General features: G+C 45.3%; 4 protein-coding genes across 19 annotated transcripts; all 4 read right to left on the bottom strand.

The window, feature by feature from the left end:
* Nucleotides 1-376: 376 nt before the first annotated feature.
* Nucleotides 377-18,027, bottom strand: CHAF1B (chromatin assembly factor 1 subunit B). 2 transcript variants are annotated; one of them, XM_082746148.1, is made up of 14 exons: nt 17,432-18,027; nt 16,510-16,703; nt 15,946-16,078; nt 14,327-14,444; nt 13,596-13,699; nt 11,700-11,796; nt 10,311-10,395; nt 8,556-8,649; nt 6,578-6,647; nt 6,389-6,480; nt 4,321-4,486; nt 2,801-3,175; nt 1,899-1,993; nt 377-1,157 (listed from the first exon to the last, which is right to left on the bottom strand). In XM_082746148.1, exons 1-14 carry the CDS (start codon nt 17,547-17,549, stop codon nt 1,066-1,068), a joined length of 1,833 nt encoding a protein of 610 aa, XP_082602274.1. In that variant the 5' UTR covers nt 17,550-18,027; the 3' UTR covers nt 377-1,065. The 2 variants fall into 2 exon arrangements, with proteins under 2 accessions (XP_082602274.1, XP_082602275.1); XM_082746149.1 differs by having other exon boundaries at nt 4,321-4,483; nt 17,432-18,021.
* A 14,486-nt stretch (nt 18,028-32,513) lies between these two features.
* On the bottom strand, nt 32,514-78,586 carry MORC3 (MORC family CW-type zinc finger 3). Of its 2 annotated transcripts, none has more exons than XM_082722746.1 (17): nt 77,226-78,586; nt 66,597-66,669; nt 64,269-64,401; nt 62,471-62,685; nt 61,576-61,723; nt 59,936-60,083; nt 57,099-57,227; nt 56,488-56,607; nt 53,551-53,648; nt 48,354-48,458; nt 46,400-46,522; nt 46,219-46,293; nt 45,164-45,209; nt 43,828-43,994; nt 38,850-39,738; nt 37,358-37,515; nt 32,514-34,092 (listed from the first exon to the last, which is right to left on the bottom strand). In XM_082722746.1, the coding sequence occupies exons 1-17, from the start codon at nt 77,502-77,504 to the stop codon at nt 33,939-33,941; spliced, it is 3,060 nt and encodes a 1,019-aa protein (XP_082578872.1). In that variant the 5' UTR covers nt 77,505-78,586; the 3' UTR covers nt 32,514-33,938. The 2 variants fall into 2 exon arrangements, with proteins under 2 accessions (XP_082578872.1, XP_082578873.1); XM_082722747.1 differs by having other exon boundaries at nt 76,442-77,362.
* An 11,423-nt stretch (nt 78,587-90,009) lies between these two features.
* DOP1B (DOP1 leucine zipper like protein B) lies at nt 90,010-199,440 on the bottom strand. 14 transcript variants are annotated; one of them, XR_014309398.1, is made up of 37 exons: nt 199,220-199,395; nt 192,578-192,742; nt 164,187-164,368; nt 163,641-163,811; nt 158,076-158,265; nt 154,545-154,643; nt 153,871-153,994; nt 152,102-152,211; nt 151,726-151,840; nt 147,833-147,953; nt 145,951-146,070; nt 144,318-144,420; nt 143,031-143,222; nt 140,076-140,760; nt 138,014-138,285; nt 129,054-129,206; nt 128,267-128,367; nt 127,380-127,570; nt 122,972-124,598; nt 122,374-122,485; nt 121,345-121,533; nt 121,083-121,205; nt 118,826-118,960; nt 114,225-114,280; nt 112,727-112,831; nt 112,564-112,630; nt 110,596-110,740; nt 105,274-105,356; nt 104,925-105,034; nt 104,657-104,803; nt 103,671-103,732; nt 103,108-103,236; nt 96,757-96,823; nt 93,878-93,933; nt 93,495-93,656; nt 91,032-91,161; nt 90,010-90,519 (listed from the first exon to the last, which is right to left on the bottom strand). XR_014309398.1 is itself a non-coding variant. In XM_082722651.1 (37 exons), the coding sequence occupies exons 2-37, from the start codon at nt 192,713-192,715 to the stop codon at nt 90,268-90,270; spliced, it is 6,897 nt and encodes a 2,298-aa protein (XP_082578777.1). In that variant the 5' UTR covers nt 192,716-192,742; nt 199,220-199,440; the 3' UTR covers nt 90,010-90,267. The 14 variants fall into 14 exon arrangements, 9 of the variants coding, with proteins under 9 accessions (XP_082578777.1, XP_082578780.1, XP_082578779.1 ...); XR_014309399.1 differs by having other exon boundaries at nt 122,972-124,601; XR_014309400.1 differs by having other exon boundaries at nt 105,274-105,359; nt 122,972-124,601.
* Nucleotides 199,441-205,107: 5,667 nt separating this feature from the next.
* Nucleotides 205,108-215,368, bottom strand: CBR3 (carbonyl reductase 3). Its single transcript, XM_082722783.1, has 3 exons — nt 213,928-215,368; nt 212,427-212,534; nt 205,108-205,591 (listed from the first exon to the last, which is right to left on the bottom strand). Exons 1-3 carry the CDS (start codon nt 214,214-214,216, stop codon nt 205,155-205,157), a joined length of 834 nt encoding a protein of 277 aa, XP_082578909.1. The 5' UTR covers nt 214,217-215,368; the 3' UTR covers nt 205,108-205,154.
* Between the last annotated feature and the right edge of the window lie 37,513 nt (nt 215,369-252,881).

A 252,881-nucleotide genomic window follows, 5' to 3' on the forward strand; every position in this document is an offset into this window, starting at 1 on the left:
TTGATCCTTTTTCCAATTCTTTCCTTTGCTGCTGCTGATCTGAGTTCAAAGGGGCCACATTGATCCGCTCCTCAGCCACTTCCCGTCAGACCTGATGTGGGTGCTCCCTGCAAGCTCTCCCGGACTGGAAAGGAATCTGGGGTCGGGGAGCCCCACCTACACGACTCACGGTGGCCATTCCGCCAAAATGATGGGCGTTTTGGCATGTCTGTCGTTCTGAGATTTTGACCATGAGATACATCGGCAGCGCCTCCTGCACGCCCCCTAGCCCTGCGCCCCCCACCCCCAGCCCACAACCCTGGTTTACTCCCCGCAGAAAGGGAGAACGCACCCACGGCCCCCGGGTGGGGAAAGCAAAGGAGCAAAGGCAGAGGCATAAACTGCTAAGTTCTTTTACTCTGAAAAGTCCATGTGAAAAGTCAATCTATTTGGATACCAAGCTGTAGCTAAAGTGAAATCTCAGTTCTCTCCCTAAGGGAAAAAAAGGCAAGGAAATAAATATGCTTGAACAGCAACCAGGTTCCTTCTGATGGTCACGGAATCCCAGCTCTGACCCAGTTTCCCTACTTGATTCTCACTTCCTAACTTTCCAGAACGAGTCCACCTCGAGAATCAGCAAGCAAACTAGCAAACTCCCTCCGAGAAATCGACTACACAGAAGGTCAGCTCGACGGAATAAACCCTCTCAAACACCTTTCTCTTTCTCATTCCGGCGTCAGGAGGAGTCCGCCCGCGTCCTGTCTCATCTTTCACATATTTTCAAGGGAGGATTCACGGTTTCACGCTAGATAACGTGAACTGTTCCAGCTTCAGAAACTTATCAAAAAGAGGATTTAGTCTATTAAAATGTTCCCAATGCCGAGGTAAAAATGTATCTTGAATACAAGAGCAAACAGTTCTGCAGGAAAACTGGTCTCTGTGTACCTGCTGTTACACGAGTCAGTTCCCGCGTGTCCGTCAGGCTCCGCCTAATGCCGCGGGTGTCCGATGTCTCCAGTCCGGCCACCCGCGCTGTGCACACGGGGCCCCCGGACCTGGCAGGCCTCAAGCACCAGGCAGGTCTCATCAAGGGTCCAGACCCTGGGGACTTCCTTCGCGCTCACCAAGTCGAGGTCGCTTGAGGTCCGGAGGGCTGCCCTGAGGGTCTCCGGGCATCTCTGGAATGTTAACAAACAACAAGTTGACAAGTAAGTGAACGTTTGTTTAAAATGACGAGCTGATGTGGACAGAGCCCCCGGGTGGCGCAGTCGGTCAAGCGTCTGACTCGTGGTTTCAGTTCAGGCTGCGAGCCCAGGGCCCTGAGCTCGAGCCCCGCATTCAGGGCGGGGTCTGCTTTAGGGTCCCTCTCCCTCTGCCCCTCCCCACACACTTGCTCGCGCTCTCTCTCAAATAACTAAATCTTAGGGGGAAAAAAAGTGATGTTTACAAAATAAATTTTGTGCCCGGACAAGAACTGAACTGCCTGGCAAGGGCCTATATGGATATAAGAGAAGGATCCAGTGGTTCTCAGTGGGAGGCAACCTCGCCTCTCAGGGAACAGCGAGCAGTGTCTGGTGACCTTTACGAACGTCCCAAGTTGGTGGGGGTTGGAGGGGGCTGGGTACAGGCATCCAGGGGTGCCGCCTGCCTACAGTCAGAGGACGACCCCACACCAAAGAATTCTCCAGCCCAGCAGGTTAGCGCCCCCCAAACCCTCCATCTACTCATTTCCCGGGAGTGGCTGCGTGGGAAGGGGGGCACCCTGCTGAGTGTGACAAGGTGGCCAGGGCATCTGAACGACGGGTCTGGTAAGAGGCATCTCCGCTTTCTCAGGACTTAAACTACGTGGTTCATTTCCAAGAGAACAAAAGAAGGTATTCGATCTTTAATTATATTAAACCAGTCACAGTAACACTCACCTGACTGAATGTCCTCTGTGGAAGGGCTGGAAATGACACTGGCTGGTGCAGAATGCGGTGGAGTATCTGTCTTTAAGGGTATTAAGTTTATCCTCCTTGATTAAAAACACAGTAAAGGGACACAAGGCTCATTAGTGTCCTAGGAATCATTTGTGACAACAAACCTCAAAACTACCTGAAGGAAACATTTAAAACTTCCAGCTGACCAGATGACACAAGGCACTAAAAGCTGATGTGCCCATGTATTGAGTAACTAAGGACTGTGTTCCGTTCCTAAGTTCAATCATCACATTGACAACAGTCCAACCGTAACTGTCATCTAAAAGTCTCAGAACCTGAGGCGCCTGGGTGGCTCAGTGGGTTAAGCCTCTGCCTTTGGCTCAGGTCAAGGTCTCAGGGTCCTGGGATCAAGCCCCGCATCGGGCTCTCTGCTCACCAGGGAGCCTGCTTCTCCCTCTCTCTGCCTGCCTCTCTGCCTACTTGTGATCTCTGCCTGTCAAATAAATAAATAAATAAATGAAATCTTTTTAAAAAAATAAAATAAAAGTCTCAGAACCTGTGATTTTGTCCCACTCCAGTGGTATGACGAACACCCATGCACACGGCGTATGGAAGGCCAGCGGACATGGTTTCTACTAGGGAAAGTTCCAAAACTGGGCAGTGGGCTGCGGCCAAATCGGCCCGTGTGTCGCGCACCTGGCTCTGGGCAGCCCCTCACAGGTGGGAATGGGGACACGACAGAGGTCTGGAAGCAGGGGGGCGGCACTCAGGTCGGTTCTGAAGTCTCTCTGGCCACATCGGAAGCCCTTACGGGATGTCCCCATTTCGAGGCTGGGGCCTTCTGGTTTCTATTTTGTTTTTCGGCCGCCATGACAAGTTGGTCCCCCGCCAGAAGCTCTTACCGGGGTGTCGTCTTACTCCAGGCCTGCAGCGTGTTCACAGTGACCCTCCGGGACAGGGGCGCTCTCGGGTTTTGAGTGCTGGGCTGCAGGCCCTTCTTCTCCTCCGAAGGCACGGCCGGGGCTGGAGATGGTCTCGCCTGAGGCGGGGGTGTGCCGGGACTGCTGGGGTCTTGGATTCTGCCCGTGGGGGTCCCCTCGGCCAGCCTGGGTCCTGGCGAAGACCCCTGGCTTTTCGATTTCTTTGCTGTGTCGGGAGTTCTCACGCTTAGAACCGGCTTCTCTTTCAAAGGTATTCCCAGTTCATCCTTCTCAAACGTCACGAAGGAGCAGTAGCCATCCGTGGAGGAGATGGCCAGGAAGGCCCCGTCACTGGACCTTGGTTGCCCGAACAGGAGAAAAGGTTAGAAACTGTACCAAAGTCCAGGCGCCCCTCTCAAGGCTCTCTTTCATCACTAGAAAATGCAAGTTCACGGACTCACAGGCTTCGTGTGAAAGGAGAGGGTTTGTGTGCGCCTCACACCCACCCTGCCCTCCTGCCCCGCTCAACGTTCTCAGGCACTGCGACACCTCAGGACTGTCACCAGAATCACCCAAAGGAAGGTGCAGGGAACTTTCTCCACCCCCACCGAAGAAGGAAAAGAAGGAAAAAGGTTATAAAGAGCAAGCAGGCCTGGCGGAGCCGGCATGAGCAGGTGGTGGGGTAAACCAGGGAACCTGGGGGCGCAGACGACCTCAGCGGAAGGCAGAGTGACAGCACGGATAACCACGGTTCTGGGGGACAGGAGCTCGCAGGTGCAGGCTTCCTGCCAGGAGGGCCTGGCAAGTCCCCAACAACCAGGGGCCCCTCGGGGCCTCCCCTCAGTCTGAGAATTAGAGGAACCCCCAACGCATCGGAATGGCTTCATTCAGATGTTACTGTTACACTAGGAAATGATATTATAGCAAAGTAGAAATGGCTTTCCTTTTAATGTTAATTCCTTTTAAAAGGTATTGGTAGGGGCGCCTGTGTGGCTTAGCCAATTAACTAAGTTAACTAACTAAGAGTCAGTTAACTCTTGGTTTCAGCTCAGGGCATGATATCGGGGTCCTGGGATCACGCCCTGTATTGGGCTCTGTGCTCAGCTGGGAACCTGCTGGCGATTCTCTCTCTCTTTCCCGTCTGCTTGTGCATGCACACAATCTCTCCCTCAAATCTTAATTTTAAGTTTTTATTTTTAAAGATGCTATTTGAGAGAGAGACAGAGCAAGCAGGGGGAGCAGCAGAGGGAGAGGGAGAAGCAGACTCCCCACTGAGCCAGGAATGGGGACTCAATCCCAGAACCCCGAGATCATGACCTGAGCCAAAGGCTGATACTTAACTATCTGAGCCACCCCAGGTGCCCTTCAAATAAATAAAATCTTAAAAAGAAGAAATTGGTAAATATGGGCCCAAAAAGCCAGCTCTAGTGCTGAAATGCTCCCGACCCCAGGGTCCACTCCAGGGCACCACACTGCACACCCCCTCCCCGCCGGCCACTCACCAGGACACGTCACTCAGGGTGTGATAATGTATGTTAGACACGTAGCCGAATGGGAAGGGCTGCTGGGTGTCGTACAGGAGCACTGAGTCCTCCGAAGCCACAGCGAACACCAAGCGGTAAGGCAGGCGCACCAGCTCCACGCCCGGCTCCTGCGAGGGTCCGTCTGCTGGGGGTGGGGGGTTGGGGACAAAGGACAGGAAACAAGGAGCAAATGCAAATGCATTCCTCCAAAGCCCTCTCTCCAGGGACATTAACAGCGCCATTTCACTGAAGCCCGGGTCTGAAGAGAACCACACAGGAACCGGCGAGGACACCGTGTCCTGACCCGAGAGTCGGGGGCCCCAAAGGAGGTTCAAAAGGCCAGGACCAGATGTGGGAATGAAACAGGGCAGGCTGAGGGCCCGCTTTTGGAGAAGGAAAAATAAGGGTCACCAAGAAACATTCTGTGAATGGTCCTTCAGTTGGTTACACGCATTCACATCAAGAATTGAAGAGTTAAAAACAGCCGCTTCTGGCCGGGGGGAACAGGGACCTGATTTACCCCCCAACCTGGAGCAACCAACACCAGGCAGATTATACCACATGACCGCCTTCCAGACCTCAACCGCCAGGCACTGAAGGACACTGACCCCTGAGGGACGGGAAGTGAAGAGGAAGGCCTCCATCTGCCTCAGTTTACCACCTGGAGCTGCTGGTCCCAGAAAAGGTAGAGAGAAGCAGCCCACAGCAGCCAGCCTGAGCTGACAGGTGGGAGCTGGGAGCGGGAGACCTGGGCGGCCGGAGCTCGAAGGGGCCTTCTCGGTCTCCAGCCAAGCGCGGATGGGCGTGAGCATCTGAGGAAACCACCCCAGGACCGAGCAAGAACCACAGGAAAGCCATTGCCGGAGCCCCCTCCAGCCAGGGTGGAAAACCTAGCTCATGGGGCTCGGGTGAGCACACGTCAGGCCAGTCGTGGGGCAATTAGCTGTAGACCAAAGGCCACTGGGGTCTGGTCTAACGAAGAGAAGTAACTCAATGTTTCCAAGTAACTTCACCGCATCCCAGAATAAAGCTCAAGAATATTTGTAAAAATACATCCGGCATCCACGAAGGTACAGTTCACGATGTCTGGCGTCTAATAGAGAATTACCAGGCCCGCAAAGAAGAAAATATATGACCCATAACGAAGGGGGAAATCAAGGCCGATCCTCTGTACGCAAAGACACTGAGAGTCACTAGAGTCACTACGGACACCGTATTCTGCGTGTTCGAGAAGCAAGAGGAAAGATGGAGCACGCTAAGTGGAGACGTGGGGTTTGTGACACAGAAAACAGTGACGCCGAGAGGGAGAAAAACAGGCAGCCTGACCCCCAGGCAGTCTGACCTAACACATGTGTAGATGGACCCAGTGGAGAGGACAGGGCAGGACAGAAAAACGTGGTTGAAATTCCTCAAACTTGGTGAAAACTATAAACCCAAAGATCTAAGAGCTCAAGGAACCCCCAGCATGAGAAACCTGCAGATAACCCCACCAAGGCCCATTGTGATCTGACTGGTTAAAGCCACGAACAAGATTTCTATGTGTACATGGAGGGGAAAAAAACTTAAAAAAAAAAAACACAAAAATCCAGTTCAAACATAATTTCACTGCATAGGAAATGGATGAATGACATTCGACTGCTTCAGCAGAAAAATACGAGTACTCTTCTTCCTTTAATGTTTAAGTGAAGAAAGTGTATTTGGGACGATGCAAAAAACAGACACACATTCTGAGAACACTGGGCTTTGCTCCAGTCCTCCCAGTAACCAGACTGAATCAAACCCACGTACGTTTCCCCACAAGATAAAGCCAAATAAATCACAGGGCACCTGCGTGGCTCAGTCGTTAAGCGTCTGCCTTCAGCTCAGGTCATGATCCCAGGGTCCTGGGATCGAGCCCCGCATTGGGCTCCCTGTTCAACGGGAAGCCTGCTTCTCCCTCTCCCACTCCCGCTGCTTGTGTTCCCTCCTCGCTGTCAAATAAATAAATAAAATCTTTAAGAAAAAAAAAATCACGACCCGTAACACTACCGCTGTGCCTCTAGCATACCTTGTTCCGCCACGGGCCTCAGCTCAAAGTAGACGGGACAGCAGCGGACAGCAAGCGTCGCTTTGCCAGGACACGGAAGATGCGCGATAGGCCTGGAAAGTGGGTCATGACCTTTTTAGAAAGGGCACCGTTACTCGCCAAGAGCAAAAAGAAAGGGTCAACAGGTCAACAATATCTTCAACTACATACCTTTTAAGATTTTTCCTGGAGAAAACATAAGTCGTATTTGTTACGTTTTCGCCGGACTCCACACATCCAGCTGGGGAAGCAGGGAGGGAGAAGAGGCGAGGTTTTATAAGACCGAAGCACAGAACTCGGGAGCATCCATCCCTGGCTTGTGAAATATTTGCCCCAGCTAAGCTGTCTGCCCCGGACAATGCTTCTGTGACTGAGGACAAATACGAACAGTCCCAGTCTGGGCTCGGCGCTTACTCCAGGCTCTACCCGCCTGTCCCCTTCCGCGAGCGGCCCACCCAGCCAGGGCGGCTTCAGGCCTGGGCAGGAAGAGCAGAGCAGGGGCCCCTGGCTATGAAGATGTCCGGCAGGGAGACCGGCCACTTCCTCCCGGAGAAGCGCTCTCTCGAGATCCCCCCAGCTCTGTCCCCGGGTTTGAGCCTGGCGGCCTGTGTCTGCTCTGCTCCTTCCCACCTGCCGGGGGGGGCCAGGAGGCAGCGGGGGGACCCAGGCCTCTGCTACAGCCTCGGCCCCTGCAGCAGCTGACCTTGCTCTGGGGACAGCCCACGCCGGAGCTCTTCCACACGCACCCCAGGATGTCCTTAAGACAAGGCCAGCCCCAGGCAGCGAGGACCGCTGACCACAGCTGCCCTTGGACACCTCTTTCTTGATACCCCACACAAGACCTCTCGCCTGCGACCACTCCATCCCCACGGTGCGGGCAGAGGCCCTGCCGGCGCTGGTCCCGCCCTCCCCGCCCAGCCCATCCGAACCAGCCGTGGAGCTTTGCCGCCTTCCCTCCACGCTCGCGCAACCACGACCACCAGTTACGACTCAACTGTCTTTCTCGTCCCCGCTGGGGTTTTCAGCGCAGCTCACAGAATCGGGGTCTTGTCTCCTCCTAACCTGCCGCTGCTCTGCTCCGCCGACCACTCGCCAGCACTAACCCGGGGTCAGGCACCTTTTTACTAGCTGCCCGACATTCACCACCGTAGCTCATTCACCCGTCTCGTTAATCAGGACAGTTGGTCCAGAGATAGAAACAATAGACACGGTCGAAAATAGACTCTGTCCTACTAGGTTTCAGTTCTTACAGACTGAGGCTAAGACGACGGGCAGACGGGCTGACGAGGACACGCATGTGACAGTGACCAGACTGTTTCCTGAAAGGGCTGTGACCATTCACAGTCCCACCAGCCATACCCACGTTCTGCTTGCCCATTAGCAGCAGGTATTTTCACTTTTTTCTAGTGTGAAAATAATAAAGAGATACCTAGCTGTGTGTCACTTTAATTTCTGTTTTTCTGTCACTGAGCGTCTGAACATTATCCCGTGTATGCTGAATGCATAAATCTGCCTTTTTGTAGCTTTCACTCATTTTCTTTCTTTTGGGTTTTTCTTTTTTCTCAATTTGAAAGAGCCACTGTATGTGATGTACATAAGCTCTTTCCTGACTGTAAACAGAATTTTCCAGTTCTGTTATTTGTCGACTGATTTGCTTACAGGGTCTTTGCTGTACAAAGGTTGCCCAGTCCAAGTGCCATCAAAACCGTCCCGATTCCTAGGATGTTCTCCTACATGTTCACCTTTTATTTTATTTCTTTTAAGATTTTATTTAATTGACAGAGAGAGACACAGGGAGAGGGAACACAAGCAGGGGGAGTGGGAGAGGGAGAAGCAGGCTTCCCGCTGAGCAGGGAGCCCGATGCGGGACTTCACTCAGGCAAACACCTGCTCAAGTACTATTATTTTTCATACTTCTAAAACTGTTCTTGGGGCACCTGTGGCTCAGTCGGTTAAGTGTCCGACTCTTGACTTTGGTTCAGGTGATGATCTCAGGATCACGACATTGAGCCTGTGACAGGCTCCATACTCAAGGCAGAGTCTGCTTGGGATTCTCTCTCTCCCTCTGCCCTTTCCCCCACTCATGCTCTCTCTAAATAGCTAAATAAAATCTTTAAAAACAAACCAAAAAAAAGCTTGTGAAACCCACCTGGTGTGAGGAGCAGAGATCCATCAGGAGTAAAACTCAGTCGACGAAAGAATGACTTCATGCTGTCATCATGAAACATCCGGTAACTTCTCGCCTGTGGCACACAAGTTGAAACACTAATCCAAGTCTTACATTCACAAAAAAGGCTTATCAGGTGGTTTTTCTTTTTCTTAATTTTATATAGTATCATTTATTAGTCACATAATAAAGGATGAAATATATTACAAATCAAATAACCACTCAAGACTACAGGAGTAGGGGCCCCTGGGTGGCTCAGTCAGTTAAGTGTCCAACTTTTGATTTTGGCTCAAATCATGATCTCAGGGGTCGGGGATCGAGCCCCATCATCAGGCTCCGCAGTGAGCAGCAAGTCTGTTTGAGATTCTCTCCCTCTGCCCCCACCCCCACTCTCTCTCTCTCTAAAATAAATAAATCTTAAAAAAATAAAAAAACAAACTGCAAGGGTCTCGTGAACACTAACCACGCATTTGCATTAAGGAATGCTGTGTGTGTCGGGGCGCCTGGATGGCTCAGCCGGTTAAGTATCTGCCTTCAGCTCAGGTCACGATCTCAGAGTCCTGGGATCGAATCCTGCGTGGGGCTCTCTGTTCAGCAGGGAGCCTGCTTCCCCCCTCTGTCTGCCCCTACCCCCTCAAATAAATAAAATCTTAAAAAATAAAGGAAATCTGTGTGTGTACATGGGTCTACATGTGTGTATATGAGCGTGCGTGCATGCGCACGCGCATGCGTGCAGCTCTACAGTTGTTGTTTTAAAAGCCTCTCTGAGAACACAGCACACGGTCAGCAGTGGTTTGGAGAATGAGACGGGGGAGGGAGGAATGCAAGACGACAACCAGGGGCCCTCTGTTCTCTGTGTGTGCCCACTCAGAATTTCCAACTTAATGAACACTTCGTATGGAGACAATCGCCAGCCGCTACACTGGTAACCTATCTTTCCGAATGTGTCTCGAACACCTGTGGGTCGGTTTTCGCTCGGACTCACTGACACTTGATAAACACTAAGCGTTTGGGTCTCCAGGACCCAAAGACCCAGCATGTCCCTCCTCACTGTAGGGGAGCTCTGCTGTGTCACCAGTCATGGCCCATCCGGCCTTGGTCGGCCGCCTGAGGACAGGATTCATACCACGTCCCTGTTTTGTTCCAGTGACCAACCTCCTCCCTTTTGCCTGAAGTGCCTGCGTCGGTAGTCTTATTCCTCCAGGACCACTGGCTCACAGGACCACTGTCCCCCAGCAACACTGGACCACTGTCTCCCAGCAACACTCTCTCCATACCGGCCAGGACGGCATATGGCGCCCCCTACCGGACAGACACTTGACACCCCTGCCTTCCTGCTGCATAGTGCATAGTGCAGGGTCCCCCTAGGTCAAGAGTTCTTGACCCTCACTACACCTCAGAGTCCCATAGGGGCCCTGCCAACCTCAAGCCAAGCGAATCACATCTGGGGGAAGGGGACGGGCACCCATTATTTCTTAATGCTTCCAGATGACTCCACACTGAGCCAGGGTTGAACACCTCTGTCGATCATCAGCAGCTCTCCCCCGGCCCCCGGATGTCCCCAGTTCCATGCAGTCCAGCCCAGTGGCCTAACTGTGCCTTGACCAGATCCGAGAAAGTACAAGGCAGTTCAAGCGTCGGGGGCCCGAGACCAGTGGTTTAGCCGTAAAACGCGGAGTTGCTCGGGACCCCCCACCTCAACTGAAGCCCCGCTCAGGTAGGACGAACAGATTGTACCTCGCCTTCCGCCCCTATTCCAGACAGCATTTTTGAGACATTAAAAGCCACACGTTTCTTCTGGGTGCTGTATACCCTCAGGATCCTGAAGAAAGAAGAAGATTCTGACTGATCTCTTCTAGCGAAGGACGTGTTTGGCATAGAAGCGATCCAGTGTCAAAACTGAAGGCCAGTTAAACAACGTCAGTCTGCAAGACCACTTACAGCACCAGTCACACTGTTCCACATTAACTCACTGTGGCGGAAGCGAACCCCCTGAGGCCGGTCATGAATGCAGTAGGAACTAGGTCATAACTTTTTTTATCGAATGTTTCAACGTGGTCAAGTAAGACGTACTTTAGGCCTGGCCCCTTCAGGCTCCGGACACTCGGCCCAGTAGCGATTTGTGGGACTACAGTGACATTTGTTTCAAACGGTCTTGCCCTCAGGGATTTGCACGAGTGAGGGAAACACCAGCATATAAATTTGGTTGTTGCTAATCCATATTATTCCCATAATGAATAAAACACCAAGATCAGAAAATAAATGCGCATACAATATCAAAGTGTTTCCTTTTCCTGGCCTCTCCTAACTCTTCCACATTGCTGGGCCATCTGGAATCAAAGGTGTTATGATTAAAAGTAGTTGGGTACCTGTACCCCTGGGGCTAATAATAGACTATATGTTAATTAAAAAATAGAAAATAAATAAAACAAATAAAAGTAGTTGGATAAAAACTCAAAAGGGCTATCTTGACCAAGGAGTAATATATCCAGCACCTCGGATGTTCTTTGGTCCAAGAACACAACTAAATGCAGGACACCAGTAAACATAGCAACAAAACCTCCTTTCAAAAAAGACAAAATATTCTATGTTTCCATTAATTTAAGTGGAGTCATTAAAATCACTGCAGTAAACTATAATCAGAAAATGAAACAGGGGTGTCTGGCTGGCTCAGTCGGTGGAGCACATGACTTGATCTTGGGGACTGTGAGTTTGAGACCTGTGGTGGGTGTAGAGATTACTTAAAGAGAAAATCTTAAAAAAAGAAAAGAAGAAACGTTGCACCCCATCATTAGGTACCCCTTCTTGCATATCATATTTACATAAAACACTTTTTCTTTAAAAGTTGCCCATGAAATTCATATGTAATTCAAAGCTCTCTATGCATTCATTCACCCATTCGATAAAGAGTTACTAAGCACTATCTATAAGGCACTGACCCTAATTAGTTTCCAATGTCTGGTTATGGTTTAAGAATAACATTAAAACCAAATACTTTATAAGAAATCAAGAACATGGATGGATGAAGCAAACCTTGACTCTGCCTTATTATTGAGTAAGTGGGGATGAAAACACTGCGGAAAATTTAAGTCAACAAAGAAGACAACTTGCCAAACATGAACGTACCTGTCACAGCTCAGGGTAGCAACATACTGACCCAAGGGGTCCCAGGTTACCCCTTGGACGTAACTTTTATGTTCATTAAAGATGGAGATCTTTTGTCCTGCATAAAGGCACACAACAGCATTACGGAAACGTACTCGCGCACAAGCGGAGTCAACTACAGTTTAAGCACAACGCCCTTCATCCCACTCCATCATCCCACGGGTGGTTCCGGACGACCTCCGCCCCCCGCGCTGTGTCGCCTCTGGGGAGACAAAGAGGACCTCACACGGCCCACACTCCCAAGGAGCCCGCAGCGTTGGGGGAGAGACACACCCACTGACGGGCCGCATGGGACACAGAGGGACAGCAGCCGGGGCAGCAGCAAGGGTCAAGAAGGGGACAAGCCAAGTTCAGCTGTCCGGGTCGGGCACGACAAGGGGGCGGCTCCTGAAGGAGCAGCTACTGTGAGCAGATCCACGGCGGGAGGGGAGGGCCGCTTAGGCACATGGAGCTATTAATAAGTAAGGGAGAATGCTACAGGGTCATGTGCCTGGCCAAGATGGCAACACAGGGAGGACAGGAGGTATGTGACTGCAACCCTTGCGGGCAAGGAAAGAAAAGGTTCTGCGAATTCAAGATGCGGCCGAGAGAACGCTCAGCTGGGAAGTAACGTGCACGATAAAGACGAAACCGAGGTTCACAGAGAACACTGGCTGTACCCTGGTTAGGAGGGGACAGCAGGCCGGAGGCGAGGGCCCGAGCAAAAAGCAGGGATGGGAAAGGGACTCTGTGGAAAGATTAAACCAGCAGAGCGCAGGGGCTACCCGGATAAAAGGAGGAGGAAGGCACAAACCCTGGCCATTCAAAGCAAAAACAAAAACATGTCCAAGGTCATTACAAGTGGCTTCAGGGGGTTGCTGGGCGGACTGTCCACACAGAGCTGAAATTATCCTCATCAATGGCCTGGTGAGAAGAGAAGACGACGGGGACACTGGCCATCCATGTGGCCGAGGTCGGGGACTGAGTAGGAACATGACAGAGGTGGGGCAAGACAGAGGGGTCTGTCTGGCAGGCAGGGTCTCCAACAGACAGAGGCCCAGGGGGCGCCTTCTCCAGCCTGACTCCCTCCCAGTGCTCGCGGCTGTGGGAGCACCAGCCGGGAGCACAGTACGAGGCAGCAAGGAAACATCAAGTTTGAGTAACCGTCTGCCGAAGGCAAAAACGGTCATGTGTTAGGCACTAACTGGCTTCTGGCAACTCACTTTTGGCCAATTTTGTAACTTCTCACACGTCTACCACCTCCCCAACTAGAGAACAGGTTCCATAAATGAGCGAGGTGTCCTCGGCCGTCCTCGCTCTCAGACAGACACCTGGTCCTACCCTTCCCAACATGGCGCCTTCAGTGCCCATCGATGGCGACGACGGGCTACACTGCCCAAGACCCTGAGTTCCACGTAGGTGAGCCCTGCCCCCAACATGTCCAAAACCCCACGCGTGTGGGACAGACCTCGCTCTGGCACCACAGCCAGGCCTCCTACACTTGGACAGGGACTCTGAAACTAAGTTGGGTCCATGACACAGGCACCCATCCTGCTGAGCCAGCCACCCATTTTAGTTCACTCAGAAACTCTACTCATGCCTTTAAGATCAAGCAGGTTATGGGCGCCAGGGTGGCTCAGTCGGTTAAGCGTCTGCCTTGGGCTCAGATCTCGATCCTGGCGTCCTGGGATCGAACCCTACACTGGACTCACAGCTCAGCAGGGAGTCTGCTTCTCTGTCTGCCTCTGCCCCCATGCCTTCTCTCTCTCAAATAAAATCTTTTAAAAATAATAATAATAAAAACAGATAAAGCAGATTAGACCTTTTAGCCACTTACAAGATTCCTCCCCCTGACAATAACAGAAACGCATCCGCTACCTTTACCGACGTCCCATATGATGGCCGTGTTATCCACAGAGGCAGAAGCCATCAAATTCCCGTCGGCTGCCCAGCAGATATCGTACACATCTTCTAAGTGGCCCCTGGAGTCCAAAGAGGAAAAGGAAGGGAAAAGGCAAATCTCAATGAGAGAAAGACCATCAAAAACTTACAGGCACACTCACAGACCATGCATTAGGATTTTAGAAATCTCCACTGGAACTAGATCAGCTGCAGCTAGGGTCTGCTATCTTCAGGGGTAGTTACAGCTTTGTAACTGGTTCAGTCTGACTAATGAATATTTTAGAGCAGAAATAAAGCCCATGTGGGGGGGGAGGCTGAGTGACCCAGTCAGTGAAGCGTCCAACTCTTGGTTTGGGCTTAGGTCACGATCTCAGGGTTGTGAGATGGGGCTCCGCGCTGGCTCCACAGCCGTTGTGGAGCCTGCTTGAAATTCGCTCTTCCTCTGCCCTCTCCCTGCCAACCCTCTTGTAAGAAAGAAAGAAAGATCCATTTTAATCATCTTTCTAAGTCAAAATGCTGGGCACCTGACGGCTCAGTCAAGCATGAAACTCTTGATCTCAGAGTTGTGAGTTCAAGCCCCACGATGGGCACAGAGCCCACTTAAGAAAAAAAAAATTTTTAATTAAAAAAAAAAAATGCATGTGAGCTAAATGCATTCGGAGCAGTTGGGTAAACCACTCCGGTGGGCGCCCCCGCACCCCGGTTACCGGAGGGTTTTCACGACAGTCCAGTTCTCCTTATTCAGCTGAGCCTCATCCTCGTCCTGAAAGGCAAGCTGCTCCGGCTCCTTGTTGTCGTTCACCTTCCACAGCAGAATGACAGCATCTGTGCAGCGAGCGATTCACGTAAGACAAGCCACGCTTCAGGCATGCTCCTTCAGTGCGGGGCTTTCAGGACATTAAACCCTATTTATGTTGTTCAATAGCTACTACAGTCACCGCGAGCGCCTTCTAAGACTCTGGATAGGAAAAACAGGTTTGCCTTCTGATCTAAAACTCCAAAAATCAAACTCCTACCAGGTCAGAGCTATCCAACGTCATGTGCAACATAAGGGTCCCCAGGCCAGGAAAACACTGCAAAGCAGCCGACTAGGTTAACAAATCCTAAGGCACTGCCTAGGAATGGCCGAATAAGGAAAAACAAAGAACCACCAAGCGAGGATCGGCAAATTGCTCCCAGCTGCGTAAGCTTCAGCGGACTTAGCATCCTGACTCCTTAGTTCCCTCACCTGCAAAATGGGGTAACAGCATACCTACCTCCTAGGGCTGTCTCGGGGATTAAATGAGTTAATACGCAAATAACACTTAGAACACAATGCCTAGCCCGCGGGGACAAGTGGACACATTAGCTACTCATACAGACACATCAGATACCTCAGCGCGAGGTCATCCATTGTCTGGGTGCTCTGACTCCCTGAGCTCTGCCCCCAACTCACCGCACAAATCTGAGCACCACTCTTTCCCTCTGAGTGCCAGTCACTGAGCCGGCAGTATGGGCACAAGTGAGGAATTCTGGGAGCCGGAGGGCGAGATCGGCCTTGACATTGGCAGGTGGACACTCTCTACTGCCAACAGCAGGCTTCTGGGCCTCCGAGGCGAAAGGACTGGGCAAAACAAGGGCTGCCCTGTGCAACCTCTCAGCAGACAGCCTGCCGGCCTCCCCCGGGGGCGCTCCCTACTTTCCACCTTTCCCTCTGCGCACACACGCCCTGGACATCATGGCACTGAACTTCACCCGATCTCTTTGCTCCTTCGGCAAATAAAACCTACAATGTGTTTTATATTTCCTAGTAACTCCTAGACTCTTCTGGTGTCAAAGCATGGTAAAGAGATTTACTTTTTTTGTAGCAGTTTTACGCTATTTAAGTACAAGCAGAAAATAGGAATCAATCTGCTTTCACCAAGCAAACATCATTTAGAGGGCCATTCAGACACTACTCCCCCAAGTGAATTAATTAATTATAAGCGACGTGGGAGAGAATGTGATCACTTGGATACTAAACCAGCAATCAAACAAGGCCGGGACAGCTGCACTGGAACGCGGTAAAAGGGTAAGCGCCTTCCTACTCGTCTCTACCAATGGAAAAGGGTGAGGGGGTGTCGCTGGGGGGAGGGGTGCATTTACAACCAATTCTTCTCAGGTTAAGCTTGCTATCCCCCATCCCCTCATGCTCCTCAGAAGGTTTTATATAAACTATCTAAATGACAGATTGAGAGGTCAAGTGACCTCTAAAATAGAAAAGCATCCCTAGCTCAGAGCTCACAAACATGATACACAAAGGTTATCTGGTTTCTAAGGAATTTTGAAGGATAATACTCATACTCACCGTCTCCTCCTGATGCTAAAATTTCCCCATTTGGAGAAAACCGCACGACATTGACCGCTTTGGTATGGCGAGTGAGGTTGGACAAAAATTCAACAATGGCCTTTCCATCGGGTCCTTTCGCCACCTTCCAGATCTGACAGTAACCAACACATTTGTTCAGGGAAACATACAAACGAGCACCTACCATACTGTGCTTCCTAAACACAAGACTAGGCTAATTATCAGGAAGAAAATGGTTTTTCTCTTGATACATCCAATGAACTTCTTTCTGAAACCAACTAACAGTCCCATTGCCTAAGGCCCTCCCTCCTACCTCTTTCTAGGGCAAACTGCTCCCCAACAGAAACTGGCTTATTTTAAAATAAGGAGCATGGAGCCGATCAAAGTAGGAAACATTCCCCAGGAGCAAAGCTTTCTTTTACTTTTCTGGTTCAGTCAAGGCCCTGAGAAGCTCTGTCTCGGGGCTAGATGACCCAACAGTCTGAGTGTGCGGACACTGGTCTTCCAGGAAAGACTGGAGAAGGCGGCCCCCGCAGCCCGTCTCTGCGCCCCCGCCCGGTTTACCCTGACCGCGGTGTCCACGCCCGCCGACGCCAGTCTGTGGATCCTGCCCGCCGCGCCGGGCTGGAAGTCCAGGCTGTACACCGGCTCCTTGTTGTGCCAGGCTATTTCGCAAGTAATGACTTTCATCCTCCTGAGTCTTGAAGGAGCAAAACAAATTCCTCCGGCGCCGCTCTTTTCCCAAAGACAGAGGAAAGCTGAAAATCGTTGGTAATGAACTGAGTATCAGAGCAGGCAAGGTGTCCTGAACGCTCATCAGGAGCCAGGAGTCCTGCTCCTGAAAGATGCACGCTGTACCGGGAAAGGATGTCCATGCTGACCTCTCTCGAAACACCCTGCAAGTGCCCCTAAAATGCTTCCCTGAGCCGAGGCCGCTGGGCTTCTTTCACGGCTGTGTCCGGAAAAGCAAAATGGAACACCCGGGCAGAGGAAATCAAGGGGCCGGGCCCCGCTGCGCGACCGCCCCCGCTTAGTGGGGATTGGGGGGCGCTCCCGGAGAGCCGGGGGCCGGGGTAGCTCGGGCGAGCGGCTGTCCCGGGGCCAGGGGCCGCCGGGGGGAGGCCGCCTGGGGGAGGGGACCTATTGGGGAAAGGGGGCCGCGCGGGAGGGGGGATAACCACCTCCCAGAGGCGGGGCCACCAGGAGGACGGGGTCGCCCGAAGGAGTGAACCATGGCCAGGGGGCCAGAGGGGACCCGCCCCCGTTCCCAGGCCGCAAGGGACGGGGCGCTCGGCCGGGAAGCCGAAACCAGGCCCGGCCGGGAGGAGGCCGCACGGGGTCGGCGCGGGGACCGGCCGCCCGAATGCACGCCATTCCGGGGCTATGCCGGGACCCCGCGGCCCGCCCTCAGCGAGATCCTTGCGCCTCCGTCCCGCCCTGCAGGGAGACAGTGGGGACGCGGGAGCCAGCGCCGGGGAAGCAGTACCTGCAGGAACACGGTCAGTCCACCGCTCCGCCGGCTCCCGCCACCGCTTGCGCTTCTTCCCGCGCGCCGCAGGCCCCGCCTCCCGAGGGGCGGGACTGCCCGCGACGCCCCGCCTCATTGCGGGTGGGACTCTGTTCGTCCGCCTTCGTGTGGGCGGGATTTGCGTGGCGCTCCGCCCCTCCTCCGGGCGGAGGGGTCCAGAGGTGCTGAGTCCTCGAAATCCCCGGCTGTTCCCGCCAGTTCACTAATGACGTGCGCGACCCACGCCTCGGTGGAAGAATAGATGAGTTCATCGTCTCATTCAATTCTTTCTTCCCTTCTTAACTCTTGTAGCAAACATTGCTTGAGCATCTCCTAGGTGCTGGACCCTATGCTGGCGCTGGACGAGCAGTGGAGAGAGAAACTCCCACTGACTGGCCCTCAGGGAGCTGACAGTCCAGTAAGAGGAAAAGAGGGGTCTGGTTGACAGGTGGGGAGGCTGTAACTCCGAGGGCCACCCGAAGGCACCCCGTCTGTCACTGGTCTTTTTCACAGCGAGTGTTTGAGAGCTGTAACCTGCATCTGGCCTCCTCTCCGGTCTCTGGAGCTTCAAGCATTAGTGAAACAAAAACTCTTCTCCAACCATTGTAGTCATGTATGCAAATAATTATTTTAAAAAGGACTGTGAAAAAAAAATGTGTAAGGAACAATGTGCTCTTACAGTTCTGAGGCCGTGATTATTTTGGATTTGAAGGCTCAAAGGAAGATTGAAGAGAAGAGGGCATTTAACACGGGCTTCAGATGAAATGAAATCTTGCCATTTGCAACAATGTGGATGGAACTAGAGGGTATTATGCTGAGAGAAGTAAGTCAAGGAAAGACAATTATCGTATGATTTCTCTGATACGAGGAATTTGAGACAGGGTGGGAGGGTTGGGGGTAGAGAAGGATAAAAGGAAACAAGATGGGATCGGGAGGGAGACAAATGATAAGAGACTTAATCTCACAAAACAAACAGGGTTGGGTGTCTCGGGGGTAGGGAGAGGGTGGTTGGGTTATGGACATTGGGGAGGGTGTGTGATATGATGAGTGCTGTGAAGTGTGTAAACCTGACGATTCACAGACCTGTACTCCTGGGGGAAATAATACATTATATGTCAATAAAAATAATTTTAAAAATAAAATAATAAAATGGCCTTCAGGTGATAGAGTTTTGGATGAGTGTCTCTGGGAATTGGGAATTTAAGCCACTCACAGTTTACAACAGGGGCACAAAGAGGCAACAGTGGGACTGGTGATGGGAAAAGCTGGATGGGGCAAAAACCCAGAAGTATTTAGACGTGAATGAGGTCATATGGACATGTGTGTCTCAAAGGCAGTTTTCTCATTCTTTATTAACCGGAATCTTGCATATGTCTGGGAGCTTGGCTGAGATGAGATGACAGATGGACATCTCCTTGTGCTGACTAACAGCAGGTTTTTGGGTCTTCAAGACCAAGGGACTTTGAAAAATGAGTGCTGCCCTGTGCAACCTTGCAGAAGAGAGCCTGCCAGCCCCCTCCAGGTGGCTCTCCCACTCCCCAACTTTCTCCTCTTCTTTCTCCCTCTCCCTCTGCATCCCTCCCAGGATATCATTGCACTTGAACCTAACCAGGTTTCTTCCTTTTGCAAACAAAAATTTAGAATTTGGGGTTTTGTTTTGTTTTTTTACATATATATTGGCTTTTAGAACATTTTGGAGAGTACAAAACTATGGGGTCATTCTATACCTGGATTGCTTACGTTATACATTATACTGCAATAAGCAGATGTGGTCATAAACACTTGTTAAAAACAGACGTAATAAGTCTGTGCCTCAGTTATGGTCTCTAAATAGCATTTCCCCTGAAAAGAACCACAGCTCCGTGGAGGAATGAATGGCTGTTTCCAGGTCTAGACAGGAAATGTATTAGACCAGCCTGAAATACTTTATTATACCAGAAAGCAAGAAAATTATCAAAGACTATGAGGATTATAGAATAAGGACATAGGAACCAATTTGAAGACCTGTAGCCAGTGAGACAATTTAACATTGAAAAATTGCCACAGTGGATTGAAACACATTAGATGTTAAAATTTATTCATACATAATGATATTAACAGCACCAAAAAGCCTCATTGGTTACCTTTGGGAAACAAGGCATGAGCCAAACATTTATCCTGCCGGTTCTATATGAACTATATGCCTTGGGATAACTAAATAGGTTTTCTTTTTAGACGTCCCACAATTCAGAAGGAATGATAAACTATAACTACTACCATTTCATAACTCCTAATAAAATAATAGATTCAGAAGCAATTATTAATGGATGCTAAACTAAAATCGGAACTTCATAAAGGATCATTCAAGATGACAACACCTGAACTGAAATAATTAATCTTACTATAACAAAATGGGGTATCTATCTAAAATGTACCTCTTCGTGTGATGCAACACAAAGAATAGTACCACCTAAGAAGGATTCTCCTGAACAAAGCAAAGTAAAACAAAAGAACTTGAATCTGATTAACCCTGTACATCCACCAGCTTATAGGAATACAAGAAAGATTTTCCTAAAAATTCAATGGTATCAAAAACAGGAAAATTCTCAAAACTGTTCTAATTTCTCCAACAATTAAAAAGTAGTAAAACAGAGGAAGAAGAACCTACAGATTTAAAGAAACCTCAGATTGGTGCCTGGGTGGCTCAGTGGGTTAAGCCTCTGTCTCCAGCTCAGGTCATATCTCAGGGTCCTGGGATCAAGCCCCACATCAGGTTCTCTGCCTACCTCTCTCTCTCCCTCTGCCTACCTCTCTGCCTACTTGTGATCCTCTCTCTGTGTCAAATAAGTAAAATCTTAAAAAATAAAAAATAAAGAAAGAAATCTCAGAGACATACCAACCAAAAGCAACTTGTGGATTGTTTGGATTCCAACTTGAACAAACCACTTGGAAAAATAACTATGAAATGACCAAAGACCTTTGAATGCAGACTAGATTTGATATTAAAGTTACTAAGGGGTGCCTGGGTGGCTCAGTTGGTTTCTGCTCATGATCCCAGAGTCATAGGATCAGGCCCCACATCAGACTCCCTGCCCTCCCCTCCCTCTCCTGAGGCTCCCCCTGCTTGTACTCTCTCACCCTGTCAAATAAATAAAATTTTAAAATATATTAAAATTTAAGGCATAATAATAGTGTTACTTTGTGGTTTAAAATTCTCATATTTAAAATCTAAAATTGAAAATTTTAAATTTCATATTTTAAAAATAATACTGAATTATTTATAGATGATATGTTAAGAATTTGTTTTAAATTTGGGTCAATAAAGAAAAGAGAAACAATAGAGAAAATCAAAATTAAAAGTCAGTCCTTTACAAAGATCAACAAAACTGGGGCACCTGCATGGCTCAGTGGTTTAAACATCCAACTAACTATTGATTTCGGCTCAGGTAATGATCTGAGAGTCATGAGATGGAGCCCCGTGTTGGGCTCCATGCTTGAGTCATGCTGGAGTCTGCTTGAGAATCTCGCTCTCCCTCTGCCCCCTCCCTGCTCACATATGTGCACACGCACCCGCGTTCTCTCACGCTCTCTCTCAAACAAACAAGCCTTAAAACCAAATCAACAAAAGTGACAAACCTTTAGCTAGACTGACAAGAAAATAAAGAATATTCAAATTATTAAAATCAGAAAAGGGACATTATTACTGATGTTATGAAAATAAAAAAGGATTATTTTGTGGAACAAAAACAGAATACTATGAACAACTGTTTTCCAGCAAACTGGCTAACCTATATGAATGGTCAAATTCCTAGAAACACACAGTTTACCAAAACTGAATCATGAAGAAGTAGAAAATCTGAATACTAAAAATTAGTAAGAAAACTGAATCAGAAATCAAAAACCTCCAACAAAGAAAAGCCATGGACAGATGGGTTCACTAGTGGATTCTACCGATTTACAGAAAAATTAACATTAATCCTTCTCAAACTTTCCCAAAAAATTAATGAGAAGGAAACACTTACTAACTCATCCTATAAGGGCATCAATACCCTGATTCCAAAGCCAAACACTACAAGAAAAGAAAAAATAGACCAAGACGAATATTGATGCAAAACAATCTAAACAAAATGCTACGAACAACAAATTCAGCAACATACTGAAAGGATTATACATCATGACCAAATGAGATTCATTCCTGGAATGCTGGAATGGCTCCACATGCAAAAATCAATGTAATCCCCATTAGAGAATGAAAAGGAACAAAACCACATGATCATTTCACTTGCTGCAGAAAATGCATTTGACAAAATTCAAATACTTTCATGATTAAAAATAATAAACAGCAATAAACTGGGGAATAGAAGGAAACTTCCTCAATGTGAGACATGTAATATATGAAAAGTCATAGCTAATGCCAATCTCAGTGGTGATGGAAAGAAAGCTTTCCCTGAGATCAGGAATAAGACAAGAATGTTCAATTTTACCACTTCTAGTTGAGATGGTATTAACACTTTCAGCCAGAGCAACTAAGCAAGAAAAAGAAATAAAAGCTAAGTTGGAAAGGCAGAAGTCGAATTACCTTTGTGCAGATAACATGATCTTATTTATATGTAGAAAATCCTGGAGTATACAACACACACACACACACACACACACACACACACACACACACGTTTGGATTAACAAATAAATTTAGCAAAGTTGTGGGATAAAAAAAAATCACATAAAAATCAGGTGCTTTTCTAAACTGTAACAATGATCATTCAGAAAGAGGAAATTGAGAAAACAATTCCATTTATAAAAGCATCAGAAGGAATAAAATGTTTGGAAATAAACTTAATCAAGGAAATGAGAGACTTGTATAATAAAAACAGCAAAACATTGCTGAAGGGCACCTCGGTGTCTCCTCGGTTAAGCATCTGCCTTTGACTCAGGTCATGATCCTGGGACCAAACCCTGCGTTTGGCTCTCTGCTCAGTGGGGAGCCCTCTTCTCCCTCTCCCTCTGCCTTCTACTCTAACTGCTTATGCTCTGTCAAATAATAAAATCTTTTTAAAAAATTGCTGAAATTGGGGCGCCTGGGTGGCTCAGTGGGTTAAAGCCTCTGCCTTCAGCTCAGGTCGTGATCCCAAGGTCTGGGATCGAGCCCCACATAAGGCTCTCTGCTCCACAGGAAGCCTGCTTCCTCCTCTCTCTCTGCCTACCGATGATCTCTGTCTCTCAAATAAATAAATAAAATCTTTTTTAAAAACTGCTGAAATTAAAGAAGACATAAATAAATGGAAAGACATCCCATGTTCATGGATTGGAAGACTTAATATTGTTAAGATGTCAGTGGTACCCCAAATAATCTATAGATTCAGTATAACCCCTATCAGAATCCCAATGGCATGTTTTGTAGAAATATAAAAACTTGTCCTAAAATTCATATGAAATTTTAAGGGACCCTTAATGTCCAAAACAATCTTCAAGAAGGACAAAGTTGGAGGACTCACACTTCATGACAAAACTTAACCAGAAAGATACCAGTAATCACAATGGTGTGGTACTAGTCTAAGAACATACAGACCAGTGGGATACAGAGCCCAGAAATAAACCCTCACTTATGTGGTCAATTTTTTAGAAGGATGAGATTATTTTTCAATGGGGAAGAGTTTTTTTTTCAAAAGATGTTGCTGGGAAAACTGGATTCCATGTACACAAAAATGAAGTTGAAATCTTACACCATATGCAAAAACTAATTCAAAATGGGTTAGGACCTATATATAAAAGCTAAAACTATGAAATTTTCAGATGAAAACGGAAAAAAATCTTTATGACATTGGATTGATCAAGCATTTCTCTTGGATCTGATGCCAAAAGCACAGGTAACAAAATAATTAAGTTCAAATTCACCAAAATTAAAACTCAAGCATGGAAAGACAAGCCACAGAATGGAAGAAAATATCTGCAAATCATCTATCTCATAAGGGACTAATATCCAGAATATATATTTTTACAAAATCATATCCTGCAAATCAACAGCAAAAAATAAACAAGCAAGCCAAAAACGGGCAAAGAACCTGCAGTCATTTCTACAAACATATACAAATGGCCAGCAGACACACAAAAAGAAGTGTAACATCACTAGCCATTAGAGAAATGCAAATCAAAGCCATAGTGGTAACCCTTCACACTCATTACATGGCTAATGTTAGAAACAAACAGAAAACCCAGAAAAATCAGAGTTGGAGAGGATGTGAAAAAACTGGAACACTTTCTGCATTGCTGGTGGGCATGTAAAATGGTGTATCTTTGTGGAAAATACTGTGGTTATTCTTCAAACACTTACATAAAGAGTTATCACATAATTCAGCGATTCCACTCCTAGGTATGTTACCCAAAGGATTAAAAACAAAGACTCAGATACTTAAGCAACAATGTTCATAGCAGCATTATCCTTAATAGTAAGTAGGTGAAAGCACCCCAAATATTCATGGACAAAAAAATGAGTATCAAAATGTGGTACACACATACAATGAAATATTCAGCCTTAAAAAGGAATGAAATTGATACATGCAAAATGGATGAACCTTAAAAATGTTATGGAAAGTGAAATAAGCTGGACACAAAAAGACAAATATCCTTGATTCCACTGATATGAAGTACCTAGAATAAGCAAATTCATGCACCAAAAAGAGAGGTTACCAGGGGCAGGGAGGAATGGAGAGTTATTGTTTCCTGGGTAGTTTGTTTAGGATGAGAAAGTTCTGGGGGCGCCTGGGTAGCTCAGTGGGTTAAGCCTCTGACTTCGGCTCAGGTCATGATCCCGGGGTCCTGGGATGGAGCCCTGCATCGGGCTCTCTGCTCAGCAGGAAGCCTGCTTCCCTTCCTCTCTCTGCCTGCCTCTCTCTCTGCCTGCCTCTCGGCCTACTTGTGATCTCTGTCAAATAAATAAATAAAATTAAAAAAAAAAGTTCTGGAAATGGATAGTGGCGATGGTGCATAACAATGTGAATGTACTTAATGCAACTCATCCTTAACAGTTAATTAGGAAATTTTTTCTTTTTCTGCAATAAAAAAAATTAATGAGTTAATGTTTATAACACATACGAGAAATATCATGAAAGGGGTTTAAGTAAATGGGAGTATAGGTAATTACAACAAGACTGACCATGTATGGGAGTTCATTAAAATAGTTTCTTTTTCTTTTCTTTTTTCTTCTTTCTTTCTCTCTCTCTCTTTCTTTCTTTCGTTCAAGATTTGAGAGAGAGAGAGAGCATGAGCATGAGCAGGGTGAGCATGACCGGGAGAAGCAGAGTCCCGCTGAGCATGGGGCGGACATGGGGCTTGTTCCCAGGCCGCTGAGATCATGACCTGAGCCAAAGGCAGAGTCTTAACCGACTGAGGCACCCAGGCACCTGAGTTTCTCTATTGCTGTATACATTTGGAAATTCCCATAACAGAGTTTAAAATATGAGACTGAAAAAAATCAATTTAAGAACACAGTAAATTAGTGAGTAGTGAGAAACTACTGGTTAAGAGTGATTATACTGAACAGTATATACTACTAGGATTACATATTTTATATAATTATTTAACTACTATTACTACTACTAAATAATATATAATAAGTTATTGTGCTAGACCCCTGTATTTCCCTACCAGGAAAAGAGATAACAGGTATCTACGTGACTGTGTCACTTCTCTTGCTGTTGGCTGCTCAGTCAGTTCACAGCCCTGGAACTCCGGGTCCTACTGCAAGTCTACGAGCACCTCTCCCTGGGAATGAGCTGCCCTACAGCGAACTGCTTCCGTGAGCTCCACGTTATACACACAAACTGCTTTAAGTCCGCCTTGGTTTAGATCACAGTACTGACTTGTCGCCCTCGGCCCGCAAGGACGACAATGAGCCTGGTATGGTGTTAATGCTTCATTTCCGTTTATTTAATCAACTTCCTTAGCTTATATACAGCAGGGTGACCAATAAGGGGTCAAGCAACGGGGAGAGCCAATGAGAGTCCTGTTACTATGCTGATTAAATTTGATACAGCCAATAACTATGTCCTCCTTTAGGCGGGCTTCACCAGAAAGTTCATTGTATACTTGCAGCATGTTTTGCTAGCAGTGAGCCAAGCGCCTTCTTGTAATGGCGGGGACTTTCCCGGCCGGAGGCAGTCCCCGACATCAACCCCTTTTTTGTTTTATGGCAGAGATCGTGCCTGTCTTAGGTCGTCAGTAGCAGAAAACATCCTTACCCGTCATCAGACACAAGATATCGATGATCTCTGTCCTGTCTTGGGTTGGTATGTTTCTCTACTGATCTTACCCGTCTTTGACTACCGATCTAGCATGCTTAGCCATATCTGGGGAGATGTCCCAGCCTCTATTGACATAGGGGCTTGTGCTATAGCTCGGCTCTGCTCTCGCTGCTGTGTTCTCCACTGGTGAACGTTTCTGAATAGAAGCAGAATGCCAATAAGGAGGAGGACAAGATGACCAATTGTACCAGCCCATTGTTTGGTGAACTGGAACATATTGCTGAATGTTGGAAATAGCTCTGGAAGGGAAGCTGGTTGCACACACGTACTATTTACTCGAGTTATCTCAGCCAGAAGGATTCGTGTGAAATTTTGAATATCGTCAGACCAGGCACCCTGCAAATACTAAGAGAGCTGTTGGGAGGAATTGCTGGCCTTATTAAATTGAGAGAATTTTACAGGGGTAACACAAAGCGCAGAAAAAGGAACAATAGAACGAACACTCAGTATATCAGCTAGTGAAGAATGGGGGGAAGATAAAGGAAGAATTAGTTAAAGGTAAAGGATAGGGCCAAGCCTTCAGAATAGCCCATAATTCACGTGTCGCCATCAGGGGAATTAGGAATATCAGAGTCCCCCACGACAGTAGGAGGATCACGGCTTCCTCGGTCCTCATCCTCGTTCTCAGGGGCCTTCCGGACCAATCTCTCTGGAATCCAAATCGGCACTTCTTTGTCCTGTGGGAAAACACAAACGGAGCCTCTGCTCCAGATTAATACAGGATCCGGGCCTTTCCATTGTCCCGTAAGGATATCCTTCCAAAGAACTAAGGGCTTGGGGGAAGAATCCATACGGGCTGAATGTCTTTCAGCTGCTGCTTGACCATTTTTATCGAGCGTCAAAAATTTTAAAATAAATAGAATTGTATTTAGTTTGTCTTTAGGGGACTGGAACGTGTCCCCTATTCCCCCTTTTTGTGTTAAAAGAGTTTGTTTGTTTGATGGTTAAGTGGGCACGTTCCACGATGGCCTGTCCTTGAGGATTGTAAGGAATACCATGATTTAGGGTAATGTTTAGTTGAGTAAGGAAACTGTGAAATACTTGTGAGGTGTATGCAGGACCATTGTCTGTTTTTATTTGTCGAGGTTTACCCCAAGCGGCGAAGGCTTGAAGGCAGTGGGAAATAACATCTTTGGATTTTTCCCCAGCATGGATAGAGGCGAATATGACACCAGAACATGTGTCCACGGAAACATGCACATATTTTAGTTTACCAAATTCAGGGATGTGAGTAACATCCATTTGCCATATATGGTTGGGTAACAGGCCTCGTGGGTTAACTCCTAAGGAGGGGGGTGGCAAGAGGGTAACACAGTTTTTGCAAGAGACTACAATGTCCCTGGCTTGAGCTTTTGTTATGTTGAATTTAAGTCTGAGAGTAAGAGCATTAACATGAAATAGCTTGTGAAATTGTTTTGCTTGTTGAATATTTTCCATTAAAGTGAAGATAAATTGCTCTTTGGTTAACATATCTGCAGTGCGATTGCCTTCCCTCAAGGGGCCAGGGAGAGCGGTATGTGCCCTGATATGCCCTATGTAAAAGGGTACCTTTCTGTCCCATATAATCCTTCCATGGTAATGTAGCAGCACTACACATAGGACTTTGGGCAATCCCTAGGCCTCTAAGGGTTTGATCAGCCCTTTGTAGGGGCCAATCTTTTGGCCAATCAACTTCATTAATGATACTACGATCAGCCCCGGTATCCAGAAGGCCCATAAATTTTTTATTTCTGATCCACAGAGAATAAAGAGGTCTAGCCTCCATTCCAAGTGTTAGACATGCGAGGGGCAGGCCAGTGGAGCCAAAACCCCTCTGTCCACGGGATTTTTCTGTGTTGGGGAATAGTTTATGACAGCTTGGTAACACTGTAATTTGTGCTATTTTATCACCTGGACTGATAACTGTAATGCCATGAGGGGAAGACACTAATATTTTGACTATTTCTGTATAATCAGCATCAATTACTCCGGGGTGTACTATTAATCCAGCAAGGGCTGTGGAGCTATGCCCTAATAATAGGCCTACAGTGTTCACAGGCAGTGGGCCCTTAAAATCCGATTCCACCACCTGGGTTCCCATCTCGGGGTTTAGTACAAGTCTGGTGGTGGTGCAGATGTCCAATCGGGCGCTTCCTTTTGTAGCCCACCTTGGCTCGTCGGCGGGTAATGCGTGCGGGCTACCTGTTGAAGCACCCCATACATTTGAGGGCCCTGGGGTGATGGGCCCCATTTCCCGTTTTTTGAATTCCTTGGGGGGTAGTGGATTACCTTGAATATCTTTTACTGAGCGACATTCATTCGCCCAGTGTGTACCCTTGCCACACCTAGGACATATGCCAGGTTGCTTTACTGTTGGGGGACCCTTGCTGTCAGGACATTAAAAGTGCCCCTGAGCTCCACATTTGTAGCATTCCCCAGAATTTCCTTTAGCACCCTTACCGTTGGGATAGCTGAATGCCCTGAAGGCCTTGAGTAATGGCTGAAGCAAGTACTTGTCCTTGAATAACACTGTCATTAACATCCCTGCATACCTTAATGTATGTGCTTAAATCTTTAGCCTTCCATGGCCTAAGGGCCTCTTTACACCATTTATTGGCTTGCTCATAGGCCAGTTGTTTAATTAGAGGCACAGCTGTGTCAACATCTCCAAATACTCTCCCAGCTGTTTGCATCAATCTTGCAACAAAATAGCATATGCTTCATTTGGTCCTTTTATCACCTTAGATAGTTGTCCCTGCAAGTCCCCACTGCCCTGGAGGGTTTTCCATGCTCTGGTAGCGGCAGCCGCAATCTGCATGTATACGGCAGGGTTGTATTGCAGTTGGTCGTGTTTACCAGTGTATGGCCCCATGCCCATAAGCGTATCGATTCCATTGTGGATTGCCTGCGGCATTACGCCGTGCAACATCCTGGGAATGCTCTTGCCATGCTGTCTTCCAGACCAAATATTGCCCTCCAGAGAGGGCTGCCCTTGCTAAATTCCCCCAGTCTTCGGGGATTAAATTCATGCCTGCTATGGACTCCACTAGAGAAATAGTAAATGCTGCCTGAGGGCCATACTGCATGACCGCTTCCTTTAATTGTTTAACTAATTTAAATTCCAAGGGCTGGTGATACCGTTGATGATTTTGGTCCTCTAGAACTGGGAAAATGGAGCTGCTATTGGCCCCCCTCCATGCGGTCTTCCAATCCTCATTAGCAGAGGGATGACATTTACATGTTATCTCCCCCGCCAGGGGATTGTAAGGAGGCGGAGCACTATGGGTCACTGCTGAACAGGGAGGGTCTGGTTTTAATTTGAACTTCCACTCTAGCTCCTCCCCCGACATTTCTTCTTCCCCTTCACTAGAACTACTCCTTTCCGAAGCAAGAGATGAGCGTTCTTCTTTCACTTCCTCGAGTGCCTCAGCGCCCTCCTGAATAACTGAATCACATTTCGGCTTATATCCTCCCAGGCACCCTCTGACTAGAGTCCATATAACTAACGTTCCCTGCGGCAATGGTTTATTTTTATCCCTCTTCTTAAAATCCTCACCTAACTGGTCCCATTGGGGGATATTTAGCAAGCCCTCGTCCAAAAACCAAGGCGCCACTGTCTCAACTGTATTCAAGAATGTCCTAGCAGTTTTCGTTTTTAATGGCGTGCCATTGGCCTTTAGAAGGTCCTTTAGGGAACCCTCTAACCTCGACTTTGACAGTCCAGACCCATAATTAGAATCCCAACCTAATGGCTGTTCCGTGTATACTCGCTGCTTAATTCCGGCTCTAAGGCTGCCCTGCTTCTTATCGTGGACTTATTAAATCCCGGCTCTAAGGCCGCCCCGCTTCTTATTGCGGACTTGTACAAGATTCCCACCACTTTGATCGTGGTCCCTTCCCCGCTTACCTGCGGACTTCTCCCTTGCAAGGTTTTTCTATTTTTCTTAATATTTCCCGGGTCTCAGCACCATTTGTTGCCCTCGGCCCACAAGGACGACAATGAGCCTGGTATGGTGTTAATGCTTCATTTCCGTTTATTTAATCAACTTCCTTAGCTTATATACAGCAGGGTGACCAATAAGGGGTCAAGCAATGGGGAGAGCCAATGAGAGTCCTGTTACTATGCTGATTAAATTTGATACAGCCAATAACTATGTCCTCCTTTAGGCGGGCTTCACCAGAAAGTTCATTGTATACTTGCAGCATGTTTTGCTAGCAGTGAGCCAAGCGCCTTCTTGTAATGGCGGGGACTTTCCCGGCCGGAGGCAGTCCCCGACACTGACTTTCAAAACACTGGCCACAACTGTTAACAGCATTTACCAGGAAACCCATGGGAGATTAGGAAGGCTGTTGACTCACAGACTTTATGAATATAAAGCATTTTGTTAGGAGGATTACAGCCAAATTCTGGATAGCTGCGTAGCAAAGATATTCATAACCTAAATATTAGGTTGGGATAAAAGTTATTTTGAGTCAAATTTAAACCTGTTCTATGTATTATTACCAGGATACTGAGTCCTGATCACTTTGCACAAAATTAACAAGGAAGCCTGGGGTTCAACTTGTACATGTGTGAACTAGGAAATTGCATTTACTCACAACTCATTATTAGAATGTGTACAAAACTTACTGGAGTTGCGACTCCTACTTCAGTTTTAGAAGAGCTAATTCATTCTCTGGGACTTCACTCATGTAATAACCACCTGTGTCCCAATGGCTTGATTTACCAAGACTCTCCTCTGGTCTTGACTTCCTCCCTATAGGCCAGACAGAAATTAACTCTGTGATCACAAAACTTAATTCTAAGTATCATATATATAGATATACTAGCATTCCTTTTCTGAAGTGTGGTCAGTGTCCAATCTGAAAGACAAATGTATGGAAAAACATGAACCCAGTGGGTCTCACTCCTCTCCAGTATTTATGAAGACAGTGTACACAGTAAGATTTAACCTATTGTGAATTTTCTGAAAGCTAGTTGTGTGGATGGTGTTTGTAGATATGTTGGCTCAGGCTTTTAGTTCCTTTAAAGCAGTTAAAACAAAGAACCCAATAGAAAAGAACAGACAAACAGTATGATACAGTACACAGAAAAGAGAAATTACAATGGTCAATAAAACATGAAAGCAAGCATGTTCAGCCGAGACAAAGAATGCAGGCTGTCATTTTTTTTGTATGTCAGAGTAGTAAATTTGATGGAGAGATAGAGGAAAAAAACACTCATACGTATTTTATTTTTCATAGGAGTTTAAATTCATTTTTGCATGGTAACATTTATTAGAAGTTACATAGCATACACTCTTTGAACTAGCAATATTCACTGCAAAGAATTTACACTCTGGGTATACTTGTAAAAGTGTGTGTGGTAGGTATTAATTTTCATGGTTGCGTATTCTGCAATGTCAAAAACATGAGAAATCACTGAGTGTTAAGAGTATATGCAGATCATAGAATGTTGCCAAACCTGTTCAAAGAAGTAACATGGAAATGTCAAGATAACCAATTATATGGTGTACCATCTTTGTGAAAACTTGAGAAACAAATATATAATCAAATATAAACATATAAAATTGAATATAAACTGAATGCATATATATGAAGGTGTGTATACGTATGCAGCTAATATTTTCTGGAAGGACATACGAAAAGCAATAGTGGTTAACCTTAAGGAAGCACTGGGTAACTCTTCACTTTATACCATTCTGCCCCATTTACACTTCTAACTTGGACACCAACTATGTTTCCTTTTTCCTCTCCTTGCTCACCTCAGTGAGAAATCGGCTGTGCAAATCCCGAGTTTGTTTTAGGAACCTAGTTCAACAGTTGTAAACACTCATCCCAGGAAGGTAAAGATCAATGGTTCTCAGCTCTGATGGCTCACTGGGAGGCTTTTAAAAAAATACTTAGTATCTAGGCCCAACTCTTAACTTAATTAACTTAATTAGTATAGGATGCATCCTTGCATGGGAAGCCTAAAAACTCCCCCAGGTGATTCTAATAGGCAGCCAGGGGTGAAAACCACCAGATTATCACTTTAATTATCCTTCGATGACAAATAATGAACTAATGGGCTGTTGATCACAAGAATTAAGTGTCTGAGACCATGGACAGAATCCCTAGCAGTACCTGCCCACATTAGGAATTTGAGGCCCCTCCAAAAAGACACAATAATATGTCACACACCACTCCTGCGTTCTGTTTACAGGGATTGTGGATGATGCTGGTTTACTTCCTCATACTGACTTTAAACACCACTGTCCCCCCACTAGTGTTTTACAAATTTAACTTAACAACAAAATATAGATATCGCTACCTAAATATGATATATACACGAAAGCTCATGTTGTTGTTCTGTTAAATTTTGTTAGTTACATTTTCAAAGAATTACATCTTGGCAATATTTTCTTAAAGGGTGAAAAATATGTAAGTACTTTCAAAGAATCAATTTAGCAAGCACACTTACTAATCCTATGACTTTCCCATTAAAAGCAAGGTAATAGCCATATAAAATATAGATTTTTGCAAGAATATAGCTGACCCAAAGAAGGGGAAAATAGCAAATTCCAGAAAGAACTGCTACATAAATATTCACAAACTTAGACATGCTCTACATTGCTGCTATCATTTAAGCAAGGTTTCTTTAGGCTAAACGATTTACAGAAAGAGCCTCTTCTTGAATGTAAAATACATGTACACACGCACGCACTCTCTCAAGAGGAGCTCAGTTTTTAGAGTGTTAATGGAAACACTCTTGGTCTCCTAATAGAACTTGTAATTAATATAGATTTTAAAATGAGCTCAACTTGAGGGTCTTCAAAGGACAGTTTGTTTCCAAAATATAATCTGAATATAGAATTCTTTAAAAGTAGTATCTGAAGAATTAGCCATTATATATATTTTTATTTTATTACAAGATATTTTAAAATTTGAGCAGATACAATCAGGACAGAAAACCAGCTTCATACCAAAAATACACTTTCAATTATTTTATCAAGCAAATAAAAACAACCTTCATTTATTTGCCTTTTCTAGAAGTTAATATACAGTAAAAATTTAATATTGTATATGAAAGACATGTAATTAAGCATACATATAAAAGAAACATGTACTGAATGTTCAGAAACAAAAGTAAAAATAAATAAGCAATGATAAAACTTTGAAAAAAAAATAATGCACATTTCAGTTGTGGAAAATACGATTCTTAGTTATATATACATAGTTATACTTAATAGAAAGCCATCTCTTTAAAATTGCACAAACAAGGGACCAATAAAGCATAATTTTTATGGCATGTAATACTATAATCCTAGGGCAGTTTGCTGCTTACCTCCAGGACATAAAACACTTAGCTCTGTAATATAATGAAAGGTATGCTGTACTGTGTGAGAAAGACTGTCTTCCTCAACTCTCATTAACCTGTAGTAATCCTACAAAAGGCTGTACAGGAAATTTCACAAAAAGAAATATTAAACAATTACTGTGCCCACTCCATGCTGACTAAGCAGCCAAAAATGGGCTTCAAAGTAAATGTGGTGGGACATTTAATATTTTTGATGCTTTTTTATACTAAAGATTGTTTCTTTGTTCTATAAAAACACTGCATTTAACCATGATTGGCAATCTCAGCACAAGGAAAATCCTGACAAAATGGATGGACAGTTTCTGCTTACCTTATTTCCATGAATAAAATATTTCAGGAGATAAGAATTTATAGAAAAGAAACATTAATGTTCAATTCACTTACACCTTATCAGGAGCGTAATTCCATTTTTTAAAAATCCTGTCTAAACTTTTCTGTAGGAAAATCAAAGGTAACATTTCCATTTGTATTATGGCACGGCCCTCACTTCAGAGAAAAATACACTTTGGGAACCAGAAAAAATTGCACAAAGGTTAGAGGCAACCTGAAAAGCTCTCGGTGGAAAACACTTAAGTCCTCTAGGGTAATAAAAAAATATGTGCAGACTTAATTACAAGTATTTACACTTCAAAACAATCATGAGTGAGCTGTTCAGCCGTTCTGTAAGAATGATTCTCAGGCATTTCAAAAGGTGTGGTAAGTGTGCCCACAGTACTTGTGAGCACACCTGAATGCATAGGATACAGTAAAGATCATGGTTCTTCCGTCTGTCACCTGTCGTATCTATAAAACAAAAGTGTTTCCACTCTGAAAGCTATACAACCACAGGATTGAGCAAATATATTTATTGTCTCACATCAAGTAGACTTTAAGTACTACTGATTTCACTCATTTGTTCGACAACTTGTCCTAAAATTTCATCAACCACATCAACGTCATAATTCACTTGCTGAAGATCGAGATCAGGTACAATCATGGCCAACAGCTGTCCTACGTTAACTCGAAGAGATCGAAGTTTGAGGCTGCAAATACAAATATTACGTCTATTAGATGAACATTATAACACAGTTTAACAATTCAGGTGGGGCCTAAATTTTAAGTGAAACATGAATTCACTTACTTTAATAATCCATTAATATCTTGGTAAGTAGATAAAACTAGTGGCTCTGTTTGGTTCTAACTAATACAATTTTAACTTGCTATTAGAGAAACCATGGACTGGTAAAATACATATAATTACAAGGTGTTATTTGTTGTTTTTTGTTTTAATTATTTATTTATCAGAGAGAGAGAGGGGGAGAGAGCGAGCACAGGCAGACAGAATGGCAGGCAGAGGCAGAGGGAGAAGCAGGCTCCCTGCCGAGCAAGGAGCCCGGTGTGGGACTCGATCCCAGGACGCTGGGATCATGACCTGAGCCGAAGGCAGCTGCTTAACCAACTGAGCCACCCAGGCGTCCCACAAGGTGTTATTTGTAATACAAAATATTGTCACCTGGAAAACAGCAGTGATATAGTAGTGAGATCACTGGTCTCAGAACAAGAACGCATCTCCCCATATTTCAGCTTTTTAGGAAAATAAAAACTGAATCGTTCTCTAAAACATGTTCTATGAGATAGCCACCCTTGTGTGAAAGAGAAATGGTTCTGTGATCAACTAAACTTACAAAATTTTGGGCTAAATAACATCAAACAGTTTTTTAAAATCAAGACTTCTCTGATCCTTCTGGGACACCTGGGTTGCCCAGTCAGTTAAGTGAGTGCCTTCAGCTCAGGTCATGATCCCAGGGTCCCGGCATCAGGCCCCATATGGGGCTCCGTGCTCAGCAGAAAGCTTGCTTCTCCCTCTGCCTGTCGCTCTGCCTACTTGTGCTCTTTCGGTCAAATAAATAAAAACCTTTAAAAAAAAAAGTCTTCTCTGAACCTTTCATATGCTAAAATTCACTGATGATCCATTTTACTATGCATTTATAGGGAATGATGCTTTACTGAAAACACTGGGAATCCCTGGATTAGATGTGATCATTATCATTCCTTCCAAATTTATATACATGTACTGAATAGATCAACATCCTAGACTTTATTTATTTATTTATTTTTTAAATGGGCTCCACCCTAAGCCTAGTTGGGACCCAAATTCTCAACCCTGAGATCAAGACCAGAGCTGAGATCAAAAGTTGGATGTTCAACCAACTGAACCACCCAGGCACCCCCAACACCCTAGACTTTTTGAAGGCCTACAATTATTCAGTAGCCTTTGCCTCAAAGATTGAGTGAAACATGGAAACTGCATGTTAGTTGCTCTTATTCTGCCCCTCTCCCAAATATAAGCAGCCCACGTTTAGCTTAGTACTGATTTAAGGCAAAAATGTCTGAAGAAGCAAGATGCTCATCCCTAAGTCGACAATGCACAGTAACGTGATATGTTCCGTGAGCCTGGATGGTTAAGACTGCACTGGCCCCTGGATAAAGTTTTACATCATTCCCACTCCAGCCATTTTTTGTCCAAGCTTCCTCATTCATCTTTGACCAGAGGCCCATGGTTCAAACATTTCTCTGCTTTGCTTTCCAGAAGTTGTTAGCCATCCTATATCCTTACCAAGAACACCCCTTTTGTTGTAACCACAACCTGCTATCTATATTAAAAGTACATAAAAGACTAGTATGACCCAATAATCCTCTTACATATCCTTTCCTTTAAGTCTTTTGATTGTCCCTGGCTAATTTCTCCTATCTACTGAACCTACCACAGATTCTTTTTAATGTACAGAACAGCACTGTCCAAGAGAAATACTGCGAGTGGGTGCCTGGGTGGCTCTGTGGGTTAAAGCCTCTGCCTTCAGCTCAGGTCAGATCTCAGGGTCCTGGGATCAAGCCCTGCATCAGGCTCTCTGCTCAGTGGTGAGCCTGCTTCCCCCTCTCTCTCTGCCTGCCTCTCTGCCTACTTGTGATCTTGCTCTGTGTGTCAAATAAATAAATAAAACCCTTAAAAAAAATACTGGGAGTTCCATAAGCAATTTAAAATGTTCACAGAGCTAGAGTAAAAAGCAAAATACAGCTATAAATTTAATTGCAGTTATATATTTAACCCAATGTAACTAAAATATTTTATCGCAAAATCAAAATACATTATTAATGTGAGGTATTCTATACATTCTTTTTCTTCCTTAGGCTTCAAAATTATTATTTTTTATATTTAAAGCACATCTCAATTCAGACTAGCTAGATTTCAAGGGTCACTAAGCCACATATTCCTGTACTATTTTGGAAAGCACAAGTTTGAAAGATTAGTTAAAGTAAATAAATAAATAAATAAGTAATCATCGGTTACCCAAAGGTCGGTGTGGCAAGAGAATTATCTGAGACTGTTTAAATTTCCGATTTATTAAGCTGCAGTGGAGGCCAAGGATTTGCATTTCTACAAGCACCACAGATGCTTGTGGTTCCCATTTTGAGAAAAACCATTTGGGATTTTCTTCTGACATTTGCCCTCTCGGCTTTTACATACTGATCTACCCCATTTCCATGAAGAAATTTATTGAGATCCTTCAAAAACTTCACTTAAAAAACAAGATAATAATAAAATTGATGTCAAGTGAGGATGGTAGGAGATTATTTCCTCAACAACAGTGCCTTTTAGGTCGGAAGTCATACTGTATGAGCAGGAAGAGTTGTCCAGGTTTGGCCTTTAATGACTGCTTTCTGATGCTAAGTCATCAACACACCACGAGCACCATCATGGCCTCCCAGCTGAACGTCTGCCTCTCTGACACTTCAAACTGAAGCAACACCCCAAGCCCATTTTCTATCTTCCTGAGATAGGGAAATAATTTTCTTACTTTCACAGAAGAACTTCTTCCTAGTAATCACCTGTACAATGGCAATTTCTAGTAATTTTCTGATTACCTAAAAGTTAACATTGGGGATGGCATGTAGTAAAATGAGAACAGAAAACCATGAAGAAATGGCAAGTACACAAGTAAAAGAAATCCAAGAGAAAATGTAAGTTTCATGAAATAGTCCCTTATCTTCTAGTCATGGCCAAATTCAACACCTTCTTTGATATCTAACTCAATTTCCACTTTTCCCAAACAGCATTCCAAACCGCTCTAACTGATCAAATGCTTCATTCTTTCCAAATTCCTACTTCACTTAAGTTGAACCTATGCTGTTCATTCCTTGAAGAGAAGGATCGTGTTCTTTTGATAGAACGGTAACTGTCTGAGGTGCGCTAGTAAGCATCACGCTAACCAGAAGGTAGCCCCAGGGTCGTGCCTCATGTAATATTACCTTTCCCCATCAGTGTAATTTACAGACTCCTCAATGTTACTTGAAGTTGAAACATCTGCTCCTAACTGTTGATTTGTAGATTTTAATTGTTGAATTTCAGTTTTCAGTTCTTCACATTGTGAACGGATTTGTGATTTTTCCATTTCCAATAATTCAACCTGACAAAAAAAAATTCATAACTGTAAAATTAAACTTGAAACTTAAAAATACTAATAAAAGTAAAACTTAAAAATACCAATGCTAAAATTGAACTTAAAAATACTAATGCCGAAGTACAAATTTAAGCTAGGAAATGTAGCTAGATGAAAATCACCATCAAAAAAGGGCAAAAAACCCACCCACAATAGCTTTCTATAAACAAAGCTTCATTTGAGTTTCATCTCCAACTCTTGTCACATTTAGAGAATACAAAATGTTAATTACCACTTGACTGAAAACAAATGGTACCTAAAAACTGGAAAACCAAGATAAAAATGCCTGAATTATGTCAACATCAAAGTGACTTTCATTTCTTGCACTCTCATCAGCTCTAAGTTAGAACCGAAAGCGCCTATCGATTTTTGCTATTTGGTCATCTAACTCTAAGCCAATACACCAAGATGTTTGAATGAGCTTCCAGGAAGAAGGGGCAGTACAGCACCAGCCTATCATTTTCAAATTCTTTAGCAGAAAAACCTTCTTGAACACTACATTAATACGATACATAAAATATATGCTTCTTAAAGGAACTCTCCAAATTTGAATGGAGGGTACATGCAGAGGCTCCTGACATCTACCATTTTTCTCCTCCTTCCTCAGAAGAACCCCTGAATAAAGACCGTACTTCCAAAGCACCTATCAGCCAGGTGACTAAGTTCTGACAGGTAGAATGTCAGCAACTTCTAGGAAACGCACCCCTCCTCTTTCCTGCTGCTCAGAACACAGATGAGGACTGGACCCGGAGGCCACCTCTGATCGTAACGGCATGCTGAGAAGCGAAGCAACAAAGTAGAAGCTTGTTGTCTGAGTTACCTGTGGAACTGCCACAGTCCTATGATGTTTTCGGCCATCTGTCAACAGACCTAATCATAACTGAATCGTAACTGAACTGTAAACTAAACTATAAAATGAGGACATCATCCCCTATCTTGTATGATTATTGCAAGGCCTATTAATAATGGATGCGACATTCCCTCTACTTAGCAACCGACTGGCTCAATGGGAATGAGAATAGTATTTTGAGCAGGACAATCCTTCATTACACAGCAATTTCCAGTACGCTACAGGAAATGACCATACCTGGTCATCACCCAGTAAGTTCTAGCAATGCCTCTCCTCAACACACATTTCCATGGGCCCCCAGGAGGACCACTCCCTAGCCAAGAAGCCACTGGGCAACAGTCAGTACATGGAAATATTAACTAATTTATTCCAATCTAGCAACTGACTATTCTTTGTGGTTTAAAGACTCCCTGGGACTCCCAGGACTCCCATTATGTGGAATGATACACACCTCACTTTTGTACTGGTCCCTCTCCACAGTGCACTTGTCCAGCTGTCTAAACACGTCATCAAGCTGCACAACCATTTCATCCACTTCACTTCTGCTCTCACTACTGGCACACTGACTGCATTCGGCCTTCACGTGTTGCAAAGCACTACACTGTTTTTTCAGCCTTTCTATTTCCTCCAAAGCTTGCCGATACTGAGATACCACATGGTCCGGACTTTCAGATTTGCCATTAATACTTTCAAGCAAAAATACAGCATCGGTTTCGGTAGATTGATGACAAGTTTCCTTCTTCACGTATTTGTCATTCATTTCCAGTATCCTCTGTTGTAACACTTTGATTTGGTCAGTAAACACATTACACTGTTTTTTATAATTTTCTTTTTCTTGGGTAACTAGAAGCAGTTCATTTCTCAGTTCATTTAACTGGCAACTAGCATCACCTGCAGATTTATCAAAGGTTTCCTGGGTTTCTTGTGTCTTCCCTTCAGCCTCCACACAGGCTGGCGGCATAGCCGCGTCATTTCGTGCGTCTATCTCATCTTCGAGTGCTTCTTCCTTTTTAACAACTACACTCGGGGCTTCTGTCTGGGTGGCTGCAGTAGTTCCCTGATCACACCTGGATGATGAGATGCCCGATGAACCAGTCTGGGCACAAGGTTCCTTCTCAGCCACAGGCTCGACCTGATGACCACTTTGCTCGATGTGACCCTGCTCTGATTTCACTTCAATGTCATGATCTACGGCAGGTTTGGGAGTACTGTTCTCTTCTAAAATGATGACGTCTTCATCATCATCATCTTTGTAAGTTGAATTTTCAAATGCTTGATTACTCAGTCTCCGCGTCTTTGCATTCAAAATGGATGAACGAGTAGAAAGTCTCCGTTTCAGGCTGGAAAAAATTTGATATACAAAATATAAGACCATAAAATATAGAAATGAACAAAATAGATGACCCCGAAGTAATCAATCTTGAAATTTTAAGAAATGTCCACACTCATTTTAAAAAATGATTACACAGTACTGCTCAATGATTTAATGAAGTAGAGAGGATTTTCTCCTGTACAGCTGAGGAAACAATTAAACTACTAGCTTGCTGTAAAGCAGCAGCTCTGCATACTGTCGAACTCCCTTTCACTAGATGGCCTCTGGGCACCTCAAGGTACACATGGCCAAATGAGAATGACCCCCCAACCCCAGCCCAGGTCTGCTCCTTGTGTTCCAGCGCCCAGTGAAGGGCTCTGCCATTTCCATTTGCTCATCGTCATTTTTATCAATGCTCAATGATCAGAGTGAGCCACAGACTCAATCAGCATGCCCTATCCTTCCATTCTCCTGGCATTAAAAACCGCCTCATTTTCATCATTGACTGAGTTTTCTGTGAATTTACCACCAATTGGTACTTTCTGCCCCCCGGCAGCGGGTTATCTGTACTGGTTTGTTGTTTGGGCCTAGGTGAGAGCCCTCCCCATTTCTTCCATCAGTTCTTCTGTTTCTTGGCTTTACTCCCTCATTATCAAGGGGGCGCAATCTCCAATAGAATCTTGAGAAACAGTACACAGAATGTAAAAAATGTGCAAGGTTACATGATGAAAGATCTTTATTCACATCTCAGTTTTATTGTTGGCTTGGTTTTTATATAGACTTCAAGGTTGAAAATTACTTTCTCCAAACTTTAAAAGCATCATTCCACTGGTATGTACCATTCGGTGTTCCTGCCATTCTAATTCCTGACCTTTTTGAAGGCTAACTTGTGTTTTCCCTCCCTGAAAAAATTTTCCCTGGTGTACGAAAATTTCGTGTTTCTTAGAATGGATCTTTTCCCACATATTTTTGCTGTGTATTTTAAGTCATACTATTCCCTCCCCTTTGTTTTCTCTGATCTCCCATTCTGAAACTCCCTTCTTCAGATGTCGACCCTCCTGTACCTTGTCTTTTCCTTTTTCTACCCTCTACCTGCTTATCTTTTCTAAGAAATGTGTTTGTTCCACACCTACCCGCCTCCCAGTAAATTCCACAGGGTTTCCTCTACTGCCTTTGTTTCAGTTTGTACACTTAGTGATCTCTGTCTTTACGTTTCAGGGTGAGACCGACTAGAAGCAGTGAGGGCTGGCCATGTGGTGCTCAAACCATCAGCACCACCCAAGGCTTTTCCCCTGGGGGCCCAATGAGGGAAAGTGGAGGGGGGATTCGTCATCATTTAGTACTCACTTTCCCTTACACCTCCTCTTTCAAAACAGTGGCTCACCCACATCTTCAGCATGTGAAATGTGAAACTGCTCCAGAAGGAAAACATCCTACATTCTTGACAGAGGAGAAGCCACGTCACCAGATTTGGCAGGTTATGAAGAGGTCTAGAGAACTACTCTTCCTTAAACTCTCAAACAAGCCTCCTGTTTTCCGCCTTAAGAAGTACCCAATGAGCACCTGGGTGGCTCAGTGGATTAAGCCACTGCCTTCGGCTCAGGTCATGATCTCAGTGTCCTGGGATCGAGCCCTGCATGGGGCTCTCTGCTCAGCGGGGAGCCTGCTTCTCTCTCTCTCTCTCTGCCTGCTTGTGATCTCTCTGTCAAATAGATAAATAAAATCTTCCAAAAAAAAATAAGTACCCAATGATTGTGGGGTGCCTGGGTGGCTCAGTGAGTTAAGCTGCTGCCTTCGGCTCAGGTCATGATCTCCGGGTCCTAGGATCGAGTCCCTTATTGGGCTTTCAGCTCAAGCAGGGAGCCTGCTTCCCTATCTCTCTCTCTCTGGCTGCCTTTCCATCTACTTGTGATTTCTCTCTGTCAAATTAATAAATAAAACCTTTAAAAAAAAAAAAAAAAAAGAAGTACCCAATGATTGTGAGTTTGGTGCATGCAAGGTTTCCATGGAGTTAATCACTTAACTGGGAACCGCCCTGTTATTTTTCTTATGAGGCTAATTCCTATATGTCTTTCTCAAGACTTAGTTTAGGTACTACCTTTCCACAGTGTTCGGTTATTTATTTATTTATTTATCTATTTATTTATAAAACATATATATTATTAAAAAAAAAAAACAACTTGTATTTTTCTCAAATTCAAATTTCAAATTCTTTAGGCTTTAAAAATTAATGAAAAATTTTTCTATTTTCTTATTTCACTTGGATGGAATAAATCACTTTAAAGAATAAATTCCAGGGGCACCTTAGGTGGCTCAGCTGGTTAAATGCAGGACTCTGGATTTCGGATCAGGTCATAATCTCAGGGTTGTGGGGCGCCTGGGTGGCTCAGTGGGTTAAGCCGCTGCCTTCGGCTCAGGTCATGATCTCAGAGTCCTGGGATCGAGTCCCGCATCGGGCTCTCTGCTCGGCAGAGAGCCTGCTTCCCTCTCTCTCTCTCTGGCTGCCTCTCCGTCTACTTGTGATTTCTCTCTGTCAAATTAATAAATAAAATCTTTAAAAAAAAAAAAAAAAAATCTCAGGGTTGTGAGACTGAGACCCGCTGCTGGGCTCATGCTCGGTGTGGAGCCTATTTCACATTTTCTCTCTCCCCCCCTCTCACTCTGTACCCCCCTTTAAAAAAAAAAAGAAGAAATCCCATTATTTTCTATCTGTAAACTTTACAGGTTTTACTTTTTCTTACTTTGTTTGGATCCATCTTTAAGAAGAAATGCCAAGAGAATTAAGGAGACTATTAAAAAAAAAAATTCACAGTTCTTAGTTAAGTAGCAATCCAGCCCCAAAACATGCCCCTAAAATGTAGGCTACAAACAGCAAACTATTTTAGAACATGTCCATATATATATATATATATATATATATATATATATATATGCATAAATGCAGTTATTTCTAATCCTTTTGGAAGTCAAAAATCCCTCTGAGAATTTAATGAAGCCTACAAAACCTCTCAGAAAATCTCATCTTACTATCTCAGCAAACAGTTATTTTTTTTTTTTTTAAAGATTTTATTTATTTATTTGACAGAGAGAGATCACAGCAGGCAGAGAGGCAGGCAGAGAGAGGGGAAGGGAAGGAAGCAGGCCCCTGCTGAGCAGAGAGCCCGATGCGGGACTCGATCCCAGGACCCTGAGATCATGACCTGAGCCGAAGGCAGCGGCTTAACCCACTGAGCCACCCAGGCACCCAGCAAACAGTTTTCAATGTTTGTCTTTCAACAAAAAAGACCAAGTGTAGTCAATCTGATCCCCTAGTTACTGACATCATGCTTTTTTTTTTTTTTGAAGATTTTACTTATTTATTTGTCAGAGAGAAAGAGAGAGGGAGAACACAAGCAGGCAGAGCAGCAGGCAGAGACAGAGAGAGAAGCAGGCTCCCTGCTGAGCAAGGAGCCCGATGTGGGACTCGATCCCAGAACCCTAGGATCACGACCTGAGCTGAAGGCAGCAGCTTAACCAACTGAGCCACCCAGGAGCCCCATCATGCTTTCTTCTTCACCTGTATTCATTCTATTCCCTCTGAATGAGCCACCTGCACAGAGCATTGCTTTCAGAGTTTCAGGAACCAAACCAAGTACTACCTCATCCCAAACCTTCCCTGACCATTCCAGTCAAAAGACCTAACTGTTCAATTACTCATACCTTTCTTGCTCCCTTCCTTCTCCATCCACTCATCCAAACCACAGCCTATAACAAGCTAAGAACTCAAGGGTCACACCTGACATTACAGTGTTGTATTATTAGTTGCTTTATGTTTTTCTTAAGATAGTGGTAATTTTAAAATTATAGAATTTAAATTTAGAATTACAGAATTTTCATACTATACAGAATTTCAAAGAGGTAAAAATTCCACAATGAATACAACTGATATTTTAAAAACTGACTTAAATGGGTGGCATGAGTGGACTGGGTAAGTTTAGATAATAAAAGTAAATTAACTTATCCTTCAGACTTTTTACATGCATATAAACTTAGAAGTATAATACTGCCATAGAAGTGTCAAGTAAAGGCTGAGCTTAATATTCATTCCCCACTGGAAAAACACATTTTAGCCACTGACTTGTTGCTCTCAGGTTCAGACTGGGGTGAACCTCGATGATTATTTATGAGTCTTGTTGCATAAGTATTTGCCACTTCTGAAAGATGTCCTCTTGGAACGCTTTCCTTCACAGGAGAAAAGCTTTGACCTGATCCGGGGGGTGTCCGAAACAAAAGTTCAGCATTAATCTGTTGGAAGAAAAGAAAATCAAGCTTAAAGGACTTTTTTTAATGTGCCATGCCCCAAAACACAAGGTATTATTTTCCCTTTGCCCCATATCCCAGAAAACAATGAGAGCGATTCTAACCATGTAAATTCTTTAGGCTATACCAGAGGAGAGCCACTAACAGGCCAGTAAGCCAACTCCAACCTGCAAGTAAGTGGAAGGATGTTTTTGCATTTTTAAAGATGTCAACAAAACAACAAAACCAAGAATACACAACAGAGACTGCATGTGGCCCACAAAGTCTAAAATACAAACTATCTGGTCTTTTATGGCAAAATTTACTGACCCTATACTGTACAGGACTTACTGAAATACAATTAAAAACTTGTTTTTCTAAAAGAAACAGAAAATAAAGTCAACAATACTGTTTTAGAGTAAGCCCACTTTTCTTTCTCACCCAGTTCTGTTCTCACCTCCAAACCCTCAGTCTTTGCCGTTAAGAAAACATTTCAGTGTTAACTAAAAGCAAACATACACATCTGCAGTGGACCACAACTTCCTTATACAAGAAGTACAACTGTCTACCCAGATACCCAGAAAAAGTGCCTTAACACCATTAAGGACTAAGAAAGTGCTCAACAAAAAGGAAGAAAAACACGGTAGCTTTGGTCCCATGTAACTCCCCATGGCTCTCCTCTGTGAATTTTTCCTTAACTGCCTATGTGACAATAAGATTCATTTTCTTTCTCTCTCTCTCTCTTTTTTTTTTTTTTTTTTTATAAGGGAGGGTGGGGCAGAGGGAGAGAGAGATGGGGAAAGAGAATTCCAAGCAGGCTCCATGCCTAGCAGAGAGCCTGACATGCGGCTCCATCTCAGAACACTGCAATCATCACCTGAGCCAAAATCAAGAGTTAGACGCTTAACTGAATGGGCCACCCAGGTGCCTGGGTGTTAAGATTCTTAATGCCTGCCTTTTCTCAGATGATGCCCGACTAAATAGTAAACTGAACAGTGAGTGAAGTTGCCGGGCTAGGAAGGAAGGCAAGAAGGGGTGTAAGAAAAGGAGTATGTGGACTGAATGAACAAAATCACTCAATTTGTTATGTAACTCCTAAGCTTTAAAGCTATTTGTTAAGCTAGCCACCACCCAATATAATACACAGCTATAAAACGCAAGGTTTCATCAGTTACCCGAGGGATCATTTCCGGTTGTCTGATCCTGAATTTCTCCTTATCTCTAAAAGAAAAAAGAAAAAGAAAAAGATGAAAAGTGAACATACTTAAATTTGATTATTATTTTTCAATGTTTTCCAATGATAAACTTGCCATTTCACTAATATGTACACTGAACTTTGCTTCAATTTCATGATCATTGGTGTTAAGCCCACAGGCAGGGAAATACTTTCTACCTCTTACCTCAGTAATGCCCAACATTTGCCTTAAGCTTTCTACCCTGACCAGCATTATTCTCAGACCTCTGAGCAAGAACATCACACAGGCTTCTAACTGGTCTCTTTACTCACGGTCCTGTTGCTGGATTTATCTTCAAAAACCAGGCACTCTAAATCAAAACCACCCAAAAGTTCCCCATGCACCCGGCTTCTGTGAGCGGACACTAACCTACAGTTCACCAGGGCTGACTATCCTTCATTAGCCAACTTCCCCCTCCCTCCTCTATTCTCCATTATGCCCATTCATGTATTTGCTCTAAAGCAGAACGCATCTGTTTCCTGTACATTTGCATCTAACCCATCCTCCAAAGCCTATTACACAAATATGCCTCATGAGTTTTCCTGATCCAGATTTCTCTTCCCATCCCCAGAGAGAAGTCATCTCTCCTTATGGGCTTCCCAACAGAATGGATCCTGCCTTCGATGGTATCTGTCAACTTAATGCACGTCTTACCTTCCCTGTTAAGACTATAAGCTCGTATGAGGCAGTACTCATTTATGATTCATCTGTGTGTGGCCCAAAAGACAAACTATTCTGTGTGCAAACTATCCTGTGTAGACAGGACAGTGTAAATGGCAGGTGGAAAAAGAGCAGGTATCCACGGTATAAAGTAAAAAAACCAAAAAACAAAAAACTCCCAGTATTATGTATCCACATCAAAATCTTCTTTGGGGTCATAATCTTTTCTGGGTTGTACTAGCTTGATCTTGGAGAAGCATGAACTAACGCTGTACACCCACCAGCATTAACAATACAGGCATTATTTCCCCTCCAAACATTAATACAACACTCACTTCTTTTTGTAGGTTTTTTCGTAAGTTGGATGCACCAAATCCTCATCTTCAGGTTCTTCTGGAACATCACAATTTCTAGTCAGAAAAATCACATGGGAATAACACGTCACCAGCGCCTGTTCATACATCTTGAACAGTACTTTCTGCCTTTCCAAAAAGGGTACTACCAACTATATGGTACCTGAACTGTGGGTCAGGGTTATTGGAGCAATACCATTTTTCTGGAAGTTGATCTATTCCATCTGGTAATTTTCGCCACTTTAGACAGGAATCACATTGAACCCATGTCTGATCAGGACGTTTCCTGGAACAAAATGATGTAATATTAGTATGAAAACATGGATGCAAAGTACACGTCATTAGATCTTCTATATCATTTTTACCGCAAAATACCTTTATTATTTAATTCTGTTCCTGAAATGCCTGCAACATAATTATTGTTGTGCAGCAAGTTAAATTTTTTAAAAACAACAGTTCTGGTTACCTTCAAAAGGTTAAAGCCAACAGGCCAATTTAAACAGAGACTTAAATGTTTTAACAGCATACTATTCAATTTTGTTTTCTGGTAATAAAAAAGCAACTTAAAGAAAAAAATAAATAAATAATAAAATAAAATTAAAAAAAAAAAAAAAAAAAAAAAGCAACTTAAGATTCCAAAAGCTTTGCTTTGAAATTTATATTAAGTTAGCATTTGCAATGTCCAATCTAGTATATTTATTAGCACAATAAAACACTCACACACAGAAAACAGGCAAGCTGTTATTACTATAATTTAAGCATTTTTAATAATTCTATTACATTTTTAGCCTCTACTAGAGGAGAGCCTCTACTCTCTCCCTGAGGAGAGAGCCCGATGCAGGGCTCGATCCCAGGACCCTGAGATCATGACCTGAGCCGAAGGCAGAGGCTTAACCCACTAAGCCACCCAGGTGCCCTTAAAATTATTTATATATTCTTTTAGTGCTTTATAGTTTTATCATTTGAAAATCACAATGATCCTATGAAGAACTTGGGTATTCATTTAACATTTCATTGACTATAAGACTTCATCTTAATGAACAAATATAATCTTTTATTTTAAAGATAAATGTTTTAAATATAAACTTTTAAAAACAAATTTTAAATATAAATTTTAATATAAATTTTTAAAAATGCATTTACATGGTTACATACATTTTAAACAATCCAGAAATTTGTTTATTTATTCATTTTTAGAAAGGGGGTAGGGGCAGAAGGAGAGGAAAAGAAAGAACCCCAAGCAAGGTCCACACCCAGTGCAGAGTACGACACAGGGCTCAATCTCACAACCCTGAGATCATGACCTGGGCCAAAATCAAGCGTCAGATGGTCAGTCCACTGAGCCAGCCATGTGCTCCAGAAAATTATAAAGTAAATACAAATCCTTGTTTTAGGAGCTTACCACTGTTCATGTTTTAAAACCCTGGTAGAATTTCCTATGCTTGCAGAATTAATGCATGTGTATATGGACACTTAAAAAAATAAGAAATTAATACACTGAATTGCATAGGAAATTAATACACTGAATTGCATCTTTTTTGTTCCTAATTATACATCTTGGTCATCTTTCCATCAGTACACAGTTATTATTCATTCATTCACAGAACTGGCACTGTGTGCTATCAAGTTATTGACTGCTCATAAGGCATATTCTTTGTCTTCTAACTCGATGAAGTAAGTGCTCCTAATGTTCCCATTTTACAAGTTAAAAAAAAAAAGGGAAGTTTATAAAAGGCCAAGTAACATGTTCAGTGTCACATCATTATTAAAGCAAAATTAGAATCTAAATTCAGTTCTGGATTTAAAGTCATGACCCTAAGACCAGAGTTTTTCAAACTATGAGATGCAATCCATTAGTGGATCACGAAATCAATTTAATGGGTCAAGACTTGCATTTTTTAAATGAAGTAAGTATCAGCATGCAACGTATGGATAAATACTGCTTCGTGAATCTTTTGTGTGTATTAATGTGTACATTCACTGGCTCATTTCATGGTGTGCTGAGTTATACAATTTAATTCTTATTCTGGCTTAGTTCAAAGTTTGTGTTCCATCACTATACCCTCCAATATCATGTCTTAATATTAGAGTGGGTTGATATTTTTTAATGTACTTACTGAATATCTTCAACTGGCAAATTTAGAGGATATTCTGCATTTTTTTTCACTTTCATTTCATTCCAGTAATCATTCAGCTTTTCTCCTAATGCTGCTATTGTCAGCCTAAAAAGTAAATTAAAATCAATTTAAGAAAAAAAAAAGATAAAAGTTCAAACCTTTGTCAAACACAGAGAAAGCACAAATGACTTATTAAGGATTATGTAGACACTACAGGGTAAAGGAGATTGATGACTCCCAAAGGTATAGTTAGTAAAGAATGCTCTAATGGCAATTTTCTACAAGGACACCTTTAAGTTCTCAGAGCAGAGCCAAGATTGTCTTTGAAGATATAAACAGTAATATTTTGTGTCCTCTGTTGAGAAAGTATGTTGCAGACCAATTAGTGGAAGAACCACAGGCATTCTAAATTCCAACTCCAATTGACAAACCTATAAGCTTCAATTCAAATTAGAAATCAGACTTTTAGTTTATAAAAGAATGCAATCGGGGCGCCTGGGTGGCTCAGTGGGTTAAAGCCTCTGCCTTCCGCTCGGGTCATGATCCCAGGGTCCTGAGATCGAGCCCCGCATCGGGCTCTCTGCTCAGCCGGGAGCCTGCTTCCTCCTCTCTCTCTGCCTGCCTCTCTGCCTCCTTGTGATTTGTCTGTCAAATAAATAAATAAATCCTTAAAAATAAATAAATAAATAAAAGAATGCAATCAACACCAGCAAGTGTATTTTTTTTTTTAAAGATTTTATTTATTTATTTGACAGAGAGAAATCACAAGTAGATGGAGAGGCAGGCAGAGAGAGAGAGAGAGAGAGAGAGAGGGAAGCAGGCCCCCTGCTGAGCAGAGAGCCTGATGCGGGACTCGATCCCAGGACCCTGAGATCATGACCTGAGCCGAAGGCAGCGGCTTAACCCACTGAGCCACCCAGGCGCCCCTTTTTTTTTTTTTTTTTTTTAAAGATTTTATTTATTTATTTGACAGAGAGAAATCACAAGTAGATGGAGAGGCAGGCAGAGAGAGAGAGAGAGAGAGAGAGAGAGAGAGCAAGTGTATTTTAAAATAGCTTCTGTCCCACAATTAAGACTATCACTCCTTCCTCAATAAGATATTAATAAAAAGCTGATCAGTGGGATCTAAGGCCACACTTAAGCAATCATTCAAGTTAAGCACCTACTGTGACAGAACTATGCACATACAAGGTATAGTCAGTGTAACAGTCTCAAATTAAAATAAAGCTTTCAATCATCAAGACTTCAAATCCTACACTGGCAGATTAATCAGACATTTCTATCCCCACCTATTACCTCCAACTAATTTTTTCATCACTATCACATAACATTTAAGTGTCCAAATCAGAACCAATCTTCCCTTCCAAAGGCATCCTCCCTTTTCCAACTTCTCTTCATCGCCTCTCATCACCACTATTCCTCAGTCCAAAAGACTGCACCCATTTATGCTGGGAATATACCGAAGAGTGAAACTGCAGGGTGGGCACGGATATTTGGTTTTACTCAATAAACTAACAGTTGATTTTTATTGATTTTATACCCACCAGCCATGTGCCAGGGCTCCAAATGCTCTATCTTGCCAACATTCTCTTACTCATTTTAAATAATTTTTCATTTTGCCCATTAATGATCAATATTTTTTGCATCTTGTTTTAAGATATGCTTAACTAAGGTTTTGAAAATATTCTTGTTCCCACTTTGTTTTTATCTTACATAGGTCTAAAATCCATCCTGTATCAATTTTTTGCTTCATTTGAAGCAAGAGTCATATTATCTATACAAATGGCCAACTGACCCAACATTTTTGGAAAGATGATCATTTTCCCACTATTCTATGATGTAATCTTTGTCATAAATCAGGTCATCAAATATATAAAGTGGGGGATTATTTCTGGCTTCTCTATTTCACTAGATAGCTTATCCTTTAATACCACACTTAGGGGGGTGCCTGGGTGGCTCAGTGGGTTAAGCCTCTGCCTTCGGCTCAGGTCATGATCCCAGGGGCCTGGGATCGAGTCCCACATGGGGCTCTCTGCTCGGCGGGGAGCCTGCTTCTCCTCATCTCTCTCTCTGTCTGTCTCTCTGCCTATTTGTGATCTCTCTCTGTCAAATAAATAAAATCTTTTAAAAAAAAAAAAAAAACCACACTTAGGGACTGTAGCTTCGTAAGTACTGGTATTAGTAGGTTAAGTTTTCTTGCTTTGTTGTTCTTAATTATCTTAATTACCTTGGGTCTTCTGACTTTCAACATAAAGTTTAGAGTAAGCCTATTAATAGTATCAATACCCACAAAAGCTGGGAGGGATTTTTTTCTTAAATTGGAATTGTATTTAATTATTTTAGAGAAAAACTGACATTTTGTAATATTCAGCCTCCCAATTCTTGAACCTGGTATGCCTACTACTTGGGGCTTAAATTTCACTCCACAATATTTCATAGTTTTTAGTGTACATGCTGCATATTTTATTTACTCCAAAGTACCTGATTTTTTTTGACACTTCATGACTTTTTAAAAATTTCATGTTCTAGTTTCTTGTTGTTGGTAAACAGAAATACTATTGATTTCTGAATACTTCTCATCCAACAATCCTAGAATACATACCACTTAACTTGTTCCTTATTAATTCTAAATTTGCATATTATTTTGGACTTACTCTATACTTAATACTATCTTATACAGAAATGTTTTATTTCTTCCTTTCTAACCCTTATAACTTTTACTTCTTTTTCTTTATTATATGGTTATTTCCTCAGGAACAACGGTGTATAGTGGAAATCCTTATCTCATTTTCATCCGTAAGGAATCCACTTCGTTGTTTTTGTAAATGCTCTGCATTGCTAATATGCCCTTCTATTCATGATTTTGTAAACGTTCCTTTTTTTTTCTTCTAAATTACAAATGGGTGAGGTGCCGAATTTGCTCAGACTTTGGCTAGGGTCACCATCTCAGGGTCCTGGGATCAAGCCTCTCGGAGCCTGCTTAATATTTTCTCCCTGTCCCTCTGACTCAACCTACCTAATCCCACCCCTGCCCACTCACTTGTACATGTGCTTTCTCTCAAATAAAAACAATTACAAGTGGGTGTTGTGATTTATCAAGTGCTTTTTCTGTACCTATGTATGAAAATAACTGTAAGATTTTTCCTTTCTAACATCAATGTGATGAACTACATTGATTTTTGAATATTAAAACCACATCACCTTGGAATACAATCTAATTGGTTTTAATGTATTAATTATCCATTTTACATATTACTAGATGGCATTTGCTATATTTTAAAATTTTTTGGATCTTGATCATGAGAAACATAAATTCCCTCTTGTAAGAAGTATTCACAAGTTCACTACCAGAGTTACATGCCCTCATAAAACCTTTAATTAAAGATAGTGTAAGACTGGTGCTACTTCCTTCTTAAAATATTTGAATTTAATATGTGGGACGTTTTCTAAAATTTGATTCAATTTTAAAGGAACATGCACATATCATCTAAGATGGTAAAAATTGTTCATGCTATTCCTTTGATGTTCTTGGGTGTGTCTCCTTTTCGTTTTTGATATTGAGGATTTCTGCTTTCTACCCCCCCCCCCACATTGTCCTTTTACTAATCTTATCAAAGAACAAACTTCAGGCTTTTTGATTTTGTCAGTTATGAATTTATTGTCTCTCAGCTCCAAATTCAGTCTTCTTTGCTCAGTTTTGTGATTTTTTTTGACACTTGGTCATATAAACATTTATCATTTGGCAGTCTGAGGAATGCTGAACTGGATCAACAGATGAATGGGGACAGCAACGCAAGTGTCCTTCAGGTCCTGGTATGTATGTATGTATGTATGTATGTATTATTATCTGGCTGGAGCCAAATAATAAAGGAGCGCCAGCTGTGCTCTCTAGCAATGCTCTGGCCTCCGGCAGCCCACTACCTCCATCAAGAGACCAGTCCCCGTGTGTCTATATCCTTGGGCAAAGACCGATCTCCTCTATAGAATAGCTCCAGCTCACCCACAGCCTCTGGCAACAGCAGGTCACATCTACAGTCCAGCACTGGCCAGGCCTTCTTTTTCTGGCAAGAAACTTGCAGGCAGTTTGTTCCTATGTTGTCATGACTGCTACAAGATGATTTGAATCTCTTGACTTGAGGGGCAGGGGGCCCTCTCCTAGTTCCTAGTCTTTTTTCTCAACCTTGAGGGAATAGTCAGTCTTCTGTATCTGTTGGTTCTGGGAACCTACTGTCTTCTTTTACCCCTTCTAGTAATCACCCTCTACTATTCTAGTAAATAATTCCTTGTATTAAATTAACCCTGTTCGGGGCACCTGGGTGGCTCAGTGGGTTAAAGCCTCTGCCTTCAGCTCAGGTCATGATCTCAGGGTCCTGGGACTGAGCCCCGCATCGGGCTCTCTGCTCAGTGGGGAGCCTGCTTCCCCTTCTCTCCCTACTTGTGATCTGTCAAATAAATAAATAAATATTTAAAAAAAAAAAAAAAAGAGAGAGAGAGAGAGAAATTATTCCTGTTCAAATAACAGGAGTAGCCTCTGCCCCAGGAGTCAACTCTTGAGTGTATACTAATTTTCTGTATTATATGCGTTTCCTAATTCATCAGTTTTGCTCTTATCTTTATTATTTTCTTTGTATTTTTTCTTTATTTGAAAAAAGGGCCTGTGACATTATCTTTATCTTTATCACCAATGTTCACATGACATTTGCATTCTACTTCATCATATGTGCTCATTAGGGAAAGTCTGCTTCCTAAATCTACAAGTAAAACTAATGGTCATATTCATTCTGTGACTTCTAACCACTCTTAAAAGATTATAGTATTTCTGTCTAAAGTACACAGGACTAAATCCCCTTCAAGTTCCCATCTATAAGCACAAAGTTTCATGATATTACACAATAAATGTTGACACCAATAGAGCAGGAACATCCTCTACTTCTACTATAAATCTCAGAAATACTTCATCAATAAAGATGGGGAGAACATATTTCTACTGGTGATGGGGTAGATTAATTCCTAGGTTGGGAGAAGAGGGCTAAAGGTGTTTTCTAAGCAAGCCTCTCACCTACCAATTTTCTTAAAGTTCTGTAAGATAAAAACATCCACAAGACAGAAAAAAAAAAAAAAATTCAGCTTAGGAAAAGAGATGAAAGTATTCCCAAAATAAACTGTAAAAAGCCAGTGACTTTAACAGGTAACATACCTGTACTCATTAGTATAGTCAAAATCTTGTTTATTATGAGTTGGCTTTAGGAAGTTACACTCTATAATTCCTACTACTCCAACACCCATATTGTTCGCCTGAAAAAGAAAATGAAATCAGTGTTTTAAGCATAAGACACAATGCTCAAAATAATTACCTTCCACAAAGACTTATAATTTGTATGAAACATTTCTTACATTTTATATCCCTATTCTTAAGAAATTTAAATTGAAAAATAGTGTCTGGTAGGTTTATTTTTATTTTTCTAGAAGTTAATTCCTAAATATATTAGAGCCTTCCTCCATAACTACTTCCACTGTTGTCAAATATCCATTTAGACAAGTATTAGCATCCCTAATTTAATACAAAAAAGACCACCTCTATTGGGATGCCTTTCTTAGACAGTGGAAACTACAACTAACTCCTTTCTATATCCACAGTATTTAACAAAGACCGTAGCAAAAAAGTGTGCCAGATTAAAATGAAAATAATTTATCCAAAGTTACACATCCAGTTGATATCAGAGATGAAGTAAAAACCTAGGACAGTTCAATTCAAGTTATTTTTTTAAAAATGCTCCTAGAGAGCATCTGGGTGGCTCAGGCGGTTAAGCATCTGCTTTCAGCTCAGGTCATGATCCTTTTCATTTTCCTTTTCTTTTTCCTTTCCTTTTTCCCAGGACCCTGGGGTCCTGGGATCGAGTCCCACATCGGGCTCCCTGCTCCACAGGGAGTCTGCCTCTGCCTTTCTCTCTCTCATAAATAAATAACATCTTAAAAACCAACCAACAAACAAAAAAAACCGCTGCTAGCTAAAATACTGAACTCAAAGTATATGAATCATATATTCGATTATCTATATATGATTAACAAGTATTAAGTTCAAAAATATTTTGTTCACAATTATAGCTGAGTCTACAAAAGGAAAAAGTAAAAGAATACTAAAGTGAAATTTTTCAGAAATACAGCTGAAACCATGCAGATCTAATCCCACTATTAAAAACCATCAGTGTTCCTCATCTCATACCATTAATAAACCACGATACCCTCCCAATTCGTAGTTCTGGCTCACCTTCTTTCAAACCTCATCTTGTCTCTCTATGCATATGCCCCAGCAAAGTTAGCTACTGCCTTAATGATGTCACAATCTCTGAAGCCTCTTTCCCTTCCTTTGCAGAGATTTTTCTCTGCCTGGAAAACCCTTGCCAGACTTTTCAACACAGTAACATCAACTAAGACTCATCGCCATCACCGCTGCCTCCAAGAAGCTTTTTCTGATGCTTTCAACTTGTACCACATTTTCCCCTCACCAGAGCTCTGACGGCTTGCTCTCTATCTTATCATCTTCTTATTCTGAGCAAATCACACCAGATACCTGAGACTTATTTAGTAACTGCTTATTGAATCTACAGAATGCAGGGCGCCTGGCTGGCTCAGTGGGTTAAGCCTCTGCCTTCGGCTCAGGTCATGATCTCAGGGTCCTGGGATCAAGCCCCGCATCGGGCTCTCTGCTGGGCAGGGAGCCTGCTTCCTCCCCTCTCTCTCTGCCTGCCTCTCAGCCTACTTGTGATCTCTGTCAAATAAATAAATAAAATCTTTAAGAAAAAAAAAAAAAGATTTTCAATCTACAGAATGCAAATACTATGCCCAATCCGTCACCTGGTAAAGAAAAACAATGTAACAGTTGGCTGTAAAAGCCTATTTTTTACAAGGTCAACCTTAACCATAAAGTATATACAATGCAAACTTAACTGGGTTGGAAAAATGGCTGTGTATTTTAAGTCAGAATCATAAAGGATAAAAGAAAAAAAATATTTTCCATTCTGTTGCAGATACATTGTTTCTTTTGAATCCCAAATCACTTGAGAAGTAAGCCTTATTATCAAAAATGCATTTCCAATTACTGATGAAATTCCCCATAACTTTAATAAGAGTATTTCTGATGAAAATTATTAGTCCAATTATCAATGAAAATTAGCAATTTTAAATAAAAGTTATTGACACCTCATATCATGGTTGCCAAATTTCTGTATTTTAGCTGTTTACTGAAATTTGTGGTTACCAAAAAAAGCCCAACAAAGTTTGCTTACTTTTGCGAAAATGCTATATTCTGGGCTCATGTCATGTTAAATTCTAAGAGTTACAACCCCTATTGAGTAATGTTCAAGATAAACCCACACTATCATACTGTGTAGAGCTCACATCATTCTAGAAAGAACTTAGAATGAAATAAGATTAATAGAAAATGAAAACCATAACTTTGGAAAACAAGATATGATTAGGCTTACTACGTTTAACAAACTTAATTTTCAGAATTTATCACTTAATTCTTAACACATATACTCCAAAAAAATTCTTTCTGTGAAAACGCGTAAAGGATAAAGACTAGCATAGTGGGCAGTGTTCATCATCCTAAACTGAATTCTAGGACAATGGAAGCGGTTTACAAGGAAGGCTCTAATTTATTTAGGAATTAACTCCAAAGCAGTAAATCACCTATATGATCCTGTTTTTCTGGCTATTGAGCCAGGACTAAATAAAACTAACCAGTTTCATCCCAGAAATAACAACGGATCCATATCCAAATGCAGTCAAATGGTCTTCATCTGGATCTAAGAACCATACTCATTTTAGGTCTAGAGTAAGTTACTTAACTTCTTATCCTCCATCTCCTTCCTCTGTATAACAGAGATAAAATATTCTGTCCCCCTCATAAGATTATCTGGACCAAATGGGAAATTATATAAAAGTTCTTTAAGTTCAAGTACCATACCAACATTATTAAACACACTGGCATCTAAAAAAGTCATTAAGCAAAGCTTATTATTTCATGTTTGACCCAACAACATGATATTTTAACTTTTATAAAAGAGACATTTCAGATATAAAGCTTACCCTTAAAAAAAAAAAAAAAAAAAAAAAAAAAAAAAAAGCTTACCCTTAACTGACATCCAACTTTTTCATAAGCTTTGATGAGTCTATTTCTGTGATACATCATTATCCCATAATGGTCTTTATTTCTGCAGTTGAATCCAAAAGTAATTCTCACTGTTTTAGTCTTAAATATTAAGGAAAATTCTGAACACACTACTTCACTCCCCTCAAATCATCCTTTCCAAGTCATTTTTTAATGAATCTAAAAGGGTACAAAAAGAACAATGCTGGAGAGGATTAGAGTCCATATCAGGATAGAAGGAGAATGGGGGAAGAGAATATCTTCATACAGCATCATAAAAAGGAAAATAAAGGACACCTGGGTGGCTCAGTTGGTTAAGCATCGGCCTTCAGCTTAGGTCATGATCCCAGGGTCCTGGGATCAAGTCCTGCATTGGGCAGCTTGCTCAGCAGGGAGCCTATCCCTCTGCCTGCTTCTCCTCCTGTTCATGTCTACCCCCCCTCCCACCCTGTACCAGACAAATAAATAAATAAATAAATAAATAATCTGACATGATAAATTAATAAATAAATAAATCTTTTAAAAAGGAAAAGAAAGGATACTAAATAAATAAATAAATAAATAAATCTTTAAAAAAAGAAAAGAAAGGATACTAAAAATTTGGGTCGATAAACATCACGTTCAATGTAGGCAAGACTCTTTGAGACCAGCTGTGTCTTCACTTTCTGTCCACGTAAGATGATCTGCATTCTTGGCTTTAGGTATAATATACTGCAGTAAGCCTGTAAAGACACAAAACGGTATGTGTCCTTTTCAAGTAATTACCTACGTATTTGTTCAATATTACTGATAACTGTATTTAAAAAGAAACCTGCCACTTTGCTTTGATAAAGGACCCATGAACTCTTCAAAAATATACACTATTAAAAAGCTGTAATTAGTTAACATTTGCTTTCTTTAAAAATAAACTCAATATACTACAGCTAGAAAAATGGTTTGCAGAAAACAATCTATTGACCTATATAAATATATTACAAATAAAACTTTTTAAAAAATTTACAGAACAGGGCGCCTGGGTGGCTCAGTGGGTTAAGCCGCTGCCTTCGGCTCAGGTCATGATCTCAGGGTCCTGGGATCGAGTCCCACATCGGGCTCTCTGCTCGGCAGGGAGCCTGCTTCCCTCTCTCTCTCTCTCTCTCTGCCTGCCTCTCCATCTACTTGTGATTTCTCTCTGTCAAATAAATAAATAAAATCTTAAAAAAAATAAATTTACAGAACAGCATATGTGATATCTCATTTTACCTTTTTTTAGTATATATGCTGCCAAAGCGAGCACTCTCATTTTAATTTTTTAAAAATGTACATATGTACAAAACAAGACCGTATTTTCTAACTCTTCTGTCAAGTAAATATATTACTATCACAGTTTAAAAGTAATGATAAATTTTATTTAGGTAAAAGTAACAAGCAAAATAAAAAATAGACAAAAAGGTCTACTGTACACCTGAAAAGGAAAATATCATACATAATACACGAACACTTAAGCCAAGTATATCAACTTGGAATTTTTGAAAAATCGAACTGTAATAGTCAGCACTAATCTAAATGTGTTTTCAATTCTTTTTTTCTTTTTAACATTTTATTTATTTATTTGACAGAGAGAGAGAACAGATATAGGCAGAGAGAGAGGGAGAAGCAGGCTCCCCGCTGAGCAGAGAGCCCAACGCAGGGCTCGATCCCAGGACCCTGAGATCATGACCTGAGTCAAAGTCAGAGGCTTAACCCACTGAGCCACCCAGACATCCCTGTGTTTTCAATTCTTAGTATGAACGTTTAAATACAGGAATGCCTGGGTAGCTTAGTCAATTAAGCAGCTGTCTTGATTTCGGCTTATAATCTCACGTTCCTGGAACTGAGGCCTGTATCATCTCTATTCTCAAAGGGAGTCTGCTTGAGATTTCTACCCTCCTCTTTTCCTCTTCCCTCTCTCCCTCTGCCTTTCCTCCTGCTCACAGATGCGCCCCCTAAAATAAATATATCTTTAAAAAAAGAAAAAAGAAAGTTTAGATACTTTACAATCTTGACCAAAGTCTGTATCCTAGAACATGTTAAAAAAATATGCAGTTTGGGGTGCCTGGGTGGCTCAGTGGGTTAAGCCTCTGTCTTCAGCTCAGGTCATGGTCTCAGTCCTGGGATGGAGTCTCCCATCAGGCTCTCTGCTTGGCAGGGAGCCTGCTTCCCTCTCTCTCGATGCCTGCCTCTCTGCCTACTTGTGATCTCTCGCTCTGTCAAAAAAATAAATAAATAAAATCTTAAAAAAAAAAATGCAGTTCTATGCCTGCCTCCAAGCCATCCTATAAAGAAATGAATTGAGTAACACAAGGACAGATGAAAGGTTCAACACAAAACTGAAACTGAACCATTTCTCTTTATTTCCTGATTCCTGATTTCAAAATTAGTGGTGTTTCATCACTTATAAAATTTGTCAACGATATTTTAAAACATTTTATTTCTTTTTTTTTTTTAAGATTTTATTTATTTATTTGAAAGACAGAGATCACAAGTAGGCAAAGAGGCAGGTGGAGAGAGTGAGGAAGGGAAGCAGGCTCCCTGCTGGGCAGGGAGCCCAATGCTGGCTCGATCCCAGGACCCCTGGGATCATGACCTGAGCCGAAAGCAGAGGCTTTAACCCACTGAACCATCCAGGCGCCCCTAAAACATTTTATTTCACAGTATATGAAATCCACACCACCTGCTCTGACCACACCTGGACTGTTTCATAATTGAGCAAGATTTTTCTTAACAACTAGGAACATACTTCAATAATGTTTTGGGGTATATAACTGCTAGGGTCTTAGAAAGTTGTAAATGTGTAAATATCAAAAGTATCCTCAGCCTGGGGTTATGGAATCATCTCAGCACAAAAAATAAAGGGAAGTTAGTATTATATGTCTTATCATAGTGACTAAGAAACAATATTCTTATTATCCTATCAACATTTTAAACAGTATTCATTTCCTTGCTCTTGAAAACATTTATTTCTAAGGTTAAATGTCAGAGATATTTATCACAAAACTATATTAATGTGATTTCTAGTCTATAATTTATTTGCTTTAGGATGTAAATTAAGATGTTGTGTTCTAAAATATTTAAATTAAAAAGAGAAGAGAAACACTGATTTTGGTGTTTCTTCCTGAATTAATCAATATGGCTACTGTAAGACATACTGATTCTAGTATTCCTAATGCAAATAATCTAACCACACAGTGAAAAACTACAAGTGCTGTTAGACCTGATGAATTTACAATTAAAAAAACTGTTTTCTGAGCAAATAAAACCATCAGTGTGCTCATGTAAAGTTAAATAAATTGGTTCCTGTCTGCGATACTTTTACTTAGAGATCACTTACAGTATTTATAACACAAATGGGTAACAAAATTTCCATTGTTTGATGATATTCTTGTGTCCAGAAAGAGAGCCGAACACATACCCTTAGGGAATAGTCACTCTCAGGAGCAATCTGGTCCATCCTCTCTTGCTTCTTGTACCCTTTCTTCCCTGTTGTCTCATCTAAATCTTCAGGAATTCTGATGTCATATTTATCCTTATCAAAATCAAATTCTGTTGCATTTTTGTAGCTATAAAAACAATTTTTTGAAAGAGCGAAATTATAACTTCATAGAAGATAAGCAAACCATTAACAAAACTAAACACTTAGCCATTCTGGCTGGGGGAGGGGAGAGACAAAAGCAAGGAAGGGAAAAACAAAAGAAAAACCCAGGAAGATGCAGAAAAACTGTATACATTCACACATTGCTGGCGGGAAGTCAAATGGTAGAGCCACTGTGAAAAACATTCTTAAAAAACCAAGCAGGCAACTACCATATGACCCAGCAATTACACTCTTGGGCATTTATCTTAGAAAAAGAGAAGATTTTATTTCCAGAAAAACCTGTACACAAATATTTACAGCTTCATTTGCAGTAACTCATAATGATAAAAATCCAAAATGATAAAAAAAAAAAGCATAAAGATGCGCTTTAACTGGTGAATGGCTAAACACACGATGGTCCATCCATCCATACACTACTACTCAGCAAGGACAAGGAAGCAAACTGCTGACACACATAGGAACCCAGATGAATCTCCAGAGAAATACGATGAATGAAAAAAGCCAATCCCAAAAGCTTTCACACTGTAGGATTCTATTCATATAACATTCTTAAAATGCTGAGTTACAGAAATGGAGATGATGTTAGAGGTGGTCGGGATTAGGAAGGAGGAGGTATGGATATAAAAGGCCAACATGAGGGATCATGGGTGATGAAAATGTCCTGTCTCTTGACTCTGTCAATGTCGGTATCAACACCACTGTACTACAGTTTCGCAAGATGCTGCCACTGGGGGAAACTGGATAAACAATGCATGAGATTTGTGCCTATAAATCTACAGATATCTCAAAATAAAACATGTAAATTTAAAAAAGAGGGGAGTGAGGATGGGAGGGGCATGGCAGCAAAGCAAGGGAAAAAAGGGAACATAGATCAGAAAAGATTTTTAGTATTTAAGGCTTACCACTCAATTTGTGCTGTATTCCTATCATTCTTTGTGTCTAAATATCTCAGTATTATACATTTATCCTAAGTTTTTAAAAAACCTTATTTGCAAATGATTTTATCTTCACAAGGATAAAGGACTGCAATTTTATGCAATACAGAGGTCTCATCTACTTTACTTTTCTCACTAGTTGTTAAATTATGCTTAGCTTTAAGTAACCGATAAAGATTTTTCTTCCTAACTTACACAAGTTAGGGCTTATTAGCTGGGATATTTTCTTCCCTTTTCTTTTTGAGGAGGGGTAGAATAGCAGAAAGTGAGAATTGAGCTCTACAGATACTGAATGGCAGGGCTAGGAAATTTAATTTTAATAATATGAAATTATCTCGAACTGAAGCCAAAGTGGCATCGATAAAACACTCTTGGAAAAGACAAATTGTTACCTATGCCAAAAATTGAGTACCTTCCAGTGTATTTCTACTCCTTTTGACAATGGATAAATGTAATAAGACCATTCCTGCACAAGCAATTTCCTTCCCAAATGAGAAACCACTCTCTGAGTTCCACATTTACCTTCTAAGGTTCCAAATGATGATCCTCGTCCCCTTCTTACCCATAATAGCATCAAGTTCCGCCAGTAATTTCTGTTCCGTAGAAAACAGAGAATGTTCCAGAATTGCTGCAAGGCTTGCTTTTGATTCTGCTAAATTTATCATCTGTCGTATATCTTAAGTTAAAGACTTAGACCAACAACATACTTCTTATGATTGCAATATGGAAACTTAAACAGTAACAGATAACTTTTTCCTAAATTAATTTCTTAGTTTTAAAACTGCAGTTTGGGGCGCCTGGGTGGCTCAGTGGGTTAAAGCCTCTGCCTTCGGCTCAGGTCATGATCCCAGGGTCCTGGGATCGAGCCCCGCATTGGGCTCTCTGCTCAAGCAGGGAGCCTGCTTCCTCCTCTCTCTCTGCCTACTTGTGGTCTCTGTCTATCAAATAAATAAAAAATTTTAAAACTGCAGTTTGATTTCAGATAAACACCAAGGAAGATGAAGTATAAGTAAGTTTATTACGATTCCTAATTTAATGGTTCCTAATATCTGAATGTGTTTATAAAAAAACACAGAAACTGTTTTCCTAAAGATACCTTGCTTTTCATGGGCTTAGGAAAAATTTCGAAGCAGACCACACATCTCTTTAGACATAGTAGGACTGAAATAAAGGGGAGAACTACAGGGAGCTGAACACAAAAAGCAACTACCTTACCTTAAGGGTTTCCATGGCACAATTCCAACAGAAGAAAGGGAAAAAGGCTTAGCCAGAGATGTAAGAGACAATGGGTAGGAACAAGAGCTATCACGGAAACTGATTAAAAAACGAGAATCTGAAGGAGCGCAAAAGGAAGGAATGGTTCAGAGTATTTCTTCAGAGTTTCTCCCCAGTTTCTATTTGCAAATCAAAAGGATATGGTGTTTGTTGAACGCCACTATTGGGACAACAACATGTTCTGCTTTTATGACTTCCAAGTAGGTCTGAGACAAGAAGCCCACACTCATGCTTTCTCCATTTTTGGTAAACACGATTGCATCTCTACCCAAACGCATAGAACCTGACTTGAAGCCATTCCCATACAATCCAACTGGGACATGACCATTCATGGTGACTTTGTCACTGAAGCCAAAGCTAAAAAGGAAAAAAAAGAGAGAGAGAGAGAGAAATTTTTAAAATATATATATTCTTCATTTTTTTTAAATTCCAAAATTATAATATCAAGTAAAAAGCCTGGGTATAAATGTTAGAACTTCATCCTCTCTAGTTATATAATCTTAGGCATATTACTTTTAACCTATTTTGACGTGTTTCTCCATTTCTGAAATGAAAACTAAATCTGCATTGTAGGGTATGAGAATGACACACTAGAACAGGAGCTCGTTGTCTGGCACGCACTGCCAAAACGACTAAGTTCTCATTTGGGATCCTGGGACTCCTGAGATTTCACCCATGAAATTTCTTCTACATGTGAACAACTCCCTCGATCTCAGCAAGCCTAATATAGTATGATTACTAACGGCATCAAGCTTCTGGCAGAATAACAAGTATTTAAGGGAAAGTACAAAGGACTCTGCTGCCACATTTTCTCTACCCTATATCTACACTAGGTACCTTGGTTTCCTTTTCAGGCACATTTGGCTTCATACTGACATCCTATTCTGTGACATTAGAGGCTTTATGACTGTTTTATCTTGCTTCCTTCCTTAACCTCTGAATCCCTTTAAAATGACTCCCTACCAAAAGTGGCATTTTACTGGAGATACAGGTTAGAACCAATTAACACTACGGTATAAATAACCACTACCAGTGCACTAAGACTCTAAAGGAATGGTGGAATTTTAGGTAAGTCACACAGGAGGGGGTGAGAATGGCAGGGATTGTCTAATAATCACATAGCAGTAGGAAATGGGGAAGACTTAAGGAAGGGAACAGAGTGGGTTGTGGGTATGGCATATCATGTTTAAAACACAGAAAGTATGGGCAATAAGTATGACACATGAAACCCCTGAACTGGGTAAAAGCAATGTTTTTAAGAAATGTGACACTTGGGACGCCTGGGTGGCTCAGTTGGTTAAGCAGCTGCCTTCGGCTCAGGTCATGATCCCAGCGTCCTGGGGTCGAGTCCCACATCGGGCTCCTTGCTGAGCAGGGAGCCTGCTTCTCCCTCTGCCTCTGCCTGCCATTCTGTTTGCCTGTGCTCGCTCTCTCCCCCCCCCTCTCTGATAAATAAATAAAATCTTTAAAAAAAAAAGAAATGTGACACTTTTGGGCACGTGGGTGGCTCAGTCATTAAGCCTCTACCTTTGGCTCAGGTCATGATCCCAGAGTCCTGGGATCCAGTCCTGCATCCGGCTCCCTGCTCAGCAGGAAGCCTGCTTCTCCCTCTCCCACTCCCCCTGCTTGTGTTTCCTCTCTCACTATTTCTCTCTGTCAAATAATAAACAAAACCTTAAAAAAAAAACCAAAAAATTAAGAAAGAAAGAAAAGAAAAAAAAAATGTGACACTTTTGGGGCACCTAGGTGGCTCAGTCAGTTAAGCAGCTGCCTTTGACTCAGGTCTGAGCCCCAGGTAGGGCTCCCTGCTCAGTGGGAAGCCTGCCTCTCCCTCTCCCTCTGTCCTTCACCCTGCTCAGGCGCTCTCTCTCTCAAATAAAATTAAAAAAAGAAAAGAAAAAAGAAAAAGAAAAAGAAAGAAATGTGACACTTCTACATACCTTAGCATTTTATGTAACTTATCTGAAGTCATACCATTCCCATTATCAGTGAATGTCAAGCATATATGGTCATTTATCACTGTTTTGTCAATCCATATCTGTTTAGCATTCACATCAGGATCATAAGCATTATCTGGGAAACAAAAGTTTTGAGAAATTTTGATTTTGCATTTTAAAGAGTTAATTAGTTCAGTACAATCCTTTAACAAGCAACATATTTTTTAAAAAATGACATGTATAGGAACCCCTAAGACTTGAAAACCTGAAACTAAACTGTATCTTGCTATATACATCATTCACTGATCGTTACAGAATTAGCCCTTTCCAAAGTCCTCCATTTGTTACACTGGTGCCCACTACACTGAAAAACTACAAACAAGAAGAGTGACTGTACCAAGGAGATGATCAAGACAGGGAGGTTTTCTTCTGCCCAAAGAACCGGCCTGGCTATGGAGAGAGAGAAACTGGGAACTGAGCGTCAACTAGCACTACGCACAAGCTGACACTGAGGGCATGCAATGCAGTCACTGAATAAATGAGAAAGCAGTCCTGTTCTCTGCTAAGCTGGATACACACATGAAGGTTTACCTTCTACACAGTTCTTCAAATTGTGGCCCTTTCCAATCTAACCAAAGTTTCTGGTGGCTTTTACATTTCTATGATCTCTGTACAGATCCCCATGTAACACTCTTGCTTAGCTTCCTTGTTTGTCTCAGAATAGGTAAGTAGGAAGGAACACATTTAAAAAAACTACAAAAAATGAAAAAAATGTCAACAGAAGCAGCAAATAACATCAGCTTGTGAATTAAGTTCTACTTGAATATCCTTAATTGACTAAAAATACTTGCTGAGGTATATTTTGAAGTCTTTATGATTAAACATAAACAACGGTTCTCAAACTATCCTTCCATAAGGCAGTCTAGAATTAAAATCATCTTTTTAGAATCTTTTAGTTTAGAAACTAAATCTTTTTAGAATTAAAATCATCTTCCATAAAGCAGTCTAGAATTAAAATCATCTGGAAAAGTGATGTTTCACTTATATTTGATAAAGCACAAAGAGCACCATGACTTTCAGCTGCTCTACCCCAAAGCCAGACAATCACTAGACCTGAATGAACAGTCCCAGCTTGGGTGGGTCCTCTGGGTTGTCATAAAAAAAGAAGGGCTCTGAAGAGCTGCAGTGTTATATCCACTTATGGGTTTTTAAAAAACCAGCTGAACAGCACATATTAGCTGGGAGACTTTGGAAAATCTAACTATGCCAAAGAAAAGAAGGGTGCTCAAAAGTTTTTTCTTTTTTTTTCTCTTCTAAGGGTTCTAAGATAGAGAACCCTTTCTTGACAAAGAATCTAAAGTATTTCTAAGAATTCCCAAGAATATACTTTCCTTTATTACGTGTTTCTCAAACACACGCTTAAAAAAAAAAATCAGGGGTGCTTGGGCGCCTCAGTCAGTTAAGAGACTGACTCTTGGCTCGGGTCAAGATCTTGAGTCCTGGCCTTCAAATCCACCTCTGGCTTGGTCCTCAGTGAGGAGTCCACTTCCTCTCACTCTGCCCCTCCCCCAGCTCTCTCTCAAATAAGCTAAATCTTTATTAAAAAAAAAATCACATGCCAGAGGGGAAAAAATCATGACCCATTATGCAAATCTGATCACAACTCTGCCTCTTCTCATGTTCACTGAAACATTATTAATTCTATATCTAATCATTTTATCGGAGGAAACAAAAATGTATTATCACAAATCTAATGTAACATTAACCTCCTTACTTGCTAACCTCAGGGGAAAAAAAAGTCTGTTACATGTACTTTTCAACTATTAAAAAACACAATTCCTGGGCGCCTGAGTGGCTCAGTGGGTTACAGCCTCTGCCTTCAGCTTGGGTCATGATCTCAGGGTCCTGGGACGGAGCCCTGCACTGGGCTCTCTGCTTGGCAGGGAGCCTGCTACCCCTCCCACCCCGCCTGCCTCTCTGCCTATTTGTGATCTCTGTCTGTCAAATAAATAAATAAAATCTTTAAAAACAAAACAAAACAAACCACAATTCCTATTTTTACAATAGATCAGTTTCTTTTATAATCAGAATAAAACTATTTTCAACATAAATGTTTTATGAATTTGGCAAAATAATAGTAGAGAGAAGGTTGAGCATAATTAATTTGACATCTACTTGAATAGCTGTTATGCTAGATAAACCTTACCGATGGTATCATTCAAAATACATGTTTTATTAAACAGCTTATATGCATATTATTTTTCAATGAAAAGTTTTTTAAAACTTCAACTGCAACCAACAGATTACACATGAAATGTCAATTTTACATACCTATTAATTCAGCAACTGCACTGAATGGCCAAGTGTGACTAGTAGAATTTGTATGTAAAAACTTCGGGCAAAGCTGAAACAAACCAATGATTCACATAAATTAATTCAAGTCTTACTTTTAAGAACTGAAACCAGTATAATTTTCTGTTCCTGTATTAAATAAGCAACACCAGGGCACCTGGCTGGCTGGCTCAGTCGGTAGAGCCTGTGACTTTTGATATCTCGGGGTTGTGAGTTTAAGCCCCACGTTGGGTGTGGACATTATTTTAAAATCTTTAAAAGAAATAAAAATAGTAAAAAATAAAATAAACAACACTGAGACCAAGCAAAAATAATAGCTGCTTGCTTCAGGATATACCAGGAAGAAACAACCTCGAAGGTAAGGTTCTTAGAAGGCTAAGAACTAAATAGTTTACTCATCAACACCTGCTTCAAAACCTTGCCTCCTTGGGTCCACCAATCCAAAGCCATATTACAAACTACCCAGTCAGAAAGTTACCCAGCCTGCAAGGCCTACCTCAAAATTACTGTGAGACACAACTAAGATTTTTGCCAAGGGGGTGTTTTTTCCTGAGTGCATTAGGCTTAATAAACGTAGCTTCACTTATTGATCAAAAGGCTTTTCTAGTGGTCTCATGGAACGTCAGTATTTGATATTTTTTATATTATTTACTCCCAGTGCATTATAATTAAACCTTTGCAATGGAGTAATAGACATCTACCAACCCATTACACAATGTCAAATAAAAGTTTAAACCCAAGGATTTTAGGTCTGATTTTATTCACAGTTATACAGTATGAATGACTATGCCAATCAACTTCATTCTATAGGGAACTCCCTAAATTTCTGAGTATAGATATCAAATGCATAAAAACGTCCAAGTGGCCTTCAAAGGCTAAGACTTGAAAATTTCCATTAAAGACAATTTCCATGCAATGGGGATTTTGTGTTCATTTTTAACAGATTATCTTATATTTAAGGAAAAAAAGAGAGGAGGCACTTTTAAGTATTTAATGTGACAAGCCCTGGGTATGTGATGAGATCACAAATGAAACCAACTGTGTTTGTAGTGCTCTATTGCTGCCACAAGGTGTCAGAAAGAGGTCTGTTTTTTCTCTGTCCACATTTGGTTTTAGACAATTCCCAAGCATTCATTCACCATTAGACTGAAAGGCACATGTGAGAAATGAAATTCATAGAAAAGCAGTCTTCAAACTGGAGTATGGCACACATTCATGTAATAAATAGGAAGTAATTCAGCCTTTCTACAGCATATGTTACAAAGTTTTTAAATAAAAACCAATTTCCAGATCTTCATCTTGCACAAGAGGCTTTTCTCAAAATTAATCTACCTGTGACGGTGCCAGGGGTCAGCCATCGGGAGGCTCTTTATGTCCCAGCTGCCTGCCTCTGCATAATTATCACGCTACCATTTATAGAATGGCATACTCCTCACCTGTTACAAATTTTACAATGGAGGCATGGCTTTGGAGTGTGAAACTTCTGGCTACCAAAGAAGACACTCTTAGAATATCTGTCTTTGCTCTATTTTATGCATTTCTGTTAGCTGTGAAATCTGGAACTGGAATGGGGTATTTTGAATTTTAGATGTATTGGCAGAATGTGGTAGTGGGAATGTCAATTTTCATTTAATGTCTTCATCCTGTATATCAATTCCAAATTGACATGGTACACACTGTTCTTGAGTAAGAACCCAGGGAGAGCAAAGCAAAGAAGGCATCAGTAAGAAATAACTGAATGGTAAACAGTGGCTTTTTTGACTATTCTGAATTCTCATCTTTAGAACACACCACTAGCTGTGGAGGGAAACACCCTTGACTGGTCAAAGCAGTAATACATAGACACATATACACATAACACATAGACAGATAGACACACAAACACATACATGCGAAGCACAGTATGTTTAACCAAGTGTGTGACCTTGAGCAAGAAGCTTAATCTCAGTGCCTCAAGTTCTGTCATCTATAAAAATGAGGATGATAAGCATATCAGCTTACCAGGGTATTAAGAATATTAAATGAGTTAATATTTGTAAATGCTTAGAAGACCAACCAGAACATAATAAGCACTGTGTGTGTGTGCTTTTTAGTATTCCTTAAAGGCACAACTGAGCTCATAAAAAAAAATAAAAATTAAGGAAGGGGAGGCCTGGGTGGCTCAGTCAGTTGGGCATCTGCCTTCAGCTCAGATTATGAACCCAGAACCCAGAGTTCCAGAAAGGAGCAGCAACAGTCTCCCTGCTCAGCAGGGAGTCTGCTTCTCCCTCTCTGCCCCTCACCCCAGTCCTGTGTGCTTTCTCCCCCCACCCCCAAATAAAAAAGTAATCTTAAAAAAATTTTTTTAAAAAGGAAAATCTTTAAGGGCTTTGAGTAAAGAAAGAATTAACTACAAAAACTAGATTTGAAGATAAAGGACAATGGGTGAGGTGCTTAAATGGAGTACAAAGGTTTGTTTTGCTGCTGTTGTTTTGTTTTGTTTTTAAAAGGTTTTGGTTTTAATGGTGACTCAGGGATAGGAGATTTGGAAGTAACTACCCCGCCTCACCCTCAATAAGAAGCTGGGGGCAGCAGGAACCTGTCTAACGGGAAGTTAGTCTGTTTTGGTCTAGATGCTTTAAAAAAAAAAAAAAAAGGCATAACAAGCAGCTCTGTAAAAAAGGGCATGCCTTCACTTGGGTGAAGTTGTATCAATTTATATAACTTGCAGAAACACTATGGAGATCACAGCCTCAACCAGACCGCAGAGGATTCCCTTAAGTCATTATTTGGGCGACTATTTGAGCACAAAATCTAAACTAAGGGAAAAATCATTTAAGGGAACAATCCACCAGGAGAAAATGTTAGCAAACAAGATTCAGTAGTATTAGACGTCACTTCCCACCGCCAAAATTTAGGAAACACACACAAAAATGAGATGCTCTGAAGACTACACACAAATTTTTTAAAGAATTAATACAACTTTTAGGGGCACCTGGGTGGCTCAGTGGGTTGAGCTTCTGCCTTAGGCTCAGGTCATGATCCCAGGGTCCAGGGATGGAGCCCCACATTGAGCTCTCTGCCCAGCGGGGAGCCTGCTTCCCACTACCCCCCACCCCCCACCCCCGCCTGCCTCTCTGCCTACTTGTAATCTCTGTCTGCCAAATAAATAAATAATACATTTTTAAAAAAGAATATAACTTTTAGAATCAATAGTCATACATTTAAAAACCAGATAAATATAAAACTTTTTTGGAAGCCTGAACATATGGGAGTGTTTACCTGTGCTCCCGCCTGAAACTGCTTTTTAATGGGGGGGGGGGGGCAGGGCCTGGGGGAGAATAAACCAGAACAAAAGCAATCAGAGAAGTGATGGATAATAGTAGATAAGGTAGTCAGTAGTTTGGAAACTGGAAAGCACAGATATGACAACTTGAGAAGCTTAGGGAATAAAATTATGACCATTACCGCTATTTCTGCTTCTGTACCTTCGCTTGCTAACCCATGAGGAGATGGAAAAATACCAGCAGACTTTCTATGGACACTCTGTAACCACACATCCCCCGCCCAGAATTGAACCTGACAGAATGGCCGCTCCGGACCCCCCACCCAGCTCTGGGCCAAGAGATAACAGTCATTTGGTGGCAGAGAAACCCCCACCCAGAATTGGACGTGACAGAATGACTGCTCCCGGACCCCCTACCCAGCTCTGGTGCAAGAGATAATAACCATCTGGTACCCCGCAGCTTGACAGGGAGACCCCGGCCAATCCTGAGGTGACACATACCCTAGCAGCGCCAACTAAGCAGTATGAAGAATGACAGCCCTTTGATCTAACCAATAATCTGGTCCCAGCCTTTTCCAGCTCTGTAGCGCGCCAGTCATATTATAGAGTTGCTTTATGATTTTCTGGCGGTATGTGGCGATCTGTTACAAGATACTATGATGTATGCTAAGTCCCTGCCTCCCCAAAAATAGTGTATAAAAGGTGTTGTGATCCCGAGCTCGGGACCTCTTAGCGTCACCGGTAACGAGTGCGCGGCGGTCCGGGTTCGAACTCGTAATAAACGAACCTTGCTGTTTAGCTTTGACTGTGGACTCTGGTGGTCGTCTTTGGGGGGGGGGGTGGTTTTGGAATTCGGGCATTTCAAACTCATTCAACAGCCTGTAAAGAGCTGAGTCTGAAAACTATGAAGAGATGAGAAACAACAAGCAGCAGACCAGGAACCTTGGCAGAACTCCACAAAACCTTAGGAATTAGATTTTTGTGCCTCCAAAGTCAAAGGTTCTAGAGGTTGTATGAAAACAAGATAGCTTCAAAGTCCTTAAAGAAGCAAGAAAGATTCCCCCCTCCTCCCCAGTTTCTTCTTTCACCCTGCAACTACTCTAAGCAAGCAGGCAGAAAACTGGATGGTCTGTTCTTGGGAGAAAGTGATGGCGGCAGGCTCAGGAACGAAGAAAACAGATGGGTTAAAAGCAAGTCAGCAAACAGTCCGGAAATAAACCCTCACATATATGGCCAAATGATTTTCCACAAGGGTGTCAAGACCATTCAATAAGACAAAGACAGTCTCTTCAATAAATAGTGCTGGGAAAGCTAGATATCCATGATACCCGTATGTAAAAGACTCCAGTTGTACTCGTGCCCACACCATATGAGGGTGGGGGGGAAGGACACCTTAAAATGGATCAAAGATCTAACATAAAAAATTAAAAACTTTTAAAACTCTTAGAAGAAAGCATAGGGGGAAAGTTTCATGACACTGGATTTGGCAATTATTTCTTGGATATGACACCAAAAGTACAGGAAACAAAACAAGATCAATTGTACTGCATCAAAATTTAAAACTTCTACACATTAAAGGATACCCAACTGGGATGCCTGGGTGGCTCAGTCAGTTGGTCATCTGCTTTTGGCTCAGGTCATGATCCCAGGATCCCTGGATCATGTCATGAGTCAGAACGAGATTCCCTGCTCAGTGCGGAGTCTGTTTCTCCTCCTCTCTGCCCACCCCCACCCTACTCCTCACTCTCTCTCGAATAAATAAATGAATAAACAAATACAATCTTTTTAAAAAATAAAGGATACAATCAACAGAATGAAAAAGCAATCTACAGGGCGCCTGGGTGGCTCAGTGGGTTAAGCCACTGCCTTCGGCTCAGGTCATGATCTCAGGGTCCTGAGATCGAGTCCCGCATCGGGCTCTCTGCTCAGCGGGGAGCCTGCTTCCTCCTCTCTCTCTCTGCCTGCCTCTCTGTCTACTTGTGATCTCTCTCTGTCAAATAAAAAAAAAAGAAAGAAAAAGAAAAAGCAATCTACAGAATGGAAAAAAAAAATCTGCAAATCAAGTATCAGATAAGAGGTTAATATCCAGAACACATGAAGAACTCCTACACACATCAACAAAAAGACTAAAAACCTAATTAAATAGTAGGCAAAGGACTTGGCTATTTCTCCAAGGACTCTATACAAATGGCCACTAACACAAGATGATCAACATCATTAATCACTAGGGATATACAAACAAAATCACAATGAGATACCAACTCATACTTACTAGCATGGTACTATAAAATTAAACATAGAACTGTCATATGATCCAGCAATTCCACTGCTGGGTACATACTTAGAAGAAATGGAAGCAGGATCTTGAAGAGATTATTTGTACACCCCTGTTCATAGGACCATTATGCACAATACCCAAAAGGTGGAAGCCACATAAATACCCATCAATGAATGGGAAAACAAAATGTGGTATATTCATACAAGGGAATAGTATTCCGCCTCGGAAGGAAAAGATCCCTTGACATATGCTACAACTGGATGAACCACCTGAGAACATTATGCTAACTAAAATAAGCCAGTCACAAAATGACAAATAATTCATGATTACACTTACATGACATACCTACAGTGGTCAAATTCACAGAGAGTAGAATGGTGGCTGCTAGGGGCTATGTGAAGGGAGAATGGAGAATTATTTGTTAATAGATACAGAGTTTTAGTTTTGCAAGATGAAAAGAGTTCTGCAGACTGTACAACAAAGTGAATGTATCTAATAGTACTGAATTAAATACTTAAAAATGGTCAAGATGGTAAATTTTATGTTAAGTGTATTTTACTACAATAACAAAGAGATAAATACCAAGTCAGCAAACTGAACAACGTGAAACTCCCATTTCCTTTTCCCAGCTGAGCTTTCAGGAGAGCTAGCAGCCAGAATTATATATGCCATGGCAAGAGACTAGATGTAGAATTCCTCTCTGGAAAACCGAATGATTTCCAAAAGTTCCATCTGCTCCTTTTACAGTTATGCCAGGCCTTTCTGGATAGCATCTTATTTTTGTTGATCCCACTTTTTAAGAATTACTTAAAAAATTTTTAAAGTTATTTTTTGAAGCTTTTATTTAAATTCCAATTAGTAAGCATACTGGGTAATATTATTTTCAGGTGCACAACACAGTGATTCAACACTTCCACACAACATCCAGTGCTCATCACAAATTTTTACCTAACTTTAAACAAGCCTATTTTATTTTCAAATACTTCCATGCTTCCATTCTTTAGGTTCTTACAAATACTGACATAGAGTGCCCCCAACAAAACAGAACTGATTACTATCTTTCTCATCACCCAACACTGAAGCCCTCCAAAGGAGCTCTACTCATGTATGTCCAGTCAGCTGTGCATCTTACTTGGAAACGTAAGCAGGTTAACCATCTCCAGACATTTGAGACTACTACAAAATTTTAAGACAGAAGCACAAAGAAAGCACCGGCATGCAGCAAGCAAAAGAAAACTTCAAAAATGCTGTAATCAATATGCTCAGTGATAACAAATATTTTGTCTAGGGGAGATGACTGCTTGATCGAGAGAGAGAGAGAGAGAGAGAGAGTGTGTGTGTGTGTGTATATATATATATATAATAAGTAGGCTCCATACCCAGTGTGGGGCTTTAACTCACGATCCTGAGATCAATAGTCACACACTCCATTGACTCAGTCAGCCAGGCACCCCTGTCCAAGGAAGATTGTAAAAAGACATTCAGGGGGCACCCGGCTGGTGCAGATGGTTAAGTGTCTGACTCTTGGTTTCCACTCAAGTCCTAATTTCTGAGTCTGTTTCAGACTCTCTCCCTCCCTCTCCCCCTTCTCCCTGCTGTGTGCACACGCTCGCTCTCTCTCAAATAAATAAATAGATATTTTAAAAAGATATTATTATTAATATAATTAATAATATGATTAATTATTAATAATAATGGCTATTGATAATAATGGTTAAATAAATAATAAGAGAAAGGAGAACAAATGGAGGAAATCTCACAGAAAAGAAACAAGTAGGAAAACAGGAGACAAAAGAAAACTGAGAAGCAGAGGGAAGAAATATGTCAAATAAACGAGAAAATTTTCCAGATTATTAAGAACTTGAATTTCCAGCCTAAGTGCCCAATACAATACATAGGGCTCTACTACAATAAAGCATGCTTTTAAATTTCTAAGATAAATCATTCTTAATTTAGAATGACAAATCCAGCTAAATGATATATTAAAGGGCAAGAAACAATATATCTCCAAGAAATGACACAAAATTTTTTTCTTCCCATGTACTCTGCTCTCAGAAGCTATACCTGTTTTTGGAAGGATGGATGCACTCCACCACTACCAGGAACAAAAACAGCAAATATTTCCTGGGCACTTACTGCATGCACAAACCTGTTATATGTATTTGCTCCTTTAATGTTTAAAACCACCCTTTGAGGTGCCCGCCCATCCTTCAGATTAGAAACTCAGGCACAGAGAAGAGTAAATAATTTGCCAAGGTTACTTATCCATTCGTCAGTCAGGATTTGAACCCAGGCAGGTGGGCTCCAGAGCCCATGCTCTGTCACTCGTCTACTGCACCTGCCAAGGGAGTAAGCTCCAAAAGAGGAATATGTGGGATGGAGGCACAACGAAAGGGGAAGGAAATTTCCAGAAAGATGATAAAGGGAAGTCCCCAAAACACAAGTAAGCCAACAAAACTGACAAAATATTGGGTGTGCTTGAGCACATCTGGAAAAGATTTTCCAGTTCTGTGAAAGTTTGGATAAAAGAGCAAGTCTAAGCAAACAAAATACAATTATTAACCTCAGAAAGACAAAACGCTGTACAACAAAGAAAATGCAATCATAGTTCTGGTTGGCTCACTTGTGAATAATGATAAGAGTGATAAATCATACAGCAATTCCACAAAAAAGATAAATGCATTGGAAGAATGGGAGGATGTGAAAAGAGTACGCACAGGTCAGTTAAATCCACAGCAGGACTACCGGAAAACAACAAAACGGTAGCAGCATTTTAACTTAGAGATAGGAAAGCAAAAAGCAAAAATTTAAATGTTTCTGTCATTCTGCATTCTGTCCTTGGATCTCCTGCCCTCCTAAATTAAAATATGCATACATGATTATGGTTCACCCCTTATGTCTTAGGATCTATGACTTTTGACAAATGCATAGACTCATTAATTCCTAGACTCCTAATGAAAGCATCTGACAGCTACACCCAAACAGTGAGCATAGCTGTAGTCAAATGAAATTTATGGAAACTGAAATGTATATGTCACATAATTTTCATATGTTGCAAAATACTCTTTTGATTTTTTCCAACTGCTTAAGAATCATGTTTAAGAATCACTCTTGGGATGCTTGGGTGGTTCAGTGGGTGAAAGCCGCTGCCTTCGGCTCAGGTCATGATCCCAGGGTTCTGGGATCGGGGCCCCACATCAGGCTCTCTGCTCCATGGGGAGCCTCCTCTCTCTCTCTCTGCCTACCTCTCTGCCTACTTGTGATCTCTGTCAAATAAACAAAATCTTAAAAAAAAAAAAAACAAAAAAACCTTCTTAGTTTATGGGCCATACAAAAACAGGTGGCAGGCTGGATTTGGCCCATAAGCCGTAGTTTGCCAATTCCTGCCCTAAAGCAAAAAGATGGGTGGAGATACAGTCCAGAAGCTGCAGATGGGAGATTCGGTCAGTGAGGTTCCAAACAGCCCATATTACCCACAAAAGGAATATTTAGCACATGGACAGCTGCTTCACCCAGAAAGCCAACTAACAATACCAGTCTCTTAACACTGTTTTGACTCTTACGTTTGCTCCCTTTATCACCTCAGTCTTGAGAACTTAAGACAGCAACACTGGAGAAGCCAGGGAAATGAGAAGAAAATCCTCTTGCAGAAAGAGGACAAAACCCCTTCACTCCTTTTCCCCACGACAGGATTCTGGTACAGAACGTGGCCCAATCTGAGAGGGGGAAGGTCTGGGCATTAAACTGAATAAGATATTTTAAATTACATGAGGACAGACTTTACAATACCTGAGGCTAACTGGAAAGCCTTCCTTACATATGCCCAGATTCACCCAAGCGTCGAAGACAGGCAAACAATACTTAAACCCAGTGCTAAGAAAGAATAAAGTTGCTCTCTATATTCAAACTACTAAATATTATCTCATTCAACAGGCCAGTTATGTAACCAAAGGACCTTTATTCAGTATAGGTAAAGAACACTTAACGATCAATAAAAATCTCTTTAAGAGAAAATACAAAAATGGGCAAAGGATACAATAGGTGTTTTTTTTTAAATAAGTTAAATGTGAATAACTTTTAAGGAAATGCAAAATAAACCCAAACACACTTTACATTCATCATACCGAAAAACTGTTCAAGTCCAAGGATACCAGGTGTGGGTAAGAATGATTAAACGAAGAAGTCAGAGGGCAATGCACCAATTTTAAAGCAATAGTATTACCACTCGATCGTTAAATTTAACGAGACTACGGTAGCCATTCTCTGGCAAGAGTCACCAACCTCAAAAGAGGAGGTACACTTCTGCACAACACCAACTTTCGGAGGATCATCAGGAAAGCCACGCCCACATTTTAGGAGGTGAAATTTCATTCTTGTGTGTGACCGCTCCCTACGACTCAGGACTCACAGATACAAGAAATGCTGGAGGGTTTCCAAGAACGCCCCGAAACAGACACGACGGAGAGGCCAGAGAAAACGGGAGAAGCCAGTGACTTGGTGATCTGGGCCCGAAGGCTTAACTGGAAGGAAGCGGCAGGAATGTGAACGAATCAGGAAGACCCGTCCCGGCTCGCTTCACCCCGTCCCATCGCCTAGAGGTCAAGGCCGCCTGGCATTTCTGGTCGCGGACTGCCGCTCCCGTTCCCTCCCCCTCCCGCCCCGGGGCGCCCCGCCGGCCCGCGGGCTGGGAAGGGTCAGGGGCCCCCGCGGTCCGAGAGACGGGTGGTGCGGCCACTGAGGCCTCGCCCTCGAACGACAGCTGCTAGGCAGCCAGGAGAGAGCCGGGAGGAGGGGCCGCGGCCCCGGCCCGCCCCAAAGCCGCGGGGGGCAAAACAGAAACCCAGCGCCGAGGAAACGGAACGCAGCCCGGCCCGCACCGCCCGGCCCTGTCCGCCGCCGAGTCGCTCCGCCGACGAGAGCGAGATGGCCGCCCCCTCCCCCGGCCCCGCCGCGGCCCCAGCCGCCGCGCCGACGAGTCGCCACCGCCCACTGCCGGCCCCCCCTCGCTTGCCCGCCTGCCCGCCCTCCTGGGACACGGCCCGCTCCACCCCTCGCGGCTGCTCACCGCGCTGAGGCGGATCCCGCTGGGTGGCTGCGCCGCCATCTTGAGCGAGCTACAAAGCCAGGACCGGCCTCGGCCGCAACCCGACTGGGAGGCGGCCGGGACGACTGTGGAGCCCGCTGAGGCCCGCCCACTTCCGGGGCGGGGCGCGCGGCTGCCCCGCCCGCCCACTTCCGCCTCAGGCGCAGTTGTAAGAGTGTGCGGCAAGTAAATGGCCAGGCTGGTTGAAGCCGGGGGGGAACTGGGCTCGAAGCGCTGGGCCCCGCTAGGGGAAGGGCGCATGCGTGAGAGTGGCGGGCGCGAAAGGGACGCGGGCGGCCTAACTGGGCCTGGGAAGTTGAGGGTCCGGAGTTTGGGGTCTGTCACGCCGACCGCTGGGGCCCAGAGGGGTAGGTGACCTTGGGCGCTGGGGCCGGGCGAGGCGAGCTCGAGGCGCCTGACGCGGCTGCACGTGCATTGCGCTGAAAGAAGCCGTCCGGGCCCCGCCTGGGTCCGGGTGATTTGAAGCCGTGTTAACGAGACGGAGACGCGGTGCGTTTGGGGTTTGCCCTGGAGGTTCCCAGCCCTCGGCCTGGTGAAGAGAGCCTTTCGCTCGTGCACACGGACGCGCTGTCGACCTTGCGCCGGGGCTTGGGCTACGGGAGTAGGATCTAGAAACGAGTAAGGCTAGGGCTCTAACACGCTGTAGGTAAAGAAAGGGTGCACAGGGTTCTGGAAACCATTTAGGTTTTTCGCTTTTAGTTTTTCCTTTTATCTCTTTGTCCTGATTTTGGGGAGGTATAAGCACATGTCGGGTCTCCAACACTTGTTTTTCATTCATTGAATGTTTTTAACTAAAGAAAAAAAAAAAAACCAAAACCAAGTTAACCCATTTTTCCCACCCACTCCCCACCTGTTGCTTTTTTTTTTACTGTAATTCATTTTCTTTGTAAAAATTCCAATAATACGGAAATACAAAACACGAAGTTTACCCGGAATCTCTTCACCAGAACATATGAACAATGTGGTATGCATTATTAGTTCAGGCTTACTATATACTAAATATTATTTCCAGTACAGATTGTCTCGCCACTTGCTACAGTTCTACTTAGCATTTGTTAGCTTTACGGTGGTGCGGAAATGCTACGCATTCAGTAGAAACTGTAATTGGGGGGCACCTGGGTGGCTCAGTCAGTGAAGAGTCTGCTTTTCGCTCAGGTCATTATCTCGGGGTTCTGGGATGAAGCCCAGCGCTGGGCTCCGTGTTCCGTGGGGAGCCTGCTTCTCCTCCTCCCTCCGTTACCCAGCCCAAGCTCGTGTGCTCTCTCTCTCTCTCTCCATCTGCACTCTCTTTTAAATAAATAAATAAAATCTTTTTTTAAAAAAATAACTGTACTTAGAATTTTGGATTTCGCTCTTTTGCTGGTGTGAAAATTAATAAATCTCACTAAAGTGGAGTTGGGAGTTTCCACAGGGTGACCTTTCCTGCCCTACCAGTTTCACGAATTGCAGACCCAACAGGAAGAGACGGACTTGACATTACCTGGACTTGACCTTGGTACTACTTTAATATCTCTGGGGGAAAGAAAAAGCACTTACCTTGTCTCTTACAACCCTGAAACACCTCAACCAAGAAGCCACTACACTTTGAATTCCCAATTTACTGCAGTGGACTTTTTAGTTTGTAACAGTCTTCTCAACCTACTCCTCTCCTTAAGAAAGGTTACCTCCCCTTTATTCCCTGGACTTGACTCTGGATTTTGCTGCAACTTGTTTGTCTCCGATTACAGTTCTCTTCTATTCTTGAGTAAGTCCATTTTTGCTAGTAAAATAACTGGCGGTTTTTATTTTATTTTTAAAATTAGTACTGGGCTAGCGATACCCGGTATGATCCTCTCTCGTGTTACTGGGTAGCAGTAAGCTGTAGTTCCCAATCAGCCATGCTATCAGAATGAACAACCTATATACACTTAGAACCGTCGCACCCAAACAATCTGGTTTTCACTTTCAGACAGTATTTAATAAATTACACAAAATAGGGCGCCTGGGTGGCTCAGTGGGTTAAGCCGCTGCCTTCGGCTCAGGTCATGATCTCAGGGTCCTGGGATCAAGTCCCACATCCGGCTCTCTGCTCAGCAGGGGGCCTTCCCTTCCTCTCTCTCTGTGATCTCTTCCCTTCCTCTCTCCTACTGTGATCTCTCTCTGTCAAATAAATAAATAAAATTAAAAAAAAATACACAAAATACAGGCTTTGCATTAGATAATTTTGTTGGACTGTGAGCTAACGTAAGTGTTCTGAGCACACGCTAAGCTATGATGTTCAGTATGTTGTATTAAATGCATTTTTTTCTTTTTTTCTTTTTTTTTTTTTTTTAAGATTTTATCCATCCATTTGACACACAGAGAGAGATCACAAGTAAGCAGAGAGGCAGGCAGAGAGAGAGGGGGAAGCAGGCTCCTTGCTGAGCAGAGAGCCCAGTGCGGGACTGATCCCAGGACTCTGAGATCATGACCTAAGCCAAAGGTAGAGGCCCAACCCACTGAGTCACCCAGGCGCCCTAAATACATTTTCAACTTAAAATATTCTCAGCTTATGATGGGTCTATTGGAAGGTAACTCCATCGTAATTCGAGGAAGAACTACATGAATGAGAAAATGTTTAGGGGCACCTGGGTCGCTCAGTAGGTTATGCATCTGCCTTCAGCTCAGGTCATAACCTCATGGTCCTAGGATCAAGCCCCACATCAGGCTCTTTACTCAGCAGGGAGTCTGCTTCTTTTCCTCTCTCACTATTGCTCTTGCTCTCTCTCTCAAGGAAATAAATAAAACTTTTTAAAAAAATGTTTTGTTGTCACTTTTGTGACTCACCATTGGGCCAATGACATAATGTGAAATCACCTAAGTCAAAGTGCTGGTTAATATCAATTGTAATGCCCTGGACTGGATAATTTCTTGGTTTCCTCCAGTGTTAAGATTGTTAGGTAAGAAGCTTTCCCATCAATTCTTTTTTTTTTTTTTTTTAAAGATTTATTTATTTATTTATTTGACAGACAGAGATCACAAGTAGGCAGAGAGGCAGGCAGAGAGAGAGAGAGAGAGGAGGAAGCAGGCTCCCCGCTGAGCAGAGAGCCCGATGCGGGACTCGATCCTGAGACCCCGAGATCATGACCCGAGCCCAAGGCAGCGGCTTAACCCACCGAGCCACCCAGACGCCCTCTCATCAATTCTTTATTGAGAGCTTTCTTCATGTCTGTCAATATCAGGGCTCTAAGGGCGCAGTGGTGAACAAAATAGAAAACTTAACGATCTCAAGGCTGTGTTTGTTAAATTGTGGCCCATTCGTGAGTTGTGAAATCGATTTGATGAGTATTACGCTTTGTGAAAATCAAAATAGAATTTTAATAGTATAGTGCAATGTCAGTCTAGGGCTACATCCGGCTTCTTATTAGCTATTCAGCAAATTACTTTCATTTTGAGATGGGATCAAGCCTGGATTTTGTGGATGGGCTCCAGATGCAATCCCAATTGTCTTTATGAAACAAAGGCAGAGGGAGAAGGGGTCACAGATTATTTGACCTCTGCAGCAGAGAGAGGCTTGAAGATGTTATGCTGTTGGTTCTGGAAATATAGAAAGGGCCTTGAGCCAAAGAATGCAGTTCTAGAAGCCAGAAAAGATCAGGAAACTCCATTCTAGAGACCCCAGAGTCTACAGAGGAGATAACTTCAGCTCAGTGAAACTTACTTCAGACATCTGGCCTCCAGAACTGGAAGAGAAGCAATTTCCGTTGTTTTAAGCCACTAAGTTTGTGATAGTTTGTTAGAGCAACAAAAGGCATAAACAATATATTCATGTACAAGCAAGTACTACCTAAACATCAACTCTTTGCCCCCTCCCCCTTTTTTTCACACAACTGAGCACACTGTGGAATTCTATGTCCTCAGGGCTTACTCATATGGAAAGAAATTTGAGGCAAACATGTATAGGCTAAGCTTACACCAGGATGGTATAAAAGGGGATTTTATAGGAAACTAAATGCCCCACTACACCCCGCTGGTGATTGTATCAGACAAACCAAAGCTTGCATGGAAATCTTTATTTTAAAAAAGTCAAAGCTGACTTGAGTTGATTTTTTCAAAAGGATTTATTCATTTATTTGAGAGAGAGAGAGCATGACCTCAGCCCAAACCAAGAGTTTGTTGTGTAAGCCACCCAGCCTATGGTATTTCTGTAATAGCAGCCCAAATGGACTAAGGCAGAGAAAGAAATTTTTTAAAGTCCATACCAGGGTTGGAATATTAGCCACATAAACAAAACCTCCACCTGATCTAAATCAACACAACGTGAAATCTGTTTGTTTTTACCAACTTCTGCCGTTATGCAGCTTGAGTTTTTCGTACAACAGTGTAAACAGTGTATCATGGAGATCTTTCCTTAACCACATAAAGAGCTTCCTCACGTTATTTTGCAACCTCATAACATTCTTTTTTTTTTCTTTTAAGTAATCTCTGTGCCCAGTGTGGGTCTCAAACTCACAACGAGATCGAGTCATGTGCTTTACTGAGCCAGCCAGGCACCCCAATAACATTCCATTTTATTGATGCACTGAAACTTCTTCAGCCAATCCTTCTGCTGGTGGGCACAGATTGTGTTTACACTTTTGTTATTATCAATAAGACGACAATGAAAAACTTAAATCATTTTACACATATGTATGTATATCAAATAAATTCCTAAAAGTAGAACTGTTGAGTCAAAAGATACATCCATTCATAGTTTTGGTAGAAACTTTGATAGGAGCCAAATTTCCTCCACAGAGCTTGTAGCAATTTATATTTTTTACAGCAATGTAGAAAGGATCCTATTTCCCCTCTTACTAGTATCTGCTGAAATGGTCAGTGAAAAATGTTTCAGAGCAATTTTAATCTTTCCCTCATAGTGTAAGGCCTTTTGTAAATTGGGCACCTTTTTACATGTGTTAAAACCAGTTGTTTTTTTCATGTGTGTAGAACTCCCTGTTCATACTTTTTGCCCATTTTACTTTTCTTTTTCTCTTGATAGGAGTTCTTTGAGTATTGGAGAAATTAGCCCTTTGTAATAGGAGTCTCAAATATTTTTCTCAGTCTGCCATTTGTATTTTACTTTGCTCATGATTTTTGTTAAGCAGAATTTTAGAAGATAATGTATATAGTCAAAATTATTGAACTTTCTCTTAGGACTTCTGGAATTTATATTCATCTAAGAAAGATTATCTCCATTCTTGGCTTATATAGACATCTTCTCTTGATTTCTTCTAGTATTTTTATGGTTTTTCCATGTTTTCAATCATTGATCTGTTTGGAATTTATTTTGGTGAAAAATGGGAGGTATACATCCAATTTATTTTCTTTTTTTCTGTTGGTTACCCTGTTATCTCTATACCATTCATCAAATAAGCCGCCTTTCTTTCCCCCTATTGATTTGAAGTGTCACTTTTATTATATACTAAATTCTTCCTCACATTTGTGTCCATTGAAGGGCTTTCTGTTTTGTTCTATTAATCTTCTGTTCACTTCTGCACTGGTACCAATTATTTGGTGTTACAATATGTTTCAAGATCTACTCAATTTAGTTTTTTTTTTCCCCCCGCAGAAAATTTCTGGCTACTTTTGTCTATTTTTTCCATATAAATTTTAGAATGCGTTTTCCTGGTTCAAAAAAAAAAAAAATCTAAATGTTGCTTCTGGGGGATTGCATTGCATTTACAGATTAATTTAGAATTCACAACTTGATGATGTTGGACCTTCCCCTTCAAGACCTAGTAAGCCTTTCCTTTCACTCCCAAGTCTTTACTCCTTTGGAAATTCCAAGAAGTTCTTATGAAGTTTTTTCCTCTGAATATTTTATTATCATTGTTTTTTTAAGTGGGATTTCATCTATCTCATAACTGGTAATTTAGATAGGTAGATAGATATAGAGATGTTGATCTCAAGAAACTGTCTTATGTGCACATATAGATAAAAATATATAAAATTCTATTTTTAAGTAATCTCTACATCCAATGTGGGGTTCGAACCCACAACCTTAAGATCAAGAGTCACATGCTCTACTGAGCCAGCCAGGCACCCCTTGATTTGTATATATTAACTTTTCATTAAGTTTTATTAGCTTTAGGTTGGTTATGCGCTTCAATTAGCCACAAGCTCCACTTCTCAATCATAGCAGACAATTTGTCTGTTTCCTGAAGGATTTAGATTCTGTGACAATTAGATTGTTACCCTGGCTTAGAATCGGAAACAAACATAAAACAATTACAAGGGTACCGTGGCAGAATAGACAATTGCGTGCTTATTAGTTAAAATGGCCTCTTGACTCTAACACACAAGGAGCTCTCTCCAGACAGCTCGGTAGTGCCCAGGCTCAAGTGTTCACCCTCCAGAGAAGACAGTGGTGTTTTGTTGTCAAGGGTCCAGTGAGAATGGAGGACAAGCCCGGTGAAGACAGAAAACGCAGTCTTCACACGTTTTTTGGGTGGGTTGGGCTGACTGTATGGAATCAGGCAGTTCAAGGACCTGCGGGGAAGAGTGGGGAAAGCAAGCCAACCCCAGCATCCTCACGCGCCAATGGCCGGTGGTCAGTGAGACAGCATGAGCCTCAGGGAGGCGGGTACTAGAGCGACGGAGGGTCTGGGTTTTGGGCCAAAAACCCAGTGTTTCCTGAGCCCCCAGCTGTCTAGTCCTAGAAATTATTTCACTCAAACTTGGGTTTACTGGCCTTTCTTCCTCCCCCAGCACCATATTTTTCAGAAAATCAAACTTTTATGTTTTTCATGTAGTTATCTCAGGCCGCTTATATATGCCAGACCCCAAAGGAACTGAAGATACGGGCCCCGTCTCTTCCTCACAAGGGGCGCTGGCTTTGCAGCCGGCTGTGTCATCAGTACTCACTTTACTAGGGCCTCGCTGTGACGAAGTGCCTCACTGTGCATGAGGACCCGTGGAAAGGAGCAAGACTGAGGAGTCGGGGTGTCAAAGACTGGCCCCCGCATATTCGTTAAATAAGCGACTTAAGCGGGACTTGTTGGGTGAAAGAAGAGGAGATAGTATCAAGCAGTTGGAACATGATAGAAATGCAAGAGATGGGAAACGCTGAGCGATGGGAGGAGACGGAAGAGAGGCGAGGCCGCCAGGTCCCGAGTCATTACTACAATCTCAATTTAGCGTAACATGTTAGTGACTTCTTTTAGAGCCAAAATGTTGAAGGGCAATCTTCTCCTTAATTTTCCACCTCCCATCTGCTTCTGGTTGACTTTGAGGGGGAAATCCTGAATGAGACAGATGTTTGTTCATTACATAAGAGGGAACCCCAGCTGTCTCCCATGCCTTCACTTTAAACTAACAGTATTTTTGTTTTTTAAGAATTGTACTGTATACAAAACCTAAAATTTACCACTTTAACCCTTTTTTAAGTGTACAATTGGGTGACATTAATTTTACTCACATTGCTGTGTCCCCATTACTACCATCCATCCCTGGAAATTTTTCATCTTTCTTTTTTTTTTTTTTTTTAAACATTTTATTTATTTATTTGACAGAGAGAGAGAGAGAGATATCACAAGTTGGCAGAGAGGCAGGAAGGGAAGCAGGCTCCCTGCTGAGCAGAGAGCCCAATGTGGGGCTCGATCCCAGGACCCTGGGATCATGACCTGAGCTGAAGGCAGAGGCTTTAACCCACTGAGCCACCCAGGTGCCCCAGTTTTTCATCTTTCAAACTGAAATGCTATACCCATTAAACACTAACTCCCCATCCCCCACCCCCAGCCCCTGGTACACATCATTCTACTTTGTGTCTCTGAATTTGGCTATTTCAGGTCCATCCTGCAAGTGGAATTATACATTCATCCTTTTGGGACTGGTATACTTAACATAATGTCCTCTCAAGGTTTGTCCATGTTATAGTATGTGTGAGAAGTCCTTCCTCTTTAAGGCTGAATAATAATCCATTGTGTATAGAGACCACATTTTGTTTATCCATTCATCTGTCAATGGACACTTGGGTCATTTCCACCTCTTGGCTGTTGTGGAAATGCTGTGAACATGGGGGTCCAAGTATCTGATGAGGAGGAGGCAGGAGGCTGGCTGAGGACAAAGCAAAAGCTGGCACCTTGCACCCCCTCTCCACCCACTCCCCTCGGTAATACCTGTGACATTCCTTAGGCACCCCTGGCTGCCCTAAAAGAAAAACAAATAGTTAACTTGCGGAGATCACAACCCTGCAAGACAGGATTCTCCCTCCGTCTAAAAATGACCTAGTGATTCACAACAAAGAAGCTTTTTTTTTTTTTTTTTTTAAAGATTTTTATTTATTTATTTGACAGAGATCACAAGCAGGCAGAGAGAGAGGAAGGGAAACAAGCTCCCTGCTGAGCAGAGAGCCCAATGTGGGGCTCTATCTCAGGACCCTGGGATCATGACCTGAGCTGAAGGCAGAGGCTTTAACCCACTGAGCCACCCAGGCAACCCCAAAGAAGCTATCTTATCAATAGCCCAATTTCCAGAGACAAATAACTCAGTTCCTCAAGCCCTAATGTCACCCTCCCCTCCATAAAAACTGAAGGAGGCTGAGGCAGAAGGAAATGTAAATAAAGTTAAATTTCTTCTAAACCTAAATCTCACTAACAAGGACTCTTGATAGGAGAAATCTGAAACTTTATCTCTAAATCTCCAAGGTAGTGTCAGCAATCATTCCCAAGCATATGACCCACTGATATACATCTATAGGGTCTCAAGAGAAGATTCTTATTATTGGTAATAAATAACCTTTTTCCCAGACAACAGCTAGCCCCTCAAGGTCGTGGAGACCTTGCTTCCAAAATTCCTGAGAGACTAACATCATCCATCCCCTTTGTCCTCACCTACCCAACTCCTGTGTATATAATCAGCCACTCCTCAGGATAGCAGAGCAGCATCTCTGTCTGCCCACGGGTCCTGTCCCCGTGCTTTAATAAGCCACCTTTTTGCACCAGAGACGTCTTAAGAATTCTTAGTCGTCGGCTCTGGACCTCACCCCACTGAACCTCATCTAGGTTCTAGAACTTCATCATCTGAGACCCTGCTTTCAGTTCTTTTAGTGGCATTTCTGGATCATATGGTAATTCTATTTTTAGCTCTTTGAGGAAGTACCTTATTCTTGTCCCAGACTTACAGTATTTTAAAGTCTATTTCCTTTCCACCTTGGCTTAAAAGTGGACTTCCCTGATTTAGATGGAGAACCACTTGGAAGGAGCTCCCTATATGGGAGTAGAAGTAGCCTAACAAGCTCAGCTTGCTAGTTTCCTCTTGGCTTCCTTGAAAGTAACTATATTTGTGAATAAACTGCTCTGAAAACTAGTGTTTCTCCGAGAATGGTTCAGGGACCTTCCTGAACATTCCTGCGACAAAAACAACTTGTGACACAAGCAAATTCCTGAGTGTCATCCCATCTACTGATCCAGACGCTCTGGGGAGGAGGCTAGGCATTCTGCAAGTTAGCCAGCTCGCCAGGAGGGTCTCCTGCACATCCCAGTGGGAGGACCCCTGCTAAGCATAGTTGCTTTGCTGGATTCCAACTGTAACGGACAGATGGCTGACCTTGGGATACTCATACCCATTCTCAAAAATGCTGGAAAGGGTCCCCTTCACTCTGAACTTCAGAGACAGCACCGAATCTGGCTGAAGAGGATTGGATAGTCTGGAATGGTTACTACAGGACTTAACAAAACATGGACACACGATCGCACGCGCACACACACACACACGACACTCCTGTAACAGTCACAGAAGCCCAGCTGTTCCTTCATGTAGAGTGGGGAAACTCCTTAATTGGTCCGCATCCTGGTCCCAATCACACTTTCTTCTTTGAAGATGTTGGTTTTGCGTGTTCATTGGTTTGCCTCGCTGACCTGCAGGTAATACCTTCTTGCAGGTCTCACACCGAAGTATTTTATTCCAGCGGCACAGAATTCTGTCCAGTCTCCTGGGTAATCGGTCAAAACTTTTAGGTACAAACTTCATCAACTATTTCCACAAATCTAGCTACTTGTACTCCTGATTTAAATGGGCATAATGTATACCGAGTGGGCAGTAAGGTTCGTTGTCCTCTAAAACACATCTCACCACACCTTCAAAGCTAGGAGTGCTGTGGTCTTGTACCAGCTGGCTTTACAGGAAGTGATAAATAGGCGGGTCGTTTCAGAAACTGCCTTCCACACGTTCCCAGAAAGGAGCAGCCACCTCAGGGATTTCCTGTTTCACTTTCTCAGCACTGAGGTTGAGAACATAGGGCTCTAGAGGGAGACAGACTTAGGTTTTGTTTCCTGGCTCTGCTGAACTTGTAGAATGGGGTAAGCCCCTACTTCCTAAGGAGGTGGTAAGAAAGAAAGAAAAGGGTTCAGGTAACGCACTTGGCGCCGTGCCTGGCCCCTGGAAAGCGCCCTAGCAGCGGGGATCATGTCATCCCCACGCACACGTGCCACTCTCCCATCAACACCGCCTGCGGCTCTGGGTGTCCAACTGTTAGAGCGCTCTTGTGTTCCGCTTTGCTGTGGCCGCCCTTGGCAACCCCACCTCTCCCAGCACACTCCCTGCCCTCAGTGCAGTGACTAAGAGCTAAACACAGAGCACCAGCTTCCTCTGGGAGGAATGGAGTCAGTGCATTGGCTCCAAAGTGGGGTGCAGAAGGGCCTCTGTTGGGAAGTAAAAAGAAGATACCCAAACTGTTAATCTTGTTTTTCCTCATGTTTCCAGACATTAGGGTGGGCTGAGTCTACTTTTTTACTGATGCCTGCATGATCAAAACTGTTTATAGATCATAAAGGCAGCCTGGAGATGATAAGTTGCTACGACCCTAAGATACATTTACAGTCGGTATTCCCATTTTATAGCTGAGAAGGCTGAGGCACAAAGTTTTGCCCAAGCTAGTATGTGGGGAAGCTGAGTCACACCCAGGCAAGTTGGCTTTGGAGCTTCCACTGTCAGCTGTTTAGGTACCGTTAACGAAAGACTTAGAGGTACATCATGTTTACGAGACTTTGTCGGTGTTCTAGGAGAAACATAGGGATGTTGTTGAATCCCTGTCTTTTAAGATTTCCATTTAATAAATAAGGGTTAAATGACATATATTTTCAGAAACCATTAAGCTCTTTTAGATATGGGGGAGAAAAAAATGAAAAACAAAATTTGTAAATCTAGGTACAGATACAAGAACTGCCTTCCACAGCATAATAGCTGATGACATTGTTAGTTTTGTTGTAAATTTTGATATATGAACATATGCACTCACCTTGGTGTTAACTATTCATCAGCCGATGGCTATTTCCTCACAATCTGAATTACAGCTAACTCACAGTGTAAATTATGCAGGATTTGGAAGTCTACACTTCAATATTTAAAATTTCAGTGACCAAACTTGCAAGTTTTTAAAGATATCCCCTTAGGTGTAAAAAACCGTAATTTTCACACACATTTGGATGAATACCCATGTTTCCAGGGGTGCTTTTTTTTTTTTTTCCTCTTCAGCCCTTATTTAGGTAATCAGGCGGATATGTGCTCCCCAAATCCTAGACCGGGGCTAATGTTGCGAGCTGCTTTGGCACCGCACACAGACCATTAAGTAGAAGAATGTTAGGAGGAACTTAATGTTGGTTGCATCCCAGAACACCCTGGTTTACAGAAAGGATGGACCTGAGAGCGCGCACTGGGCCTCGTATGCACCCTCTGGGCGGGAATGAGACTCCACGCAGTGCTCCGGAGGCTGAAAGGGGGACATGAGGTAGGCAAGTCTGGAAGGCAAAGCACGCTGGCAGAGTGGAGGCTCCCACAGCAGAGCAGGGGCGCCAAGCCAGGACTCTGAATAGGGTAGCTGGCAGAAAGACAGAGGCTGGGAAAGAGTGGGGTGACCTGCTGCCAGGCGAGAGGAGTCTGTGCTGAGAAAGGGATTATTTTAATGAAAAGGGGTGTCTACAAAGTGGGAAAAAGATCCCAGAAAGGACAGCGTATGAGGGAAGAGTCCAAAGGGTCAGTTTCCCTGACAGTAGCTTCAGGCATTAAAGGCTCCACGATGGAAAAGTGCTGGCAAAGCAATTAACTGTACATAACTAAGGTTCCAGCCATTAGAGTTTTGAAGACTATGTATTTCTTTCGAAGCTGGATGCACTGTGATTTTCTCATGTGATTTTAGAAAAAAAGTTCATTTATCATCTCTGTATCCAATGTGGGGCTTGAACGCCTGTAACCCCGAGATCAAGAGTCACATGCTCCACCGACTGAGACAGCCAGGTGCCCCTTAACATGTGATTTTTTTTTTAAGATTTTATTTATTTATTTGAGAGAAAGAGAGAATGTATGCAAGAGCTGGGGGAGGGGAGGCAGAGGGGGAGGGAGACGGAAAGAATCCCCAGCAGACTCTGCTCTAAGTATGAAGCCCGACCTGGGGCTTGAACTCATAACCCTGAGGTCATGATCTGAGCTTAACCAACTCAGCCACCTACCATGTGCTTTTAATGGGAAAGAGTTAAATACACTGTGCTATCTTCAAGCCCTCAGCACTGCTGAAGCCAATGGTAATGGCAATTATTATTTTCAGAAAATAACATACTTTGGTTTTAAAATACGGTATGAAAATAACTGCTTTAAAGGATATGACTTCTGTAAAAAAAAAAAAAAAAGAAGGATATGACTGAAAGGTTGAAAGTAATATTCAACAAGTGTAAACTTTTAGGGAAATATACTGACAGCCCATATATCTACATCGACAAAGAATACAACTCATTACCTTCACACTTCATATTACAAATTTTGTGCTAGCATCAGATGATATATTATTTTATTTTCTTTACATAAATTGAGGAAGAAACATACAATCAGATCCAAATATATTACAAGGCATTTAGGGAGGTGTGTTTTGTTGCCCCACAGAAAAGTATCTGAAATCGACCTTCAAAATTGAAATAAACTTATTTAAAAGCACTATCCCGGCTCTTTTCTTGTTTAGGATATATCCTGGTTTTCACAGCAATATCAGTAAACGGATTTGAAATTCTGTCTTACGTGGTTAAAATTCCAGATGTTCCAAAAAATCATACTCAACACATTCTTCTAGTTGTTTCAAGACCCTTGGGCTATCTGTGACAGGAAACTCCAAGACCGGAGGTCCTTGGGTATCAGCAGGCAGTTTACTCTGGGTTTTAAAAGCACAACTGAGAGTCTGGAAGAATGGCACCAGTTGCCTGATGCTGGAAACAGAATGCTGGCGCAGAAGGGGGAATTCATTCTTCATGGTGATCTCATCAGAACTGCCAATTTCCTGCAAAAAACAAACAACAAAAAAAAACACACCACCCAACCCTGTAAAGATGATACAGCTTTGCTAAGTGTTAGAGATGCAAGTGAGGTACACGCGGGCTGCAAACCTAAGCAGTGGGTTCTTTAGGAACATTCACTACCAGTACTCATGGCAGTTTCCAAATGAACTCAAATGCTGGTCTTCAACTGACATTTTCCACCCCAGCCAGGCTCCAGACATTTTTCCTACAGGCCTGTCCTCAGCATAATAAAGGGACTCTGTGTATAAAACTTCCACAGATCCCGATCCTGTCATCCAGGATGATTACCTTGGCAACTGGGATGAGAAAGTGACATAAAAATGAGAAAGTAAAGATGGGATTTCTACCACCTCCAAGTTTTAACACTCGGATCAAAGAACTTTAGAAAATTATTCAAAGTCATTCAAGTCAAGCGGCGCGTGAAGGACTTCTCTCGCTGCCTAGATTTGTCCCTTCTGCCACAAATATAAATTGCAAAAAGGAAGACATTTACCCCATATTTTAGTTTTAGAAGTTCCAGAATCCTAACAGTGTGGGGTTTGCATTCTTGGTGACTCTCCTCAAGATCCGACAGGAAGGCAGTGCCCTCTGTGTCCACTTCTGGAACAAATGCCCACCTGTAACTGGACACAAAAACAACAAAACCTTTTTTGGCTCAGAGCCAACTTCAAAAAGATTTTAAACAGTTTTCTTGAGATACAACTCACACACCATACGATTCACCCCCCTGAAGTGTATAATTTAGTAGCCTTTCGTTTATCTGCAGAACTGTCTACCCATCACCATAATCAACTTTAGGATGTTTTCATCACCTCATGAAGAAGCCCTGCTCCCTTTACCTATCAGCCCTCCATCCCTTATGCCCGCTTCGTCTAGGCCACCACCCACCTATTTTCTGTCTCTGCATATTTTCTTTTGCTTTGTTTTTTTTTAATTTTTTTTTTTAAGATTTTATTTCTTTATCAGGGATAGAGGAAGAGAGCGAGCGAGCGAGCACAGGCAGAGAGGCCTGGAGAGGCAGAGGGAGAAGCAGGCTCCCTGCCGAGCAAGGAGCCCGATGTGGGACTCGATCCCAGGACGCTGGGATCATGACCTGAGCCGAAGGCAGCCGCTTAACCTACTGAGCCACCCAGGCGTCCCTCTGCATATTTTCTTCTTGGGGACAGTCATATAAGCAGAATCACAGAACACGTGGTTCTTTGTGACTCCCGTCTTTCGCTTCCCATGATGCTGCCAAGGTCCGTCCATGCTGCAAGGACACGTCCGTACTTCATCTCTTTTTATTGCTGAATATTTCATTGTATGAATACTTTTTTTTTTTTTTTAAGATTTTATTTATTTATTTGACAGAGAGAGAGATCACAAATAGGCAGAGAGACAGGCAGAGAGAGAGATGAGGAGAAGCAGGCTCCCTGCTGAACAGAGAGCCCAATGCGGGACTCGATCCCAGGCCCCTGGGATCATGACCTGAGACGAAGGTAGAGGCTTAATCCACTGAGCCACCCAGGCGCCCCCATTGTATGAATACTTATACATTGATGGACTTTAGATTTTCTCCACTTTTTGCTTATTACGAATAATGCTGCCATGCATACTCATATATATCAGAACCCACTTAAAAAAAATCTTTCTTCCTAACAGCAGGTTTAGGTTCACAACACAATTGCCTGGAAATTCCAAAGACTTCCGAACTAGCAAAAGCCCCAACAGCCTCCACCAGAATGGTACGTCTGTAACCATCGGGAAACTGACATTGACTCACTGTTATCACCCCAAGTCCCGAGTTCAACTTAGGCCTCACTCTTGGTGCGCATTCTCTGGATGTAGATAAATGTCATGACACGTAGCCACTGTTAAGAGTATCAAATAGGGTGCCTGGGTGGCTCAGTGGGTTAAAGCCTCTGTCTTCAGCTCAGGTCATGATCCCAGGGTCCTGGGTTCGAGCCCCACATCGGGCTCTCTGCTCATCAGGGAGCCTGCTTCCTCCTCTCTCTCTGCCTGCCTCTCTGCCTACTTGTGATCTCTGTCTGTCAAATAAATAAATAAAATCTTAAAAAAAAAAAACAAAACAGTATCAAATAAAGTAGTTTCCCAGTCCTAAAAACCATCTGTGTTCCGATTCCCTCTCTTGTAACCCCTGACCACCTTTTCACTGTCTTCACAGTTTTGCCTTTTCCAGAATGCCACAGAGTTGGAATCATACAGTCTACAGCCATTTCAGATTGGCTTCTTTCACTCTGTAGTCTGTAGTCTGCTGTAAAGAAGAATCCACATTGTAACCACAAACATTTCTACATGATTACTCTCTCTAGGGGGATAGGACAGAGAGAAGTGGCATCTGGGGCCAGGCATGAAATTAACCATATGAGCAGCTGTGTTAAGCCTACAGGAAATGTAAGCCAACAGAGGCAAAGTGAGCTGGAGACAGTGTTCCATCTATTTAATTAGAAACAAACGGATAATGAAATCTACACAAATGCAGTGAGGACCACCATTCCCCAACTCTTATTTTTTTGTTTTTAAAGATTTTATTTATTTGACAGAGAGAGATCACAAGTAGAGAAAGGGGCAGGGGGAGGAAGAAGCAGGCTCCCTGCCTAGCAGAGAGCTCAATGCGGGACTTGATCCAAGGACCCTGAGATCATGACCTGAGCCGAAGGCAGAGGCTTCAACCCACTGAGCCACCCAGGCAGCCCCCACCTCTTGTTTTATAAACACTCAGTAGTGAAACCCCCTGAACAACCACCCCCTACACACTCCCCGAAACCCATCCATAAACACTACCATGAGCCAAATTCAGGAAACCGCAGGTGCTGTGAGCACTCTGAAACCTGGTCTTCTCCTCAGCCATTAGAAACCACGACCGGGGCTTCCTATACACGGGTCACAACAAAGTAAAAGTGCTGACAAGGAAAGTCACCATTTCAAAGGGGACACATGGTCTTATCTGACTTACATTTGAAATAACGGCATCTTGTCAGGTGGAAAAGAAAGTGCTGTGTCCAGGAATTTGCAAGCTGATAAATATAAGACCAGTTCACTCGGGGGTATCTCCCCCACGGAGGGCCCATTTCCATCGGCAACTGAAACTTTCATTCTGTTGATTTTATTGCTGTTTCTATAAATTTGCAAAGAAACTCTGGTTACAAATTTGTTCACATACGCTGTAGTCCATCTGCCTGTGCAAGGTCCTTAAGGAGCCCTTTTCCTTTAAGAAATGGTCAAATAGCGGGTCCCTTCCCAAGTACTTCGAGAAAATAACACGGAGTGTTAGATAACCGAGCATCACAAAGTGATGTGCACCACTCACGGATGCACACAGACCCTCGCACAACTCACCTCAACGATTCATCATCGTCTCTCAGATCTTCTTCAAGCTGTATGAATATCTGAATCTTCAAAAGAAAACATAAATACAATTTACTATTTGAGAGAGATTAAACCGAGCTTAATGTTTAGAATGTATATGGCTGGGGCGCCTGGGTGGCTCAGTCAGTTAGGCATCTGCCTTCGGCTCAGGTCATGATCCCAGGGTTCTGGGATCGAGCCCCGAGTTGGGCTCCTTGCTCAGCAGGGTGCCTGGTTCTGCCTCTGCTCACTGTTCTCCCTGCTTATGCTCTCTCTCTTCATTTCTTTCTGACAAATAAGTAAAATCTTAAAAAAAAATAACAAAGCAAAAATATCAGCAACATGAGAAGATAACCTACAGAATGGGGGAAAATATTTACAAACCAAATATCTGATAAGAGGTCAACATCCAAAATATATTTAAAAAGTCATACAACTCAATAACAAAAAAGCAAATAAATTAATGTAAAAATGAGCAAAGGACTTGAATAGCCATTTTTCCAAAGAAGATATCATGGCCCACAGGTCCATGAAAAGATGCTCTGCATTATTAACCATCAGGGAAATGCAAGACAAACAAACAAACAAAACCCCAGTGAGATATCACCTCACCCCTGTCAGAATGGCTAGCATCAGAAAGCCGAGAAATGACAAGTGTTGGTGAGGATGTGGAGAAAAAGGAACATTTGTGCACCGTGGGCGGGAATGCAAACTGGTGTAACCGCCTTGGGAAGGAGGTTCCTCAAAAAATTTAAAATGGAACTATGCTATGATCCTGCGATTACACTTCTGGGAATGTATCAGAAGGAAAGGCAAACACCGTGTTGACGAGATATCTGCCTCCTCATGTTCACTGCAGTGTTAGTTATAAGACATGGGAAAAACCCAAGTGTCTACTGATGGATGAATGGATAAAGAAAATGTTGTAGATTATAGAGTATAATATTATTCAGCTATAAAAAAGGAGGAAACCTGCTGTTTGGAACCACATGGATGAGCCTTGACAACATTATAATAAGTGAAATATATTAGACAAAGACAAATACCACATAATCTAATTTATATGTAGAATCTTAAAAACAAACACACCAAATTCATAGGAAAAGAGATCAGATTTGTGGTTATCAAAGGCAGGTGTGGGGGAGGGGAAATGGGATGAAGGTGGTCGAAAAGCACGAGCTTTCATTTTAAGATGAGTTAAGTACCAGGGCATCATATCCAACATGACGCCAATAGTTAAACTGCCGTGGGGTATACATAAAATAATTAAAAGTAAATCTTAAGAGTTCTTATCATAAGGAAGAAACATGTTTTTCTTTTCCTCTTTTTATATCTATGAGATGATCGAGGTTAGCTAAACTTACAGTGGTCATCATTTCTCCATATATGGAGTTATATATTACTGTACGTCAATTATATCTTGGTAAAACTGGAAAAAAACAGTTTAAAAAACAGCAAATAATATCAAACAATTTAAAGCAGTGGGAATAAGCTGATGGTTAAAAGATCAAATATGATTACAGAAGATAAAATATTCTCTATTTAACTAAAACCTATGTGCTACCAACTTGAAAATTTTCATATGAATTTAGATATAGATGAAATAGTACATTATTCCTGAAAGAGAATTTTGAAAATATTCCTAAATATGTGTTCAGAATCTTAAAACATATCTTTATGACTAATTTATAATTAAATGTGAGTAAGGAAGAACTAAAATGTGTGGAGTATTTCAGAAATGCTGCTCTTAAAAGCCTACCCACAAACTTATAATGCTTTCTGAGATTAATGGTTGTTAATAGCCTTCTAAACAGCACTAAGCTTTTAATCTTAAATATTTTTTTGAAGATTTTATTTATGTGATGGAGAGAGGAGAGCTCAAGCAGGGGGAGAGGCAGGCAAAGGGAGAGGGAGAAGCAGACTCCCCGCTGAGCTACGGGGCTCCATCCCAGGACCCCGGGGTTCATGACCTGAGCCAAAGGCAGATGCTCAATGGACTGAGCCACCCTCAACCTTAAATATATCCCTATAAGATTCGGCTTCAAAGAAACTCACAACATAGATACAGTGAGCCTGTTATGGAAATCTATTATCAGTGAATGTGAATATCTGGCTAGGAAGTTCTTCAATGGAAATATGAGGGATTTAGGAAGGATAATTTTTGATTAGGACTCTTTAGTTATGTGAATTCGTGGTATGGTATGGTAGGTCAAGGTATGTGATGGTAATATTTCCAGTCATGGGTGTAAACTCTATAACTTAGAACTTAAAGGATTAATCTGCAGATTATGTAAATAACGTCACTATAAATTACAGTTCACACCAGTAGCTCAGAGACATGATGACCTGACGTCTTCCCTCTAATTTGCTTTTGACTTCACTTGAGATGGCCCCTCCAACCAGATACTGGGAGGGCAAGCATTACCAGAAGATGATCTGACCCTCTTTTCACCCTAGAGGCACTAGATCTGAAAGAGCTCGCCTAGGAACTTTCCTTACCATAGTAGCAGGAAGATAGTAACTTACAGAGATTTTTACGTTTCTTGAATTTTACCTTCTTGACCTGTCCAATAGAAGTCAGTTGGTAACGTGTACATAGTTACTCACTGTGCCTTAAAGTTTTATACTTTGTTTATACAAACTACAAAATTTCCCAGGGATGCATTAAATGGCTTTGTCTCAAAACAAATACCCTATTTAACCAAGAGCTGACGATGTGCTACCAGCTTGGCTGAAAATGTTGCAGATAAAATTAAGATATAAATGAAACAGTATATTAATCCTGAAAAAAAGCAAAAACAAAACAAAAACAAAAACAAAAACAAAACCTGCTTCAGCCCTGCTTCCAAGAGTAAAATATTTGTACTTACTAATTCAGAGACCATTATGGGCCACAGTGAAGTCAGATGTTGGGGAGATATTCTTAGCAGCAAAACTCTGAAAAAAAGAAACATCTGAGCAGCAACTATGGATGTCTGTCCAACTCTGAGATTGTCTGTCAGGCGTTCTAAGGAAAGAAGATTTTCAAGATGTCACACAAATATGCAGTGTGAGGTTTCTCACTAGACAAAGAAAAAAAAACAAAACTGTATCTGTTTTGACCTTTAACAACAATGCAGCCTAAGAAATGGGTGTTGAGAGAATGTTTCTGCCGGCTCATTGACCAGCAGCCCTCTGCTTTATGAAGTGAAGCGGTTCGTGGTAAGGGGAGTGAACCAACTGCGCTTCTGCCCCTGCCACAGCTGACCAGAAAGACATCAACCTCTGACTTAGCCTGGACATCCACTGGATGACCAATGACCACTAAATGCTCTTCTGAGAATATGAAATATAAGACCCAAGAACCACAGAAGGTCCTTGGTGAGTGATGGTGTTCTAGAATCACAGAGGCTGGCTGGCCACTGACATCGTATCTGGGAGCGAGGAGTGGGAAGTGGAGTGAGTGAATGAAAGGGAGAGGTATTCAGTGAAGTTGGTATTTCATGGCCAAGACTTCTTAAAAACTTGAATTCCTGTAGGGGAAGAAGGTGTGAGTTCCTCTAGCCCCTAATAGTCTTCCCCACTTCTCCATGGAAGTAATTGTTTGCAGAAAGTGATTTCCCCCCTGCCATGATAATTTAAGGTTTCTTAGGAACATGATAAAATTGCTACAGCAAACAGCTGAACTACTGTCATGTTAGTTAAGATTAAACTATTTATGTAAGCTAGCTTAAATAGGTTTTTACGTCTTGCTTTTAAAAATACTCTTGACTTGGGCACCTGGGTGGCTCAGTGGGTTAAAGCCTCTACCTTTGGCTCAGGTCATGATCTCAGGGTCCTGGGATCGAGCCCCGAATTGGGCTCTCTGCTCAGCAGGGAGCCTGCTTCCACCCCTCTCTGCCTGCCTCTCTGCCTACTTGTGATCTCTGCCTGTCAAATCAATAAATAAAATCTTAAAAAAAAAAAAACAACTCTTGGCCGGGGTGCCTGGCGGGCTCAATCAGTACAGTATGTGACTTTTGATCTCAGGGTTTAAGTTCAAGCCGCATATTGGGGGTAGGGATTACTTAAATAGAAAGAAAAAAACACTCTTGACCAAATGAAGGATCAAGCATAACTCAGACACTTGACAGATATGTTGGCATTTTTTGATTTTAAAATTCTTTTCAAATAATCTCTATGCCCAACATGGATCTTGAACTCGAGATCTCAAGATCAAGAGTCACACATTCTACTGGCTCAGTTAGTAGAATTTTTTAAAGAGTGGCATTTTTTTAAAAAGATTTTATTTATTAATTTGACAGAGAGAAATCACAAGTAGATGGAGAGGCAGCCAGAGAGAGAGAGATAGGGAAGCAGGCTCCCTGCTGAGCTGAGAGCCCGATGCGGGACTCGATCCCAGGACCCTGAGATCATGACCTGAGCCAAAGGCAGTGGCCTAACCCACTGAGCCACCCAGGCACCCAAGAGTGGCATTTTTAAAGAGTGCTTTGGGTTTCTGGTTCTGGATGAGATGGAATAAACAGATTACATCCTATTTCTCTAATAGCAATTAAAAAAAATAAACTGGAACAAAAATACATAAACTGCATCAGAAAACTGAAAAGCGAGGGGAAGGTGACCGGACCGGCTAGGATCCGTGGGACTTAAGCAATGACCTGAAGGTGAGTTCCCGAGGGTTTTTAATTTTTTATTTTCTTCTGGGCTAGGCACTTGAGGAGATGGTAAGCTGAACACCAAAGTTTCAACCTGAATGAGAAAAGCCATCAAAAGACACAAATACAGAGATGGTAACAGAGGTTTATCAGGAAAGGATTTCAAAAAGATGTGGTCTAAAAATATTCCAATAATCAATTACGGACATTTGAAACAAATAGAAAATGTCAGCAAAGAAATAGGAGCTACAAAGAAGCGCCAGATGGAAATTTTAGAACTAAAAAGTAAAATAAAATCACTTTACTAGAAAAACCCTCAGTGGTGGGCTCAACAGCACACTGGAGATGACAGAGGAAAGAGGGAATTTGAAGACGGAATCTGTGGAAATTACTGAAACTGAACAAAAGAAAGAAAAAAAAAGTGAGGGGGATTAAACGAGCAGGCTCAGGGACCAGTGGACAACGAAAGATCTAACGTTTCAGTCACTGGAGTCCCAGAAAGAGGAAAAAGGGTACAGGCTGGGAAAATATTTGAAGAAATAATGTCCGAAAACATTCCAAATTTGGTAAAAGATGGACATCTACAGATACAAGAAGCTGAGTGAACTCTAGGAAGGATAAAACCAAAGAAATGATGTAACATTCAGTTACATAATAAAATCAGTTACATAATAAAACGTGAAAAAGTAAAGATAAAGTCTTGATAGTGGTCAGAGGAAAATGATACATTACAGTAGTCTCCTCCGTCCCCATCTTATCCATGGTCCTGCTTTCTGAGGTTGACCTTGGCTGACTGCCGAAGCAGATGACCCTCCCTCTGACCTATCGTCAGGGGGTCAGTACTGGGCTCACATTAAACATCACATGCCTATGCCATTCACCTCACTTCATCTCACCACATGGCCACCCTTCTGATATTTTGAGGGAGAGATGACATTCATGCAACTTTCACTATAGTATACTGTAATAATTGTTGCATTATATGTGCCTGATTTATGAATTAAGTTAACCACAGGCATGTATGTACAGCAAAAAGCATAGTATATGTAGTAGTTGGTACTGTCCATGGTTTTAAGTACGCACTAGCGGTCTTGGAATGTACCCCCTGTAAAAAAGGGGGGCTACTGTAACTAAAAAGGAACAATAATTTGAATGAGAGACTTCCCTCAGAAACCATGGAGTCAGAAAAAAGTAGCGTATTTTTCAAGTGCTACTTGAAAAGAACTTCACCCCAGAATTCCATTTCTCATGAAAACATCCTTCTGGGTGTTTGGTCACCCACACCAAAAAGAAGGAAGATGAGATAAACCGTCTCCACGAAGGGAAACAGAGAGAACTTGTGGCCAGCAGACCGGTACTCAAAGAACATCCAGAAGATATTCTTCAACGAATCAGAAATGGTTGGAAACGTGGAACATCAAGACAATAAAGCAACTGAAAGAGTATTCCACGAGTAAAAAGGACATTCTCTATCTTTCTAAACCATGCCGGATGGTTGAAGCGGTTTTGCTAATGGACTGCTCTGTGTGAGGTGTTACCAGAGGGGAAGCAGGGCGCACAGTCACAGGAACACTTGGTACTGGCTGTGCAGCTGCTTGTCAGTCTTAATCCACTTTGAAATAGAAGGTATTTTTTTTAAAGATTTTATTTATTTATTTGACAGACCGAGATCACAAGTAGGCGGGGGTGGGGGGTGGGGGTGGGGAGGGGGGAGTTGGGCAGTGGGGGAGGGGGCGGAGCAGGCTCCCTGCTGAGCAGAAAGCTTGATTCCAGGACTCTGGGATCATGACCTGAGCTGAAGGCAGAGGCTTTAACCCACTGAGCCACCCAGGTGTCCCCAAAACAGAAAGTATTATGGAAAAAGTGATTTGTACAAATATTTCATATTGGTACTCCAAAGAAAAGCTAAATTCATGAGATTATTCCAAGATCATCTATTTTAGAATCACGAATGTTCTTCAATCTCTAACCATCCTACCTTAGCTGAGTGATAAACCTAACGAACCCAAGGAGTTTCTGTGAGCAGAGAATGGGGGCGAGCCCTGAGCTCCTACTCTCTCTCCCTCTCAGAGGCATGACTTCCTTAGAATTGTTGGATGCTTAGATCCTGCTGTGGTCAAACCACACCACGCTGTTTGAGAAAGGCTCTGGTCTGTTCTTTTCTTGTTCTATACACCCAATACCATCTCTTTGGCTCTCCGGGCCTCAGCAACTTATTTTAAAGGTGTGTGATGGGAGACGGGGGAGAGAATCCAATTTTGTTAACATATAGTGTATTATTAGTTTCAGGGGCAGAGCTCAGTGAGTCATCAGTTGCATAGAACACCCAGTGCTCATTCCATCAAATGCCGTCCTTAATGCCCATCACCCACTTCTCTCATCCCCTCCCCCCCTCCCCTCCAGCAGCCCTCAGTTTGTTTCCTAGAGTTAAGAGTGTCTTATGGTCTCTGCACTCAGCCAAAGTCTTTGGAGGGCTGCCATCACCCTTACTGGCAATCCTGGCCACCATCTGCCTGAATCAGCAATACAAGAAAGGATCTGTTGATATCGGAACATTTGCTCTCACATATTTCAAGTACTCAGGACTTTATTTATTTTTATTTATTTATTTTTAAGATTTTATTTATCTGACAGGCAGAGATCACAAGTAGGCAGAGAGGCAGGCAGAGAGGAGGAAGCAGGCTCCCCACCGAGCAGTGAGCCCGATGTGGGGCCGATCCCAGGACCCTGAGATCGTAACCTGAGCCAAAGGCAGAGGCTTTAACCCACTGAGCCACCCAGGCGTCCCGTACTCAGGACTTTATGATGTGAAAATCTCCTTCTGTGTTTCACGGGTTAAAATTATGTCAGTTTTAGTATAAAGATATTTTATTATTACAAATATAAAATATAGTCATAATTAATAATTGTGAGAGCTGTTAATGTTCTGAACTGTAACAATTAAGACCTTTCAAATAGTTAATCAAGTGGGCATGTAAGCTGACAATTACTACTAATATCAAGAGTCACCTGGATGACTTGGGGAAGAGAATTTGTGAGCTGACAGATACATTTATAAATTTCTTTATATTTATATATTTACTTATGTATACATTGATTAATTGTAGGCTCCATGCCCAGTGTGGAGCCCAGTGCAGGCCCTGAACCCCCGACCCTGATAACAAGACCTGAGCTGAGATCAAGGGTCAGGCACTTAACCAACTGAGCCACCCAGGTGCCCCAGCTGACAGATATTTATAAATACTTTTTTTTTTTTAAAGGGCAGAGCAAGAGATGGATGTCATAATTCTACCTGGACATAACCCGAATGCCCTACACTGGTGAACTGGTGAGCTAGTCACAGAATGGATACCGTTCGGCAATAAAAACCAGTATATGCTATTGATAAATATGGTATGGACGACTCTCAAAACACGTTAGGGAAGTCAAAGAAGCCAGATGCAAAGGCTTCACCCCACCTACTGACATTTAGGATATTCGGGGCAAGAGGAAACTATGAGAGGAAGGCAGATTAGCACTTGCTAACCCAAGGGAAGGGAAGGGGATGACTTCCAAGGGGCGCAGGGGAACTTTCCGGGGTGATGGAAATGTTCTGCATGTTGGCTATGGTGATGGTTCCACGACTATATGTGCTTATCAAAATTCACAGAACTGTATACCCAAAAAGGTGACTTTTATTGTATGTAAATTATACCTTAGTAAACCTGATCCTCAATAAAGAATTCACACCATAATTCTAATATTTGAAAAATTATTTGATATACTAGTTTTCATATTATTAAACAAAGAAATCCTTAAGAATTGTATTAATTTTATTTGATTCCATTCAGGCTATGAGTCTTTCTTTCTTTTTTTTTTTTTTTTTAATTTTATTTATTTATTTGACAGAGAGAAATCACAAGTAGATAGAGAGGCAGGCAGAGAGAGAGAGGAAAGCAGGCTCTCCACTGAGCAGAGAGTCCGATGCGGGACTCGATCCCAGGACTCTGAGATCATGACCTGAGCCGAAGGCAGCGGCTTAACCCACTGAGCCACCCAGGCGCCCGCAGGCTATGAGTCTTAAAGAAAACACATTTCTATTTGAGAATTCTGTTGTATCTTGGAGAAGGGTGAATTGTGAATTTAGGCAGAATGCCCACTTCACCACCTGCACATTTTATGAGGGGGAAAAAAAAACCTTTAAGATCATGTACAATAGCTGCAGTAGTTCATTTTTGAAGCAAAAAATATAGCAAGTACAAAAAAGAGAAAAACTGTTAAGGAAAGGGACTTCTCCTTCACTAGCTTCGGTTGGTGCTGTGACCTCAAATATCCTGACCACAGGTGCATCTAGCAGGAGGCAATGCTAAGAAAGTACTCAGACTTTCAGAAACTACCTAGGAAAAACTAACAGCATTATAATCGTTGATTTTTAAAATAAAGTTTCAGATTCACTGATAAATTTCCAGAGGTCTTCCACAAGCACTCATTTTAACACTCTGCCATCCGGCCCGAGCATGCTGTGGGCCACCCCGGTAGTTGCCTGAGCTGGGTGTCCATCCACGAGGGGGGTGTGTGCTGGGGGTGAGGGTGGGGTGCCCTTCTTACCTTGTATCAGAGGAAGGTAAAGGTGGTATTGATCAAGTTCTCCACTGAAGACGGCAAAAGCCTGGCGCTTTAGCAGCATGGCTTTCTGCTCAAAACTCGAGAAGAGTTTTAAAGAACTGCTCTGCATGTCTAGAATAAATATAGCCAATACGTTCCATTTAGTGAGAAAACCGCAATCAGAGGTAAGTGACAGGCCATTCATAATCGTGTCATTTCTATCCTTCCTGGTGAAAAATCATGGTCCTAAGTAATCATCGTCTCGTGGTTATTACTGACAGGGACAGACAATTACTCCTAATCAATTATGGTAAACCTATCACTACTTTCAAAGTATTCCCCCCGTGGTAAAGCTGTAGGGAAAGGTTGTCGGGGCCTTCTGTCAATGCACTGGAACCGGGAGGCTCATTCGTGAGTCGACACATTAGGCACATTACATTATAGTTTGCAGCTTAGACGGCATCGCTGAAGATCCGAGGGGAGTCCTGAGCTATGTGGTAAAGGAGGATTATGAGGGGATCAGGCCTTTAAAAGTGTGATTTATGTGCAAGTAACATGCAACTTACTCATTAGATCTTTAAACATTGTTTTCTCGTGAGTCAGAAGATGGTCAATAATGGACTTCCAACTGGATATTAAAAAAAGCAAAGTTAATTAAATATGTAAGGGATGACAGTCTGATTAGAGGCATCAAGAAAAGAATATGCCCCTTTGAGATCTATTAAAACCTGTTTCCTGAAAAGAAGTTAGTAAAAGAAACAAGGGTTTAATACAAGGGAAAGCTGAGCAAAAGCTCTTCATTTATAACTTAATGACACAGGCGATGAGTAACAAAGGGAAGAAATAATAATTCCCAGCTTACGGTAAAAGAGAAACAGTTTTTCAAGAGTTGCCCTTGTGCTGATGGAAAGTAGGAGCAGTGATATCGAATACGACTAATTTTCCCAGTGGGCTCCCCAGAAGAGCAACAGCCTTTCAAGGTGAAAGGCGCAGGGCTGCGAGGAGTGGGGGTGGGAGGGCAGCAGGACAGACTCGGGCCAGTCGCTACCCGCCATCGAGGCCGTTGATATATTCTCGTAACCAAAATCCGATGGGGGAGAGCCACTGTGTGGTTCTGCTGACCTTCCAGGAAAGGGCGCAGGAGTTCACCTCACATCTCTATTTCAGCAGCTATGCCGGGCCGGCTGCACAGTCTCAGTGAGAACGTGTGAAGCGTGTGCTGAGACGTGGGGTAAGGACAGCACGGCGTCACCAGCAGGCTGTCATCTTAGCACTGGAGTACTCCAGGGGACACTGGAACCCTGGATTGTGTGCTCCGGGGATAACGTGCTCTTGTAACCAAAATCCTTTTGATAAAAAATGCACCTCTATATTTTTAAAGCACCCAACCCCCTGCCATGAATGCGGTTAACACGCGAGCTTGTGACAGGGCCGTCCTAGGATCTGGGCTGATGCTAACTGCTCCCATTTCAAGTAGGAGAATTATGTCAACCGAAACATTTTCTCCACTGGAGGATCCGCACCAGCCCTTTGTCAGAACAGCGTCTCTTACTGTGCACAGCAAGTGTCCATCTGAAAGAAAGCAGGGTCCAAGAATAACTCCAGGACTTCTTTCTTCCAGGCTCGCTTCGTATAGGCGTAGCCGCTCAGAGAGCTCAGCAGCTGAGCGCCGGCCCGGAAGCTGGGCGCGTTGTAGGCACTGAACACGGGTGGGGAGGAAAAGGCTCAAGGTCAAAGAGTGCGCAAAGAAAGCCGCTTGGTGCCTCTCCCATACCCGACTTGCTCCCTACGGGCAGGACACCAGGAAGAGATGACAGTACCTGTGATTGCGTAAGTAAGGAAACACGTAATAAAGCAGGCGGGAGATCAAGGGCACCGCTTTCTCCTTCTCGTCACTTCGGTAAACCATGTCCAGGAGAGATGCCAGGACCTACCGGAGCAGGATCACAAGGAAACAGAAACCTTCTGAGGCCAGCGACAGTAAGAATTAGTCCCCGAGGGGCACATAACCCAACAAGACAACTCCCCGGGGCAGCTGGAGGCTGGGAGAGCTCCGGAGGCCAGCAGGAGCGGCGGCCGGTACTCTCCGGCCCAAGACTGGAGAGCCTGCGCCAAGCTCCGAGCCGGCCATCACACCACTGAGGGAGGACAAGTCAGGTGTGCACTGACCTCTGCCAGGAGAGACAGGGCCTGCACGCTGTACACCGACGGCGCAGACGCGGACACCATTGCTGAAGCAGCTGCGGTGGCATCTGCTGATAGAAAGATGCATTTGTACTTCAATCATGGCGGATGGGCCACCATTTCTGCCCCTGAGACATCTCACAGATGTGAGCGATGCACCCCAGCCTTGCACACTGAGGCTGCACATAAGTATCCCTTAGGGGTTCCTTTCTGTTGACATGTTCAACTTCAGGAAGAACCTGGGTACTGAGATCACATAAATCAGCGCTGACTCACCGTCCTCCCCCCCATCCCTCTTCTCAGCATTGTTCTCAGAATGTCCACATCCCCGCGGATGATCCGTCTTACCCTCGGGGCCTCTGACCCCCGACCTCCTCTCTTTCAAGAATCTGTTACTCTGGGTCACCCACTGTCACCACCACACTCTTGGACTCAGCAATTTCCCAAATCTCCACTTCCAGCCTCCCCCTCTGACCGCATCTTGCCTTTCCCGAACCCTTGCGCAGACCTCCAAGCCTTCGGCCTGGCCCCCTGACCGCCCACCAACACCTCCGGGGCTGTCCTTCTCGCCTCCCCACCTAAACCATGGTCTCCCATCGACCTGGCAAACATCCTGGGCTCTTTTGCTGCTCTCTCCCTCTGAGGAACTCACCTGGAAAAATGCAAAGCTGGCTAAACCCACAGATCAGCCTCTGGAGTTTCTGTGTAGTTGAACGTTTCGGAGAAAACCAAACAACGATGGAATAGATCTCACTTTCCTTCATGACCGTGAATCTCAAAAAGGACCTGATGCTACCACATCGTCCCACCAGCCGTGCCCCGGCGGTGTGCTGGCTTTCCTACTCTGCCGCGTCATTCTTTCCTCAATAACCATCAACACTCTTCCCTTCTCAGCTGATAACCGCACCTATTTCACCAAAGCAGTTAATGGAAACAGAAGGGAACTCCCTCAGTTTGGCCACATCTCTCTGTTCTCTGCGCTGTCTCCTGTTTTGATGCACATGCTCCTGGCTCCTATGGAAGAACAGTAGTTCCATTTCTGACATCAAGCCTGGCCCCACGGCCATCGAGGGCTTTGCTTTCGAACTGCCCTTTCTCTCTTTGGTATTTATTTTTCCCTCTCTGCTGCACATATCCGTCACATACAAATACACTCTGGTATACTCCAATTTAAAAACAAGAACATAAGGGCTATTCTTTGGCCATTAGTTCTACTCGGTTACTGTCCTATTGACAAGTGAGCTTCAAGGAGTTCTCCGCATTCACGGCCTCCTCCTCCTCCTCTCCTAGCCTCCTCTCCACCCGCTCCAGTGTTCCCTCCCTCTTTGTTCCCAACCTCCATGTTGTCAAGCCCAGTGGGTCTCTGCCGCACCTTCCCGTTTCTCAGCAGCCTCCCACTGTGTTACTCCTCCCTCCGTCTGAAAGCACCCTCCTCTCATGTTTCATGACTCTGTGCTCTCTTGGTTTCTCTCCTACCCCGGTGACCACTTAAGCATCGTTTCTGGCTCCTTCTCTTTTTTTCTGACATCTCAAATGTAATGCTTGCAAAACCAAGCTCAGTTTCCTGTTCCAGAATGTTCTTATTTTGGTCTTCTCCCCCTCGATAAATTGCGTAAGCTAAAACCCAAAGTCATTCTCGATTGCCTTTTTCATTAACCACCACATGCAGCCCATCAGCAAATCTGCTGGCTCTGCATCTAAGTCAGTCCACCTTTCCATCACCCCTGCCTCCGAGCCAGCACTGTCTCTCACCCACACCACTGTGAAGCGCTGTTAACTGGCCTTCCGTTTTCCGCTCTCATTTGATACAGCCCTTACTGCTCTTAGCAGGCAAACTGTGGTTTTCTAAAGACGGAGGAAGAGCCCATCACTGCTTGAAACACTTTAATGGCTGCCACAGCGAGTGGGATGAAATCTAAGCTCCTGACCAGGCTCCCCTTAAGCCCAGCAACCCTCAGTTCCCACTCGGGCCCCTGCCCCCTGTTCAGTGAGCTCCAGCCAGGCTGGTCTCCTGCTTTCTGGCCCACACCCACCGCCAGGACTTGCCATCCCTCTGAGCAGTGCCCTCCGGGTCTTTGTGCAGCTGTCCCCTAACTTCTCACTTCTTGGAGCAACTGTCACCTTCCTGAGGACACACTCTGTAACATCTCCCTGCTCCTCCTGCTAATCGGACTCCTACTGTCCTTACACGAAGAACCACCTGCAATTCTCAGGGTCATTTACTTCTTCTTTTCATCTTTAAAGAGCTTTCATTTTAAAGAACTTCAGATTTTCAAAAGAGTTGAAAGGTCCCTTTGTTAATGTGCTTTTTGCTTATCCTCTTCCCTGCTGCCCGTGCGCCAGGGGGCTGAAGGGCCCCGAACGCGGGATACCCCACCCGCGGACTCGGGGTGAGAAGCCGCACACCAGGGGCACGCACACAAGCTTTAAATGGGGACAAACACATTATTTGAAGCCTCACTTTGTTTCATGCTTTCTGTGGCCCATATGTATACACGTAATTTGTTTAAGTAAAACAAGGTCATGGGGCACCTGGGTGGCTCAGTGGGTTAAGCCTCTGCCTTCGGCTCAGGTCATGATCCCAGGGTCCTGGGATCGAGCCCCACATCGGGCTCTCTGCGCTGCAGGGAGCCTGCTTCCTCCTCTCTCTCTGCCTGCCTCTCTACCTACTTGTGATCTCTGTCAGATAAATAAAGAAAAAATCTTAAAAAAAAAACAAAAAACAAGGTCATGACCTAAACACTCAGGGTTTTTGGTCCTCTATCATGAGAGGACCAAATTATAATTAGGTTTTATAGAGAAGCTCCAAAATCACCTCCAGTTTTGGAATTCTCTGATTTCTTTAAACAAAAATAAGGTAATTCTACTCTAGCATTATTTCGAGGTCAAATGAAATCATTGTGCAAAAGCCAGGCCCAGTGACCGTGGTCCGTCCAAGCAGTCAGTCCAGCCACTCTGGTGGAGCAGTTCCAGCTGTACACCAGCCCGTGGGGTAGAAACGACCCCGGGGAGTGAGCCCAGCAGAGGCAAGAGCCCCCTCCACAGCTATAAACACAGCCACAGCCTGAAAAGCCTCACTGCTGCTTTATGTCAGCAAATGCCAGGGCACTGCTTGTGGCAGCTTCATTACACAATCAAGGGTAATTATTTTTCTTACGCAAACCACAAAACTAGTTACCAAGCCAATCCGGCAGAAGTCGCGGCCGGTGGACCACAGTCTGCCGAGTACGCCATCCTTCCTCCTCTTGGGGAGAGAGAAGCCCCTTCCGGTGGGCACTCGTTTCTCGAGGCTCCCGTGCACCAGCCCTTCCCTCTCCTCCTCCGGGTCGGCAATGAACCACCCGGGACCTCCGCCATGAGACTTGGTTCACCTGAGCCAAATGCCTGATTCCTGGTATGCCTAGAACTAGACACCAACGAAGGGCTTTTCACTTACAGGAGCCAAAGTGGTTTTGTTCTTTTGTTTCTATTATTTCTGCTACCTGTGAGAGAAAAGAGCCCTGACTTCTTGACTCTCTTTTGGTAAAGATCATAGATGTAGCTTTGAGCTGTTGCTGTAACTGCTGCTAATGACAATGAAAGACCCAGTAAAATATCACTTTTGAACATTGCCTTTGTGGTGGGTACTGTACTATGTAGTTCCTATTGAGAACTTAAATGTAATTTTTTGCCCTTGTGTTTGTAAAACGAAGAGCAAACTGGTTTACTCGTTTGGTGTAACCTATACTGGGACTGGGCACACGCTCCTGTCCCCTGGTTAAATAATACCGAGAACTAACAAAAACAGGTACTTTCTCCAAGATACACTTAATCCTGAAAGAACCACTGAAAACCGACTAAAACAGTTTACGTATCACAACAGGCAGCGTGCTCGTCAAGAGGCACTTCAAGACTCTCACCCTGTGCTGTGCCCACCCATCCAAAGCTCTGCCCAATCCTGACCAGTTCCCCACCCTAAAAGATCTGCCACAAAGGACTCGGCCAAGGCCCTGCACCCTACAAAGGTCCTCCCTAAACTCCCCCAATGAGACGCTGCTATGACCCTGCCAAGTCTGTCTCTCCCTGCAGTAGATCTGATCGCCTAAGGTCTGCTTCATTGGCAGATCTGTCCGGTGGTCTTCAGGGCACTGGCAATGAACCACCTCCATGGCTGCATTTAAGGCAGACTCCTCCAGAGCACCTGGTTGATCACGGCCCAAGTAGACAGAGGAGTCTCCCCTCAGTGTCTCCTGGCTGCTCTCCTCGGAAGCTATAGCTGAGAGCAAGGCTGGGGTGTGCCGAGCCCATGTGACCTCCACTAGAAAAACCTTCACATCCCCGGCAGTGACGAGGCACAAGGATCACTGAGAGGCATAGGTGTGTTAGTCATAAAGAAAAGACACAATCTAATGACTCTAACCACCTGACGACAGTTCGCTGGTTTACTGAATTTTCTTTCCACAGTTCCATGAAAAGAAAAACATACATCTCCATATTTTTTATACCCCACGGATTTCTTTCACCTAATCTATGTAGATTATCCTGGGAAGCTACTTTCTTGGATTCTGATCTAGGCTCAGTGAGGGCTGCCATGGTAGCATACGTCACTTGGGGCTCTATCAGTGGAATCCTATTGTTTATTACATACAAATTATGTTGTAAACAGTAAAAACAAACTGTCTGCTTTTTTTTTTTTAAAGTAGGTTCAGTGCCCAGCATGGATCCCAGTGCGGGGCTTGAATTCATAACCCTGAGATCAAGACCTGAACTGAGATCAAGAGTCAGATGCTTAACCATGCATGCAACCCCAGGTGTCCCCAGACTGTTTTACTTTTTTTTTTTTTTTTTTTAAAGATTTTATTTATTTATTTGACAGAGAAATCACAAGTAGATGGAGAGGCAGACAGAGAGAGAGAGAGAGGGAAGCAGGCTCCCCGCTGAGCAGAGAGCCCGATGCGGGACTCGATCCCAGGACTCTGAGATCATGACCTGAGCTGAAGGCAGCGGCTTAACCCACTGAGCCACCCAGGCGCCCACTATTTTTATTTTTTTTTATTAAGATTTTATTTGTTATTGGACAGAGAGAGATCACAAGGAGGCAGAGAGGCAGGCAGAGAGAGAGAGAGGAGGAAGCAGGCTCCCCACTGAGCAGAGAGCCTGATGCGGGGCTCGATCCCAGCACCCTGGGATCATGACCTGAGCCGAAGGCAGAGGCTTAACCCACTGAGCCACCCAGGCGCCCCCAGACTGTTTTACTTTTAAGGAAAAACCAGACCCCCTTGCAGTAGCAGGCAGCAGGCATTGTTTTCTGATTGTCTATGTACCTACCACACAAATCTTCCTCAGCATCAGATTCTTCTAGAGAGATCTGAGGCTGGGCCTTCACTTCCAGGTTTCTGCTTAGCCAACTGGTTTGTTCCAAGGAAGAGCCAGCAATGCTCCCTACAGCTTCTAGGATTTTTTGAGTGACTTCCTGAGAGTAATGGAGAGAAAGAGGAAAGGAGGTTAGCTCAGAATCTAAAAACGCCTACAACAGCACCAACCAGCAGAAACACAATGCAGGTCACAACTAGAACCACAGAGATAAGATCCAGTTTCCAGGATCCACATTAAAAGATCAGAAGAAACAAGCTCCTAATGTTTAACTTCACATATCCAAAATATGATCAATGTGTAATCAATATAAAAATTAATGAGATTTCACACTTTTTTTGCACAAGGCCTTTGAGATCTGATGCCTGTTTTATACTATAGCACATTCAGTTCAGACAGGCCACATTCCCAGTGCTTAATAGCCACATAAGACTACCGGCTTCAATACTGGCCACTGCGGGCACACCGCAGAGAAACGGCACCTGGGACATTCGTTTTCCAGTTTCTCGAGGACCACGGGTTCTTGCTAGAATTGCATCTTTCAATAACATACAAGAAACACAAAGAAGTAAGTGAAATGGACTCGAGGGCGAAGTGACGAGGGATCCGTATCAGAAGCACAATCAGCAGAGAAGCGGGTCACGTGGCTGTGACAGGGAGAGAAATGCTGAGCCCCTTTCTCAAGCCAGCATCACCAAGTGTCACCAGCGGAGACTGGCCGAAAGTCCTGGACATCTGAGAATCGAACCACCGACTTCCGCTGTGCTGTGTTTAGGCAGGAGGCAAGAGCATGTCCGCCAGCCTGTGGCCGGCAGGGGCACACTTGAGGGAACTGCCTTGCCCTGAGCTTACGCATAGGCGTGGTGTGGCTGACGGTGGCGAAAAGAGCAGGAAATGGGATGGGACCGAGAGCTCAGAGGAGGTCCCACTTCCCATGCAGTGAGTGATGGGGAAGAAGGGCAGGCCCCGCCTCGAAGCAGGGGTGAGGAGCTGGCATCAGGAGGTTGAGCACTGTGGGACAGAAGCAGCTGCAAATGAGCAGGGGCGAGGTGCACCAGCCATACCAGCTGCGCTAACACTGCGGCCAAAGCTATGCCCAGAATGGACTGAAGGGAGGGATGTGCTGTGGGCAATGGGCCACAAAGTGGGGCCTTGAGTGGGGAGTTCGGGAAGTGCTGTCCAGGCACTGGTCACACAGCATCTGGGCTTTAATGATGCTTCTGTCGTGACAGCTGGAGGCCAAAGGAGACCCTGAGTTTCCTAATGACGCCCGACTGTGCTTCAGACAGAGCTCCAGTGGTTCAGCAGTGGGAACTGGACAAACCATTCACCAATGCCCGGGATCGTAAGGATTCGCAGAACTATCGCCAGAGCATAAAGCTGATACACGTCCCAGCTGAAATTGAAGCCTTGGCTCCCAAAATCCCTGAATCACTGATTCTCACAGTTGCACAATAGTGACTTCCTCACTCCATCGCTCTATTTATTTGTTGCCTTTCTACTCTAAGATTTCCCTTCTCCTAGGGTGAGTTTCACTCTGATTTTTCAGGATTTTTGAGATTTCCTACGAGTACATAGTACTTTAATAATGGGGAAAAGCAACGTTTGCAGGGAAGGCATCAGTATGGATGGAGTTATTAATGTAACGCTGCCGAGGCGGCTCCAGCCGCATCCGGTACCCTGAGGAGTGGGGCACCCTGTCATCCCACAGTGGACTGCTCAGGTCTGACACGGGAACTCAGGCAGGCGACTCTGCCCGGGTCTGTGGAGCCCTCTGAAGACAGTAACAGCGGAAGCCAGCTGTGAGGACAAATGCGAATCTAAGAACGATTCTGCCCAGTGTTGCCGATCCACAGGCACGTCCTCTTAAGGTGGACACCGCTCCCGGAACGGGCACGTCTCCTGAACTTCTCACACACAGACCTGCAGGTCCTTCTGGTCCTTCTTGCTTTCCAGGTTGGGAGTTCTCGTCACAAAGTCATTCAGCATGCTGTTGAGAGACAACCAGCTTCAGACTAAGAACGCTGCAGAAGCGAGGGGTGTGCTGGCAGAAACACACGGTAACAGGAACACTGGGTTCCAATACCTGAGAAGCAGAAAGTATCCGGGGGGAGCGAGGTTCAACTGGACGGATTCCTTCAACACGCCCAGCAATGATGGGAAGTTCTCTTGCAAGGCTGTTACTGGGAGCCTGTTTTTAAAAAAAAAAAAAAAAAAAAGGAAAAACAAAACAAAACAACAAAAAAAAGAAAGAGGAAAAAATACCCAACTGTGAACAAGTCAAAACACATATTACAAGCACATTTTAGGATTTTAGGTCCGGGCAGTTATAAAGCAGAGGTAAGACGGAGTATCTGACTGACCTGTTTCTTTTTTAGATTAAAATATGCACAAATGAGATTTGTGTACTCGGGCAAGAACCCAGAGTGTGGAGACCAGAAATCCTGCCGCTGACAGGTCAGATGCTCCTGGTTTCCTGTCTATCAAATAAAGGCCTTGAACCAGAGGGCTGTCTGATCCCTTCGGCCTGTCCAGCTCGAGTATCTGGCCTCCCCAGTGCTGCTGGTACTAGTCAGCCCCCAGGTCCCAAGGTCACCCGTCAGGAAGCTCATCTTTGGCAGCTGTCACAGCGAGCCCGAGCCGTACAACATGCAGCAGCCCAGCCGCAGCTCAAGGGCCCTGGGTTCAAGGCCTGGTGCCTGACGTACCACCTCGGGAGTGACCTCAGCAGTGCCTCCTCTGCAAGGGGACGGTAAAATCCGAACCTGCTGCTGCTCCAGCAGCTCAGGTATCACTCAGACCGCTGTGGCGGACGCCGCACAGCAGCTACCACAAGGAAAGATGTGACTGGCTCCTCTCTAAATCCCAGAGGAAGGAACTCGAACGATGCTTGGGTGAAGCATCAACAGCTAGTCTGAACTGCACCCCAGGCCCGGGGACTCCTGCCATTCTGATCCCCCTTGATCAAGCCTCCTGCAACCTCAGGATGCGGTGAATTCGAACCACGGAACGGGAACTGGGTTAACCAAGGAGCTCGTATCTGGTCGTCGGGCCACCTGACTGCGGAACTCCTGCCAGACATGTGAGGACTGGGTGGCGTCCTTGAGAGGGGGGCTCTACCCCCCACTTCCCCCTTGTTACTGCAACAGAGATGGCCCCACACAGTGGAGGGGCTGCGAGCTGTACCCAGATGTGCTGTGTAAGACCCGAGCAGCCTGGGAAGCTTGTTTTCCACCCGTGGGAAATCAAAAGCGCTAGTGAGCTCGGGACACCCAGGCAGAAGCCACGGGAAGACACTGAGGACAGCACCCAGAAGAACCATTTCTCCTTTTGCTAAAGGAAGTCTTTAACACATTTAACACTGAACATAAAAGCACTTGGATTTTATCAAGTCAGATTAGGTCTCTGCGGAAGGAAAAGTAAGATCATCAGGGTATTCTCACACCTCAGGAGGAAACTAAGACCCTGTCAAGACATTTTCTGAACTAAGGCTCTCCAGCTGTCAGCAAGTGCCGTCAACGTCCCATTTGGAATCACTGCGACGGCATGTATCATCGAGACGTGTTTGGGAAGGGCTGCATTACCTTTGGACGAAAGCGTAGCAAAACTGCAACACGGGGATATCCACAAGGGGTGCTTTCTGAAAATAAAAAGTGAAACCAATGACTCCAAGTTGGTAGGAAATGAGGTTAAAAAAAAAAAAAAATTACAATACAAAACGAAACTGAGTCTACATCCTCACCAAGCAAAGGTTTTTAAGCCAAAGCCTTTCAAATACACTAACACGCGGGAATGCATCCCGCAGGTGTAACAGAACAAAGCTATGAGGCCCCCAAGCATTACTGACTTTCCTAGCAGACTTCCAGGGCGAGCCCACAGCAGGCTTTTAACAAGTATTCAGGGAAAAGATGGTGTAATAACTGAACCTCCCTGAACAAAAAGGTGGTGGCCGATGCGGACCCTCACCAGTGCGTGCAACTAGCTACAGACAAGAGACGGTAACAAAATTCTAATTCTTAGCTCAAGGAATTTCCTCACACTCAGGCCAGACAGCGTCCCTGAATCCCAAGTGGCTGCAACTGCTTAGAAACTGGTTTTGAAAATACATTTTCCCCCTCCCTGCTTATAAGAAGTTATCTGTAGAGGTTATGGAACTTGAATTAATTTAACTAACTACAAAATGTAATTCTGTTACTTGCAGAGCCAAAAACCGGCCAGTCACGCTAACTGAATTTAAATAAAACAAATAAATAAATAAATAAACCCAAGAGCCATGTGAGACCTAGTGTTTTGTTTGCAGAGGCTCCTCCTGGAGGCAGCCCGCTCTGGGGCGGCAGCCAGCACGACGCCCGCAGGAAGGCACCACTAGCACACAGGGTCACTGTCCTGACATTTGTCGCTTGCTCAGGGTTATAAACACAAAGTCACTGCAGATCCGACGGCCCCTTGTCCCCGCTCCTCTCTTCAGGGTTGATCAATATTTATGTACAAGAGTCAAAGGCAGCAAGACCACCCGGCAGTCACGGGAGGCCCAACAAAGGCCCCGGATGTCTCCCACATGCACTGCACATCTGATTCCTTGTTCCATCCCCTGGCTGCACGGCTGGCCTATCCTCTTTCCTCAACAAGGACACAGCTAACTGGGGGCAGAAATAGTTTCACTACTTAGGATTCCTTACCACCGAAGCACACAGCTGATTTTCAATTTTGGAACAAAGGAAGGGGACCAGGGCCCTGAGCGCAACTGACTCTTTGGAAGCCATGACAGGCCTGCCACGCACGGACGTTTCTGCAGAGGCTCCCCGGTGCCATGTGCCAGGGGCCCTTTCGGAGGCGGCATCCAAGGGAAGAGCTCTACCCTAAGACAGGGGAAGCTACAAAAACGGCTCAAGAAATTCTCGGTCAGTTTTCTCACTTACAGGTGAGATGTGGATGAAAAGATGGCTGATTCCCAGGTTCCGCTTTTCTTTGCCATCCCCAGTGTGATGACCCTAACATCCAGAGCTGTATTCCTTTTATTCATTATAAAAACTTTATATCATGGTAAAATATATATACGTGGGGCTCAGACGGTTGAGCACCCAACCCTTGATTTCGGCTCAGGTCATGATCTCAGGGTCCTGGGATCGGGCCCTGCGTCAGGAGAGAGTCTGCTTGAGGATTCTCCCTCTCCCTCTGCCCCAACCCCACTCGCACTCTCTCCAAAATAAATAAATCTTTAAAATATACCTAAAATTTGCCATTTTTACCATTTTTCAGTGTCCATTTCGGTGGCATTAACATTCATATCATCGGCATCCATTGCGGCAACCATCGCCACCACGCACCTCCAGAACTTCATGTTCCCCAAAGGAAACTGTCCCCATTAGACAGGAACTCCTGTTCCCTCTCCTCCTGCCTCTGGCAACCACCTCGCTCCCTTCTGTAGAAAGTATGTAAGCAACAGGCTACTCCCGAGACCGCAGGTATGTGGAATCACGTTTTTGTGACTGGCCTCACTTGGCATGTCCTCAAGGTTCACCCACTGTTACAGTAGGTGTCAGAATTAACTTCCTTTTTAAGGCTGAATGATATTCCACTGCACGGATAGATCTCGTTCATTTATCCAATCATCCATCAATGGATACTTGGGGTTGCTTCTACCTTTTCACTATTTTGAGTAATTCTACTATAAACACTGGTGTACAGGGGCGCCTGGGTGGCTCAGTTGGTTGGACGACTGCCTTCGGCTCAGGTCATGATCCTGGAGTCCCGGGATCGAGTCCCACATCGGGCTCCCAGCTCCATGGGGAGTCTGCTTCTCCCTCTGACCTTCTCCTCGCTCATGTTCTCTCTCACTGTCTCTCTCTCAAATAAATAAATAAAATCTTTAAAAAAAAAAAATAAAAAATAAACACTGGTGTACAAATACCTGTTTGAGTAAAACTCTGTTTTTAAATAATCATCTTGTCCACTCTACCAGTTTTCATTTAGGGAATTATTCTTATTTTTTTCCTAACAATTTAATTTTTAATTTTTTTTTCATTTTTTATTCTATTTTATTTATTTTTAAAGATTATTTATTTATGTGACAGAGAAAGAGAGAGAGAGACAGTAAGAGAGAGAATACAAGCAGGGGGAGCAGCAGAGGCAGAGGGAGATGCAAGCACCCCAGAGAGCAAGGAGCCCAACGTGGGGCTTGATCCCAGGACCCTGGGATCATGACCTGAGTCAAAGGCAGACACTTAACAGCTGAGCCATCTAGGCACCCCTATTTACTTATTTTTTTAAAAATTCTATTTATTTAAGAATGTGTGCACATAGTGGTGTACATGAGTAGGGAGGAGGGGCAGATGGAGAGGGAGAAGCAGGGTCCCTGCTGCATGGGGAGCTGGACGTGCGGCTTAATCCCAGAACCCTGAGATCATGACCTGAGCCAAAGGCAACTGCTTAACCCAGACGCCCCTTTCCTGACAATTTTAAATCATGTGATAGGAGGCAATTATTTCAAAGTCAAAATAAATCCCTGGCTTCTATCAAATTAAGTAAGAATAGCTTCTACACTTTCAATGAGGCACCCTGCTTTGGTAAACACAAAAAGCTCTGGGGTGCCAGGCTGTCTCAGTCAGTGGAGCATGTGACTCCTGATCTCAGGGTCATGAGTTCGAGCCCCACATTGGGTGTAGAGATTATTGAAGAATAAAATCTATTTAAAAAAAAAAAACAAGCTCTAATGGCATAAAAAAATGCTAAACCACAAAGTCCTCTCTGTTTCAAAACCACCGCACATGACTGGCAAAGGCCTCGAGACAGCAAGGACTCTCTTGGCTGCTGTGTAGAAGCGGAGCGGCACAACTCTGGGAGCTTCACGGTTCCATTCTGGTGCCCTTTACCCAGCACTGCTGCCACCGCGGCCACACGAAGCTCTTCCTTCTCAGAATGCCTCGGAGTCCTGTCCCCAGACCTGTACTTTTCACTTTTACATAAAAATTATGCCAACTTTTAACCTGCCCTTTGACAAAGATGTTCCTCTTCTCTCTGAGCTCTGGTCAGGGCTCTCTTCTCGACTAGGCCTGTGGGGACTAGGGTTTTCAGCAGGACTGACTCCATGCCCTAACCTGAACAAACAGTGCTGTGGTTCTAGCAGCTCAAGGTGGGGTCCCTCATAATAACCACTGCCCCTTAAAATGCCTGCCCAAGAGAGCTCAAGGCTGCAAAACAATTTGCCATTTGTTGAGTCAACACGGGATAGGATCTTGACCTCCCTTCTCAGAGCATTTATTAAGAAAAGCATTATTATAAATCCTTCCTTTGGGGCGCCTGGGTGGCTCAGTGGGTTAAGCTGCTGCCTTCGGCTCAGGTCATGCTCTCAGGGTCCTGGGATCGAGTCCCGCATTGGGCTCTTTGCTCAGCAGGGAGCCTGCTTCCCTCTCTCTCTCTCTGCCTGCCTCTCCGTCTACTTGTGATTTCTCTCTGTCAAATAAATTTTAAAAAAAAATTTAAATCCTTCCTTTAAGAGGTACATGCATCTCCTGCAATAGAAAATGTCTTTCTCAAGGACCTGGGAGACATCCTCGGACATACTGCCACCGAAAGAGACAGGGCCCCTGTGTCCCAGGCTCCTGGAGTGTAGGAGCCTGCCTGCCACCAGCCCCAGTCAGCAAACCCAGATGATCCACTCACAATGACCAAGTCCTCTCCACCCCGCTTTGGAATTTTCCACTCCCTGACTTTGTTGGAGACCCTGCTTGTTCACCCTTCGTGCTCCCCCGTTTTCCAGCTCAAGTACCCTGCTGCCCCTGCACAAACCAGAACTGAGGTCAGCTCTCTCCCCCAATACAGTAGCTACTGAACAAAGTCAGTCTTTGCCACCTTTACACAGTATCTGGCTCTGCTTCCCCAGGACGCCCTTCAGGCTGCAGGTACTTGGTAAGGACCCATTCCTGGGCAGGGCGTGTCGCAGCCGGGGTGCACAGATGAAAGATGGGCCCGGCCTCCTGCGGCAACCACCTTCAAACAGGTGCACCGAAGCCCATTAGGCACACCTCATGGGGTCTCCCCCAAGCCCAGCAGAACACCTCCGTTCCCCTGCCCCAGGAAATCCAAGTTGCTCCTTCGACCTCTGCTTCCCTTCCGAACACAATTTATAACGCGTGGAGACAGGCGGGTGCTGCGCGTCCGTCCGGAAGATCCCCAGGCTTCCCACCTCATCCCCTCGGATTTGCGGCGGCCTCTTCACCACCTCCTTGGCCAGGTGCAACACCGTGTCTGTCTGCAGGGTGCTGAGCGCACAGATCAGGTCGACAAGGGTCAGCTGGGATGCACTTGCCGCTGGGACAATCTGCCAAGACAAAAAAATAGCTCCCTTAAAGGTCACAGAGAGAAAACAAAAATAAGAATGGTGCACAGAAAATATTCTACAATAGCGACCCCATGGAGAAAGAGCTTTAATCTTTTAAGTAAATATTTAAACAAAAATTGGGTAAAGGACTCTACTGGTAGGGATAAAGAGGAAGTTGAGCATTTAATCACAGGAACGTAGTCAGCATCTGACATACATTAGGAATAACAGGGGCAGGCGATGATGGGGCAGTGGCAGCGGTATGTTTGAGTGCAGAAAGCATGTCATTTCATTTTTTTTAAAAAAGTAATCTCTAGGGCGCCTGGGTGGCTCAGTGGTTAAGCCGCTGCCTTCGGCTCAGGTCATGATCTCAGGGTCCTGGGATCGAGTCCCGCATCGGGCTCTCTGCTCAGCAGGGAGCCTGCTTCCTCCTCTCTCTCTCTCTGCCTGCCTCTCTGCCTACTTGTGATTTCTCTCTGTCAAATAAATAAATAAAATCTTAAAAAAAAAAAAAAAGTAATCTCTATACCCATCGTGGGACTCAAATTCACATCCCTTGATTTTAAGAAGTGGATGGTCTACTGACTGAGCCAGCCCAGTGCCCCTCAGAAAGCATTTTAGAAACAGACCCACTTAATTGGAAGGAAGGAGAGTGGCCCTGAAAGATAGCCCTGAAAGTATGATGGCGGTAAAAGAAAAACCAGATAAACCAGGTTCTCAACAGTTGGTCTTGGCAGGAAAGCCCTGGTATGGGAGGTCCACTCTGGATGACGCAAGTCTGCATAATGTGGTCGCACGCACTTGGAAGGATCAAGTTTACCACCAGGGAAGACCCCATAGGTGCTAAGCAGGGTGGCCTGGACCACCGACCTCTCGTGCGTCCTCAGGGACCAGGAGCCTACACTGGGCACTGAGAAAGTGTCCAGGGGGTGGGACTGACCCTCTGACGGAGGTCTGAGATAGGAAACTAGAGGGTCAAGAGAGAACAAAGGAAGAGACCTATTTTTTTTTTATTTTGCAGAAATAAACCATGTCCCTGGAGGATTCAGTGATGGACCATTCGGTGGTTAAAGAACGGGTGAGTTGTGAACTGAAGTTATCTTTGGGAATAGGAATGGGAGGGTGTAAATCAGTAAAAAGCCTATAGAACCTGGTATGTCAATGTAGGTTCACGACTGGAACAAACATACCACTTGGGGGGGGGCTGCTGATCATGGGGGAGACCATGCACATGTGGGGTGGGGGGCATTTGGGAAATCTCTGTGCTTTCCCCTAAATTTTGCTGTGAACTTTAAGGCTGTTCTTTAAAAAAAAATAGTCTTGGGGCGTCTGGGTGGCTCAGTGGGTTAAGCCTCTGCCTTCGGCTGAGGTCATTATCTCAGGGTTCTGGGATGGAGCCCCACATAGGGCTCTCTGCTCAGCAGGGAGCCTGCTTCCCATCCCCTGCCTGCCTCTCTGCCTACTTGTGAAGTCAAATAAATAAATAAAATCTTTTAAAAATAAATGAAATTTAAAAAATCTTTTGAAAAATTTTAATAAAATCTTTTAAAAAGTTAAAAATTTAAAAATAGTCTTTAAAATAATAGTTTAAAGAACAGCTGTAAGACGGACTATAAGCAGGGAAGGATCCACAGGTTCTCACAGGAAGGATAAAGTACCATTCCTCGAGCTGGGTGGTGGGTTCACGGTGGTTTCTCTGATCTGTGGCACACACACACACACACTTGTATGTGTGCTAATAATTACCACATTTACAAGGTTAACTAGAAGTACTAGGTATTCATTACACAGAAATCGGAGAGCCAGCTAGGGCGAGCTCCACTCCCCAACCTGGCCCGCCCACGAGCCTCCCTGGAGGCACAGCTGTGTTATCTGTGCATCTGCGTGCAGCGCTGCATGTTACACTCAACAATAAAGCATGGACACTGCATCAAAAACTCACGATGTACTGTATGGAGACTAACGTAACACAATAAAAAAAAAAAAAAAAAAAAAAAACTAAAAACAGTGAAACCACTCCAGCAGTTTCCCCTGCCTGCCTCTGATGTCACCTTTGATGACAAGCAACTGTGGTATTTCTGGCAGAGTGAGTTCAAGTACAACTCTAAGTCTTAGACTCTACCTTCATCTTACTGAGACGTTTCAGCTTCTTTCTGCTCCACACTGTCGCGACTGCAGCTGTCAACTGAACCCCAAGATGGGCCGTCAACGGGTTCAAGAAGTCTAAAATTTTTTGTCGTATGGTCTAGAATGGGGGAAAGAGAAGAGTTAGGGCAGAGTAGTACCAGGGCTATCATGTTATACATATATTCCCAAACATGTTTATTTTTGTGGGATAACACACGACGAAAGAAATCATGAAACCACAGAGGAAGTTCTCTCACTTTGGTGGTTTTAAAGTAAACGGAAGAGGATCCCTTCGTGGCTCCAAGGAGATCCACGGGTCTCTTGTGAGTCTCCTCCTTTCTGAGAACATTCCAGAGAAGGGCCATGGTGTTGACAATTCGAGGCAACTCTTCCAGAATGGCATTCTTGGCATTTTTCAAACTGGTAGGATCGCTTACAGCGGTGGTCTAAAATTGAAAATGAATATGAGACTCAGCTGCGTGTGTGGCACTGGGTCCCTTCTCACGAGGCCAGGGCACGGGTGGGGTGGGGTGGGGTCGGGGTCTGGGCCCTAGCACTCCCCTGAGCAAGCCCCATTGGCCATGGTCCAGAAGCAACACGCTTCCTGTGCACGTCAACCTGTAGCCTTCCTTTCTGGCCACCTGGGAGTCTGAGGTTCCACGTTAGACTCAAGTCATTCGGCCAAAGCATTAGTTGCATTCAAAAATTTAATCCCCGAAAGGACAGAGCAACTGACAGCTAAAATGTCTTCAGATTGCAGATTTCACAAACACCAGGAAGTCAAGTAAAAAATATACGTGAAAAAGATGACATTTTGGGGGCGCCTGGGTGGCTCAGTGGGTTGAGCTGCTGCCTTTGGCTCGGGTCATGATCTCAGAGTCCTGGGATCGAGCCCCACATCGGGCTCTCTGCTCAGCAGGGAGCCTGCTCCCTCCTCTCTCTCTGCCTCTCTGCCTGCTTGTGATCTCTTTCTGTCAAATAAATAAATAAAATCTTTAAAAAAAAAAAAAAGGTGACATTTTATCCCAAATGGGTTACTAATAAAACAACGGGCAATGGGAAGGCGCCTCAGGGAGTGCCTGAAGAACTAACCTACATCTGCATTACTTTTGCATATTTGTGCACACATATTTGCATACACGCTTGCATCATTTGCAAGCATATATTTCCATATATATTTATGTTCCTTACAAGTGCACGTTTCTTATTTGAACAGGTCATAATCCAATGAAGACAAAACAATATATGAAATTTGCCTGGAACTCACCTGGGAGGAAAAATCTTACCTTTTTGTTTTGGTTGGGCTGTTCCAAAAGACAAAAATGACTAATGGTTGTCAGACCTTCCAAAAGAGTGAGTGGGTAATCCGGAGAAATGTTCTCCCTCTTGGAGGTTAAGCTTTGGTGAAGAAATGAGAAACTCGTTCTGAGAATTTTGAAGAATGAGGCTGTCAAGTTTTTAACCCCACCCCTACATGCAGAAACCAGAAAGCAAGCACTATCTTCAATAACCTGGGGCCCTCGTAATGAAATTGTGTTATAATAATGAGGGGCATCTTGTGTGCTATTTCACATTCATACAGTCCCTTTGGAAAAAATGTTTTCAGATGCTTTAGACTTTCTGTGAAGGTGATGCATGCTTTTATTTCTGTTTTGCAAAAGTCACGGAGAGTGGCTGCAACGCTCAGCTAGCCTGGGTATCTGTGTGGAATCAAAAACGAAGGACGGAAGCATTTAGTTCCGGGTTACCCCCCCCCCCCACAAGGCTAAATCAGCTTCTGATTAGGCTGAAAATTACCTTCCTCCAGGCTTCCCTTGCACACCAGCCACTCATCGCAAACACTGGCCTCAAGGTAGTCGGCACATATCACACGGTTTGCCATACCTGATAGACAGCTTCACGGATTCGCTCTCATACTGCTTGACCAGCTCGTCCAAATTTTTGCAGATCTGGACAATGAAAGGAGTCACTGTCCAGCCCAGGGACTTTCCAAAGTACGGTAAGGAATGCGTGACCAGGCTCACCCAGGCCGGGTGCATGCCGTAGCCATAGGCCGGCTGCAGCCCCCGCACCACGGCGGCCACCAGCAGCCCCTGGGAGGTGAGCGGGTGGGGCTGCACATACTGCACGGCGCTGATGGCCTGCTGGAAGTTCAGGGCCCTCCGCCACTCCCGGGACAGTTCCGGCTGACTGTCGGCCTCCTCTTGGACCTGGCCCAGGTGGTGTTCCAAGACGAAGAGCACCTGCAGCAGCTTCAGCAGCTCGATCTGCAGGGGGTGCTCGCTCCAGATCTGGTCCCGGCCCAGGTTGATGAGACTCTCCTCAAAGAGGCTCTCCTCCGGTGCCACCCGGCCTCGCTCGGCGGTGGCCAGCCCGTAGCGCTTCTGGCTCGTGTACATGGAGGCGGACAGCGAGAGCAGGACAAACTCCTGAACTTTGCACCTCTGCAGCAAGCTGTGAATGAACTCCACGTTCTTCCCCTCAGCAGACTTGGCCATGGACACCAGCTGCGTCATTATTCTGATCAGCACCTCCACGCTTTTGACCTGCACGTCCCGGTTGCCGAGGACATCTCGGTGGGAGACCTTCAGGTAACAAGGGTAATAGCTGCGCAGGAAACTGAGGCACAGGTAGGTGAGGAGCTCGATCAGCAGAGAGTGGGGACACACACTGGGGGACTGGGTCTGGAGCTTTCCATAGAAACTCTGGCCAACGAGGGCCTCCTGGTGGCGAGCGAGGAGGTTGGAGATGAGGTTGAGGTGCGCGGTGGAGCTGGTGTCCATGCTGGTCCTGGACACCGCCTCGATGAACTCCTTGGGGTTGGTTTTGAGCACGGCCTCTAACACTGAGAAGGCATAAAGAACTCGCCGAGAGTCGTACGGCTGCAGGTAGAGCAGAATGTGCTTGAACAAGGCCTCGATGGTCTCCTGCCTCTCCCGCTGCTGCTTCAGCAGCCGGGACGTGCTGAGGGCCTGGAGCTCCAAGTCGGCCTCCTCGTCACTGGAGAACGACTCCGAAGCCTGGGTCTTGTCTGAGTCCACGCGTGTCAGGCTTAACTTGGCACCGGACTTGAAGCCTTCCGCCTGGAAGGCGGCCAGCAAGGCTGAGCGCCTGGGGTGAACCCTGCCGCCCATGGGGATGGGCGCACAGCAGCTCTCTTCATTGCTCAGCTCCTGTGGGTCGTGGGAAGGGGAGGAAAAGGAGGACGTGTTCTCGCTGTCCGTGTGGGCAGAGCTCGTGTCTGCAGACTCCGTGTGCTCGCTGCTGTCCGGGCCGCTGCAGGCCGTCCTGTCGGGAAGGTCCACGTAGTAGGGAAGGTCATCCTCGCTCAGCTCGCTCCCAGGCGGACACTTCTCTGGTTCCTTCTCCACCTCGGCCCAAATGGCCTCACGGTCGACGGTGGTGAACTGGCTCAGCGGCACGCCTTCTTCGGAGCTGCCTTCCTGAACCTCGGGCGCTCCACAGGGCTCTTTGAAGGGGGTTTTCTTCCTGTTAAACCAACGGTGCAAGTCTTCTGAAAATTACAAAATGACAAATGACTTCAGGACAGAAGAGGGAGCTCTGATAAGTTAATTCTAGAATGATCTTTATCTGAAACCCAGACAGAGAGATCGATGTTAATAAAATTCCCCCATAAAACTACAACGCCAGAGTCTACATCGTATTACGGACAGAGGCAGACCAAGTAAAAGTGAACGGGTCTTTTAAAATGTTCAGGGCATCAGAGAATATTGGCCACACTATCACAGAAAATACAAGTATTGCAACTTTTACGGGGAGGGTGATTAAAAAAAAAAAAAAAAGCATATTATGCTGTTCTTTTCAAGAAATGAGTTTCCGGGACACCTAGGTGGCTCACTCAGTTAAGCCACTGCCTTCAGCTCATGTCATGATCCCTAGCTCCTGGCATCGAGTCCCGCATCCGGCTCCTTGCTCAGCAGGGAGCCTGCTTCTCTCTTTGACTCTGCCTGCTTGGGTGTGCTCTCTCTATCTCTCTCTCTCTGACAAATAAATAAATAAATAAAATCTTAAAAAAAAGAAAAAAAGAAAAAGAAAAAAGAAGTGAGTTTCCTTTTAAGAAACATATCCCACAGAAATGTCAGGTTTTCAAAGCGGGAAGGTGCTCGGTGAATCCTCACGTGTGAAGACAAGCTGGAAGGTGCACAAAACGTGACAAGACTGAGACAACTTACAGCACAAGCTTGCCACGGAGGACTATTGGGGTTTCTCAAAGACACATCTGTGTGTACTGATATGGAGCAATGTGCAGGATGTATTTAGTAAAAGAAGAAAACCCAAGCCACAGAACCAAGCTGTACTGAACGAGCTCCCTTAGGGGACAACACCTATAACACGCAGCTCTGAAAAAATCTGGAAGACTGTCCACGAGCCACCAACAGGACCTAGTCCTCTCAGCGAGCACTGCAGGGGACTTCCGTGCGTGGTTTGACCTCCTTGTTACTCCAATTGTTAAAATAAGCATGTAAGTACTTCTGTAATCAGAAAATATGCAACACTTTAGAATATTCGGGTCTCCTCAAAACGGACCACCACCCAGAAAGAAGTCTTTGGTAGGTACCACCAACCCGATCTTTACAGGCAGCTCTCTGCAAAACTATTCTGTGAGCGTCAAGCAAGATTAGGGAAGGAAGAAGAAGAGACATTAGGAATACATGAGCTGGGGCACCTGCGTGGCTCAGTGGGTTAAGCCTCTGCCTTCGGCTCGGGTCATGATCTCAGGGTCCTGGGATCGAGCCCCACATCCGGCTCTCTGCTCAGTGGGGAGCCTGCTTCCTCCTCTCTCTGCCTGCCTCTCTGCCTACTTGTGATCTCTGTCAAATAAATAAAAAATTAAAAAAAAAAAAAAGAAAGAAAGAAAGAAATACACGAGCTGCCTAAGGCTCACGGTGATGTTTTCAAAATAGGTATCTCCAGGGATAGGGTGGGGGGTAAAGCAGAACTCTTCTGGTAACTTCCAGGGAAAGAACAAGGCAGGGAAAAGACATTTTCTCCTATTAGGGCCACAGCAGGAAACATGGGTTAGAGGACGCAGCAGGAAGTGCCCTGAGACTTTGAAAACTGGGACGCGCGGTGTTAGGACTTTCTTCTTAACGTAAAGGAACTCTAGAAGAATTTAGCTACCACAAATGATAGCCAAACTTTGAAGAAGGTGCTCTACTTTCTCATAACATGGAATAACAGAATGGCTTTTCTTTGAGAAGGCAGCCAACTCTTCTTCCTAAAGGAAAACTAGGGGTTCCGGTTTGGGTCAGGGAACCTTGTAAAGAGAGGAAGGGTCTCAGAAATGACTGCTTATGGGGGTGTTAGGCTACTTCTCCCTGTAAGATAAGACTGGTGCAAACAGAAAATTCACAGCCCGGTGGGCTCAGCAAGCTAAGTCAAAACTTGTGAAGTCATCACTGAGAAAACGGCAGGAAGTCATAAAACACCGCTACTGCGTTAGACATGTTAGTTCATGAACTGCGCTAGGCGCTAATCACCCACATGTAATGTGCTCATCGGGTTTATTTTAGGCTCGTTTCTCTTCTTCCTGCCTATATTCTACTAATTTGCGCTCAAGATGCCTCTCGGAGTGCCCGGGTGGCTCAGCTGGGTAAGCCTCTGACTCTTGGCTTCAGCTCAGGTCATGACAGAAAAATGAACAGGCAGAAAAGAAACCACTCACCTTGGGTGTTGAATGTTCACTAATAAAAAAGTTATGTTTTAGATACGTACAACTGACCCCATGACATGGAAATTTCAACTTCTTGGTCGTTCATAGCTGGAGGCAACCTCAACTACCCCTCGATCTAAGCAGGGATCTGGAGAGAAGTGTCAGCCTAGCCAGAACTGCAACTCTCGTAAGCGGAGGCACACTGGGAGACACTGGGGGGGAGGGTCTGTTATTCTTTCCTTCTGCCTTAGGTGCACTTGAATTGTTTTCAGTAGCAGAAGAATAAAAAATAAGCTATTTTTATTGGAGCATGGGTTACTGTATCTTTTTTTATAAAAAAAAAATCTGATTTTTCAGTGAAAACAAACCCACTCCCTAGCATTTCTAAGTGCTGGTTTGTCTGCTCCTCACATTTTAAGAGTCTTTACAACTTTACAAAGTGCCCTCACACTGCCAGTATCCGGCCAAACCACTGAGCAGGGCTAAGTGCCTCGACTGTCCCCCTTGGCAGCTAGAGTCTAGAGCTGGGTCCAGGGGTCCTGGAGCCCCTTCCCTTGCTCCCACCCAGGGACACTGGGGACACAGTGCTCCCCCGGGTGTCCTGAGAGGTGTGCTCACCTGCTGTGTTCTCCTGCTTGAGGCAGTGAATGGAGGTCCTCTGGGTTTTGGGCTGGAGCAGGAGCAGGAGCATGGGTTCCAGGATGCGGGCCACATCCCCCAAGGAGAGTGCGCGCACCAGCCAGCCCTGGGCTGCCGCGCTGATGGCGCCGTCCGTGCAGGCCAGGCTGTCCAGCACGACGAACAGGGATCTGTGGGTGGGAGGGGTATCATGGGGCCAGCATCTGGCCATCCCATGCACCAGGATGCTCCTGGGGAGCTTCATCCATGCTGGGCCCAGGAGACCCAAGCAGATAAAGACAAGGGGATTTCCACCCTAGAATCACCGGAGGACCTTTTTAAAATCCTGATGCCCAGGCTTCACCCCAAATTGATTAAATTGGCTATGGGGGTGTCCCCCCACCATCAGAATCAGCTGGCATTTCTCTAAGGGTGTGTGTCTGGCCCCACACCTAGTTTTGGAAACAAGGAAGGGGATTTTTTTTTAAGTGCAACAGACTGTACTGCAATAAAATTCACATCTCGAGCACACGGTTGATGACACTCAAGTGCCCACACTCGGTGCAGCTACGGCCCCAATAAAGACCCAGACTACTCCACTTCCCTACAAAGGTCCCCTCACAAGGCACCATCTCAAAGCTGCTCAGGTGATTCTGCTGCATGGGCCTCCCGCCCCAAGACCAAATTTAGAAAATCCCTACTACACATCCACACGAGTCTGGCCTGAAGTCACTCAGGGAATCATGGGAATTGTTTGCTGGGCATCCGGAAAATGGGGTCATGCTATCCATTTCACACACTTTTCCCTCCCGGCCCAAGACCCCACCCAGGAACCTCGGCAAAGTCTCCTTTGCATTAAGAGTAAGTACCCCTGAGGACCACCTTACCTGTCAAAGGAGCGATTGTGAGATGTCACACGACTGCCCTGGGTCTCTCTCGTCAGGTGCCAGATGACGGAAAACCTAAACAGAGCTTCCAGTCTCGTTCCCTTGATGAGGAAATAAACAGCGTGAGGCACCTACTCCTCTCACAGCGCACTACAGTCACAGCAAACCCGCCTTCAGTAACACACACGACTCAGCAGAACGACGGCCACGTCAGCAGCAGTGCTGGGCCCTCGGGGGTCTCACGTGGCCCCGGGGAAAGGAACCGGCACCCTCTCCTCCCGGACATGGTAGAGCACGTTCTCAAGACTCCACATTAGCTCATGTCCAGGGTCAGACCTGGGCCTGTGGTCGAAGATCACAAGACCACGAAGAGCACGGTGTTCTCACATACCTCAGACGTGCCAGGCCCAAATGGCTCAGAGCACAAGGACACAACCGCCAAGAATGGCCAGGGTGACATATTCTCTATGACTGTTTACTTCACCAGTAGCTCTAGGATCCCTGCAAGCACTCAGGATCCTGCAAACATCATGGGAGTTGGGGGAGATTTCCCTGATGGTCTTAATATGGACACAACCCATATTTTTAGGACCCTAAAGGGGATGGCCAGTCCTTCTGAAGGCCTCCCAATCCTGAGATCCTGTAACACCTCTGCTTCGTGATTAGGATGACCACTGAGCCCCGGAAGGGTTGAATATATGTAAGTCTGCCCCAGGCACGTACAGGGATGGGTGACCTGGCAGTTGGGATCTTTGCAGGACGGAGATGACAGGCTGCAAAGACCTACCTTGTCAGGGTCCAGGAGGGCATGGCAGATGATGTCTTCACAGATGTTGGCCGTCGGGGCCAGGCAGTGCAGCCGGTAGAACAACTCCACACAGGTGATGTGATGCTCCCGGGTCTCCTTGTTCAGCTGATTCCAAAGCACACGAGCCACCCTCTGGGGCAGAAGGCAGAATGTGTGAACAGAGGCAGCGCCCATGCTTCCTCCTTGTGCCAGTCCAATCCTAGCCCCGAGGAACTGGGTCCTCAATATACAAAGGAGTACCACTAACAAACAAAAGGAAGCAAACCAAACCCCAAACCAAACCAAACCCTCACCAGGTGACATTCCAGGTTAAACTCGAAGGTGTCTCTATACCCAATATGGGGCTCAAACTCATGACTCTGGGATCGGGAGTCACAGGTTCAACTGACTGAGTTAGCCAGGCATCTGAAAACTACTTTTCTTAATTTCTAAGCAAGCTCTATGCCCAATGTGGGGCTTGAACTCATGACCCTGGGATCAGGAGTCATGTGCTCTATCAAATGAGCCAGCCAGGTGCTCCTTGAAACGTGGAAGTTTGACCTTGTAGCTAAGCACACTGCAGCTCTTGCCCAGGTATCAGCATTATTTCAGGGAAGAAATCAACTGGAAGCAAGAACCTACTGGCTGACATATCCTTTCGACAAGACAAGCACACTTGACCAAGGCTTACTACATGCTGTTACAGGGGTTTCCAGAGCTGTGGCCTCCAGGAAGTGTGGTGGATTTGCACTGGTCACCAGTCTCGAGGCAGACACACTCACAGCACCTTACCACCTAGGGCTGGCTTACACTGGTCACCATGTGGTACTGACGAAGAATCATGGCTTTCTGCTTTAACTCCACAAACCTGTCCGTTCCCATCACTGTGCACAGTGCCATGGCAGATGCCCAGTTCATTTTCAGGTCACAAATCACACCCAAATCAAGCCCTCCACGTCCTCAGCCCTGATCTTAGCTCTTTAAACCTATGGGGCCTGGAGTGGCTAAAGCCCCTCCCAAAGTCCCAGGGAGCACCCAGGAGTGGGGGGGGGGGCTGACCCAACCAGATGAGACTCAAAGGGAAGGACCCACTTCCAGAAGGGAATTTCTGAAGGTATTCTTCCAGGTCATGGGAAAAGACCACGCATCATAAACTGTGGTATTTTATAAATACATCTCAGGTCAAATGACGCTTTTTGACCCATTTATTTCTATTTGACAAAACTATCTTCTCTGTTAGATCAAATTAACCGTTGACTGGCTGGAGCTCCTAACCATTATTGTCATTACTTTTTTAGTCTAAGGGAATATGACCAATTACCAAATTGCAATGAAACCCGATACAAAACTTTTAATTAAGCAGAATAATCCCCTTACTTGTCATCCCTGGGGGCAAATTTATGCGGAGGAAACTGCTTTTGGGAGGTTTAAAACCTTGTTTTTTGAAGGGTTAGGGAGCTGATGTTGATCACAACACACACCCCTGCTCCTTGGTCGGTGTTGGGCTTCTCAATCCCTACGTTCTGGACACTGTCTTAGTGAACTGAATTCTGCCATTACCCCCTGATTGGGGAGGTCGGGGCACCCGTGGGATAGCGGGCCTTATTCCCTGCATGGCGGGCGACGCAAACACCGGCATGTGGGCTGTTCTGTGGGAATGAGCAGAAGATCGGGGCCGGCCCCGCACCTGGAGCCCGAGAACCGGGGCAGGGCCCGCTGCGGGTGTGGGCGGCTTCACTGCCTCCGACGTGGGAAGCAGCCAGCCAGTGCTGCCCTTCTGGATGGCTTTACACTCTACAAAGTGCACTCCATGCCCGGGGAGTGGTAAGCACTCAGATACGTGCCAAATACGACTTAAAATAAAAATCGAGGCTTCAGAAAGAACTCAGAAAAGCCTGCCTTCCAAAAACATGACCAAGGGTACATCGTCAAACAAGAGTGTTTAATGCAATCATTGTTATTCTATTAACAGCTTTCCGAAGACTCACAGACTTAATTCTTCCTTCTGTTCCATTCCCTGTGCCTTATGACACAATGACCCACCGCTGCTCAGATACACGCGGGAGCAAGGACTAGCCCAGTCACTGCTACTGTATCATAGTGACACTGTTCTTGCTCCGAGATCCACACAGACTCAACTCTGGAAAGAAAGGGAGTGGCTGTGGGATGAGGTGCCCAAGCCGAACAGCAATCAGATGAGGCTCCACCAGGACCTAACCCCGCAGATGGGGTCTGAGTGCACAAGTTAGTCTGGCTGTGTGAGGAGCTCTGTGAACTCTTCCAGAAAAAAACTACCATAACTGATGAAAATTATTAAAAAAAAAAAATCACCAAACCCACAAATCAAACATTTAGAGTTTCTGGAAATTATCCTAAGGGCACTCAGGAAATAAAGAAACATTTATTCAAGAAAATCTACTAAACTCCAGTAAAAGCAACAAGTCTGTGGCAGCGGAACTGTGACCCAATCCACCCCAACTCAGCCCAGCTTGGTGTGACAGGGAACGGGACTATCCACTCCAGGTGGAGTTGCCTCCCCGCAGCTCCCAGTCCAGGGCTCTGCATCTCCGAGGAAGAGGCGGGCCACGGCATTTCATGTCTCTTCCTCACCTCCGGGAGGAGGCTGTATCCAGACATCGTTCTCACCCCAGCCTGCTTGTGTGGGGATGTGATGTGCTCCAAGAAGCAAGCTCAGACAACTAGGGCCACCGCTCCTGTTGGGAGACCTCCCTCCAAGAGAAAACAGGTAACGGTCTCAGTTCCCAGCTTTTCCTGAGCAATGGCCATGACCCAGAGAGCTCCCTCAAGGAAAGTGTGAGGAAATTCAAACCTAGGAGTGCTCTCAAGGACAGTGGAATTCTGTAGTAAGTAATTACCACAAGCCCAGTAGCCCCACAACAGCAACATGTTAAACCAGAGGCCAGCTTGTTTACCGGAAGTAACTGGGACGAGAGATAGCCAGGAAGAACCCTCGTGGGTAAACAAAACAACTCACAATCTGGCCTCCAAAAATGATCTGTGGAATAACATAGGCCTGTGGGCACTGCTGAAAACACGAGAGCAGGCAGCCAGCCAGCAGTTCGTGGGGCCTAACGGCTGTGTGTGATAGTGACAGAGACAGCCTCACAGAGAGAGCAGGGAAAGAGACGGTCAGTGAGAACCCTGCTAAGACTGCCCTCAACGCAGGAGACCGCACATCCCTCCAGGGAGCAGCACCAAAGGACTCACACGGCGGGGGAGACGGACTCACCAGTCTAGGCAAGTCACCAAACAGTGAACAACAGACGAGGGCAAAGTAAGATGGGGGGGGGGGTCAGAATACAGTAAAGCTGCTATGATACACTATCTCAAATGTCCAGTCTTCCAGATGCCTGGGTGGCTCAGTGGTTAAGCAGCTGCCTTTGGCTCAGGTCATGATCCCAGAGTCCTGGGATTGAGTCCCACATCGGGCTCCTTGTTCAGCAGGGAGCTGCTTCTCTCTTTGCCTCTGCCTGCCACTCTGTCTGCCTGTGCTCACTCTCTCTGACAAATAAATAAATAAAATCTTAAAAAAAATAAAATGTCCAGTCTTCAACAGAAACAGTAAGACATACAAAGGAACCGGAAAATCCGACACTCGCACAAGGGAAAAAAGTGAGCAGTAGAAGGTATCTGTGAGAGCAAACAGGGGTCAGATTTATTCAACAAAGACCTCAAAGTAGCCACTGTATGTGTGCTCAAATACTAAAGGAAACCATATTTTAAAAAGTAAAGGAAGGCATGAATGACAATTTCTCATCAAGCAGACAATATCAACAATGGCTCAGTCAGGTTAAGCGTCTGCCTTCGGCTCAGGTCATGATCTCAGGGTCCTGGGACAGAGTCCTGCTTTGGGCTCCCTGCTCCGTGGGGAGCCTGATTCTCCCTCTGCCTCTGCTGCTCTCCCTACCTGTTCTCTCTCTTGCTTGCTCTAGTCATAATCTTGAAAAAAAAAAAAAAAAAAGAAAAAGAAAAAGAAAAGGCTGAGTAAAACGTGAGGCACACAGATATCACCGGAACATGCAGAACATGCAGAAACACACTGTGTGGAGCGGCACAGAGGAGGGAGGCAGGAGCTCAGGTCCACCGGGGGGAGGCTGTGGCCCAGGTACAGACCGAATCCACAAGTCAAGGGCCAGGAATGGAGATGGAAAATGGTAAAAACAAAAAAAGCCCCCCCAAACCAAAACAACAACAACAACAAAACCATATGGAAATTCTGGAACTAAAAGTATAATAACTGAAATGAAACTTTCACCCCTCGGGGGCTCCATGGCTCATCTGAATGGATGGAAAGAAGACTCGGTGAAGAAAATGGACAGAAATGATGCAATCTGAAAGACAGAAAAAAGAATGAAGAGAAACGCACAGGGCCTGAGAGGACTGTGGGCCACCGTGAAGTGCAGCAGCACACCCACAGACAGGAGTGCCGGGGGAGGAGAAACAGAAAAGAGCAGGGAAAATACGTGCAAAAATAACGGACAAAAACTCCCCAAATTTGATAAAACAACAACAAAAAAACATTAACCTACATATCCAAGAAGCTTGTGTGGAGGCCAAGAAAAACAAGGCTGTACCTACCTCGAGTCTAGCCCTGACATAAGTACAGCCATCTTGGCAAAGCGGAGGCTGGCACCTTGCATCCCCTCTCCACCCACTCCCCTCCCCTCGGTGGTATGTGTGAGATTCCTCAACCAACCCTGGCTGTCCTAAAAGAAAAACAAAGAGTTAACTTGCAGAGATCACAATCCTGCAAGAAAGGAGTCTCCCTTGGTTTACAAATGTCCTAGAGATTTACGACAAAGAAGCTATCCATCAAAAGCCCAATTTCCAGAGGCAAATAACTCAGTTCCTCAAGCCCTAACATCACCCTCCCTTCCATAAAACTGAAGGAGGCTGAGGCAGAAGGAAATGTAAATAAAGTTAAATTTCTTCTAAACCCAAATCTCACTAACAAGGACACTTGATAGAAGTGTGAAACTTTATCTCTAAACCTCCAAGGTAGTGTCAGCAATCATTCCCAAGCATATGACCCACTGATATACATCTAAAGGGATCACAAGAAGATTTTTATTATTGGTAATGAATAACCTTTTCCCAGACAACAGCTAGCCCCTCAAGGTCCTGGAGACCTCACTTCCAAAATTCCTTAGAGACTTACATCATCCATAACCCCCTTTGTCCTCACCCACTGGGAAGTCCACCCCTACTCTGCCTTTAAAAACTCTGACTGTAATCTGGCTCGGGGTCCAAGTCCCTACCCCACTGTGCCGGGTATACTTGGGCCCAAGCTTGAGCTTGTCAAATAAACCCTCGTGTGATTGCATTGGTGCTTGGCTCCTTGGTGGTCTCTCGGACACGAAAACTCAGGCATAACACTTGAAGCATTCGTAGTAGGATACACTCCACACGATCCAGAATGGGCATATCACAATGAGATGCTAACAGACAAAGATGAAGAGAAAATCTTGAGGGCAGCAAGAAGAAAACCACTCATCAGTATAAGGGAAACCTAAGAAGATCCAGGGCTGCCTTTTCATAGAAATGCCAGAGGCAAGACAGTGAGTCACATATCCAAATGGTGAATCCCAATGTGAGTTCAAACATTCACATTGAGCATTTGTTACGGGATTATTGAAAAAGTGCTGTTGGGGCATCTGGGTGGCTTACTCAGTTAAGCATCTGACTCTGATTTCGGCTCAGGTCATGATTGATGAGGGAGCAGGAGGCTGGCTGAGGATGGAGCAGGGGCTGGTGCCTTGCACCCCCTCTCCACCCACTCCCCTTGGTAATATGTGTGACATTTCACAGGCACCCCTGACTGCCCTAAATGAAGAGCAAATGGTTATCTTGCAGAGATCACAGTCCTGCAAGGCAGGAGTCTCTCTTGGTTTACAAATGTCCTTGAGATTTACAACAAAGAAGTTGCCTTATCAATAGCCCAATTTCCAAAGATATATAACTCAGTTCCTCAAGCCCTAACGTCACCCTCCCCTCCATAAAAAACCGAAGGAGTCGGAGGTAGAAGGAAAAGTAAATAAAGTTAAATTTCTTTTAAGACCTAAATCTCACTAACAAGGACGTTTGATAGCAGGAATGTAACATTCCACCAGGAGACTCCCAATTGTCTTTGTTAGTGCCTCATTAGAGGGAAAGTGGCCTTGGCTTGATAGTAACCAGGCCTTCAATATCCTGACAGTCTTCTTTACCCCAATAACCCTTCTGAACACCCCTTTGTCCTCACCTACCCAACTCCTGTGTATATAACCAGCCACTCCTCACAACCCGGGGCAGCAGCATCTCCGTCTGCCCACGGGTCCTGTCCCCGTGCTTTCATAAACCACCATTTTGCACCAAAGATGTCTTAAGAATTCTTTCTTTAGTCGTCAGCTCCGAACCTCACCCCACCGAACCTGACTTAGGTTCTGGGACTTCATCATGATCTCAGGGTTATGAGATGGAGCCCCAAGGTGGGCTCCGTGCTGGAGCCTGATTAGGATTCTCTCTCTCCCTCTGCTTCCCAGCCACCCTCTCCCCTGTGCACCAGGCACACATGCTCTCTCTCTCTCTCAAAAAACCTGCTGCTTTACTTAAATATTGTATATTCAAGCATATCTGGGACTGATTAAAGTATATTTATTCTTATATTCTAAATTTCGAAAGAACAGAAAAAACCTAACCAAGAACATTGTATCTAGTAAAACTATCTTCCATAAAAGGAGAAATAAAGGCATTTCCAGATAACAAACACTGAGTGAATTTGTTGCTAGCAGACCTGTCTTACAAGAAACACTGAAGGAAGTTCTGGGGTGGGGGGCGGTGAGAGGGATGGAGTATGTGGGGGATGGGCACGAAGGACGCACTTGATGAAATGAGCCCTGGGTACTGTTTGCTGGGTTTGTGTATCACTAAATTCCACCTCTGAAATTCTTAACACATTATATGTTAATTAACTAAATTTAAATTAAAAAAAAATCAGAACAAACACTTTAGGAAGTTCTTCCATGTGTAAGCAACTGACCCTAGATAGTTAATCAAATCCATACAAAAAGCACCAGTCAAGGTCATTGTGTAGCTCTAAAAAGACAGCTTAAATGCCTATCTCCTTTCTTCAAATGATTTTTTTGAAAAGACAGCAGGGCACCTGGGTGGCTCAATCAGTTAAGTGTCTGCCTTCAGCTCAGGTCACGATCTTGGGGTCCTAGAATTGAGCCCCGTGTCAGGTTCCCTGCTCAGTGGGGAGCCTGCTTCTCCCTTTCCCTCTGCCTGCCATTTCCCCTGCTGTGGTCTCTCATTCACTCTCACTCTCAAATAAATAAGTAAAATCTTAAAAAAATTTTGTGTAAAATGCAAGGCACACAGGCATCACTGCACTACTACTAGAACATGCAGAAACACACAACTCCAAAAATATACTGAGAAAAACTATTAGAGCAATTAAAACATTACACAGAAAAATATCCATTTGCTGGAAAAGAAAACTGTAAAGGAAGGATAACAAAAAATAGGGAAAACACCAAGTAAAATGGCACACTTCTGCGACTACAGTAAAAACCACTGAATTGTATTCTTCAAGTGGGAGACTTGTATAGTAAGTAAATTTTATCTAACTACAGCTGTTATTAACAACAGCAACAACAACAATAAGAAACAAAGCCGAGAGGTGGCCCCAGTTATGTGACCTGCTTGGGAAGAGCTCATCCCAAACAAGAATAAGGCAGCCTGTTTCTTTCTTTCTTTCTTTCTTTTTTTAAGATTTTATGTATTTATTTGACAGAGATCACAAGTAGGCAGAGAGGCAGGCAGAGAGAGAGGGGGAAGCAGGCTCCCTGCTGAGCAGAGAGCCCGATGTGGGGCTGGATCCCAGGACCCTGAGATCATGACCTGAGCTGAAGGCAGAGGCTTAACCCACTGAGCCACCCAGGTGCCCCAAGGCAGCCTATTTCAAAGGCTTTCAACGCACAGGCTGTTAGAACCTGAAGGGACAGTAGAGTTTCTACATCTCATTCACCCATAAATTATATAAAATATCTCTTCCCAAGTGCCAAAACTTTCCAGGGTGTCTGCAGCCCCATCCCCGCAGGTCCCAGTGAGTGGGCACGTCCCCATCTGCCCCACATGACCTCCTACCCCTTGGCCCCTGTCACTGCTGCGTGGGCTGAAGAAGCAGAAGGCGCTGACCCAAGGGTGCCTCACTGACAGACTAACAGCCCCAACCTGTTAGCTCAGGCTTGTGGGAAAGGTATATCAGCATCATTAGCTATGGGAACCAAACTTGAGGGTCATGAGGCAGACTGAAGGTCACGTGGCAACCAAGTTGTTAGGTGACCCCTGGACACCCCCTCGGCCAAGCGAGGTGCAGAGGGAGCAGTCTTAGGATCTTAGAGCCCCCAGATGAGACCCCATGAGACCCAGCTGGATTGCGCTCTTGACCTTTGACATCTGTGGGCACTGTCTCTATAAGAAACTTGACTTTTTCTCACGAGCTCACCACAACTGCTTTTAGCTTTTTTTGCAATTAAACGAGCCCTATCATATATAGCTTTAAGTGATTTTACTTTGTCCCCTCAAAGATGGACGCAAGACCCGCTCACCATCTTCAGGAATAATCTTCTCTAAATTTGACAAGTACTAAGCTTTCCTTGAGGTGAACTAGCTTCAAAGCCTTTACCCTTATAAATTAGAGCACAGTCTCTTCTTCCATATGTTTATATATAACTTAACCATCCTGACACATGAAGTCTAGTCAGCCTAAAACTGAGCAGAGCCAGAAACTGTGCTGCAGCCTGAAAGAGAGGGACAGAAAAGGCGGACGCAGGTCTCGAGCAGCTCTCTGGGGCTGTCATCAGAGCCGCCATATCCCTGTGACCACCACGTCGCAGACAGCTGTGAACAGATGGCTGGGAAGAGGGTCTCGCCCACCTCCGTCCAGTGGGGGATACCTGATAGAAGTCGGTCTTCTCTGCGATGACTTTCAGTATCCCTGGAGCAATGGGAGGGACTGTCACCATCTGCAGCTTGCCGAAGAACGGGTTGTGTCCAGAGCTTTTGTAACGTTTCATCTTGTCTTCGATGACAAGCGCTAGGGACTGGGAATGGTTGATCACCTCCAGCAGGGTGGAGATGGCCACGTTCTGGAGGAAGCAGTCGGTCACACAGCAGCTGACGGTCATGAGGGACCTCAGCCAGGACGGGAAGCTGCAATCGCCGGCCCCTGCAAGGAAGCCAGTCAGAAAGACAGAACCATGTGATGATGGCTCGCTGGGTGCAGATTCGGAGACCCTCTGAGAGCCACAAGTCAGGCGGCCAGCAGTGTGACAGTAACCTTCTGGTGCTGCCATGATTATCAGTAATCATTCGGGGCCAGAGGACAAAGGACCCTGAGTCTGCTTTCAAAAGCTTGTCAGGTTATTCGACTTCTGAAAATGTCAGTCTCAGGGCTTTGAGATGACTCAGAGCGCCTGCCTTTTATTTATTTAGGAACTTACATATAGTGGAACTCATGTTAAAAGTTGCTTTTAAATTTACATGTAGTAAATCCACATTTGTGGGTATCAAGTTCAAAACATTTTTTAAGGCTCTCCTGATGGCAGGACACATGGCATCAAAGAGGCCCAGAACAGGGGGTCTGGGGGGCTCAGATGGATAAGCCTCTGCCTTCAGCTCAGGTCATAATCTCGGGGTCCTGGGACTGAGCCCACATAGGACTCCCCGCTCAGCAGGGAGCCTGCTTCCCCCTCTGCCGCTCCCCCAGCTCATACTCTGTCCCTGTCTCAAATGAATAAATAAGATGTTTTAACAAAACAAAGAGGCCCCAAATAAACTGTGGACTTCAATTCTAAGTGCCGATCCTCAAGTACAGCGTCATGTGCGGCTAATGACTCCCGAGGAAACTGCAGAGGAAATTAACTGATGACTTCAAGAGGGGACGGCTGTGTTCCTACCAACTTCATCACTTCTTTCTTGTTTTCCACCTTCCTCTCTTTTTTCTTTTAAGAGTTCACTGCCTGCTAAAGACTGTAATTGTGTCTGCCCCAAATCCGTATGTTGAAGCCCCGATGCCTAACGTGCTGGTATTCAGAGGTGGGGCCCTTGTGACGGCATTAGCCCCCCCATAAGAACAGACGCCAGTGCCCCCAGGATGTGAGCGCCCTGTGAGAAGGTGGCCATCTACAACCAAGGGGAGAGCTCTTATCAGAAACAGTGCTGGCACCCTGATCTCAAACTTCCAGCCTTCAGAACTGTGAGAAAGAAATTTCTGTTCCTTAAGCCATTCAGTCTATGGTTTTCTGTTACGGCAGCCTGAGCTTCTAAGACACCGCCTGTTATGGGGTGAATTGTGTCCCCCTGACTCCCCAAAATTCTTATGTTGCAGTTATAAGTCCCTTCAGGACCTCAGAATGTGACCTTATTTGGAAACAGGGTTGATGAGGATGTAATGAGTTCAAACAAGGTCATATTAGAGTGGGTCTCAATCCAAAATAACTGGTGTCCTTATAAAAAGGCAACTGAACACAGGACGTATAGACATACACAAGGGGAAGCCATGAAAAGACTGGAGTTATGATGCCATGAGCAAAGGAACTACCAGAAGCTAGGGAGCGGCTAGAACACATCCTTCTGAACCTTCCAGAACAGCCCAGGCAGTATGCTGATCTCAGACTTCTGCCTCCAGAACTGTGGGGCAATGCATTTTTGTTGTTTAAGACACTTAGTGGTACTTCATTAAAGTAACCTTAGCAGACAAACACAAATCTTTAACGACCGGTCTCATGAACTAGTCTATTTACTATTTATCATGAAGCACCTTTTACTTTCCAGGCCTCTTAACAGGCTTTGCGGGACTCCTCGAGTTTAAAAATACGGTCCCAGCCTCACCAATCTGCCATCTTTAAGAGGCAAGTCAAAAGCACACACCACGAACGACAAAACACACATGGCAGAGAGGGTGTGGGCCACGTGACGGGCTCCTCAGGGCGGACTCCAGGGGGGCAGCCCTCTCACCGGGAAGCTGGAAGAGTGCTTCGCAGAGCCGCTCCGTCTCCTCCTCGGACAGGTAGACGGGGAAGGTGGCGCAGTCCAGCAGCAGGTGGCAGGCGGCCGCGAAGGCTTCCCTGCAGCCCTCCCGTGAGCTCCCCAGGTCAACAACCACCTGCTCCACAGCCCAGTCCTCCTCCTTTTTTTGGCCGGGGCTCCTGGGCGGAGGCGATGGCAGCTCTGCACTTTTTGTCTTAAACGGAGACCCTCGAACTGTGAACAAGTCTGAAAGCATCTGTTTAAACTGGGGCACGCTGATGGGCTTTGTGTCCCACGGGTTCTTCCTGTCGGAGTCGCTGCCCGCTGAGCACGGTGGCCCGTCCTCGTCCCTCCGGGCCGCGGACTCGTCACACTTGTTCTCTTCTCCGGACCCTGCCAGCTGTGCTCCAAAGATGTTCTTGTGCGCAAAGTTGGCGATCAGCTCCTGGATGCAAAGGAACGTCCTCTGCATGCTCCCACCCTTCTTCCAAACATCGTCTTTCTCCGGAGAAACCCTGGGGACCCTCAAGTGCTCCGAGAGCTCCGGCGACGAGGCACTGAGCCCGATCCCGCTGTCTTCAGATTTCAGGGGAGGAAACGAAGCGTCTTCGTCAGCCGGAATCACTGCCTTTGTGTCTATAATCACTTCACTGTTTTCACCTTTTACTGGACTCTGTGGGGGGAAAAAAAGGAAATTTGTGTTGTACACATCTCGTAAGGCCAAGGGATTCAAATACCAGCTGAATCGGGCAAATCATGAATAGGTTACTTCCAGTTTTTTGAAATCCTAATTTTCTACACCAAGAGAACCCCTGTGTAAAAGTGTATAATACAATGAAGAAGGCACAACAGGGGAAAGAAGGGGGGGCAAGCCCAAAGAGGAGGCTGCTGGGCCCCACACTCTCCAGGAAAGCGGGCTTGGAGCCCACTTTGTATTATTTATTTAGGATCAAGGTTCAAAAACGTTATTTAAGAAGGGTTTCTGGCATATTTAAATTAAAAAACTGAATGAGGATGTCAGGCTGAGGGCAAAATAAAGGCATGAAGAAATAAAATGAAAGCAGAAAGCCGGAATAAAGTGTTTACTCATGTACATATAAGTACCCCTCCACCGACCTACTGGGGAGTGTGTGAGTGTGTGTAAGCGTGCGTACGCGCGCTCCATCACTTTTTCCGAGGGATGACGCTGTGATCTTTAATCAGTCAACCTCTCCTCTTACACTGCTAACGTCATTAATATCCCATTAAATTTAAAACATTTCACCATTTAAACCACTGTGCTCTACAGGAAGAATGAAATAGTCCACGCTTTGTGAAACATCGATAATTATGTTTGAAGACACATGCTTAAACTTTGTATCTGAAATCATTTAAGGGACTTTTTTATTAGCTATTACAGCTAGGAAAAAAAAACAAACAAAAAAGGACTAACTCTGGAAAGGGAGTTAAAACACCCCAGTGCGGGCCCAGCCCCGAGTGCTGGGAGCAGCTCCGTTTCTGGGTGTCCGCCGCCCAGTCGGCCTGCGCTCCGGCCCGCAGCTGCACTGGACGGGTGTCAAGGGCCGAGGTTTCAAATCTTTAAGCAAAGTAGAAAATAAAAATAACCCAAAGACTGCAGGCCCCCCGCTCCTGACTGGTTACCGTCTTCTGGGAGCACCGCTTGGCAGGATCTGTGCCAATTTATTTTTTTTATTATTATTTTTTTAAAGATTTTATTTATTTGACAGAGAGAAATCACAAGTAGACGGAGAGGCAGGCAGAGAGAGAGAGAGGGAAGCAGGCTCCCCGCTGAGCAGAGAGCCCAATGCGGGACTCAATCCCACGACCCTGAGATCATGACCCGAGCTGAAGGCAGCGGCTTAACCCACTGAGCCACCCAGGCACCCCAGATCTGTGCCAATTTAGAAGGCGCACATATCTCTCCAGTTTGAAAGGAAATGGGTTTGACTGCAACCCACGGAGAGGGACTGACCCTTCAGAGAAACCTGCAACCACGAGCCAGCTGGGCAAGGAAGCTTAGCCCAGCGCTGCCTGTAACAGTGAGAAGCCAGAGATCACCTAACTGCCCTAGAGAGGAGAAGGCCGGAAGCCATGGGAAAGCCACACCCAGACTATCGCACAGAAGTCACCCAAGAGTAAGAAGCTTCTACATAAACCGGTATGGAATGAGGTCCCCAAAATACTGTTTGAGAACCAGAGCAAGTCAGAGAACACTGTATGTTATGGGTTGAACTGTGTCCCCCTCAAAAGATGAATCAGTCCTACCCCCGGTACTTGGAAATGTGACCTTATTGGAAACAGGCACTTTGCAGATGGTCAAGTCAAAATGAGCTCATTAGCGTGGGCCCCAATCCAACATGACCCATGTCCTTACAAAAAGGAAATCTGCACACAGGGTGGGGATGAAGACAGAGCAGGATGCCGAGTCCACAGCAGGGAGACCCCAGAACCTGCCAGCACCGCCAGAAGCAAGGACAGAGGATGGAGCCGACCCCCCCATCCCTCCCCAGAGAAAACCATCCCCGCCCACACAGTGGCCTCAGACTTCTGACCTCCAGAACCAGGAGGCAGTAACTACCTCCCCATTTAAGTCCCTCGGTCAGTGGTACTTTGTTACTGCAGCCCAAGTAAATGAGCATCTCACTTATGTGTCTAAAAGGACACCAACACCACACAAACACACACACACACACAGGAAGGTCTGGACAAACCAGTACTGGAATCAAACCAGTACCTGCAGCGAGGAGTGGGCGGGGGTGATCAGCGGAAGGGGGGTGGTCAGCTTCCACGCTAAAAGCTTCTGGGAAGCATCTGAGGATTCTAGAAGCAGATTTTAGGTAACACCTTTACATCCTCTGGTCCTAGCCCACCCTAATTACTTCCCACTCCCAGGAAGTAAGTAAGCCAAGCCCAGAGAACCATGTCCGCTCCCCAGGGCTGTACCGTGCTTCCACTCGTGGGCTCCATGTCCAGGTAGGAAGGTGGCATCTGGACCTTGCTGAGCACTTTGAAACACGTCTTCAAGGCTTGGGTGAGCTCAGGTAAGCTCAACGCCTCCATCTCCTCAGCCAGAGGCTGCACCAGGCAGCCCAGCACCTGAGGGAGGTACTGGGTTTGCACTTCAGAGTAAAGTTCCTGTGGAAAACAGGCATAAGTTTAACTACTCATGTTTCCAATTTCTGGTCAGAAAAAAAAAATGGTGCCTTAGAAAGTCCATTTTTTTTTTTTTTTAAGATTTTATTTATTTATTTATTTGACAGACAGAGATCACAAGTAGGCAGAGAGGCAGGCAGAGAGAGAGAGAGAGGGAAGCAGGCTCCCTGCTGAGCAGAGAGCCCGATGAGGGACTCGATCCCAGGACCCCGAGATCATGACCTGAGCCGAAGGCAGCGGCTTAACCCACTGAGCCTCCCAGGCACCCAGAAAGTCCATTTTTAAAAAATATTTTATTTATTTATGAGAGAGAGAGTGAGAGTGAGCGGGGGTGGAGGGTGAGCAGAGGAACAAGCGGACTCCCACTGAGCAGGAAGCCCGATGTGGGGCTCCATCCCCGGGCCCTGAGATTGTGACCTGAGCCAAAGTCAGACGCTCAACCAACTTAGTCACCCAGGTGCCCAAGTGTCTTTACCTTTCTTAACAGAAAATCATTTCCAGGTTTATTTCTATATTAAGGAAATTAGTTTCCTTTGAGAAAATTAGCCAACGGCACAGTTTTATGTAGAAATACCTTTAATCCCACTCCTGAAGAACCGAGGTTCAGGGTGAAGCCAAGTCATCTCTGCTGGACAAAACTTCGGCTTAGGCCACTTACAACTGGCTCAAAGTTATAACCTTTTTTATTTTTTTAAAAAGATTTTATTTATTTATTTGACAGAGAGAGATCACAAGTAGGCGTAGAGGCAGGCAGAGAGAGAGGGGGAAGCAGGCTCCCTGCTGAGCAGAGCCCGATGCGGGACTCCGATCCCAGGATTCTGGGATCATGACCTGAGAGGAAGGCAGAGGCTTTAACCCACTGAGCCACCCAGACGCCCCTATAATCTCTTTTAAATAAGACATAAAAGGCATAGGAGATTACATTCAGCTACATCTTCCATGCCAAAACAAACACTGCAAGTGTGCATTACGTGTACCCATTTTTCAAGAAGGTGAGGTTTATCAGGCCAAGGACACTAATGAGAAGGTGAACAACAGCAAGCACAGAGCCGGCCTCCTCTCCACAAGAGGCCTTACCAAGGGGATAACATCCAGGAGGAACACCAAGAGGGTGCAGAGTTCTGACACCGTCGGTGGAGGGCTGATGCTTTTCCCAACAGGAAAAGTCCGCTTCGCTGGTCTACACAAGTCACAGGAAAGAAAACCAAATCAATTTTTTTTTTCCTTTGAAAACTTCAAGCATTTCTTACGATGTGCAAGCAAGTTACCCTATTTCAAACATAATGAAAGGCAGCTCTGTCACCCTGGTAAGTAAGCTCTAGTGCCTAAAACTATCAGACATGGAGGGTCAGTCTGTGCCTTAAATTTGCGTGTCTCTGAAACACGTTCACTCAGACCTGAACGTCACCAGTTCAGATGAGGGCGGATCCAGGCCCAGGTGGGATGCCACACCCAGCGGATCTGGAGCTCCAGCAAGAGGAGGAATGCCAGGTGCCCCCCCAAACCATGTTCCAAGGGCAGTCTGGGTAGCAACATTCTATTCCTTGAAAAAAAAAAAATCTGAAAAACAATGGCCAAGGGTATAATTTCAGTAATGGGTGTGTGTGTGTGTCTGGCATTATTTCTTATTCTTTCTTACATTTGAAATGTTTTGTAGTTGATTTTTCTTTTCCTTTCCTTCTTTTTTTTTCTTAAAGAAAGCATACCTTTGTAATTCTGAAACAGAAACAGGCAAACCAAAATATACTCCAGCTTCAGTTTAACACGGCCTTGCTGCTGCCCCTGGGTCTGGCTACAGGTAACTGATTCGCCACAGACCTGAACGCCCACCGGGCCCTGGCTCTAGAGGACACAGAGGGGCACAGTGGGGAGCAGCTGGGAGGTCAGGCATTCCTGGGTTCCCGCCTCGGCTGGCTGCTAATTCCTGGGCAATGCCACACGATGGGCCTTTTGTCCCTGGGCTCTGACTTTCTTATGTGATCCAAATGTCTGCTTCTCTTTGGGGTGTCCTGAGGAGCTAGTGAGTATACCTGGAAGGCTTTCAGGCCAGAGGAGAGCCCACAGCAAACAACAAGGAAAACTTCGATTGAGTTGCCAGGTAGGGAAAGAACAGTGGCAGCAAGGAAGTCTAACCGTGTGACTCAGGACAAGACAGGGTCTGAGAGATGACACTATTCCTCACGCTGTGAGAAGAGGGACCTGGGATAGGCTGACAGGGAAGCATGCGGTTCCCCAGAGCGCACCACAGTCCACAACGGCAAGGTGGTGCAAGCCACTGACCGGATGAACGGTGACAAATAGCTGCTCATGGCAGCTTAATGCTTTTATCTGACCAGTGATACAAAAATTTCAGTAAGAATTTAAGACTAATGATTTTAAAACCATGCACTCTAGTCACAGAACCACAGATCTCCACCCCTTTAAACAAATGAGCTTCCGGGAACATGCGTGCAGTTGTATCTGGTCAATGTAACGAGAAAATGCAGAAGGTTTTCTCGACTTAGAATTAATAAATAAGGAAGCTCCAGAATTATGGGGCACAGAGTACCTGAGGCTTCTTACCGGCAATGTTTTTTTATTCTACTACAATTTTAAGAGAATTCTTTCCCATCATGTGCTCAGCACAGACCACCCAACCTGAGCCACGTTAACAGCTATTGAAACCACAAAAGCCTCTTGAACATTCCATAATCCCAAACTGGATACTTACCTAAAGCAGTCCTCAAAACACCTGGTCATATAGTCCCAGAGAAAGTCTGTGCTGAGGGACGTGATCAGCAAATTCACTGTTTTAACAATCTCGGAGGCATTTCTGTTTTCTTTTATTGCACTGTAAAGGAAGGCAGATGCTCATGAATGCAGCTGTGAGAAGCCGTCTATCATGAGAACACCATGTCTAAAAAACTGTATTTCGTTTACTTACTTCTAGAGAGACAGACAAATCAAATAAAGGTAAAAATGTTATTGGCCTGATATAGGAAAGAGTTTGCATAACACCATCCTAAACAATATTTACACTGTATAAACAATATTTACACTGAGGCATTCTCTTAGGAGTAAGTACAAGAGCTACTGTGAAAAAAAAATCTGGTAAAGGAAAGCAGTTTTAGCCCATGTGTGAGGCCTTAGATACCCTGCTGGTGAAATAACATGGTACACCCATTTGGTCAGTCGGGATTTATTTTAAAACAGTATAAATCCTTACTGAGGAGCCTAAGGCAAAGTTACGCTCCACTGCAGAAGACAGGAGAGCTACCCACAACTTGCATTTAAAAAAACAGGCAACGAAATAGCTAACGTAATTCCATCTTTGTATATTATTTAGAGAGAGAGCGAGAGCGAGCGAGCGTGCAGGAGCTGGGGGAGGGGCAGAGGGAGAAGATCTCAAGCAGACTCCCTGCTGACCATGCAGCCTGACACGGGGTTGACCCCATGACCTTGAGACCATGACCTGAGCCAAAATCAAGAGTTGGACGCTTAACGGACCCAGCCACCCAGGCAGCCCCGGAATTCCACCTTTAAAATAAAAGACATACAACTATCGATTAGTGTATGCATTCCAAGTCTGCAGAGAAATGAAAATGTTTCATGTGTTTCTCTCAAGGGCAGTGGGATTGTGGGTGATATCTTTTTTCTTGATACCTTCAAATATCAGTATGTTCCACAAATGGCATGTATTACTTTCACATTCAGAAAAATAATAATTCTAGGAGAAAAGAGCAAACATTCTAGGAGAAAAAAGCAAACACTCAGAACTCTTGGTACATTCACAATTGAGAAGCCAGAGAAATCTTCAAATAGATTTATATTTTCAATATACGCAATGCCAGTTCAGGCAGAAGGAAATTACATCAAGGATAAGGTAAAAAGGAAGAGACTGTATTGTCTTAAAAGGAACAAAAGCAAGGGGCACCCAGGTGGCTCAGTCAGTTGAGTGTCTGCCTTCGGCTCAGGTCATGATCCTGGGGTCCTGGGACTGAGTCCCGTGTAGGGCTCCCTCCTCCACGGGGAGCTTGCTTTTCCCTCAACCCTTTCTCCCCACCCCACCACCAGTCTAATAACTAAAATCTTTAAAAAACAAACAAACAAAACAAAGCAAGAACAAAACCCGGGATTGAGAGAAAACCACACGTTCCAAGACAACACCCCTGCCAGGTCCTGAACCCCACACGCTCTGCCTTCGGGGTCCTGCAGCACATGTCCTCAGGGAGCCCCTGGCTGGGTGTCCCCTCTGCCGCTGGACCCTGATTCCACCTCCCAATCTTCTCTCAGGCCCTGCCGTCCTCCCTTTTAAATCCCCACATGGGGACATCAGATCCAGCTGCCCTTAAACAGCTTGTGCACCTGCCAGTAAATAGGGTCTGTACAGCCCAGGCTGGGCAGAGACTAGCTCACATGCCTCTGACGCCAGCCAATAGGAAACAGGCCATTCATGGTGACAGACTCAAGAGCATCAGTTATCTTCATGGCTGGTGTGATCCCTTGCGTGCCCATGTTCTCAGCCCCAATAATTTCTAATAAACAGCAAGGACAAGAGACTCGTACCATAAGGGAGTGGGGAAGAAGCATGAAGCTGGGGGGCAAACCCATACCTTACTAGCGAGTTTCCACTCTGGGTATAACTAAGTTTAAGATCGGAGCCGAGCGCATCTCCGCAGTAAGAATAAAAGGCCCGGATGACTTCGAGAAACAAATCCCCAACCACTCGAGGGCCTGCAGTTAAAACAAAAACGGTCAGAGAAAGATGAACAATTCATGTTTACAACAGTAAATGACACAGGTGTGAAGAGAGAGCATAACTGCACAATTTCATTGTCTAAAATGCTCAGAAACTCATTTGACAACGACAACTTTAGCTGGGGAATACCATCCGTGAAAATGGCCAATATTTTTGTAGTGCTTACCACGTGCTGGACACTGTTCTAAGCATTTTCTATCGGTTAAACCTTATTTACTCCTTCCAATAGCCATAAGACCAGGGACTGCACTGCTGCACTGATGACAGATAAGGGACAGGCACCGAGAGGCGAAGGAACTTATCCAAGCCAGACTCTGTCTGGGGGAGCCAGGATATGTGCTCAGGGTATGTAAGTGTGCACAAACTGCTTGACCAGAGATGCTACTCAGCATAAATACCAATGAGTAGGACCACTTTTCTGTTTTACATTCTTTTAACATTTTTTTACATTTTTATTTATTTATTTTTTTAAGATTTATTTATTTTGGAGAGAATGTGAGCGAACACAGGGGTGGGAAGAGCAGACAGAGAGAGAGAGAGAGAGAAACCCAAGCAGACTCCAGGTTGAGCACGAGTCCAATGCAGGGCTCAATCTCATGACCCTGGGATTGCAACCTGAGCCAAAACCAAGAGTCAGACACTTAGCCTGGTACCCCTATTTTATTTTATTTTTTTAAGTAATCTCTACACCTAGCCTGGGGCTCGAACTCATGACCCTGAGATCAGGAGTCACATGCTCCACTGACTAAGCCAGTCCAGTACCCCTCCAAAATCTTTTTTTTTTTTTTTTAATTTTATTTGTTTGACAAAGATCACAAGCAGACAGAGAGAGGGGGGGGAGCAGGTTACCTTCTGAGCGGAGAGCCCCACTGTGGGGCTCGATCCCAGGACCCTGAGATCATGACCTGAGCTGAAGGTAGAGGCTTTAACCCACTAAGCCATCTAGGTGCTCCCCACAAAATCTTTTAATCATGACCTGGTATCCCACAAAAGAAATGCCACCACTCCTGGAGAGCTTACTAAATGGCACAAAAGAACAGAACCAGCTGCAGGTTAGGGAAACATTCCTACTGATCAGGCAGGTGGAAGGCAGCCAGACATTCTGCTGCGTCCATAGCAACCACCGGGCAGGGAAGGGAGCGACCTCTCACCCATGTGATCAAGGGAGGACAACTGGATCGATTCAGAGGAAATGAAAGCTCTGTCAACGCATCTGTGTTAAAAAGCAGCCAGCAGATCGATCCACTCTTTTATGCTTCTTTTTCACAAAAACAGAGGATGTGCCTCTGAGAAAACTTTTTTCACCGAAAGCCCCGCATATATTTTATCTACAGTGTGAAGATGCTGAATGCTTTTTACAAATGAAGGCAAGTTTGTTTCCGTGACTGAAGGAGAAAATGAGGCAGCGCCGGACGCCTGGTAGCAGAGCAAGGGCCGCCCTGCCCCTTCAGCTCTACTTCTGTATAATCCACTCCTCTGCCTCCCAAGTATGTCTTCCCTGGGACAAGGAAAGTAACAGACAGGAAAATCAGACGGCGGGATCGGGCAGAAGGCTGCCATTCATCCCCGTCGGGAAACGCCGACCTGGAGCCAAGATGGCAGCAACACTTCACTTGGCTCACTGACGGTCACTGAGGGTCATAAAACCCTCAGCCTCCAAAATACGGCTACATTTTTAATTTGGTCATTTCCCCAAGTTATGCAGGAAGCTCCCAATACACTTAAAAAGCTCACTTCATTTTTTAGTGGAAATCGTGATTTTTCTGAGCTGCAGTCACTCCACACAAAGAAGTAGAGCCATCGCCAGCGGACTGAGGTAGCAGAGGAGGGGAGGGACAGGGGGAAGGGCACAGGGCAAGCTCAGGGGCACTTAAGGCCAGAGTTGGGAGAAACAAACACTTCATGCTTTGAGTCTGGCCAAGAGCAGCTAGAGCTGTACATGTCACGGGATATCACGGGATACAAGGTCATCCGTGTTCCGTGACCGAGCGTCTCGGGTGTGGTGGGTCTGCGTGCAGTCAGGTAAGCAGCTATGCCCTGTCAGAGAGCTTAGGCTCTAGAGTCAAACAGACTGCATTTTAATCTCAGCTCCTAGGCAGCCTCTGGCAAATCACTGACTTTGCTCAACCTTTGTCTTTCCATCTGTAAGATAGGAATAGTGAGAAAACCCACTTCAGGGTTGTTGGAGGCAAGAAGGTACATAGGGAGATGTAAATGATGTATACAAATCACTTCACACACAAAAAAATGCTCAAAAAATGTCAGCTGTTATGATTAACAACAGTAAAAACACATGAGGACCTCAGAGTCTCCCTTCCATATAACTGGACTGGATGCCTTTCCCCCCCTTGCATCCCTAGAACCTAGCATCATCCCTGCCACACAGCAAATGCTCCATGCCTGTCCCTGAATGAATAAATGGTCTCCAACCTCCACCCCAAGAGCAGAGGGAGAAGGGACCTCAATAAAGCCCTCGATTCTTGTTCTCTGCAAACAGCGACCAGGCAGTGTCCAAATCCTGAGCGCTCAGACGACAGCATCAAACTTGAAATCTCAGGGCTCCTGGGTGGCTCGGTCAGTCAAGCATCTGCCTTCAGCTCATCCCAGGTTCCTAGGATGGAGCCCCACGTGTGCTTTTCCTTCTCCCTCTGCCCCTCCCCACACCTGTGCTCTCTTGCTCTCTCAAATAAAATCTTTAAAAACAAACAATAACAGGGCGCCTGGGTGGCTCAGTGGATTAAGTCACTGCCTTCAGCTCAGGTCATGATCTCAGGGTCCGGGGATCGAGTCCCGCATCAGGCTCTCTGCTCAGCGGGGAGCCTGCTTCTCTCTCTCTCTCTCTGCCTGCCTCTGCCTACTTGTGATCTCTCTCTCTCTGTCAAATAAATAAATAAAAATCTTTAAAAAAAAAAACAAAAAACAATAACAAAAACCCCTTAAAATCCTATGGAGAAGCTGGAGACCCATTATGGTGTTCAAGTGACTGGATATTAAGATCTTTAATTTTTTTTTTTTAAAGATTTTATTTATTTGGCAGAGAGAGAGCACACGAGCATGAGCAGGGGAGGGAAGCAAGGGGAGGAGGGAGAAGCACGCTCTCCACTGAGCAGGGAGTCCGCTGTGGGGCTCGATCCTAGGCCCCCGGATCATGGCTCGAGTGGAAGGCAGACACCTACCTGACTGAGCCACCCAGGCACTTTGGATATTAAGATCTTACTGTGAATGGATATCGGAGCAATTTCTACTCTTTAAGCAAGGGAGAGAAGGTCATTTTTTCAGCTGAGGCTCACAGGACCACAGTGTGTATCAGGAGACCCTTTAGGAAACGGAGTCTAGTTCAGCTCTGTTCATTTGGCAGAGGAACAGCCTGAGGCCCACATGGCAGAAGTGCCTGCCCCGGGTCACAAGGCAAAACGAAGGAGGAGGGTCTCCTACTCCCTTGAAAATAAAATCAAAGCTCACTTGAAGCCGGATATTTGACAGAAGGAACATTCTCGCGAAGTCAGTACAGTATATGCTCTGTTCGCACACGCCAAAATGTGCATAGCAGGAGCTCAAAGGACTTCTCTAACAGAAGTGCTCATGTTATTGTGCAAAACTCGTAAGTGGCCACTGAGCACATAACCGGGCTGAAGTACTTCAAGATTTGGAAGTTCTGATGGACTCACACTCAAAATAACATGCTGATGTGTCTCGCACAGGCAATCCACATCGGGCTCATGACGGTGACCGCGCTTCGCACGTTACCTATTTCTGGCTTGTCGAGCAGACTGACGAGGACTCGGAACGGCTTCAGGTACGCGTGGTGACGTTCCTCTACGTCGGCGTCTGAGAACTTCTGGTGCAGTATTTCAGCTAGACCCTGTTTTGTTTTGTTTTTAAAGCCACAGATCAGGATATTGTACACAGCACAGTTTGACATTACTGGTTGTTCTACTTGTAAAAACTCTGGGATCGAGAGAAAACCAGTCACGCAGCGCGGAATGAGCACAGAAAAGGGTTCCCCACCGTGGATCCAGGACATGCCCCATGTCTGCTCTGAGGTCCTGCCCATCAATTCACAGAGGAATCAGGACCAGGAATGTTCTAGACCGGGATCTACTTTGCCGAAAGGCTCCCTTACCTCAACTAAAAGATCCTTGGAATATCTTTCAAAAAAATACGAGGACTGGTCTTCGTAAGAATTTGAGAGCTCGGATTCTGGCACAATGGTATTTCCTTTAATATCTGAACCTATAAAAGAACAAGGATCATGAGCTGTTAACAAGATCTAAAATTTTAAAGTACATAACCCTGCGCGAAGGTCTCATGTTCCAGCATTTTTAAAAATAGAATTCCTCCAACAGAAAACTAAATTCCAATCTGGCAAGACTAAGTCACATTTTCTTCTTTTGAGAAAAATGTGGGGGTGCTAAGGACTCCACTTCAACAGGCATCAATTTAGTTTGTCCCGAGAATTCACCCTCGGTGTCTTTGATTGTCTGATTACAAAGATCTAAAGGCATGAGGATCAGTTTTTAAAACCAGCGTCTGTATGACAGTATGTGAAACCAAGCTGTTCTCACATATATGCCCTTATTTTGAGCTTTGGGTAAAGACCAAGGGAGGGCAACTCATGGTATAAGGAGAGAGCGTGGGCTCTGAGGCTGAGGCTAACAGGCTAGACTCAGCACTGGACTTGGATCCTGGGTCCTCTCCATACACAGCAAGTCAAGGTCAACCAGAACAGAGCTGATCATTTAGTAAAATCATCCTTTTGATAAAAATGCTTAAAAAGCCTGTAAATATTCTTCTTGAAATCCTTTATAAACTTCTATGCAATGGGTTCTGAAAGTTCTGTATCTAGGGAGAAAAGAGGAAAGAAAGGGGAGAGGGAACTTTCTGACTCTGGTGTGAGAAGACCCCCATGTTGAGGGTTATAAACTTGGTGAAGCAGAAGATTTTCTAGGGCAGTAAGACTACTTTGTGTGGATGCTGTCCTGGTGGACACACGCCCTCGCACATCTGTCTACACCCACAGAAAGCACACCAGCAAGAGCGAGCCCTGATGGAAACCAGAGTCTGGGTGATGACGTGCCAGCGCTGCTTCATCGACTATGACAAATGTGCCGCCCTGGTGGGGGGAGGGAGAACCTGGGGGAAGCTGGGAACTCTCTGTACCTTCCTCTTAGGTTAGATGTGAACCCAAAACTCCTCTTTAAAAAGAAAAAAAGCTATGGAGTCCTTTCATGGTCGCTTTGTATACCACTTCTGCTCAGGAACATGAACGTGGGAATTTATAAAATTCAGAAAGTGCTCGCCTCCTAGCCCTGTGGTTTCCTGGACTCTTGTCCCTATGAAGACTTCCAACCAACAGTCAGGGGCTCTTATTCTACAAGTTTACAGGCTGTCTGCAGAAATAGAAGCCTGGGTTCTCAAGCTCTCCCCTTAAGTCATCCAAATGTTTTCCAAAACTTGACGTCAATGCCACAGACATTCCCATCCAGGCCAAACCTCCTTTTACACAAAATCTGTAACATTTGTGGGTCTTCTCTCACACCCCCAAACCCATGAGACTTTTTCACAGCAACAGGCTTCTACTTGAATAAGGTTTAGCTACAATTTTTTTTTTTGGTGTGGTATTTCAAGCTTCTTAAAATGGGATTCAATGTTCAATCTTCAATAGATACCCCACTTACTTACGTCCCTGTTTTTAAGTGTAATACCTGTAACATAAGCCAAGCTACAGTGCAGGCAGAACTCAGCCGACCAGGCCCTATTTAATCAGCGTGTTATCTTTCCATATCTTATGATTCAGAAACGTTATCACCAAGATTGAAACTTGTTCCAAAAATCAGCACTAAAAGGTTTCATGTTAACTTTGACTTTCACTTATTGGATACTGCTCAGGACCTAGTAACCACGCATAAAGTCTTCTGTTCAGAGACATGTCTCTCCTCAGTAGGGTCTGGGTGGCCGCTGACAGGATCTGCACGAGGTCCGATCTGAGCAGGGGAATGGCTCTCTCACTGGAATCCTGTTGGAGGACAGAGAACACTTTACTGCAAAGGGATGATGGAACAGAGTACTGGCTTTTGGACACGCGGTCCCCCTTACCAGTCTACAAAGCTTTATCTTAAAAAGAAAGTTCTCAGGGGCGCCTGGGTGGCTCAGTGGGTTAAGCCGCTGCCTTCGGCTCAGGTCATGATCTCAGGGTCCTGGGATCGAGTCCCACATCGGGCTCTCTGCTCAGCAGGGAGCCTGCTTCCTCCTCTCTCTCTCTCTGCCTGCCTCTCTACCTACTTGTGATCTCTCTCTGTCAAATAAATAAAATCTTTAAAAAAAAAAAAAAAAAAAAAAAAAAAAAAGAAAGTTCTCAGAAGGAGTTGGACCTTTGCAATGCCCACGGCCAGAAGCCATGCAGTTTTTGCTATGGAAACATCCTCCTCACAGAAAGGAACAAGGACTGAAAAATTGTTTTGGCTGAAAGCAAATGGTGATCACAAAGTGGCTCTGAGGTCCAACCCACCTGCCCCATGTCCTCAGGAAACACCAGGGACTCCCGCGGAAGAACACAGGTGACTTACCAGACAGGTATAAAATGGAAAGAAGAACAGAACAATTTCCAGGTTATTTCTTTGCACCAGGACATTTGAGTCCAACAGTGAGGCACACAGAGACTTTACCTGTAAACGATAAGACAGCATGAACATTTCACTCCCCAGACATTTAGCAGTGCTTGGCAGGCTACCGCTTACAGTCACAGAAATGAGAGTAACTTCTACCGGGAACCTTGAAACCACTGTGGGAAGCCAGGAACTGAACAGTCAGGCGTCAGTGTGGGAAATGAGGGTCCCAGCCCTAGACCCTGGGGGGCAACTCGTGCTGGAGAGGTCATGGACAAGACTACTTGTCCTGTGGAGCTGGCGGCGCCTCACCCCCTCCCAGATCCTGGAATGTGCACTCTGTTTGCCCTGCCCGCTCAAGTTCCCAAGGGACATAGCCTTGCGACAGAGATGTGGTGTTGAGAACACCTGCGCGATATACGTTACTGAGCCCAGTTAAGGCCACTAGGTAGACTTTTAAGATTTGGCAGGTGGGTGTGGAATTGTATGGACGGAGGTTTCTGGTGATGAGGGAGCAGGAGGCTGGCCGAAGACCAAGCAAAAGCTGGAACTTTGCACCCCCTCTCCACCCGCTCCCCTCGGTAATGTGTTTGACATTCCTCTGGCACCCCGACGGCCATAAGCAAGAAACAAATAGCGAACTTGCAGAACTCACAATCCTACAAGATCAGAGTCTCCCCTGGTTTATAAATCAATAGCCAGAGGCAAATAGCTGAGTTCCTCAAACCCTAAGGTCACCTTCCCCACCATAAACAAAACTGAAGGACAAAGGTGAGGTATAAGGGAATGTAAATATAGATAAATCTCTTCTAAACCTAAATCTCACTAACAAAGACTACTGAAGTGGATTGATTACTAGGACATCCACCAAGAATCTCCCAACTATCTTGATGTTAATGGCTGGCCTAAAGACAACACTGATCAAGCCTCAAGGCCTCCGGTATCAGGGCACCTGTAGGCCCTCTTTAGCATATGAAACTCGTTGAAACCTCCCTTCCCCTCCCCTTCCCCCAACCGCAAGATATATATCCTGCCATCCCTCACAACCCCGGACAGCAGCTCTTCCTGCCCACGGGTCCTGTCCCCGTGCTTTAATAAACCACCATTGTGCACCAAAGATGTCTCAAGAATTCTTTCTTGGTCATCGGCTCCGGACCTCAGCCCACCGAACCTCACCTAGGTTCTAGAACTTCATCACTGGGATTTGTCCTGCATAACCAGCCACCCTGACCTGCACATACACAGGTAGGTCAAAAAATGTGTTTGAGACTCATACCGCATAGGTGACCCGGGATCCTGGTTAGTGGACATCCGCGGGCCTCCCAGTCAGAACGAGCCCTTCTGGTCTGGATGGCAAGAGCTGTGAAATTTGCTTTCCCTCCCCTCCTGCTCCAGGCCGGGGCGCTCCCCCAGAATGGAATCCCGAAGGGGAGGCAAACACACCCAGCCCAGGCTCCTTGAAGATGTAAAGGCATGACAACAGGAATACAGCTCGCTCCAAACTGTACGGAGGTGAGTAACTGTTTAACTTCAGACCCCTGTCATCTGCCCTACGGGATGGTCAGTTGGAAGTCGCAGCTGAGGGGAGGACGCTCCGCCCGGGCCTCTCCACCGGGACTCCGGCCTGGCTGTCTCCACAGGCCTTTCCCAGCTAGAGAGGCCGGCTGCGGGAAGGGCCCAATGTGATGGAACTCTGTCTTACTCTCCTTCACTGCTTACTACTGCCCTCACCTGTGCACAGATGTCCCTTTTCTTCTGTTTCAATTAGCTTTTTATAGTATCAGTAAAATGTTTTTTTCCCCTTCAAAACTGAGAGTACGGCTGCTGTGAATCTTTTCTTCAGAACAGACGTGGAGCTCTACTGGACCTGTGGCCACCCAAGACAAGCCTCTCTAGTTCTCTTGCTTATTCGACTGGCCGCCTATGGATCTGGAGCGGCCGGCCTCTCTCCTTGGTCTCTCCCGGCCTGCCTCCTACGCGGGCCAGTTTTCGGTGATACCCAGAAGCCCCCAAGGAGGCTGGAAATGGCCAGTGCGACACCGGAGAGTCGGTTAGCTGTGGGCCTCGCAGCTGAGGCCTGTTCCAGCTGAGACCTGGAGGGGCTTGGACCAGAGGGTGAGATTCTAAGACCTCAACTTCCATGATCCTAGAAAGGAATGTCTTTCAGTTCCAAAAAGAACTTCTGGCTAACCTGAAACTCCAAAGACATTCTGTTAAATGGATTCCAAACCAATTCAATACACATTTTGTGTCTTTTCCAAGTGTAGAGACACAGGATACAGAAGAGCCGTAAGAAAAATGCTAATAAAAAGCTATGAGAATTCTGAAGAGGGGAGGGAAAGATCTTTCAACTGGGGGAAACAACAAAACTCTGAGAAGGCTGAGCTCGAAGGACAGGGAAGATGTGTGTGGAGATGGTGGAGAGGAGATGGGGGGTGAGTGCAAGGAGCAAGGTGGCCTCACAGACCTACAGGCGCGCCTGGGCAGTCCATTCAGGGGGGCAGAAGGCCTGAAGGGAGGTCAACGCATGGGTAGGTTGGGAGTGGACTTAAAATAGAGGGTGGTTGGGTTAGAGACATTGGGGAGGGCATGTGCTATGGTGAGTGCTGTGCAAATGCATAAGCCTGATGATTCACAGACCTGTACCCCTGGGGCAAACAATACCTTATATGTGAATAGAAATAATTTGAAAAAAATACTCTCAAGTTTGGACTTTATCTGTAGGCAAGAGGAATCCAGATATCTTTCAAGCACAGTGTAGATAGGAGCGAAGCTTTGCTTTAGCAGAGGACGGGTTGGGGAGGAGCCTGTCGGAAAATTATGGCAAAGTCCAAGCAAGCCTCTGAAACTGAAGGAAGAAAGGCCGTGAAAATGGAGAGACACAAGCTGTTAGGGTTTACCACTAGGTGGCGAAAGACTGCAGGCCATTAGACACACAGGACACGGAAGTTTGGGGAGAAGAGAAAGATCCAGCAGGGTCATGAGAAGGGTCGGCCTTGCCAGGGAAGCAAGCAGCCCTCCAAAGGGCCTGAGGATGGGCACCGGAAGCACCCTGACAATCTAGATTTGAGAGAGGAGAGGACAAGAGCTGGAGCAGCACTGAGAGACGGTGACCGGGGGAGCAGGGAACGAGATGAGCAGACGGTGGGCTGGGTGACAGAGGCCACGGAGGAAGCAAGGTTCTAGCTAAAGCAGCAGACTCTGCGAGGCCCCTGGGGCACTGCTTATAGCTAACCGTACTGGCGGGGCCTCCAGAAGGGGCCTCTTTAGGGGCAAACATGTATCTGTATACGTAAATTGTTAACGCATATGTGAAAAACAAACACCCCAGTCCTGCGTACGGACGCCTCGTCTTGCTTGGCAGCTAAGCGCACATACTCTGATGCCTGGAACACCTCTATTTCCCTGCTGCTCTCCACTGATGCCCCTTTGCAGCCCCAGCTGACAGCCTGTGCACGAGGAAGCCGTCCCCGTAAGGAGCAAAGCACCCACCGTGAGCTGGTAATCCGTCCCCAGCATGTACTTCTGCTCCTTGCCCGGCGAGTCCCTGCTGATGTGGCCCACCACAAAGAGCGAGGCGGGAAGGCGGATGGCTGGGCTCACCAGGACGCTCCCCCAAAGGGCAGCGTAAAACACCTCTTTGCCGACCACCAGGGACAGCCTCAGGAGCAGAGCGTCTGTTCTGTGGACAAGAGATACCGACTGTAAGGGCTTGGTCCCAGCAGCCACCGCTCGCTCGGCTCTCCCCCCGCTGTGAAAGCCCATTTCCTCCTCATTCTGAGTGGCTGCCATCTCTCGCCTTTCTGTTCTGTCCACCTGCTGGCAGTCACTGAAATGGAGTTTGCTAAAACCAACGTGGCCCCGAGAGGTTCAGCTTCGCAGCCCACGGGAAGCATCCGGCTGGTCGTGTCCCCGCGGCACAGAGAGATCCATCGCTCTCCACGGCCTCGCTGTGGATCTGCGGGGCTCAGAGGAGGGGATGCCCCAAGGGGTTGGTGCGACTGACTGGAGACCCAGGATAATAAAGTTCCCCCCACCTGAGCACAGCTGGGGACATGTGACTTCACAAGCACGGGGGACAACATTCGCCTGGGCCCCCCATCCGACACAAGTTCCGTAAAGCCTGTCACTCTGCCCACAGCACACCCCTATGTTGACTTCCACTCTGGGAAGTTCTGCTGATGCTTGACGTTTCTTTGTCCCTTATCTCTATCCGGGTCTCTATGTGGGTCTCTCTCCCTTGACCTGCCATCAGCAACTTCACGTCCATCCCTTAAGAGAAGCAGCGTCATCAGCAGATCCGGGCTTGTTCTTTCCACAGATACTGACCAAGGCCAGGCCCCCCCTCCCTGCAACCCCACCCCCGCCCCGTGGCCTGTGTGCAGCTGACGAGGGCACCTTCCCTGTTAATAAGGAAAATGGCTTTACCAGGCCAATGATAGCTCCTGTCAGTAAAACAGCAGAAGCAAACCCCCAGAAAGGGCTTTCACTGAATGAGGACGAACTCCATTCCAAAAGAGTTTCGTCCCTCACATCTCCTCTCTGCAAAGACACACAAACATCACAGAAGGAACAGGCCAGTGTGACGCACTGGGCTCCCCGGGTTCCTGGAGTAAGGCCTCTGTCGTCCAAACCCTGTGTCTGCTTCCTGGCATTGGTCCCTAGGACGAGTGTACTGTGTGCATGTTAGCTGTCGGCTGTGAGATACAGAAGTGAGGGGAAGACGTTCTGAGCAGGACCAGAGGGGCTTGTGTAAAACTCCGCACAGGCAAACAGTCAGTGCTCGGGCCCCACCGCCTGCCATGGCCAGCGGGTCTGCGCTGTCTGCTGATGAGTCCTTACTCCAGGTGATTGGCGGACACGCAGCTGGTGTGCAAAAACATTGTGAAGTGAATGCCACCCTTTCCCCTTTATTAGGACTCAAATCATGTCCGGCTTACTTTTCAATTATCGGTCCAGGGTATACAAAGATTTTTCATACAAAAAAATTATCTACTATCATTTTTTTTTAAAGATTGATTTATTTTTATTTATTTAAAATTTTTGCCAGAGAGAGCACAATCAGGGAGAAGCAGGCTCCCTGCTGAGCAAGGAGCCCAATGGGGGACTTGATCCTAGGACCCTAGGGTCATGACCTGAGCTGAAGGCAGCCACTTAACCAATGGAGCCACCCAGGGAGAGAGAGAGAACCTCAAGCAGACTCCCCATTGAGCATGGAGCCCAATGCAGGGCTCGATCTCATGACCCTGAGATCATGACCTAAGTTGAAATCAAGAGTAAGGCACTTAACTGACTAAACCACCCAGGCGCCCCTACCTTTTTACATTAACAGCGAATTTTGTTCTCTTTAGAACTAGTCTAAACTTCTTTGTCTCATAAAATACTTGAATTTTACTGTGCAAATGATGCACAGTATCATCTTTACAGAAAAAAAAACAAAACAAAACTGAAGAGGCATGAGTTAACAGCCAAATGTTTAGGAAACACACACAGAAGGGTTTAGTGGCTAAAGATACCCACTGCTCTCCTACTGAGGCTGAGCAAACAAATACAGCTTGTCGCACCCAGCTCTGGAAACAGCGGAGGTGTAGAAGGTGGGGCCGTGGGTCACTGTCCCCTGGGCAGACAGGATGTCCCCAGGCTAGGCAGATTCCCACAGAAGGAGATTAACTGAGAAGGCCCCCAGGAGTGCTTCCCTCTCTCCAGGATCCCTCTCAAGGGAAGACTGATGCTTAGATAAAACCCACTGCAAACATGACAATGAACGCACTAATATCACGTCTCCCTTTGCTCAGAACAGTGTATTCCCAAAGTCAGTTCCATGGAGCACTGGTGCCACGAGCTGTTCCACAGACAAGAAATCTGGGAACAGCCACCTCAGCTATCCCTTCTTCAATATTCAGAGCGCACCGGCTAGTTTTCTTTATTTAAAAAATGCAGCTTGAGTCTCATTTTATCCTAAAACAAATTGATATTAAAGCCTGAATGATGCTGTGGTTCACAAAAGGGCAACTGTGACTAGACTCGGCTATGGAGAGCACAGTGGAGAGAAGATAACCCGGATGAGTCAAGTAACGATTAACTAAGAATTACTCTTACCATCTCAGATGTGAAGCTCCGAGATTCCAAAACTAGCAGAGCCCAGGGCTTGAATCTTTCCTATTCAGAATCAACCAGCAACCTCCAAACCCCTCCTGTTTCCATCCATCCTGTCCCACCCTGGCTGGCGGGCTCCAGCCTCCTGCGAACACCAGCTTCCTCAGACACCGACACGCTCTCCTCTAGTCAACAGACAGCAAGGGACACGGACTGCTTGCCATGAACCCAACTCCGGCCCTGTAGCCACTTGCCTGGTGGACAGTCCTGGAAAGCCAAACGGTCACTGGACAAAGAGCTAAAACAGAGCTTTGGGCATGAGTGTCCAAATGAGCTCAACATTGACAACAGCATCTTGTCCCAACACAGGTCAGGTCCGTGCCCAGAGGGGCAAAAAAATTCTAGAGCCAGCAGAGCTCATGCTGTCTGGATCGACCAAAAGAAAGGTCACTAAATATGTTTCTAGGTGCCTGCATGGCTCAGTCAGTTAAACATCTGACTCTTGATTTCGCCTCAGGTCACGATCTCAGGGTCCTGAGATCCAGGCCTATGCTGGGCTCCGTGCTCAGCGGGTGTCTGCTTGAGATTCTCTTTCTCCCTCTGCCTCTCCCCCTGCTCCCTTGAACGTCCGTGTGCTCTCTCTCTCTCTAAAATAAATCATCTTAAAGATACATATGTATGTTTCAACTATTTCAACTATTTAATTCAGGTTTTCTCAACCCGGACAGGATGGACTTGGAAGCCAGATAAGCCATCATCATAGGGACAATCACGTCACTGCAGGGAATCTTAGTGCTAAATGCCAGCAGCACCTTTTCTACCCCCTGGTAACAGCCCAAAGAAAGATGCCAAATGTCCCTGGGGGACACAAATTATGCCAGCTGAGAACCGCTGACTCACACTTTTGCCTCCGTACAGACCTCTGAGAATAGTCACCTTTCCCCCAAATCCTCAGGAGAGGATTTGGTACTTTATGGTACTTTCTCCCCACTACTCCTGCTTCATCAGTGCAGCAAAACACAGCTGTGAAGCTACTTCATGGGCACTTTAAAGACGACAGTCTGGCCAGGATCCCTGCAGGCACACAAGGGTTAGAAAGCCAGGGTGAAGCATTAGTCCTAACACTGGCCAGAGTTTCCGTTCTTAGGGTTCATGGACACACACAAGCCAGGAACAACTCCAGGAACCTGTGAGTCACTGAGCCTAACTCAGTCCTCTGCGTTTGCTGCCAGTGGGGACATCAGGTCCCTCCCTTTGCCCCTCTCTTCCCCATCCCGCACACAGTTTGCTGGGGGTGTCTGCCTTTGCTCCTGAGCACTTAGGGGAAGAAAGAGTTCTGACTTCTCTCAAAGTAACGCGGACACAGAGACCAAAGACTCTGGAGCAGTCATCCCAGTCACTGTGCCCATACACACCCACTCAGAGATCTAGAACCCTCCACCAGCATCCACCTCGGAGAGCTGATAACAAACGGCTTTGGAGCGCTGCAGACACGGGGCCCGCTTTTCTCTCATGGCTCCAACTACTCGGTGATTCATGCAGCTCTACTCAGCTCTTGGTTCAATGTCAAGAAATCTCATTAAAAAAAAAAAATCTACGTGAAGCAACTTTAGCAACTGTTCCATCGAACCCTCATCGGTCAACTAAGAGAATGCATAAAAACACCCCAACTATTTACACTCTTCTGGCGTGATTCATTCTTACAAATTAAAAAGAAACTGCAATACAGTTTGGGAACTGATGTGTTCATCTGTCAGATGATGGAAAAAACATTCATATACACACATACACAGATCTTTCTGGGAACGAGGAATGGGCCAGAACTTCTAGGAAGAGCCTGGGACTAGAAGTCAAGAGACAGAGTTGGTAAGGGTCCTCTCGCCGACTCCTACGTGACCTTCCCTTCATTCCCTTCGCGCACCTACCAATCCTGCGTGCGGCCATAGGGCTCACAACAGAAGGGACACCGACTCTGCCTCCTACCAACCCCACCCACTTCAAAGGTGGGACTCTTCACTGGGAAGCGGGAAGCCACAACACGCTTTATGTGAAAGCCTGAAACGTTCAAAGTACAAATTTTTGGTTAGATTTATCAAATTCTACCACAAGTGCTCATGACCTAAACGTACCTGTGGTCACTAGCCACGATCCCTCAAACCACTCTCATTCTCTGACTTCTCTGAATTAGGGGAGATGTCCAAACAGAACTCAGATGGATTCCTCCATTCCACCCCGGCCCCCCACACCCCCCGGGTCACAGACGAAATGGCAGACAAAGGCAGTGTGGCTGGGGCCTCTGGAATGGTGTCATCAGACGGAAACTTCTGCAAGCACAGAGGTTTCTGCCTCCCAGTCAGGCTGCACATGGGTTCTTAAAGCAGGTCCTAGTAACAGAGGTGAATCACAGCACTCAGAATGGTTAATATGATGGGAGGGAGCTCTTATGTGATAATTCCCCAGAGAAACAGGATACTGTGTATACCCAGTAGTCTGAATGGAATTATGCTTTCTTCTGCTCCTAAGCATGACCAAAAATTACCCCTGCATGAACTTTTATGAGTACAAGCTTTACAAATTAACGCAAAGTACTGCTGAAACTTGTCAAGCTATTCTGCTCAGCATCGCCTTTGCAAGCCCCAGCCATCAGTGAAGCGTGGCTCTGCCTTGACTGAGAGGCAGCCTAGTGTGATGGGAACAAGGAAGACTTCGGAACCTGACCCATGTGGCTCAGGATCCCTGCTCTGCCACTCACTGACCACGCGACTCTGAGAAACCTTCTTACTTTCTCTCACCCGTGACCAGAGGCAATTCCCAGGACGACACAGTATTTGGTCAATCGGGGACCAGCACAGCAATGACAAGCGTCAGGTTGACTTCCGTGCCTTTCCCTCTGTAGCTCCTTCCCTGCTTCTCCCAAAGCGGCGGCATCACACGCAAGCCGCAGAGCCGGATGAGACCCACCTGTCGTAGATCTCGGAGCCCTCCTCCAGGCCGGGCAGCAGGCCCACAATGAAGGCCTGGAGACTGGGTAGGAGCAGCTTCTGCAGCGGGAGAAAGTATTTCTCATACAGGCCGAGCAGCACGGGCCTCACCGACATGGCCGCGTTCGCCAGAAGAGGGAACAACCCACAGCTTTGGGAAAGAAGAGAGAGGAGGGGTAAATGAGACACGGAATCGGAAGTTTGGGACAATCACCCAGCCAGAGGGAGCTTTCAACAACAGCCAGCCAGCCGTTGGGGCTGCAGACGCTTGCCTGTCACAGGATGGTCACAGCGGACTGTCCAGTAAGGAGGCAGCAGGTTCAGAACACACTTAAAGAAAGGCCTGGGAGGAAGCGCTCCAGAGGTGATCGCAGCTTGTCTCCTGCTGGCGTCCTGACCATGAGTTGTTTGTTGCTCACTATTCCCTATTTTGTTTGTCATTTTCTTATCTTACGAACTGAAATACGGTTATTCAGGTAATAATGTAATATGGTAATAACGTAATATGGTAGGGAAGCTACTATACCTGTAGAGGAACAAATCCTTGGCCAGCCATTTGGTCCCCACAATTTTGAAGATAATCTCATAGGTTTCTAGGGCTTTTAGGTGCACACCGCTGGGCAAGGCAGGATGCAAGCACTGAGCTAACCTCTTGCTGATAATGAGCCGTCTTGGCAATAAGGAGTATCTCAAGTTACTCTGAAGGGCCTGGAAAACAGGAGGCAGAACATGAGGAAGAAGGCAGCAACATTTACCACGTAAAGTAAACCTGCAGAGGCTGGAAAGACACGAGCAGACGCAAAAGGAAGACAGAGGGCCTGCGCAGGGAACACCAGGAGGGCCGTGAGCCAGGCTCCGGGGACATGGGTATTAGCAAAGCCCCTAGCAACACTGGAGATGAGGCAGGCACCAGGATCAAGAGCAAGGGAGACCCTGTGACCATCGGACCCGCTCCTCGGTCACACATGGAAACCTGGGTACCAGAGAGGGCTCCTGTCCACACATGAGGCCAAGCAGAACACAGACTATATCGGGGACGTGACCCACCCACCCCCATCCCTAAGACGACCCCTGACTGCGTGCTGGGGAAGCCCTGGGAAGCTGCCTGGGGAGAGGAAGAGGTCTGAAGAATCCCCAGCGCTCCCCCAGCTCAGCTTCACAGCCCAGGGGCTCTGAGGGAGGGGTCAGCCCCAGAAGCAACAGGCGGGCTCCCCTCTCGGTCACACTCCAGGCATCTCCGGCAGCTGGTGGTCCTGCGGGGTGGGAAGGACCCCGGCCCGCAGGAGAAATGCCGCTCTCTGCCGAGATGCAGCCACAGGGCTCCTGAGCCAGGCCTCAGCAGCCAGAGACCAGCCTCGTCAGCACCGAAGCGGCCTGGGTACCTGTGGTACCTGAGGAACCCGGTCCGGAGAGTGAACGGGTCACCGCCGTTCTGCACAGCCTCAAGCGACCGCGGGCAGAGTGCTGTGGCGGGGTGGCTCCTCATGACTCAATCTTGAAACACAAAGTGTCTGTCATTATGGAACAGCTGGCAAATATTTGCTCAAAGCCTGCAGGGTGAAGTCCACGCGTCTTAAAAAGCCACTCAGAGGCCTCCACGGCATGACTCCTGCCCGCTTTGCCTCCCCTGCCCCCATCTCTTACTACCTCGGCTTCGAACTCTGCAGAGACACAGATCCGTGTGTGAGTCCTGCCTGTGCTCTCTGCCCCCTGCCCAACCTCCTTCCTGTCCACCTGGCTAATCCTCCCCAAGGAGACTGAGCGTCCCCTTCCCTGGAGGCAGAATGGTCGCAGCCATTCTGCATGTTTAGTTCCTCCTGCCCTGGGCTCCATGTGCACATCTGTCACCGATTTACAACCCTGTCCTAATGATTATCAGCTCGGGGCTGACTCAGGCAGGGAGCAACTTGAGGGCCAGGTCTGTTGCCTTCCCCTCTGTGGTTTTCAGCATTCTGCACAGAGCCCAAAACAAAGCAGGCCTTCTGGAAGAACAGAAGATGTGCCAACTGCATTCTGTCTGTGTCTACCAACCGCTGGCCCTGGGCCATATGGTCTTAGGGCCATGATATCTTTTTCTTCATAATCAAAGAAAATGATCCTGTCCCTAACACATGCACTGAATTTATGCAGGAAGTAAAAGGAAAGGAAGGAAAATAATATATTTTTTCATCAGAAGCCTGTAGTCTAACTGAATTATCAAATTCAATAAACCCATATCTTGGAAAAAAACCCATATAAGTAAAGGTCATCCAGAAATACCTTAAAACATTATATATAAAAGTCTCATATTTTAAAACAAAGGGAAAGCCAACAAAATAATTTCTTTTAAGATTTTATTTATTTAGGGCGCCCGGGTGACTCAGTGGGTTAAGCCACTGCCTTCGGCTCAGGTCATGATCTCAGGGTCCTGGGATTGAGTCCCGCATTGGGCTCTCTGCTCAGCAGGGAGCCTGCTTCCTTCTCTCTCTCTCTGCCTGCTTCTCCATCTACTTGTGATTTCTCTCTGTCAAATAAATAAATAAAATCTTTTTTTTTAAAGATTTTATTTATTTATTTGAGAGCAAGAGAGGGGGAGAGAGGGAATCTCAAGCAGACTCCATGCTGAGCACAGAGACCAACATGGGGCTCAATCTCACAAACCCTGAGATCGTGACCTGAGCTGAAATCCAAAGTCAGGCACTTAACCAACTGAGCCACCCAGGTGCCCCCAAATAATTTTTTTTTAAATGTGCTCCTGTCAAAACAAATCCTGAGGTAAGCCAAAACACACGCTGTAACAGGGGATAAGAACAAAGTGAGATAACTTTGGCGGAGGGGACATGAATGTGCCAAATGTTCAGGAAACTGCGTTTCGTTATGCACTTTTTTTTTTTTAAGATTTTATTTATTTATTTGACAGAGAGAGATCATAAGTAGGCAGAGAGGCAGGCAGAGAGAGAGAGGAGGAAGCAGGCTCCCTGTTGAGCAGAGAGCCCGATGCGGGACTCGATCCCAGGATCCTGAGATCACAACCTGAGCCGAAGGCAGCGGCTTAACCCACTGAGCCACCCAGGCGCCCCTCATTATGCACGTTTTTGAACACGTAGAAAAGCAGGTGGAACAGCAACATCAGCCTCACTGGGCTTCAACGAGCATCAGCTGCCAGCCAGCCCTGAAGAAACCATGTCTGTGCCTCAACTGGCTTATCTATGCGGCTGTGGACTTTCTCTGGGGATTCAAGAGCAGGAGAGAGGGCCTCTGTCTTCACCTGCAGTAACTGTTTTTGTCCAAATCAAGCACTTGCATTTTTTTCCCCTAAGATTTTATTTATTTGAGAGAGAGAGAGAGAGTATGAGCCAGGGGAGGGGAGAGGGAGAAGCAGACTCCAGCTGCGTATGGAGCCAGACACTGGGCTCGATCCTAGGACCCTGAGATGATGATCTGAGCTGAAGTTAGATGCCTAACCAACTGAGCCACCCAGGCGCCCCCACGCACTTGCTTATTAAGTCACGCCCACTCTGGTATTGTTCAGCGTATTCCAAGGACTCCTGCTGTTTGATGTGGAAAAGTCAGGGCACACTCACCGTGGTGGTCATCTGGGACTCACCAGCGTTTGCCTCCCTTGGGCTGTGCATGTCCATATCCCATTTCTCTGCCCTTTTGACCCTCTGCAACATGACCAAGTCTGGCCAGCGGGATGAGTAGAGCAATTAAAGTTGGTTAAAAGCCAACTCAAAGCTTGTTGGGTTCCCTTTTCTTGACTCTAAGATCATGGACATATGGGTTGAGCCAAAGCCCCCCCCGCCAGCCTGGCTCCCTGAGAACCTACAGAGCAGAAACCACGTGCTGACCTACTGAGGCAGAACTCAACCACGTAAAACTCACTGAGATTAGGCCTTGTTTGTTACCATGGCATAACCCTCTCTATCCTAACTAATAAACCTCTTCCCACATAAATGCAATTACAATGAACCCAAACCATCCATTCCAAATGAATGAGGCTGCTTGCTATTTCTTTCTCACTTGAGTGTGTCACTTAATTTGAGAAAAGACATAGGAAAAGAAACATAACAGGTACTGAGGCTGTGACCAGTGAACATGGAACAGGTTATTCACTGTTTGCGTCTGTGTTAATCCACGAAAACACAGCACGTCTGAGAAAGGGACTTAGTGCTGTTGAGGGAAAGACAGAAAGAAAGAAGCTGTTGGATCTGAAAATTCAGCAAAAACAAAGGATATAAACAGACTATACTTAAAAGAACGAGAAGCTGCTTGTTGTTCCTGGTAAGAAAAATGCAATTAAAACTACAAGAAAATACCATTTTCTTCACCCATCAGACTGTCAAGCTAGATCAAAGCACACAAGTTCAGGAGCAGAGCAGAGCTACCGAGAGATCATGAGCTGAGTTTTGTTCCTCAAGCTGAGTCAGGATGTGGCCAGACAGACTTTGGGAGCCTGCTCCTTGGGGCAGTGGGAGAGTCAACCCTTCTGCATCGTTTTCACCACTAATCACGGGGCTAAAATCATGGCTAGGTCATGGTGGTTGTGCTAACCCACTTTCCACAGAGCCAGACTTAACAGGTGCTTCCACACTGAGGCTAGGCAAACGAATGAGAGATATTATAACACTGGTTTAGCATTCCAGTCCTACCATTTGCTTGTTCGGCAAGTTCTTTAAACTTTCCAGCTATCGTCTCCTCGCGAAGTTGCAAGCATCAGATGAGACACCCCATACAAGCAGTACAGCAACGTCTGGCACCCAGGAAGCAGCCAGCAAACACAACCTCTTACCATAACAAACTGAAAATGAAGGACAAGACTCCCAGAGATGGAGAGAAGATGCATTTTAAAACAATCCACTGAAACCCAATTGTTTACAGATAATGTCTTTATTGGCCCAAAAGCAAACAAGGACACTAGTTGGGTGTGTTGAGGAAGAAGGGTGAGAAATACATTGAATCAGAAAAGCAAAGCTCCGACTGCTCTATGCTTGGAGTTAAGATGCCTGCAGACCCAAAATATGAAAATCCCAAGAGACACTGTAGTCGAGGAGGAAATCGGCACCCACGAGATGGAGTTGGGGAATGTGAAATTTCCTTTTAAGAAGAAGGAAAAAATAAATGGTAATTAATATTTATCATTAAAAGGGAAAATAAGATATATACTACATGATATTTAAGGAAAACTTCTAAACAATATTTTGCAAGTCTTTTTTTTTTTTTTTTAAGATTTTATTCATTTATTTGACAGAGAAGACAGGGAGAGAGAGAGTATAAGCAGGGGGAGTGGCAGGCGGAGGGAGAGGGAGACGCAGGCTCCCTGCTGAGCAAGGAGCCCAGGACCCTGGGATCATGACCTGAGCTGAAGGCAAACACTTAACTGACTGAGCCACCCAGGTGCCCCAACATTTTGCAAGACTTAAAACTGAAGATTAGAATCACTAGTTGAAAATGCTTTGCCTGGGGCATCTGGGTGGCTCAGTCACTTAAGTGTCTGCCTTGGGCTCAGGTCATGATGGTGGAGTCCCGGGACTGAGCCCCCAAGGTGGGCTCCTTGCTCCATGGGGAGCCTGCTTCTCCCTCTCTTCCCCACTTGCTCATGATCTCTGTGTCAATCTCTGTCCGTCTCACTCTCTCAAATAAAATCTTAAAAAAACACTGCTTTGCATGCAGTGCATCTGGAGCAGTCTGGAAACAAAGGATTCCCCCCGAACAGAGAGCCTCCTCCCCCAGAGCGACAGACTTTATGCAGGAAATGAGGCTGTGAGTCCTATTTAAAAACACCTTATGTGAGCAGGGAATGTTTTTCCATCTCTTTGTGTCTTCCTCAATTTCTTTCACAAGTGTTTTGTAGTTTTTAGAGTACAGATCCTTTCCCTTTTTGGTTAGGTTTATTCCTAGGTATCCCATGGTTTTTTGTGTAATTATAAATGCAACTGACTCCTCAATTCCTATTTCTTCTTACTGTTTGTGTATAGAAATGCAACTGATTTCTATGCATTGATTTTATATCCTGCCATGTTGCTACATTCCTGTATGAGTTCTAGCAACTTGGGGGTGGAGTATTTTGGGTTTTCTACATAAAGTATCATGTTGTGTGCGAAAAATGAGAGTGTGACTTCTCTGCCAATTTGAATACTTTTTATTTCTTTTTGTTTTCTGATTGGGGAGATTAGGAGTTTAAGTATTATACTGAACAACTGTGGTGAGAATAGACATCCCTGTTGTGTTCCTAATCTTAGGGGGAAAGCTCTCAATTCTTCCCCACGGAGAATGATAACTGATGTGGGTTTTTCATAGATGGCTTTTTTGATATTGAGATATGTTAAAATATCTATGGACATTTTTTAAAGAGCTGGGAATCCCAAATCCTAAAATTTGTATGGAACCAGTTAAGACCCCAAATACCCAGAGGAATGTTGAAAAAGAAAACCAAAGCTGGGGGCATCACAATGCCAGACTTCAAGATTACAAAGCTGTAATCATTAAGACAGTATGGTACTGACACAAAAACAGACACATGGATCAATGGAACAGAATAGAGAGCCCAGAAATGGACCCTCAACTCTATGATCAAATAAGCCTCGACAAAGCCAGAAAGAATATCCAGTGGAAAAAAGACAGTCTCTCCAATAAATGGTGCCGGAAAAATTGGGACAGCCACATGCAGAAGAATTAAACCTGACCATTCTCCTACGCCATACACAAAGACAAACTCAAAGATGGATGAAAGACCTAACTGTGAGCCAGGAATCCATCAAAATCCTAGAGGAGAATCCAGGCATCAACTTCTTCAACCTCAGCCGCAGCAACTTCTTGCTAGATAGAGGAAAGAGAAACCAAAGCAAAAAATGAACTACTGTGACTTAAGATAAAAAGCTTCTGCAGAGCAAAGGAAATAGTCAACAAAACTAAAAGGCAACCTACAGAATGGAAGAAGATATTTGTAAATGACATTATCAGTTAAAGGGCTCATCTCCAAGATCTATAAAGAACTTATCAAACTCAACACCCTCCAAAAAAAACAAATAATCCAGTCAAGAAATGGGCATAAGACATGAACCGACCTTTCTCCAAAGACATCAAATGGCCAAAGACACATGAAAAATGGCTCCACATCACCTGGCATCAGAGAACTACAAATCAAAACCACAATGAGATACCACCTCATACCAGTCAGAATGGCTAAAATTAACAAGTGAGGAGACAACAGGTGTTGCCAAGGTTGTGGAGAAAGGCAAACCTTCTTACACTGCTGGTGAGAATGTAAGCTGGTGCAGCCACTCTGGAAAACAGTACGGAGGTTCCTCAAGAAGTTAAAAATAGGGCTACCCTACAACCCAGCAAATGGTCTACTAGGTATTTACCCCCAAAATACAGATGTAGTGAAAAGAGAGGGCACATGCACCCCAATGCTCACAGCAGCAATGTCCACAATAGCCAAAATGTGGAAGGAGCAGAGATGCCCTTCAGCAGACGAATGAATAAAGATGTGTCCATATACACCATGGAATATTACTCAGTCATCAGAAAGGATGAACACCCACCATTTGCATCAACATGGATGGAACTGGAAGGGATTATACTAAGTGAAATAAGTCAATCAGAGAAAGACAATTACCTGGTTTCACTTATACACGGAATATAAGAAACTGTGCAGAGATCATAGGGGAAGGGAGGGAAAACTGAATGGGAAGTCATCAGAGAAAGAAAAACGACGAGAGACTCTTAAGTGCAGGAAACAAACTGAGGGTTGCTGGAGGTGGGAGAGGGGACTGGGGTCACGGGGGATGGGCATCAAGGACAGCACACGATGTGACGAGCACTGGGTGTCATACACAACTGATGAATTACTGAACACTACATCTGAAACTTAATGATGTACTCTATGTTGGCTAAATGAATTACATTAAATAAATAAATAAATAAAGCGAAACAAACACCTTCTGGGTGAGCAGGAGTAAGTAGCATCTCACCGAAGTGCCTGAAGGAGAACCTAAGCCAACTCCTGGTGGCTTTAAGGAAACAGTGGCCACCGTGAAGGTTCCCACTCTGGCTCCCCCAAATTCTCTCTCTGTAAGACTTTCCCTTTAGGTTCACTGAGGGCTAATGCATGGCCTTGAGGGGACGATCTCTGTGTTTTCAGGGCAAACTTAAAGGGGAAGGAGTCATCCGATGATTCATTCCTCCACTTTGGCTGCTGAAGATGCAGCGCTCAGGGTGGTGGTTCGGCCATGTTGGCTTTCTTCTGCCAGCCACCACTGACTCAGATCTCCTCCGCTTAGGACCTGTCGACTCAGGCATCCCTGGACATGAGAAGTGCTTGGCCCATGTGGCCAGCCCACTTTCAGGATGTGAAAAACACTTCTCAGTAGGAAGTTGGAGGCTTTCTGCTGCATCCTTTCTGAGAGTGAGATCAAGCCAGATGCCCAGGGCTGTCGCTGCTTTTGAAAAAGAAAATGTTCTATTTAGAAGAGCCCTGGCCTAGGAGGTTTCAAAACGGAGTGCTGTGCACTGCTGGTGGGAATGTAAAATGGTGCAATCGCTGTGCAAACAGGATGGTGGCTCCTCTAAGGATTAGGGGTGCCTGGCTGGCTTAGTCGGCAGAGCACGTGACTGCTGATCGGGGGGTCATAAGTCAGAACCCCACACTGGGTGCAGAGTTTACTTAAAAAATAAATAAAGGGGCGCCTGGGTGGCTCAGTGGGTTAAAACCTCTGCTTTCGGCTCAGGTCATGATCCTGGGATCGAACCCCACGTCCGGCTCTCTGCTCAGCAGGGAGCCTGCTTCCTCCTCTCTCTCTGCCTGTCTCTCGGCCTGCTTGTGATCTCTGTCAAATGAGTAAGTAAAATCTTTAAATAAATAAATAGGGGCACCTCGGTAGCTCAGTCAGTTAGGCCACTGCCTTCAGCTCGGGTCATGATCTCAGGGTCCTGGGATCGAGCCCCACATCGGGCTCTCTGCTCAGCAGGGAGCCTTCTCCCTCTCCTTCTGCCTGCCGCTTTGCCTACTTGGGCTCTCTGTCTGCCAAATGAATCAATAAAATCTTAAAATATAAATAAATAAATAAAATTGTTTTAAAAAAAGATGAACCATTTGACTTGTTTACCAAATGACTGAATGATCCAACAATTCCACTTCCGAGCCCATGTACAAAAGCACTGAGACTCAAACAGGTATTTGCACACCTGTGTTCACAAAAGCACTATTCACAATAGCCAAAAGATGAAAACAACCCAAACGTCAATGAATGGAGCAATAAAACGTGGTCTCCACAAACAGCCGAGTGTTCCTCAGCAGGAACGAGGAAGGAAATCCTGAGGCACACGACCATATGGATGAATCTCGAAGACACCGCAGGCAGTGCAGTAAGCCAGACGCAAAAGGACACACACTGTATGATTCCACTTACATGAAGTCCCTGGAGTCATCAAAGGGACAGACCCAGAAAGCGGAACAGGGGGAGGGGACCAGAGGCTGGGGGTGAGGGTGGGTGGGGAGCCTGTGTTTAATGGGAACGGTCTCAGTTTTGGATGGTGGTGCTGGTTGAAAGACAAGGAAAACACACTGAACGCCATGGAACAGTACACTCGTAAACAGTTAAAATGGTAAATTTTATGTGTATTTTATCACCCAGAAAGAAAAAAGAAATGAATGCTGTGTTTTACCCAACTGGTCCTGCAGCTGAGCAGCAAGAACCACGAATCCTTCCTTGAGTGACGCTTGTTGGAAACAAACTGAAAACTCTTTCCTCACCAGAGAACAAAGGGACTCCTTTTGATAAATCCTGAAGAAACCCAGGGACTGGGTCCAGCCTCTCCTGAGTGTGAGGTTTTGGTGTTTTTGTTTTGTTTTCGTTTTTAAGAGAGAGAATATTTGTGGGGAGCCTGGGTGGCTCAGTGGGTTAAGCCTCCGCCTTCAGCTCAGGTCATGATGTCAGGTCCTCGGATCGAGCCCTGCAACGGGCTCTCCGCTCAGCGGGGAGCCTGCTTCCCTCTCTCTCTGCCTGCCTCTCTGCCTGCTTTTTGATTTCTTTCTCTCTGTCAAATAAATAAATAAATAAATAAAATATTTAAAAAAAAAAAAAAGAGCAAGAGAATACTTGTAAGTGAGCAAGGGTGGGAGGGGGAGGGGAAGGGATAGAGGAAAGGGAGAGAGAGAGAGAGAGAATCCCAAGCGGACTCTACGCTCAACGCAGGGCTCCATCTTACCACCCTAAGATCACAACCTGAGCTGAAACCAAGAGTCCAATGCTTAACTGACTCAGCCACCTGGGTACCCCTGAGTGTGTCTTTAACCCCTAATTAGCAAAATAGCCACATTAATGGAGTCCACCTTCTAGCACTTAAAAACTCCTGATTTCCTCTTTACCCGCTTCTGGCAGTTTGAAAGCTGCCGAGACTGGGACCCCGGGGCGGGTCAGGGAGGGCCACCCTGACGCTGCCTTGCTCTTGCCAGCCTCTGTCCAGGCAGTGTGCTCCTCTAGCAGGAAAAGCCCAGTATTTCCAGGGAAGTTTCATTGTTTGGGTTGTGTTTTTCTTGGAAACCAGAAACCCGAGTAGGCTTAATGGACACATTGAGAGATACAGATATAAAAATATAGTGTATTTTTACATTACATATACAACACATGTGATAAATATGGCATAAAAAATGATGTATACTTAAAAAAAAAAGATGAGAAATGTTCTTCAGCTACAGAATAAATACTTCAAGGAAACTCATAAATCTGGAAGGAAAAAATGGCCATGTTTTCGAAATCACTTTGAAAAATGCTAAACAGGAAGGAAAAGCAGAAATGAACCTTCCTTCTTTTCCTCAAGAATGAAACTCTTTCAAAAGCATTCCTTCAGGGACGCCTGGGTGGCTCAGTTGGTTGGACGACAGTCGCCTTCGGCTCAGGTCGTGATCCTGGAGTCCCAGGATCAAGTCCCGCATCGGGCTCCCAGCTCCACGGGGAGTCTGCTTCTCCCTCTGACCTTCTCCTCATTCATGCTCTCTCTCACTGTCTCTCTCTCAAGTAAATAAATAAAATATTAAAAAAAAAGAAAAAAGCATTCCTTCAGCTAATACAAGATATAATAGTTGGGACCTTGTTGTATGCATCAGCTCAGCAAGCTGACCTGAAAATAATAAAAAAATCTATAAAACCCAAGTTTGAAAAAGAAAGGTCTGAACCACATCCGAGAGCTTGGTTAATAGAGACCAGAAGTGTCTCGCTTTGCTCCATCTACGATAATGTCTGCGCTGCACTTTGTTGTCCTCTGACATCACGCTATCTGGCAGGACTGAGCATGACGCAGACTGGTTCTGTATGAGAAACAGCGTTAAAAATTCCAAAAGAGTAGGCCACAGACGCAGAAAGTACTTTAATACACTTAAAAAATGTTTAAAGAGACATTTAACAATACGGGAAGGGGGTGAGTTATATTTGATCTTAAAAAGTTCCCAGAAGAGATCGCCCAAACCTGCTCTTCCCGGTGAGAACACTGACGTCCAGATGCTCGTCTATAAGGAGACACAAGCGAGCCCGTTCAAAAGCCGGCCCTGCATCAAGCAAATGGTAAAATACCAGCAGGCTTTCCTTCTGGAAGGTGCTCATCTTTAAAAGGCCGTTCATTTCATGCCACAAAACCGAGCTGTACCGTGAGTAAGGCTGGCCAGGTGACACAAGCTTGAACGCTCATTAAATACTTGCCAAGGGACACCAACGGTGCCCTTCAGACAGAAGGAACACAGGACAGACGCTGAGGAATAACCAACTGCCGGGACTTCCCACACGAAAGTAGGCCGAGTCCTGAAGGCGGAGATGGTGAAGAGCGTCATGTCCTACCTGCGACGGCAGTGACTCAGCCACCGCGCCAGCCGGGGAGGAGGACGGGGACGGCGAGAGACAGAAGCAACAGGCTAACAGGCACGACAGGGAGTTGGGATTTCACAGAGAACCCACGAAGTTCGCTTCTTTTTAACTGGGGGAGTGACACCGGTACAACCCCTCTGGAAAAGAGAGCTTCCTTCCTAACACGGTCCCCGACGGAAACACGGCTGTGTGGCACTGACAAGTCAGCGGACCGCCGAGGGCACACCTGCCGAGCAGTGACCCCGGGGGGTTGTCACTGCGCCTTACAACAAGCACATCCCACGACCTCAGCTTGCAGCAGAGCTGCTGGTAGGGCGCCGTGTTCTCGGCTTCACCCGACCTTCCACACAAGGTAGAGATGCACCAGAATACATGTTCTGGTTTTAAAGATGTCTCACAATTAATTTTATTCCTTTTGGATCCGTTCTATCTCGCTGCCGGAGCCAATACTAACTCACAGTTTCTGAGCAAACACCACGCTGCCTGCCAGGAGCCCCACCGAAGGCTGAGCACACACACTGCAGGAGGATGGCAGCCCCAGGCCAGGCCAGGGCGGCGACAGCAGGCCGACCCGGGGCTGCCACTGACCAGGAATCCACAAGCCCGGGGCTGACAGCTCGGTGGGACAGTCTGGGAAGCTCATTTTTCTCAGCTGAACCGGAGCTGGTTTTGCTATGGAGGAACGTGTTGCTGGTCAAACTTATGACAAAGCAAAGTGGGGGCAGGGGACATGTGACAGCACAGTCTGGGAATGAGGTGACCTGTGGCCCGGTCGGGGCACCACCCTTCCTCAGCTGTCCAGCCTGTCACAGGTTTCCTGAGCAAGGGGACTTGGTCATTCAGGCGAGACTCGAAAGGAGCTGAAACACCAGGGTATTCACGCCATTCCCACTTGCCCAGGGCATCCGGATGCACAAGGAATGCATGTGTCTGTATGCGTGTGACACGAACACTGGGTCCAGGCTCTCGGTCAAGAGGACTTGGGAATCTCCACGCTGGGTCAGAAAACTTCTTAAAACACGACGGGGGTGCCTCAGTGACTCAACTGGTTAAGCACCCAACTCTCCATTTCAGCTCAAGAACTCAGGGCTGTGGGATGGAGCCCCGCTCTGGGTGTGGAGCCTGCTTGAGATTCTTTCTCCCTCCCTCCAGAAACAAAAAGCCCGAAACAAACCACCACAGAGCATTGTTGCCTCATAGAAGGCAGCGGCAACACACATGTCCAAAGACTGTTCTTTATTTTGCCTTGTGAATTTATTACAACATCTATTGTAGAAACCACTCCCTCTCACCACCAACAGCAATTTTCCCTATCTTCCCACACAGAAACTTTAGATGGTCGGCTGTAGGACCTTCCAGGCTTCCAGACTTATGTCGCGTTCTTTTCCCGCCGCAGTGCAGGTCCTGGGCCCTCCCTCCCAGCCACGCACCTGCACGTGGGCCTGCAGCGCGGCCGTCTGAGCTGAACACCTTACGCTGAACCAGAAAGCCTCAATGAGGCTTCCCTCAGCGTCCTCCCCAGTAAAAAGGTTGAGCAGCACCAACTTCGGAGGATTATAGGTTTGAGAGACAATGAGTAACAAGCTCGTAACAGGGGCTCACGAAAGGGCATCGTTCCTTGGGGACTATGAGCCAAGAGGGGGGGACGATGGACGGCGGGGAGGAGGTCAAGGCAGCGGAGCTCGACAGCGAACCACATAAAAGGAAATGAACATGTGGGGCAGACAGGCCCTGCAGGACTAAACACGGACACGTGCGTGATGCAGAGAATACTAAGATACTTAAGAACCAGAAGATCTCATAAAAGTAAGCATATCATTAAGATACTAAATGACTTGCTGTCTGGACACACCTTCTTTTCTGCCCCCCCCCTTTTTTTTTAAGATTTTTATTTATTTATTTGACAGAGAGAGAGATCACAAGTAGGCAGAGAGGCAGGCAGAGAGAGAGGAGGAAGCAGGTTCCAGACGGAGCAGAGAGCCCAATGCGGGGCTCGATCCCAGGACCCTGAGATCATGACCTGAGCCGAAGGCAGAGGCTTAACCCACTGAGCCACCCAGGCGCCCCTTCTTTTCTGCTTCTTAAATGTATTTTAACCCACATACAAATGATATATTTAACAAACAAACCAAAAGCCTATTATATGGAAACCAACTTGTTAAAGTTGGAGCCAGAAAAGCCACAAGAACATCTTGGGGAAAGAGTCTCATTACAAATCCCAAACAGGCTTCAGTCCCGAAAGTTCTACGGGTAGAACTCAATATTCTTTAGAATTCACACCCAAAAGAACAGAACTGGCACACTCAAATGAGACGAAATGTTATCTCCTCCTGCCAGAGCAGGTTTCCCGAGCTCTCCGGAACGGCACTTCCCAATCCTTGGTGTTGAAGCAAAGTGGGTCCAGAAGGGCTGTGTGCAGCTTGGGGACACCCTCCCCAAGCGCTCTGGTTCTGCCAGCCCACAGAGCCGCAGGCATGCACTGGGAGCTGGGATCACGGGACCTGCACAGGCAGCAAGGGTAATTCAGAGTCAGGGTTGGGAAGAGCGAACACACCTCTCCAACCCGCTCTGCCTGCTCGCTCTCATCTGAATCCGACCTGTGGTTCTCCTCCTCCACGGTTCCCTTTGCTTCCCCGGCCCTGAGACAAGCGACCTGGACAGAAGCAGGCAGCAGTGAAAGAACCATGATGGGAGGAAGAAGGCTGTTGACAAGGTACCCAGGAACTGAGGCAGGAAAGCCTGGCTCGCTCAGATCTGTTCAGGCCCCAGCGGGGTCCGCTCTCCAGAACCCAACAGCTCTAAAACGGCCCGGAGCACCCAAAACCAAGAGGCTGAACACACGGCTGGCATAGAGCAGGCGTTGAAGGAACACTACCTCCTCAGAAACACAACGGGGCTTGTGCAGTGAGGACGAAACCAGGGCACGGAGACAAAATCCTTGCCGTTTCTCTGTCCGCGCCTTATCTCCAGCCAGAACCACGCCAAAGCAGGGGGTGAGGTTACCGACCAGCATGGCACATGCCGCATCTTTTAAGGACAAACACCTTTACTGTTGAGAAACAAGTGTGTCTGCTTCTGCCCACAGAGGAAACGGGTTCCCGTGGGTTAAGGATGGTCCGACGTTGTGGACTGTTACCAGGCATCGGGCAGTAAAGCACAGCACATCCAGCTACACAAATCGAAATGAGGAAATGTATCACCTCACAACCAGAAGTCTAGAGCAGTGATTCTCCGACTGTGGCAGTTCTGCCTCTGGGGGACACTGGACAATGTCTGGAGGCACTACAGTGGGGGTTGGGGGTGGGACATGCTATTGGCATAAAGCAGACAAAGGCCAAGAGGCTGATGAACATCCTAGAAGGCACAGGACAGGACTCCCTGCCCCATCACTGGAGGTCAACAGTGCCGAGGTCAAGCGACTGGTGTGGGGAAGCACAGTCCTGTATTTTGCTGATTCAAGGGCTCAGTGACATCCTAAAAGGACAAGCCTTTGTGTGCTTACATGCTCCTCGTGGTGAGCTGACTTCTCCTCGGCCTTTTCCTGCTGTGGCCTCAGACGTCTGCTGCACATCAGGCATTACACGCTCCCACGATTAAAGAGAGGAACAAAAAAGTCAAGTGTTTGTTCGTTTCCTGTCTCTCTGTATTAGAGGAAACCCTTTCCAGAAGTTAGCTGGCCACATCTCATAGGTCAGGGAAGGTCACATGCCCATGTCTGAGTCAATCCCTGCCAAGGAAAACAGAATTCCTGGGAAGAAGTCCGAGAACAGTAACTTACTGCTGAGGCTGGGAGATGGGCGCTCCCCCGTGCGGTGCTTTACCACCTGATCCCTAAGACGGAACTGAGAAGGCAGAGGGTGAACAGTGGGGTAGACAACCAGCACGTGCGGCTCAAGCTCAGAAGTGGTGAGCCTGAACGTGACCCTCTCACCTTCTCTTATCCCACAACATCTGCATTATTGTACCTTCCAGCAGATTTATTTCCAAGGCCCATCTCAGGCACTGGGACAATCAGTTTGAGTAACATCATCACCAAAAGCACGTGAATAAAATGTTAAGGCAGAAACATGTGGCTTTGAGAAAAACAATTCAAGGGGCGCCTGGGTGGCTCAGTCATTAAGCGTCTGCCTTTGGCTCAGGTCATGATCCCAGGGTCCTGGGATGGAGCCCCACATCGGGCTCTCTGCTCCGCGGGAAGCCTGCTTCTCCCTCTCCCACTCACCCTGCTTGTGTTTCCTCTCTCACTGTGTCTCCCTCTGTCAAATAAATAATATTTTAAAAAGAACAAAACAACAACAACAAAAAAACCAATTCAACAACCTACGGACCGATAAGGTAATGAAATGGCATACTTTCTGGCCATATAATGGTAAGAAGTTGTTTAAGGTAGTAAATAAAGACTAAACCGATGTCTCAGGGGACAGCAATCCGATGGGCCTGCAGGGCTGAGATAATCAAGAGACAGGAGGGGCCCCCATAAAATCCGCGCACACCACGTGGGGGTAGGGACTGCAACGTCCACCCGAATCACGATCCCCGCCTCTGTGGCAGAGGTGGTGGCTGGGCCCTGGCTCCTCCGCCACAGAATATTCTTCTCCCTTGAAGACATGCCTGGAGGAAATGTGTGCCATTAAGATCTATGCACGCCCCTATATGCTCTCCCCGCTTCTCGTGGAACAGAGCGGCAGCGAACAGAGCAACTCTGGAAGCCATGTGTTAAAAATGGCAGAGTCCCAGGCTTGAGTCTCCAGAATAACCATGGGTAAGAGAGCTGCCCAATCTGGAACACCAGGCTGAACAGAGAGAGGAGCGAGCAACTTCTACCTTATTGGTGGCCCTGAGTTTGTGGACGGCTTTGTTATAGCAGCTGACTTTACTGTAACTAATACACTGCAAGTATCATCATTATTTAATGCCATTCCAGAAAATGCTAGCAAAATACCAGGGGAAAAAAAACACACACACAAATTCAGTATATTGATTGATGATACCTATGCTTGTCTAGCCACAGAACTCAAAACCATCAGCTGAAAAAAAACTTAGAAATAAATTCACGAAGATGGCTAGTTTCCAGACTCTGTAAATTAATCATTTTGTCCACATCAACAACAAGTTCAAACACAGAGTAGGAAATAAACCCATTCACAGCAGCAAAATACATATACAGAATGTACAGAGAGTCGAAGAGGGAGAGGGAAAAGCAGGATCCCTATTGAGCCCAATGTGGGGCTCAATCCCAGGACCCTAAGATCGTGACCTCAGCCAAAGGCTGATGCTTACCCCATTGAGCCGCCCAAGCACCCCTCTAATCTGCAGTCATTTAAATGGGAAATGCAAAAGCCACAAGAAGCTACTACTACACTCACACTAAAATGGTTAAAATAGAGACTGCCCATGCCGAGTGTAGGCATGAATATGGGATAACTAGAGTTCCCGTACACTGCTGGAGGGTTATAAAATGACACAACCACTTTGGAAAACGATCTGCCAGTTTTTTAAGAAGTATGTATCTATCTACTGGAAGCAACCCAAAATGTCCATTAATAGGAAAATGGACAAATAAGTAGAATATATCCATGGCTTCCTACTCAGCAGTAAAAAGGAATGAACGGTCCATCTACACAACAGCCTGGCTGACTCTCCGACTGGTGTTGCCGAGGGACTGATGCCAGACCAGGAAGTAAAGGGTAGATACTGTATGATTCTGTTTATATAAAATTTTAGAAAATGCAAACTAGCAGATCAGCAGCTGCCTGGAGATGGGGGCAGAGAGGGAGGGGAGGGGATTTCTGGGGGTGACAGATACATGCCCATAATCTTCGACAGGTGTTGGTTTCACAAGTATATACAAACATCAAAACTCATCAAATTATACACTTTAAGTATATGTAGTTTACTGCATGTCTGCAAAGCTGTTTAAAAAAAAAATTTAAAGACCATTTAAAAAAGATAAATGAGGTAGATGGGTGATGGATATTGGGGAGGGTATGTACTATGGTGAGTGCTATGAATTGTGTTAAGACTAATGATTCAGATCTGTACCCCTGAAGCAAATAACATATTATACATTTAAATAAATAAATAAAAATTTAAAAAGATAAATAAATCGGAATGCCTATCTTTGGCTCGCATACAAGCTTGAATACAGGCGTTCATATTCAATCAGCTGTCCTTTTTTGAAAAATAGCAAAGTTTAACTTAATTCCTTCTGTATTAGTTTGCTGGAGCTGTTGTAACAAAATGTCACAGACTAGGTGGCTCCGACATCAGAATTTATTTCTTACAGCTCAGGAGGCTAGAAATCCAAGATCAAGGTGCTAACTAACTCGGTTCTCTGCCTGGTTTGTGGACGGCCACCTTCTTGCTGTGTAAAAACATGGAGGAGAAACATCTCTCCATCTTTCCCTCTTTTCTATAAGGCCACCAATCTACTGCGTTAGGGCCCCACCGTAATGAATGACTTCCTTCAATCTTAATTACTTCCTGAAGATGTATCTCCAGATATAGGCACACTGAGGCTTAGACCTCTAACATACAAGTTTGGTAGGGTTGGGGGAGACATAATTCAGTCCATAGTACCTTCCTTAGCACGGCCTGATGTGAAATTTCTAATTTCATAACTTCTGGACAGAATATATAAAACGTAAGCAGACAACAAGCTCTTTCGTTATCCATAAACTCGATTCTGCTAGACGAGCTTTTTCTTCCCCAACATGAGCTTTTGCCATTAGATTCCCAGTAGAACAATTCACCTGCCCAAATCTGGACTATTTCTACCCCTCCAGCAGATCTCAAAGTTCAGCAAAAATGTCCTCTGTTCACATGTAAAACATATACATTACCCTCGCTATAAACTACTGAAAGCATACCAGTCTCCTGATTTCAGCAGAGAAATGTTCTTTCAAAGGACCATGTCAGCCTTACGCAGACATGTCTGAGTGGCTCAGAGCGAGGCAGCTCCCACAAGCCCGAATTAGCAACACCCTTGCTGATCCTAAGCTCCCTCCGGAGAACGTGGGACAGGGCAAGAAGCAATAATGCCACCTGAGCCCTAACGCATCACCTACCAAGAGGAAGAGGATAAACAGCAGCAAAGGACTTAACAGCCCCTGCCACAGTAGGACGGGGAGTTCCCTCTGACTTTCTATTAGCTACGTCTGCTAACTCCCAGTGCCAAGAATATCAGCGCACTGCCAGAAGCAAATGGGCCTGGTGCTTACCACTGTCCTGCAAAGAACCAGTTCTACTTTGCTGACACATGAAGAATCAGTAATTGCCACAGACAACCTTCCAATCTGGTCCCTCCCAGAAGGCATTCAGGACACATCTAACATCACACTAACCTGACCGCTTCTACCCTTGGGGTCACTGCCACAGGCAGCAGCAGATGGCTGGAAAACGACTAAAACAATTGCCCCAAACTGAGGTACCACGCTCTCACAGGCGGCCGCTCATAGTGAGGTGACAAGAAGGAACCCGGCGTCACATAGGCTCAGAACCACAATGTGAAAACAGTGAAGGCTGAGAGGGTCTCAGGTCCTGCCCCACATCACCGGCTAGAGGGAGTCTGGTCCAGGGGATCAGGAGCAGTGATTTAAACTGTATCTCGGGGCACCTGGTGGCTCAGTGGGTTAAAGCCTCTGCCATCGGCTCAGGTCACGATCTCAGGGTCCTGGGATCGAGCCCTGCATCCGGCTCTCTGCTCAGCCGGGACCCTGCTTCCTCCTCTCTCTCTCTCTGCCTACTTGTGATCTCTATTAAATAAAATAAATAAAATCTTAAAAAAAAAAACAAAACTACATCTCAATGAGTAAGTAAAATTAACCGCATCTCAATAGAAAGAGGAAGAGGTTGGGGAGGAGGACACAGAGAGACGCATGGGAAAGGCCAACTGGAAGGACAATACCCTCCCCCCAAAAAGATGCCCCATAACAAAGCCCCTACAAGAAAGCTGGTGCAGACCTTGTGAGGTGAAGTCAGATGGGACACGAATCATCGGTGTTACGGGCTGAATGTCTGTGTCCTACAGTACATTGGAACTGGGAAGTGGGGTCGGGAGGTAACTGGGTCACGAGGGTGGAGCCCTCAGGATTGGGATTAGTGCCCTTATAAAAGGGACCTCGCAGTGCTCCCTGGCCCCTTCCGCCACATGAGGACATAATGGAAGGACGGCCATCTGTGATCCAGGAAGCGGCCCACAAAGACCCTGAATCTGCCGGTGCCCTGATCTTGACCCCAAGGCTCCAGAACTGTGAGCGAGGAAGGCCTGCTGTTCTGCATCTGGTCCGAGGTACTCTGTTACAGCAGTTCGCACAGACCGAGACAGTCAGAAAGTTCTTGGCACACATCAAATCACCACACAAGCCAGAACTGAGTTCTTCACAATGCTGCAGGGCAGTAAGTACAAGATCAAAGAAGTAATGCTCTACCATTCCATAAGGGGTGTGATGGAAAACCATCTGGGATTCCATCAGAAATGAGCTTTTTGAAAAAACTGGTACATGGAGAGACAATCTGCACTTCATTGTCAGACCCTGCTACAGGCTAAATCGTGTCCCTCAAATTCCTGTGTTGAAGCCCTCACCCCTAGCACCTTACAATGTGACCGTATTTGGAGACCAGGCCCTTGGAAAGGCAATGAAGATAAAATGTCACAGTCTAGGTGATAGGACAAAGGGAGAAGGCGGCCACCTATAAAGCAAGGTGAGAGGCCTCAGAAGAGTCTGCCGGGACCTTAATCTGGGACTTCCAACCTCCAGAACTGTGTGGAAGTTAATTTCTGTTAAGTCACTGTGTGTGGGATTTTGCTGACAGCTTAGCCAAATAATACAGACTCAGATTAAAGAGGCTTTATCTGAATACTATCTAATACAGAAAAGTAGCTGATTAGGGACAGGGTAAACATCAGGATCCAGCTCAGACTCATTAGCTTTTCAGGTAGAAGAGTCCTGACGTGGAAGTTGTAGACCAGAACAGTTCACCTGGTCTCCTATCTCCAGCCCATTCTTCCAGAAATAACACAGCGCTAACTCTGAAATGCCATGAGAAGGCTCTGCGTTAACAAGGAGGTGGTGTCCTTAAGTGCTAAGACTTGAGAAGCTAAAACTAACAATACCCAGCACCTCCTATTTCTCTTGCTATTCATGTCACCTGCTTTCGTCACTTCATGAAACAGCACGGTGCTAAAAAGCAGCAGCCAAAAAAGGTGATTCGTTTAAGACCATTATGACATTTTTTAAAAAGGAGTTTCAGGGGTGCCTGAGTAGCTCAGTGGGTTAAGCTTCTGCCTTTGGCTTGGGTCATGATCTCAGGGTCCTGGGATTGAGCCCCCCGCATTGGGCTCCGCCCCCCCACCCCCAACTGCCTCTCTGGCTGCTTGTGATCTGTCAAATAATAATAAAATCTTTAAAAAAAAATAAAAATAAAAAGGAGTTTTAAAGATAAGGTTTTGTTTTTTTGTTTTTAAGAATTTTATTTATTTATTTGAGAAAAAGCACGGGCAGAGGGGAGGAGCAGAGGGAGAAGCAGGCTCCCCACAGAGTGGGGGTGGAGGGAGGTTGATCTCAGGATGCTCGAATCATGACCTGAGCCGAAGGCAGATGCTTAACTGACAGAGCCACCCAGGCGCCCCAAAGATAAGGTTTTTAAATGCACAGAGCTCATTCATTTCTACTATCCTCTGTTTCCATAATCAAAGTTGTAACCCAGGCTTGGCAAGTGGTTGGGTTCATCAGGACTCAACATATATTTGTTAATCAAAATTTATCTAAAAATAATCAGCAGAAGATGATGGCTTGAAGTCTCAGATAAACAATTAAGCAAAAATTACCCCATTCAGGGGCGCCTGGGTGGCTCGGTGGGTTAAGCTTCTGCCTTCGGCTTGGGTCATGATCCCAGGGTTCTGGGATCAAGCCCCACATTGGGCTCTCTGCTAGGCAGGGAGCCTACATTCCACCCCCACTCCCCCACCCCTGCCCTGCCTGCCTCTCTGCCTACTTGTGATCTCTGTCAAAATAAAAAATAAAATTAAAAAAAAAATCTTAAAAAAAAAATTACCCTGTTCATGTTGCAATACTTGAAACCCATAAAAAGTAAACTTTTCTCCAATATATAAAATTCTGAAGAAGATACCGAAAGTTTAAAAACTAATACAATTAGAACTCATAGATAGTCTGACAAACCAAGACCTCTTGGAGCTCAGTTTTCTCATTTGCCAAGAGTTGAGCTAGATGAGCCTTCTGTTCTGTCTACAGTTAATGTTTTATAGCCAACAACCACCTACCTTAATTAAAAAGCATCTTGACCTAACCTTATTATTAACCTACAGTATTGTTTCTATTTGCAGTATAAAGATCTTTTACTAATTCATCACTAATCTACTCACTTGAATTTCCGTGTACACGTAGGAGTCTAAGAAATCTGACCATTGCCAAGGCCTTAACCTCCTTATTCACATCAACTCTCATTGTGTTCATGAACACAGAAGCTGTGAGTCTCTCAGGAGTGAAGTAACTGCTGACACTGACACGGGGCTCGCTCCACCCAGCACCTTCCCAAATCCTCTGCCCCAGTACCTCCGATCTGGCTGCACAAGCTGTCCACTGCCACCGCAGCAGGCTCACTGCCCCCGCATCAGCCAGAGGGAAGCTTCCGGCAGGGAGGCCGCCGGCACCTTGCTCAACGGCTCCTCCTCTCTTGCGGAACAGGAGCCTGTGACCTGCCCTGGCTCCCTCTCCTCCCTGCTCTCCTATCACCCCTCCAGCCCAGCCACACCCGCCCCCTACTGTACCTTGGACACAGGCCCATGCCCCAGATGGTCTCCCCGCCAGCTCGCTCACTGCATCCAGGCCTCTGCTCAAATCTCAAATGACACGTTATCAGAGCCATCTCCGTCTGAACTAAACACCACCTTCTTCCTCCCTACCCTATTTCCCTGGCCCGCTTTATTCTTCCTCAGCGTTCTGCACCTGATGTCACATATTTATTGTCTGTCTTCTGCCAACAAAGCCTTATGAAAGTTGTGTTCAGTGTCACATCCCCAACCCCTCGGTGTTCAATATGTCTTGGTCTCACCACTGGATCAGTCTGCCAGGCTGTGGTAGCGTGTGCCAGCGGCACCACACGCTGGGCGGTGTAAACAACAGAAACGGGTTGTCTCTCAGTTCTGGAGGCCAGAAGTCCGAGATCAAGGAGTCAGCTGGTTGGCTCCTTCTGAGGACTTAAGGGGGAATTCGCTCCAGACTGCTCTTCTTACTTCCGGCAGTGTGGGGGCAATCTCTCGTGTTCCTAGCCTTATAATCACATTGGCTAGGTCTCTGCCTTCATCTTCACATGGTGTTGTCCCTCTATGCATGTCTGTGTCTGTGTCCAGACTGCCCCCTTTCGGAAGGACTCCAGTCAGAGTGCAGCACGGCCCACCCTGACGACTTCACTTTAATTCGATGAGCTCTGTAAAAACCCAATCTCTAAATAAGGTGACACTCTGAGACACTGGGAGTTAGGACATCAACATATTTGGGGGGGGGGTACCTGGGTGGCTTAGTGCGTTAAGCGTCTGTCTGCCTTTGGCTTGGGTCATGACCTCAGGGTCCTGGGATCGAGCCCTGGATCTGGCTCTCTGCTCAGAAGGAGCCTGCTGCCCCCCTCTCTGCCTGCTGCTGTGCCTACTTGTGATCTGTCAAATAAATAAATAAAATCTTTAAAAAACACCATATTTTTTTTTGAAAGACACAATTCAACCTGTAACAACCACCTAGTAGCCATGAGACATCGGGCAAGTTAATAAACCTTCATTGGTAAAATGAGTTTTAGTAGTTCACTGCACCTGCTTCATGTGGATAATGAAGACAGTGCCCCTGACATCAGAAAGGTGTATCCCTGCCCCCATATGTGAGCCACGCAGATAGTGACCTGAATAAAGCCCCAGAGCATGGGCTTGGAGCTTTCTCTGCACTTGCTGGCTCTCACCTTGCAGAAGTCGCTTAGTCTAAGACCAATCTCCAGATATGTTATATTATAAAATAATGCACATCAAGTTCTTAGCACATGGTATGCTCTCTAGGAATGTCAGCTGTTATAGGCAGGGCTGAGGCAAAGATGGACAGTGTCACCTCATCCCACTAAATGTCTTGCAAATTTTTTTATTCATCACTTAATCATACATAGAAACAGAAAACAGGAAGCTCCAGCAAAGAAAACATAGTAGTAGCATTACACAGAATTGGATACCCACCATAATAAAAAGTTGTCTTTTTAAACTTTTATTCAGTATCACTCATAACCAACTGCCTACAGACATCAGATGGGGACATCGACCAGACACCTCACACTAGCCTGTCCCAAAGTGAACCTCTGGTCTCCCTGCCCGCCCCATGGAGCGGGCTCCTCCCTGGGCTTCCCCCCATTGCATCTTGTGGCTTCTGGGCGAAGATCTGTGAGTCCCACTTGCCTCCTCTTTTTCTCTTGTATCCCAAGTCCAATCCATGAACAAACTGTTATATCTTCAAAGTATATTCAAAATCGAAGCCCTTCTCCACTGGCCCACCTATGTTACCACAACAGCTCCTAAATGGTCGCCCTGTTTCTGCCTTGCCTGACCCCACCCATTCTCTACCCGCTACAGAGAAGCTGGCACCTGCTCTAGCATACTAAGACAGGCCATGCTGCCGGCTCAGCTGCTCTCCAGGGTACCTCCCAGCCCTTGACTCAGGGGCCACTGTCAGACTCTAGTTTTGTAGGACCTATGAGATTGGATGCCCTCTCCTCTATGGCCTTGTGTCCTATACTCGCCCCATCCCTTGCTTGCCTTGTGACCTCACCGGCCTCAGACACACCAGATCCCCTCCACTCGGTCAAAAGGTGCCTTCTCAGCAAGGTCTCCCATAAAGACCCTTTTTATATGCATCCTCAACACTCACCATCCCCTTCCTTCAATGCTATCTACCCTCCTGTATATTTTGTTTATCTTCCAGCTTTCCCCTGGTCCCCATGTGGGCAGGGTCTTGTTGCTTTTGCTCTCTTCTGTGCCCTGATGCCTAGGACAGATACTAACACATTGTAGGGACTCACATAGCTACTGAATGCACGAATAGCTAATGCTTTTAAAGCTCCTCCAAGAAGAGTTCATCTGTACTTGATAACCAGCATTTTTTTAAAAGATTTTATTTACTATCTGACAGAGACACAGCGAGAGAGGGAACATAAAAAGGGCAAGTGGGAGACGGAGAAGCAGGCTTTCCTCTGAGCAGGGAGCCCAATGCAGGGCTCGGCTCGATCCCAGGACCCTAGGATCATGACCTGAGCTGAAGGCAGAAGCTTAATGACTGAGCCACCCAGGCGCCCGATAACCTGCATTTTAAAAGGTGGGTTAAGATGATTAAACCATTTTAGGAAGTTTTTCAGGCATATCGAAAGTGGGCTTGTTTAACAGAATACCTCATGGATTGCACTGACCAAGTTTATTATTTTAGCTAGCTCAAAATGTGTATGTTCCTAAATAAATCGAAGACGTCCAGTGTTCATGGACTTGGAAGACAATACTGTTCACATAGCAATACTCTCCCAAGTGATCCACAGAGTCGCTGCAATCCCTATGAAAATCCCACCTGGCTTGTTGGGAGAAACTGACAAGCGGATACTAAAATGCATATGGAGGAGCACTTGGGTGGCTCAGTGGGTTAAAGCCTGCCTTCAGCTCAGGTCATGATCCCAGGACCCTGGGATCGAGCCCCACATCGGGCTCTCTGCTCAGCAGGGAGCCTGCTTCCTCCTCTCTATCTGCCTACTTGTGATCTCTGTCTGTCAAATAAATAATAAATAAAATCTTTAAAAAAAAAAAAATAAAATAAAATGCATATGGAATTTCAAGGCACCCAGAATAGCCACAACAATCCAGCACAATAAAGTTGGAACAACAAAGTGATTTCCCTATTTCAAAACTTATTACAAAGCTACATAATCAAAATGTGTGGGGCTGGCCTAAGGAAAGATAGATCAATGGAAAAGAAACGGAAGTCCAGAAATAAGCCATCTACTTATGGCCAACTGATTTTCAACAAGGGTTCCAAGGCCCTTGGGAAGAGCAGGCTCTCCAACAGGTGGTGCAGGGACAACTGGATTTCCTGCAAAAGGTTACACTCAGAGCCTCACTTCACACCATGCATACATATTAGCTCAAAATGGTTCAAACGCCTGAATGTAGGAGCTAAGACTATAAAACTCTCCGAATATAGGGGCAAATCTTCATGATCTTGCATTTGGCAATGGTTTCTTGGATATGACACCAAAAGCACAAGCAACAGAAGAAAAAGTAGGTAGCTTGGGACTCCATCAAAATTAAAAACTTCTTTGGAGCCTGGGTGGCTCAGACAGTTAAGCATCTTTTATCTCAGCTCAGATCTTAATCTCAGGATCATGAGTTCAAGTCCCGTATTGGGCTCTACGCTGGGTGTGGAGCCTACTTAAAGAAAAAAAAGAAACAGAAACAGAAATTTAAAACTTTTGCATAAAGGGCGCCATCAAAAAGGTAAAAAGACAACCTAAGAATGGGAAACAAAAATTTGCAAACCATATATCCAGTAAGGGGCTAGTAACCAGAATACATAGAGAACTCTTACAAATCAACAACAAAAAGACAAACAACCCAGTTTAAAAAATGGGCAAAGTATTTTTTTTTAAAGATTTTATTTATTTATATGACAGAGAGAGAGATCATAAGTAGGCAAAGAGGCAGGCAGAGCGAGAGGGTAGGGGAAGCAGGCTCCCCACTGAGCAGAGAACCTGATGCGGGGCTCGATCCCAGGAATCTGGGATCATGACCTGAGCCGAAGGCAGGGGCTTAACCCACTAAGCCACCCAGATGCTCCAAAAATGGGCAAAGTATTTGAATAGAAATTCTCCAAAGAAGATATCCAGATGGCCAATAAGCCCATGAAAAGATATCCAAAGTATAAGTCACTAGGGAAATGTAAATCAGAACCACAATGAGACAGCATCACGACAGCTATCATCAAGATAAAAAAAAAATTGTGAAGGGTTAGTGAGACTATGAAGAAATGGAAATTCTCGTTCATTGCTGGTGGCACGAGAAGCAGCGGAGCCTCTGAGGAAGCAGGCTGGCAGTTCCTCAAGAAGCTAAACACAGAATTAACATGTGACTCTGTAATTCCACTTCTAGGTCTATACCCCCAAAGTAGTGTAGACAGGTGTACGCAAACTTATACACCAATGTTCACAACAGCACTAGTCACAACCAGCCAGAAGGCAGAAATCCAGATGTCCGTCAACAGATGACTGGATAAATAAAATGTGGCGTATCCACATAACAGAGTATTATTCAGCTGTAAAAACTGAGAGAGCACTGATACACGCTACAACATGGAGGAACCACGAAACACTCTAAGTGAAAGAAGCCAGACACAGAAGGATACTGCGCGCGTGCATGTATATGAAATGTCCAGACACAGAGAGTCGATCCGTGGTTGCCAGGGCCTGGGCAGGGGGAGATGAGAGGGTTTCCGACTGGGTTGGTGAAAATGCTCTGGAATACATGGTGGTGATGGTTGCTCCACATCGCGAATGCAGGAAAAGCCAGGTGACCATACACTCGGAAATGGTTAAATGACAAGTTCTAGGTTTTGTGGGATTTTACGTCAACAACAAAAATAACAAGCACACCCCCTCCCAAAGTAAGCATGCTATTTTTAGATGCCAGGAGAGTCAAGTACTAAACGAAACACTGAAACACCCAGAAGAACCTGAAGATGCCCATCCCAGCACTGCTCCCTTTCCCCTAAAAAAGAGATCCACCTTCATGCAGGACATGACGGCGCTCTTCAGCTTGCAAATTCCTGAGCTCTACAGCCAAAGAGGTCTCAAGCTCTTAGGTGCTGTTTCCCCACCTCCGTCTATCCCAGGCAGGCCAGCCGTGACACTCGCACGTGGTAAATAAACTTGTGGGAGGCCGCGCAGCTTCCCGGCCACCACCCATCGTAGCTGCCAGCCTTCCTCATGACCTCCCCGCGTTCCCCGAAGAAATAAATGGAGAACTTTTTTCTCTTCATTAGAAGACCCCAATGTGTGTGACCTCGTGAATGGAGATCTGAAGAGGAGGCATGTGCATCTCCCAAGTCCCCCATGGCACTGGGGTTCCAAAGTCAGATATTCTAGGCAGGAGCCCCGGCCAGGCAGCAACAGAGCCCGCGAACAGTGTCTTCAAGCCCAATCCTCTTCTACCCACAGTAGAAGCACTGGGTTACTAGGTTGTCCTCCTGGGCAGGATGGAAACATTCAGTGGTCCCATCTAAAAAACACCAGGTCAAGCATGCACGGGACCAGTTTTGGTCTTCCTAGACCAGACTCTTCTCTCCTCATCCAAACATGTTCACAATTTCTGGACAGATTTCAATATTTAGGTCATCCCTTGGTCTTCCATGAGTTACCCATCAGCAGTCAAATGGCCAAAAAAGTAGACCAAAGAAGAAAAAGTCATAAAAGTCCTAAGTACTAAGAAGTACATGAAAGATAATTCATCCTTGGGGCACCTGGGTGGTTCAGCCTCTCTTGACTTCGGCTCAGGTCATGATCTCAGGGTCCTGGGATCGAGCCCTGCATTGGGCTCCAAGCTCCGTGGGGGATTCTGCTTGGGATTCTGTCTCTCCCTCTACCTCTGCACCTCCCTCCACTTCCTCTCTCTCAAATAAAGAAAATCTTTAAAAATAAATAAATAAATAAATAAATAAGATGATTCATCTTTGAATAACTGCTTGGTCAATTTTAAAGTTTATCTTATTTAGATGTAAATATAGTGGAGAAAAACACCGTTCAGCTATTCCATTGACTATATCTACAATATAACTCTACGCCCAGAAAAAAATGCAAAGCTGGAAAGAGGTAAATATACTGACTAGGTTAACAGCAGGCAACTGGAATTACAGAATTACAGGTAGATATTCTTATCAGCATTTTCTAATTGTTATAATCAGCATGTCATGTAATAATAAAAAGAATTCCTTGAGATAATAAAAAGACAGCTGTGTCCCCACCTCCAGGCAATCTAAATATTCTACACCCCACATACCTTGTTGAGCTTGCCCAGCGAAGATATAAGATCCGCCCATTCACTTGAGGACTCGAAATTTCTTAAAGCCTTTTCAATCACCGAGGCGTAATTTCTGTATCTGTAATCATTCAGGAGTTCCTGCTCTTCTGGATCCATCTTACATTCTCACAGTGGAGAAAGTATCTAAAAGCGAATCAAGAAAGAAATGAGGGAGCTACTCAAGGACCCCGAGCCTTCCTTCCAGCCCAGAGCTACAGAGGACACGTATCCACAAACACTCCCGTGCACAAACACACTCAGCGATGCAACTCAAATATTTAGCAAGGCTCCTGGGCCAGGCACTGTGGTAGATAAAAGATAAACAGTTCCGGTCCTCTTGGATTCTTATGGAGACAAATGGACAGAGCAGAAAAGCAGCAAAAATGCCAGGATTCCTCTTAACTGACCAAATTAATTCTAGGAGTGAAAAGTACAAAGCCGCTCACTAAATATTGTTGCCTGCTGGTAATTCCGAATGCAAGTGGCCCTTCCTACAGTAGGGCATTTATAAAAGCTAAGGAAAAGGGGCGCCTGGGTGGCTCAGTGGGTTCAAGCCTCTGCCTTCCGCTCAGGTCATGATCTCAGGGTCCTGGGATCGAGCCCGGTATCGGGCTCTATGCTCAGCAGGGAGCCTGCTTCCTCCTCTCTCTCTGCCTGCCTCACTGCCTACTTCTGATCTCTGTCTATCAAATAAATAAAATTTAAAAAAAAAAAAAAAAAAGCTAAGGAAAAGCAGGTCAGTGCTAGTAATCAGAGCAACCTCTAGTGATCTAATCCTTTACAACTAGACTATGTCAGAGGATTGGGAATATTCTAGAAGAAAATCTGATAGGGAAGAAAGAAGTTTAAAAAATAAGGATGTAAGAATGCACTGTCTGACATCAGTGTTGCCAGAAATCCACCAGGTGCCTGTTCAGTAACTAAGCTCCAATCCCCCATAAATCCCCGCCAGCCAGCCACTGGGCTGACAGTTTCATGCCTCCTCCAAGCGTAGAGCCTGGACGTGGGGTGGCGACGTCAAGGCCAAAGCAATCACCACTTTATTCTTCTTGCCCTTGTATACTCTTTGACAGATTCTTTTGGTTTTTTCCTGTGGCTAGATGCATTCATTATGTATGAACCACTGCAGCTATTATAAAGCCTAAGACCGATACGGTCTCATCCCGGCGCCAACAGCAACCATTTCCTCTTTTTATCTCCAATGTGACAAAAGGAAACAAAGAACAGCACGCAATGCTGCACTCATTTGACTTCATGAAACTATCTGTCATTTACATGTGACGATGGACGCAATACGAGTACATGCTTATGTCGAGTTTTGTTTTTATTCCCTTATTAACAACAACAAAAAAAATCTGTAGGTCAACCTACTAGTTTATTCAAACAATAATGACTGTGAAATAGTCCACAAGATATGGAAATGTTCAACGGTTCCCTTGGTCTGGCACCAAGTTCCATACTTTGGCATTTTCTCAAAAGGGACGCCTTGGGGCTCTGACTTGCCCTCCTTTAGTCGTCATCTGATTAAGATCTACTCGAAGCGTGGCAGGCATCTACCCTGAAATTCCGTGTCCCCTTCTCCATACTAAGGGAACCCGAATTTTTCTCAAGGTAGTGCTAACAGCCCTCCACCTCCCTTGCAGCTGGGTGGCCACACACAGCTCTAAGCAACAAGAGGTCAGTAGAAGCTGGTGGTGGGGCCTCCAGGAAAGTGATTTGAAAGGAGGTAGACTCCTCTGACCTGGCCCATTACTCCTGCCCATCTTTCTGCCTGGAACAAAGGTTTGATGTTGGAGGTGAAGCCACGTGTGGCAAGCAAGAGGAAACAGCCGAACTTGGTGCGTGACTTGTGGGTAAGTGGGAAGACAGAGCGGCTGAGGCCACAGATGACTTTAAGAAGGCACCATGTCAACCCTGAACTTGATGTTTTCTGCACAGAAGAGCTGATCTAAGTCACTGTGCAATCAAGTTTCCTGCTACTCACAACCAAACACAATCCTGATTGACATATGAGGCTAATATTTCACTAGTACACAGTCTGAAAAGACAATAAAATACAGAGCAACATGGTATCATTAAACACACTGAGAATGCAGTAGTTAGCTAACCAAGTTGCATGTCATCAGGCAGAATGGCAAACACATCATAGATGAAAGAAACTGAACTATAGGTACAATGAATCTTTCATTTATTGAATCTTTCATTTATTGGCCATGGTGAATTTCTAAGAATCCCACGGTATCTGCTACTTCACTTTCTGGTCATTCTGGGCCCATTCCGATCTGCCCGAGGCCACCACAAATTTCAAGTTTCCAGTGTCAATGGACTTTTTACCTAGGACTATGCAGCAGACCATTCCCTCCTTCCCAAAACTGCCTCCTTTCAGCCCGTACCCTCCCCTGGCCCTGCCAGCCATGTGCCGGCGTCCACCTCTCCTCTGCTCCTCCTCCTCCGCAGGCTAGTCCTCCTCCACCCTGTTTCTAGACACTGCGACTCCCCGGCACCAAGCTGTGTCCTCCTTCTATCCTTGGTCATCTCCCCATTCCTACAACTCGCAGATACCATCTTTCTGCTAATGACCCACCGATTTATAATGCCTGCCCAAACCTCCCCCTCTGAGGTCCAGATTCACGCAAATACCTACTTGCCTCATTTGCCCAGATGTGGCATAGGTGTCTCAAACTTTCGTCCCAAACAAACAAACAAACAAACATCCCAAACTTTCGTCAACAAAATAAGGTCTAGCCATATAAGGACCAAAGTACTGATGTATGTGACAGTAAGGGTGAACCTGGGTAATACATAACATAGCGGAAGAAGCCACACAAGAGGCCACAAACTGTATGATTCCATCCGCATGACATGTCCAGGACAGGTGAATCTGTAGAGACGGCAAGTAGATTAGCAGCCGCTTAGGGAAGGGAGGAGTAACAAGGAAGAACTGCGAATGGGCACAGGAACCTTCCTGGGGTAATGGAAATGTGCTAAAGCTGAATCATGGCAATGGTCGCACAACTCCATAAATATACTAAAAATCACTGAATTGTACGTTGAAATCAATGTACAGACTTATGGTCTATAAATTACACCTCAGGAGGCACCTGGGGGCTCAGTCAGTTAAGCGTCTACCTTCAGCTAGAGTCATGATTCCAGGGTCCTGGGATGGAGCCCAATGTTAGACTCCCTGCTCAGCAGAGAGCCGGCTTCTCCCTCTCCCTCTGCCCCTCCCGCACTCTGGCTCATGCTCCCTCTCCCTCCCTATTGAATAAAGATCTTTTTTTAAAATTACACCTCAGTAAAGTTGTTTCTTAAAAAACCCTATAGTCTTGATTCTACCTGCTCAGTGCTCCTTCTCCAGTCTTCCTTTCCTCAGAAAGTAGCCCCACCATTCTTGGGACCTTTGACATCACCCTGGACTCTTCCTTCTCTTCCCTTGCCTCACTCAACCCAAGTCCTGCTTTTCTTCTTCTAAAACACGTGTGGACTCAGTTGCTCTCCATCTCCGCCACACCACTGTGCGAGCTTCCCCCACCAGCTTCTGTTGCTTCTCCTTCGCTCTCGCCCCTCTCCAGTGCATTTTCACAGAGCAGTCCAAGAAGACTCTTAAAACATAAATCACAGCACATCCCCACCATGTTTGACTCTTCCCATTACGCTTACAATAATCCAAACTTCCCCACCCCATGGCCTACAAGGCTCCAGCTACTTTTCCCTCCGAGGCACTCCCTTGTCCTAAAACTGATTCAGTCTATCACAGAACCTTTGCACATGCTGCGGCTCTCTGGGAAAATATACTGTACTATGTGTATGATCGTACACAATAAGATACCCACTGGTTCCTGGGAAGGCCTCTTTTTCTGAAATAATAGCCTTTATACTTTTTTTTAAAAAGATTTATTTATTTTTAGAGACAGAGAGAGCATGTGTGCAAGCAAGAGGAGGGGCAGAGGGACAAGGAGAGAATTCTCCAGCAGACTCTGCACTGAGCGCAGAGCCCGACTCAGGGCTCCATCCCATGACCCTGAGATCATGACCTGAGCCAAAATCAAGAGTTGGTCGCTTAACCAGCTGAGCCACCCAGGCACTCTTAGCCTTCCCACCTTCTAAAAATATTAAAGGATGGCAAAGAAAGATGTCAATTTATTTTCCCTGTAAGATGTTACTACATCCAAATAGTCCATAATTTACAACATCTCTGAACCACTGCAAAACTCCATGCACAGTCTTCGTCATATCTAAACACTGGGCAAAGAAACAGGAAAAAAAAAAAACAACAACAGGGTTTCACTTTCATTGTTCATAACATAATACAAGAGGAAATACCTAAACACATGATTTCAATTTCAGGTGACACACACAATGACAGAAAGTGTCCTGAGTTCACACTGGCAAAAGGAAAAAAGACAGAGGAAGCCCAACTACCAGCAGACGAGAGTGCTCAGACTCAAAGTCTGGGCAGCTAGTTAGTACGAAGAGAGCCTTGGGGCACCTGGGTGGCTCAGTTGGTGAGGCGTCTGCCTTTGCCTCAGGTCATGATCCCGGCGTCTGGGCTTGAGCCCCATAAGGGACTCCCAGCTCAGCGGATCTCCCTCTACCTCTGCAGCTCTCTTGCTGGCATGTGCTCTCTTTCTCTCTCTCTCAAATAAATAAATAAATCTTAAAAAAAAAAAACAACCCAAGAGAGAGAGCCTTCATCTGCCGTAGTTTGTAATTAGGAGCTGGGGTGGCAAAAAGGCACCACTGCATGGCAAGGAAGGTGTTGGCCAGGTCAGAGAAGGTAACTGGAGCAGTTCAATGTTATGGTTGGCTACACGAAGAAAATACTATTTGTTTAACTAAAAGCACAGATGAGAAGTTTATAAGTAATAATTCAAGCAAGCTCCTTTATTTCAAAATATGAGGCATTCAATCCTATACTACTAGGCAAGTCTTCTGGGTGGGCTTGGTAAATACAACATTATGCATGCATTTATCTTTCCCAACACACAAGAATCTTATGGCATGGGTATTATCTTGAGGCTGATCAAGAAGGGTATATTGGGGGGCGCCTGGGTGGCTCAGTGGGTTAAGCCGCTGCCTTCAGCTCAGGTCATGATCCCAGGGTCCTGCGATCAAGTCCCACATCAGGCTCTCTGCTCGGCGGGGAGCCTGCTTCTTCCTCTCTCTCTTTCAGCCTGCCTCTCTGCCTACTTGTGATCTCTGTCAAATAAATAAAATCTTAAAAAAAAAAAAAAAAAGAAGGGTATATTGGGAATCAGGCCTCCCCTCCCAAAATTGCCCAGGGCCCTCCAAAACCAACCAGCAGAGTTAGGAATCCAGCTCAGGTTAGCACAATGGCACAGAGCCTTTTACTATATTATGCTACAGGTAAAATGAACAGTTCAGCCACTAAATAGCTCTTCCGAAAACGCTCTTGCAACCTATCCTGAATACCCTTCCTGTGAGAGGCTCAGCTCAGCAGAACCGATAGAGTTCCACAGCCTACTAACAATTCCATACACAAAGGAGTAATCATATCTGCTCCAGTATATTTGAGCAGATATACCCGCCTTAAAATGGAAAATGCCAGCAAGACATCTTCCATCTCATCCGTTCTCAATTTCTTAGAAAAACAAGCTTGGGCGAAAAATCAACTGCCAGATCAGAAGGAAGTCGATCGTAAAGATGTTTATACGAAGGAACACGTGAATTAGATGAAAACAGTGAAAAATCACAAACAGCCGCCCTCTCACCAGCAAGAACATTAGATAATGACATAGCCAAAAGCACGGAAACTCTTCTGCCATTGGTTTAATCAACTCTGGGGCACATTATTTTGAATCTGGTCTTTCAGAATGGTAATTAAATTGCAGTGGAAACATTTTAAGACACTAACGAGAACAGGCGTTGGGGGGGGGGGGGACGGGAAGGCCTCCATCACCTTACCAAAAAACCCTACAGAGGTTTCTCCAAATACAGAGCGACTGTCCCAAGGTTCGGGAAACACCTGCGGGTAACAGTCTCCATCAGCAGCCGCCCTACAGAGTTGCTAAAGACCCATCCACCCGGCAGCAGGCGGCGATCCTGCAGACGCCCGGACCTGGCGGGGAGGGCGCGCGCACTGCGGCTCCCATCCCTTCTCCTGGGGACAGTCTGGGAGACTCTAGGGTCTTCCCTTAACGGGAAAGCCGTCGGTTTACAAACGTTTCTGTCCCTAGCCCCCCGCCGGGACCAGGACAGCGCAAGCAAACAAAGGCGCGGCTTGCCGTCGTCCGCCGGCGGAGGGGAGGGCGGGCGGTGACCCACCTGACCTCCACCTGCCCGAACGCAGGCCGCGCGGGGCTGGCGAGGGCTCGGCCGCACTTCCTCTGCCGCTGGGGTCCGAGGGGACCCCGCCCTGCCCCCACGCCCACGCGCGGCCTCGCCGGGGCCGTCCCCGCACTGCAGCAGTGCCCGCCGCGGGCCCGGGCCGCGGTCGGGGCGCCCCCCCCCTCGCCCCGGGACCGCCCCCACGGCGCCGCTCGAACCCTGCGCACCCTGGGGAGGACGCCCGCGCCGCCTCGTCGCTCCCGGGCCCGCGGGAGGAGACGCCCCGGCTGCCCCTGGCTTCGCCCGGCGGCCGAGGGCGCGGGTGCGGCTTACCCGCGACAGCAGCGTCCCTTGTCGGCGGGCGCGCCCACGTGCGGCGCGGAGGAAGCGGCCGGGCCGTGGCAGGTAGAGCGAGCGGCCGCAGCGGCTCAGCCGGGAACCGGCACCGCGTAGGAAGCGCCGCGCCCGAGCCCGAGCGGCCGCGGCCCCAGGCTGAGCGGCGGGATCGTGAGGAGGGCCCTCGGCGTGGGGGGCGGGGCGGGGCCGGACGGGGCGGGGTCAGGGCGGGCCCTCAGCGCGCGGGGGCGGGATCAAGGGAGAACCCTGGGCGCGGGGGCAGGGCCAGGAGGCGGGCCTTTGACCCAGGGGGCGGGATCAGGAGGCGGTACTTCAGAGAGCGGGGGGCGGGCCCTGGACGACGGCTTTGGGGCTTGGGGCTCTAATCCCGAGTCCTCCACAGCTTCCGGGCGGTGGGCGTCGCTCTCAGCTGCTGGAGCAAACTACCGCCCTCGCGGCGGGGCTGCTCCCGGGAAGGCCTGCGCTGGTGGGCGGGCTGGCTCCGACTCTCACCTGGGGCTCCCCCGACACACCCAAACGGAAGGGGACAGCAGTCCGTTTATCCCTGTGTTCCAGAGGGGCTTTGGAGTTACAGCCGAGAACCGTGGGGCCCGAGAAAAGTGGGGCCGATGGCAGCCGACTCACCCCATTCTTTTCACTGGGGCCACACCCAAACCCTCGATGAGGAGGTGAAATGAATCCTTCTATACACGCTGGGGCCCTAGGAGGTCCCGGGGACCTGGTTAAGTTCGCCCCCGCCCCCAGAGGCCGCACCCTTCTGGCCCTTGGCATCAGAGGCAAGGGAATTAATTCGTGGAATGAGTTTCATTATGTGGGTTTTGGCTCAGAAAGGAGACTTCAGTCAACTCTATAAAGAGCATTGATATTTCCAGATAAACCCTAACGCCATCCTGCCGTCGTCAGGAGCCTCGGGACCTGGACGGTTCAGACCCACCCAACCTGGCCTGACAGCTGCTGGGCCAGAGGCACCTTGAAGGGCTGGAGTCAGGCAGAGTTCACTTGTGCATCCTGATTGCACCAGCTGGGGCTCCCAGCCAATCAAAGCAGCCGCACCTGTTGGTGGAGGTAGTAATTTCTGCACAGGCCTCTGACCATTTAACCCTTGACCGTTTAAGGAATTTTCAGATCTAGTCCGGTTTTCCTAAAAGCTAGGCTGTCGTGAAAGACTTAGGAGGTGGGAATGGGAGGTCCACAGACACTTCGACGCTGTACACAACATTTTGTGTATATGTTTCTGGAAAAGGGTTTAAAGTTTGTAGCAGATTCCTAAGGGGATCTATCACTGCCCACAAATCACCAAGAATTTTTTCATGGTTTGGGATGCTGGGCCAGTCCCTGGCCTGCCCAGGCTTCTGATTCGGATTCGGATTCCATCTGCATGTGACATATGCCAAGTGCACCAGATGTGACTCTTCTGATGGCCAAGTTTAGCAGTGGTCTTAAAGTAGAAGCACAGGAAAGCTAAAGGATGGAGCATTTACTAGGAAACAATTAATTTCATGAAGCTGATTTCCTGATGAAGATATGACAAACTCTGTTTTTACAAAAACAGCTGCCAAAGAGGTGAGGTGGGTTTTTTTGTTTTAAGTTCCTCAAACCCTAGCCACACTCCACACTGTATCTAATAATGAAAGAACTGCTTATACTCCCCACTGAAAGAGAGAACCAGTCTATTCATGTCAAAACCACTATGTGTAACTTTTTCCTGATACATTAAATAAAATAAAATACATGCCTTGTATTTGTCACCTTTTGCTAAAGAATTCCAGGTGTGTGGAAAACTCATTTAAATTAATTTTGACAGATTCAAGTATCATAAACCCTTAAAAAAAAGCCACTACATGTGTAATCAGGATTGACAGTAAATGTACAGCATTAAGATTCGAAAGTTTATTACCACATGAAATCTGTTTCCATGGGTCAAGTTGTCACTCTTAAAAGTCTCCTAGGCTGTGCTTATCTGTTCAAGACATATAAATAGAGCCCGTTCCTCACATAATAACACACTAATCAGAGCATCTCAGATTTAATTTGAACCAGAATCCTTACTCCTTCTGATAATAAAGAAGGGTTATAAATCAGACGTGACATTCTCTGGCTCAGGCTGGCCCATCAGTTGGAGAGATTGGCTGGGTAAACACATTTTGAGTTTCTATATGCAAATCCTGGTGATCCTCTAACTCCGTCTTTTCTATAAACTAGACTCTCCACCACCCCATCTGGACAGAGTCCTGTGTGGTTCTGTGTTTGATGCTGTGCCCACTTTGTGGCTGACTTGCAGTAACAAGGAAACCTTTGTCAGGATCGTCATTATCACCGGTTTCATCTCCACACTACATCACTGTTCAGGATCTTGGTCTGACACACTCTTTGCTGAAGTTCAGTAGGTGAGGGAGAAGCCCAAAGGCCAGACCTAAAGCTGATACTATGTGTGGGTTTAACATGCCTGTGTCAACCTGGAAAAATGTGTCACAGAGAAGTTGGTTTGGACAGAATCACTGGCTCCCTTTGGTGTCTCAAAAACACACAGAATGGGATAATCCACTTAAAATACGCTACACTGAGGGGCGCCTGGGTGGCTCAGTGGGTTAAAACCTCTGCCTTTGGCTCAGGTCACGATCCCAGGGCCCTGGTATCGAGCCCTGCACCTGGCTCTCTGCTCAGCAGGGAGCCTGCTTCCTCCTCTCTCTCTCTCTGCCTGCCTCTGTCTCTCTGCCTACTTTTGATCTCTGCCTGTCAAATAAATAAATAAAATCTTTAAAAGAAAATGGAAAAAAAAATACGCCACATTGAAAAACCGTATTTCATTTACCCATTTTATGGAAAAGTTCACACAGAGGCTAAGTGGGGAATTAATAACCATTTGGCTTACAAAACACTTGAATTTGGGGTGCCTGGGTGGCTCAGTGGGTTAAGCCTCTGCCTTCGGCTCAGGTCATGATCTCAGGGTCCTGGGATCAAGCTTCGCATTGGGCTCTCTGCTCAGCAGGGAGCTTGCCACCCCCCACCCCCTCCTGCCTCTCTGCCTACTTGTGATCTCTCTCTCTGTCAAAAAAACAAAAACAAAAACAAAAAAACTTGGATTTGATGTATCATCTCCCCTAATTTTTACACCCAGGGAGTTGCCCTGGTCTCTAGACTAGTAATATTGAAGCACTAGTAACATTACTAGAAATAATATGACAAGCACCAAGAAAAACCAAGGAACTTGCTGTTAGATAATCCTGGATATGATCCTGGCTCTAGTCTCTTAGCTCTGTGATCTTGGACAAGTTAATCGACTCTCCAAGCCTTTTTTCCTTATTTGAAAAATGATATTAATGCCCATCTCAAAGGACGCTGTAAGAAATACCTAAAACAACACAGGGAAAATATTAAGCATAACATATGGCCTAGTATGCCATGGTTCTCAACTCTTTTAATTCTTTTTCTTTTTTTCCATTTCATTCTAAACGTAGTTCTTTTTTCACTACAACACACCATGAACCATTGTCATGCACATGTATTAGATTCTTTTCAGTTGCAAGCAGTAACATAATTCAAAGTAGCTTAAGGAATAGGAATATTTCTTTTAAGGATTCAGGGAGCATCTCCTCGAATCTGATCTCAGAAACAATCTGAGGTAAGGGGCCGCTGTGTGGGGTTGGGACAGTTCCTCTTGGGGCCGCTCTGTAAGTGCGTCTCTTGAAAATTGGTTTCCTCTTTTTCCAGCCACATACTTGGTTCCCTCTGCACCTTAGACAATGTGGGGTGGGGCAGGGCCACTCACAGTAACAGCTCTGAGTGTTCCCTGATCCAGTCCAGCTGGTCCTTCTCTTTAGAAGACAGACCTACAGCTGGAACCGTCAACAGAGGCTAGCAGGGCAAAGTCACCTTGTGGCTGTGGGAGGAGGGTGCTGGGCAGTCGACCCATAAGGGTCAATCTTTCCATAAACATGAGACCTGCTGTTCTGATCAGCAGCTTACAATTAAGGGTCTTCTAAGCGGGTACACACTGATCCAAAAATGTCAAGGTGATGCTTGGCTAGAGACCAAAAAGGGAGAAGAAATAAAAAGAAATGGCCTGTTTACTTGTGCATTTCCTGTCTGTGACTCCATTAGGCAGAACCTGAAAGTACTCCGTGGCCCTGGTGCTACTGCTTATCATTGGCAGGGTTCTGGAAGCTGCCTATGGAAGGAGACCAGAGTATGACAGACATCGAGGAAACATACTAAAAGCCATTAAAATGTTTTTAGAGCCAGACAAGAAGTCATTAAAATGTCTTGAGAGCTATGGTCCTGGACAAATATAAGAGCAAGCTGGATTTAATCAGGCAAGATAGAGATGGCTAAAGGAAGGGAGATGCATTTTGAGTGGGATTCAGATGTCCCTCCACCCAAAGTGGATAAAGCAGTGAGGTGTGGGTTGTCAGAGCTAAATGACACTTTGCCCTACTGACATCGGTAGGTTGGAGAGTCCAGAAACACTTTGCAAGCTGGGATAGATCAGAAAGAATGAGGTTACCTGCAGAGTCCTGGTTCCCCCAAATAAACCTTGAGCATTTCCATACTGTGCGGCTTCTCAGAAGGAAGATAGTCTTACCCTTTATTTCTGCAATGCTGTCTCAGGTGATATGACATGATCTTTGTGGCTCTAATCAAGTGACAACACTGCTGTATCTCATGGTGAACTTACCATCATATACTTGGTAAATTTGTGGTTTCTTTCCTTTGTAGTTTGTCCGTTGTGCACCTGTTATGTTTCTGTTGTTTGGCTAGCCATTCCTTTTAAGGTCTTCACTTCCTAGCTAACGTTCTTCACAACTATACTTTTCTTTCATAAGATTCTTTAAGTTCCAAGTCCTTTTCCTACAGTGTATAACCAGAATCCAGGAGGCAGATTACAAAACCAATCCCATTTGAAAGCAGTGGATGTGGAGTTGCTTATCGTCAGAACTACAAAAGGGGCTCAGGGAGGCATCTGAAGAGTCACCCTGGGCTGTAGCCCAGAGAGAAGCAGGAACAGGTCAATATTTTGTACGTGTCAGAGCAAAGAGATGGTCTGGGCAAAGTTTCCCAGGCAGGAACAATTTGAAAGAAGGTGCAGAGCAACTTTGCAAACCTTCTGGCAACACAGAATGCAAAACCCAAGTGATTTCTTCCCAGTCCGGAAGAAATCATACCCCAACGGAAAAAAGGACATTCTGAGTCTTTCAAGCCATACCGCTTCATAAGAACCAATGAAAATATGCTCAAATATAATGAAACAGAATGTGATACAAAGTAGGATTGCAGAACTATGGACATGGGATAAATCACATCCTTAGGGAGTGAACACCGCTGCATCATGGAGGGATGGCTGGAACATGGCTGGAACCTGCTCCACAGCCCGAGAGCTCTTGCTAGACTAGTGGTTCTCAAACTGGGTCCCAGCACCAGCCCCACTGGGAGCTTGTCAGAAATGCACATGCTGGGCCCCAACCCTGGGCAATCTCCGACACTGCAGAGCCACTGCAGAACCTAGACCAGGTTCTTCACCCTTTCAGGCCGGAGTTCGGACATAGCAAAATTGCTCAGTATGATTCTAGAACAAGACACTTTCTCCCAGGGAGATTTGTTTGTTTGTTTCTTTTTTTTAAGATTTTATAATTTGACAGAGATTACAAGTAGGCAGAGAGGCAGGCAGAGAGAGGAGGAAGCAGGCTCCCTGCTGAGCAGAGAGCCCGATGTGGGGCTCCATGCCAGGACCCTGGGACCATGACCCAAGCCGAAGGCAGAGGCTTTAACCCACTGAGCCACCAGGTGCACCGCCCCCCCACCAGCCCCGCAGGGAGATTTTAATCAACATTCCCCAAGGACAGAAACAAAAGCAGACTACAACAGAATTCATTCATTCATTCCGCAAACATTTATTAAGCACCAAAGCAGACCTTCACCAGTTTTGGACGACTCTGTCATGGACTAGCTGGCCATGAGGCTCAGTCGCATCTGGGGGCAACAGGGCCAAGTAGACAGGGGTGTCGGCTCCCTCCTCCACAGTCCTGGGGCCATGAGCCCCTCCCATGTCCGTCTTCACCCACCCCGGGCAGCATGCATTCAGCAGAATCCTGTCACCTCTTCTCTCCTCATCCAGACGCCGGGCCAAGATTCTCGATAGGACCGTGACCCCCAGCTTGGACACCCCATAAGCTGAGTTGGGCCAGCCTTCCCTGTCATGCACTTCATTGTTTGCGTCCTCCACAAACTTCTTCATGAGGTCCACCAGGTCCTCCTCCGTGAGCGTCTCACACCGGAACTTCTTCTGTAGATCTGTGCTGCAATTCTCAAGAGCTTCTGAGCCCTCTAAACTACTAACATTCACCACCCTGCCTGAAACAGAACAGTAGAAACACGGAAGCATGTCACACATAAACAATACCCTACATGTAACTGATTCATACGGCAGATTTAACTGCCGATTAAAAAAAAGAAAGAAAGAAAGAAAGAAAGACTCTAGAAGGCACCAGTGGGTTTGACCTTATTTCGTGCTTTCTTCCCCCAAAGGGAAGGATGCGTTCCCATCAGCAACAGGGGCTAGAGAGCAGTATTATTCCTCAGGTGAGGAGGAGGTAAGTCTTTAGTGAAATCACCAGGTGCTTTTATAAAGACATCCTTCTGCACCCACAAACACTCCAGGTGCCTGTGAGCTTGCTTTCCTAGAGACGGCACCCTCACCCTGAGGATTAAAGCTATTTCTTGGTTTGCACAGTTTCCTAGGGCCAAGGGCAGCCACCTCTTTATTTCCAAGGACCAGAAATCAGGGTGAGGTAATGCCTTGTCTATCCTTAACGATGGCTACTTTCACACGTGGAGTGGGTTGATTCTCCAACCCAGTTTTGATTTTCATCACTTTTTTTAGCCCATAGCCAAAAAGTAAATATAATGTAATTAATGAGTTAATATTCATAGTAACAACAACTCACAGCTACTAAAGACACTGTTAGGTCTATTAAAAAAAATATGCAGGCCTCAAACTATAAGATAATTTGAAGTATTGGTGGAAATTCCCCAAACCAGTAAATGTGTTAATTTATACAGTTCATCCAACATCAACCACCACCACATTTAGGGAGTTCTTTTCTTACATATTATCTTGAATCCACTTACTGTGCATCCAACAGGATAATCAGATATATATATTTTTAATTTATTTGACTGAGAGAGAGAGAGATCACAAGTACACAGAGAGGCAGGCAGGGGGGGGGGAAGCAGGCTCCCTGCTGAGCAGAGAACCCAACGTGGGGCTCGATCCCAGGATCCTGAGATCATGACCTGAGCCGAAGGCAGAGGCTTTTTTTTTTTTTTTTTTTAAAGATTTTATTTATTTATCAGAGAGAGAGAGGGGGAGAAAGCGAGCACAGGCAGACAGAATGGCAGGCAGAGGCAGAGGGAGAAGCAGGCTCCCCGCCGAGCAAGGAGCCCGATGCGGGACTGGATCCCAGGACACCAGGATCATGACCTGAGCCGAAGGCAGCTGCTTAACCAACTGAGCCACCCAGGCGTCCCCGAAGGCAGAGGCTTAACCCACTGAGCCACCCAGGTGCCCCCAGATTTTTTTTTAAAGTAGGCTCCAGGCCTACTTATGGAGCATGGAGCCCAACATGGGCCTTGACGGAACTCACAACCCTGAGATCAAGACCTGAGCTGAGATCAAGAGTTGGACACTTAACCGACTGAGCTACCCAGGTGTACCAGGTTTATTGGATTTTACTGCATTTTCTGAGTGGCATGCATTCACCATGGAGATGAGGCAGGAGTGGGGCTTTGGGGGGGGGTGTAGTACATTCTACTGGATACCTTGTGGACCAACCCCACAGAGATGACCTCACTCTATCTTGGACAGGAGCACCTCACTTATCTCCAGGTACCTAACACTGTTCAGTAATTTTCTCCTTCTCTTGTAATACGTATTTCTTTACCAACTTAAAAAAAAAAAGATTTTATTCATTTATTTGAGAGAGAGAAAGTGAGCGGGGGTGGGGGGGAGAGAGAGAGAGAGAGAGAGAAAGGAGAAGAGGGGGAAAGGGCAGAGCGAGAAGGAGAAGCAGCCACTGCAGAGCAGGGAGCCAGACGTGGGGTTCAATCAGTGTGGAGTCAGGTCATGACCTGAGCCCAAGGCAGACACCTAACTGAGTGAGCCACCCTGGCACTCCTTCCAACTTTTAACTGAGAAATTTGAAACCTATAGAGAAGTTGCAAGAATAGTTCAATCAACACCCAAATAACCTTCACCTAAGTTCCTCAATTATTAACATTTTGCCACATTTGCTTTCTCTTTTTTTTTTTTTTAAAGATTTTATTTATTTATTTGACAGAGATCACAAGTAGGCAGAGTCAGGCAGAGAGAGAGGAGGAAGCAGGATCCCTGCTGAGCAGAGAGCCCGATGCAGGGCTCGATCCCAGGACCCTGAGATCATGACCCGAGCCGAAGGCAGCAGCCCAAACCACTGAGCCACCCAGGCGCCCCACATTTGCTTTCTCTTAACTGCAGACAAATATAAAACTTTGCCCTAAACATGTTAGCACAGATATGGTAACAAGAGTATTACTTACATAACCACAAGAGGGATCGCACTCAAGCCCTTTATCATGGTACAAAACTATTATCTAAAGCACAGTTCATATTCAAAGGACTCCAGTTACCTCCATAATCTTCCTTTTACAGGGTTCTTTGCATCCAGACTCCCATGTGGGATCATGGATTATTCAGTAGTCTATGTCTTTAGTCTACTTTTTAAAAAGATTTATTTATTTTTAAAGAAAGTGGGGGGTTGGGGGGCAGGGCAGAGGGAAAGGGAGAGAGAATCCCAAGCAGACTCCACACTGAGCGGGGAGCCCAATGTGCGGCTTGATCCCCGAGGCTGAGATCAGGACCTGAGCTGAAATCAAGTGTCGGATGCTTAACTGAGCAGCCCAGGCACCCCTCTCTTTAGTCTATTTTTTTTTTAAAAGATTTTATTTATTTATTTGACAGAGAGATCACAGTAGGCAGAGAGGCAGGCAGAGAGAGAGGGGGAAGCAGGCTCCCTGCTGAGCAGAGAGCCCGATGCGGGACTCGATCCCAGGACCCTGAGATCATGACCTGAGCCGAAGGCAGCGGCTTAACCCACTGAGCCACCCAGGTGCCCCTCTTTAGTCTATTTTAATCTAAGTAGTTAACAATGGTCTTTTTGAAGACTCTACACCATTATTTGTAAACTTGGGTTAGCATTTTTTTTTTTTAAAGATTTTATTTATTTCTCAGGGAGAGAGACAGCACAAGCAGGAGGAGGAGCGGCCGGCAGAGGGAGCAGCAGACTTCCTGCTGAGCAGAGAGCCCGATGTGGGGCTTGATCCCAGGATCCTGGGATCATAAACCTGAGCCGAAGGCAGAGACTTAACCGACCGAGCCACCCGGACATCCCAGGTATGATTGTCTTATAATCAGATTCACTTCAAGAGGTTGGCCGGGAATACTACTACTACTACTACTTTGATGACGTGTTCTTCATTACTTTCTAAACGACTTTGTTCTTAATCATCTGGCTGCCACAAGGAATTGAATTCAAAAGGAAAAGGAGAAAAGCAACACCAATTACAGGAGCCACTCCGTGCCTTTGGTGGAAATGAAAAGCTTGTAAGAGGTGTCCTCTCTGATCTCAGGGGACACCTCTGGGAAAGGCCAAGGGGTGACTGTCTTTACAGCCAGATGGTTCCAATCAGCCCTAAGAAAGGCTGCACCCAGACCCCCCTATGCTGAGGGCCGAGGGGGCCCACTGGTACAGAAACCACCCCTACCCTCATTCTTAGAAAGTGTGCAAGTAGCTCCCCCTAGTGGGCAAACACTTGATTAACCTAGTTCCTCAGAATCTTAAATGAGAAAGAGGGATGACTTTCTTTAAAGATAATGTAACATTAAATAAAATGTGGCTTTTAAGTCAGTTTTGTTTGGGGGAGAAAGTGATTCTCTACCAACCAGGAGGCAATAATCCTCAGCTTTTTGCCCTCCAGGTGAACGCTGAGTTTTACCGAAAAATCACGAATATTCTCAGTGTGTTGTAAACCAGTCTACTTTGGGAATTGCTATTAGAGGGCTGTTTAAAGCCAGTCATCACTTGCTCTGGGTTGTTGCCTGAGCCTCACCCTCCCCACAGCCACCTTTTATCTTTCAAAAAGGCTTTGTGTGCAATCATTTGGCGTTATGATCCTTCCCTTCCATGGAACTAATTATCCTGATTTGATTGAGGGGCGAAGTCAGGAAACCTGAATACTGTTTCCAGTTCTGTGACTACCTGTCTGTGTTCACATCTTTTTTTTTTTTTTTAAGATTTATTTATTTATTTGACAGAGAGAGAGAGAGACCGACCACAAGCAGGCAGAGAGGCAGGCAGAGAGAGAAGGGAAGCAGGTACCCCACTGTGCAGAGAGCCCAATGTGGGGCTCGATCCCAGGACCCTGAGCTGAAGGCAGAGCCTTAACCCACTGAGCCACCCAGGCGCCCCTTGTGTTCACATCTTTGCATCTCAGTTTCCTTCTCTGTAAAATGAAGACCCAGGAATGTAAGGTTTCTTTAATACCGTGCAGCTTTCAAATTCTAGGGTTCTAAAGCCCCTTGAGAGAAGACTTCAGACACTTGGTAAAAGGCACACTTACAATGGAATACTATGCAGCTATAAAAAATAAAGCTTTCTGTCCTGATCTAGAAAGAGCCCCAGATATACTAAGAAAGCAAAGCAGCAAACTTTATACTTAATGTTCTCTTTGTGTAAAAAAGAGAGCAAAAAAATATGCATTTAGATTTGCATTAAAAAAATTCCACCGTGTGGGCATGCTTGGGTGGCTCCGTCAGTTAAGTGTCCAAGTCTTAATCTCAGCTCAGGTCTTTATCTCAGGATGATGAGTTCAAGCCCCAAGATGGGCTCCAGAGAGTCTACTTAAAAAAAAAAAAAGAACAAAACAAACCTCCATCCTCTTGGCCCTGGGCACTCACCATCTTCATGCACCCGGACCCAAGGCTTTCTTCAGCCAGTACCTGCCACTCTGCCTGTTGAGTGGGAACTCAACCCACTAGGAAAGGATAAAGGGAATTGCCTGTAGAGGTCGGGAAAGGGAACTGGGCAAGTAGGGCAGGAGTTCCGATGCAACACTCACCATGCATCTTGTTAGATTTTTTTTTTAAGATTTTATTTATTTATTGACCAGAGAGAGAGAGAGAGAGATCACAAGTAGGCAGAGAGGCAGGCAGAGAGAGAGGGGGAAGCAGGCTCCTTGCTGAGCAGAGAGCCTAATGTGGAGCTCGATCCCAGGACCCTGGGATCATGACCTGAGCCGAAGGCAGAGGCTTAACCCACTGTGCCACCCAGGCACCCCTCTTTTTAGATTTTTTTTTTTAAAGATTTTATTTATTTATTTGACAGAGCGAGGTCACAAGTAGGCAGAGAGGCAGGCAGAGAGAGAGGAGGAAGCAGGCTCCCTGCTGAGCAGAGAGTCCGATGTGGGGCTCGATCCCAGGACCCTGAGATCATGACCTGAGCCGAAGGCAGCAGCTTAACCCACTGAGCCACCCAGGCGCCCCCCTTTTTAGATTTTTTAAGATATTTGCATGAGAGATCATCTTTCTTCAAAATGTTAAAACTGAGAAAAGCACATTTTTATTATGCAGTCATTTTAATTAAAAATGCATGCATAACAGGAGAAGCAAAGCAATTCTAGACACTGCTCCTTCTAGTCTGACTGGTTGTCTGAGATTTGGAAGCTTTTTAATGTATTATTTGTTTCAGGCATACAGATCTGTGATTCATCAGTCTTATATAATACCCAGCGCTCATTAGAACACATACCCTCCCCAATGTCCATCACCCAGTTACCTCACTCCTCTACCCCCGCTCCCCTCCAGCAATCGTCAGTTCGTTTCCTATGATTAAGAGTCGCTTCTGGCTTGTCTCCCTCTCTGGTTTCATCCTTTTTCATTTTTTCCTCTCTTCCCCTAGGATCCTCTGCCTTGATTCTTAAATTCCACCTGTTAGTGAGATATATGATAATTGTCCAACAAAAGGCCATTTCTTTTTTTTTTAATTTTTTAAAAAATATATTTATTTATTTATTTGACAGAGAAATCACAAGTAGGCAGAGAGGCAGGGAGAGAGAGAGGGGGAAGCAGGCTCCCCACTGAGCAGAGAGCCGAAGGCAGAGGCAGACCCTGGGATCATGACCTGAGCCAAAGGCAGAGGCTTTAACCCACTGAGCCACCCAGGCGCCCCCAAAAGGACATTTCTAATAAGAACCATAGAGTTCTTCTTCTTAAGAGTCCCAGTTGCCTTTCTGGAGGAAGAGAGTCCTCAGGGAAGCCTTCTCTGCCCCCGCCACCCCTCCTCAACTATAGTCTGCTCTACTAGACTCAGTACTCTGTGGTCAGGATTCTCCCTGTCCACGGTGCTTCCCACTGTGTCCCCAGCACCCTGGGTTAGGGTAGGCCCTCCAGTATTTGTGGAAAAAGTAATGAAAAAGTCATAAAGGTTATTGATTGAATAATGTGGGTAAGATATTCTGTAATAAACTTCTCTGGGAGGTTCTGCATCAGCTTGAGGAAGTGAAGAAAGGAACATGGGGAAAGTCATAAAAATGCTTAAAAAGAAAAGAAAAGAAAAGAAAGAGCCTTCCCTCAGACCCCCAAAGAAGCTAGGATGGCCCCACAACCCTGGGGAGCTAAGAAGGACCCTCTGAGGCTGCTCAGAGGCCAAGAGGCCCTTGGGGACTTCCCGATTACTCTAGGGTTGAGTTTGTGACTTGGCCCCGAAAAGCTTTGCCATGTACATATGCCGTTTATTTTTTATTTTTATTTTTTTAAAAAGATTTATTTATTTATTTGACAGACAGAGATCACAAATAGGCAGAGAGGCAGGCAGAGAGAGAGAGGGAAGCTGGCTCCCTAATGAGCAGAGAGCCCTCCCAAGACCCTGGGATCACAACCCCAGTAGATGGCAGAGGCTACACTGAGCCACCCAGGCGCCCTTACCATATGCCTTTTAAAGCTGAAATGTGCAGGTGAACGCTTAGGAGAAAACAGTGCAGTTTTCTGTGTCCCCCACACAGAGAAATGGCATCCCTAGGTCACTCCTGAAGGACAGCCCCACTGCCCACTTCTTGTCAAGGGATACAACTTGACAATCCACGTGGCTGGACTTACCATGAGGTTTTGTTATCGGCAGTAATTCGATGCAGACATTTCTTGTGGCAAAAAAGTTTGTCTTCAGCGTTATGTCAGCTTGAATGTAGAAGGGTGTTGGATCGTCGGCTTCCAAAAAGAGAAGGAAACAAAGTCACGGATTACCCCCTGAAATGTACACGACAAGCGCATCTTATCTCTAACTACAAGAAAAACAAGCTAACTTTAAAAGGATTTTTAAACCCCTAGGTCGGTAGTTCCCAAAACTTCAGGCAGGTCTCTGAAGCACCTGCAGGGCGGGTTAAAACACAGCGTTCTGGGCTCCACCCCCCGGAGCTGGGGACGGAGAAGGTCTGGGGTGGGGCTCCAGAATGTGCATTTCGAACGCGTTCCCAGGTGACGTGGCCGCTACTGGTCTAGCCCCACTTTGGGAATTCCCGGCTTTCCCGGGGCCGCTGCTCAATCCTGACCGGGTATGGGACGCACCTCGGGATTCTGTTCAAACGCAAATTGTGATTCAGCAGGTGTGGCAGGAGGCCTTAGCGCAGGTGCCGCTCGTGCACAGCCCACCCTGTGGAGGGGGCGGGGGCTTCCAGCCGACGTGCGATCTAGGAAGCGGAGCGCCCAGCTACCAACCCCTCCACGGGCCGCCGGGGTCTGCTGCAGCAGGGGTCTGCCCCTTCCCGCCGGCGCTCGCAGACAGCCCGCAGGCTGAGCTGGAGCGGCGGATGCACAGCCTCGGTGAGGGGTCAAGGCCGGGGCGGGAATCAATCGAGGCCTCGCACTAGTTGTGTTTTGTCTCTTGGGTGTCTCTTCCCCACTAGGTTGGTAAATGAGGTTGGACTATTTCTACCCCAGCACAAGGCAGCTCAACTAATTTTCTCCTTGGAGCAACAGAGAAAGTAACCTCCTTGACCCCCCCCCCCCGCCCCTCCAAAGATGCTACTTAAAACCCCACTTAGAATGTATGTTTGATGACAACCCTAAGTGCCCGGGGGAGGGAACAAGGCTCGCTTCCTTTCTGCCTGAGCCTATCAAAGCTCTCCATTAAACAAAATCTCAAGTCCACTAACGTGCACAGTGCGCGCCCATCGTGTCTCCGCGATCATTTCCTGTCCCGAGCAGATGCCTCCGGGCATCTATGAATTCACCCTTTCAAGGAAAGCGAAAGCCTGAAGTGAGCTCGGAGACCCCTCGCAAAGAAATTTTTTTCTTTTTTTGCATTAGACAGAAAGCTGATGAGTTTAGCAGGGCGTGGCCCCCTCCCAGGAGGCCGGTTTTCTGGCACACTTCAACAGCAGACCGCTCGGGGAGGGCCCTGGGCTGCGCCCCGCCCGCCCTGCGCGAAAGCGAACGGCTCCGGCGACTCCGTGGAAAGCGAACCAACCGCGCGAGGCCACTGCCGAGAGCGTACGGAGGGGCCGGCGCTGCGCTCCGCGGTCACTCGAGTAGGCGAGAGGGGGTTGCCTGCGGCTCTCTGCCCCGAACCCGTGGAGCGCCCAGGGACCCACCCCCGACTTACGCTTGAATGCGATGCCCGCGTTGTTGACCAACACGTTGAGGCCCCCGTACTCCTTGCGCAGGAAGTCGCGCAGGGCGCGGATGCTCTGCAGGTCGTCGATGTCCAGCAGGTGGAAGCGGGGACTCAGGCCCTCGGCCTGGAGCTGCTGCACGGCCGCGCGGCCCCGCGCCTCGTCCCGCGCCGTGAGCACCACGTCCCCTGAGAACTGCCGGCACAGGTCACGCGCGATCGCGAAGCCGATGCCCTTGTTGGCCCCGGTCACCAGCGCCACGCGGCTGCAGGACGACATGGCCGGGGGAGGCACTTGGAGAGCGGACCGGGCGGTGGGCCACCGGGGAGCGCGCTGCAGAGACGCGGACACAGAGACGCCACAGAGCCCTGAGTTCTGGGATCCAGTGCTGCGACTTCTAGAGAACGAGGCCCCAGCCCTTGGTCCCTCCCCTGCGAGGAGTGGCGGTCTGTTCCCGAAGGTTTCGTAACGGCCCCCTCCCGGGCCCGCCCCTTCCCTGGAGCTGCGCGCTCTGGATCCCGCCCCTGAGTCGAGCGGTGGTCTGCGGGCGGGAGCGGTGGTAGTTTGTCCCAAAACCAAAGCGGATGGTGATGAGTCGATGGATGCTAGAGATGCATTGCATTTGGATTGAAAAAACTATTTTAGGAAAACCCCTAAAGGAGAAAAACAAGGGCTGAGTAATTTTCTTGGGCGTGCGCCTACCATCCACTGCAAAATGAAAATGTTTGCCGTTTCCTCAAATGCGGTGAAATTATTTAGACACGGCAACTGCTTCTATGGTCATAGTGCCCTCTTTTTGCTTAAACTCAAGAAAGAATGAGAGAAAAAAGGTCCAATGAGCGGATTCACGGGTGGGGGTAGGGTTCACCTCTGGGTGTGATTCTCAGCGCGCCCCCAAGTGGGAGGGAGTGTTAATGAAGCTCTTGCTGTGTGCCAAGCCTCTTATTGGAATGTTTTTACTTAAACCTTACATAACTCCTGTGGGTGCCAAGTGTCTGAGTTTTAAGTTGTCCAAGGAGGAGGGATATCGATATATTTTTTTTCCTCCCAGTGAAACCTGTGCATCCACAAAGTTCAAATGAAAATGATTCTCCAGGTGTGTCGAGATCTGCATAGGCAATTAGGACCACCCCCCCCCCCACCTTCTTTAGCCTAATCTGAAGGTGTTTGATTAGTGACTCTTAAATTTATGGAGAGCTGGGACCTCATTATGACTCAGCTTTTCTCAAGCAGAGCTGGCTAAGCTGCTTGCCTCTGTCACTGTGACTCCAACCTTCCCCAAACCAACAAGGGCGGTCAAGAAGTGGGCTTCTCCTGGGTGGTCCCCTACTGTGGCTCAACCTGCTGGTTTTTCCCCCTCTAAAAATTATGTGGAACTTTATTTTAAGGAGGTAGGGCTATTCTGGGTTTCTACTTCTTTTTGAGTGAGCTTAATTCGTGGTTTTCAAAAAATTTGTTTATTTCATTGAAGTTGATTGTTTCGACATGAAGTTGTTCATGATGTGCTCTGACTAGTCCTTTTAATATAGGTAGTGATGCCATCTCCCTTATTCCTGATATTGGTCATTTGTGTCTTTCATATTTTTTCTCCTGCTCTGCCTGGGGAAAGGTTTATTGATTTTATGGGTTTTTTCCCCTTCTCAGGGAAACATCTTTTGGTTTTACTGATATTTTTTCTCTATTTTTTTTCCAATTATAATTTTATTCTAACCTTTATTTCCTTTCTTTTGCTCACCTTGGGTTTTGTTTACTTTTTTAGTTTTTCACCATGGATTCTAAGGTCATTAATTTGAGATCTTTCTTCTTTTCTATAGGTGTTAAGGGCTATCAATTTCCCTTTATTTATATTTATCTTTTTTTGAAAGGGTGGGGGAAAGAGAGAATCTCAAGCAAACTCCATGTTGAGGGGGGAGCCCAATGTGGGGCTCGAGCTCATAATCCTGAGATCATGACCTGAGCCAAAATAAAAAAATCAGATGCTTAACCAGCTGAACCACCCAGGGTCCTATTAATTTCCCTTTAAGTACTGCTGTTGGTAGCATCACATAAATATTCATATGTTGACTTTTCAATTTTAATCAGTTTAAAATACTTCCTAATTTGCTTATTGATATCTTGTCTGGCTTGTATTTAAAAGTTATTTTTAAAATCATTTAAAAAAAATATTTTATTTTTGGGCGCCTGGGTGGCTCAGGGGGCTCAGGGATCAGGGTCATGATCTCGGGGTCCTGGGACCGAGTCCCGCATCGGGCTCTCTGCTCAGCGGGGAGCCTGCTTCCTCCTCTCTCTGTCTGCCTCTCTGCCTGCCTCTCTGCCTACTTGTGATCTCTCTCTGTCAAATAGATAAATAAAATCTTTAAAAAAAATTTATTTTTAAGTAATTTCCACACCCAACATGGGGCTCAAACTTGCAATCCCTGAGATCAAAAGTTGTATGCTTGGGGCACCTGGGTGGCTCAGTGGGTTAAGCATCTGTCTTCAGCTCAGGTCTTGATCTCAGGGTCCTGGGATGGAGAGCCACAGGCCCGGCTCCCTGCTCAGTGGGGAGTCTGCTGCTCCCTCTGCCCCCTGCCCCTTAGCCCTTATTCTGCTCATGTGCACACACTACCTCTCTCTCCCAAATAAATAAGTCTTTAAAAAAAAAAAAAAAAGTAGCACGCTCTACTGGCTGAGCCAGACAGGAGCCCAGGAAGTGTATTTTTAAAAGTTTTCAACTATTTGGAGATTTTCCAGATATCTTGCTGTTATTGATTTCTAACTTAATTCCATTGTAATCAGAGAACATACTGTTGTAAGACCTGAATCCTTAAAGAGTTTTAAAAGCTGGGAGAGAGATATTAAAGCATGTTTTTGTGCAAAGGTAATAATCTCAAGGGGAGGTAAAAATTGGTGTTGGAGGGGTGCCTGGGTAGCTCAGTGGGTTAAAGCCTCTGCCTTCAGCTCAGGTCATGATCCCAGGGTCCTGGGATCAAGCCCTGCATCGGTCTCTCTGCTCAGCAGGGAGTCTGCTTCCCCCACTCTGTCTCTCTCTGCCTGCCTCTCTGCCTTCTTCTGATCTGTCAAATAAATAAATAAATAAATAAAATATTTTAAAAAAATTGGTGTTGGAGAGAAAGGGAGTAATTCAAGAACAAAACATATGGGAGGCAGGTGCATTTGGGATCTAGGGCTTAGATGGGGGCTTGTCACTGGAAGCAGGCACTTCTTGTAACAGGAGGAAAGCAGTGTGTGGTCATTCTTTTTTTTTTTTTTTTTAGATTTTTATTTATTTATTTGATAGACAGAGATCACAAGTGGGCAGAGAGGCAGGCAGAGAGAGAGAAGAGGAAGCAGGCTCCCCGCTGAGTGGAGAACCCCATGCGGGGCTCGATCCCAGGACCCTGGGATCATGACCTGAGCGACCCAGGCGCCCCATGTGTGGTCATTCTTGAAGGCATTATTTTTTCTTTGAATCGGCCATTCGAAGTCATCAGCAAGAGGTTTCAGTCTGGGAGATTTGAGAATGTAATAGACATCTTGTGGAGTGTGAAGGTGAATGTGTTAGGGAACTAGGCAGCATTAACTAGTGGCGCTGGGCCCCATTTGTGATCCGTGGTCATTAACACCAAGACAGCATGATCAGCTTCCCGCAATTCTCCCACGTCCCCCCTCCACCCCGCAGCCCCTGCCCCCCCGCCCCAGCGTGTCTAGCTGCTAGTATAGGCTGGGAATGATGGTGAAGTTGAGAGCTGGTCCTTTGGCAGGCACACAGGGTGTTTGCAAGGAAAGGGTGATAGTGTAGGACTATGGTCTCAAAGGATGGAGGAAGGCAATTGAGGAAGTTGGAGATTTATAATGAAGGAAAAATATTAGGGTTGATGGAAGGGGAGGACTCTGAAGGCAGGACACCTTTGGAGGAAGCCAGGTCCTGGGGCATCAGTGAGGGGTGCTTGGAGATGGAAGTCGCAGAGGCTATGTGGATGTGAACTTTGTGAAGGGGGAGGGAAATCTCGGTGTGATGGAGGTCAAGGGACTGGGAAGTCAAGATTCTGGATGGTTTCTGACCTCATCAGAGATGAGAACAGGCATAGAGAAGAAGATACCGAGCCATGTGCTGGCCTCAAGGCATGTACCCTTCTGCTGTTGCTGTCCTGAAATTCTTGATTTTTTAAAATAAGAGTCCCTCATCTTCATCTTGTGCTGGGCCCTGCAAATTATGTAGCAGGTCCTTGTCACCCCCATGAATGAAGGGGTGTGATGAGATTGGCTTGAAGGAAGTGTGTCCTTCATAGCAACAGAGCCCAAGTTCTCCATGTTAGAATCTCCTGGGGATCTTAAAATAAAAACCAAAAACCCCAGAAAAACAAATACAGAATCCTAGCTCCATCCCCAGACATTGTGATTTAATAGGTCTGGGGTGTGACCTAAGCCCTGGGACTCTTAAAAGCTCTCCTGGTGAGTCCACTGTGCAACAAAGGTTGGCAGCCATTGGGTTCGAGTAGCAGAGTGGTTAAATTGTTGATTGGTTAAAAGCGACATGATCTTCAAAAAAGTTGGTGTTTTCAAAAGAGAGAAGCTGAGAAAAGCTTTGGCACAGGTTATCATGGTAGATAGACTAAGCAATGCTCTCAGGGGTTCATGTCCTAATCCCTAGAACCTTGAATGTTACTTTACTTCACTGAGACCAATCACATCACATGCAGATGTGATTCAGTCAAGGCCCTTGTGATGGGGTGATTATCTTGGATTATCTTGGTGGGCCCAGTGTAGTCCCAAGGGTCCTTAATTACATTTTATTTTATTCTTATGATTTCGTAACCTCTACATCCAATGTGGGGCTTGAACTCACGACCCTGAGATCAGAGTCACATGCAAACGCTAAAAAGAAATAAAATAAAATGAAAAACAAACAAACAAACAAACAACAACAACAACCAGTCACATGCAGTACTGACTGAGCTAGCCAGGTGTCCCTGCCAACCGGTCCTGCCAGGGTCCTTATTAAAGGGAAGCAGGGAGCTCAGAGCCAGAAGAGATAAAAGATAAAACAGAGGGCAGAGAGGGAAATTGGGAGATGCTGTACTGCTGAATCTGAAGACCAAGGAAGGGACCAGAAGCCAGGCAGCCTCCAGAAGCCGGAAAAACCAAGCAAATCTCCACCCGGCCCCCATCCCCAGCCTCCTGAAAAAAATGCTGCTCTGTTGACATCTTGACTTTAGGGCATACTGCCTCTATGACTGTAAGATGATAAACTTGTGTTGTTGTAAGCCACCGCGTTTGTGCTGGTTTGTGCTGGCAGCCATTGGAAACGGATAGAGTTTTCTTGGAGGATTCCTGCCTCACCACCTCCAGAATGTCAGGAAAACACCCTTCCCTGGTACCCAGCACAGCATCACACAAAGGATTGGCATCTAGAACACATTCTTAAAGAAAAGGACTGGTCTGGGGAAAAAAAAGCTTTGATGCGGTTCCTGAAGATTGAGGAAGAATGAATAAAAGGGAACAAGACGCTTGACATCATCTGTTTCGTGGAAAACTTGAGTCGGTTGGTGGTCTGTGTCAACCAAAAGCAGAAGTGAAGGGCAAACCCCTGGGCCTGATCCAAGTGGCCATCATTTCAGTAGCTGTGGGTAAACCTATTCCGAAGAGTTAGGGGTTCTGGTGTGTGTGTGTGTGTGTGTGTGTGTGTGTGTTTACAGCTGTGATTCTTCTTCAGCTGCCTTTGCACTCGGGCTACTATCTCTTCGTGTTTCTTAAATCATTCGGGTCAGAATCAAAGTATTCCCCAGCAGCATGGTGTGTCCGTGGTTCTGCTCCAAAAAGCACGTTTTCACCCGGAGGACGGGATGTGCATGGCATTCATTCATCTGTGTCCCTCTGGGGAATATTTGAGTATCAGTTAGGTTCCAGGCACATTCAGGAATGAAACAGTTGGGGGAAAGCGTCCTGCCCCCAGGGAGCGGCTCTTAGCTTTGCTGCTTCCTGGCTGTGTGATCTTGGTCAAGCCTCAGTTTGGCCGTTTGTAGAATAGGAGCAATTACAGTGCTCGGTTCTTAGGACGGGTATATGGGTTGAATGACTTAATATTATAAAGGTGCAAATGGGAACCCTTTAGACTTGTTTGCTGTTATTTCCTCCAGCAAGGGGAAGCAGACAGTCCTCTAAAACCCACACATCCAGGCACTTACACGTCCGTTTTGAGGTCTGGCTAGAAACAGGAGCGGTGCTAGGCATGGTCACAACTGCTGACACTGCTTTGCTGGAGGCAGGTAGCAACGTAGGCAGAGGTAGGAGATGAGGAGAACCTGCCTCCAGCCTTGGCTGCAAGGAAGTCCTAGTGACTCCCTCGGCTTCTCAGAACACGTGGGGTGCTGAAGGCAAGCCTGGGCAAGAATGGGGCCCATTGTCTTTCTGGAAGCAAGATTAAGGTCAGATTCCTGAGACCAAGGAAGAAGTCAACGCAGTTTGGTAACCGCTGTCCTCCTCCTCTTCATCCCTAGGTCTTCAGCCCTGCCCTTCCCAGGAGTGCACGGTGAAGTGGTTTGGGGCAGGACCGTGGTGCTGTTGAGTGCCAGGTGGGCGGGGGGGGGGGCAAATCCTGGCAGCGCTGCAGTGCCCCCCCCCCCAAAATCGCCTTCCTGTCCTCTGTCCTCTGTGCTGTGCACCTGCCTGCGGACCATGGGGTCATCCCAGGTCCCGGCAAGGTGTGACCAGGCAGGCAGGAGGCAGGTTAAGCAGGTGTGGGATGGCTCTATTTCTTCTTCTTCTTCTAAAAAAAATCATATATGTATATATATTTACTGTTGTAAGGAACACGTAACATAAGCTGTAGCCCCTTAACCATTTGTAAGTGTGCAGTGTAGCAGCACTGACCATGTGCATATTGGGGAACAGGTTTTCGTCTTTTGTAACTGAAACTTTGTACCCCTTGAACAACTCCCTGTTCCTCCTGTCCCCTGGCCCCTTGTAACTGCATTCTACTTCCTGTTTGTACACATTATTTAAAAAAAAATTTATTTTATTTTATTTTTTTAAAGATTTTATTTATTTATCAGAGAGAGAGAGGGGGAGAGAGCGAGCACAGGCAGACAGAATGGCAGGCAGGAGACAGAGGGAGAAGCAGGCTCCCTGCTGAGCAAGGAGCCCGATGTGGGACTCGATCCCAGGACGCTGGGATCATGACCTGAGCCGAAGGCAGCTGCTTAACCAACTGAGCCACCCAGGCGTCCCTTGTACACATTTTTTAAGAAAGATTTTACTTATTTATTTGACAGACAGAGATCACAAGTAGGCAGAGAGGCAGACAGAGAGAGAGAGGAGGAAGCAGGCTCCCCGCTAAGCAGAGAGCCCAGGGCGGGGCTCAATCCCAGGACGCTGAGATCATGACCTGAGCCAAAGGCAGAGGCTTTAACCCACTGAGCCACCCAGGCACCCTGCTGTTTGTACGCATTTGACCACTTTAGGGCCCTCCTGTACGTGGATCAGACAGTTTTTGTCTTTTTACAATTGGCTTATTTCCCTTGGCGTAATATCCTTTTTTTTTTTTTTTTAAAGATTTTATTTATTTTATTTGACAGAGAGAGAGATCACAAGTAGGCAGAGAGGCAGGCAGAGACAGAGGGGGAAGCAGGCTCCCTGCTGAGCAGAGGGCCCGATGCGGGGCTCGATCCCAGGACACTGAGATCATGACCTGAGCCGAAGGCAGCGGCTTTAATCCACTGAGCCACCCAAGCGCCCCAACTTGGCGTAATATCCTTAAGGTTCATCCCCATTGTGGTACCTGGCAGGGTTCCCTTCTTTTTTAAGATTGTATAATACTCCGTTGTACGTATACATCACGTTTTCTTTTCTTTTCTTTTTTTTTAAGATTTTATTTTTTATTGCACATGCACACAGAAGTGTGCACAGGAGTGGGAGGGAGGAGTAGAGAGAGCAGCAAGCTTCCTGCTGAGCAAGGAGTCTGATACGGGCTCAATCCCAGGACCCCTGGATCATGACCTGAGCCGAAGGTAGACGTTTAACCGAATGAGCCACCCAGGCATCCTGCACCACATTTTCTTTATCTGCCAGTAGACACTTAGGTTGCTGCCACCTCTCGGCTGTTGTGAATAACGCTGCGGTGATCTCGGGGGTGTACATTCTGCTTGCTTGAAGGCCTCCAGGATGAAAAGCAGGTCTTCAGACTTCCGGTTGAATTTTCTCTTGACTACATTATTATCTAGACCAGGACCAGGGCTGATGCCACTAGCAGGTCCATTCAGGTCTTGTTTCTACTAAACTACCCAAGACTCAAGGGATCCTATCCTTTTTCCAGCTTTACTGAGCTCCGACATAGAATATTTTTTTATGATTAAAAATAGTTCTTCTTTATTTTTCTTTACAGAAAACATCACGTTTTTGTCCCCCCCCAACAGCGTTGTGGAGGTATGATGGGAAAGCAAAAATTGAACATATTTAGGTGTACAGTGAGATATTTTAAAAGGTATACAACGTGATTTAATATACATACACATTTTTAAGGTATACAGTGTGATTTAATATACATACACATTGTGAAATGATCATCCCGATCAGGTTAATTAACACATCTGTCCCCTCACATATAGCCCTTTGTTTTATTTTTGTTTATTTTTTCTTTTATCGCTTTTTCCCCCAATATTTTTTAAAATTTAAATTCAATTAATTAACATACAGCGTGTTACTAGCTTGAGGTGGAGGTCAGTGATTCATCAGAGTGCTCTCTAACACTCAGTGCTCATCATGTCGTGTGGCCTCCTTAAAGTCCATCACCCAGTCACTCCATGCTTACTTATTTTTAAAGATTTTATATTCTTATTTATTTTAGAGAGAGAGAGGGAGGGAGAGAATGAGCAAACCAGAAGGGCAGAGTGGGAGAGGGAATCGAACCTCACGCAGATTCCGTGCTGAGCACAGAGCCTGATGCTGGACTCGATCTCACGCCTGAGATCATGACCTGAGCCCAAACCAAGAGTTGGACGCTTAACGGACTGAGCCACCCAGGCGCCCCAGTAGCCTTCTGTTTTAAAAGCCCTAGCATGAGGTGCCTCCTTAGCGCAGTAGGAAGCGCGTCAGCCATAAAAGCCCTAGCATGTGCGAGGGATTCTACTAAGGCCTGTACGCTGTATTGTCTCATTTGCTCCTTTGTGTTATATTTTACCCATTTACATCCTTAATGTTGTCTTATTTACCCCTTGTACCAACCTGTGAATTAGGCACCATTCTTATGTCGACTTTACAGGTAAGGAAACTGAGGTATGATGTGCAATGAACTTGTCCAGTACTGTATTACAGACTCTATACCAGTGGCTATCAGCTACCAGTGATTTGGGGTCCACCCCCCAGGGAACATTTGGCAATGTCTGGAGACAGGGTTTGGTTGTCCCATGATGTTGGGGGGTATTGCAGCTGGCATCAAGTGGGTGGAGACCAGGGATGCTGCTACACACCCTACTATATGCAGGACAGCACCCTCAGTCCTGTGCCTGACAACGATTACCCAGCTGGAACTGTCACTAATGCCCAGGCTGAAGAACCCTGCTGTGTACAAGGGATCTACTTTAATCCCTACAACAACTCTGGTGAGAAAGTCGAGGTTCACAGGGGCAGACCTGAGGGTTGAAGCTGCGTGTGTCTAATTCCTAAGCCAGTGGTTTTAACCACAAGGGTAGCCTGCTCCAAAGGTGTTGGTATGCTACATTTCAGGGATGGAGAAGAGGAGTGGGCTTGGGAATTCGGATGTGGGGCATTGTCATCAAGATGTGGCTATCACCATGGGTGAGCTACAACTTGGGGTCTTCTGTGGGAGCAGTGTTGAGCATAGGGGAACTGTGTTCCTCCTTGACACCAAGGGGAGGGTACATCAGCACTAGGCATCTTCTGATGGGAGGAAGGCATCCCATAAATGGATTTGGTTGCAGACTCCATCCATCCATCCATCCATCCATCCATCCATCCATCCATCATCCATTCCATGTTTCTTGAGCATTGACCCTGTGCTTGGTACTGGTGATATGATGGCAAAGGAGATAGGCCACTTGGCTGGCCCATTGAACATAAATATTCAAGTGGGGAGATGGACAATATGCCAGCCAACAAGCTCCTAGACTAAGTAGAATGTGATTAGCACCTTGAAGGAGATAAATAGGGTGCTGAGACCAAGGATAGGGGGTTGGTAGGTATTTTACATGGGGAGTCAGGGAGGCCTTCCTGTTGTGGGACCATGCTGACCATTTGAAGGATGGGCAGGAGCCAGGGGAAGGTGACTTCAGCCAGTGGGAATGGTGAGGACAGAGATCATAAACCTGACATGTTCTAGCAACACACAGAGGCTAACCTACAGGGCTATTGAAAGCACCAGTCTGTGGCTCTGTGCCAGGCTATGACCTGGTAAGGAGCTTACTCCAGAGTGCACAGTATGCAGTGTTTAATTCAATGAGAGAGTCTTGCTGTGAAGAAAATGTCAGTAGACTCTAGTAGCATGTTTTAATGATGTCGGCGATCAGCATTCTGGCCCAAGCGCCTCATCTCATCCCAGACTGGTTACATTTTATAGAAAGGAGCTGGTGTGAGGGCCGCACGCTGAAGGAGCGGATGGATTTCCAACCAGGTCCCTTCAGTCTGTCCAGGTGGTCACGGTCCTGTGTCTTCCAAAGAGTGTTCCCCAGCCCTGGGTGGGCACCTGACAAGAACACTTGGAAGTGACATCCCCAGAATGATGCTCAACAGTGAGAGATGGGACATGGTGGATGATCTCCCCACCTCCTTCACTCTGAACTGGGGTGACTTGGAGGTATGTCCTCACAGAGGGTCTCCAGCAGAGCTGAGGCCAGGTGTTCACAGAGGTAATCCACTGTTTAATACGCCTGGTTTCACTTACCCACTCCTTCACCACACTGCCTGGGATCTTCTCTCGAATTATCTACTTGAATCAAAATCCTTGTCTCAAGGACTGCTTCTGGGAAGCCCCTAATGGGGAGTGTGGCTGCACCATAATATGCAAAGTGCAAAAGATGGCAACAGAGGTCACAGAGCTGTGCGGGACAGGTCATGCAAGACTGGTGACCGTGGTGAGGCACTTGGACTCTCCTCTAAGCATGTGGGTGCTACTGAAGAGCTTAAGCAAGGGGAGGTATTACTTTGATCCACTTATAATTCAAAAGGCTCCTTGGGTTCCAGTTTGTGTAATGGGTTGGATAGAGCAGGAGTAGAAGCAGTGGACCAGTCGGGACACTGTTTGCAGCCGTCCAGGGAGGATCTGGTGGTAGCTAAGGGGGGGTGGTCCAGATAGAGGCCCATGCATAGGTCTGAGATCTATTTTGGGAGATAAAACAATAGGACTTGATGGTGTGTGGACTATGCAAAGAAAAGTCGAGAATGACACCTTGATCTCTTGATTCCCAGTGCGGGTTGAGAGAGCTGGGGGGATTTTACCCCAGGAGACACTCAGGAAGACTGACATGTAATACTGTGTAAGTTTAAGGTCTGAAACATAATGATTTGGTGCATGTATACAGTGTGGAATGATCACCATGCTAAGTTTAATGAATGTCCATCACCTACTTAGAAATATTTCTTCCAGCGATGAATCTTTTTACCATCTATTTCCTAGCAACTTCAAATATACAAGACAGTATTGTTGACTGTAGTCAGTATGCTGTGCCTTGCCTTGCCAAGACTTGTTCATCTTATAACTGGAGGTTGTGAGGTGGTCTCTCACAGTTTTGATTTACATTTTCCTGATGATGAGTGATGTTGAGCACCTGTTGGTACCTGTTTTACGTACCTGTTAGTCATTTGTATATCCTCTTTGAAAAATGTCTATTCAGATCCTTTGCCCATTAAAAAAAAAAAAAAAGATTATTTGTTTTTTAGTGGGTTTTTTTCTTTTGCTATCAAGTTGTATGACTTTTTAATATACTTAAAAATTTTTTTTAAAGATTTTATTTATTTATTTGACAGGTAGAGAATACAAGTAGGCAAAGCAACAGGCAGAGGAAGAGGGAGAAGCAGATTCCCCGCTGATCAGGGAGCCTGATGTGGGACTCGATCCCAGGACCCTGAGATCATGACCTGAGGTGAAGGCAGCCGCTTCACCGACTGAGCCACCCAGGTGCCCCAACTTTTTAATATACTTTTGTTATTAACCTCTAATTGGTTATAGGATTTGCAGATATTTTCCCCATTCTGCAGGTTGTTTTTTCATCTTGTTGATGGTTTCCTTCGCTGGACAGAAGATTTTTATTTTGATGTATTCCCACTCATTTTTTTGTTTTGTTTTGTTGTTTGTGTATTGGATATCATATGATAAAATATTCCTAAGATCCATGCCAAGGAGCTTTCTTCCTGCTTTTCTTCTTATGGTTCCTAGTCTTACACTTACACACTTTTAATCCTTTCCAAGTTAGTTTTTGTGAGCGGTGTAAGATGGGAGTCTAGTTTCTTTTTTTTTTTATTTGACTATCTAATTTTCCCAGCACCATTTATTTATTTATTTTTTAAAGATTTTATTTATTTATTTGACAGAGAGAGATCACAAGTACACTGAGAGGCAGGCAGAGAGAGAAGGAAGCAGGCTCCCCGCTGAGCAGAGAGCCCGATGCGGGACTCGATCCCAGGACCCTGAGATCATGACCTGAGCGGAAGGCAGCGGCTTAACCCACTGAGCCACCCAGGCGCCCATCCCAGCACCATTTAAAAAAATGATTTTTATTATTATTTTTTATTACGTTAGTCACCATACAGTATGTCATGAGTTTTTGATGTAATGTTCCATGATTCATTGTTTGGGTAAAACACTCCGCGCTCCATGCAATACGCGCCCTCCTTAATACCCATCACCGGGCTCACCCAGCCCCCCACCCCCCTCTCCTCTAAAACCCTCAGTTTGTTTCCCAGAGTCCACAGTCTCTCATGGCTCCTCTCCCCCTCTGATTCCCTCCCCCCTTCCTTCTCCTAATGTCCTCCGTGCTATTTCTTACATTCCGCATATCAGTGAGACCATATGATAATTGTCTTTCTCTGTTCTGCTCGACTGACTTCACTCAGCGTGATCCCCTCCAGTTCCATCTCCAGGGCTGCTTTTTGAACAGAAAACGTCTTTTCTCCACTGGGTATTCTTGGCTTCCTTGTCAAAAAGTATATGCCTGGGTGTGAGGACTGTTGTTGGGGACACCATGGTGGCTGTCCCTGTGGTTTCAGGGCTCGGCGCTCAGAGGGACTCAGGGAAAAGGGATGCTGCTTACTAGAAACATCGTAGTCTTGGAGTAGGACCTTCTCCCCACAGTGTGGTATGAACCGGCGTAAGTGTGATGTCTGAAAGGCTGGGCTCCACGCCTGAAAAGGGAATCACCTGTGCCCATGCTTGGCTGGAGAAGTTTCAGAAGACCGGAGATCTTTAGTATCCATCACAATGGTGAGTCCCCTGAACTAGGAGGTGTGGGTCTAAGGTCCTTAGCTCTGTCCTTGGGACCTACCTCACTGCTTGTTCTAGAGCGGAATTGCCAAGGTTGGGAGAAACCGCCATTCTTGTCCATTTCTGGGGCATATGTAACAGAGTATTACCTCCTGCCTTTTTTTTTTTTTTTTTTTTAAGATTTGATTTATTTGACACAGAGAGACACCGAGAGAGGGAACACAAGCACGGGGAGTGGGAAAGGGAGAAGCAGGCTTCCTGCTGAGCAGGGAAGTGGGGCTCAAACCCAGGACCCCGGGATCGTGAACTGAGCTGAAGGCAGACACTTAACAACTGAACCACCCAGGCGCCCTAGGCCCTGCTTTTGGAATTAAGAATATGCATCGGAGGGGGAGACAAACCATGAGAGGCTGTGGACTGAGAAACAAACTGAGGGTTTTGGAGGGGTAGGGGGTAGGGGGTTGGGTGAGCCTGGTGGTGGGTATTATGGAGGGCATGTATTGCATGGAGCACTGGGTGTGGTGCATAAACAATGAATTTTGGAACAATGAAAAAAAATATATGCACCTGTTCCGGGAAGGGAAATTGTTGGGGGGAATTAACCTACAGATACCCTCTCCTAGGTACAAGAAGACAGCAGGGCAAGGACATTTTTTAAAAAGCTCCCAGCCAAGTTGTTGCAAAGGTTACAGATTATCCAGCAAGATGGTTGTAATTTTTGTAAGTGATAAATTATAACTTATTTACCATCATTAAAAATGTATAAGTGTTTGGGCACCAGTGGCTCAGTGGGTTAAGCCTCTGCCTTAGGCTCAGGTCATGATCTCAGGGTCTTGGGATGGAGCCCCTTGTGGGGGGTGGGGTGGGTGGGTGGTGGTCTCTGCTCAGCAGGGAGCCTGCTCCAACCCCACCCCCCTTCTCTGCCTGCCTCTCTGCCTACTTGTGAACTCTCTATGTCAAATAAATAAATAAAATCTTTTAAAAAAATCAGTGACTGTTTAAAAAAAATGTAAGTGTTTAAACTGTCTGAACACTATAAGGCATTCTCTGTAAACTTCAGTAATTATCCTGGGGCTCTGGTTTACGTGTATGCAGGACATGCTGGTAGACAGCCCCCTCTGGTGGTCAAGTGGCCAAACTTCAGGCATCTGGGTCTGTCTCCTGTGGCTGGCACATCAGGTACCACAACCACAGAAAGGTAAAACCACAGAAATGTATTCTTTTACAGTTCTGGAGGCCAGCAGTGCAATATCAAGGTGTTGACAGGCCATGCTTGCTCTCAAGGCTCTAGCGAAGACTCCTTTCTTGTCTCCTCCAGCTTCTGGTGGTTGCCGATCATCCTTGGGGTTCTGTGGTTTGTGGCTGCATGGTCTCAGTCCCTCCCTCTTCTCCTGGGTTGTCTGCGTGTGTCCTCTTCCCTTCTTATCAAGACACCAGTCATTGGATTTAGGGCCCTCCCTGATCCAGCATGACCTCATCTGCACTCATTACATCTGCAAAGACCTTCTTTCCAAAATAAGGTCATGTTCGGTGGTTACAGGTGGACCTGAATTTTGGGGGGACACTACTCAACCGCCTACCGAATCTTTCCTTAACTGTTCTGTTGATTCATTTCAATGAACCTAATGGATGGCTTAGTCCTGAGCTGTTTATCACTAATAAGGATTCTTGCCTGCATACAGAATGCTAGCTTTCTTTTGCCCTAATCTGTTCTGATACCCACACTTTTTTCCTACCTCCCTGGGGGTGATAGCTGCTATCTTTACTGTTGTTTTTGTTATGGGGTATTAGGTATCTCTGGTACCTCTAAGGAGCTTAATTGGGCTCTTACCTTTCTCTTTCCCCCCTTGCTCCCTGGCTTGTAAAATAAAATGACAGCTGATCAGCTGAGTTCTTGCCCAGAGCCAGTTGCTGCTTTTAGTACTTCACACCGCAACGCATCCCGCTGTCACACAAGGCTTGCTACATCGTGGAGTCAAGCTGGGGGGAGCCCTTTTGAAAGTAAACTTTATGGGGAGCCTGAGGGGCTCATTCAGTTGGGCGTCGGGTTCTTGATTTTGGCTCAGGTCAGGGTCTCAGGGTTCTGAGATCGGTTCTGCTGTAGCTCCATGCTCAGCAGTGAGTCTGTCCCTCTCCTTCTCCCTGCGCCCCTACCCACTGCTTGCACAGGCTCTCTCTCGCTCTCTTGCAAATAAATAAATACATCTTTAAAAAAAAGACTTTAAATCATCTAGGTAGTCACACTGATTTTCTTTCATAGCTGTCTCTGCTTTCTGTTCCTTTTGGTTTCAACTGGGGATGGCTACACTCAATTATCCATGGTCTACAGAAGAAAAGATTCTTTAGCAATCATTCTCCAGACCTCACATTCCTTGGAAAAGAATCTTTGTGCGGCTGTCAAAAGATATATTTATCTCCTGCTCTTTGGCAAGTCTTGTTCTTTGAACCCTCCCTTTTTAGAAAAGCAGCTTTGAGATATAATTCACATACTGAATACTGTACCCGTTTAAAAGCCTACACAGTTCAATGGTTTTTAGTATGTTCACAGAATTGTGCAGCCATCACCACAATTTTGGAACATTTTTGTCACCTGTCTGAAAGAAGCCCTATACCCATTAGTAGTTCCACCCATGCCCCCAGCCCTAGGCAACCACTAACCTAATTTCTGTCTATAGATTTGCCGATTCTGGACATTTCATTTGAATGGAACCATAAGGTGTGTGGTCTTTCATGACTGACTTCTTTGACTTAAGATAATGTTTCAGGCTTCATTTGTGCTGTACTGACTTTTGAAGTTCACACTTAGCAAGTCTGATTCTTGATAAGATTTTATCTGTTTTTGAACAAACATTTTATTTATTTATTTGAGAGAGAGCACAAGCAAGGGGAGTGCCAGAGGGCGGGGGAGAAGCAGACTCCCTGCCAAGCAGGGAGCCCGAAGCGGAGCTCGATCCCAGGACCCTGGGATGGTGATCTGAGCCAAAGGCAGATGCTTAACTGACTGAGCCACCTGGGTGCCCCTTGATAAGATTCTGTAATGAACTTTTAGTTCATAGAAATATTTATCTTTAAAAGTATTAATTGGGTATAATAAAGGTGATACAATAAAGACATTATAGACTTTATGGCTTTCAAAATAAATTTTTCAAAAGTACGCATGTGAATATTTTGTCAGTTTTTCAGAGTTTTACATAAAACATTTTAATATCTGATTTGCTCATCTATGCTTAGTTTTTTAAAAAATGGATTTGTTTTAAAGTGTTCTGAAGAACTGGCTGATGTAAAATATTTTTTTGTTTTGGAAATATCAAATTTGTGAAACTGTCAATGTCTTCAATCCCTCAAATACTTTGTATCTAAATAGAATTTGACAGATATAGTTCCCCATTACCAATTCTAATTTTAAAAATTAAAGCTACGAAAATTAACAAGTCAGGAAATGACAGATGCTGGCGAGGATGCGGAGAAAGGGGAACCCTCCTACACTGTTGGTGGGAATGCAAGCTGGGGCAGCCACTCTGGAAAACAGCATGGAGGTTCCTCAAAAAGTTGAAAATAGAGCTATCCTATGACCCAGCAATTGCACTAGTGGGTATTTACCCTAAAGATACAAACATAGTGATCCGAAGGGGCACGTGTGCCCGAATGTTTATAGCAGCCATGTCCACAATAGCCAAACTATGGAAAGAACCTAGATGTCCATCAACAGATGAATGGATAAAGAAGATGTGGCATATATATACAATGGAATGCTATGTATTTCTATACTATGTATAATACTATGTAATAGTTCATCAAAAGAAATGAAATCTTGCCATTTGCAACAACGTGGATGGAACTAGAGGGTATTATGCTTAGTGAAATAAGTCAGTTGGAGAAAGACAACTATCATATGATCTCCCTGATATGAGGAAGTGGAGATGCAATGTGGGGGGTTTGGGGGTAGGAAAAGAACAAATGAAACAAGATGGGATTGGGAGGGAGACAAACCATAAGAGACTCTTTAATGTCACGAAACAAACTGAGGGTGGCCAGAGGGCAGGGGATAGGGAGAGGGGGGTGGGGTTATGGACGTTGGGGAGGGTGTGTGCTATGGTGAGTGCTGTGAAGTGTGTAAACTTGGCGATTCACAGACCTGTACCCCTCGGGCTAGTAATACATTATATGTTAATTAAAAATAAAAAAAGTTATTTAAAAAATGAGGTCACGTATGTAGGAAGGATGAGTAGCTTTAATACAAAAGACTGATAAGGAATTCCACGGAGCATCTGCAATGTCATTAATCAATCATCTGCTTGTAGAAATACTTCTAAGCCTATTTAACAACTTGGAATGTAACACCTCTGAATAACTTCCTGCACTTAATGAAGAAAATCCTTACTACTCTAAATTTGCATACCACAAAATAACACCAGAGTTGTCGAGTGGCTCTCTTTGGTTTTATCGCTAGTACCTATCAGTCACGAAGGGCACATTTGTCCCCATATCTTTGCCACTGAGTATTGTAAAACAATTGAAAGTAATTTAAATGCCATATAAAGTCTTTATGGAATTGGATATTTGTTCAAAAGACAAATGGGAAAGTACTCCAGAAAGGAATTTGGATCTGGAAATGAGGAGGGGAATAGGAAAATTTAGCTTGTTTGAAAATAGAGAAGAGTTGCTGAACTGAATTCACAGAAAGACATGGAAAGGGGCGTAAGTTGAAACCAAGACCTATCAGGTGGCTTTTCAGACGTGGTTTTGTTTCCAGTACAATTACTTACAATTGGTGTTCATCCATTGCATTTCTCTTCTCTCCCCTTTTCTAGAACTGTGAACATGGTAAGACTTAATAAATATCTATTAAATAAAAAAAAAATAAAGCTATGGTTTAGCAACTTATTGCTGCATAAGTTATTACTACCTAAGTTATTGCTGAATAAGTTATTACTCCAACATCCAGTGGTTTCAAATAAGAAACATGTATTTTCTCACAGTTTCTGGAGATAAGGAATTTTTATTTTTTTTAAGCAGGCTACAGGCTCAACACCGGGTTTGAATTCACAACCCTGAGACCAAGAGCTGAGATCAGGACCCGGATGCTCCGCCCACTGACACCCGCCCCCTCCCACCCACTCGCATGGAAATAAGGAATTTGGATGTGCTCACTAGGTGGTTCTGGTCCAAGGTCTCTCATGAGGTTGCGGTTAGACGTCAGGGGGGCTGCAGTCATGCAAAGGCTTCCTGGGGCTGGAGGATCCCTTCCAAGGTGACTGACTCATTGGGACTTTGGTTGGAGGCCTCGGTTCTTAGCCAAGCGGATTCTTCATAGGCAGCTTGAGTATCTCCCACACTGGCGGCTGGCTTCCTCCACAGTGAGTGATCCAGGAAGAGAAAGAAGCCAAAATGTCTTTTACGGTCTAGGTTCACAAGTTGCAGGTCATTACTTTGACATGTTGTCTGGGCACACAGATCCACTCTGATCCAGTGTGAGAAGCAGCTACATGAGGATATTAATAATAGGCAGGGATCGTGTGACAGTCTTGGCTGGTTGTGCTGGAAAGGTCATCTGATTCCCCAGAGTGACATGGTCCAAAAATGATTTGAAGTTGCTCATTAGGGAGTAAATATTAGGTCAACTCTGGTGTGGTTTAAAAAAAATTTTTTTTTTAAAGATTTTATTTATGTATTTGACAGAGAGAAAGAGGACAAGCGGAGGAGGCAGAGGGGGAGGGAGAAGTAGGATCCTCGCTGAGCAGGAAACCAGATGTGGGACTTGGTCCCAGGGCTCCAGGATCATGACCTAAGCCAAAGGCAGACACTTAACCATCGAAACCACCCAGGTGCCCAGCTCTGGGTGGGTTTTAGCTGGCCTCTGAACACTTGAACTTAAGAATATTGCACAGACCACGTGGAAATATATTTTATATGTGCGCATATATATGAATGTATATTGGAAAAGTTTGCATTTTTAAAGCAAAACTGCAGCTTTTGAAAAGGTATCGATACCATGTACTAGCAATCACTAGTCTGATAAAACTGAATCCTGAAAAAGAATTAGACAGTAGAGTAACATCTGTACCTGTTTCAGGAGAGGCTTCCTGTTACTTTAGAATAAAGCTGTGCTGAGTCCAACATGGTAGCCGCCAACGACAAGCGACTACCAAACACTTGAAATGTAACCAGTCCACGTGCAGGTGTGCCATATTAAAATTAAAGACTTAGTTAAGAAATTGTAAATGACCTCACTAATACTGTTCATACTCATTACATGCTACAGTGATGGTATTTTGGTGGTGTTGGGTTAAATACATTCAAACTCATTTTACCAGCTTCAGAGTTTTACATAAAACATTTTAATATCTGATTTGCTACAAAATTTCAAGTTACATGTACGTGGCTCACATTGTATTTCTTTTGGGGAGTGCTGATTTGAAATGAAAACGTTGGGCTGGACTTAAAATCCTTTGGCAGGATCACAAGAAAACATTCATCTGTGAATAAAAATATAAGCTTCTAGATTTAGAGAATGGGTCATTTCCCTGAACTCTGCATGAAAGCGATTGAATTATCTGAAACCTGGTTAGGGGCAAGAACAGAGAATTTTTGGAAAATGGGGAAACAGTCTCCTTTTTGTTACTGCCTAATTATTATTATTGTTATTTTTTTAAAGATTTTATTATTTGAGAGAGAGAGAGAGAAAGGAAGCAGGCGTGGGCACTTAAGGGGCTGAGGGAGAAGCAGACGCCTTGCTGAGCAGGGAGCCCAAAGTGGGGCTCCATCCCAGGACCCCGGGATCGCAACCTGAGCAGGACCTGAGCAGAAGGCAGTCACTCAGCGGAATGAACCATTCAGGCACCCCGGTTACTGCCTACCTGTGCAAATGAAGCTGTCCCTCAGTGGTAAGTGTAAAAAAATGGGAAGAGATCAACTTGAGAGAGTCGTCTTGGTCAGGGAGTGCATACACGCTGGGTCCTCATTATTCATGAACCCTGTATGGCAGTTTGCCCCCTCCCTAGGATTCATCTGTAACCCCCAGTGGCTGCTCCCAGGGCTCCCACCGTCGCTGCAGATGTGAACAGAGTGGCAAAGTATTTGAGTCGTCCGAAGTGCAGGTTTCCAGCTGAGGTTAAAAAAAAAAAAACAAAACAAAAAAACTCCGCCTTCTTGTTTCCTCTCTCGTACTGTATACAGGTGTCCGTTTTGTGCTTTATTTATTGACCTTTTGTCCCCCACATGTCTGTGCTTTTCATTGGCGATTCTGCTGTAGGAAATGGCCCCGCAGTAGAGCCGCAGTGCTGTCTAGTGTCCTAAGCCCAGGAAGGCTGTGATGTGCCTTATGGAGAAAAGGCCTGTGTTAGATAAGCTTTCTTCAGGCAAGAGTGGGAAAGGAAACATAATTGTCCCTCTACTCGTCTGGGTTCTTAGGTGAGACCCCTGTAATAAACAAGAGAGGAGCAAATTGTTTCATTTGTTTATTGCCGTGTAATTTGCTCTGCTCTGTCTCTACGGAAGACTGGTTGACACATAATGTTCCCTGAGTTTCAGGTACGACAAGTCTAGAGTTGTGTTGCCGCTAGTGTCCCTGCCGTCTGTCAGCACAGGACGCTATCCCAGTACCGCTGACTATATTCCCTGTGCTGTGCCTTTTATCCCCAGGACTTACTCACTCTGACACTGGAGACCTGTACCTCCCATTCCCACTCGCCCATTTTGCTCGCCCTCCAGCCCCTCCCCTCTGGCAACCGGCAGCGTGTTCTCTCCCCTGATGGGTCCTGGTTTGTTTCTTCCTTTGTCTTGTTTTTCAGATTCTGCTTGTAAGTGAAATCGCATGGTAGTGTCTTTCTCTGTCGGACTTTTTTCACTTAACACAATACCCTGTAGGTCCATCACATTGCCGCAAATGGCAAGATTGCTCCTTTTTTACAGCTGAGTCAAACAGAAGCTCATTAACACACCACCTTATGTATAGGTGGGAGCTATCCAGGGAACTACCAGTAACTCCCTCGTGGCTCAGAACTCAGGATTAAATGCCAGCTTCATAGGGGAAGGGGTGGGGATATAGGTCTCGTGGGCGATAGTAAACGGTTTTTAGGAAAGCTAAAAGGGCCCTCAGAAGACTAGATGGGGGGGTGCCTGGGTGGCTCAGTGGGTTAAGCCTCTGCCTTCAGCTCAGGTCATGATCTCAGGGTCCTGGGATCGAATCCTGCATCAGGCTCTCTGCTCAGCAGGAAGCCTGCTTCCCGCCTTCTCTCTCTGCCTGCCTCTGTGCCTACTTGTGATCTCTATCAAATAAATAAATAAAATCTTTTTTTTTAAGATTTTATTTATTTGACAGACAAAGATCACAAGTAGGCAGAGTGAGAGAGAGGAGGAAGCAGGCTCCCTGCAGAGCAGAGAGCCCGACATGGGGCTCGATCCCAGGACCCTGGGATCATGACCTGAGCCGAAGGCAGAGGCTTTAACCCACTGAGCCACCCAGGCGCCCCATAAATAAATAAAATCTTAAAAAAAATAAAAAGAAGACTAGATGGGAGTTTGACAGTTGGAGACAGTGTGTGTCTGGGTGTGGTGTCGACTTCTAGTCTCTTGTCTCCTGTGATGAGAGTCCATCTTCCCTTCTGAAGGCACTTCCAGAGGGCACTGATGACGACCCTGAGGTCCTTTGGAGGAGCTGTCTTCAGGCAGAGGAGGGAGATCGGTGTCTCCCCTGCACCTGCTGTTTTCCAGCACCTTCGGCCCAAAGTAATTGGTGTTGGGGTGGTATATTCTGCGGCCCTTCACGTTTTGGTGCTGTCGGCTGTGAGTTTAATGTTAATGAACGAACAGTATGGTCCGTGCAGAGAAAGGAATAAGAAATGTGCAGACCTGTATGGGACGCTGCTCTGAAAAGTGCTAAACTGAAAATTACTAACATCTGTAGAGTGTGATGAGCGCAGAAGACAGAAGTGGGGCTGAATGTGTGGACGTATGAGATGACTCTTCTTTAAAAAACAATTAAAAGGGCGCCTGGGTGGCTCAGTGGGTTAAGCCGCTGCCTTCGGCTCAGGTCATGATCTCGGGGTCCTGGGATCGAGTCCCGCATCGGGCTCTCTGCTCAGCAGGGAGCCTGCTTCATCCTCTCTCTCTCTCTGCCTGCCTCTCTACCTACTTGTGATCTCTCTCTGTCAAATAAATAAAATCTTTAAAAAAAAAAACAAAAAAAAACAATTAAAAGTTGCAGTGGAAAGCATTGTTGGGAGGCTGAAAACCAAAGAAATTTACAGTCATGTTACCCAGTGTCAGGAGAACGGTTACGCCCCTTCTTGGCTGGCTCACGTGTCTCCAGAGAAAAGGGTTGTGCATGTCTGTGTGTGTGTGGAAGAGCAGGTTTTCATTGTTAATGAAACTGGCTCATTTTGCAAGGTTGGCAAATGAATCCATATAACACAAATGGCCTTTGGGTTGAAAATGTTCTGACCTGCCACCTGACCCTAAGAAACAGCAATCTGGGGTTTTTGGGTGTCTCAGTCATTAACATCTGCCTTTGGCTCAGGTCGTGATCCCAGGATCCTAGGATCGAGCCCTGCATTGGGCTCTGCCAAGCAGGGAGCCTGCTTCTCCCTCTCCCACTCCCCCTACTTGTGTTCCCTCCCTCACTCTCTGTCAAATAAATAAATAAAATCTTAAAAAAAAAAAAAGAAATAGCAGTCCAGTAGATACTAATGCAGTGTTTGCAGGGACGCTACAGAGCGTCACTAACTACTGTGAGTAATGGGAATCAACTCTTTCATGCACATAGCCTGTTTATTTTTACTGAATACATAAATAAATAAGCCCTACTTATTTTTTTTAATTTTTTTTTTAAGATTTTATTTATTTATTTGACAGACAGAGATCACAAGTAGGCAGAGAGGCAGGCCAAGAGAGAGGAGGAAGCAGGCTCCCCACTGAGCAGAGAGCCTGATGCGGGGCTCGATCCCAGGACCCTGAGATCATGACCTGAGCTGAAGGCAGAGGCTTAACCCACTGAGCCACCCAGGTGCCCCGCCCTACTTATTTTTAATAAATAAAAAATTAATTGAAAAAAAGAACTTTCTTGCTTAAAAAAATTTAAAAGATTTGAGAAGTGTAATATACATTGAAAATTTAATATCTTCCTTAGTGTTTTATATTCTTGTAATTATGTAACATTAAGAAAATATTGGGACACCTGGGTGGCTCCGTCAGTTAAGCCACTGCCTTCGGCTCAGGTCGTGATCCCAGGGTCCTGGGATCGAGTCCCGCCTTGGGCTCTTTGCTCATCGGGGAGCCTGCTTCTCTCTCTTCCTCTGCCTGCTGCTGTGCCTGCTTGTGCTCTCTCTCCCTGACAAATAAATAAATAAATAAATAAAATCTTTAAAAAGAAAAAAGAAAGAAAAACTGTAATCTTTTCTATCAAGGCGCAGTGTAAATGGCCTCCTTGCCTCCAATTCACTTCTGTGTGTTCTATAAACAGCAGCATATCCGTGTGCTATATGAGAAAAGCTAGGAATTATGACATCACAAACTTATTTAGAACTCACTTATATGTGACTCAAACAGCCTCATGACCATCCTTAACAGAACTGATAAATACCCATTAAAAAGAATAAAGCATGGGGCACCTGGGTTGTTCAGCTGTTAAGTATCTGCCTTAGGCTCAGGTCATGATCCCAGGGTCCTAGGATCGAGCCCCGCATTGGGCTCCCTGCTCCGTGGGAAACTTGCTTCTCCTTCTCCCACTCGCTCTGCTTGTTTTCCCTCTTTTGCTGTCTCTCGCTCTGTAAAAAAAAAAAAAAAAAAAAAAAAAAAAAAAACAACTTAAAAAAAAAGAGTAAGACAGCTCTAAATGTAGTGAAATGGAAATAGCTTTAAAATAGACTAGATGAGAAAAGCATAGTACAATATAGTGTGTACCTTAGTTTTTTGTTGCGGCAGCAGATTATCACAAACTCAGTGGGTTAATACAACACAAATTTATTATCTTACATTTTCATAGGTGGGAAGTGTGACACAGGTCTTGACTGGGTTAAAATTAAGGTGTTAGCCGCTGCAGTCCCTTCTGGAGGGTCTAGGGGAGAATGATTTATTTATTTATTTAAATGTGATTTATTTATTTAAATTCAGTTGAGGGCATGTGATATGACAAGCACGGGGTGTTATATGCAATTGGTGAATCAGTGAACATTACATCAAAAATTAATGGCGTACGATCATTAATAGTTGGCTATTCGAATTTATTTATTTATTTGAGAGAGGGAGCACGGGAGACTGTGCAAGCAGTGGGGGAGGAGCAGAAGTGGAGGGAGAAGCCGTCTCCCCCGTGAGCAGGGAGCCCAACTCAGGGCTAGTCAATCCCAGTACGCAGAGATCATGACCTGAGCTGAAGGCAGAGGCTTAACTGACTGAGTCACCCAGGCACCTCTACTTGTTTTTATTTTGTTTTATTTGCCTTCTCCAGCTTCTAGGGGCTGCCTGCATCCCTCAGCTTCCTACGTCTTCAAAGCCAGCAATGTTGCATGCCTGACCATTCTTCCATAATCACATCTGTCCACAACCTAGAATTCTCAGCTTTAAGGATTAGTATATGATAACATTGGGCCCACCTGGATAATCTGGGGTAATCTCCCCATCTCAAAATCTTTAACCTGAATGATACCTGCAAAATCCCTTTTGTCCTGTAATCTGTTCACAGGTTCTGGGATTAGGATGTGGGCCTCATGGGGAGAAGGCATTATTCTGCCTGTAGTATGCACCTCTGTGTATAAGAAATATTAATTTAAACAGGCTATCTGTATTTTTCATTTGTTTCGATTTTTATTGGTGTGTCTATATTTATTTAAAATAAGTGAAGAAAAAATTTAAAGGTCTTTTTTCCCATTTATTTATTTTTTATTATGTTCTGTTAGTCACTGTACAGTACATCATTCATTTTTGATGTAGTGTTCTATGATTCATTGTTTGCCTGTAACACCCAATGCTCTGTGCAATATGTGCCCTTTTTTTGGGGGGGGGTGCTTTATTTCTTTAAGAATAAAATAAACATTTTATGAATTACTAAAATTTCTTAGTGTTTTTTGGCAAAATTTTGGCAAAACTTTATGTTTTTTATTTTTTTTATATTCCTTTTAAAATCAACATTTATCTAGGCTGTAATTTTTTTAAAATTTAATTTATTTTCAGCATAACAGTATTCATTGTTCATGCACCACACCCAGTGCTCCATGCAATCCGTGCGCTCCAAAATACCCACCACCTGGCTCCCTCAGCCTCCCACCCCCAGCTCCTTCAAAACCCTCAGATTGTTTTTCAGAGTCCATAGTCTCTCATTGTTCACCTCCCCCTTCAATTTCCCTCAACTCCCTTCTCCTCTCCATCTCCCCTTGTCCTCCATGTTATTTGTTATGCTCCACAAATAAGTGAAATCATATGATAATTGACTCTCTCTGTTTGACTTATTTCACTCAGCATAATCTCTTCCAGCCCCGTCCATGTTGCTACAAAAGTTGGGTATTCGTCCTTTCTGATGGAGGCATAATACTCCATAGTGTATATGGACCACATCTTCCTTATCCATTCGTCTGTTGAAAGGCATCTTGGTTCTTTCCACAGTTTGGCGACCGTGGCCATTGCTGCTATGAATATTGGGGTACAGATGGCCTTTCTTTTCACTACACCTGTATCTTTGGGGTAAATACCCAGTAGGGCAATTTCAAGGTCATAGGGAAACTCTATTTTTAATTTCTTAAGGAATCTCCACACTGTTCTCCAAATTGGCTGCACCAACTTGCATTCCCACCAACAGTGTAAGAGGGTTCCCTTTCTCCACAGCTTCTCCAACACATGTTGTTTCCTGTCTTGATAATTTTGGTCATTCTAACTGGTGTAAGGTGGTATCTTAGTGTGGTTTTAATTTGAATCTCCCTCATGGCTAGTGATGATGAATTCTCTCTCTTCGCAGATGACATGATACTTTATATGGAAAACCCAAAAGACTCCACCCTCAAACTACTAGAACTCATACAGCAGTTCCATAATGTGGCAGGATACAAAGTCAATGTACAGAAATCAGTTGCTTTCTTATACACTAACAATGAAAACACAGAAAGGGAAATTAGAGAATCGATTCCATTTACTATAGCACCAAGAAACATAAGATACCTGGGAATAAACCTAACCAAAGAGGTAAAGGATCTGTACTCGAAGAACTACAGAACACTCATGAAAGAAATTGAAGAAGACACAAAAAGATGGAAGATCATTCCATGCCCTTGGATTGGAAGAATACACATTGTTAAAATGTCTATACTACATAGAGCAATCTATACTTTTAATGTCATTCTGACCAAAGTCCCACCAGTATTTTTTAAAGAGCTGGAGCAAATAATCCTAAAATTTGTATGGAATCAGAAGAGATCCCGAATTGGTAAGGAAATGTTGGAAAAGAAAAACAAAACTAGCGTCATCATGTTACCTGATTTCAAGCTTTACTACAAAGCTGTGATCACCAAGACCACATGGTACTTACTGGCATAAAAACAGACACTTAGACCAGTGGAACAGAGTAGAGAGCCCAGATATGGACCCTCAACTCTATGGTCAAATAATCTTCAACAAAGCAGGAAAAAGTATACAGTGGAAAGAAGGCAGTCTCTTCAATAAATGGTGCTGGAAAAATTGGACAGCTATATGTAGAAGAATGAAACTCGGCCATTCTCTTACACCATACACAAAGATAAACTCGAAATGGATAAAAGACCTCAACATGAGGCAGGAATCCATCAGAATTCTAGAGGAGAACGTAGGCAGTAACCTCTTCACTATCAGCCACAGCAACTTCTTTCAAGATATGTCTCCAAAGGCAAAGGAAACAAAAGCGAAGATGAACTTTTGGGACTTCATCAAGATCAAAAGCTTCTGCACAGTAAAGGAAACAGTCATGAAAACAAAGAGGCAACCCACGGAATGGGAGAAGATATTTGCAAATGACAGTACAGACAAAGGCTGATATCCAGGTTCTATAAAGAACTCAAACTCAAAACAGATAATCATGTCAAAAAATGGGCAGAAGACATGAACAGACACTTCTCCAATGAAGACATACAAATGGCTATCAGACACATGGAAAAAATATGTGCCCTTCTTAATACCCATCACCAGGCCAACTCATCCCTCAACTCCCTCCTATCTAAAACCCTGGGTTTGTTTTCTGGAGTCCATAGTCTCTCATGTTTCATTTTCCCCTCTGATTTCCAGGCCCCCTTCATTTTTACCTTCCTTCTAATGTCTTCCATGCTATTCCTTATGTTCCACAAACAAGTGAAACCATATCATAATTGTCTTTCTCTGCTTGACTTATTTCACTTAGCATATCTCCTCTAGTCCCATCCATGCTGATGCACAAGCTGAGTATTCCTTTCTGAGTAATGTTCCATTGTATATATGGACCACATCTAAATGGGCATCTAAGAGGCCATATTGACTCCTTCCAATTTGGCTATTGTGGACATTGCTGCTAGGAACATTGGGGTGCATATGGCCCTTCTGTTCACTACGTCTGTATCTTTGGGGTAAATACCCAGTAGTGCAATTACCAGGGTCATAGGTAGCTCTATTTTTAATTTTTTGAGGAACTGCCACACTGTTTTCCAAAATGGCTGCACCAACTTGCATTCCCACCAATAGTGTAAGAGGTTCCCCTTTCTCCACAGCCTCTCCAACATTTCTTGTTTCTTGCCTTGTCATTTTTTGCCATTCTAACTGGATAAGGTGGTAGCTCAATGTGGTTTTGATTTGAATTTCCCTTTTTTTTTTTTTAAAGATTTTATTTATTTATTTGTCAGAGAGAAAGCGAGCGAGATCGAGCACAGGCAGACAGAGTGGAAGGCAGAGTCAGAGGGAGAAGCAGGCTCCCTGCGGAGCAAGGAGCCCGATGTGGGACTCGATCCCAGGATGCTGGGATCATGACCTGAGCCGAAGGCAGCTGCTTAACCAACTGAGCCACCCAGGCGTCCCTGATTTGAATTTCCTGATAGCTAATGGTGCTGAATATTTTTTCATGTGTCTGTTAGCCATTTGTAGGTCTTCTTCTTTTTCTTTTTGTTTTTATTTGTAGGTCTTCTTTTGGGACTTTTTTGACTTGATTATTTTTCAGGTGTTGAGTTTGAGAAGTTCTTTATAGATCTTGGATATCAGTCCTTTGTCGTGTCATTTGCAAATCTCTTCTCCCATTTCATGGGTTGTCTCTTTGTTTTGTGACTTTTTCCTTTGCTGTGCAGAGGCTTCTTATCTTAATGAAATCCCTAAAGCTTATTTTTACTTTTGTTTCACTTGCCTTTGGAGATGTGTCTTGAAAGAAGTTGCTGTGGCTAGTGTCAAAGAGATTATTGCCTATGTAACCTCTAGAGGAGACTCTAGGATTTTGAGGGATTCCTATCTCACGTTGAGGTCTTTTATCCATTTCGAGTTTATCTTTGCATATGGTGTAAGCAAATGGTTGAGTTTCATTTTTTTGTATACAGTTGTCTAATTTCTCCAGCACCATTTATTGAAGAGACTGTCTTTTTTCTATTAGATATTTTTTCTTGATTTGTTGAAAATTATTTAACCATAGAGTTGAGGGCTTGTATCGGGGCTCTCGATTCTGTTCCATTGGTCTATGTGTCTGTTTTTGAGCCAGTACCATGCTGTCTTGGTGATCACAGCTTTATAATATAGCTTGAAATCACACAATGTGATGTTCCCAGCTTTGTTTTTCTTTTTCAACATTTTCTTGGTAGTTCATGGTCTTTTCTGGTTCCATACAAATTTTATTTTATTTTATTTTATTTTTAAAGATTTTATTTATTTATTTGACAGACAGAGATCACAAGTAGGCAGAGAGGCAGGCAGAGAGAGGAGAAAGCAGGCTCCCTGCAGAGCAGAAAGCCCGATGCGGGGCTCGATCCCAGGACCCTGGGATCATGACCTGAGCTGAGGGCAGAGGCTTAACCCACTGAGCCACCCAGGCGCCCCTCCATACAAATTTTAGGATTGTTTGTTCCAGCACTTTGAAAAATATCATTGGTATTTTGATCAGGATGGCATTGAAAGTATAGATTGCTCTGGGGAGCTTAGACATTTTAACAATGTTTATTCTTCCAATCCATGACCATGGAATGTTCTTCTATCTTTTTGTGTCTTCTTCAATTTTTTTCATAAGTGTTATGTATTTGCTAGAGAATATATCCTTTACCTCTTTAGGTAAGTTTATTCCAAGGTATCTTATGGGTTTTGGTGCTATTGTAAATGGAATCGATTCTCTAATTTCTCTTTCTACACTTTCATTATTAGTGTACAAGAAAGCAACTGATTTCTGTGCATTGATTTGTATCCTGCCACATTACTGAATTGCTGTATATCTAGTAATATATGGGTGGAGTCTTTTGGGTTTTCCCTATTAAGTATCATGTCATCTGTGAAGAGAGTTTGGTTTCTTTGCCAATTTGAATATTTTATTTCTTTTTGTTGTCTGATTGCTGTTGCTAGTATTTCTAGCATGATGTTGAACAGTAGTGGTGAGAGTGGCCATTCTTGTCATGTTTCTGACCTTAAGGGAAAGGATTTCAGCTTTTCCCCATTGAGAATGATATTTGCTGTGGGTTTTTCCACAGATGGATTTTATGAAATTGAGGAATGAGCCCTCTATCTCTATACTCTGAGGAGTTTTAATCAGGAAAGGATGTTGTATTTTGTCAGTTGCTTTTTCTGCATCAGTTGAGAGGACCGTGTGGTTCTTCTCTTATGACTGTGTTCTATCACATTATCGATTTGTGAATGTTGAACCACCCTTGCATTTTAGGGATAAATCCCACATGGTTGTGGTGGATAATCCTTTTAATGTACTGTTGGATCTTGTTATCTAGGATCTTGTTGAGAATCTTAGCATCCTTATTCATCAGGGATATTGGTCTGAAATTCTCCTTTTTGAGGGTGACTTTGCCTAGTTTGGGGATCAAGGTAACACTGGTTTCATAGAATGAATCTGGATGTTTTCCCCTTCCTTCCTTCTTTCCTTCCTTCCTTCCTTCCTTCCTTCCTTCCTTCCTTCCTTCCTTCCTTCCTTCCTTTCTTCCTTGAAACAGCTTCAGGAGAATAGGTATTATTTCTTCCTTTAATGTTTGGTAGAGTCCCCTAGAGAATCCATCAGGTCCTGGACTCTTGTTTTTTGGGAGGTTTTTGATCACTGCTTCAATTTCGTTACTGGTTATTTTGTCTAATCAGGTTGTCAGTTTCTTCCTGTTTCAGTCTTGGAAGTTTATAGGTTTCCAGGAAGGCATCCATTTCTTTTAGGTTGCTTGATTTATTGGTATATAGCTGTTGATAATAATTTCTGATGATTGTTACTATTTCCTTCGTGTTAGTTGTGATCTCTCCCCTTTCATTTGTAGTTTTTATTAATTTGGGTTCTTTCTCTTTTGTTTTGGGTAAGTCTGGCCAGTGGTTTATCAATCTTATTAATTCTTTCAAAGAACCAGCTTCTAGTTTTGTTGATGTGCTCTATTATATTTCTGGTTTCTAATTCATTGATCTCTGCTCTAATCTTAATTATTTCCCTTCTTGTGCATGGGTTAGGCTTAATTTGTTGTTGATTCTCAGTTCTTTAAGGTGTAAAGATAATTTGTATATTCGGGATCTTTCTTTCTTTCTTTCTTTCTTTTTTTTTTTTTTTTTTTTTTGAGTGAGGCTTGGATGGCTATCTATTTCCCCTTTAGGACTGCCTTTGCCATATCCATCCCATAGGTTTTGGACTGATGTGTTTTCATTCGCATTGGTTTCCATGGATTGTTTAAGTTCCTCTTCGATTTCCTGGTTGACCCAAACATTCTTGAGCAGGATGGTCTTATGCTTCCAAGCATTTGAATTTCTTCCAACCTTTTTCTTGTCATTGAGTTCAATTGAGTTTCAAAGCATTGTGGTCTGAGAATATTCAGGGAATCATCTCAATCTTTTGGTATCAGTTGAGATCTGATTTTTGACCCAGTATGTGGTCTAATCTGGAGAAAGTTCCATGTGTGCTCGAGAAGAGTGACTATTCTGTTGTTTTAGGGTGGAATGTTCTGTATATACCTATAAGACCCATCTGGTCTAATGTGTCATTCAAAGCTCTTATTTCTTTGTTGATTTTCTGCTTAGGTAATCTGTCTGTTGCTGAGAATGGAGTGTTAAAGTCTCCTACAATTAATGTGTTATTATCAATATGTCTCTTTATTTTGGTTAACAAGTGGCTTCTGTATTTGGCTGCTCCCGTTAGGGGCATAGATATTTACAATAGTTAGATCTTCCTATTGGGCAGACCTTTTAAGAAAGATATACTGTCCTTCTGTATCTTTGACTACAGTCTTTAGCTTAAAATCTAACTTGTCTTATATGAGAATTGCTACCCCAGCTTTCTTTTGTGGTCTGTTGCATGAAAGATGGTTGTCCATCCCTTCAGTTTCAGTCTGGATATATATTTAGGTTCAAAATGAGTCTCTTGTAGACAGCATATGGATGGGTCCTGTCTTTTTATCCAACCTTCAACCCTATGCTCTTTTTTTAAAATTATTTTTTTCTTTTATTTATTTTCAGCATAACAGTATTCATTATTTTTGCACCACACCCAGTGCTTCATGCAATCCATGCCCTCTCTAATACCCACCACCTGGTTCCCCCAACCACCCACCCCCACCACTTCAAACCCCTCAGATTGTTTTTCAGAGTCCATAGTCTCTCATGGTTCACCTCCCCTTCCAATTTCCCTCAACTGCCTTCTCCTCTCTAACTCCCTATGTCCTCCATGCTATTTGTTATGCTCTTTTATGGGAGCATTTAGGCTGTTCACATTGAAAGTGATTATTGAAAGATATGATTTTATTGTCATCATGTTGCCTGTGAAGTCCTTGTTTCTATAGATTATCTCTATATTTCTGTTCTATATCACTCTTGGGGTCTTTATCCTTTTACGGGACCCTCCTTAATATTTCTTGCATGGTTGGCTTAGTGGTCATATATTCTTTAAGGTTCTGCTGGTCCTGGAAGCTCCTTACCTCTCCATCCATTCTGAATGACAGCCTTGCCAGATAAAGAGTTCTTGGCTGCATGTTCTTCTCATTTAGTACCCTGAGTATGTCTTGCCAGCCCTTTTTGGCTTACCAAGTTTCTGTGGACAGGTCTGACATTATTCTGATGTTCGCCCCTCTGTTTGTAAGGAATCTCTTCCCCCAATCTGCCCTTAAGATGGTTTCCTTGGTTTTAAGATTTACAAGTTTTACTACTATATGCCTGGGTGTTGGTTTATTCTCTTTGGATCTTGGGAGGTGTTCTTTCTGCCTCTAGGACATGAATGCTTGTTTCATTCCCCAGGTTAGGGAAGTTCTTGGCTAGGATTTGCTCAAATATATCTTCCAGTCCTCTCTCTCTCTCTCTCTCTCCACCCCCTCAGGGATCCCAATGATTCTGACATTGCAATGTTTCATGGCATCATTTATTTCTCTAATTCTGTTTTTGTGGATTCTAAGCTGTTTGTTCCAGCTCTCCTCCTGTTCCTTCTCTTCTATCAGTTTGTCTTCTAGATCACTAATTTGTTCTTCTGCCTCATTTACCCTAGCTGTCAGAGTATGTAGATTAAATTGGCTCTCACTGATAGCATTTTTAAGTTATGTCAGATCAGCTCTCACTTCCACCTTTTGAGAACCTATGTTGCCATTAGTGGTTTTCTCCAACCTATCTATTGTCTGCATAACTGTTACCCTGAAGTCTATTGCCGACATCTTGCTTATATCCATATCCATTAGTTCTGTGGCAGAGGTCACAGTGTCTGAATTTTTCTTGTGTCAGGGGTTCCTTCTCTTAGTCATTCTGTTGAGTGGTGGTTGAGGGAATGTAAAGAGTCCAAATTATTGACCATAAGCCAAGCAAGATGCACTTGTTTTATAGGGTCCCTAGGGTTGTCGGCGTCTTATTCTTCCAGCCTGTCTTCTGGGGGAGGTGACTGCCATACTGTTACTCAGGCAACCCTGTTTGGGCAGAGTTGCCCTGTCTCCTGTGGGGGGAGATGGATTCAGTGAAAACCGGTTTTGGGGGCCTTTGTTCTCTGGTGGCTTTCCCTGGTGGCTTTCTGCATCACTTCTGAGAGTCAGAGCAGAAGTGACCATATCCAAACCTCTATCTCAGAATGGAGAGATCACAGTCTGTTCTAAAGTGAGCTCTCCAGGCCACAATGTCTCTATTTCTGTCTGTGCTGCTAAAAAACACAGCATCCTGGGTTGTGGGACCCACAGCAGCACTTCCAACCCTTGCTTCCAGGACCAGACATGTCTCTGATCTTTGTACTTCTAAAACCACTAGCCACCCCCAGTTCACACATGTGCCCCTGCAGCACCAGGTTTCAGTCTGGGGGGCTGCCCTAAAGTCCTTTCTCTGCCATTACCAGTCTGTGAGTCTATGCCTAGTCCCCAGCACAGGAGGCTTTTGAGTTCTGGCAGCACAGGATCCTGAGGGCTCCCCGCTTCTGTTTATCTTTCCCTATCTGCCAGCAGGATCTCAGTTTCCCACTTCACACCTCTAGACCAACTGCCTAAGATATTCTGTTGGTATAGGTCCAGATATTCTTCTTATATCTCAGGCTGATTTTGTGGGTGTTCAGAGTGGTCTGGGAGACATCCTGCTCAATTCAGGGGTCAGTTGAAGAAGGGTCCCTACTCCTCTGCCATCTGGCCCCTCTCTCCAAATTTAAAGGTCTTAAACTGCATGGTGGTTCATCAATATTGTATTGTATGTCTTCTGTACATATCTTAAATACTACTAAAAAAAAAAATTCAGGGCACCTGGCTGGCTCAGTCGGAGGATCATGCAGCTCTTGATCTCAGGGTTGTGCGTTCAAGCCCTGTGTTGGGCGTAGAATTTTTTCTTTTAATTTATATTTATTTTTTAAATTTCTTTTCAGTGTTCCAGAATTCATTGTTTATGCACCACACCCAGTGTTCCATACAGTACATGCCCTCCATAATACCCACCACCAGGCTCACCCAACCTCCCACTCCCCTCCCTGCCAAAACCCTCAGCTAGTTCCTCAGAGTCCACAGTCTTTCATGGTTCATCTCCCCCTCCAATTTCCTCCAACTCCCTTCTCCTCTCCATCTCCCCATGTCCTCTGTGTTATTCCTTATGCTCCACAAATAAGCAAAACCATATGATAACTGACTTTCTCTGTTTGACTTATTTCACTTAGCACAATCTCCTCCAGTCCTGTCCATGTTGATCAACTTGGGCATAAAATTGATTTAGAAGAAAAGAAAAGAAGAAAGAAAAATCCAACTGCTTCTCACCACTAGGATTGTCACTAGATGGCACCTTCTCACTTTTCCTGGTATGACCTGGTCACAGGGTTTTCACCTTGCTTGTGTGTTCATCTTGATCCCCCACAGAGATGAATGATAAGGCTTCAGCACACAGACTAGTTGTATCCAGTTTCACTGGTTTCTTTACAGTCCCATTAAATTTGAAGCCTGTTTCCTCCCCCACTGTGAAATGGAGTTATAATACCAGCTCATAGAAGTATTATGAGTACTATACAAGAATATCTCTAAAATGCATGAACATCTCTCAAAAGGCACACCTAGTAAGCACTGGATAACTGTTAGCTATTAACATTAACATCCACCTCCCTGGTTAATGAGTTTCCCCAACAACTTTCCTAACCATGCCTCAGTTTACTAGTCTTTGGATGCCTGCAATGCTTGTTCTAGGTAAGAAAGAATTGTATCTTGCATTTAGCTTTTTGTGAAATACCTTATTCTAGAATCACACTGATTTCCTCAAACAGGGCCCACTCCACAAGCCCAAGATGCATATCAAATAAAGTTAAGGTATACCAGAAATCTATGACTCTTGAAAACTGATCTCTCAGTGAATACCTTAGGGGTTATGATACAATTAGCAGAAATTAGTAAACTCATCTTTTATGAAACCCAAACTAGCACCACACACATTAAAAGGATGCTTTCTCAAATGTGGCTCCCTATTTTCCAATCAGAAAATAAAATTTTGGGGCACCTGGGTGGCTTAGTGGGTTAAAGCCTCTGCCTTCAGCTCAGGTCATGATCCCAGGGTCCTGGGATCGAGCCCCGCATCGGGCTCTTTGCTCAGCAGGGAGCCTGCTTCTCCCCCTCTCTCTGCCTGCCTCTCTGCCCACTTGTAATCTCTGTCTGTCAAATAAAATAAATAAAATCTTAAAAAAAAAAAAGAAAATAAAATTTTAAAAAACCTAAAGAGCTCTATTAAGATCCCAAATTGAAGGGGTGCCTGGGTGGCCCAGTGGGTTAAAGCTTCTGCCTTCAGCTCAGGTCATGATCTCAGGGTCCTGGGATCGAGCCCCCCATCGGGCTCTCTGCTCAGCGGGGACCCTGCTTCCCTCTCTCTCTCTGCCTGCCTCTCTGCTTACTTGTGATCTCAGTCTGTCAAACAAATAAAATCTTAAAAAAAAAAAAATCCCAAATTGAAGGCAAAAGCAAAGGTAAAACACATAGTAGGTGCTCAAAAAATGCTACTCCACCCTGTTCTGTGGGAGGGTTGATGTTGTTCTCCCACCCAAGCCTCTTATTTTTAGAAGCCTCAAGATAATGCCGTTCAATGGAAGGGGCTGTATGCTAAGTATAGAAGCAGATATATTGAAAGAGATTTTATGGATTTAAGAGTCATGACCAAAGGTGTCTTTGGAATATTTTCTGCCACATATCCCTGGAAGGGGCAGTGAAATCTGCATCAAGAAAAGGGGTTATCTGGGGATAGCTCTTGTGTGGACACAGGGTATCACTATTTTAGATTTTTTTGGAAAGATTTTTGTGTACTTATTTGGGAGAGAGTGAAAGTAAGCAGTAGGGTGGGGGGAGAGGGAGAGGGAGAGAAAGAACCTCAAGCAGACTCCCCACTGAGCCTGGTTCAGGTTTTGATCCCAGGGCCTGGAGATCCATGACCTGAGCCAAAACCAAGAGCAAGATCCTCAATGGACTGAGCCAAACAGGTGCCCCATGGCTGTCACTATTTTTAGAGGCATGCCAGTCTCTAGGCTGTCCCTGGGAGGACTTGGCTTATCCGTTCTGTTTGACTCTTTAAGCTGATACATAGGAGGGTAGGCTGGGCTTCACAGCACCCTAGACGAATGTGCAGTGATGTTAGAAATGCTGTAGGAAAAGGTACTGGTTGTGCTGCAGGCTGGTTATGGAGGCAAATTCCTTGTGGGTGGCAAACTCTGGGGCAGTTAGAACAGAGTCTGAGCCAGCAGCACAAAGAGCTTGAAGAAGGTGACCTGGAAGACTCCAAGAAGGAGGCTGACTCTCACTGCAAAGGTCACTGTGCCTGGGTTGGTGATAGCCTGATGGTCATGGGGGCAAGTAAGACCAGAGCAGTGGGCAGAGGCCCCTGATTGGTGGTTGTAAGGCTGGAGACTCTGATTATGCATGCGGGGAAGTGAGGCAATGTGAAAGACCCTTCACAATGGCCAGCACAGCTGGGACCTGCACTTTATTTCTGGGTTTCATTCCTAGAATCTTCTTGGTACCAAAGACCCTGATCTCCAACTAGTGCTGAAAATATGACCCTGCTTGGCATGAAGACCTGAGCAGAAGGACTCCTTGGTGCTCTGGTCTCTGGGGAATTAGGTGCTGGAGATAGTGCCAGGATTAGCCTGTGCATCTTGATGGGGCAGAGGAGCTGGCTTAGAGTAGCAGCACACTCCAGTTCTGTGGTGAGATCCCACCTACTGGGAAATCAAAGACTTCTTGCTCCAGCTAAAGCTGGCCACTGGTGGCCTCTGCTTGATGTTCTCTGGGTAGGGAGCACCGTGCTCTCAGTGTGGAGCTTCTTGTGAGGGACAATTGCTTGAGAGGCTGAGACATCCCAAAAGGTGGTCTTGACAGCATCCACCTAAAGTGGCCTTGGAATTCAGATCAACTACCTGAATTTTGTTGTTGGGGTACCTGCATTGAAGATCTTGAGTATAGAAGATCCTGATTTGGAGGATGAGGTTACACTGTCCCAAATGCAATGCTGTAACTATGGTATTTTTTGGACCAAAATGTCAACAGGCTGGGTCAGGAGTCCTTTGGGGCCCACAGCATTATTCTGAACCTGCAGTTCATATTGGTCGAAAAGCACGAAGAGTTCTATAATTTTCCTTGTCAGGTTTTCTGCACCTTGTAGTGAATGGGTGTCTACACCATTAGGTAGTCATCATAAACTGGATTAAGAACTGTGTTCTCCAAAATCAGCAACTTGAATCCTGCAGGACGTATGTTCTTGCAAACTGCCTCCTGCATTTGTGCCTTCTGTTTGAAATTTTTGATTTTCCTCCTGAACACCAGAATGGTTTCCCCATGTTTGGTCATCTTCTCTATCCTGGAGGAGATGTAAGTTAATGCATAGATGCTAAGGATTTGAGAAATCTCAGGTTTTTGTTGGAGAAGGTAATTGAGATGGTGTGACTACTGGTTGATGCTCTAGCCATACCTGGGCTGTTGAAGTTCCCTTATTCCTCACCTGTCCTGGATTGCTCTGTCCTACCATCCCCATAGTGGGAACTGTTTTTAAGGACATAGCCTTGAGAGAGTAAAATGTTGTAGGGACCATCTGGACTGTGCATGTCTCTGAACCCAGTGAAGGCCTCTGTAAACTTTTAAGTGGTGGGCAGATGCAGAGATCTACACATCTTAACAGCCACCCAAGTCAAACCTTGTAAGTAGGTTCCCTTGCTTTTTAAACTTGCCACCTGCCAATCTGGCCACTGCCTCTTTCTTTGATCTCGCCTCTCTTTGATCTCTCTTTGCCCTCTATGAATATAGAACCAATACTTTCTTAGAAGCTGTCTGCTTCTCTGTCCTTCACAATTATCATTAAAGACAAACCTTGCCAAGGGCTTGGTTGTATTTCTAGTAGTAGCTGTCCTTCAAGGCTTTTAGTGTGAAATGGATGTGCATGAAGGTCAGTAGTCCTTAGGACATGGGATTGGGGTGGGAAATATGCTAGCAGCATCAAAAATGAGAACAATGATGGCAGTTTCAGACCCCACACCATGTTGCCTCACACCACCTCCAGTGAACTTGCTACCTCTGATGCTTCTTCCCTATGTTTCCCCCTTGTGTCCTCCTACCACCACCATCACACACACACACACACACACACACACACACACACACACACACACACATCACCTGCCCAGGAAGCAGGAAATATCACATGCGAGAGAGAGAGAGAGAGAGAGAGAGATAAGAACAGTGACCTCGAGAGGTACTTTTTGAAGTCATAGTTTTAAAAAAAATCTATTGTAGTAATTTATTGTCATATCTTCTACTTAATGTAGGTTTTCAGTGGTGATTTATAATCTTATAGTTTCAGTAGTTTTTTTTTTTTTTTTTCCTTCAGCACTACTGGTGGATGTGTCATGCCTCCATTACTGACTGGCTTACTGCACGTATGCTTTTCAGTTTTGGGTTGCATATCAGGTCTTGCTAGAGAATGGGAAAGGTAATGGGATAT

This window comes from Mustela nivalis (genome assembly GCF_964662115.1).
Source record: "Mustela nivalis genome assembly, chromosome: 1".
NCBI lineage: Eukaryota > Metazoa > Chordata > Mammalia > Carnivora > Mustelidae > Mustela > Mustela nivalis.

What these genes read in the sequence shown, in the direction of transcription:
- CHAF1B (XM_082746148.1), bottom strand. Translation starts at nt 17,549, where the DNA reads ATGAGGCGGGGCGTCGCGGGCAGTCCCGCCCCTCGGGAGGCGGGGCCT. An exon ending in TTTAGCATCAGGAGGAGACG is followed by an intron (nt 14,445 to 15,945) that starts GTGAGTATGAGT and finishes CTCGCTGCACAG; the next exon opens with ATGCTGTCATTCTGCTGTGG. An exon ending in TCCAGGAAAAATCTTAAAAG is followed by an intron (nt 6,481 to 6,577) that starts GTATGTAGTTGA and finishes CCCACTTTCCAG; the next exon opens with GCCTATCGCGCATCTTCCGT.
- MORC3 (XM_082722746.1), bottom strand. Translation starts at nt 77,504, where the DNA reads ATGCGCCCTTCCCCTAGCGGGGCCCAGCGCTTCGAGCCCAGTTCCCCC. An exon ending in AAGTTACATAAAATGCTAAG is followed by an intron (nt 62,686 to 64,268) that starts GTATGTAGAAGT and finishes TTTCCTTTTTAG; the next exon opens with CTTTGGCTTCAGTGACAAAG. An exon ending in AACCCTGACCCACAGTTCAG is followed by an intron (nt 46,294 to 46,399) that starts GTACCATATAGT and finishes TTTTCTGACTAG; the next exon opens with AAATTGTGATGTTCCAGAAG.
- DOP1B (XM_082722649.1), bottom strand. Translation starts at nt 192,715, where the DNA reads ATGGATCCAGAAGAGCAGGAACTCCTGAATGATTACAGATACAGAAAT. An exon ending in CGCTGGGCAAGCTCAACAAG is followed by an intron (nt 164,369 to 192,577) that starts GTATGTGGGGTG and finishes CCTGTTTTCCAG; the next exon opens with GCCCTTCAGAGTAACTTGAG. An exon ending in CCCTGTCTCTCCTGGCAGAG is followed by an intron (nt 105,035 to 105,273) that starts GTCAGTGCACAC and finishes CTGCTCCGGTAG; the next exon opens with GTCCTGGCATCTCTCCTGGA.
- CBR3 (XM_082722783.1), bottom strand. Translation starts at nt 214,216, where the DNA reads ATGTCGTCCTGCAGCCGCGTGGCGCTGGTGACCGGGGCCAACAAGGGC. An exon ending in CGCGGGCATCGCATTCAAGC is followed by an intron (nt 212,535 to 213,927) that starts GTAAGTCGGGGG and finishes TCTTTTTGGAAG; the next exon opens with CCGACGATCCAACACCCTTC. An exon ending in GCCGATAACAAAACCTCATG is followed by an intron (nt 205,592 to 212,426) that starts GTAAGTCCAGCC and finishes GTTCTGTTTCAG; the next exon opens with GCAGGGTGGTGAATGTTAGT.